Source organism: Cygnus atratus, chromosome 4, assembly GCF_013377495.2.
Source record: "Cygnus atratus isolate AKBS03 ecotype Queensland, Australia chromosome 4, CAtr_DNAZoo_HiC_assembly, whole genome shotgun sequence".
Lineage (NCBI taxonomy): Eukaryota > Metazoa > Chordata > Aves > Anseriformes > Anatidae > Cygnus > Cygnus atratus.
The window spans coordinates 37,366,041-37,654,398 of record NC_066365.1 but is presented as its reverse complement, the minus strand read 5'-3'; the positions used below and the strand labels follow the sequence as shown (position 1 = coordinate 37,654,398).

The window sequence follows — 288,358 nt, the reverse complement described above, 5'->3', positions numbered from 1 at the left end:
CAAAGTCAGAAACCTCTGACTTATGAACCAGTGGTGTGCTCAAGTATATGCCACAATGCAAATTCAAACCAAAAGGAACACTAAGTTGGTAAAGTGAAACCTACATAAACAAAGTAAAAATAATCCTGGCAAAATCTTGGACAAAATAGGCAGGATTTCCAACTGCTTTTAAAACCAGATTGTAGAATAACCTAGCCCAAAACTTAGCCAAAACAAAAGTCAGAATAAAATTCTGTGAAGCCATGTACTTCCTGTTGCATGCTAGTCCCCAGGGAGACACAGTAAGCATCCTAAATGCAAGAGATTGACAGCCAAGTTTGTCAAAGAAGTCCTTCAAAGAACAAAACAAAACAGTGATTCAACTTTACTGGGATTCAGAGGTCTGACTTCAAGAAAGGTAGGTTTTTTGAATCTGAACCGAGGGCATTTATCTTTCTCACAAATACTATATACATGTGCATCCCTCTTTTTCTTTCTGTTCTGCTATTTCTAATTTGATGGAGAAAATTAAGCAGTAATTTCAGCCAGGTCCTGCTGTTCTATTGAAATCTATTTTCATCAGATTATCACTTCCAGCAGTGATAGAAACATTAATGATTTTTTTTTAAAGGGAATGTTGCATTTAAATATTTCAAAATGATTGTTTTATTTGTGTCAATGAGAAGGAAACATATTGACTGGAAGCTGCAGCCAATGCTGCCTTTTATAAATCTCCTGTCAGGCAAAGAATGGCTCTCCATAGATTCCAATATGATGTAGAGCTCTTAAGCAAACACTCCTATTGCCAAGAGGCTCAAAGGGAACTGCCATTGCAATATCGTGGCCTGAATAGTGGGATTTGAGTTTATCTTTCCTACCACAGAAGCAGAGTAAAAAGAGGAGATAGCTCAGAATACTTCAAGTAGAAAGTTGATTGATTTACCGAAATGTCAAAACCTTTCGATAAGCAAAATCGCTACGCTGAAGTTTACAGCCAATTTCATTAGATGACAGGATAGTAGAGACAATACATTTGAAGCTGCTCTCACCAGCACTTGGACTCTTACTTCAGTGCAGCATTGCACACACGTGTGCTCATTGTGTGGGAATATACAAATTATACAGCATTCTGGCTGCAGTGTCTATGAAGTCTACAAGTATGCCTTCAGCTGTCTGGTGCAAAAAGAATATAAGGAAGGACCACTGCAATGCTAGAAAATGCAAATTTAAAATCAGATACATTAGCATGATCTAACTGTTCCTAACTGCACAGTAGGAGAAACAAAGATATAAATCAGCAACAAATGATAGTTTAGCTAATTTAATCCCCTATAAGATTCTATAAGAATGGTTTGGTTTGGAAGGAACCTTAAAGATCACCCAGTTCCAACCCCCTGCCATGGGCAGGGACACCTCCCACCAGACCAGGTTGCCCAAAGCCCCATCCAGCCTGGCCTTGAACACCTCCAGGGATGGGGCATCCACAGCTTCTCTGGGCAACCTGTGCCAGTGTCGCAAATGGAGACATACTTCACAAATTTCTTCAAATATCCTGGCTCACAGTTTAAGCCACGCAACTATTCAGAAGCTTGCAGGAGGTGGTTGGTTCCCCCAGTGGCTGGGATAAATTTTGCATACAAGTTATTGGGGCATCAAGTCTTTCAAGAACCAGCAGGAACAGATGAGAGGAAGTGCTGCACTAGGCCCAAGAACAGCCTTGCTGCTTACAGAAAGGTGTTTTTGTAAGGTTTATGCAACTGTGGAGACTGCAGTCATTCGGTTTTCTGCCATCATTCATGAGATACAATACTGCCAAAGCACCCTGGCCACGTATATTCTAAGAGATGCGGCGCTGCATGACACGGAAAAAAATGTTCATCTCACGTGGTTTAAATCAAATCAGGATTGAAGTAGTTTATTGACTTATTAATGACACATAATTAACCAGCAAACAGTGAACTATACACGTTCAGGATCAACACCAGCAACAAGGGAAAAACCCCAGCACCGGCCTATTTCAATGTGTTAATGAGCTCACATGCACGTTTCTAGCCACCTTTCTACAGCTAAACCCCAACAAGTCCCCAGCACCCATATGCTCCCCAACTCATAGCCCCCCAGGGATACCCAGCCTCGCCTCAGCTCACCTGAGCTGGGACTCAGGTGTTTGACTGGTGTTTGACCCCAGGCTGGCAATGCCAAAGGTGCAGATGACCACCAGCTGGATGAAGCAGGGACTGGGGAATGGCTGAGAGGCTGCTGAGCCAAGCACCCTCCGGATGATTTCAGGTTTTCCTCACAGACACTGAGTACGTTCATGTGCCCCATCCTAACAGCTGCTTCTGTCTAGGCCAGTATGCTGAGCCACGAGAGCACCCTGTGCTACTTCCTCTGGATTTCACAGGTCGAAGTGTGCAAGATTTTATGGTTTGAACTTCAGTTCAACAAAAAAGGTCTTTTTTTTCCATGGATTTTAAACCAACATGAGCAGCTGGACCGGGGGACCCTGCCTGTCTGCCCAGGCAGGTCCTTCACAGCAGGCTTCCCAGGTGCCCCACAACACATGGGCTCTGGTTGGCATTTCCTTCGGAGCAGAGGACAGCCCCCAGCCCCTCTCCACCAGTCTGAAAAGGCCAAGCTCACGCAGCTGCACTGCCAGGGTACAGCAGTGTGGCACCTCCCTAGCCAGGCATCCATTTCGGTCAAGTGCGAGACCCTTCTTGGTTAGCCATTGCAACCGTGTTGACAGGTAGGGCTGAAATTGGTTACGGAGCTCGACAATGACAAATGTTCACATGCATACACCTGGTATGACAGCAAAAGTTTGTTTCCTGAGCAAACCAGTTAAACACTAGAAGAAATAGAGCATCTAGAGATCACAAAGGCTTGGTCAGGAAGCAAGAAGGTGTTTCAGTAACACTACAGCAAGAGTTACCCTTAGATAGCCTCCTCACAGACCAGGCACAGAGAGCCATCACCCACAGACCCACCAGAGAGACACAGCACAGTGCTAATGCTTGGAGCTGAGCTCTGATAGAAGGGGTAACACTGGCACCTTCTGAAAGATACCTGCACACCTTTTTGGAAAGCAAACAGGAAACAGGATTTGAAAAACCTTGCCATCGCTTCCAAGCAGGAACTACTGGACAGTAAGTCTGCAGTTCATCGCAAAGATTTCCCCATGCTGTTGTTCTTACCCATGGAAGCACCTGCAAAACTACAGCAAATATACACATCCCATTCACACAATAAATATTATGAAAAAACCCACAATCTAGTAAGTAAATTTTGAAGGAGTTTATTCACAATGAACTAAAGGATTTGACAAATGAAATATATGTTCATAGCTCTCCAGAAGCAATTGTTTTGATTACAAACTAAAGTAACTTGGTCACTTTCTATTTTCCAAGTTCCTCTCCTATGCAAATCTTCAAAATCCAGTTTTTAAACACATCTTACCACTCTGGTGATAATGCTTCTATTTCTGTACCCAAACCCCACAGGCAGCAAAGAAATAATAATTAAAATATATAATTGTCTGAATTTTTAATTAATGACATGCTCTGTTTGTTCCCTTTGTTTTACTGACAGATACTTCAGGCACATTCATTAAAGGGTTCAACAAGTTTTGTAACAGATACATTATACACATCAGCCATTCCCTGGGGACATACCTCCTACCAGTCCTGCAGCATTCTGGTATCTGGTTTATATGCCACCAACCATCTTGTTTGCTGTTGAGTGGGCTGACACAGAGGCCTGATGTCCAATTTAAGTTGCAGAAAGTCAGAATTCCCCAGGAACTAAAGTGTTTCCTTCCAGAAAATCTCTATGCCATCTGAGCTCAAAGTATAACGTAGGAAAACAGGCCCAGAAATCAAACAAGGCTTGAGCTTTAAAGAAGCATCACATTTTAAAAAGGGCATGCCACTCAAGTAATAAGCTAGTTTCTGGTTCAGGTTTTCAGAAGAATATCTGCTCAGCTGCTGGACACATTCTGAAGAAGATTAAAATAAACCTTCATCCTCTGCTACAGGCTCTGGTTACCAATTTCTGATTTATTATCCATTTATTTGGAGCAGAGGAATTGCCTCTAGTCCTCTTATTCTCATCCCAGCTGCCTACCCTCTCTGTGTATGTGGATGGCAGAAATGGCTCCATGTTCTTTCAGACGGGGCAATCTTTTTAACCTTGATGGGTTTAAGTGACAGGAGGGAAGCACTACTGCAGCAGAAAACAGTTTCTTTCTTGCCTTTATTGCCTCCTAGAACTGTAAATCTAGCAAGGTCTAACCTCGTTTCCCCACCTTCTGATTCACAAAACCCTCATATTTAGTTTCAGATCGTACTTTGACCTGGCAAAAAGACGTACACAGTACTACAAAAACAAAAATTCTGTTTTCAAGTAAGTTTCATTTGCGTGGACACCACTCCACACCCCACTGTAACCCATGCTTTTGTTATTCACATTGGAGCAAATAATTGTAAAATATTTCACTCCAGGATTTTTGGAAGTAGAAAGTAAATGTAATAAAATATAGGACTCTCTCTAAAAGTCTTCAGCCGCAAAACATATTGCAACATTTTCTGTAGCTTCATGGTCTCAGAGTTACAGGGAAGAAGCTCTCTGACAGCTGGCATTGGCAGTGGAAACAAACAGGAAGGTTTCTCCCTTGGGAAAGGAGGGGAACTTGTTCTGTATGTTTGTTATCTGCCTCTAGAGATGCATCTGTTAGTCAAAAGGTATTTAAATTTGGGTGGAGAGTACTGAAAACTCCTCACGCTGTGTAGCAAGGAGAACAGAACTGTACCTAATCTCCCTGAGGGGAGACACTTTCCTGAGGAACGGTGCACGTGAGGATACATGGAAAGTTGGCTGCCTATTTGAGACAGGAATTTCTGGTAGCCCCAGTTATCCATCAAGTTCCCTCTCCCCACATCCCCATCGTAACAGCAAGAAGGAAACAGTGAAGCTGCTCCTTGACATGGATGGGTGGTGGTCAAGTTCAGGGTTCCTACTGAAGCTGCAGAAGATACCAGTGGAGCTAGGGTTACCCATGCGAGGATCACCCTTTTCTACTGATCAGGCACTTGAAAGGAAGGAGCTGGAACAGCAGGGCCATAGGGCTGCAGCATCACAGACTTCATTCTTGGGTAGCAAGATAGTAACACAGAGGCTATCTTGACATTGGAGACACCAACACAACACAACCGAGCACTGAAGCATCCTTCACAGTGTGCAAGTAACCCTCAGCATCCGGAGGTGGACTTGCCAGATGCACCTGGGATTTCACTGTCAACTGGTAATAAGCAGCAAGTAAAGCTAATCAGGAAGGTGGGGAAGTGCTATGTCAAAAGGCACAAAGCAGCCTTTTCTGCATGGGATAACACAAGCATCGTGCTGTGACTAAATTAATGGTCTGTATCCATTCGAAGGCCAGGAGTGAATTTGTATCTGCCCAGAAAACGCCACGTCAGCATACCCAAAGTGCAAGCAGGCCACCAGGCATCAGATCCACACCAACCCTAGCGTCACAGGGAGAGTGAGAAGGTGAGACTTACTGTTGCCAACATAGCACTGCTTCATTGCTGTTAACTGTGTGCCTTTCCCTCCACAAGAACATTTTTGTTTGCCTTTCCACAGCACCAGTACTCGTGAGAATAGAATATTTGCTTAGAGTTTCGGAGGATTAACTGCATGAACAAGGTCTCCAGGCAGGCACCAGCCAGCATGCTTTGAGAGGAGCCCTGGAGGTATCTGAACCTTGCTATTGTTTCCAACGCCATCTGAAGGGAATTTCACCGGTACGACAGGTCAGTTATTGCCCCAGCAACCAGAACACATATTAAGAATAATATTACTCCTTCATCTTGGATGTGCGCTTTGTGTTTTCACTTGTGTCCACTGTACAGGAATAATTTTAGACACTAGCTGCCAATAGCTGGTCAATATCTCACTTGAAGAAATGCTGTATTCATTTGGAAAATAATTCTGCCTTGCGTGCTGGTCCAACATCCTGAGACAACTTGCAACGTGTTGAAGCAATATGCTCAAGTCCTGTAATGAAGTACTTTTTTTGAATCCTCAGGTCACTGACTATCAATAAACATTGCCATTTAGCTAAAGATACCATTTCTCTGGAAGGTAGACACAGTGCGATCAATAACATCACTGCAGCAATCATATCCCTTGTGCTGATGAAATCAGGAAGTATATTTTAAAGGTAAGTTGTAAGTAGAAAACCAATTATTAAAGAGAGAAGCCAAATTTTGCCTTGTTGATTGACACAACCTTCTGCCATCAACATTCAGTGCAAGCCCGATGAATGAACAACGCCATGCAAGTCAAGATGCAACAAACATTACTGATACAGCATCACAGAAATCAGATTCCTTCATTCTCCTCTTGTTCCTGACTCTCAAGCTGGCGGCAAATCTCTAGATCACTTCTATGTTATGAAGGCAGCCGCAGAACCAATAAAATCTTGCATACAGCACTGCTGATATTTCATGAGATGGTGAGGAATGGCATCCAAAGTTCAATTCTGGATCATAAAAGTAGTCAGGAAGGGAAAAAACATCGAGTTAGATTTGATCATCTGGGAGGCACAACCCAAGAACAACATGCAGGCATACAACTACTCGGGACAAAAAAATTAAATAAAAATCAGCTCTTGTCGCCAGAGAGAAGCAAGGTGTGCCCTAACAGGGGTGTGGGCACACAAAGGGTTGCAAACCATCTCCTCCGTACATCCCTCAGCCTGACACAACAGCTACTGCACTGGCATGCTCTTCCCTTGCTCTTTAGGCACTGCCCAGCACTGTCACCCCAGCGGGTTCCTCTGCCAGGCCAGATCAGCGCAGGTAACCAACAGCCCAGCATTGCCCATGGTAGAGTTGCATGTTAAAAACAGGGCTTGCAACCAGTCACTTCTTCACCACCAGTTAATTACCAGTTGGTACATAAGCCAACGTTTTGAAACACAGCTTGCGAAGTTGCGCAAGCTATTACCAGAAATGCTTTTCAATGAGCAGGAAGAGGTGATTTTATGACCAACTAGCAACTGTGCCGCACAGTTTTGAAGACTTCATAATGCTGCTGTGTGTCATTAATGGACCTGAAAGCAAGAGTTGCAGGGCACCATCATCAAACACATCACCAAGCAAAAGAAGCTGGAGCACGAGGACTAGATGATGCAGCAGGACAGCCCACAGACAAACAAATAGGCAGGGTCATTAGGAAAACAAGAGCAAGCTCAGCTCACCAGGCAATCAGCTGAAGCAGAGCAACATCACCTGCAATGGACTACACATCTACAAATGTGCACTCTATTAAACATCTGCCTGGCACATACTCTGTAGGCCAATCGTAGTCAACAGGAAGCTTTCTGTGACTTCAGCACAATCTCCCCTTAACTCTCGTTGAGTTTAAAAGAATACTTTTTGTCCTTTTAATGCAACCTTGTAATAGACTCGAAGTAGAAGGAAGGAGGTCTTATTTAAGGCTTGAGTGAAACCATGAGTGAACTAGTTGTCTGAGGAGGAAGGGATCTACCAAAGAAGAGGAAAGACATTGAAACAGAGAAGAATCACACATCATTTTTATATATCTTTTATGAACCAAACCTTGATCCCATTTCAAAGCTTCTAGACTCTTCTGGAATTTGAGTGAATAAACAATTACACCAACTGCCAAAGCCTTCAATAAATCACTGCACTCCATCAATCGTAACAAGTACGGTCCATCAGTTAAAACTGACGAGACACACAGAAGGCGTAAAGATAAACCATCACTCCAAGAAATAAATTTTAATCCCTATTCCAATTCAAACAGGGAGCAGGAAGGTTAGGTACAAGAAGTCACATAAATTAAACTCAGGAGGGTGGGGAAGGGAACAAAATCACTACATTCCTGGTCTCGAAAGCCAAAGGCAGCACTATGATTAAATAATTAAACTGTCTCACCTTGTGCAGTCAAGCTAAATTTCAACAGGAGTAATTAATCTTCATGTGGTCTTTTATACCCTGCCCTATCTGTACTTTCAACCAAAGTAAAACACTTCCTCATATTGCCTGTTTCTTTCCGAAAGGTATAAATATATGAGGAAAGAATAACTTTTCATTTAAATTAAATCAATGCCACTTACAAGGTTGCAATTCAAACATAAAGGCTTGTCCTTGTGTAAGTTTTCACACACGCTCATAGAGTGTATTGCTGGATAAGCACTAGTTTGCTCTTCCTGAGAAAGTACTGAAACTTTTAAAAGATTTCTGGAATTTCTCTGGAATTTTTATCCATAAACCAACAAAAAAGGAGGCACAAAGCAGGAGACAATCAACAGTCCAGGCCTTAAGGCCCCACCTACCATGTGGAATACCAGATCCAAGCCTCCTTACTGAATTGGTAAACCATGGACTTACACCTTGGTCTCAGCCAAGATGATTCTTTCTTTCTTGTATGTTATTTCCAGACTAATTAACTTATCACACTCTAAGATATTTAAAAAAAAAAAAAAAAAAGGCAGCTTTGGCTAGACTAGATATAGCCAACTAGATTTTCTGAACTTAAAGGCTTTGGGGAGGAAGAGGAGGGTTGTTGTGGTTTTTTGTTGTTGTTGTTTTTTTTGGTGGGGTGGTACAAAACCTGCTCCTCCAGCTTCCTGGCTGAATCTGGTTAAGCTGCATGAGTTGATGCTCCATAACCACAGCATGCTGGACAATATACAGGCAGACAGTTGCAAATCCCAAGAGCTCATTCCACTGCTATTCCCTCAGCAACAGCAAGTCCTACACTGCACTCAAAGACTCTCGAGTATTAGACAAACACAACTAATGTGACATGGCCTGAGCCAAAGCAGGGGTTCAGAGTCACATACTAAGGGAATGTTATCACATGGGAATAGCACTGCATTTAACGCCAGCTACAATATCAAGGCAAGCTTTACACAAAAGTGGCTTTGAGCATCAGTATTTGGACCTGACACTGGATTAGGAACACTTCAGTCACCTCTTTGTGAGGTGCCATAGCTTCACGTCACATAAGCCCACTTACAGAAAGTCCAAGAACACATTTTGGACCAGAGATGCTATTAACAAAAGTGAATAAAGAACTCGGAAGAAAATGTTGCACACGTATTGCATCAGCCAGCCTGCCGGAATGCAGTGCAGACCACTGAGAGCTACCAAGCCCTCATCTATCTAACCCGGCATTGAGGCTGCCTGTTTGCTTTGCCTGGCTGAAGATAGGACTCAGATTTGGATGAGATAAGGTCGACTATGAGTGGCAGCAACTGAAAAGATAGGGGAAAGAAACAGAAGGAAAGAAAAGAATGGCTTTAAAACTCCTCCCTGTAGCCTTGAACTGTTGCTTATACAGCTCTTACCAGGCACAGCTTGACTTTCAGGGTTCTCAGGCTGCTGTAAGAGGCAACTTGCAGGCAAAGCATGCCTCCAATTTAATCTTTTAGCAGTTGTTTTAAATGAATACTCCAGGTAGCTGTTTAGAAACAGGAAAGGTGAAAAGGAGACGGATAAGCAAGAAATAACAGGATAATCAGAAATAACATGAGAACAGTGGAAAAACAGCAATTTTCCCTTCCGGGAGGTGATTAATTATCCCTCGTAGCATATCCTGGAATATCTCAATGCTTTAGTACCAAACCTTATACACTGTGACAGGGAATCCACAATGTATTAAAAACAAACAAACACAAAACCTTTTTTCTCCTCCATCTTGACCAGTGTTCTGGGCTAGTGTTTCTTTTGCTATTTCCTTGGGTTTTTCCTCTCTCATTCTTTTTGTCCCTATACCCCTGCCCCCAACACACACTTTTTTTTTTTTTAAATTTTATTTTACTCACTTTTTCATCTTTTCCATTAACGAGGAAGTAAAGAGCAAGCATCCTCTCATTCAAAGTGCAATGCTGCCCTCCAGAGCTGTCAGGAAGAAAATTACTTCAGGAAACATGAAAGCATCTCAGAGTAAACTGCAGTCGTTCAAATGAGATTGCTGGAGCTAGTCTCATATTTATTCTCTGGATTGAAAGCCAGTCTGCACAGACACGTTATCTGGCTTAGCCTGGTTTACTGACAATCATTTTGCCAGCTCATCCAAATATACGATCTGTGCGCAGATTACAAAGCAAACAAGGAACTTTTCTCCTGTGTAGTAGAATCACGGAAAAAATCCAAATAATAAATTAAGTCATCGCTTCTTAAAGTCACTCAAAATAAGGAATGATCGTAAACTTTTCAAATCGTGACTGGAAGGCTCATTCGAAAGAAATTTACTGAGAAGAAAAGCTCCAGAAAAATCCTGGGTCTGACAGGAATTCAGGTATCAAAAAAAAAAGCATTTGATTTTAGATCATTCTTCAGTCTTTGTCCTGGGAATAGATGTTCCTACACACACTCCCAAAAATGATGGTTCTGGTTCTGTATCAAATCATATCAGGCATCTGTTTTCTACAAGGGATAAAATTTTGGCTATAACTAGAGAATAAAATTACTCCAGTGATTTATAATAAAAAAAAAGAAAGCACAACTAGAACAATATTGTTAAAGTTCTGCCTGGAAGAGCTGCCTTGTTTATCATCTGCAAAACCATAATGTACAACCTGCAAGGAGCTTTCATTTTCTGTAACACCAGGTTCCAAGTCAGCAATTTTCACTAACTTAAAAGATGTATCACCACAAAGAGAAGCCCTCCCTCTTCTATTCATTAATATCACTTCCTAATGGCTTCCAGGAGGTAAAAAGCAACAGCAACAACAAATAACATGATTTCCAAACTGTTTTCTCTCACCTCTGAAGTCTGGTGAAGAAAGTCTAGAGAGGGCCTTAAGCATTAATATACAAATGTGGATCCCAAGCCCTCCTGTCGCACTGCAGAAAAGTTGGAGCATGGCCGTACACAGTCATCACGTCTTAGAAGGCTACATCCAAACTCGTTGTTGGGATTTATCTGGACTCTACCAAAGCTCAGGACTCTTCCAGTATGGGGAGACGTGAGGAGAGCAAGGGGGAAGACTGTTTCAGGGCTACCACCTGGTGGGGGGAAGCACTAGCAATTTCACACAGCCAGTTCACATTTGTTTTTCATTCTGATTGAACAGAGTAAAAGCCACCTTCCTCCTGACAGCACCAACCCCAGAGCTCGTGATGTAGCTCTCTCACCAGCTTGCAGATGCTCTCATCTCCTTCACAACCAAGCTGCAATGGGTCAGACCCTTACCAGTGTGGATCAGCTCACTTTAACAGATACGGCCTGGTTATGGCAGGTGGGACTACAGCCCCATTTATTTTTACCAAAGAAAGCAGCAATCCTGGGCAAACGCAGCTTCCTACTGTTTTGAGCAAAGTATGTCTAGATGATTGTTGTCATTCCCAGCAAGTGTTCAACCCTTGCAAATACTCAGCTCTTCACGTGCAGAGACCAGAGGAGCAGGCAGGAAGCCCTCCAGGTGGAGACATCCTGACACACAGATGCTGCATCAAGGCAGAGAGATCCCAAGAGGTGATCTGAGCTACCCTGGAACAGACACCCTGGAGACCAGATTTACACGTTGAGCTCAACAGAGGCATTTTATGATTCACGCACTTATTCCTGGATTTCAGTGCCAAGCAGAGCGAGTGAGAAGCCTGGGAAGGGCCCCAGCCCACCATGCACAGACAAGGAGAAGACCTCCTGTGAGCAGTCCTCTCCTAGCTGCTGCACTACTTGGTGACCCAGGATTAATTCTGCTGCACTTTGCAGCTCCATCTTCCCATCTTCACAATCAGGAAAAAAAAAAATGCTTGTTAATACCTACACAACCTCCACAGTGCACTGAAAAGATCTCTGAAAGAAAGCTATTAAATAAGCAGACCTGGAAGACAAACAGCAAGAACAGCAGGATGTGTCTTGATTGTTGATTATCCATTGAAGAACACAAAGTTTCTGCTAAATTTTAATTCAGATACCGGTTTGCTGAGCTCAGAGGGTTTTATACACCATAATTTAACTCCCTTATGCCTTTTGATCGCTTACCCCTCACATCAGAGGCTAGGCATTTTATCCTGTGTACCTACAATTAGGTACAACCACTTAGGATCTAGGAGTACATGCAATCAACTTGCATAGAAATATTTTAATTAGTGTTATAGGAATGTATTTTATCTATAGCTTGAGGCAACGGGACAAGGCTGATAGCTCTCTGAAAATCTTTTTATGACTGTAATACTAAAGTTTGGACACTGCCATGTTTACTCCCATCATACTTTTTTTCCATTTTTACTTAATTTAGATTTTCTGCTCAGTTTGTGCAATTTCTAAATCTTTCTCGCCCCATTTCAGGCATTTCTGTTAGCTATGAAACCTTAAAACGAAATGTTGTATGGCTAAATTTGCTCACTGTAAAACCACAAATCACGCACATACACCAAGGGTATCATACATAGTGTAGAGGGACTAGAATTCAATTAAAGTACTTGCCATATTCCAACCTACGATCCACTGAGAACAACAGTTGGAGTTGAAAAATAGATGACAGCTTTTTTAATTATTATTGTCTGTTTTAAAGAGCAATTTTCCAGATTGTCTCCAGATGGTGGAATTTTAAAGCCAATTTACCTATTCCCTTCACTGAGGGTTTTGCAGTGGTTTTCTTCAGAAAGCTCTAATATTAGTAAAATTATAAACTGCTTCCAGTAGGAATAATGCAATGAAAAGAAAAGCTTGTTTATCTAAATTGGTATTATGTTAGATAATCAGGGTCCAATCTTGTAACCCCTTCTGCAGAAATGGCTTCTGAAGTGTTTATAGCAGTGCCTGGGCCTTATCCAGTTTTCCTTTCCTTCTACAAGACGCATCCAGTTTTCTGCGAACACGTGGCATTGTACGTTGTGGTCCTCAGCTGATGCTTGATGGGTTCCCAGAATATAAAGTGCAAATAGGTGAAAAGCTGGGGATCTATAGCTAGAAAAACTAAATCATCATACAGTGACTGAATAGCGAGATGTTTATAGGAATGGAGTAGCCCCTTCCACAGCAGCACAACACAGGTGACCCTTAGCAACCAGCTCTTTAAAACCCCAAATGGCTCAAGATCTGGAGTCAACAGTTGCATCACAGTTTTCTGGAAAATCCTGGAAAGTTCAAGAGCATACAAACCCTGATGCCGTGTGTGACTAGGAGGACAGAGGGATACTCCTTCAGAGGGTACTGAAAGGGAGCGAGCAGGTCAAACTACAGGTCTGCATGAGAAAGCGGAGGGGATCAGAAGATCTGGGGATCTAAAGTGGCTGGAAGGGGTGGCCGGAGGTCCCCAGTCCCCAAAACCTCCCAGTCAAGGTACCAACCACCTCGAAGGCAGGTTGGTAATTAGGCAGTGGCAGACTGCACTGAGATCCCCTCAGGGCTCCTCGGCTTGAGCACGGCCTGGTCCCTCAGCCCCAGAGCAGCAGCAGGGCCACACGGAGAGCACGTAAAGCCATGTAAAGCAGCCAGAAAGAAAGGCTGACAGCAGGAGAGAGCGTGCCCACAGCTCTGCACTGACGGCTCGTGTTTATTCAGAGTTACGATGGGCACCTACTACAGCCAGAGGGGCAATAGCAGACAACTGGCACCTCCAGGACTAACGGTAAGCATACCTGAAGGAGCACCACAGAGAAGTTACAGGGGACTAACCAGCGCGAGGACAATTAGACACCCTCCCAGTGACTCAAAGTAAGGGAATGCAGTGGGAGGTAATGAAGTCGCGTTAACAATTTTCTCCTTCCTTCCAAAAGCTTTGGAAAACTCACCGCGGCTCGGGCAGGTGACAGTATGCCTTTCTAATGGCTGACAAACAGGATGAGAAAGTTGACATAAAAGAGAAGAGGTGGCAGCCTGAAATGATGTGGGATCAGCATGTGTTATAAAGCATAAAGCTTTGTAGTGCCAGGGTTTCAAGATTCAGCATTCCTAGCGTCCATAAATTACAGCAACTCAGTCAGAAGCCAAGCAGGGCTGTGAGCAACGAAACAATGCACGGCCCCAACAGGGGCAGCGTGACACGTGGCAGCCAAGGGAATCCTTTTTGCCCGGGCATTTCCTACAGAAGAAACAGAACCAAACCAAAAGCCTTGACTCAGAAATGCATGGCCTCATCTTTTCCCTGTTAAGATCCTGCCTATACATAAAAATATATAAACACAGCCTGTTAGGCAGAAACTAAGTGTTTTTGAGAATTTTGTTCTGCAGCCTGTTTGGAAGCCTTCTTAAAGGATGTCTAAGGAAATTTTTGGTTGCAACACTGATTTATTTTTTTCCTACCAGGAGAGATGCTTAAGCTGAAGCAGGTCTATAAGGATCAGAGCTGGGAAGAAAATGGGGCTGGGTGAAAGAGAGAAAAATGAATAGGAGGCAATACTGCAAACAAATCATCCATCTTTTTGGCTCTGCTCTGCCAGCAGCAATAATGCAATGCAAAAGCCTTATGTCCCATACAACCTGCCAAGTACAAAATCAGCACAGCACATCCTCTCTGTCACCGAGATGCAGGAAGAGATAAATTTCTTGAATCTCTCTAAACAATAAGTAGATGATGTAGTGTTAATCCCATTAGGAATAAGAGAAAGAAATCATTCACAACCATCCCTCATGAGTTGCCAAAGCCAAATGGGGGGGGCGTTTTATTACTTTAGTCTTAAAAAAAAAAAATAAAAAAAATGCAGTCTTCATGAACATGATAGACAAAAAATAGTGTCTTATACTGAAGGCCCGTTGATCATTATTAACCTGAGGCCAGCCCAAATCTGCTGGCATTGGAAGAAAAATGGTTTAGCAGATCCTTGTCATGGCTTGAGCCAAGTGCACGACACCAGGGTTTTAGACAAACAGCACAGGTTGTCTCTGTGGAAGAGGAGAAATGCTAACTCTGAGGCAGAAAGCCAGTGCAGAGGGGTGAGGGGGTTATAGCAACAGAAACTAGATGAGATAAAAACAACATCCTGCACTACATGAGAGCTTGTCCATCATTGCAGAATACAGAAGACAATACTCCATACCACATTTGGGGGTTATAACTGTTTAAATCTCTCGTCTAAAATGGTATCCCTAAATTGCATCTCCCCATCTCCTGATACTCACTGCAGCCCTCCGTTCCCAGCCACTGCAGCTAGCTCAGCTGCCCTGTGCTGAACTCCTCCGTGTTTTCACCTTCTCCCCCTTCAAAGGCTGTTATCACACGCTCAGCTGCCTGGGGCCCAGAGCCATGCCAGGAACCTGTGCTCAACCTCATCCCTCCAGGTTCCTTGTGGCGGCATTTCGGCAGGGACAGCGTTGGCCCCCTCGGTGGAAACATCACTGCCCTGGCACAGCACAGCCTGCGGGGCTCGGTGGAAACACACACAGAGAGGGCACCTAAGCAGGTCCCTTCGAGCAAGTGCAAGCTCAGTAAAATTCAGGTTAGGAGGCACATATTTAGAACAGCACTCAAGATTTATTTTTTCTTCTTTTTCTGATTAAAAGAGAAAAGAGGCCATCTTTTTTTTTTTTGAAATATTTTCTCTCGTCTTAAAGAGAAAAAAAAAAAGCTCAAGACCAAGGGAAGATACAGTAAAGAAAATTTTATTTTTCCCCTGTCATCCTCCAAGGGAAGGCCATTAGGAGTATCAACTAGCAAGTGTTATTTCACTATGGGCAGGAGTTCCTTATAGCAGTAGGGTGATTATTTGCCTCAATTCCATAAAAGCCCCCTCTGTTGTAGAGCAATGCCAATGACCAAAGTAATCAGCTCCATGAAAGCTCGCCATGATGTGCAGCACAGAGTCTGAAGCACCTGGTAGTACCGGCAGAGTCAGTGCAAGTGTGATAAATAGCCAACATGTCAGAAGGGGCTCATACCTGTACCTGCCCTAACCCACCCATGCTCCCGTGGCTCTGCATGCTCAGTGCATGTCCCTTCCAGTGGGCAGGCACATGGGGACTACATGCAGCACACAGCCCCAGCTAAAGCCTAATAACACAGAGAAATAGGCCACGACTCTATGAGCAATGCTTACAGACAAAACCCAAGTCTGCAGGTGAGGCCTGTGATTCAGGTATCCACATGAAGAAGCAGGCTGGGTTATGTGGTACCTGAACTACACATAACATTAGTCCCCTTTTCCCCTCTTTCCACCCATCTTCCCTTACTCTAAGGGTTTAAGCAAGGATCAGGGTTTGGGTTTTTATCAGCAACTTCAGCTCTTTTAGACAGAGCCACATACAACATACTTTTTCCTTTTGTTTTCTTTTTTTTTTTTCCCCCTCTTGTCTTGAAGGCTTGAGCCAAAGCCAGTCGAAGTCAATTGAAAGACAACCAATGACTTCAATAGGCTTTGGCTCCAGCCCTAAATGTACACCACATGCCAGACATGATGACTGGTTCTATATCTGTCTCTAGGAAGCACTTAAAAATTGAAATGAGGAAAGGGAAGAAGAGAGCAAGTCTGTGTATATCACACACTGTATGTTCAATTGGCTTCAATAAATTTCAGAAGCAGCACACATGCTGGGAGTTGTTTTCAATCAATAAATAACACAGAGGTTGAATTGTTCACCTGCCACCTCATTACTGCCCCCCAGCAGAGGTGGAATTATCTTTTAGCCTGAAGGTTACTTGCAAACTAAAAGTTACATTTACAGAAACATCTATTTGCCAGCCTTTTATTTTTTTCCTTTATTTCCATTACAGGCAGCAGCAGTATTTGACACCCACAAGGACCCTTCTCAGCAAGACATTATATATCACTCCATGGAAATACATAAATGACAAATTATCCCTGATGGCATTGTGTCTCTGCTGACCTGATCAAGGTTTAAAGGCAGCTGGCAATTAAATGCCATGGCTACAGACCTGTTAAAGGCTTAGGCAGAGCCGTATTTATATTAAGCAAAGGGAATTGTACCTAATGGTATTTTGTAGATGTATTTCTCAAATGAATTTGTGTAGTATTCACTCTTTCACTTCTCTTAGTGAATCCTCTCTCATGTATTATTGCTTTACAAGCTGAATTCTGACTTGCACTGGCAATTGTATGTCTAAACCAAGAATGCTGCTTCCCCTCAACTCCCATCAAGTATTTTGGTAAGGACTGAGAAAGTAGAAAGATGCCACTTGCCTCAAATCTACAATAGCTGAAGATCAGTTAGCCTCCATTACCTTCCCCAGGGAGCATACATTCAGCCTAACCACTACTGAGAAGTCCTACAGAAAGGACTTAGAGCAGATCATCTAACCCTTGACTCCTGGAGAAACCGTAGGCAATGCACTTGGGCAGACACGATGATGACTCTGCTGCCGCCCTTGTGGGTGATCTCGCTGGGATGGAAGAGGAACATGTGGCATGCTGGCATCTCTCCGAGGTTCAGGGCTCCAGTGTGGCCCCAGGGCAGGGGTACAGGTACCTCCTGAGGGAGGCTGCTGACTAAAGATGACTAGGCATGAGAGCAACTGCCCAAGCCTCCTGGCTGAGCAGGAGTGGGAAGGGAGAGCTGCCACCCTCAGAGGAAGTTCAGAGGAAGTGGCTGATAACCAGAAAGGAGGATTGCAGGGGCAGCAGCCAGAGGAAGAATGGCAAGTCAGTGTTTTAAGAGTTGGGAGTGAATATGAAGCTACATTAGCTCTGTTGTTTGGTCTGCCACGCATGCATGTGTTCCTGACATAAGCCAAGAGGTTTTTGGTCTAACTTACCAGAGTTAAACAGTTTGTGTTCTAGTCCCCATATTTTGACGTTTCAAGAAATTAAAGGTCAGTTCTCAAATAAGCCATGCCACAAAGCTTCCCTCTCCTTACCTTCCACAAAAGCCCTCCTACCTTGCTACAATTTGTTCAGCTAAAATTAAGTAACTCTGAGAGCAATTAGGCCTACAGAAATAATTTTTTTTTAAACACAGCCAGGCTTAAGCTGGTAATACCCATGTCAAAGTTAGGAGGCATTACAATTCAGATCCAGAAGAGAACGTCCTGATGAAGCTATAAATCTCTGTTAATTAATAATTTTCATCATTAATAAGTCTTGGCCATTTAATTAATAACCTTGCGATTTGCAATAAACCCAATATCAAAGATAACTTTAATCTTCCATCCACTTAGAAGAAAGCCCCTTCCACATCAGATGAAGATGACACAATCACATCCTCAGCTCTTAGCATTCCTAGACTTTTCCCTCAACGCATTTGAAAATTCCATTATTTGTATCTATAGTAACATATATATATATATTACTACCTATAGTAATATAGATACAAACAAAGGAATTTTCAAATGCGTTCAGTGCAGGAAAAATCTCTGCTCCTATCCCAGTCAACAGGAATTTTCCAACTGACTTCAAAGGAACCAGAATGAAGCAAAATTTATGCACTTTTTAAAGTTCTATACGTGTGGGGTTTTATTGGCTTTGGGTTGTTATTTCTGTTTGCTTTGTGGTGTTTTGTGTGTGTGTGTGTTTTTGTTTTTGTTTTGTTTTTTTTTTTAAGTCCAAATAATAATTGGAGTTATAATGTATAACAAATTTAAAAGGAGAACATAATTTATATGTTACAATTCATTAATATACTTCATAGGGATCTCAGAGGCTACAGCCTGCTGTTTTATGATCAGTATTCCTACCATGCTTATCAATTAAATACGATGATAAACTTTGCAAGCCAGACAGTTTTTCATATTATGTCAGAAAAGAAAAGCTATTCCATTTTGTATGATAAAAGTATCGTTATTAATCATGTTTACTGAACCACTTTCTCCAACCAGCTATCACACAAGCTAGGTCCTCTACATGCACTGGACTAAAGCCATCCCTCCCTTGTACAAGACAGTCCCCATCTCCACACTACTTTTGCTAAAAACTGTCAAGATCCCAGCATGGCACGGCAATCTTAGTTGAGTCAATTGCTCTTTTCGTACTAGCAGAGATCTGAAATGTGCCTAGCATTAAGTAAGCCATGGATCTGACAGCCCACTGACTCAAAGAAAGATAAGACCATGCAAAATCTTTAGTAGTCAGAGAAAACCCAGCAGAGAAAACTAGTGACCTGCCGAGGCATCCTTCTCTTACAGATGCAACATCACAAGGTAGCAAAGGATTTGTTGGAGAAATAATTGAGACATCCAGAGGTACCTGGTCAGGACAAGGAGAGGAACCAGAGGACCAAAATCTTTTAGGAAGGAAATGGAACTGAGGAACAAAAAGGTTTACAGTTGGCAAGGAAGCAAATCAGGGACCAAGGCACCTTAAGAGACTGAGAATGGGATTGAAATAAATCAGGATAAGTAGTAGAAAGACACAGATCTGGGCAGACTGTGAATATTTAAGGAAAAGTTGGTAAGTAGATCAAGGAGAATTTTCTGAGTAGTGCACAGAGAATCTAAAAGAAAATGAAAATTCAAACAGCAAAATCACCTATGCCTTTTCAAAATGTCACTATTTAATTCTAGAAGGGTTATTTTGACCCAAAGGCTTTTTAAGCTTTTCAGTCATTAGTAAGGTCAGACAAAGTTTTGGAAATGAAGGGTATATGATTACATCTATAGGTTACCCTAGAAAGGGCACTACAAACAGTAGGTGGATTAAGAATTTTGCATGAAAGCTGTGCACCTTGTTTCCTTTACATCTCCCTTCTGCAAGGAGGACATAGTTATTTACACCTTTTAGGTCCAGTCCAAAGCAGACTGAATGCCTCCAGGAATATCCTTTTATATAGCACCAGGAGACAACCGAGTTCAGTTCCAACATCTTTAGAAAGAGACAGGACGTGCATAAACTGTGGTCATCAACAAGCAAGTAAGTGAGTAAAAGAAACAGTACATTTGAAGACTGAAACACTTTGCAGACAGGCCCCAGTCAAGTCACTTAAAGCCTTTTAGTCTTACTCTCCTGACACATACTGTGTTAGCTAAAAGCAGACGCTTCTAAGCATTGCTCAGAAAGATTAGCTTCGTTTGTAGCATGAGACAGAGGGGAAAAGTTTGCATAGGACTGAATCTTTGTCAACTAAAAACAGTATTCAAAAGATGGAACTGGGTGGCTTTCATGTGAATTAAGCAGAAAAACTCTAAGAGATTTGGGAAGAAAGGCTCATGATGTGAAAGCAAATCTCACACAACAGATATGAATGTAACCAAGCAAATTATTTGACAGTTGACCCTCCTTTTTGTTTACAAAGTGTTATGTATTTTTATATATAGTTTATTTATATATATATATATATATATATAAACACAGATGTGTGTATGAAATCTATGCTACTGCCTCAAAAGCCAACATATAAAAGCAAAAGAGACTGTAGGCAGAAAAATCACAAGAGCACCATCTCCACTACTTACAATTATCACACAGGAGAGATCCTTTCTTGTTGCTGTTTAGCAAGGACATTCAATTCACACATTTTCCATCTTAATTGGTCAGCAGTAAAAAGCAAATGGCTCTACTATACTTTACTACTAGCTCTCTAGTGTCAAAAAGTCTCTTAACCGAGCCTAAAGATATTTCTCTCACAAACCTTATTCTCTCTCACAAACCTGTTCTTCCCACGTAAGATAGGTGGGTGGCAATCACATCTCTTCCAAGGAAGAATATTCTACGTTATTAACTGCTTTTCCATTAGAGGAAGGCATGTCAAAGTCATGCACTCTCTTTCTAAACCAATAGTGTGTATGTGCAAAGTACACATCTCTTATACTGTCCATTAGCTTAGAGTATTTCACTTACAGTTATAATAGTCTATTTTTCCTTCTTCCATGGGTAATGGTGCATGGAATGAATGTCTGAATCTTGAAATGGCACTGTAGACTACTAATCTTTAAAAAAGTTTCCAGCAGCAAGAGAGGCACAGGAGAGCAATTGTTTGCAAGTGTCTTCCTGATGGGGGAGAAGCCATCAGCTCAGTTTCACTGTAAGTCAAAAGACTTCAGTTACAGCTTTAAAGGGAAAAGAAAGGGGGAAAAAAAAAAAAAGAAACCAGACTTCAAGGCAAAATGTGAAGCACACTTATCAGAGAAACCCTTCTAGAAACATATGATTTTGCTTACTATACAGCTGCCTAAGATTCCTGGTACAGGACTTAGTGTCCTAGATAGTCCATTACAGTCCTACACTTACACTTGCCCTGTATTCAATCTACTACTGAACTGTTCTCTCAGCCTCTCAGTTTTGCTGAAACTGTTTCTGTAGAGTAGCAAAGACTTCAAATGATTACTGGGAGCTGCCTTTCAGTTTCAGTATGCTCTGCTATAAACCGGATAAAGTACTAGACAAAGGCTGTGAATTAGCTACACCTGCATGTATCAGCAGCTTAGAGCATCCTGCCATTGTTTGACTTTTACCTTCATAGTACCTGAGATGTATTGCACTTAAATTATTTCTAGACACCTTGTTAGATTAATCTTGGACTCTTTGATGCAATATGAAAGTCCTGAATGGCCTCCTGTCAAAGTGACATGCCTCATACTGAAAAGTATTGCAAATGAAGATATTTACAATTCAAGACTACTGTCAAGAGCATGAACGCTGGGCAATAAGAACACAATGCTAGAAAAGCAAATTGAGATGCAAGTACTTCTCTAAAACATTTTTTTTTCTGTTCTTATTACTGAATAGGGTTTTAGGAAAAATTAACACCACCTGAAAAGCGAAGCTTTATTTCCACAGAGCATACATAATATCAACACACAGAAGTCGTGCTTCACCTCTGACTGTCTTTCCAGGAGACTTCAGTTCTGAATACCTAGAATTGGGACAGCGATACAAACTTCATGCCCATTCAGCCCATTGCCAGTGCCCCCCACTGGGTAATGCTCTTTCAACCCTAACAGTAGCAGCTATTACCTGTAGTCCAGGCACTTATCTGCTCAGAAATAAGCTGCAAAGCTGGTGCCTGGAAAAGCCTCTAAGGAGCAGTTCTTTAACAACTCCTCCTCCCAGCTAGTTCCTTAGAATTAAAAATATGGACAGTTGACCATTCAGTGACCAGGATGCAAAGAAAAAATAAATCTGAAGCAGGGACCAGCAACACCGTGAGCAAGTTCTCCCAAGACCGCAGAAGTGTCCAGTGATCACCACCCCTCTCCTGAAGGCCTTGCTCACACAAACACAGCCTCGTGCCCAGCAGCAGGCAGCAGCGAACGTGGTCCCAAGCCTGTTGAGCACAGACCCCTTAGCACACTGCTTCCTGCCACGACCCAGAGAGCCCACATTTAAGAGATTTCTTCTCAGAAAAAGTGATCAGGCATTGGAATGGGTTGCCCAAGGAGGTGGTGGCAGCATCACCATCCCTGGGGGCATTCAAGGAAAGGTTGGACGTGGTGCTTAGGGACATTGCTTAGTGGGATGATATTGGTAGTAGGGGGGATGGTTGGACCAGATGAACTTGAAGGTCTCTTCCAATCTTTATGATTCTATGATTCACTGTGCTGGTGGAGCACAGAACTGACTGGCTCTGGCAGCCACAACGCAAGGTGAGGAGCAGTGTTTGGAAAGTACACTTGACAGATAGAGCAAATACCCCCATGTGTGATACTAGTGACTTAATGCACCATTGTTCTTTCAGCTAGAGTCAGGGCTCCATGCAATTAGTTAAATGGACAATGCACAGTACTGAAACCACTGGGAGCAGACAGAGCAATTACTAAATTGTTTGCAATAGCAGGACAATTGCAGAGATGGAAACAGAAGACAGACCAGTAAACTCAAGTAGTTGCTAACCATCATACAGTATTTGTACAGGACAGGGTAAGAAAAGAGCATTTAATGTTTTGTTGACATACAGTGTCCTAAAGGACAACTTTACAAAATGGATTTTGTGCACACAGGTGATAATCAAGTGTGATAACACATAGCCATGGTACAAGTGAAGATCAGTTAATTCCACCTACTTGTTAGGTTTACAGTATGAAATACAATGTTGTGTCAAGAAAAATACAGGCAATACCTCAATTCCCCCTGGCAGATGCTCTAATACACAAGCTGCTGCCCTGAGAAATGCAGTGATAAAAGGCTGCGCCCTTTTGAAAATAAAATTGTCACACGCACACCTAAAGGCATTTTGTCAGAAATAACGTGAAAGAAGAGAATGATATACTGCCTCTTACATCACTGGTGATAATTATTCTGCAAGCTTGCGCCCCCAGATGTCAGTAAAGGGCATCTGGAGCCTTCCATCCTTGAAAGAGGGCCATAACATAATAACCAGGCAGCCAAGGAATGGGCTCAGCTCCACACCACCCAAAACCCCACGTAACCCAAGGCACAGCTCCCAGCACGCAGTTACCTGTGACTGCTCGCCTGAGGGTAACAAGCCTGTCCAACATCAGTCCGATTTCAACCTCTGCAAATAACAAATGGGTCTGTGAAATATGGCCTGCTGCTGGACAACTAAGGAACAGGAAAACAAGGCATTATGAAACTTCTGATTGAGTCGTAATTTTTTCCTCATCTTTGACATGTCTACAGCAGGCAGAGCACGTTAAGAACCATGAAGATGCAAGAAGGAGCAATAAGAAGCAAATCACTTCATAAGGTTTTTCTAGTAAGGCGATTTGAACAAATCTTGGTGGTAAGATTCTTCCTCAGAAAGCTGCAAAGTCCCGCTTTCTGTAGGAAACTACCCTTTTAGGGAAGGTGTGGAAAAGCCATCTGCAGCTTTATTGCAAGGGTTTTTAGCGTGGCGGAGCAGAGAAGCAGTGCTGATCCCAGAAACAGGCTGTTCAGCCAGAAAGTGGCATGTGCCAGATTCCACAGAGTCTTAGCCCATGTGCGTTGAAATCACAGGCGCCACTTGCAATTTTATGGGCGAGTATTCTTCCTATTTATTGGGCTGGACCAAGTTCAGCTCCTACAGGAGGAATGTGACAGATTTCATCCGTCTGACAGCCAAGCCTAATTGTATTTTCTGTACGAAATGACCAAAGACAAAAGTGCACATGTCTAGGTACTTCGGTGATGTGCCATATGGACGTTTAGATAAAGGTTTTGTCAGTTGTTAGAGCTCCCCACAATAACTGGACATGGCCTGCATCCCGAGCAACTGGAGCGGTGAGGTCAGATCTGAAAGGCTCTTCTGGAATAGAGAATTAAGGTATCGCGGTGTTTTTGCATGAAAACGTGAGATCTCATGCATTTCACTTTTCAATAGAATGCACATTTATCCTTGTTTCTTATCAGAAGCCTACGCGTGCATCTACATCTGAAACTGCACGCAGGATTTGATTTAAAATATGTAAACATAGGGATAATAAATTCCAACATGCAAAAACAGCCTTCTCATCACTTGGACCACCGAGTGCAGTGGAAAGAGAAGTTAAAATTGATCAGACCTCAGCACTGCTGGTAGACATCAGTCACCAAACAGTAAATATTTAACTGGTGAATTTCAGCTAAAATAAACATAATCTCATCCAGTCCAACCAGATGGAAAGCAGCAACCAAGTCAGCACAATATAAAAACAAAAAAAAAACCTTAAATACCTTTTCTTGCATGAGATATACCCTTTTACATAACACAAACAAAGCAAAGAGGAATATGCCCAAGAAGATAATCTCCAAACACTAGCACAACATCATACCTTCAGTGACTATAACCTTTTCAGTCCTCACCACCCACACCACCCTAGTATTCTTCTTTGTTTCTTAACTCTTCTCACTTTGTAACCTGGTTTTCCTCCCTTTTCTCTTGGCCCCTCCCCAAAAAGCCATCATCATCTTTATCAATTTAACCTCTTCAGATTAGAATAATTAAGCTTGCTTTCCTCAAAACTTCATCCTTCCCTCCAAAAAAAACTGCTTTGGCACAACTTAGAAAAGTAATTTTTATACCCATCATAATCTGGGAGTGCCACATTACTGAACTCATGCTACGTTGCAAGTAGCCCTCCTGTGGCCAGCTGCATAGCGTCTGTAAAACTCCTACTAACGCGTCATTTCTAATTAGCACAGGGCAATTAAGGAAGTCTTTGGGCCTCAAATGTAAGTTCTGTTTAGTAAAAGAGCTATTAAGAGGAGGACATAAACTTTCAGTATTGATGCTGTTAGAAGAACAAACTAAGGCTTTCAGTACATCATCCCCATTACAGTCATTGTTAAAAGAATGGTCTAATTTGTATAATATAATATTAGCCATGGAGTCCTTGTAATGAAAACAAGTAACCAATTTTATTGCCCAATATATTTTGTGAATAGTTACGTGTTCTAATGCAATGGCCTCTTTAATTTTCTCTGTGTTTGTTGATCCATTTCATTGCAATGGTGAAGCTGCAAATAGATGTCGAGAGAGGCAGCAATGAAAGATTCCTGAAGAGTCGAGAAGCAAAGGCCATAATTCAAAGAAAGCATGGAGTCTTAAAGCACTCCAGCCCAGTTAGTGGGACCAGATCGTAATGGAAACAGAAAACAACACTGCTCCAGCCTGTCATTATAAACTTGCCAGCAAAGCCCTATTCCAGCATTTATTACTGATGCTGTAGAAGGTATATTAGCATTAGAAGTGCCTCCATTCACATTAAATTCACGTCCCTCCAGCCAGCCTCCCCCCAGTCTGTCCCAACAAGACTTAAAAACGTTCTTACGTTTCTGAAAATGAATAGCAGATATCCAAGGGGTATTTACCTGGTGAGGCAGGAAGTATTGCTCAATACAAAACGATTGCTCTTGGAGTCCACACAATCAGATTTCTACTAACATTCAAGACATTATTGTGATGTGCTTTTTAGATACTTTGATTACTTTGACTTTCTTGCTGAAACAGAAGCAAAAAAAATGTAGCTGGCATAAGTATCTGAAAGCTTCTCTGATTTTTCCAGCTAATAAAAACCCAAATCTCTTTCTACAAGCCTTTCTTCACTTCAGACAATTGCAGCTGCAAGAGCACTGTGTGTACTTGATTATAAAAGGCATTACACAGACTTAGAAGGCATCCAGTAGTAATTCATTGACCTTATAATTACAATATCCAGGAATACCAAGGGTGGTTTTGGTTACAGTATAACTGAAGACATGGATTCATCCCTATCTGATATGCCTATACACACACTCCAAAATACTTAAATAAAAACAATACATACATACTGGACTCTGTACTTCTAAGTCCAGGTAACTGCCAGGCAAGCTCTAGGACAACCTGACATTGCTAACTGTTACTTACAAATTACTGAGCACACCAACAAATGACCATTCTCTGATGTAACCTGCAAACAGCAGCAATGATTTTTCTGGAAGAGCTTACTGGCAACAATTTGTTTATTTTTTCCTCCAGTTGTTGCATTTTGCAAAATCTCCTGCAAAAAGTTTCCACTCTGATTTTCAAAAATAAATTTAAGAAGTCCCTAAGAACATCCTTGGCAAACACTTCCTTGATGAGGAAGGAAGACAGGGGAAAAGGGAAGCACAATACTGATGTCGGAAGGAGGAAGAGCAATAGCAGAGCAAGTGATTCCAATAAATCTCATTCAACCTCTTCCAAGTTGTCAGAGGGAAGTGAAACCTCCCCCTGCTGCCTTCCAAAAGGTCATTGAGATTAGAACTGCGGCAAGACTCCCAAAAGCAGCCACACATGGCCCAGAGATGCAAGGGGAGAGGGCTGCTACACTGGACAGGCAATTCTAAATGAAGATAAAGCCTACATTTTCAGAAGCTAATAACTTGTTTCAAATATAGCAGTCATATATGCAGCGAAGGAGCTGAGTTTCTGCGTAAGTATTCACAATTAAGTAATTCCAAAAATATATAATAGCAGCACTTGTTTTTACATCATGAGCCCAGGTGCTCTGTCACAATGAAATCAGACTCGTTATTTATTACTCAGCAGAGACAGTCCGTGAACCCTCCAACATTTCAGCGGCCAGCTGAATGACCAGCTCCGTCAAGTCAAAGGCACGTTAAAAAGGAGGCACCTTAGGCCCATTGTTTAGGCAGGAATCTACTCACCACTTGGGCATCCAGGGAATGACGCACCCTGCCTGAAGCTGACCCCAAAATACCCTGCCAGTGACAGGTTCTACTTCTTATCTTTGCTTCTCAGCAGCAGACCAAGTTCTTCTGCATTTTTACAAATATCCATAAATTTTTCAGTTCACGAACAAAAGCACTCTGCTTCCATTTGGTTTCCATTCCTCTTTGTTTGGCATTTGGATGGCAGAAAAAGGAGACATATCTCTATCAGCAGCATACACTGTGTTTTCCAGAAACTGTGCACAAATCCTGAGGGACAGCAATAAAAATGGTCTGTGAGTACCTTGGATGAGTTTTCCAAGTAAATGCAGGATTTTTAGCCACACGATTCCCATCTATCTTAACTGCTTCATTGCTGCTTCACAGAACAGGCACACCACGACAAATACATCCTCAGAGCTGGCCAACATACACATCGCTACATGCCATCAATTTTTCAATCACAGATGCTCCAGTGCCCTGCCACAGCACAGACACTGGCGTGGAGAACAAACAATGTGGTTATTATAAGCACTACCTAAAGCTCTGTGCTACACATCGCCTCCCCCTACCAGCCTTCCTCATGCTGAGTGGTATTTTGCCTCAATAATAGTCCAGCTGATTTCTGCAAAACTATTACTCCACATGAGTGAGAACAGCAGCTTCGGAACTTTTCACAAACACCATCAGGCTGGAAATAGCTGAAAAGCACTCCGGCATACTTGAGTAAGAAAATGCACCGCTCCTTCCTGAAAGTTTTGTTAAAGTTCTTATTGAACAGGAACTAGGAAAAAAAATCAATTTGCTTCTAAGATATGAGATACTGATGTATCTCATCTCAAAGAAATGGCCAAATTCAGCAATGAAAAGGAACAACATGGCAAGGAAACGTGCAGGAAAATACCTGCTCACACAAGGTACCAACCTCACCTTGGCAGAACAGTTTTACAACACGTCTTGCAGCAAGACCTACAACGTGATCACCTAAAGTTCAGGTGGGGAAGAGTTGCCCTTCTGGAGCACAGTCAGCCACCTCTCCTCCCAGAGTCAGCAGGAAGGTGCAAACACACCGCTGTGCGCACAGGACAGATCATCAGTGACCACAGACTGCACGGAGCTCTCCTCGGTGGCTCTGCAACGCCCTGACAGCCTACTGGAAAGCAGATAGGATGTGGGGGATGTGGAGTCTGCTTGATGCTAGCACGCCCAGCTTGCAAATGGATGCAGCAGGAGGGGACCCCAAATGCTAGGAGAGGACTTCCTCAAAGATTTAGCACATCTCTGGTGGGACACCAACAAGCTCCCCACACAGTTAACAGTTTAAAATGCACGCTGATTTTCCTCAGAAGCTCTCTCTCAATTTACAAAAATACAATTCCAAAACAACACCACCACAAAATTACATTTAACATCCATAACACCCTGACAGAGTTGTGCTCAACAGAGGCTTTCTTTTTTTCCCAACCAAACTCACCAAGGAATTAGCTGTTCATTTTTTCCCTCGCAGCAGCCTTTAACTTGAGCGCTCACATCAAAGCTTTCACCTTTGCAGTGAAAGATGTGGGGATTCTCCTCAGAGCTCTTTCACAACAGACTTTAAATCAGGCAGAAAGGTCAACCCAGACCAATGCAAAGCTTTACCATTTGCAAGTCTATGCACACTAAATTATTAGCAATTTTCTGACAAGTAGATGTTGTGCTTTTTGGGAAGGATAATAAACCAGGTTAACTGCACGGCAACTTTTAAGGATCTAATTTATTTTCCATTAGTAAGGATTTTAAAATCATGGCCTTTTTAAAAACCACTAGAAATTGGTTTGAACCTACTTTAATACTTCATCCAACAACCAAAAATTAATCTGATTTCATTTGTCAGAGATAACAGCCTCAGACTAGTCTCTAGGGGACAACATCCCCTAGATGAAGCAGTCCAAGCACTTCCCAACAGCCTTCTTGGGTGTCTCAGCAAAGGCCATAAGATGTAAAGAGATCAAATTAGCTTGTCGGCCAGATTAGACATATAAATACACTGAGGTTGCAAATGATTAAGTCAAGGTGTACCTAAGTACCTCAATTACAGTCAATTTATGTACTATGAAAGAAAAGTCCTTTCATTTAAACAATTCCAACAGGTTCTGGAAGTGAATTTCACTTATGAATACAGTGATGATTTCTTTAATGGAGGAAAAAATCCTATGTGACCTTTGGAAACATAAATGAATTGGGAATATACACATTCTGGTTAATTAAGAATATTCTTCACCTTATGCTTGCGACGTTTCCCGTTCACTTCAAGCACTGAAGGACAAAAAAGCCTCTCAGCAGAAGCGCTAACAGCACTATCCCTTCCCCAATCTATTCTCCTTCATTTTCCCAGTCTCTGGCTGACACGTGCATTAAGCCCTTGCACACCAGACAGAACCTAGACACCCTTCTTACTGGGGCCAATGCGTTCTCAAGATCAGCCCACAAAACTATCTTCACTGCCCCCAGTCAAAATTGTATTTGCCTTCTTCAAAGTAAGCCAACTTTTATTCTTTCCATTCAGTCCAGCATTGATAATTCCCTCCAGCAAAGGAAAATTGCTTTCATCACTGTGGGCCAGTCCTGCTACAAGAATGCAATATTTTTAAAGGGCTTGTTCTCAGGAGAAAACGCCATAAGCTGTATTTATCTCTAACTAATCCATTTCTAGCTCTTACTCTAAGATTAAGGAATTAGAGACTGCTACAGCTGCTGTCCTTATCACATTAATTACTGTAAATTGGCTGTCATTTCAAAAAAGAAAATCCACTTCCAGGGAGTGCCTAGTTCCATGCTTCGAATACCAGGCAAAGAGCGGATTGAATATATCGCTAATGCAACGCTCAACAAATAAAGCACACAAAGGCGATTGGTCTCAATACCGCTATTCTTAGTCCATACGCTGGGTGCAGAGCCGTAGATCTAACCATGCATACTGTTCAGGCTTGATTTCTGTCTGGCACAAACTACTTCCAGCAGCTGAAAAATAGACACACTTCTTATGATGTGTGTAAAGAGGCCTAACGTGCCAAAACTGAACCAAAACTGCAAGATCTTGCTATAGAATTTAGGTACGGAATTATGCCTTAAGCAGTGCCTTGGTAACCTCCTTCTAAGCATGATTGCTCTTCAGAAATGTAGCAAAATTAAAATACATAAACAATGCTAATAGTTATCATAATGTTGTGATAGCAATTCTGCAACTCAAGGTGCTGCATTTTTGCCCTAGTAACATGACTGCCAAGAGTGCTCATCTTAGAATCCTGCTGAGGAAGCACTTCAACATGAAGAGTTCAATACATATATAATTACTAAGAAATATGATTTTACTTAATTCAAAAGTGATTCGGGGCTACTTCAAGCTATTAAGTCCTCCCTGTAACAAGCTACTATAAAGCCGGCCACCTCCTCTGATGACAACACACACAGCACGGTGCCACAAGAGGTTGGTTTAACAGCATTAGAAGTGCTAGAGAACCCACAAACCCTTTCTTCCTAGTCGCATGGGATGTGTACGCGTATGCTCCTCTCTGATGCATGAGCAGTACAATAGTTTCTCAGCATGATCAGAAATCCAGGCATGAAAGAGAATCTACGTATTCTGATACTTACATGTTGCCAGCAAAGCAGCAAACATCATTAATATTAAAGGAATGCCTTAATTCCTACTTTCGTATATGTTAAAATAAACGTGAAAAATCTTGTTTTTGCTTTTTTTTATTCACTCCTCTGCAGACAATTCTGAAAATAGATTCTTAATTGCTGATGCAGAAACCAAATTATGATAACAACTGAATACAGTATTTTGTAAGCAATGTACTTTTTAGAGCTTGACATTAAAACCTTCCAAGACCTCTTCATAGGAGGTCATAGGGGATTTTTTTGGAGCTACTATCAGAGAACTTGAGAAAAAAGCAGATTCAACTTTTAACTTATTTATTTTTAAATCAAACCAGATGCTGCTTCAGAGTTTCAAGCCTTTGAGATTCAGGTTGAAGTAATAACACTGGAAAATTTAGACTTCAGGAGCGGATTTTTTCAAAAATCACTTTAGCACAATAGCTAAAATGAGTCTCTTATGTGATCATTAATATCTGTCAATATGACTATTTCCAATTTAAGAAAAAAATGTAGACATTCTTCTTAGAAGAAAGATGATGAAAAAGTAGTAAGTATTCACCATATTCATCAAAGAGATTCAAGTCAACCAAACAAAGCTACGTACCAGCCCTGATTTGTGTTTGATGTCTGCCTAGCAGCTTGGTGCCTTGCTGGCCATATGACTGACACCCAAAATACCATTCCACTGTGGAATTACCAAATAAAGACATTTCGTTCAGACAGATACCGCTCGTGCACTGGGCGACTCTTCAGGGCTTTGACACTACTATCTTTCATTTCTCCTCCACGCTACTCCCCCTCCCAGTAGCCCCGGTATAGATTAATTACACAGCCTGCCACTGGCATTGCCAAAGCCAAGATGTGAATACAAAGAGAATTTCCTAACAAGAACTAGCGCCAGCTCTGATGCTGGAGAGAAACAGAGTCCTCCTCCCTGTGACCTTCTGCCTTCCGCAGCCTAGAAAGGAAAAGTCAAAGTCAGACGGTGACTGTCCTCAGACTAAACCAAAGACACTTTGGCTACTGAAGCAATTGTCAGCTCTCATTTCAAAACTAAATTTCAAGACAGACGGATTGAGCTCTCAAGGGAGTCATCGTTCTATTGAATCTGTGTTTATTTTTGGAGACACCATAAATTGGCTGAGCAAAACCTTAACTGCATTAAGTTTTTAAGACTCTTTCAAGAAACTATTTCATGGAATAGCTACAAAACCCAGAGTTAGGCCTACATATCACCTCCCAAACAGAAATATACTCTGACACGTTTTATTGAACATAACCCAATAATAAATCCAGACTCCCCAAACCGTACCCTGGCTGCCTTGCTGTGTCAGTGCAGGATTCCCACTGCACTATCAGATTAGGATCTGGAATGACAGGTTCAATTGCCTAAATTATGTGGTGACTGCTTGTGGAGACTAGGATATTGCTGGTGGTGGTTTTGTTTTGCTTTGTTTTGTTTGTTTTTTAAACTATTATTTAACCTACTCTTTCCAGCAAATTTCATGAAAGATCCTACGCAGCTGCTAGCTAAAAGGAAGCCACTGTTGTATAAACCTGTTTATGGCTTAAACAGTTTAAATATAGCATCCCATTCTCCAGAGTATGGAAATTCGTTATCATACCCATAGATTATGTGGCAGCAGCAGCCTTTAGTAGTGTTCTTCAGTGACCCTTATTTATTCTAAGCCTAGGGAGCTTCTCAGGTACCAACCAATGGAGCAGAAAAACCCTCTCTCTTGATGTCAATCATTCCTGGCCCATGTGCACTCTCTCACTCATGCATCTTAACTCTAAAGTGATTGGTCTTTTCCCTCTGGAGTCAGACTGAATGATACAGCAGCCTTCTCAGTTGTGATATTAACATTTCAAGTCAAGCCTCAATCCACTTCTCCGTCTGAGAGACGAGATATGAGACCTTAGGCCTGCAAGCACTCCAGGGAAGTTTATTTTGATTCTAAAAATCTCTCGCCTTTTAGAGATTGGAAGTCTTTCAGTAACCAAAATGCCTCAGATTTAAACTCCTTCCCTAGAACACAGAAACAAGCCATTTAGATTTGTAATGAATACTGCTTTTCTGGTTCTGACAGAATGCTGAAGCCCTGCTAGTTTTTGGAAGCACCCTAGCAAGCACGTGCGGTGGCCCTCCAACAGGGTGATTTCCAGAGCAGTTTTATGGAGTCCCACTAGGGCTGGAGTTTGACCTACAGAAGGAAACCTTTCTCACCATGCTTTGTGTAGGGAGAGAGACCTTTCCAGAGGGGAAGGGTAAGATCAAACAGCTCTTGTTTCTCTAACTCTCATGCAGGCACCTGGAAGTCTGGATAAACATCCCATTACACACCAGAGAACCACACATAAGTGAAAAATAAAGTGATACAGCTCTGGCAGAAAACAGCTTTACCCAGGTTTAAACTCTGTCTGACACCTAAGTTGAAACATATTAGAACAGCTTCTGGCTTCATTGTAGTCGATGGAAAAGCTCCCATAAATGTGAAAAGACACAGGATCAAATTAATGTTATTCACTCCAACTGTTGATGTCTACAGAGGCAAAGAGAAACTGTTCTATAAAACAAAGGGATACATTTTACATTATTCTGTAAAACAACCACAGCTGTAGACGCTGAATAAATAAGACCTACCTTCAAATATAATCCATACTCTTGTTTATTTATATCTTAATGAAAAATTCTCTTTTTGAGCTAAAATGGTCCACACTTGCTCTCAGCTGTAAGGTGATTTTTTTTTTCTGGAATGCTTTGACATGCAGATATCAAAGCAATGTGAATAATAGAAGTAGACAGACAAAGAAAAAATCATCTTTAAAATACAAATGTATGAGGATATTTTTACGAGTGAAGTGAATCTGCTTATGCCATATAAAGGAACTGAAAGATAGCATTGACTAACATCTTATTTCCCAGATCCCTAAGCTATTGTATCTCATCCTGAGATTAGCCCAGAGCAAATAGATACACATTTTAAAAATGCAATTTTTCCTCAGCATAAGCAATCCTTGATAAAAAATTAACTATAAAAGTGCAAAGTTTAAAAGCTATAAAACGCAAAGCAGGAAAAGGATTGGACTCTAAATGACCGACTTGTAACTGCAGTGCCTTGTTTGTGCCATCAGAAGGGCTATCCTCCCCTTTACATCCTAAGCCTGTCCCAAATTTCAATAGCATCCAACGTGTCACCATCCTGTTCTGCCAAAACAACCCAAAGGCTTTAGAGCTGTGGCACAGCATCTCCAGGTCACGCAACACAGAAACAACTAATAATCACTTTCAACGTGGCTCCTGTGCCAGGACCCCCTCCCTGACTGCTGGCAGCACTGGGCACCACTGGATCGTCCAGATCCCAACCCTGGGAGGAAGCAAGAGAGCAGGGGTCACTCAAACCCAGCATGTGGTGCCGTGGCCCTGAGGCATCCCACCCTGAGCTGTCTCCAGAAACTCCCCTTCTCACAGCCTCTTTGGGACTCTGTGGTAGGAACCAGGTGACATTTGCTCACGTGAGTGCTTTGGTACCTGGGCACCAGGCAGGGAAAGTCAGGTACGCCGCTTTCTACATCCAGGGCTTAAAGATCAGAAAAAGGCATTATTAATACCCTGTGCACATCCCACACCATTGCACTTAAGGAGCTGTGCAGACCTGGTTTGATTACTTCAGAAAAATAGCCCTCTTAGAAGACCTTACAATAGCTTTCTCCCTTCTTCTTTCACTTTGAAAGCAAGAATAAAATTACTTCAATTTCTCAGAGTTACAGTTCCGTCAGCCCAGCAGGCCATACATGAAGAGTTTCACAATGCTGCCCACAACTCGGTATTTGAAAACATGGGGAATTACATTATAATTGGGGTCTGGTACACGCATTTCTTTGTCAGGTTCTTGGACTGCACCGCCACCTGTGCAGACGTACCAGAAAGAACAAGAGCCAAAAGCAAAACAACAGCCGAAGTGTCCATTCCCCCTCCAGAAGGGAGCTGAAGCTCTCCTGTTCTAGTCAAGACATCTCTTTCATGCAGAGCTTAAAATACACCTCACCTTCAAGGAGAGGACAAAAAAGGTTGAAACAATTAGCTGACTAAGGCAAACAGAACTTCCCTCCACTTCCCACTAACGCAAACTGTTTCCAGATTTCTGAAAAGAAAAAAAAAAAACGAAAGGCAGAAAACAAAGTAGACACTTAAATTAGAAATTATTTAAATTGAATTTCATATGAAAAATGCTCAGAAGCTGGCCTGTTTAAGACAAACCTCAAGTTTTCTGCATGGCTGGAATCACATTAGCAGAGAAATGATAGCCTCATGTATTTGCTAATCTATTACCGTCAAGTTAGAAATAGAATATTGCATTAGCATGCAAAAGGCTGAGAGCCAGCGCTACAAGGGAAACTGGTATTTCTGTAGTAAGCACTGCAGAATGGCAGTGCAGATTTGTATAAATAATGAGTCAGAGGGAAAAAAGTGAGCCTGCACCGTTCTGAGGCTTACGTGTCTTGATTATAATATTGATATTACATTCATTTTAATGTGTCAACTGCTCTGAATAACCTATCGAAGGCCAATGTTTTACGTTGTTGTGATGAGAGCCTCTCTTTCCCTCTCTTTCATTTCCTTAAAAAAAAAAAAAAAGAATTAAAGCTTAGATGTCCTGAAATCTTTCACCCACTGATGACTGCCACATTCAAATTAAATTTGAGGGGTTTACTGCAGCTCTCAGTCTTAGCTGTATAATTTACAAAGCCTACTCAGAGTCACTCCAATCTAATTTGTGGTTCAGCAATGATCATCCTTTGCTGACTGCACCTACCTGAAGTTCTTCTTTTGAAGATGAGAAAAAATAAAATAAAATAAACTTTTGACACCAGCATCTTTCCTCCGGGCAAAGCTTCAAGAGACATAACCAGCGTAGCCTGGCGTGCCATGTGCAGCCTGATGCAAGTTTTGTTCCTACCTATTCTCATTGTCTTTAAAAGACATGAGCCAAGTTGAAACCCGTGTTCCAGTCACTGAAAAGCCGGGAGAGTCCTTGTCTGGACTATAAAATTCGTCTCTCCGGTCTTGACTGATCTTTGCTTCTTCTTGAAGAACTTTTCTTCGTTCTCAGAGGATATCAGCAGAGATGCTGACCGCTGCCTCATACATACTACTTCTGTTCAGGCCTTATACTTCCCTGCTTCTCTAGTAAATTTGTATTTCCCAGTTGCAGCAATAGCAGAGTCCCTATAAATATTCACAGTTACTGGCTTTTCTGCCTTTTGAGGTTAAAACTCTGCCGCCCTGGGCAAAGGGCATGCCTGTATCATTTTTAACAAAGGAGAAAAAACAAATTGCTAATGATTTTGTTAAAAAGAACGTTCAAACTATGACAACACTTACACAGAAAAGAACTGCTCTAAGGAAAAGGATCTCGAGGTTCTCTGAGGTACGCAGGGCATTAGACAAAGTGTTCTCCAAACCAGCTGGGATACACCTTGTCCACACCCTCAGTATTTACACTTACAACAACCAGAAACTGAGTCAGAGCCGATGAGTTTTCTGCAGGCAGGGACTTAATGCATGGTCTTCACAGGGCACTCAAGTGAAGGACGTGCAAAGCCAACAAGGGAACTGAGGAAGGGGGTTACAGTTTTGCCAGATGTGCGAAAATCTTGTGTTAGCACAAACACACAATCTTTTCTGAATCTTCATTCACATCAACCAACGGGCTTTTCTGACAATTTTGCCCAAGAGGCCACGTGCTGTCCCTGAACAGGCCCTTGAAGATGGCTGTGCAGAAGTCATCAGGACACATTACCACGTAGCATTTCAACCACATGTATTGTGTTCCTGAAAAGCACGGGTTTAAGGCAACTGAAACTACTGATTATTTTAATGCCAAATCTGGCAAGTCATTTTGGCTGAAAATGTGTCTTACGTTTAAAGCTTTTCAATTTGACACCATCTAACTGTTTGGAAACATTTCATTTAAAAATGCACTGAAGTGTAAATTCTTAAAAGCAAAAACACCTCTGAAATGAAAGAGTTCGCAAAGATAATACTTAATCCAAAAACATCTTTCCCCCTTTGGCTTTTCATTTTCTTCAACAAAAAGTCAATTTTTCACTAGTCCACCTGGGAATCTGAGCGAGAGTTAGGAAAGATGAGAACGGGGGGATAGGGACAAGCCCTCAGACCCCAAGGCATCCAGACTGCTTGGTCCCATGTCATTGATGGCAGTGTGCAAAACACCAAATAAAGAGCCAGCCAGTACTGCAGCACCTCAGGCAAAAGAAACTGCAGAGTACAGTTGGGTCCCAAGGCACAGGACCCAAATAAACAGCCTGCCGAGCATCTGTCAAAGCAGAAAACCTGCTTCGCTGTCAGGTTCCCGTAACTCCATATCCTATCGCTTCCAGGTTAAATCTCTCCTACTTGCACATAAACAGGCAAGATCCTCAACGTGCCACCTAATTATATACTCAGATATCACTAAATATTGGGTCTAACATGTAACTGCCTGAGACGCAAGAAAACTGGTGGTTCTCTTCAAAACCCACTTAGCCAGCTGTCAGAAGGCAGTACAGCAGTACCTCATGTAGGCATATTTCAGTGTCTTGAAGGCAAAATCTGGACAGATTCAGGCAAAAGCATCTCTTTTTTATTATCTGCAACCTGAAACACTTCCAAATTACATAGTTTGAGGGCTTAGACAAATTGTTACATTTTCCCATACTTGAATACATGACAGGAGATTATATTGCTTATAACAGAGACATGAAAGGGAAAACCAGTATACATAACTTCAGTAATCACCCCTTCCTTAACTTCTGCATTTCAGCTGAAAATCTGATATCCGTTCAGTCTTGCCCAAAGGGGGACAGATATTAGTGTAGCCAAAAGCAGGGATTTAAATAAATCTAGTTCTATTTGCCTCCTCATGCAGATGTGTTTGCACTGGAAGAAAATTGTTCACAAAAGGCAATTTTCTAGTACAGCTTTGCTGAAATAATTTGTAAAAAAAACTTTCCCATGCAAATAGACAAGCTGTGAGAATCTGTTCAGTATGATGTTTTTATACTGCATATCACTATTGCAGTGGGGGCAGAAAGGAAAAGTAAGAGAATAATATGAGACACTTTAGACCCCATTTCTGCAATCCATTTCAATTCCTTCTCCCTCAAGACTTCTCAAAAACTACAGTAAAGGGGTTATTTATCCGTTCTCTCTGCAACTTTGCAAGAGTTAAGTTTGAATTGCCATCTCCGTGTGGACACTGCTGGCTATTAAGATGTGCATACCCTACAGGGGTGTAATTAAGGAAGCATTAAGACGTTTTCACCAAAGGACAGTTCATTTGTTTGCAGCTGCACTTTTTTTTTTTCCAGCAGGTTAACTACTTGGCAGCCCTTGCACGTCCTAGAGTCAATCTCTGTCTAAAGGATGGAGGTGAGTGGGCAGGACCAGGCAGTTCATCTTCTCCATCTCTCATTTATTACCACATCACTCAGCAGTCTTGCTGACCTTCCTCACCTTGGAAACAGGGACCACACACTGCTGGGGCCAGTGCAACAAGACAAACAAATTCCCTCTGAAAATAAAATAGAATAAAAATCTACCTAATAAATGACAGAAATATTAATGGCACACGGATATTTAATACTCCAAATATTTTAAAAGCAAGCTGTTATTTCATTTACTCCCGTCCCCTTCCCACCCCACCCCCCATACACACACACAATGGTTAAGACATGTTGCACAAGTGCTGGTAATTGTGCACCCACAGTTACAAACAAAATTATCATACTTTCATCTCCAGACCGAAACAGCAACCACTTCAGGGCTTGTGAATGGAAAATACCCTGCTCTGCCCTTACATCAGGGCTGTCACAGTTTGAAAGCCCCGGCAGGACAGTCTATAGCCTCCAACAGCAGTGTCTGCGTAGGTATCACGGGCTGCATCATTTAGGCACCTCTGCCATGTTCCTGAAGCAGCAACAGGAAGTCATTAGGAGGCAGGATAACGAAGGATAGCTTCCCAGGTGTTGAATAGGAACTGACCAGGAAGACAAGATCCCTTGATCCACAGACAGAACAGCAATGCAAGATGCACAAACCCTCCTCCCCCCTGGTATGGCCACCTGTGTCCCGCTGCAGCCCACCCCAGGCCTGCAGGAGCTGGCAGGCCCCATTAGGTCCACGGCCCTCACCCCTCAGCAGGGCACGAGGGCCACATATTCTCTCCTCAGCCAGCCCCACGCAGGGTGAGAAGAGCTCACGAGGCTCAGCAGAGGAGCAGAAGAGAGGAAAACCATCAGGAGGACCAAGGCTCAGTGTCTCTGGGGACAGGAATCAGTACAGGACTGCAAAGACTAGCGACACCATTAGCTTTGTCCGCTGCAGAAGCTGCTAAGGGGACTCAAGCCCCGTGTAGAGCCAGAGGCAGACTGCTGGTACCATCATGGGCACTGTCTATGCCTGCCACACTCAGCTGGCTGCTGCTAAAACCCAAGGTGACATTCCAGTCAGCATTCATAAAGCCACCTTTCCAGCACCAGCAGCCTCATAAACTGAAGCGGAGGAGGCTGAATAATGTCAAATCGGACGTTAGCGAGACCAACAACTGCTCATCTCCAACACCATAATTCCCCAAGTCTTCTCATTGAGGTTTTGGGACACGATATAAAAGCAGCCTTTGTTTCTCTGCTATGTTTCCTGTTTCCTTCCCGTGCACCCAAAGTCTTCCTTCTTCCTTTTTTTTTTTTTTTTTATTTTAACCCAGCAATGATGAACTAATTCCATTTCCTTTCAGGAAAGCACAGCATCCCTTCCTGGGCTCTTCCACACAGTCCAAGCCTTGTGCAGAGCAATCTCTTGGAAACAGCTGCACAGCAGCTACAGGAGAGCATGAAAGATTAATTAGGTACATGATGGAGCTCTATATACAATTTGGTATTTAAAGTGCTTCTGCATTAAGAATCAGATAAATCCTGAGCAGGAGAATGAACTTCTCGAGCAAGTTTAAATGTGCTTAGATCTGTGATTGATAGACATGAGTGACTGCTTCATACTCTAGGGTGACCCTATTCACGCTCTCTCTTCTGACAACAATGCCAGAATAAATTGCCCTGACTGACAAAGACATAATAAAAAACATTCTGGAAACCCACTCACTTAACCCATACCTACATGACTGTGGTCTATTTAAAATACCAAGCAATTCAGTGATTAATTTTGGTGACTTACTCATTTTTATTTAGGGAAGCAATCGTTGTGGTACATAATGATGAATCCATTTTGATTTTAAGGTGTCTATCATCTGAAAAATGACATTCAGAAACACTTAAAAATTAACCCTTCTATTCATTGTCATTCAGCAACTCCCAAGAAGTACTGTCAGGAACATGTTTTGGATGAGCAGATTTTGGTAGGAGCAAACGTCTGGGTAGATTAAAGAGGGTGACAGCAGAAGGAGATCTTAAAATAAAAAATGACAGTCCTGCAGCCACTATGAAGAATCCAGGAGTCAAATTCGCTATTATTACTTTATCATTTTTGTTACCTTTAATTCAATCGAGTCTGGTACCCACATGCAAGTAGCATAACCCCAAAACAATTTTACATATATGAGAAAAGTCAGAACAACTGAGTTGAAACAAATTGAAGGAGGCAGATAGGAAGAGAAGGGATTACAGATACAAAACATGAGCTGTTCTTTTCAATCAAGAACTGGTATCACGAGTGAAACCAGCTTCTTCCTGTTTCTGACCTTAGCAAGTATAAAATTTATCTTAGTGTAACCTTGCTAGCAATTTGGTTGGGGTTTCAGAAAATCAGGAGAGACAGGCTAGGATGTCCTAAGCTGTGCTGGCTTCATAGAGTATCAAAATACTTCAAAACTTTTTGTTACTGCCTCAGATAAGTGGCTATGACCTGGCCAGTGTTCAGTGAGGAAGAAACTGTACTGACCAGGGAGTCTATTTACAGACTCACTGTTATTACCCTAATAGCACTTCAAAGGAATTGGGCAATCCAAATTTAATATGTACTGAGGATTGCTGTTAGCACAGTTAACTGAGACAGCAAAGATAACTCTGCTACTGTTAGGGAAGAAAGCCAAAGAGAAGGAGAAATGCAGTGCTCCAAGGAACTTTTTCTAAAACTGGCACATCCTGCCTGGTGTGCAGAAACAAGCAACCGTGATTCAGTGAGGGTGAGCTCCTGCAGAAAGCCTAAGCTAGCAAAGGGGCACTGAAGGAAGGAAGGGGAGAGGCAGGCTGGGCAGCGCACTCTGCTGCTCCGCAAGGTGCCGTTGTTGGTCACCTCTACTGCCCACCCGGCACAGCTCAGTGCTAGGTAGGAGAGATGCCATGCCATCTGGCTCCAGAATGACAGCTTTTCAGCCTGAGTAAGTGTATATTTTATTTTATACATATATATATATATATATATATATATATGTATACACACACACCCCTCTGAATTATTAGATATCAGAGCTCACGTCTGATCTATTCTCATCCAGAACAATCCCCAGATGTATTGCTTATGCAGCCTCACTGGCTCTGAACTGCAGAAGAAATTTTCCCCACAGTCCAGAACATCCAACAAGAAATAAGAAAAAAGTGTTTTTCCCCACAGACCCATATATCCACATTACAACACTATGCTATAGCACAGTCTGAAAGAGCTGAAGAAATTCTCTCTTTCTGCTGAACTATCTCTAGATACCAGGCAGACATTATGAATAGGTATTTACAGAGTTTTCAGCCTATTCTATTGGACCGCCAGGGACCAGCCTTATATAACCATCAATAGACGATGAAAAGCCAGTAATCACCTCCACCACTTGTTATGTGTTTTCTTTACTTCAAATCCTCCTCATGTACTGCTTGCTCCAGCAGCGTGAAAGCTTTAAATTAAGGTGTGCTAGTATGGAGTAAGTTTCACTGTACTTTCCTTAGATTGGCATTCTAGGAGAGATCTCTGTTTGGGTCTAATCTTATGGCTCCGGCTCCTAGCAAACTTAATTCATTTCAGGTATTAACCGCGCTTTAATCTCTTAGAGAGTGCCCACACTCGAGGTACCAGCTAACTAAATAATTTTCAACAAGAACCTAGTTACATAGGTACATGTTCAGCGCACAAGGCAAATTGTACATGTCAGCACACAAGACCCGCCTTCATTATTTACTCCCCTGTTCAGTTCATTCCTCAGTAATCCCTGCTCCCCCCCTAGCAAAATCAGGAACTGTGAGCAGCATGTGTGACTCAGGGCAGAACCAGCCTTGCAGGGACTGATCCTAGGAGGTGCTGAGCTGCTGTTTCCACTTGGGGCTCAGACCTACCTGAGACCTCTCCAGCTGCACAGTGGTGGGCAAAGCGGGCTTCTGGCCTGGGGGCAGCACCAGATCCGGGCTCCATCCTTAGGTACTGAGCTCCCCGCACTCCCGGCAAACAGCAGATGTCCTGAGAAACAAGTCGCCTCTACAGTTCTCCTTTACACACACAGAAATTGTTTCCATCTGATTTCTGGCTGCGTTACAAATGGTTCAAAGTAACTCAGCATATAATGCAGATCATAAAGCTCAAAGCAGACCACATACAGATTGTTTGCCAAATATCACACCTTATGGACTGGCCACATTAGCACAGCAAGGAAGGAGAGAAGAGTGCTGGTGAGTCATGAATAATACATGCTGCAGATTGAGTCTGTAATCGCACTTAAACTATTTGTTTTCCCTATTACCAATGGAAATAAGCAACATAAAATTGTAGGGTTTAGTAAGTGCATATTTTGTTTCACACGGAGGAATATGAAGTCCTTGGTACAGGAAGAGTATTCACTAGGCTTGCATTTTCTAGGTGCTGTAACCTGAGGCATAGAAAGTTAGCAGTTATTGGCTGTGCTACTGAATTACACTAACAGGTGAATAGCTCACAACTAGCTAGACATTTCTACGTACTGCAGGCAACCAGCACGCAGGATAAGTAAAGAAAACAGAATTTCAGTATCAGTACAGCCCTTGCTTCCTTTGAAGACTCTTGCCATGTGACAATAAGTGGCCTTATGGTGCTCCTCATTCTCTTTTCTGATCCCTGGACCTGAGCATCCATCTTCATCTACAGGGGGCAAGCCTAGGAACTGGGGTAACCAAGCATTCCTCTGTAACATCTCAGAGGATGTAGAGACACAAAATGCCATATTTAGGAACAAAATGAACATTGCTGGCAAAACAAGATCTGCCTCCATTGTGCATCCCTTGAATTGGATAGATGGTCACTTCAGGAGAAAAAAACAGGAGAGTCAAAGGTTGTCATCTCTCACACCCCAACAGCACCTACGGAGGAGGTGCCAAAGATGTCACGAGAGAGACAGGATTTCAGGAAGCAAACGCTGTGCCCTTGTCATGAGAAACCAGAATGGGAGCCTTCATCCTGCTGTTTTTAGCTACTTCTGTAGCATTACAGCCCTGCCATGTGCATCTGCCCCAACGACTCGTTCCCTGCTCCCCAGCACCCTCAGGGCAGCCAGCACCTCTCCATGTGGATGGGGATGCCCTGTGCTCCGAGAGCCGTAGCACAGAGCCTGGACACACGTCCCTGGACACACTCACTTGGGGACTGCCGGCCATCAGTGGCCCACAGGCACCCCAGCCTTCTGAGGTTTGGGCTGTAAAGCCACAGCGAGCTCTCCGGGATTTTAAGGCTTGTAACGTAGCCCAAGCATGCAGGGCTTTAACCAGCACAACAAAAAAGCCCCGCTTGGGAGGGCAGACCTCCTGCACAAAGCTGTATGAGTTCTGCTCTGAAGGACTCTGAAGGGCTGGGGAAAGAGGGGAAATGCCATGCCTCTAAGGGAAAAGGGTCACTATAATTATTTCCTTAAGAAAAAGCATTTTCTCTGCTTTTCAAAAAAAAAAGAAAAACACACACGAGCTGGAGGCAGTCACCCAGCATGGAAAATGAGTTCAAATCCTAGAAAGTTATTAAATGGAACAGAAAATAGTCTTATAATGGGAAATGCCAGACAACCCTAGTAAAAAGTAAAGCTTCCAGTCCCACCTGTAATTGCCACCGCTGCACTCTTAATAGGTTATCCACAATTATACACAGATGGTGAGAGATGGCACAATCTTCACTGATGTTTGCAATTATATATTCTGGTTAACAAAATGCTCAGGCAAATTAAGGGCACTCCTGGAGATTTCTCCTTTCGCTCTTAAAGACCACCTCACATCAGAAGATAAGAATTAGCAGCCATAACAAACAGTGTAGAGAGAAACTCTTATAGCAGATGATAATTTCTATTTTAATCTTTTATCTTATCTATTTTCCTAGTGTATTCTGAAAGATGTTTATTTTATAAGGTGTATATCATATAATGCTCTTTTACTGCAAGTGACAAATAAATCAACAAAGAACACTGTTTTGGAAAAAAACAAAGGAAAAACAAAATTATCTTACGCACAATCAGGGCATGATGAGAGATTATTTTCAGATGTAAGTTTGGTACAAATAGAATTTTATTTCTGAAAAACAAATTTGATAAGACACTTTAGAAAAGCCCTTTTGGGCTTTTAGAAGAGATTGCATTGTGCTCAGAATACTTCAAAGGGGGCGTTTGAGTTGAAATCCATATTTCATCAGAGTTGATGTTCAAGTATTAAGTTGAAAAGTGTCTCGACTTTTCACAGGAAAACCTTATTTAAATCCCAATAAAAGTTTGCACAAAAAAAAACTTTTGTAATTGTTCTAAACTGTTCCTTCTTCTAATATCAAAGAAGGAAATTCGTATATAAAGTGATTTGTTGAAGTCCTTCATTACTTCTAAATTGTTTTTTTTTTTCTGTTTAAGCACGAAAACTTTCATTTCCTCCTTAGACATTTAAAGGTGGTTTAATTTCTTGAAGACCATTTTGCAAATATTTTTCATCTAAAGAAAGGATTACATATAGCAGTTTCTTGATATCAAAACTAGATAAATGCTTGTAATCACCAGCACGACTGCACTGTAAGTGGCAACTAATACAAGAAGCCATTTAAGGTTAAAGCTATGAAACTTTGGAACAGCCACAACATAGAAGGCATGAGGTACCTGTTCAAAGCATTGCGAAAAAGCTGACATTTAACTACTATTAATGCTTTCTAAACTTATATTTACACTATTTATACTTAATTTCTATTTAAAACTTTCTGTAAGAGTATGGAACATTTGAGATAGGTGCTCTCTTAAACCCCGTTGAAACTTTACAAAGCAAAACAGTAGAAAGGCATTAAATTCTCGTGTTAGCAATGTTCGGATAGCATCCTGTCATACAATGAAGTCCCTGCAATTACAGTGAACTTTGTTGCACACCTACTCACAGATCAACTACTCATGAGAAGAGACAGCTAACAAGGCAAACACACAAAGACACTCGAGGAAGGAAAGATCAGAGCAGCACGTTTTGAATACTGTTAAAGCTTAACGAGGGTGTGGCTGCCTTCTTTGTTAAATGTCTAGAAGGAAAACAATATAGAAGTTCTCTAGATTGAGAAAGACAGTAGACTCTTTGTACAGCCTTCATCTTTTCCCCATTTTTTCTGGTCTTGTGTGAGAAACCCACTCATCACCTCCCTCAAAGAGAGAGCAGAAAGCCGTAAGCCCGAGCTGAGAAGCAGCAGGTACTGAATTCAGCACCACCAGTAAAATGAAGTTAACTTGAGCAGAGGCAAGTCATTACACTCGTTCTGAAAAAAAAAAAACAAACGCATGTAATCACAGATTAAAGCAGTACATTTGCAGTTTAAAATAAATCTTTGAATTTGTCTGTTTATCACATGGGTTTATTCTCATTTCCAGGAAAATATAGTTTATGCTCTTTAGCAGAAGCTGTTAAGATCCTTAGAATTAGTTCATTTATTAGTCTTAACACTGCTGTTAGGATGGAATAACTTCTGCGGACTAAGCAATTCAGCCTCTTAGGTTTCATTCAACTCAGATCACTCCCTCACATTGTGCTAACTCCAGTACATACATGACAGGATGCCTTTAATCTCAAAATTGTTTTGTTCACTTAGAAATAGCTTAGTTAAGTAGGATAAGAGAACGATGTTCACAATCGGTCCCAGGCATATTTCAGCCCTTTTGGTTGCAAATTTATACCAAAACACTGTCACATTTTAAATCCATGTACTAACCGCTACTGGGTTTGGTTTTATTGTTTTTACTTTTATTGTAATGTTTGTTTTTTTTCCTCTCCTCAGAACACAGCAAGACACCCAGGCAACTGGTATCTTATTCCTCAAGAGATTATAGAAACAAAATTTGGCTCGAATGTTGTTTCTACAGAAAATACTTTATTTTTTTTTAATAGAGCATTCAATAGATTGTAAATACCTCTTTGCAATCTTCCTACCTCACAACCCAAACATTACTGCCATAATTACTGCATCATCTAAAGAGCAGGAGAATCAAGTCTGAAGAGCAGTCACGAACATCACGTAAAACGGGAGACGTGCCACCAGAGTTAATAACGTGGCTGAGAGCAAAGTAGCCGTAGGGTTGCAATCCCTGGTGTATGACTTGCACAAAGAAAAAGGGCTATCAGGCTCTTAGCCTGACAGCATCTACTAAACCAAAAGTCCCAGTCAGAGCCATGATAGCAGCAAATCTGGATATGTTGAAGTTATTTATTTTTTTTTCCCCCGAAGTTACAACAATCAGAAAACCAGACACCTCTTCTCAGACCATGAATTGTATAGTCACATATTCTGAGACTTCATCTTTAATTCTCGTTGATGACTTATACCAATCTGTTCGTAGTAGCTAAAAACCTCCTCCTAACAAAAACTTTTCCGTATCTAAGGGGAAATAGTTGGTTTTATCTAGCTTAATGTTTCATTACACACCCTCTGGAACTTTTCTGATCCAAAATGTAATGCCTTCTAGGCAACCCCAAGCATGCACGTACTAAATAGCCCTGTCAACCCCAAACAGCAGTCAGTCTGAGTTATAAGGAAAAACATTGCACTGAAATGTAAAGGCTCAGGCTGGAGGGCTGCAGCAGGGTAATCAAGAGGGTAAGTGCACAAAGGTGAGGGGAATGCTCTGGCTAATTAGTGAGTGAGAGACCTGAATAGGCAGAAAGAAATAAAGGAGCCCATTCGCCACCCTCCTGGGAGACATGCAGACGTCTGCACCAGTAATCAGCACAACACCAGCCATCTTCGTACCAAATTTCTTCAGATTACTATGCACAATGAGGGGGCGAAGCAGATTCAGACCCAAGCCTCAAAAATGGGTTTCTGTGGAAATTACATTTGGTATGCTATGTCAACAGTGGCTAACCAGGAACACTCACTCACCACAGGTCAATTTTTACCTGTACAAAGGTAGAGTAAGTTGGTTTTACTACAGAAGGAAGACGAAAACATTAGAAGTATGGAGATCAACACTATTTATCCAAACACGGGTCAGTTTTCTTTCCTTAGTATGTGATAAAGCTAAGAAGCCTCACCTTCCTTGTGTTTACACTTTGGGATTTTCACACCTTAGATATTACAGCTTTAAAAAAAATAAAAATCCTCTTTTTAGCAATGAAGAAGGCTCTTCACAACTACTTTACAGGGATTTATATAGGACAGCACAAGGTGAAGAAAATAAGAGTTGTAGAAAACGTGCTGTCTGCATTGTGACCTAATTCTCTGAACTCCTGATTTTGAAGGGACTACACCACCGCTTAAACTCTCAGAGGCACAGATATCAAACTTCAGAAAACAAACCTCATCAAACATCAAATGCTTCAGACTGCATGAGATTAAGAATTGGGATTTTGGTATAAATCCTTCTTATGTTCAGGATCACTAACGCTACTAGAGGGTTTGCTCTTAGAATTAACAAAGGTAAAATTACTAGGCAAATACAGTGCAGCAATAGCATTTCTTAATTATTATTACTTAGGAAGAGCAGGTTCTGAAGAGCCGTGTTCTTTCTTGCTTGCCAGCTCAAAGGAACAGATTGGTTTAAGAAGTAGCAAAAATCAACTGACACTATTCTTCTCACACACCTCGGCAATGCCAAGACATTTTGTACTTACACAAAAATATATATTTTTTTAATCAAGAGTGCAGCTAACCCAGCTATCAAGATCAAAACATGGCAAAGAAAGAACAAAGTCCATATAGGAAGAAGCAAAGCATGACAGCTCCCCCTGAACACCTGCTGAACTGAAAAAACTTCTCTCTGAGCTGGTGGGCACTAGGGCAGGTAGAAAATGGGACATGGCAAAGCCATACATAGTAACAAAAGGTTTTTTCTCTCTTTCCAGATTTTGTTTTAAATGTCGATTCCACCTCTGCGTGGCCAGGAACCTCTCCGGTGAAGTACCTATTACTAACCTGGGTTTCAAACTAAGGGGTTGGGGCTCTGTCTCACTTGTGCTTTATTTACACCCCTTTCCTGTAGCCTGTTCTTCCAAGGTGGGAACTCCTCATTGTTGGCTTCACAGGGGTAACCTCCTTGAAGAGAGTCATTTCTTTCCCAAAAGTCAAACTGAATGAAAGCAGAGCAATGACTACTCTAGAGTCCAGTGAGAAGACTCCTCTCCAAGGACAAACACATTTCCTTTTATTTACTACACTTCCTCCTATGGCCTGTACTGCAACAGCAAATCAGCATATTCAGGTCAGTACTTGGCAGTGACCCCATGAAAGACAAAGGCTAACTTTGGTGAAAGTGTACTCTGAACAAAGAAAGTAATTCAGATAGAGAAAGGTGAAGATATCATCCACAACCCACTGAAGTTGCCTGAGCCCTCCAGGCCTCGCTTGGGCACTGCAGGGAAACACAAGCACCTCCATCCTCAGGAATTATTTGAAGTTACATGACAGTGAGCCCTCCAAAGCAAGCAGCTTATGGCCACCCCAACACGCTTCCTGGTGGACCAACACGGAGCCAGACGGGGAAGGGGAGCCCCAAAGGGTTTCATAAGCACAGAAATCTCGACAGCTGAGGAATAAAGTTGAACCAACGCTATTCCAGAGCATCTTCTTTTGTTTCTGGCAGCTTCAGCCGTCACATAAGATTTCAAATGACGCTGCTCATGCTATGTGATATAGGGTTGCGAGCGTGACCTTGAGCACTCAGTATTTCTTTCACACAATGTTGACTGCATCAAACAAACCACCCAGCACTCCTCCTCCCCCAGCTCAACCACTGCCAGAGCATTCAAACCTGCTCAGGATACTGACAGATCTCTCACCGCAGCGAAAGGTGAATCCTGTTTGGGTGTATGACAGAAAAGCACTTATAAATTGCTGAATGTTAGCTTTAAAACCAAACTGTGGTCTGGAGAAATAAAAATAATAAATCTTAAAAAAAAAAAATATCTTCTTACCAAATACATGACTCTTTCTAGTGATTATAAATATAATCGGTGAATCGTGAAGACCATAAATACTTCCCACAGTTCTGGGACTAGCAAAATAAACCACAAGAGCAAAATTCCTGTGGGTTATGATGTCAATGTTATCATGAAATGTATTAATGGCCCAGCTCACTGTGCTCCCATATTTATGTTTATGTAACAGATATATCCAACCACAAGTTTTAATAGAAAAACATAGAAATATAACTTGGAAATCGAGGTTTGTCTCCTGGCACTTATAAATGCATACTTCTCTTTCCACATTATCCAGAAAGAATTGGCAGTACACCAATATGAGGCATATTGACACAACGTCTTGCTGATAGCACGTGAAAGCCCTTAATAGTTAGAGCTAAAGTACTTGAGCAACAGGATCCCTAGGCCAACGTGACTGCAACTACCATTTATTTTTCTTCTCTGTCCTAAGTTTCCCTCTGAATTGTTAGTTTGCTGCACCAGAACAGCACCTTCTTACCCTGCTTTGGCTCTTTTCAAGAGCCCATAGTTCCCCAGACTGTTTTGCCCATTTTCCTTTTTGTGGTGATGGCTGTCGGAGTGCTTGGTGTTCTAGGCCACTGAGTCCAGTTTTATTTCTATTATGCTTGCAGCATCCCAGATCTGCCAGCTATAGGCACTTTAAAAACACATTATCAGGAAACAGGAGAGCTGCGCTGACTTGACTTAGGCATTAATTTAGGCAGAGTCCCTATTCATAATGCAGCAAGAGTATTAGGGGACAAAAAATAAAAATCCGCAGGTTGGTTCTTAGCAGTGAAGGCTATCACCTTGAACTCATGGAACATCCTAAGGCTGCTGCCTTGAATTATGTTTAGTCTCAGCCTTTTCCTATCTCCTCTTCTGCTGAATGTGCTCCCACCACTTCCATGAGGACAATTTTATTTTTAAGATAAATTTCTATATTTACAGCTCTCTCCTCTCTTCCTTCCCCATTCCCTCTGCAAACAATTCTTTCCTTTCTCTTTCCAAAAGGTTTAAAAGAAATGAACCAGGACAGCCAGATACTGTTTTCAGATGCTGCATAGAGGGTCCAAAACCATGGCTGGCAGCAGAGTAAAGAGTTAGTACAAATCCTGCTGCGGACTGATGTCATTTTTGTGTTTACCACTCAGCCACAGATACTCAAGCCACCACCTTTCATTATTTAGCTGCCACTGACATACATTTGAGAGTCCAGCCTATTCCCTCTACTGGACTACCCTATAAATACAGCTTAAATGAAACCACCTTCTGTGCCTGTGGTGAAAACAAATGTGAGGGAGGAGGATCAATCCATACCATAACATTGAAAACGAAGACTACTGAAAGGCAACGAGGAAATGGTTTGACACAGTGGCCTGGATAGCCCATACCCATAAGGTTTTGCTGCCACACAACCACTGACAAAGCATGCTAGTTGGCACAGAGCTTGTACTACATGGGGAGGTTGTTGACAGTACAGCTTCACCATGCCCTAAAGGTCATTTTTGTCCACCAGAGATCCCTTGTGCAGTGGTGTAGCAGCTGGTACAGAAGTCAGAAATGTTTTTTTGCAGATCCCTCCTCAGCACTGCCTGGCAAAATCACTTTGTCACAGGGCCCAATTGTCCCCTGGAATAGCGCCAGGGCACCACTAACAATGGGCACTGCAGGGGTTTAGCACCATGCTCTCTAACCCTTTCCTCAGCTGGCTTTAAAACCACAATAGCTGAAAGACTATTCTCTCACTACACAATAGCACGTACAGGAAGCACAACACCGCCAAGGCTAGGAGAGGGGAGATTTCTTTTAAAGACCACAAAGAGTCACCACCTACAAGAGCTGCCTCCTTCAGCTAAAGCTGCTTGTATCAGACATATCACAAGGAATAGCCTGTTTCAACCACAATCAGAAAAAAAATAATTATAGCAGAAATACCATATTTGCAATTATCCTTTAGGAGCTACAATTGTTTCTTCAACTTCAATAGGTAAAAATTACGGATGCCAGAAAACGTAAATAATTCTATTACCCCTTTGATGAAGCCAAACATGCCCTGACATCTATTTCAGCTGTTACCATTCATTACTATTTTGCAGATCTTCAGTATACTGTTTATCAAAAGGAATTGCTTCAAATTATTTACATTTTAGGAGCTGCTCTATCATAATTATTTATGCACGGTTGAACCCCAGTAAACTTCTGTCCAGCTTTCTTGTTTCCCTTTCATTACCATAGCTGATCTTACATACTAATTAAAAACAGGCTATGCTAATTAGATCGCACTGTTTTCTTAATGAGATAAAAAGTCTTTTTTTTTCCCCCAAGTTGGTTGCTCATTACTCACTTCATAAGAGAGACTGCAAAGTTGCATGACCTTCAACACCATCAGGTCTGCCTTCTGCAGCAGAAGAAAAAGCCTGTCTTTTCCCCCTTCCACTCCATGTACTATAAATATCAAATCCAGTTCCATAACAAGTTGCTGGTAACTGACAACTTGCTTTTTCTGTTTTGTGTTTCTATTTCTGCACAAGCATAGCTCCAGGCTCTACTGCAATAAAGAAGAGCAAAGATTCTGTTTTCCTCCCTCTGTTTTGTAACCTCAAAGCAGTTCATCCCTGATTTGCAATTCTGTCCTCACCTTTCCTCTTGGTTTATAATTTCATCCAAGCGTAGTTGATCTCAGCATTAGAGAGGAAATAAGGATAACAAAATGGAGGACAGGCTCTTTACATAGGAGAATTTCCAAATACTAGCAAAGCAATTGAAGTTTTGATTTTCTTGGTTACATAACATGAAGAACAAGTATGTTACCTAATCCAAAACATCTACTTGTTTTCAAATTCTGTAAGGCTAACACACTTATCAGCTGTGGGACTCCCATGTCCTTACAAAATTGCCTCCCACTGCATACTGAAGATGTTGCTTCCGTGTTTTCCATGGAGTTGCATGATTGGGATAACTGCTTTCCATGGAGCAACTTTAGTTCTCAGGCAACATGATATGGCCAGAACCAGACTCATCTTCAAGTCACAGGCCAAGGTCTACATGCACATCCAGATTTCTCCCTGTTACACTGTTGTGGTTTTTTGTTTGTTTTTAAACAGACAAATTCTAACATCTGATTCTACTATATTTATTTTGACTTGATTTGCGTAGCTTGATGCATTTTGTGAACATCTCCAGGGTCAACCATGTTGAATAAAATGAAATACATGCATTTCTTATGTAGCAGCGAACCCAATTATTCATACCAAAAAGACACGTTCATGTGGCAAATCAAAGTGAGGGATTACAAGATTTTTATAGTATCATAACTGCAATTTAGGCCTTTATTTTTTTACTGTATAGCAGCTGGTCCAGCTGTTCATTTAACAGTGACATGATCACAGAAGCCACTAACTAGGAATCTGTGTCCTTCACTACAAGACCCAATGTAGTCCTCCAATGTTCTTTTTCAATCTACTCACAGTTCTTTTTTTCTCTCAGACCCTAACATGCCTCCAAATTTCTCTAATGTTCCTTTTGACCTTCACACAGTGATTCTCACTGAGGCTTCCGCTGTGCCACAGAAAATTCCTGAAATTTTTGTGCCAGTAATAAGTACAGCTGTAAACAAAAGATGGTCCTAAATTACAACATTGGGTTTGAATACCCCCCACTTTTAGAACCAAATCCAATTGTATGAATTTTGCAAGTGGTTCTTCAGTTGAGCAAATTCCCATTCTACATGTTGTTAAGTCTTCTTAAGTTCTCGCCATCTGACTGCTGAAGCTGATGTACAATCAGAGTTAGTGAAATTAAAAAAAAAAAGTTACCTCTGGGAAGCAGGTCAGGTTCTGGAGGAGGTCTGGTCAGCAACACACTTCTCTGCACCGAAGCATCCTTCCACCACCCAGGAAAGGGAGATGATTTGTCTCTGGAGGTAGCATTCCTAAAATACATGTGAAGGAGAAGCTGCAGATAGCTGGGACATACATAATACCATAACACTTATCACAGCAATTCAGCCTCCTCAGCCTCTGTGGCTCCAATTGTCTTTGTGCCACTTCACTGAATTAGATCATTATTAACCCCTTGGCCTAAGCACCTAGTTCATCTTGCAAGACTTGTCAGGTCATTTCCTAGCCTGCAAAGGGTAACTGTATGCATTCAGGTACTCTTTGGTGAAATCTCCTTTGTCTGCAAAGATCATCCGCACTGTCTGGCACTGAGGATGTCAAAGACAAAGCTCTGAGGTGAATGAGACCAAGACGTGTAGACATAGCTGGTGGGCTATCTCCTCCCCACCCTGCCCTGAATTTGCAGCACCTCCCAGAGGAAATCCCTGATCTAGGATATATTATGGTCAGGTTTACAACTCCCTGCTGTCAGCAAGTGCAGGGGTACCCCGCTCTCTATTGAGTTGGCTGGATCAACTTCCATCTGCAGGTCAAACCTTCCCTCCGGCCTACCAGCTCTCAGCTGGCCTGGCTCACCCCAAGCTGCAGTCACTGCAGGAGATACAGGGGGACACAAAGCCAAAGCCACCAGGGGACAGGACTACCTCACACATGCTCTCCATAGCCAGCCTTTCCAACTCTATCTCCCCCCTCCACCTTTGTTTCACCTCCTTCATCAACCTCCTTCCTCAGCATCTGAGGGGCCCCTCGCCACCCGGCCTGTTACCATGGGAGGGCTCACTGCTCCCTCCAGCTCTCGCTGTGCAAAGGGATACTGAATTGCACCCTCCTTTCTCCTGGAAACAGAGTTCAGGACTCCCATCACCTTCAGCAAAACCTACTGCTGCCTGTCAGTCACTGACTGGCTTGATGGCAGCCATTAACTCCTCTCCAAATAGCTTTATTATTTTATTCATGCAGTGGCGCTGCTGTGAAGCAGCTGATTTATTTCATCCTGGAGGAGCTTGTTTTTCAGTGGTGTACAGCTTGTAAAAATCACTTTGTGAAGCACTGTGTTTTTCTCCTGGGTGAAAAGTGCTGTACGAATAAAGATCATTGCGATCTTATGAAATTCTCAGTGTGGCAAATGTTTTGCTATGGGTTGTCCTTTAGGAACTGTTTGGGCAGCCAACACCGAGTGTAACCCAAGCTACCAAAGCTGGGGAAGGCCTTGCACTACCTCTGCTTGCTTCATTCTGTCATCTAAAGCTGCATTCAATTGGTATTATTTCCAGGATTTACTAAGCTTTTGCTGCCTCAAGAGAGTTTAGGACTGAGAAGAAAACTTAGCAACTTAAAAGAAAATATCCACTGCATTATGTAAAGCTATTCTTAGCACATACACATAATTTCTAAGAAGCATAAGTCAAGGTAAGTGTTTTACAGTATTTAATAATAAAAATGGTAATCCAATAGGAAGTTTCTTCTCCGCCAGTCCAAAGCAGTTAAGCGTAACATAAAATTTTAGTGCAGACAGTCTTCCTTTCATGAACTCCTCCTTCCTTGTGTGCTGCATGTACAGATAGCTACCTATCCCGCCTGTCAGAAGAGACTGAGAGGTGAGCAGTCACCAGGCTCAGCAGACAGCTCACCTGTTGTCACTCTGGAAACCTAAAGCTTGTGGCATGATTTCATATGTAAGGGCTATCAGTACTACCCTCTCACTGCTGACAAATGCCTTCCCTTTGTCCCCTTGGATATTTTTTTATCTTTAGGGCAAACTCATTTGCTGTCACAAAGTTCACATAGCCAGTGGCAAATTGCACCTTGTGCCTGGTCTGCAGAAGGCAAGGCGTCATACTTAGCGAGCCAATTACATGAGATGAATGGGGCTCGGGTGCCGAGACCAGAACTGAAGATAGAGAGGCCACCTGATAAAACAAACCATTAGGATGAACCGTATTTTAAACGCCCCCACCTCCCCACACACACCTTTTTAACTTCTCCCTGCGATTGCAATTTTTTATTTGGAAGCTGGGAGAAGACCAGGTTGTGGCCCTGGGCTGCCACAGTAGTTGTATATTATGGGGAGTATGCTTAGGGTGACAGTTATAAACACAGTCTCCAGAAAAACACTTCATTTACAAAACAGATTTGACAGCTCGGTTTGTTTGCAATGCAGAGCGCTCCTCACAAACCCCCACATGGTCCTGTGAGCCTTGATTACTTTTTTGATGCCAGCTCTTCCATAGAGACCTCTGAAATGGAATTGATGAATGAGGTCCTGTCAGGCTCCATTCCCTGGGTGGCCTTGAATCCATCCAGTTATCTGTTACACTGCCAGCCCTGACAGTGATGAACACAATGCAGGCAGCTGACAACACCCCTATTCATTATAAAAAGGGAAAAAAAAGGAAAAAGAGAAAGATGGAAAGTCATATGTTTGCCACCCTTCAATGCATCACTCATCTGCACTACCTTTAGAGGACCTGCTTGGGGAGGAGATGATGAAGTCTGTTTATACAATTACGTGGAACAGGAGATCCAACATCCCTAAGCTCCAGTAAAGCTGAGCATCAAACTGCCCAGATGCTGGCATTTCTTTTCCCCCTTTTTTTTTTTTAATTAAGTTGTCTGTGGCTCACTTTTATTGCAGACACGCGTTCTGATGGGTCTGTCACAGGCACAATGGCCACAGAGCAGCCCGATGACACTTCTCTTTTTGTGCGTCATGGGCACAGCGTCTCTGCTAACCAAAGTCCTCACAAAAGGATGAAAGCTGGGAAGAACTACTAGTCTGGTTTGCTGCAATTATGGCAGATTACAGAGCAGCTTTATTTTCTCCACAATCCTAGCTGAGCAGCAAAGTTTCTTGCATGAGAATTGCTTCTGTGTGCTCTCTTTCGTTTCACCTTCAGCAGGTTGCCTGAACCAGCCAGTGCCTGCTTGTTGACTTGTGTCATCAGGACTGATCCATACGAGCTCACCAACAAGCTTCTTCCTTTACAGAGACTGGCAGAGTGATGTATATTGAGAGCCATCACGCTCTTCTAAAGTTACAGACCAAAGAAGAGAGAAAACAAAACATTCAGACCTACAACACAGAGCTTGTCATCTTTCACCCAGACAGACATTGCCTAGCCTCACTCTTTCCGTGCAAACTCCTGGAATTAAGAGTCAGTCACACATGCCCGAGTTTATACCTTAAAATGCAAACCACACTACTTGTATTCCGGAGACACAGAAATCTCATCTGTAAGGCAGACTGAAAAAAAGAGTCTAAACCACCATGACAGAAAACTAAGGTTTTTTGCTTTTAAACCCAAAGTCTTTTTCCATGGCATGTCTCAGTTTTCCACCAATAAAACAGAGAAGACCCAAAACACATAAGCACCCCCTCCATACACTACTTCAATGTTTCATTTAAATGAAGAACCACCTGGCTATTTCCTGCCCTTATTCCTCATTACAACTCAGATTTTCCAAGCTCACATACCATACCGCAGAAGTCTCATATTACACTGAAAAAGGACACATTGCAAAACAATTCCCAAACAAAGATCATTTCAAACATATGTTTCAGAGTTTGATTTTGCTCAGAAGTCACAATTCTCATAGGAAGTTTAAATGAAATGATTTTGTTTATTTCGACTTTCCCGGAAGAGAGAACTCTCATAACGAGCGTTGGATTTATCCAACTGATACTAACCATTTAAAAGGCATTCACTGTTCATCAGCTGTTTAAGCTTTGTCTGTAGTCACTGGAAGAGGCTGTTCCAAAAGCGCATTGCATCTTAGAAACCTCTTTTTAGATGGACCAAGCCCTTCAGATGCTTCTCCCTCTTCATTTACTACTGGCTTAGCCTAGACACCTAACTTTGGTTAACAGTAAGATGTCAGAGTAACAGACTGCAGAGACCTTTTCTTTGTTTTCTCTTTTCTATGCTAAAAGAAATGATGCTTTATCTCAGGAAACGATAGCTCCATCATTCACAAAACACATTACGATTCTTGAAAATTCTATTTAAAAACAGAACATTTCTTACACAGAAAGCAACCACTCCGCTTCTCTTGTTGTTTTAATACAGGCCTTCAGGCAAACAGAGTGAAGAAATACAAAACAAAAAGTACAGTTGACAAAGCAGTACTGCAGAAGCAATGTAAAAAGACCCAGTGACAAGATAATCTGCACAGGTTGTAACATCTTTAATTATTTTGCCTATTAATACGCTAACATATACTTTTGCTCTCATGATCTCACAAATAGCAAACTAACCCACAGAAAGCACAGCCGGTAAATTAGTGGTTACTCATGTACACCTTAATACCACCCTCTGCTAAGCTTCCATAACCCATTTTGTAAAACCTGGTGACAATGGTAAAACCTAATCTAATACAAAACTGAAATTTTATTCAAATAGATGGTTATGAAAGAAGAAAAAAAAAGTGGAAGGCCCCTGATGAATGGCTGCATCTTGGCAGCCCTCTCTTTCATAAATCCTGGGGACTTGCAAGTTCAACCCTACCTGCTGACTCAGCTGTTGCAACACCCCATAAGGAAGGGCAGCTTTCCTTTCCAGTAGGCAACTCCCAGGCTTTAGAAGCCTGCAGCAGATATGTCCTATAAATTGCATGATCTACTCTGCCCTCAGCAAGGATGCCATTTTCTGCACAGGTTTAAAATCCTCTTTCATCATTTAAAACGGGAGCACCACAGACAAGGAAGAAAACAGAAATCCGTAAGATCCGTGCTGCCACAAACACACTACAGAGGATGTTCACCACTGGATTAACCTCTGGTAGACACTGCTCCACTGGGCACACTGAGTAAACCCTTTTTACGGCAGTAGTAAATCTGATGCTCAGGAGCGTAAACCAAAAAGAAAGCCAAACTCCTATCTCAGGTTGGAAGGTGCAGGAGAAGTGGCTTTGCCTGCTGATGAGATACTGTACAAGGTCCTCAGTACAGTTCGGAGAGCCAAATTAATCCCGAGCAAATCCGTTCTCTCAGCCTTACAAATACAATCAATCAACATTCATCTATACTAGCAGAACGTGTTCCTGGAGAAAAAGAACATGGTAAAAAGAGTTGTCTTTAAACAAATAAATCATTAACTACTGAAGCCAGCATACTGCAAGCAGTTACTGAACTTGCCCAGCCAGTGAAAAGCAATAAGCAAACAGCTTAAATGCAGAAAAACAAGGGAAATAACAGACTAATGTAGTCTGCTTTAATGCCAGAAGCATAAATACATGCTAGATGCCAGTGATCTCAAAAATCCTACCCAGTTCTGACCTCGGACATCCTGAAAAACAGGTATGGTTCTTTAGAAGCCTCCCTATGGAGCCAAACACACACACACCTCAAAAGCTCTTCTGCCCAAATCTTAAACAAAAACATACCATTTAGCAGATGGTGATGGTTGTACAGATGGGGAGAGAGAGCTGCAACTGCATCAGGAGACACGAAAGCCCACGCCTCACAGACTGGTGGCACAGAATCACAAGGGGAAGATGTAAAAGTCTTTACCCTGCCCATAAGCTTGCCCACCTTTCCCCATAAAGCCACCTGAGTAGGTGTGGTGGAAGAGCTGGTACCACCAGATAAACACAGAAAACAGGACTGGACAGGGCTCCCTTCCCAGTGCTGTGCCCCCCCCCCCCCCCAAGCACTCTCTTCCCCAGGGCACTGGGAATTGCTCCTGTAGCTCTCCTGATAGTGTTAATCAGTAATAGGCATTTACTGATCTCCCACAGTTTATCACCCAAAATAATCTGCAAAATGTGGCAAGGAAATGTATTTATTTTCTGTTCCAATATAAGCACAGCATATGGCACTGCCATTCAAGAGTTCCCAGAAATGCCTGCAGTTATCTTTCTCAGATTATTTTTGAGCAAGAAATCACATGCGTCTAATTGCCTGTGCCTGGGATTGGGCAAATAAAAATATACACTACCTTTAATCCTAAATGATCTTTTCATATGACAGCCTAGAGCGCTGCATTTAGCTAAAGCTACTAAAATGTAATGTGGCATAGTGCGCGTGTATTAAAATAAACTGACCTTTTTTGTGGTTAACTAAAATGAATGCAAAATTAAGGCTTTTGTATCTGTCCTTCCTATTCATCCGAAATGCAGGAAATGCACACTGCCAACGCCTTGAGGCGGACAAGAAGGCACACAAAACAAACCTCAGTGCCTTTTCTCCTATCTTCCACTTGAGCTGAGTAAACCTGCAGCAGGCTCACTGCTTTCACACTGCCGGGGTGTCTGTGAGTCGCAGAGTCATAGTGCTCCAAGGGAACACCGAGGCACTGGCTGCAGGCTCCTGCCCCAAGGACGATTCCACTACACCTATGTTATTCCCTACAAATATTTCTCAAACCTCATCCAGGAAGCCTCCAGCAAGGCCGAGTCCACAACGTTATTTCCCAGTGTTTTGAACATCATTGTCTTCGAGAAGTTTTTCCTAATGTTTTATCCAGATTTCCTCCATTGCAATTTATGCCCATTTTTTCCTGCTCATTTTGATGCCAGATCCAGTGTAAGCTTAAGCTCTCTTACAATGAAACAGTGGCAAACTAAACCTTTTTACCTAGGTATTTTTATACTGCCAACCACCACAACGGAATCTGGGTCATCTGAACAACTACTCGGACAAGTAGAACTAAAGAAGCTAAATAAACAATTTCCAGGAAAAAATGAGGTAGCCTGAACTTTTAAAGAGCTACAAAGCCTGGCAATTTCTTCACAGATAAATTACTGTGGGCTCTATAGGAAGCTTTTGTGCAACGCCAATCTGCTGAGAGCTGCCTCTTGTAAACTTGCGGCTAACTCAATCCCCAGCGTAACTCCTGTATTTACACTAGAGATGAGTTTTACCCTAGAGGTTAAGGATGGATGACTGGATCCTTTGGCATCTGAAAAATCTTTTTTTTTTCCCCACTTCCAATTTGGTTGTTGAACTTTTCTGCCTTTTGCTGCAAATAGCCACTGAAGTCTGACTAATCTAGACCCGTTTCCCTCGCCTTTCTATCCACTGGTAACAAAAACTTCTTCATTTGCAAGTTCTCTGCAAAGCGTCGAGCTGATGGACAAGAATGAACTGCCAGCATCACTACTGGGGCAAAAGAATCCATCAGTCCTGCCAGGACTCTTTTATTTGAGCTAATCAAAAGCATGGGAACATCTTAAACACTAAGAGCAACTCAGAAGCTTCCAGAGTTTCCCAAAAATGATTCTGATCAATGGACCAGATTAGTCAAAGAACGGAGAAAGGTTCACAGCTTGCAGCTCAATTACAAGGGTGATTCACTTCTAAGCGTACAAGGCCTTAAAATGGAAATAATCCAAGCAAAGGAAAGGAGCAAATCAAAGCTCTGGGAAGAGCCCTACCAACACAGGAACAGGGTAAAGACAGGAGTTATTTTTACTCGCTTCTACCTCTCACCCCATAAAAACTGAATACAACTCACAGGGAAAGCGTTTAAGCGAACACCTGGGATTGCAGCACCTCCTGAAGGATAAGGCCCCTCAAATTACTGCCTCATACCAGCCACCCCACTGCCCCTGATGCAGGCAGAGGCATCCCCATGCTCTCACACAGTGCCTCCGAGCCCCTGGAAGGGGCAGCCGGGCTGTATGGAGCTTCTTATGCTTCTTTGCCTTTTGAAAGGTTGCACCAGGGTTTGAGGGCCTGTTCCATCCGTCAGACAGCGATCTGCCTCTGCTGCTGGGCTCACAAGGCTTTCAGAGTTGAAGCACTCTAAGAGCTTCCCAGGAAAGGTAAGGTTTGGCAGCTGAAAGGAAGCTCTAAGCTGGCGTCCTGCTTTTCTTTTCTGTGCCCTGGAGCTCTTCTGTAGGAGGCTGCATGCACCCCAGTTTGTCTTCAGACCCGCTTCTCTGCTGCCTCTGATCACCACTTATGCACATAGAGGTCTCTCGTAGGCTAACTAGTGGGGTCCTGCTGAGGAAAATCTTTTACTTTAAAAAAAAAAAGGGAGGGGGATGGGGGTGGACCAGAGTCAGAACAAAGCCCTTGTTTAACTTGAAGCCCCAAATGCCTTTCTTTTCTTGTACTGTATGTGCTATTGTTAAGTTTTATCAGAGGAACAGATATTTCAGGAATAACTTCAGAGTTACCACCACAATGATTGATGACCGGTCAAAAGAAACATCCAGAAAGCAATAAGCTGTAAGAAGGGGAATGCACTCAGCCTGGCTCAGGATTGCCTAGCTGTGCCTTTCAAATTTCTTTCATCACATCTGCGCCTGTAAGCTCTGCAGGGTGAGAACAGGCAAGGACTTTGTGAAATATTTGGAGGAGCCGATAGGTAATCCGTATTGCCATCGGTAGCAACCTGAGGATAAAAGATTTAAAGAAGTGGAAACACAGGGACTTGGGGGGGAGGGGGAAAAAAAAGAGCAAGAACAGTGAGATTTATGTAAACCCATTGGGAGTGCACTGGAAAGCTCTGATGAAGGACTGAGATTGCTTTGAAAGAGAGTGTATTGAAGAAAAAAGCAACGGTTGTATACTGGGAGGGAGGTTAGCTGGGTCACTTATCAGTCTGTCCTGATTTTCCCCCTTCTTTCCCTGAAATTGTGCACATGCCATATGAATCTCTCATACCCCAAAGCCTGCTCTCAAGCGAAACATCACACAAAAGGGTGAAATTGTGTGGAATTTGATTAACTTATGGTGCTGCTAGTGCCAAAGCCAAAGGCAGTTTATGTATGAGAGGTTGGGGAGAAAGACCACAGCACAAAATAGACTTAGATTATATGGGGGACGCGTCCAAAACCATGCATAGCTAAAAAGCCTATACATCAGCGAGATGTTGGCTCTTACAGGGTCAGCACTCAACTCAATGCCAGCTAAGTAATTGCATGCTACCTACCTATATACACCTTCCATACTTTCAATAGTGCTTTGGTGTGTTTTTTTTTTCCAGACTTTGTCCGTCCCTACGCATAGTAGGAACCTTTTCTATTCTGAACCAGACGATAGAAAAGTGAGTTATAGCTATAAACGCCTGCCAGCGAGTACAGCTGGCTGGCTGCTACATGTCATGGCTCCCCATTACAGCCAAGGGACAGCTATAACCCAAACCAAGTGACCTGCATCCTTTGGAAGAGAGGACACTATGGAAATGCAAACGCCCAGTGCTATCTTTGGTAAACTAGTCTATTTTGATAACACCGGAAAAAAACAAAATTTCCGCTAACACAAGCGATTATGGTTTTAAAAACAGGGGCCAAATTTTTAAAGTAGTTCCTAAGTAGAGGAAAGCAAAGAGGCATGCACCATCAGGTATGAAAGCAATAACAGAGCCTCAGTACTGTAAGCCAGATGTCTGAATTTGGTCATTTAAATTACACATTCCCCCCAGACTCTAGCTTTTGTCTTTTTGGTGCACTTTTCATGCAAAAGCACAAAACTTAGTGTTTATTATATCTTCTTACTGCAGATCAAGCATGCTGCTCATGAGAGGCAGGTACAATTCTTTGCTATGGTTGTCTTCCATTTTTGCCAGTAATTATCACAGGTTTGTGCTGAAAGACACATTAACCTCTGGCACTGGCTTTCAGCAATTTTGAGGCTCTTTCCCCCTCACACACACCTCCTTGAGAACAGCAAGCAAGCACCTCCAATCAAACAACGTAGCTTCCAGAAAAGCTTCACCACACTATCAAAGCTTAAAGCTGCCTGACACTTGAAGGCAATTTGATCCATTCGCAGCACTCCTGGTTGTTACTAAGCTCATTTAGAGGGAATCAGTTAAGTTCCCATCCTGCCTATTCCACCCAACCCCTCATTAGTTTTGCAAAGATTAAGTTCAACCTAAGCATACTGCAAAAAAAAATATAGGCTGCGATCACTTCCTTCCATGATAAGCACGGAAGCCTGTTTCTACAGACAGGTAGAGATGGACACAGACCTCTGCAGATCCCACTGAGACATCAGTAGTCCTTCAGCCAAACATGACCACTCCAACCAAAATGCAAGTACAGCGATTGATCCTTACGACAAAGCAGACAGAAGCAGTTTCCATGAGGATAGCTGCAGCAATATAGAGAAGTAAAAGCTAAATTCAGGTGAGGTTTAAATAGTTGTGTTGATAGAGTAGAAAGTGCAAATCCGCCTGCATGCAACTCGGCTTGAGATAATTTTTCCCCTGTACAACCGAGGACTGCTTGTCTTCTCATTATTTGGTCTGTCTGCGTGTGATGTTATGTTTAAAAAGAAAAACCCTTCCTCACCAAGACCGGAAGGAAAGTGCTGATAAGGAGTTTGGTTCAGTTTCTATTTATTTGGAGTTATCTCTCTAGTGACAAATCAGCACACCTTCCCCTGTTGTTTGCTATCGGTGTCTCCATCAGCCGATGTCTAACAACTATGGTCCCAACTTACCAGCTGACTATACGGCACAAGAGGAAATCTCAGAAGGTTCTCACTCACTGCCAGACTTCTCATTAAATACAGGGAATTCACATTTTCTTCTGATTTACGGCACTATTAAAAATGATATGAGAAACTTTCTCTTCTTCACAATTTGCCTGATACACCTACAACAGTGTCAAACGTGATGCAACACCACCTTAAAGGCAGTGCCAACTGTGAGCGTAATCCTAGGTCTGCTGAATTCAGAGCACCCCATTTTTGTTCACAAATCTTAGTTATCAAAACAACCCACGTTTTTCACAAAGACGTGTTTCTACCTAATTCACCAGGAGGAGGCAAGGCTGATTAGCATCAGGATGAAACAGACTGGCTTGAAATGCCAACTGCCCTTTGGTGGGGGACTCTGAGGACTTGAAGCACGATTTGGAGATAAGAGGAAGAACAGCTTAAAAGGACACTGAAAACCCAGAACGGAATGTGATCAAAACCAAACTTTGCTTAGAAATTCCTCCTGATCCTCAAAAATCTCTCAGCCATCCGAAACATGAGCTCACAATGCCAACTGATCTGTTTGACGCTCACCGATCCCTGGGTTTTCTAAAAGTCACAGGTATACCAAGCTAAACAACACAGTAAATTGCATTCACATCATGCATTTACACTCCTCTAGTTTGAGCTGTCTATTGTAAATATAATAAATTTGTACTGACAGTACATTTCTGAAAATGCATACAAAACCCAAGTCACTGGGATTTGAGGTTGCCCCTTAAGCAGGACTGGAGAAAATTTGTCCTGTGCAAACACAGTCCAAGCATGGCAGTTGATTCTCAGCATTAATGTGCAAGCCTTTACACTCCCTACAGCTGTGCTCAGATCCACATCAGCTCTAGTTTCAAGTCCTTTTTTCAGCTCGTTCCTGCCTTCTTCTCTCAGACCATGAACATGGAGCAGAAGCCAAACCTCTTTGCTGGACGCATGATGTGGAGGCTTTTCTGCCCAACCACACAGTCCTTCCACCCCATCCCCAATCCCCCAAAGACATTAACAAACAACAGAAAGGGCAAATCAGTCTGAGAGCTGGTTTTAAAACCAAATAGCTTGGAAATTACTTCAGTCTTAAATCCAAGTTTGAAGGTCACCTTTATATTACCTTTAATGCTTGCAAGATAAAAAGGGAAAGGTTTCAGAGGTGCTGAGTGCCTACAACTGTCCGTGGTCTGTAACGTGTAACGTTTGTGCTCTCTCTGAGACTAGAGATGAGCTACTGGAGGTAAGTGAAGCAGGAGAATAAATGCATTAGCAACACATCTACCTTCAAGAAGGCATTGTTCCTTATGTTTCCAGCTTACATTAATACATCTCTCTTGCTCAGCTCACGTAGCTCTTTCACAGAGAGATATCATTAACTTTTCAAGAGACACAAAATAGAAGGGCATGCCTTTGAACTTGGATCAGTTCAGAGATAAGGCATTATCTGGTAATAATCCAGGTTTTTCTGAAACTCGAGGGATCCAACAACTGCTATTACAATGCAGCTGCTTAGCAGAGAATACCGGGCAACACTTACACCTTAACAAAGCATTACATCCATTTTCCTTATTCTGCATGATTCTCCACTGAGTCACATGATCCATTTTAAAAAAAAATGTAGCTTTTACTTACAGACAATTTTTGTTTACACCAGCTGATATCACCAAAATAATACCTACTAAGGAAAGCACAGATAAAATAGCAAAGGCATCTTACAAGAGCTCCTACAGCACAATTCCAAGTCACACCCTGAATCTGGGCTACCGGCTGCTGCTGGTGAAGCCAGCAACAAGTGGCTCAGGTGGCTACAGGTCCCTGCTTTCAGACAGGAACCACTAACATGCCTTCACCCTGAGAGCTGGATGCATCACCCAAGCTCAGGGAGGGAACAACTGAAGAGGCACTGCCAAATTTAGGTCAGCTGGATGTGGTCCTTAAGGCTGCTATTACATTCACTGCAGAGAATAAGCCACCAGAAGGAAAAAAAAAAAAAAAAGAAAAAAAAAGCTCTTGGTGTATCTCACAGCAGGCAGATAGCCTTCAGCTGTGGGAGGCATTAACATTTAGCCATTTGAAGGCAATGGAGCTGTGACAATTTACAGAGCTCTGCCCACAGGCCTGGGGGCTCTTGCAGGGTTATGTCCCAGACTTTATTTATTTTTTTATTTTTAAGTCCATTACTGCATAGTAATGAAGAACAAGAGCAAATGAATTGTATCAATATAACAGCACTAAAGTGATAACACATGGAAAAGTGCTGATTTGAACTACATAGTAGCACATATAGCAAATGAATTTGTGTACTTTAATCAGCATGGTCAAGAAATACTGAAATGCGAAATAGATGAAGTTATAAAGCCACTTTAGCAGCTGCAGTTCCTCAGAGCTTTCTCAATTATGAAATTTCCAGATATCTGCTTCAACTGTATTTTAAGAAAAAGAAGGTAAATAGATAGTCTGTATTTTCAGAAGTAAAAGAGATTGAGCTTGCAGCTTGATTTGTACCGGAGTTAGCCTACAAAATTCTTCAGTAATTTCATTGATCAGGAATAAACACATTAAGGCTAACAAGCATTGTGCTTGCTAATCCTAATCTAAACGAAGAGTCAACGGGACAGATCCACTTATTCTCAGAAGGATTTAGTTGTAAATATGAACATTACTGCTAAAACAAATTAGATGTCAGCTCAAATACCTGCAGGATCTATTTTCTTTACTAGTCAGTCTACAAGAAGAATTCAGAAGAGACATAAATTTGTAGTCACTTTGTCAAAAATCCTATTTTCTGTTTCACAGGCTACTGATAAAATCCTCTAACTTGCTCATTCATAAAAATAAAATAAAATCTTAGAACAGACTCAGTTTATGCTACTCATCCTTTTTCTGAAATGTGAATTCAAACTGGTACAAGTTTGTGCTCTGCTATCAAAACACATCCCCTTAGGCTCCCAGCAATCTGAGGACAGAGCACCCTGTTATAGGGAATAAAACTAACACACCTCAAGAAAACCGCTCACCTTTCCCCAGAAAGTTACCAGCCTCAGCTAAGAGGCAACAATGGGTAACAGGCATGTTCCCAACATGATTAAATACTAGGAATCATGTTGAGAGAAATCTCCGAATTTTATTTTATTTTTAATCCTGCTGGTAATCTCTATGGTGGTTTAGACTTACCTGTTGTATTTCCTCTCTGCAATGAACTAGGAGCACACAAGGCCAGGTACTGCTTCTCGGGAGTAAATGGCTGCTAATCTTGACCAGATCATTTGTGGTTGTGATCACACCTGGAAGCCATTACACAGAGTGGGCTCTGTTCAACCATTTGATTTTTCTTGCAGACAGTGTCTTTTTTAAAAAACAAAAACAAACAAAAAAACTTGTCATGTATAAAGCTTTGCAAAATATTAAAACTGGTGGTTAAAAAGAAGTAAACTCCCTTGCCAATGCAGAATTGTAGTTTACCTTGAACAACTTCTACATCTGAAACTAAGACATAGTTCCATTATTCAAAGAACTCTTTTTTTTTTTCTGGAAAAATAGGAAAGTATGAATCTTATAGCCGTCTAAATGTCATTCTCACTTCTTTCCAGGATGCACTTACTTTGGACTAAAAGACTGGGATTCATCTGATCAGATTTTAACATCTGTATCTGACTTGGTTGTCCAGGCTCCTTTCAAAATCAATGAAAATTAAGCAGGCACATCTCTATGGCACAATTAAATTCATACTAAAGCAGGCATCTAAAGAAAGTTAAGTAAAGAGCACCTATTTTTCTTGGACAGGCAAACTAACGCAAATGTAGACAACTGCCTCATACATGTATAAAGCCAATAAAATTAAATTCCACTCAGATAAGATCTGTGGTGTACAAAGCATTGCTCATGAAGTGTAATAAAAAACCCACAGCGTGGAACAGCTGTTTTATGCTGCTTAGCCATAATATTTATTCAGGCCTATTCTAAATAGAAACAGGAGTCACCGCTGTATGCATTAAATCATCTGCTCTCCCTAGTCTGGGTAACTTGAAGCTCTTCTAATATTTTAAAAGAGGGGAGATACCTTGATGAATAACCCATGGAGAAGACAACAGGCCTACTGTGTCCTAACAGCTGATCTCAGGAACTTTGCTTGAGAAAAACTGTGTAGTCGATGTGCTGTCTTACAGGTATGCTCTGGCATTAGGGTGACTTACTTCTGAGTCTTGGTATGCTCAGAATATTTCTCAGGCTTCCAAGAGTAAATCCAGAGGAAATCATTTTGGTGTGAGGATGTGAATTTATCAGTTCAGTGAGGTTAACGCTGACCAGCAGTTGCACGATATTTCCAAAGGGAACACCATAGAATAGGAATCACAGGTGGGCTGCTCTATCCGCTGCTCAGAAATGCTGTCTTCAGTTTGACACTCCTTTTGTACCTATATAGAGACGTGTATGTTATACTCCTTTACGTATTAATTTTATTTGGAAGGTAGGGAGACAAAATAATGTAAGGTATGTGCCAAAGATTATACAGCTGCAACGTAAAATCTTGCTGTTTGCAGACTCTAGTCAGACCAATCCCAAATAAAGAACTATGAGGCTGACAACAAGAGAGGTGTAAGAAGAATACGTGATAAGAATTTTGGGGAAAACATCATTTAGGAGAAAAAGATGCTGCACAGTTAGTATGGGCTTTGAGGAGAAACTGTAGAACCAAGTAATGGTAATGCTGCATTCGTTCAAAGGCAGCATGTTTTGTTTTGTATTAACATCACGCTGCCAGAATACCTTAGAGATATAAAAGAATAAAAATCGGTGAGTTTCCTGCGTTGTAATTTGTGCTTTTTGACAAAATAATTTTTGAAAATATTTTACATAGATTCTGCTTTTTCCTTCCACTCTTACAGTTATGAGCTTGCTTGGCACATGGCTCTTTTTGCGCTTCCTTGTGACAAGAAGCATAAATACAGAGGCAGCAAAACTGCAATAATTATCTTCACACCTTGCCAACAAAAAGAGCTGGGTTTTTGACTGATGTTCAAAAGGCTGTGCTAACATGCACCTCAGAGTTGAGTCCCAAACATATCTGTATTGCTTCCATAATGTTTTATCTATATATCAATGTCATGTTCCCGTGATGAGGAAAAGGTTTGCTTCTTCCCCTGTTCTCTGCGGCTGGCTGAGACAGGCAGGGGCCCTCCACGTTGCGCTGTGAGGACAGGGGTCACTTGCATTACTTACAGTGTCTGTAGTTTACGCTTTTCAATTAGGAGGTAATCAGCATGCCATTATGACTGAAAATTGTTGGCATGACCCTTGGACCAATTTTCATCTGGTGAATCCCCAGGGGCAGCTTGACTGAAGGAATGACAGGAGAATGAGCTGAGCAAGACTCATGATAAATAAGAACAATTATCACACTTATTATCTGATAAATAATGTATCGTGATTCGCCATTAATCCATCACAAAACACCTACTCCAGGAAAAAGCCTGCAGCCTGACTTCCTTTTGTGTATCCCCACTTAGTGTCAGGTATTTGTGTTAAAGCAACATAAAAGGAGTGTTTACTCAGAAGCAGAGAGCCGCCTCTGCATCCTTGATTATTTCAATCAGGGAGGATGAATTATGGCCCTCGTAGAAGCAACAAATTGATTCTTCTGACTCACTGCTGCATGTTTAAGTACCAGAGGCCCATCACAGGAATAGGCAGTAAACACTCTGATCCTCTAGGTCAGAAAAGACTTCAAACCACTTCACACGTTACAAAGATTATTATTCTTTGTTTTCATGCGTAAATGCACCGAGATAAGTGCAGGAGATAAGGCAGACAGGGACAGAATTTCTTCTAAATAGGGTAGGTGAAGTGCAGACCTCTGACTCACGAGCAGGGCAGCGTCCGCTGGGATTTCTCCAGTGACTCCCATCTCCGGCCTGCTTGCTGCTTCCCATCTCACAGGTCTCACCCCTGCCGCAGAGACAGAGCAGGACGTTACACCGCACACAAGCATGTATTAAGGAAACCAGCACTGATTTCCATAGGGTGCATTCGCTGCTGCCCCACCGTCCGTCACGTTGTAATTGCTGCAGGGATGAGCGGCACTGGGGTATAAAAGGTGATCTCTTCCTAATTTTATTCTGCCTTCATTTGTGAACAAAACTCTTTGCTATCTAGCATCCTAGCTGGACGCCTACATAAAATGTTCAGATTTTGGAGCAAAGTGTCACCATGCATATTAGACACCCAAGCTTAATTGGATTTGCCCGACTAAAGACACAGAAGAAATCGGTACCAAAACAAGCATACAGACCGTGCACTCTTCCCAACCCTGCCACGGTCACCTGGCGTGCAGAGGTCCCTTTGCTTGCATAGTCAGTGCCTGGAGAACAAGCCCAAAGCAAGAACCCACCAGCTAAAGAATTCAGTTCTCTAGCAAAAAATAATACTGCTTGAAGAGGAGCTTACCAGTGGGTACTTAGCAAATGCTGAATCCATTCAATAAATTCTTAATGTAGGAAGGAAAAACAAAACATTTTTTTGCTATGTGCTTTCATTGTAGAAATTCCAGCAAGTGGAAATACATGCTAGTCACTGATACTCAGTAAACAACCTGGACTTCTTGAAAATTCACTACCTTTGTCCCAGGATATTTCATTTATTGATTCAGTGCCATTTTTAAAGTGTGTTTTATGTTGTCGTTGTTTTTCCCTTTTATTTTTAGGGAAATGTATTTTCCCTTTTATTTTAAAGGGAAATATTTTTCCCTTTCAAATTATTTCTGCTCTTATATCCTTCAGCCCTGGTCCCCATTATGGTTCTATATTTGAAAGTTCATTTTTAACAGCTGTGCATATTCGTTTAGACATTTTAGAAGTCTTGTAGAAAGCTGTTCCTATTTTTTTCAGTATTTTCTTCATGCCTTTCATAGTATTCCTTTCTCCATCTTCACATTTCCTCTTGTGTGCATCTGATCCTCCTTAAACTGTGCTTTACCTCCACACAAAAAAATAAAAAAAACTTAAATAAATCCCTAAGTAGCCGAGCTATTGGGGAAAAAATAAAAGACTAGTTTTCACATAATATCACTAGCTGTGAGAATTTTTTTTTCGTTCCAAAACACAGAACTATTTGGCCGTTTCAACTCCTGTATTTTCAAGTCTAACTCAGAACTCAGCAATATTTGTTTAAAGGGATATTTGAATATAAGCCTTCAGGTACCATGCACTTTCAGATAGCTCACACAAAATCAGAGGTAGAAAGGGATTAAAGAGAGAAGGGAAATACTGAGGAAAAGGCAGCAGGCTGCCAGAGAAAGGACCAGAAAAAAGGAGGCTACCAGCAGAGAAAGAGTCTTAAGGGAAATTTCACCTTAAATGTTACTCCGACATTACCTAGACACAGAAAATGTCCTCACAGCAGTTAACCTGCAAAGTGAGGCTTTCTGATTAATTAGGGATTCCCACCACCACCCCAAGCCTCGTTTTTATTTCTAAAAATCCAGTAGTTCAAAAAATACCAAATGCTATGGTGACAGCTGTACCTTCTCAGTAGTCCCAGTCTTTAAGGTTTCACAGCCAAACATACATAATGTTAAGGACAACAATTTTTTTATTTTTGGACCTTTTACTCCTTTGAGCTCCCAGCTTCTTAGAAATCAATATTTTTGGAGCATTAGCTTGCTATTAAACATTTTTCACCAATAAGCCAGCTCAGCTGGAGTTTTTATTTAATGAGCTGTATTAGTCATCAATCACCAGGTTTCCTAAAGCTCTATTTTACTGAAAGAATGACATCTTTATAGAATATTCTTGCCACATTTTCCATGCAACTACCTATGCCAAATGGGCAAACAGATTTTGTGAGAATGAGATAAACCTAGCAGTAAGTCCAAGATGGCCACGTAAAGGTAAGCACTTTTCCCCTCCAAGTGCCTGCTTTCATGTCCATATTCATGCTTCTGTGTTCAGCACTCCTGAAGTTTCAGATTATGGATTTCCCTGGGGTCACTCACGTATGATATTTCTTTCTTTTAAATTTGAGCAACGTTTATCCAGCCATTCAAGGAAAACAACAGTAAAAAGAATAACAGAAATGTATAATCAGTGCTAGAGGCTGGCAATAGAAATCTGGCAATCGCTGGACATCGCTGTGTACAAACCCGACTCTGGTTGTCCTGTTCAGCAAATTCCTTAAAACACATGCAACTTTATGGATATTCTTATTAGTGTATTCAGCCTCCTTTTTCATCAGCTGTTCCCATTTTTTACAGATGAGACCTTCCTCTTTGCAGGGAGGGCTCCGGAGAACAGCCAAGGAGCACATTGCACAGTGGAGGGCGTTTTAACTATCCAACCATGACCAAGGCATGAGCATATAACCCTGTGGTGACAAATGCAAACAGGCTGCCATGCCTAAGACTGTTGGGAGAATTCTCTTTTCTAAAATTTTCTGGGATCTTTCCCACAGTAAAATAGAAATCAAACATGGGGTTGGACTGAGAACAATAGGTCATCTTTCAGCAGAAAAAAAACAGGTAGAGGTGAGGTAATTTTCTCCACGTATTGACCAACGGGGGAAGACGATCAGGAATTTGAAGGCAGACGGCCCTGCCAAAGCAAATGAGCAGGCCCTGGCTGAGAGAGGCATTTCTCCTGTTGCTCCTTGCTTGTAGTGCCATTATTCTCGCATTAAAATCCAGCAGGGGAAAATACTGAAGCAGAATGAAACAGACGTAGCTAAAAGGCAAAAAGGAGGGAAAAAAAAAAAAGGTTTACTAGGAAAACATGGTCTAGTAGAGCACTAAAATCTGAGCAGCTCTTAGGCAGGGCACCCTGCATCTCCGGGGAAGCGCTGTGCATCGCAAGTCCTACCGTCATTAATGGGGTTCAGCTGTAGTTGGGCTCATAGGATCTGACAGCGCACAGCAGCTCGCAGGAAGTTTTCAGCACCCGAATAGTCACGCTGGGAAGTAAAGTAACAGAGAGCTTGAAACAGCTAGCATTTTCGGTCTGCCTTACATGCCCATGCACACAGATAAGAAACGCAACAACACAGCGAATTAAATGCTAGAGATTATTTGCATAAAACAAAGAAGTGATCAGACAAATGGTACGAAAAAAAAAAGATTGGAGTGTATAAAATCAGGATGCAGGTGCTAGAAGGATCCCACAGTTTTTAAAGAGCTAGTACAAGAAATTGCTAGCGGCAATGACTTCCTAAAATCTTTGAGCACGGGCCAAGTCTTAGAAGACTGCAGTGAAGGAAATAAACTGCCAGTCTTTAGGAAGGAAAACTCAATAACCTAAAAGACCAGAAATTAGAAACTCACATTCTAGCTATCAACAGATGAGCAACTGCAAAATCTTTGAAGTATGTTGGGGAAAAACAGAGCTAACGCTGAACAGCAAAATGTAGGAAATGTCAGGCAGGGAGCAGTAACACAAACCAAGATGTTTAGCAATGCACGCCACCACCCTGGAACCTGCTGGAAGACTCTGATCCATAACATCTAGTGGGAGGTGAAATATTCTCCTGCTCTAAAGATCCAGGTTTCAGAAGTAGCAGTCCTTGTTTTTCACATTAGTACAAAATAAGAATGCGGGGACCAGTGAGATCATATTGTATTTGATTTTTTTCCTATATGCCACAGTAAAAGAAATTAGATAGCGTAGTACCTCAGATCCAAACACCTACCACGGTTATGTACAGTCAAAATCCAATCCAGTTCTGGTGTTCCTTTACTGCTTTACTAAAATGTATCTCCTCTGCCCAAAACCATTCCCTTGCTGTCACATTTATGTCACTTGTATTGCTAAAAGTACTCTCTATCATTCATTTAGATAGAAAATATTTATTACCGAGAGCAAAAATTTCTGCCCTCAATCTCCCTGTCTTTCTGCTTATACTCAAGTGATTGAACATAATTAGATTATTTAATGATTTCGATTTTGAGTTACTTTTGGACATGCCACTACACTTCCATTTTCATCCCCTTCAGAATTAATGATGCCAGACAGCTGGCAATGCATCGAGCTGCTGAGCCAGCAGAGGGAGCAAAGAAGCATGGGTCATTCTCTCAAACACTCTACTGTTAATTTGAAGTCTATTTTCAATTAAAATTGGAGGGAGAAAGGGGGGAAAAAATGGAAATTCGCATTTTAAAAAAAGTCTAAAAACTATAGATTAGAGGACTGCATTTTATCCTCTCTTATAATGGAGGAGAATGAAAACGAGCTAAAAATGCAATCAATTTCAGTAAGACCAGGACTTTGCCTTACCTACTCAGAAGCTAATCACAAAGGAGGAAGATTAATAAGGGTAGTGGCAGTTTCAGTGACCCCAGACAAGTAAATACAATCCTGTGAGCTCCCCCTGTGACCCTGCTGGGGAGGGGGTGCCTTCAGCATCTCTCTGCTTCAGTCTGAACTTGTAAAATTAGAGAGACATAAAATCTGGTTGCTCTGTAATAGTTGTACTGGGGAGAATGTGTTCTGATTGTCAAGGGCTCAAACATTGCCATCTGGGGAACTGCAGGCGGTCCTTAGCTCAGATGGAGCTGCCCTTCAGACTGCAACCCCTGAGGAAACCAAATAGGATTTGGTCACCCTTTCCAAAGGGGATACAATTTAGGAGAGCAGAAAGGGCTGTCCTGGCACCACAGGTCTAGTAAAGGAACAAGCTGCCTCACCCAGACCTTTGCAACAGGCTGTGCAAGAGCACAGGCACGGACCAGAAAGACGATGGCTTCTCCAGCATCTGATCAGAACTGCTTAGCTGCTAGCACCAGGGTTTGAAACGCTGCTGCTAACATACGTTACTTGCAAGCCGAAGCTGATAGACAAGAAATTAAACCTGAAGGGATCCTTCTGCTGATGCTAATTGTCATCAGCTTGCATTTCATTAAATGTCATTCATTTGCATTTTGTGGCACCGCATTGCTATACTTATCCCGCCATTAACAGCAGAGTTGGGGTGTGACAGCAGAGCAGCCTCCTGTCCTCTCCACCTGCTGAGAAAAACCCCGTGCCACACAGGCTGGGAGAGCTGGGACCGGGGAGGGCAGCAGCCAGAGGTTTTGCAGTAGCCTCCATGTAGCAAGAGTCTCGGTACACAGTGGCTCCAGGTGGGTTTTTGCATCTTGAAGCACTACATGTGACAAAGCTGCAACCAGCTCCTTTTCTGGCCTCGCTGACTTTTTCCTCTCTAGCATCTTTTATCCTGCCTGTCAGCCAGCTTGCTCTGCTCTCAGCACAACTTCTGACACACACTCAGCCCACAAAGCTGCCCAAGCCAGGCGGCTTTAGGAAAAAAAAGATGTGAAACTTACAAACAACATCCAATAAATCTCCATATTATTTTAACCAGCACTTACGGCCAAACAGAATAGATGGCAAGTCTGAGATGCAGCGCATTTGGGGGGCATTGTTTATACAACTCAGTTACTCAGAGCAGCTCCTAGGTTGCTGCTGCAGCCTCGACGTTACACACTGCTGGTTTCCTATGACGGCTTACCAGATCCACAACGAGACTGGAGGAGCAGGGCAGCCCCAGCTCAGCCCCTTGTCCCACCACGTCCCACCTCCTGCCGGCCCGTGCAGGACTGCCACGCACCTGGGGCCGGGCTGGGAGTGCAGCTGCAGCCACACACACAGCGTGACTGCGGTGGAGTTGCTGCAGCTGGAGGCGAAGAAGGGGCTCCTATGAGTATCATCTGTCATCCGTGTTGTCACTACCGAGCTAGGATGATCAGCTCTATCAAAGACCCCCCTGACATCCTGGAAACAGCTTAATGCACTCCATCAGTTCTGCAAGAGATACGTTTTGAACAAAATTCAAAGGGGCTCTGAGCACACTCGGGTTAAGAAGAAGCCAGAAGCTTTCCACCTGCTGGAAACCAAAGGTCATCAGATAAACACGGGACCAAATGCAGCCACAGACACAGCCCCACACACACACTCCCTCACTCCCCCTCCCCTGCCCTGCCTCGCTCTCATGTCAGTGTAAGTAATACCCAGGCACCACAGTAAAACTGATCCCAGGCATGCAGAGCCTGCACTGCTGCCTTCTGCTTTGCAAAATGAACGTGGCACTGCAGGAGCTTCTCCTCACCCTGTTACCTCACCCATCTGGGGTCAGTGAACCATGCAGATGAAACCTCCGGTTAACAAGCTGGAGCACACTTATTTTCCATTCTTTGGCCTCAAGAGGTGCATTTCAGGCCACTTTGGTCCTCCAAAAGCAATGTTTTGTTGGCCCTAACTGCTGCTTTCCATAGTGAAATCTTTTCCAGAGGAACATAACTGTTCTGCCTGTACTGTTACAGGCATCTCACTTAGAAGCACAGGCCCAGCCCTAGCATCACTGGAAACTTCAGTCAGTATTCTATTTTCTCCCCATTTTTAACAACACCCTCTACATTACAAGTATCTGCTGCCTTCCAGAAGTGTATTAAATGATGCAACAAACTCATCTCATTTTCATTCCAACTGGAATTAAAAACCAAGGGATTTTAATTATTGATTCATTGTTGGTCTGTTATTCTTTAAAAACATGCAGCCCTGTGCATGTTTGTTCTTGAAAGCAAGCTCTGCCTCCACTGAGCAGCTGCAGGATCACACACTGTGGGAAACCTCTCACACGGTATTTGATGTACTGTACCACAGCTCTCCTGCTTCTGATTTAGCACCTTTCGTAGGATTTATGTAAGTTGTTCTTTGTTGGTAATGTTCTTATGTTTTGGAGGAAATTAAAAATCAAAACAAAGCATGAAAACTATTCAAAAGAATTTAGAGCAGAAAGTTGTTTTGTTTTAGAACATATGGCAATCACAAAAGGAATTTTAATTAAGAGGAACAAAAGAAACAAGAGGGCTGACCTTTCAAAACTGGAGATCAGTAATGAACTTCAGCACCAGACATTTCAAAGACTTCAACATGTTCAAGTCACGTGTCCCAGGTTTATGCACCAAGAGTTTCATACCCCAATCATTGCAAAAAGCCAGGGTTAGACCCTCTGCTAGCATCAATCAACTGGTGAATGCGGATTGCATTCCCTGTAGCCGTACTGGCTAACACAAACCGATAGCCTCATCCTTAGATTTATACTGTTGTACAAGCTCTGTTTCCTCCTCCAAATCAATAGGCTGTACAGTTTATTTTCACAAGGGTTAGTTTCCACTTAAGAGTTCATGTAATGAGATGGACATGTTAAATACCGAAGAATATGAACAGCACTGCGAACAACCTCAATTGCCCCCTTAGGCTTAGAGACTGTTTTTGAGGATTTGCTATATGTGCTTCCAAGACCATGGAATTTCAGGTGGAGGAAAAACAAACTCATTTTATATTTTGGAATACAAAAAAAAAAAAAAAGGAAAGTGCTCATAACTCTCACCATAATCAACAATTACGATGATCTTTTAACTAGTCACCTCTGTTTTACTGACACACGCAGGAACTACAACTGTACCTGCCACAACCTAATACCAGGATTTGGAAACCCTGCTAGCAGACTCAACCAGCAGATGCAATCATCCGTCTTGCCAACCTTTTTTCACCTGAAAGTCTCCTAGTTACAGCAGCATTTTACTCTGCAAGTAAATTAGTCTGCTCAGAGCTCCATGTTGCGGCAGCTAGCCTATTTCCAGCATCTAAGCTTCCCAGGTGTGATGTGTTTATACTGCATGAAGGGCTAACCTTGCCCTCACACAGTTTCTCTTTAACATCAGCTTTGTAGTAAGGGATAGCAGTCTACTGCTGCCTCACGCTACCTTCTGTGGCCAGTAAGGAAAGCAGTCTTTACTCTCCTCTTGACTCCAACGTCCTCTCACATTTCTCACCCATTGTCTCTGGAGAAGAAAGGCACCTAGCACATTTGAATCAATCCCCCATAGCCATTGCTTCCTATCACAGGTATGTGGTCCAAGGCATAATGTCATCCTTAAAGGTTATGTCCATCCTGTTCACTTTCTTTACGGGGGAAAGAAAAAAAAAGAAAACTTCTTATGTTTTTCTCTTAAGAGGGAAAATGACCTTTCATTGCAGAAAAACATACTAGCTGCACCATTAACGCTGAGGAGTCAAGTCCTCGCTGCTTTGATCGAAAAACTGTGCAAACAGACGTCCTCCTCTCACTGCTGTAAAACTGGAATGCTGCATTTTGTGGTATTTACATTAGTTGCTGTCAGTTGCGCTTAATGCAAACCGTACATATGCCAGTTACGGTACATTATAAAACTTCCTTTCACTTAATAGAAGGAACCCTTTCCACCCAAAAGGCATGACATTTAGTGTGTCACATCAAGGGATGCCAAACATTGTCTGCCATCAAAGGTTTCAATAACAACATATGTACCTATAGCTCAAGTAAGCATACACGTTAAAGAAAAGCTTTTAATGACATAAGATATGCCATCCTTATAAAAATACCTCATTGCCTTGTTTATGACACTCAGTTTGACTGATATAGTTCATTAGTACTTAAGTTGCGCTGTGCAGAGATGTTCTTCCCACTCCAGATAGGAAAGATATCAGGGTTTGGCCAATTAAGCCATTTCAATAGATAAATGTCTTTGATTGTCTCCATACATGTAACAGCAGATCTTTATTTCTAAAATAAAGCTCTGACTATATGAAGGGCCAGGGAAATCTGTTTCCACCTTCCTCAGTTTCTTGTCTTTTTTTTTTTTTGACCGAAAACAGAGGATTTGGAATAATGAATCATCATTTTGATTGCAATGACTAGCAGTAAAGAGAAACTGAAACTAGATTACTGCAGCGATCCACAAGTACAGGGTGTGCTTCCACTTGGCTTTGGTTTAACATGTTAAACTTTTGAACATTACCCAGAATATACAGACTACTTTACAAACATTAATCATAGAATATTTGGGGCCAGAAGGGACCTTAAAGGTCATCTAATTCTAACCCTCAACTAATAATAAGCAGGACATTAATGGTGGATATTAACCATAAAACTTGTCTGCTTTCTGAAAAATAGAGAGTATCTAGGTACCACAGATGATCCCTGAAGAAACCCAGGCATTCATGGAGTATCTCTGGACTTGAAATTCCTGCAGACCACTATTACCCACTGCTGTCAAACATCTGCTTTCAGTGCCGTGCAGCTGGGATGAGTACTGATGTATAGTGTCACACAGACAGAAGAACACTTTTGTACTAGCTGCTCCATATGAAGTTATGATGTTGACAATTTTGAAACCATAGGCATAACACCTCTTCAGTATTCCTTTGCACTACTAGTACATAGTAGTGCAGTAGATACTTTCCTCAATAAAATGCCTCAAGTCCCGAGCATTATTACTTATTCAAGCGGGGAGCGACTGTATGGTCATCTGCTCATTCACTGGGATGTATGTCAAAGCGATTGCCCTGCATTATGGAGCAAGCCTGACTTTGTGTCTTAGAAAGTTCATTTTTAAATGCATGTCTTCAACAACACTTGCCATGATTACCTCCCCCCAACCCAAGTAATCTGCAGTGACTAGCACAGTCTTTGAAACAGGCAAGAAACTGAGACACAAAGACAATACAATATTAGGGAATCTTGCAGAAAAAATGTAAAAGTCAGCATTAATAACTTTGTAACATTTTCCAGTTAAAGATGGTCAAATGAATAGCTAAGCTGGCATTTGAAATGCAGGGTACAACTCTTGTTGCTCGGGTTTGGCATTCAGATGTTTATAATTATAAGCCAGTCATACTTAGTCTCTTTCAGAGACATGGCCTTTTCTGCCCTGTTTCTCAGAAAAGCAGAGTGTGAGTATCTGTACTACTACTGAGCCTGCAATACAGAGCCAAATCTTGTCGGCTTTAATCAGACAAAAGCCCTAACTCCCAGAGTGGTTTGCCTACACAAGAACAGGAAGCTTTAGCTAGGAATATCTAAGCAAAAGCTTATTGTTTGAAATTCATTTCAACAGAAAATGCCTGGAAACATCCTCAATGTACCTCAACCTCGCATTTTCTTTGTCAGGCAGTTATAAAGGTAACACAAGCTTCAGCCTGGCCAAAACACCATGCAATTCAAAAGCATTGCTCTGCATGTCACCAGGTAAAAGGATGAGGAGGACCATCGGGCTAGGATGCTGCACACACACTTTATTTAAGTCCATTATGCACAACTGTCAGCAAATGAAGGTCTCTTGCAGGGAGGCCAAAGACCCTGGAAGATGGCTCCCAGCCTGCTTCTCAATGCTGGAGACAGAACCCAGGCTTGGGGATCAAATCATCTAGGTACCCTGAGCAGTCCCAGGCACAGGAGCATACCAACACCTCTACAGTCATTAGAGGGCTTCCTGGGTTACTTTTGTCTAGGACAGAGGATTTGTCTGTCAACTATCTCTCAAGCTGCAGCTGTGGGTGCCTGCCCACTGCCACAGGCCTGCCATAATACCTCCATCCTCAAGGGTGGTTTGGTTTTTTTTGTTTGTTTGTTTTTAAGAGAAAAAGCCCAACTAAGATAAGTCAACAAAGGCAAGAAACTCAACTTCCCTTAGTGATGTTTACACCCTCACTACATCACCTACCCCTCCACACCAGTACCACCAGCACATCTCCATTTCCACACCCCTTCCCATCACTATCATAGGCAGGTACGCACCACCTTCCCCACCCCTCAGCTTTACCTACAGGAGACCAAGATCAGGTAGCCTTTTACTACCCAGATGTACTCCACACACCCAATCCACCCAGCTCTCCCTCCAGCAAGAAGCCCTCACCCCTACCCCAGCCCTGCTGCCCTAAGCACCAGCTGGGCTGAAATAGGGCCTGGGCCAGGTGGGGCTGGTCAGGGCCATCAAGGCCTGCTGGGCAGAAAGCTGCAGGCTGCAGATGTGGTCTTCCTATCCATATATATATATACATACATAAATACGCACACACACACAAGAATTAAAATTAAATCTCACTTTACCTTCCTGGCTGCCCTTTGATACTTCCAGCAGGGCAGAGGGACACGCCTGTGTTGCTTGGGGCTGTCTGTCCTGCCTAGGGTCTGCTCACCTCAGGTGGCAGGCGTCTGAGGAGGGCTGAATGCTCACGGCAACCTGTGCTAAGCTTCAAAACACCCTCAAATCACCCTCAAAACACTGTGTGTGTTCAGCAGCCTCGTCTGCTGCAGCCAGGGCAGGTGATAAAAGACTACAGCCTGATCTAGCAATGCATGAAATGGTGCTTCACAGGCCTACCTGTTTTCCAAATATATTAACCTGCCCTGGTAGCTTCCTTTTTCTAAATAAATATGCTTTCTGATGTGCCCTTACTTTTAAGCTGGTGACAGGTGCTTAAGCTGGACAATTATTGTGTGAGAAGGACGTAATTAACAAAGAGTTGTCATGTTTGGAAATCTGTGATTCAAAGAAGGAACAAACAGGTGGCTAAGCCACTCAAATAAGTGGCTTGTTCAGGTCATTATCAGATCAGCCTTTGTTTGGAGGTTCTTTGGTGCCCTATCAAAATCCCAATGAGTGCCATTTACATTACATCTTTTGTGGGGCATTGTAACAAATGCTCATTTATGCCTAGAAAGCAATAGCGTCATTTCTTGCCTCATGGAAAAGCAGATGAATGGAAGGATACTTCTGCAGAGCAGAGAAGATTATCAGGGGTTCAGTGACTGCTGAATTTTGCATTTACCAAAGCACATCCTGAGACTCTGGTAGAATGCTTTAGGCTAAAAGCGGGACTTTCAGATCCTAATACAGAGCAGACAATGGGGTGGGGGGATAAGGGAGAAGGGAATTGTATTAAGCATGCAGATCAGCTATCACAGATCATCCCTACAGCCAGCACGGGAGCACAGCTACCCAGCTCATCTCAAGCAAAAGGCATTTCAAAGGCAGGGAATAAAAACCAAAATGAATTCAGAGAATCCCCTGCACCAAGCCAGAGTGCAAAGCCTGCTGCCTACAGCGCTCATCCTGCAGCTGCCTGTGGGGAGAGGAGAGGAAGAGCTGCGGATTCAAATCGCTCAGGAATCCTGTCCTATATTTCAGGAATCGGGGAGAAGAGAGCTTCTGCTCATCTAAATGAGCTTATGCTTACACCACACTGTGCGCAGGTGGATGTTTAGGGAATGCTTTTGTGACTGGTCAGCCATGCTTACCAGAAAATATATGCATTTTAGCCTACCATTGGTGGTTTTGCTGGGTTTTGGTGGGTGTTTTTGTTTTTGTGTTTTTGGTTTTGGTTTTTTTTTTGGTGGATTTTTGGTTTGGTTTTTGCCAAGAAGCATCCTGACAGTGTAAGCATTATTCCAGCTAAACAATGCTTTTCCAAAAGCCTTAAATAAAATAAGGATTTTGCTGGAAATAGCATGAGTAGCTCTTACTCTCTAAGCATTTATTTTCTGTGGTGGAATCCCAGTCCATCTCTAGCAGTCCTGCTATTAAGAGGAAAAAAAATAAATTTAATTTGAAGCTAGTCACTTGGTCCTTCCTCAGATTTTGGTGAAGGAAGAATATTAGTCACACATAGAAAAAAAATGACCCCAAATGGCCCCTACTATTCCCACCAGGCTGGACAGAGGTAGCAAACACAGCACAAGCCCCCTTTCCATCAGGAGGTGAAGCCATGCTGTGCTAGCCAGACTTATTCAGCAAGGAGGCAAAAATTCTCTCTCACTGGCCCAGTCTCACCCCTCCCAAATAAACAACAAATGGGGGCAAGGGGGATGGCAGATGTGATAGACAGTCCTATCTGTACCCAAGCACAAACCATGGAAGAACATCTAGGAAAGAAGAACTTTCCCTCGCTTTGAGAAATAAAGACACCAGAAGACAGCAAAAACAGAAAAAGGAGAGAGATTCTAATATCAGGAATCGCCACTGGCATCCAGTATCCTCACTGAGATAGAGGAGACAGCCTTTCTCTGGGAAATTTAAAGTCCAGACTGTAGACATTTTCATCTGCCAGTTTAAAAATGCTTTTATAGTGTGTGTCAGGTATTTTTTGCTCTCTCCCTGTCATGTGCGATTGCAACACCAATGGAAAAAGGCCCTACCTCCATCTTGGATTAATCCAAGTGGCATTTCGCCTCTAGTAGTTTTATATAGATACTGTCAGTCACATCAACTTTAAAATCTCGTTTTAGTCAGGACAGCCTTACAAATGCTGCCTGACTTCCCTGGAATTGCCCACAAGTATCTGTATTTACTCTTATTTCCCTGATTTTTTTTGTTTGTTTTTTTTTTTGTTTTACAACCACTCTTTCCTGTAATCTGACTGGCAATCCCACAAAGCAAGCAGAGAGCAAAGAAGCAGGCCCTAGAAGCTACAAAGTGGGGAATAAGTCTAAATATTTCAATTTAAAAATCACTTTTCCTCTAAACGCCCTTCAAGCTTTAGATTTACCTTCTAGAGAGCTCGATCTATTTTTAGTTCACAGGGTCAGGAGACCTTTCTTTGCCAATTGCTAGATGGCCAACAGTTCAAAAGCTATTGACCAGCTAGGAGAGCAATAGTACAAAACTGTTTTAGGTCTCATGACCCTGTCTCAACCAAATGGATTGTTTTTGAGAAGCTCTGGGGATAATAAATTATATAGCCAAATAGACACATTAAAACACTTTGTCTGCACAGAAGACCAGAAAGTGCGGTGGTGATGATAGGCCACGTTTTAACTGTATAATGAGCATAGGTCAGATAGTGGCTTTTAATTTACTTAGAGCGCAGTCGTTTGGATGTTAAGACCTCAGTTCCTCCATCAGGCAAGGGAAGCTAAAAACATGACTCTGAAATCTCCTCACAGCTTAATCCAAGCGAACTCACTTCACACCATTTACCTCCCTTACAATTAATTTTGGGACAATGTCAGGCAAATAAACATACAAATAAAAACAAAGCATTGCACTATTGCAGCAGTCCTGTGGCAAGGCAAACCTCTCTCAAAGAGAGAGGAGAACAAACAGGAAGGGCTACTAAGGGACCAACAAAATAACAAAGCCTCATTTTTTAGCAAATCTCCTATGAATTTGATATAAAGCCACAAGAAGAAAGGAAGGAGACACTGATAACAAGTTGCACTATGCAGAGTTTCTTGCATCGTAAAACCAAGACTTGAGCACCCGGTGCAGAAGCGTAATGGTGTGTGCTGTCTCTTTGGAGCCAGGGCAGTTCTCCCCAGCTCCAGGATGAGTGAACAGGATGGCAGCTGAGGAAAAGGATAAGGTAGAGGGAAGAGCAGTCTGACAGAGAAGGTATAGGATGTGCTGCGGTGGCCTTGGGTGCCACTCTGCTAGGAGAATGCTGCAAATGTCATCTCCTAACCCTTGGAGTAGCCTAATTAACCCTGCAGAGCTTTCTGAAAGAAACAGAAGAGGAAAAGCAGAATGGTTTAATGACCCATTAACCAATTGATGTGGGTTTATATTTTAACTGAGCTTAAGGCTTGTGAACCAAAGCAGAAAAGAAACTTTGTTATTGGCTTGGCCCAGCCTTTGCCAGAAGGGGTCAAGTTCATTTTTCAGACTTTGAGAAAGTCTGAGATAGCATAAAAAGGAATAAAAAAGAAATTAAAAGGAAAGAAAACCCTTAAAGAAAAAGATTCTGTTAAGGAAAAGCCATGGCCTTTTCGATTTCTCTGAAGCTACGAAGCACCCCTTAATGTTCTTCAGTCCCTCCCTTCAAGGAGCAGAGTCCTGTGAACCCTTTGAGTTTGCTGACAGAAATTCATTCTGCATCCATAATGCCAGGCAGCTGCAAGCGATCCTAAAATCCACTTAGTTCACACATATAAAAAAAAAAAAAAAAAAAAAAAAAAAAAGGATTATTAGCTTAAATATAGCTTTCCAGGTTAAGGCACATTAAATGCCAGCCTAAAGAGTTTTATATTGACAGTGACAGCAGGATTTCAGTCCCTAGAGCTGGGTGTAGGTGTTTGGCAGCTCAAGACAATCAGACAGATGTCTTCTCCTTCCCAGCCTTTAGTCATCCATGTACCTCTGCTAGTTTGTTATTCTAGGCAGCTGTCTATTTTACTGGTATGACAAGGCTTGCATAAGCCAAGCCACTTAGATGCATACTTTATCCATTTTCCCCAGGACTAGTTTTGTTCTAACACACACAGAGTCAGTTTGTTTTATCAAATCAGGAAAAAAAAAAAAAACTCCTAGACATCAGGAAAAATACACAAAGGAAGTCCCACAGAGCATGTGCGTCAGAGAGCAAACAGTACATCCCAAATTTGTCTTCTGGCACAGTGAAATCATAACCAGAAACTCTGAAGCTCAAAGATATATTTGGATTTCAGCCTCAACATATGGACCTACATAAGGTCACTAAAGCAAGCATCTGAACAGAAAATGCCTCTCCTGCAGCTTTTCTGCATGCAGTTGACATATGTTTTTTTGATGGGACATGTTCCCTCTTGTTATTACAAACAGCATCAGGACTATCTGTTACTTGTATAGTAGCTGTAACTCCACTGATTTCGGAGGAGACACAGCGTATAAGCAACGCTGACAAGCCCAGAGTTGCCTGTTTATTTTTATTGGCCCTAGCCTCTCCGTATAGACAGAAGATGTAATGAATCTGTCATCAGTATTTACTCATCCCCCATCATCCCCATACCTCAACACCTCATAATCTTTAATGTATTTGCCCTCACGCTCTCAGAGGCAGTTTTGTTGTTTTTATCTTACAGGTGAGAACTCGAGGAGAGGGATGCACACGGGCTTGGACTCTCATTCTCTCTTTAACTCAGATTCCCCATTTGTAAGCTACAGACAGAATCCCTTCAGAAACCTGCAGCAGATCAGGGTTTCAAGGCTGCTTCCCAGCCTGGCCCAGCAGTCACAGGTTTTTCCCCAGTTCCTCGTGCAAATGCTGTTGCAAGATGGGGAGCTACTGCCCCAGCCCCTGGGCAAGCACAAGCACCAAGCATCAAGCACCAAACACTGAGCGTTTCTGCTACTCGGAGGCAGGAGGGGCTCAGGCTTCACAGCACATTTCCCCACAGATCCATCTCAGGCAGTACCGTTATTAACTGTTAATTCCCTACAGCAGGCCTGATGCTGTGCAAAGGGGATGGCTGTTGAAAGGAAGCTGACTTCACACAGTGAATTGATGTGGTTTTCGTCCTTTACCATCTCCCTCTCTTGCTTTTTTGTCTTTTCAGTCAATCAGAATTCTTTAAAACTCCTTGTGAAAAGTAAATAACCAGCCCCAGCTCATTTCACCTCCTAACACAAGCTGTAAATAACATATTCCCAGTCATTCATATTCTGTGACTTGAACTTTATGCTGAAGTGGGTTATGTGTGTTAGCACTGGAAACATATCTCTAAGGCAGGCTGTGCTTAGTAGTTAATAGTTACGTGCTGCATACCTGGGCTGAGGAATCATTATACCCCCTGTGAGCAATTCAGTATTTATATATAATGATCTCATTACCAGGCAGCTATTCCAATTTTATCTAGACTTTAATATTTCTTGAAGCAAAAAGCATACAAAGAGGGTTCAAAATGCCAACTCAATCAAACTCCATATTGATGGACAATTACTCAGCTGCAGGTCAGTATAAATAGAAAAAGGAAAAGGACTATCCTCCAACTAGACTAAGGTGTCTTACCTTGCTTGACTGTCTCAGTCTGTATGTTGGACTGCCACCAGCCGCCTCCACAACGTGGTAGCTATGTGAGCTGGTAAAGTTTAAACCAGAGCCAATGCAACACCGCTGCTTCACAGGATGCTGTGCAGAGATTCTCCTTCAATTTCCATCTACGTTGTCTCATCTCCCACCTCACTTATCCTCAGAGCTTTACGCCCAGTCTTTGTATAATTTTAGAATCAGAGAATCATGGAATGGCTTGGGTTGAAAGGGACCTTAAATATCATCCAGTTCCAGCCCCCTGCATTGGGCAGGGATGCCACTCACCAGACCAGGTTGCCTGTCCAGGTCCAGCCTGGCCTTGAACACCTCCAGGGATGGGGCCTCCACAGCTTCTCTGGGCAGCCTGTGCCAGTGCCTCACCACCCTCTGAGTTAAGTATTTCTTCCTAATATCTAATCTGAATCTCCCCTCCTTTAGTTTAAAACCATTCCTCCTTCTACTATCACTGTCTGACCATGTAAAAAGTTGCTCTCCATCTCTGTTATAAGCCCCCTTTATGTACTGAAAGGCTGTAGTGAGGCCTCCCTGGAGCCTTCTCCTCTCCAGGCTGAATGTCTCCAGCTCTCTCAGCCTTTCTTTACAGAAGAGGTGCTCCAGCCCTCTGATCAATCTTGTGGCCCTCCTCTGGACCCGCTCTAATAGGTCCCTGTCTTTCTTGTGCTGGGGGCCCCACACCTGGACGCAGCACTCCAGGTGGGGCCTCACCAGGGCAGAGCAGAGGGACACAATCCCCTCCCTTGGCCTGCCAGCCACCCCTCTGTTGCTGCAGCCCAGGATGCAGTTGGCCTTCTGGGCCACAAGTGCACACTGCTGGATCACGTCGAGCTTTTCATCCATGAGGACCCCAGAGTCATTCTGTACAGGGATGCTCTCAATTAGTTCTTCTCACAGTCTGTTCTCGTCTGAGATTGCCCCAGCCCAGGTGCAGCACCTTGCACTTAGATCTGTTGAACGTCATTAGGTTCACATGGGCCCACTTCTCAGACTTGCTCAGGTCCGGTTGGATGGCATCCATTCCTTTTGTGGTATCAACTGCACCACTCAGCTTGGTGTCATCTGCAGACTTGCTGAGGGTGCACCCAATCCCACTGTCTATGTCATTGATAAAGATATTAAAGAGCACTGATCCCAAGACAGACCCGTAAGGGACACCACTCATCACCAGCCTCCACCTGGACATTGAGCCGCTGATCACACTTTGGCTGCAGCCTTCCAGCCAATTCCTTATCCACAGAATGATCTACCCTTTAAATCCATATCTCTCCAATTTAGAGATCAGAATGTCATGTGGCACCATGTCAAAGGCCTTACAGAAGTCCAGGTAGATGACATCAGTCAGTCTTCCCTTGTCGATTGATGCAGTCACTCCATCATAGGAGGCCACCAGACTGGTCAGGTACAATTTGCCCTTGGTGAAGTTGTGCTGGTTGTTTTTTTGGATCACCTCCGTGTCTTGCATCACCTCCTTGTCTTGCTGCTGCCTTAACATTGCTTCCAGAAGGATTTGTTCTGTGATCTTCCCAGGCACAGAGGTGAGGCTCTTTTTATTTATTTATTACTATTACTTTATTTTTTTGTGGATAAACAAAAATACCTGATATTCCCAGAAGATCCCCCAGCAGTCAGCCCAATCAGGGTCTTTACATTTGTAATCTACTGCCTTAGGCCTACCTCTTTTGGTACTAATAATTAGGCTCATGCTGTTTCGCTTGCATGTTCTCTACACAAACTTCCCACAGGGAAGCAGGCCCTTTTTTCCCATTCTCCCCTCACATTACTATGTCAGTCATAAAGGCTGGCAAGCTCTGTGCATCATATTTTGCCTTCATTTTGCTCTCCTTGCTTGTTCCATAGCCTGTGATGAAGACTGCAACAAGAGCACCGCATGGCATGAACAGATTCATTTTAGTGCCGCAAATAGTAATGAGAAGAGGGCTGGGAATTAATCCTGTCTCGCCGTGACAATCTCAAGATTGGAATCGCACAACCTTCCCTGGATGGGGGCATCCATCTCTCCTACCCCAGCAACACATATTGGGTAGCAGAAGGAAAACACTTTCCCTGTGCTCCCAGCACATATGACAGTAAAAATAAAATACAACTGGCTGCTGCTGAGAAATCCCAAAATATTACTTCCTTACCTAAAACATTAAGCAAAATCCATTTTTTTCTAAAACTATCTCAGAAAGAGAGAATGCCCTACTGACCAAAATTTGTTACTATCCAATCCTGCTCCATGTACTGTGTCTTCACTTTGCTGAGCCCCAGCCATACATTCTTTTGCTGTGAGGAAACTCAGTAGATTTTTCAAGTGGTTAATGATATATATGACACGAGTACGCACGAGTATATTTTTCTTGTCTTGTGGGTTCTTGGCTTGTTTATCTGCTTGAATTTCTTCTAGAGAAAATTCAGTCAGGGCACAGTATCCCTGATTGATTTTGGTTTCCCCATTCTTCAGTTTCTAAGCTCTCCTGCATCTTTAGTGACAGTCACCCCCTATCTCCTTGGCTGTACCCAGTGGTACTGTGCCACCACACAACAGTCTCAGCCACAGCAGGGAGGGCTCTGCCTTTTCTTCTTCCCTGCCCCCTGCCAGAAAATGGGTGTCTGTGGGGACTGCCCAGACCTTTGTTTGCTGGTGGTGACCAGCCCTTATGAGAAGACTCAGTACGCTTTGACTTTCTTTTTCCTTGCTATTCTCTTAAGCACTAGTGCCAGGCTTAGTTACAACCTAAGCTGGGGGGAAACGCTCACCTCAAGTAAATGACGAAAATGTTCATTGTTTATTTACATGTTTGGAAAAAAAAAAAAAGGATAAAAGGAGTGTAAATGAACAGGCTCTTATACAAAACCTGACAAAATGTAAGAAAGAAGTGGTAAAATGTCAGCCAGAGAAGAACTACTGATAGAGAACATAACCTGACAACTTTATCAACAGCAGATACATTCTTGTGCCCTTAGCTTAGAGAAACAGGCTCTCCTGTCACAGCCTCTCTGCTTACGTTCAACTAACTGAGTAATCTCCCAAATCAAAGGCATCATCCCCATCCCTATCATCTCAGTGACTTCATTAGGGCAGCCAGATCTTTCAGGGAGAGCTGAAAAGCCTACCTATGATTCACAGAATCCCAGGAAAATTAATTAGAAGATCTCCCCTTTTTAACCTAACACTGCAAAATCTATGGTGTCTTTCTGAAGGGATGTGAGGAGCTGCCATCGTTGTCCAGAATCAGCAGCTGTCACACGGCTGCTCCATCAGCTCTATAATCTGACAAGGGAAAAAGCACAGTAACAGCACCGAAGGGAAAGTTCACACCAAGACTATCTGAAAGTTATTCCTAGCTCATAAAGGTAATCCTAGGTACGATCATCACCTTAATGGCTGATACTGTATTCATCATTAGAGTGGAAGAAATTAAAGTTTGTGTGCCAGTACTGGGTGTGCCAGGCTTGCATTTTCAGCTTCACTGTACAGGCATATCAGTGTATTGCTTTAGCTGCTTGTGTTTTATTATTTGTTCCCATAGCAATGGCTTTGTTATTTCCCTGGGAAATAAGACCAGTCTGTCAGACTACATGACCAAATTTCTGCTCATTTCTATTAGGTGCTTGTGCACTACAAAAACATGATAATCATCCCCTCAGCCTGATGACTGTTCTTCAGCATTACCCAGAGGAGGGCTAGCTGACCTCCTACAAATCTTACAAACTGCACTTACATTTACTGTAAGTTCACATTCTGTTACAAGTAGTCATAAATACTCTAAGTATTGGAGTATTTACTGCAGGTACAAAATCTTCTACACAAATTGGTAACAACTCAACTAACTATCTGTCTCCTCTTGTATGTTGTTATCCATTTGTTTTCACTCCTAATGACCACAGTCTTATATTGCCTGTCAGACGACTGTGATATATCATGTGATGCATCAGGCAAAATACTAAGTGCAACTTACTGGCACCACCAGTAACATAAAAAGCATCTAATGTAATGTTTTATTATAATCTGTCGTGCTCACTGTGATCTGCAATTATTTTTTACTGAGCTGTGCATTTTTTCTTTCAGACACAGATTTATTTTCAGCTATGTTCCGAGGCTGGAATAGTGAAATTAAATGTTTTCACCTGTCATTAGAGAGATACTGGGTTGTATTCTTTATCTTCCCACTCCTTGTATAGTTTACACCAGTACAAAATACTGGTTTGATGCAAGCAAAGTGATTGCTACAGGTATTGCCCATCATTAGATAAGAATGCTAACGAAGGTGCAGTGGCACCAGCTAGCTACTGCAGCGCTTGTACGGGGTTTCTGCAGTGCTCATACTACAGTTACCCATTGCATAATAACTCCTGCTCTGCACAACTTCATTACAGAGGTTACGGCTGGCAGAATTAAATCCACATTATACCTACCTGTACCGTAATTGCACCTTTGCCTGCTGCATAAATATATCTCTCAAATGTGCCTATTTAAAAGCAATAAATATGACGACTGCAGGGCGATGTAGATTGTCTCCTCCCCAGCCTTGCTCATCTTAAAGATATCACGCAGCCCTTGCCTTCTTTTGAGACAACATTTGAAATGTCATCCATTTCTTGCTTTCAGAACAAGAAAGCATTGCTAAGGGCAAAGGCCTTTGCTTTACAGTGCACGAATTTGTCTTTCTCTTATTTCCTAATCCTATTATCTATATCTGCTTTATCTGTTAAACCCAAACTCAGCTGTATTCTACTGCCATTAAAACCTTCCAGCAGTGTATCTTCAGCAATCAGAAGCTCACTTCCTAATGCTACTTTTTGGGTAGCACACTCCAAACTGCCCTTTATGTATTCTTTTCTTCAGAAGCCTTTGCTGCTGTTCAGGATCCCTTTGTGATGTGAGCACTCTTCTTTGAATCTGTCACCCGAAAGCACTTTCTGAGTGACTGCATTCATTAACTCAGGGAAATAAGTTGTGCTTGCCACAATGGAGCCTTCTTAAGTGAATCCGTATTTGTTTGAAAGAACAGATCTCTTAAAAAGATAAGATCTGGTGCGGCAAAACCATACACTCCCCACTAACGATGTACTTACCTAATGTAAAGCAGCAGTCCGGTGATCCCAGTGAAAACAGGGCTGCACTGTAAATAATATGCAGAATAGCACCGCACATTGAAGTTGTAATTTGATTTTCCTCTGGGTATCAAACATGTATTGCTAGTCTGCGCAGCAGCATCAAGCAATAAGCAGAGTGCATGTCACATGGCAAAACTAGCTCTTGGCAATCATCTGTCTCCATCAGCATTCATTTTCACTGTATTTCAGGAGCATTCCTCTGACATTGATATTCGCACCTCCTCAGCATATGTATATCCATAGCAACATACCGTGAGCACAATACTCTTCCCTATTTTCCCCTTCACCCCCCTTGTGCTCCTTACTAGCTCACATCTGTTTACAGAGGGTTTCATCTTACAGTCCTACCATCCATGTGGGTTGTTCCAGCACTAAGTTCATGCCAGTAGTGTTTTTCTTTGCTTGCTCGTTTGTTTGTTTGTTCTTTGAAATATGTGTTCAAGACCGAGGCAGGTTTAATTAGTGTATTTGAAAACAACCCGAGTCAGTAGAAAAGTTATAATCTTTCTGACCTGACTATTCATTGCACCCATTACAACATCGCTGTGTGACTTTATGGGGTAGACAGTCAGTCTGTCCGAGGGTAGGCTCCGTATCCTTAACGTAAGCTGAAAGCAGTCTTCTCATTATGTTTTGATAGCCCAAAGCCACAGGAAATAGAGAGCAGGCTGGGCATTTCTGTGCTTTGTTAGAGTGAAAGGACAATCAACATCAGGAACATTAGTGGTGGCAGAACACAAGATTGCTCAGCAGTGTATGAAAAGAAAACTAGTCATCTGAATTGGATTTTCAACAGGGGCCTAGGAGGCCAAATTTAATCATCCACCTAAAATTATCACACAAGTCAATATTCCCTACTTCCCTTTGCGAGGGAAAGAAACTGATTCTCTATTTTGCAGTCAAGCAGGTGGCCTTGAGGCAGCTAACCAGCTGGCTGATAGCTAAATACCTTTGCCAAGATAAAAGCGAGTAGCATGATGGATTATCTTCCTATTGTACTGGAAGTGGACCCTCCTTGCGGGTCAGGCTCCCGAGCTCCCGCTCTGCTAGCACACAGCAAAACTCGTCTGAGAGCTGATGGTCCCAAAAGCCAGCCTCTGCCTGGCCTCTGCTTTAGTTACCAGCTCTGTTCAGGTCAATTTGCTGATGGGGCAGCAATAAAAACACTCGAGTCTTAAATTTCACTTCAGAGACTCGGACGAGATGCCGGTATTATCAGCCAGGCGATGCATCCCGCAGCCCACCCGTGGCGGGCACGCCGCGCTGGCACTCGGGGCTGGGGGAGCACCGAGGTGACATACCTGAGCCAGGCTGGATGGGCTCCGCAGTGCTGCAGCACCGCCAAGCTTAGCACAGCTGCAAAATTGTTCCCAGCAAGCTGGAAAAACGCTTCAGCCGTGCAAGCAAAGCACAGACTTGCAGAGAAGGTCTTGGGGTTCCTATGTCCAGCCTGGGCATGGATGAGCTTCCCGGCCACTTTGCTCGTGCCTCAGTTTTCACGTGTGTGAAATGGCTACGGCAAAAACAAGATGTGACATGGACATTAAGGGAAGAAATCAAGTGTAAAATGAAGAACTCTGAGGTTGCAGGCTCGTTTCTCATTATTTCCCTGTCAATCCCCTCTTCCTATCCCAGCCTGCTCTTAATCACCCTGTCTACGGAGCCCCATCACCGTTCCCATCACTCTCCCTCCGCACGCAGGCACCACGGCACAGTCTGTGCGTGAAGATACCGTCAAACATTCCCGAATGTTTCTCGAGGCAGGAGAAGCTCTGCAGACTCCTGTGCAGCTGACACAGGCAAAGGGCATCCATAAATTACAGGAGCATTGTCTGGGCCTGAGGACAGGTGGATCTGAGGTAAAATGCTCAGAAATAGCCAGAAAGTAGAAAGGAAAGGGAATTATTTTTTCTGTAAGAGATTTTCCATCTGTACTTTATATGACATTTTAACTGGGAGGCACATGAAGGGAAAATGTTTAAAATACAGATTGTTGCAGCTGCGAGAGGGTTTCCATCCTAGGCAATGCGAATCTTTAGGGAGAAAAACACAGGTTTTGTTACAGTTCTGTGCTACGAATGCACAAGTCAGGAGGTTTTTCCCCACTGCATCAATTTATGAAGACAAAATATTCTCTTTCTTTGGGGGAGAAAGGAGAGAGACCTGATCCAGCAGATAGAGGTGCACGTCTGATAAGATGTATAATTTCCATGAGCTCAATCAACGAGCCCATTCATGAGCTAATTCACCTCCCACATCACCGTTTGCAGGATTGGGCCCTACAACAACATAAAATCCAAGGAACAGGCAGGAGATGAATTGCAAAAACAGCTTCCACAGAGCACAAAACGCCTCGGGTTGATAGCTGAGAATGCACTGTGGTCTCCAGAGACAAATTCCCTCATACCAGCTCTCTTACCGCGTCGCAGAAACATTGTTTTCTCGGTTTTAGTTTTTTAGATGAAGGCAAGAAAGAGAAATACTTCAGTGAAACTATGTGCCATTCATGGAAGGAGTTTGCTATAACTGCCATGTTATTTTTTGTATTACAAGGGGAACCAGCAAGGTGTGTTGGGAATATTGGAAACAACACAGAGGGAACCGAGTACTTACAGTGTAAATTATTACGTTTTTCTTGCACATATCTCTGCACCGCAGCTGTATGTTCTAGCTTTGCCTGAGGACGCACTGCGAGCCTGTACCCGGAGGTACAAGGCTAGATCCTGCAGGGCGCAGCGAGGTGTTGTCATTGGGACCGCAGAGATGTCAAGCAAATGCCTACAGACTTTGCAGAACAGGGGACAGAAAACTGGACAGGTGGCAAGAGAGAGCCTCCAGCGGGCAGGAGGCAGCCTAGTAGCCTCCTTCTGCCTGTGGTGAGACATTCAGAAGTTGCAGTTCTCACACCAGCTGCACTTTTCCAGTCCCTGTTCGCCCTTCCATGCTCCACTTCTCAACGGTACACCCAGGTGTGCCCTCGGATCTGGTGCAGGTCTGTGGCGAACTGGAGCTGGCTACGTGATTTGCAGGTGGTGATTTGCAGCGCTCAGATGCTCAGTGTTTGTTGAGCTTGTCCACTGACAGCAGGAAACAAAATGCAAACCTCGCTTCTTGATTACTTTACTGTTTTCCTTCTGTTTTGCATAACCAAAGATTCAACAGCTGTCCAAGCTGGAAGACAGATGATTCATTTACCACCGCAGAGGCAACGAATGCCTTCCCCCAGCCCTGTTTTGACAGGTCAGTATCACCTAGCACTTCTGAGAAAACCAAGCTCCATGCACAAGGGTAGGCGGAGAGAAGCACATACACTGATGAGAACATTGCCCTTCCTCGGGAGTTGCAAATGCATTTGGGAGATAGAGCCAGATTCACTACATTTAGCTAAGCAATAACTAGGTGGAGATCTCTAAGTGAGTTTAAAGGTAACTAAATGCTGAGAGGACTGAAAGGGCCAACAGGACTTGCCTCACTTCTGAGCAGGGCTATGGCAAACATTCACCAAGAAAATATGCTAATATTCAAGGATTTGCATTTCATCAAAACAATTACATTTTCAGCTTGAAAATGAACATCCTGAGATCCCTTTCATTCACTTGGATTCCTCTTCTGAGCACAAATCCAATTAAATTTCAAATTGCAAAATACATTTCTAATCTATCTTAGATATTTCACTTCTGGCAAAAATTAGGATGCCTGTGTGTTTGTGGTGAAACCTGCCACCCCATGAAACTCATATTTTCAACGCTCCTCAGTCTCCCTGGATACAAAAAGAAAAAAACACCAAAGATGTAAAGTACTGTGAAAACTAAAATGTATCTGAGTCAAATGGAGCTATTTAGTTGTTTTTTTTCTTGGTAGTCAGAGAGCCGTGAAGTACTTTGTGTTCTCAGTGTGTACAGTTTCCAGAATAATAGCACAGGAAATGCGTACCTAAGTATGAAATCAGTGAAAAGGGAATGGAGAAAGACACCAACATACCAGAATGATGCAATTCTTGCACAGCCAATAATGCTCTGTGACACATACCTTGGGGAGCACAAGCCAGTCACAGAACTTGTGCCCATCTCACTTTTGCTGATGTGAAGAGCACCCTGACACATTACCACATGAATTTTTCATGAAGTGTCTATTCCTTACCAACCGCCTCCCGCTACAAGGTCAAAGACCCAACCACGGGCTTCTAAAAGTGAAGCATTCCTGCAGTCCTTCCTTCCCAACCGATGCCCACATGCCAAAGGGAACTCTAAATTCTAATTCTAAAAAGAATTCTAATTCTAAGCATTCTAAGAATTCTAAGAGCGAAGCTGCTGTCTAGAACACCACAAATGGTTTGGGGACAAATTGCATGTCAAGCTCAAAAAAAGAAAAAAAAAAAAAGCTTCTATCATGAAGTCAGGTAGCAGGAAAGTGATGTTATACAATACCTCCTGGCCTGCAGGCAGAGTGGGTAGGTGTTACCGCACAGTACAGTTTCTCCAGTTATAGGAAGGGGTAAAAGACATGCCAGGAACAGAGGGAAAAGAAGGTGAAACCCGAAGGACTGTCTGGTTGCCACATTGCTTGAGCCTTCCTGCAGGAAGCCTCTGAGGGGAACCCGCAGCTGGGTCAACACAACAATAAGCAGGGCCTGAGGGACCCGCATTGACATCCCAGAAAGGCTAAAGAAGGGCAGGATGGGAGGAGGGAAAACAAAAAGAGTATATAAAGTTAAACTTATCCCCTTTCTGCCTGTGAGTATGAGAGTGCAAAGCCAGGGTTAAGGCTTCCAAGGTTACAATTCTGAAGACAAATTAAGTTTTATGTATGTAGCCAAGATACAGCATTGTTTGGGAGCAACTGAGAATAGCACTTGGCCCTAGACTCTCATCATATGCTGTTAAAATCCAGAATATGCACAGAAATTTAAAACGAGATATGGATCTCTACGGGCTGTAAGACAGTTCCCACCCCAAGGCGTATCATTAGCCAAAGTCAGCATAAAAAATGGCACTGGCTCGTGAGGAGACATTCAGGAAAGGTACATCAATAAAATAAGAATTGCTCACACAAATTTCCCTTGAACCTTTTCCTAATAATAATTAATTCTAAGATGTCTGCATTTTGAATGAGCCTTGGTAAATTCTTGGTTTAAAAAAGAAGAAGAAGAAAAACAATAGAGAGGGTTGTCTTTCCACACATCTCCCATCCACAGAGAAGAAACCACCAAGGGCCACAGAAACCTGGAGAAATTCAAAATACACATAGAGCTGTCAGGTAGGGGAAACCAAGCGCTCCCACGAAGTGGAGAAAAGAGAATAAAATTAAAATGGTCCCAGCCCCAAAAGTCCTGCTTAAAAAGTCCAGCCTTCGAAACACCCCAAAATCCCAGCAATGCAGTCAGACTTTCAACCTGGCTGAACTCGAGTGGTTTGGGTCCTCAGTAATCCCCCTCTCCCCTCCTTGCCCAAACCCTAGAAGAGAAGAGTGGCTCAGGCTAGGGAATAGCCACCAACAGAGCCCACGATGCCAGTTAGTTGGCGTTTCTGGCCCAGCTGAAAGCAGAAGGTCTGAGAAATGCCCCCAAACAGCCCCTTCTGCTGAGATCCCCATCCTTGTATGTCAGATCTAAGGCAGTGCATGCTGATAGCAAGGAATGCTCCTGGCTGGCTGTGCAAGCCAAAGCTTTTACAGCTTTCTCTCATCCATTTTGTCCCTTAGCACGTTTCAAACGGTGACTGCCTTTGTATATATTCCCTCACCAACTTTATCAACAGCAGCTCACAGAGCCAGCTTAAGGAACCCAAACCTGCCTCCCCGCGCTGCAGCTCCCCAGTCCCACGTTATAAACAATGCTTTCAGAAAGGCTGTTTTTGAGTAAATCATGTATAACATTGCGTTTAGCACCATTCCCCCGTAAAATGAAAGGAGGAAATATCACTAATGGTTTTTAACCTATTTTTTGTTACTGTTGCTGGGAAGGGTGGGCTAAATGTAATGTCAGTGATAGGAACAGGCTGAAGTGTGGGCGTGTGGCAGGTACACGTCTGCCTTTCTTCACCTTCACGAGCATCAGTAATGCTTTTCATATCACACTGTTATCACGGGAGCATATCATGTCACCGTGTGGCAGGAGAGAATTTCTGTTCCTCTTCCCACCTGCTTTTTACATCCAAATTCCTTCCTGATAGCGACTGATGATGACAAACCAAGGCAAAACCAAGTTTTACTTTCCTCCTTAACTATTTTCCCACATGAAGCAGATCTCTGCGAAATGCTTTGCTGCGCCTGGCCACCCTGTCTCAGTGGCTCAGCAGGAATACATCTGTGACAAGGGTGATGGTGGTTTTCAGGCAAGGAATAATCCTCTCTGTCCGGTCTGCCAAAACTGCAGCTTATGGGTTTGTACTGCTGCTACGGGTCCTGCATTTCCCTGCAAACATCCCCCTGACATTGTGGTCAGCAAACATTAAGGGCTGAGCCCGTCCTGTTCTTTGAAAGAAAATTAAACTGTGGGAATATGCTAGGTGTTAAAAATAAATATAAAAGGGGAAAGGGAAGGGAAGGGAAGGGAAGGGAAGGGAAGGGAAGGGAAGGGAAGGGAAGGGAAGGGAAGGGAAGGGAAGGGAAGGGAAGGGAAGGGAAGGGAAGGGAAGGGAAGGGAAGGGAAGGGAAGGGAAGGGAAGGGAAGGGAAGGGAAGGGAAGGGAAGGGAAGGGAAGGGAAGGGAAGGGAAGGGAAGGGAAGGGAAGGGAAGGGAAGGGAAGGGAAGGGAAGGGAAGGGAAGGGAAGGGAAGGGAAGGGAAGGGAAGGGAAGGGAAGGGAAGGGAAGGGAAGGGAAGGGAAGGGAAGGGAAGGGAAGGGAAGGGAAGGGAAGGGAAGGGAAGGGACGCCCCCCGCAGGATGCATGCCGCCCCCTGTTGCAGGCCGGGGTCTCCGCTCAGCAGCGAACCCCAACCGCAGACAGCCGCCGGCAGAGCTCCTTGCACAAGCCTTTGCTGCCATCTAGTGGCATTTTGGGAACCGGCACAGCGCTGATTTCTCTGCAAAGCTTTAGGAAGCTTTGGATGGCTCTGCCGGCCCCATCAGGCCGGCGCTCAGGGCCCCATAGAGCCGCAACGCCTGCCCAGCGTCCTTCAGGATGACACCGCAGTTACCCGGGGGTGATTAACCTCCTCCGGACCTGCTGTGCTGCACAAAGTCCTCCTGGGTTTGCAACGGGTGGGGAAATAAAATAAGATCACAGTCCATAGACGTATACGTGGAAGGGCTTTGCTTTGGGAGCAAACCGCAGCACCAGGCAGGACGGGGTGGGGATGTCACCCTGGGCTTCCCAGCAGCAAGGGGCCAGCTCTATTTCTGGCAAATGATGGAGAAAAGAAGTGGCTGTGAAGCCAGACAGATCTGCAGGGCCCACACGTGCTGCCCAAAAGCAGGGAGCAGGGTGAGCCCTCCGTGCTGAGCCCAGCGCCAGGAGACCACGGCCCCATGGTTCCTGCACGGCTGCCCCTACAATTCTCCAGCCATGTTCTCTTTGCCTTTTTTTTTTTTTTTTTTTTGCTTTTTTTTTTCTGGATAATCACTTTTCTCCCCTTTTTGTTTAACCTCCCTGGGTTAAGGGTAATTTCAGGGTGGTGTTGCTGAAAAATTGGTATAGCAGAAAGTCTTGAAGCAACTGCCATCTAAATATGTATTTCCAAGAAAAAAAAAGAAAATGGTAGCAAGATGTTTCTCCAGGAAGATGCGTAAAAGCTCAGAACACGAACAGCTACGGAGCAGAGTGCTTACCAACAGCCGTGAGCTAGCCAGGAAAGATCTGCGATACTGGAAAGATTGCGGGGAGCACAGCTGAGCCAAGGGCCCTGAACGAGCACGTAAATGCACAAGAAAAAAAGGAGGTGTATAAAACATGAAACTATGCTGGGTTCACAACTCTCTTCTGTCAGTTTCTGAGGTCTGAAATGAATAACCTAATCAAAGCCAGGCAATAGCAATCACTGCCTCATTAGTATCATCTTGAAATGTCCAGGTAGTGTCAAATTCTTCTTCTGTATCATTCTGGATGCAGCCCCGAATGATATAATCATATAAAGATATCAACGTAATTAAGAAAGAAATAGATGGGTGCAAATGGTTTCACTTTGAAATCAAAACCCAGTAATGGAAGGAAGAGCTCAAAAATCAGCTCACAACTAGCAGCTGTCTCTAGTACAGACATGAGTACAACACTTTGCCATTCCCTTGCCTGTCTGCTTCTGTGCTGTTAATTACTAAATGTGAGGTGCACGTCCACGGCATTTCTGAAGGATCTTAAAGCACTTTTCTGACAGCAATAAGTACCATCTTTTGATATTCTTGGAAAGCAGGCACCCCTCCAGACCAAAAGCAGAGGAATCCAGGCAAGATCCAGTGAAATACTCTGCATGAGAGTCCTTGGTACCTGGACATAACACAGTTGAGAAACCAAATTTCCATTCACTTCACAAATTTTTATAATAGTTTTCTCAGCCGAGAAGTTATCAGTGACCTATATTATCAGTGCATGTGCTGGTGAATTAAGAGGATTTTCTCTTAGCATATCTACAACTGTCTCCTCACAAGTTAGAAAAGTTGTGTTTGAACGAATTTTCATGGATGTTTCATTTTGTGCTCATTGCTGAAATATGCTGTGTCTCCCGGTTAAAAAACTTCCTGGAAAATTTGTGTTTGATAACTGGATGAACTCTTAAGGCCCATCAGATGAATGGTACAACAGCTTTCATTAGGATATCTTGTAACAATACACAGATAACTACCGATACAGCCCAAAATATCCATACTTTTCAGGCCAGGATTACAAAAGGAAGCCTACGGTTCAGTTGCACAAATGCAAATACGAAGTTCATTTGTTTAAATCACAAACGTACTTACACACACACGTGTCTGCCCAGGTTCTTCAGGGTGCTTCCATTGCTGATGGCCCCAGGCACCGTACAACAAGCACACTGCATCCTCTCTAAGGAAACATAACCAGAGCCAGGAGACAAAGACTTCAGAAGGAAGAAAATTGAGCCTTTATGCTACAGAAAATAAAAATAAAAAAATAATAATAATAATTAAAAAAACATAATTCATACTGGTATTGCTTTCTTATATTTCAAGAGCAATTGCTGTGGTTTTTGGAGGGAGCAGGGAATGCAAGACATGTTACTTGAACCACCTGTAACACCTCAGTCACCTCTGGATGGAAATACACACACACACACACACACTGAATTCTCAGCACAGGAGCAGAGATGAACGTAAATAAATGTGGATATAAGCACTGGTTATGAACTGTGGGTGTGAAATCTGATGCCAACGTGGACTTGCCTTCAGTTGCCTCATTGATTAATGTACTGGAAAGACTAGCATAACTTTCAAGGACAGCATACTCTGTGATCAATTGGCTGGATTTTCTTGAAACCTTTAATATACTATGCAGTAAAGGGATAATAAAATAATCTCTCTGCATTTTCAGAACCTAGCAGGAATTTGAGCTCCACACAAATACATTCTGTGTGATCCAAGACAAATGTGCTGTAATGACAGAAACATTTCTGAGCCTCCCTAGTACAAACTCCCATGAAAAAGCATTTCCAGTCTGAAAAACAAAAGGCAGAGAAAGAGGAAGGCTTTAAGATTCCTGATCTCCAGTCTCACAGTAGCTAATCTCCTTCCTCTTCAAAGATTGCAGCATTTTTCCCTCAGCTCTGCATATTCCCTGAATTGTATCTAGAGGGAAATATGTCCACTTAGCCATGCATTTATTCCAGTCGTTTATTCTGGTATTACTCCAATCTCTTATTTCCCTCTGGTTTCACAGTATCAGGTACGAAGGCTGTTGCGTGGCCTTTTGCACTTCTTTAATGTTTGAGGAGATTGCTGTAGATAGCCTTGAGCTAGCTAACCTTCCTGTCATTATTTCTCCAGGGACACCGGGCTCACCTAGATCCTCTTAAATCTTCTTCACAATGTCCCGATGGAGAGCAATGGAGTATTTTCAGCTCATGGATCTTCTCTTCAGAATCATCTACCCAGGCAGCAATAGCCATATTCAGTCTGAGCAAAAATGCATTTTTTTTAACTAGGTCTTCCATTTAGTTATAGAGTCGTAACATGTCTCCCAGCTGTATCTGAATTCAAAATAAGCGGCCTTTCATGTATTTAAAGCTACAGCTTTAAAAAGGCCTAGGAAAAGCTTTGCATCTGAATTTGTTTCCTGGGAAGATAAGAGCGGGGAGAATAATTTCTGATTTTATGGCTGGAGCTCTCCATTAAGAGGTCTTCTCAGCTATTTTCTAGCAAATAAAAATATCCAGCTACTCCCCGCTGTTCCCCTCCAGCGAACCTCGCAGTCCTGCATGCCGCGTCCTGCCAAGGGAGGTGCGAGGGATGCTGCAGACAGTGATTCACATAATGCTGCTGGCACCCATAGCACCCATAGTGCCCGTGATGCTGGCCGAGAAAGGCCATATGGCTGGCCATATGGGGCAGGAGAACCACGCACAGGTCCCTACCCTCCCTCGTGCTCTCTCTGCCTTGAAACTGAGCAGCCCTGGGGATTAGTTCCTGCTGCCTTGAGGCTATTTGCCTCTCTCTTTTTGTTCAAGAAATACCTTTGTGCTCAGTATCTTCTCACCCCGGAGCACCACAGCCAACGCCGCTCTTGCAGGCAGTGCCCCAGTGGCATTTCTGTCCCCTTCATCCTTTTTTTTTGGAGGTCTTTGAGAGCCCCATATCCACGTCAGGACCCCCATCAGGACACCCAAGCCCATCACCTCCCCTGAAATAACATTGGAAAGTTATTTGGAAGACCAAAAAGAGGAGGATGCATGAAAGGAGGCTTTCTTTCCAAAGTCAATGTTTGAGTTCATTATGTGGAGAGCCAGAAAAGGGAAGAAAAAGGAAAGGAGAAGGGGAAGGAAAAAGAGAGAGGGGCAGAGACATGCACACTAGCGTTCCCCGGACTGTCAACCGGGTGCATGCCTCGCTAAGTAGTCATACAGCACTTTTCACCTGTCAAAGCCAGGATGCTTTCAGAGCCTCCCTGCCTGTCAGTCCTCGCTAGCTCCTGCACCCAAAGGTGACGCCGAACCCAGCACCTCCTGCCCACCTGCTGTAAGGAACCGGCCACAGCTGCAGCAGCTGCCTGCCGCCTGGTAACATCCTGCCCCTCATTTTCCCAGGCAAAACGCTCCTGCTACTAGGAAACACGGGTAACAGATTTCCTGGAGAAAAGGGCTTTGGCCGAGTTTCTCCATTCCAGTTGCTTTACTTGAAGCTGAGGCTTGCTATGCTTGCTGTTCCTTCAAAGCTCACTGCATTTTGATAAAGGACATCAGTGCCTGCAAATCCTTTCATCAGAGAAGCATTGACTATTTAATTTTACAGTTGTGGCTCTTTCCCAAAAGGAATACAGAGAATTCATTAGTAATCACACATCAGAGAGTGCATCCACCTACATGTTCCTCTCCTTTGGCAATTGTATAATTGCACAATGATTTCTTATCAAAGAAACTTTTCCCTTTAACTTCCACACAATAATTGCCCGTGGCTCTGCCTCCCTTTATCTCCCACAAAGAGAGGGAAACTCTAAAAACACTTGTGTCGGGGGTTGTTCTGCTTCCCTTTACACAAGGGAGCGCGGGGCACGTGCAGGCAGAGGCATTCGTCTACTCCCGAGGCAGCGGCGAGGGGGGTTCCTCAAACCCTCTCCCGCCAGCCGGTGACAAATGCCCGGCCACGGGGGACAGAGGAGGGAACCCACAAGCTGCCACAGTGCTGTCTTTCCACGTGGCGCCTTCCCTCTCCTTCTTCCCACTTCATCACTAGCCCCCACGCAGTAAACGGGGGGCTGCAAATTCCGACGAAGGGAGCGGCCGAGATGATTCCTCATCCCTCCGAGAGAGCGCCCTGCCAGCCGAGAGCCGCACGCTCCGCGTTCAGTGACTAAGGCGCAGTCCCATGTGTTCTCCCGGCTCAATCAAGTGTGCGAGGAAACTGTCACAAAAGTCCCCCAATGCCAAGAAAATAAAATTTCGGGTAGAACGGCAAACCTGAGCTGCATTTCAATGGAATTTCGTTTGCACCTGTTTTCTCTGCATTGTGGTTTATTTTATTCTTTTTCTAATCTTTATTGACAATTCATTAAAGCCTTATCATCCCTCTCAACAGCAAAAGAAAAGGGAGTTGTTATTGTACCTGTCTGGATAATTGTTGCTGAAGTGTTGTCAAATTCTTAGAAGTGGCTATATATCTTTCATGTCAGGCAACTGGGACTGATACAAAAACATTTCCAGGCGGCTGTAGGTTTTTTTCTTGCCTTTAGAAGAAGACGTAAAAGGAACAAATAAGTCAAAATGATAAATTATGACAGAAAAAAAAATCAACATTTGAATTACTTGATAATAGCGAGAGCGCAGGGCTTGAGGGAAGATTAGAGCGGCGTCAGGAAGGAACAGAACTGGAAGTTATTTAAAAATGATAGAAACCCTCTAGGATCTGCAATCCCACCATTGTTTCCCTTCGGAAAAGCAGTTCTCAGAAGCTGCAATTAACCTTAATTGAATTCTGCTTTAGCAATATCTAGAATTTTAATTGACTGGGAAGGTGATCATAAATCTCTGCTCAAAAATACAGCTCGGCCATCAGCAATCCCCAGCATGGCACGGCGACGCGTCGCAGGGAAGGACCGAGCTGTTCTGCAGGTAGGGCTGGCAACAGGCCATAGAACAACTGCTCAGAGGGGAAAACCCCAGCAGCAAGAGCCAGTCCTGTGAGCAGCCACCTCCTCCCGCGCGGGGAGCTGTAAGGACGAGCACCTCCTGTCACCAACATACGTGTGCGCGTCCTGTCCGCAGCGTCCTTACAGACCGATTGCTTCAGCCCTCACGAAAACAGCAAACACAGATGCAAACACCCAGATATTTAACCTGCGCATCAGGATGTGCTGCGTACTTCTAGTTCCTAGCACGGCCAGCGGGCGGTAGAAGTCCTCAGCACCTCTGAAAAGTCAAAGGTGCTCGGCGAGAAGTGACAACGGAGGCCCTACTGACCTCCTCAGGGCTGCAGTAATCAGCAGGGCAAGCAAAAGCCCCTGGGGTCTATTTCTTCACCGCAGGACACAAATCCCATTTACTTTAACAGGAATTCATGTCATGCAGCAGCAAGACGGGATCCCAGCTTCCAGTTGCATGCTCAGGCACCTCCCCTCTCCTCTTCCTCAGCACCTTTTTCCTTCCCCAAACAGAAGCAGCAGGGATGGGGACTTGTTTCTGTAGCCGCCGATGGATTTAGATGGGAAGGACCGATTAGGAGTTGTGAACTGAGGCGGTGCTGCTGGCCCCGTGACATTGCTAATTCAGCACGTAATTGTGAGATCTTTACGTCAAGGCTGCAGGTAACAGAGCCTGGTACAGGCAGGGGCTGGGGGGCGAGGATTTAACAGCCTGCATCCGAGGCAGCTATATAGAACGGGGCGCTACAGTGAAAGCTGAACGCGGTTTGGAAATGATCAGATGAGTTACAGTCCGTACCTAGGGCGTGCTCCAGACTGACGCTTGGGAAAGTGACTTTAACGGTGACCGCAGGAACAGAGGGTGATGCAGCTGATGGGCAGTTTGATGTTACACTGAGCAGTTGCCCCCACAGCATCTGCAGTGGGTGCAGGAGCAAGCTGGGGACGTCTGACCCCCCTCCCCACCCCGACACCAGCACGTGCCCACCTGCCTGTGTTTTATCACGGAGCCAGGGAAGCTGCAGCTGAGCCCGAGGTCTGCGAGGTAGTTCAGCATCCAGCCGGCACTGCCAGCACACTGATCCCCGCACCTGCTGGCTGCCACTTCAGGTCCCAGTGGGAGCTCCGACTTCAGAGGAATAACTGATTTTAAGGCTTTTTTGTTGCCTTTCCTCTGCGACTGGTTTCCAACACTGGGGAGGGGGCGGCTGCCACCGAGGTGTGGCTCTTCTGACTTTAGTGCTCCACAAAGGAAGGAAAAGCAATTCCGCGGTGTATAAAAGGGTGCGTGGGTGTTCTCAAGCCTCTCTCAAACCTGCTCATTTCTCCCTAGCTTATAGGATGGACAGAGGCTTTTTTAAGGGTATATAGTGATAGGACAAGGGGTAATGGTTTTAAACTGAAACAGGGTCGACTTAGATAAGACATGAGGAGGAAATTCTTCACTCAGAGGGCGGTGAGGCACTGGCACAGGCTGCCCAGAGAAGCTGTGGATGCCCCATCCCTGGAGGTGTTCAAGGCCAGGCTGGATGGGGCTTTGGGCAACCTGGTCTGGTGGGAGGTGTCCCTGCCCATGGCAGGGGGGTAGAACTGGGTGGGCTTCAAGGTCCTTTCCAACCCAACCCATTCTGTGATTCCACACATGTGGTTTGCCTGCCCCCTTTTTCTCAGAAGTCTTTGTGGAAACGCAGCAGACCAGGAAGGCCAAGGCACTAAAGGACACCCTAATGTCTGGACCTGCTGGACAAGTGACCTGGGCAAATCACCTCCACTAGGGATGTCCTGGGGCTTGGCCAGGTGTGGGAGGGAAGGACGCAGGACCAAAGCAAGCAGTGTCCTCCCCCATCCCCGCTGGCTGGCGAAGCCCAGCCCTCCGTCTGCGGGCAGCATTGCCCAGCAAAGCACCAAGACCACGCCAGGACAGCCTTCAAACAGGACTATACAGCTACATTTTCCACGGTATCCTTCATAAAGCAGGTTATTACATCCCTGGCAACTCACTCACGATCTACTGAGCAATGGGCAGGTTTTCCTCTTTGACGGTAACAGCCCTACACTCACAACACGGACATATTGATTGTGTCTCTGCAGCACCCAAATTCGGTTCTTTCAATAGAGGTTTTGTTGTTGTTGTTGTTTTTCCCAGCATAGCCAGAATGTCTCTTTTAAAATATACCTCGCTTGCTTGGCATCATGGATGGTCTTTCTCCCTGGCGGTAAAATATCTGCTCTGCCATCAGCTTCGGAGTCGAAATCAATCCCGAAATACGTTAGCTCCATAATGACCCACTTGGGCGGAACAAATCACCGCCCAGCTCCCCGCGGGCGCTGCTCGCACCGCACCCGGCCCGGAGCCCACCGCAGCCCGTGGTGGTGCTGGGGGCCGTTCTCCTCCCTCCCGCCCGCTGCCTTTCGGGCGCCCGCGGGCATTCGGTGCTCGGCTCCGAGGGCCGCGTAATGGAGGCAATGCATCTTCAGCGAGGAAAAATGACAGCCGCAGTAAGGCGGCCGAGCCGATTCATCACTTAATGCAAAGCGTTATTGTGCCGCAGCCGGGGCGCCGCGCCGGGATTGATTACAAATGGGATGACACCTCCCCGTGGACTATCTGCTGCATTATTATAAATAAATACCCATTCATTTTGGAGTCTGTATTACAGCGGAGGACAGATTATAGCTCGGGTACACAGTAAATATCCCATTGAGTACAATGTCCCTTCCTCGCCGACAAATGAGTTTTGTCTCACATAATACAGTTTCGTGAATGAGATAAGGGAACGGAGAAACACCAGGAGATGGAAGATCTGCAAAAATCTCTATGGATATTAAGGAGCTATTTCTATGAAGGACACGCTAAAAATTCAGTCACTCATCAGCAGAGGGGGACCGAGGGGGGAGGCAGCTGCGGAAGGCTCCTGAAAGGCAGCAAGCCCTAAAAATTCCCCCAGCCCTTTGGACATCACCAGGATGACAGCAAACCCTTGGTTTCCAAACATCCTGCTCACCAGCTCTACCCGGCCATGGCTGTAGGTCTCTGTCCCATACCTCTGGGATGGGGTGACCACCACGCCAGGTCGCCCCTACGTGAGGAAATAAGCTGGGGGGAAAAAAATCCCATTTCCCAAGGCAATCGGCAAGACTGGAAGTGTTTTGTGTGATTACACACTTGTTTTATGCAATTATGGCAATTACACCCCTTTACCTTCCAGGCAGAAGGTTGGTGGGCAAGGGGAGGCCTCCTCTCAAAACCAACAGCATCCAGTTTCAGAGGCTTTTATTCTGCCTTCGAGGAAGCGGGATGCTTGATGTGGGGTTGGGGTGTCTTTTCCCCTCGTTTTCTTTTCATTGACTGGATTGCCAAAGGCAAACAGATCTAGGGGAGCTAGCTGAGAAACATCGTGGCCCAGATCTAGGGTTTTGCATGTCCCTTGATGCCGCTAATGTGGGTAGCAGGACATCAAGCAGAAAGAAAAAGTGGCATTTTTCTCCCCTACTCCATCCTCTCCTTTCTGTTTTCCCTTGCTTCACCAGCAGAGAAACCCTTCCCTACACAGACCCAGAGAAGGTGAGGATAATCGGGCAATTTTCCATCTCCAGTCAAAATGGCAGCTGTCCCTTTGATTACACATTCCAAATAACATGAGGATTGCTCGGTTTCCTTTGAATGTTCTACAAAAAACAACTGCCATTTTCCATCTGTGGCTGCTGGCTTCCTCCCTGCCCATTATCTTCACCCGACGCCCATCCAGGCATGTTTCGGAAAAACATTAACCGATACTCATCCAACAGGGAGCTGCTCTTCGTGTTTCTCTTGCAGTCTAACCAACCCCTGGGGACAGCTCTGAGGGGGCTTTGGGGCCGCTGTGGTGTTTCTGCTTCCCCAGCAGCCCACCGTCACCGTTCAGCCTCTCCATCACTTGTGTTCTTTCCAGACTGATCCTGAGCGCGCACACATCTTGCTGAGGAGCCAACGCAGAGATGAATCGTAGTAAAACGCAATATGTGAGGATGTGATTTTGTGTCCTCACTTTCAAAATATCCACGAAGTTTGTGTGAGATCCAGAATTTTGCTTGCATTCTGGTAAATAAAAAATAATAATTAACAGTCATCACACGCCACCACTCCTTCCTGCAAGTGCCACGCTGAGGTGCTCAGCACCTTTCACCAGAATGGGAGCAGATCTGCTGAAAATAATCGATTATATCCGACACGCAAGGGTAGATCTGTGAATGCAATTCAAGCCCATGAGCCCCATCCAATGCCTTATTGAATGGGTAGGATCACTTGTTAAGCTTGCATTCGGCTGCCAGCACTGCCCATTCCCAAATTTCATAGTATCCAAGTGCCAAGAGCTGGATGAGACCACCTCACCCCTTCCTATTTCTGTTGATGAACTTCAAAAATCACCAGAAAACAGCATAACGCACGAGGGTGTGTGTGTGACGTCCCTTAGGGAAGGGGGAAAATTGTCCAAACAGTGAAATAAAGGCAGGTCTGGCACTGACAGCACGCTTACATGCTCCACCAGCTGCCAAACTGAAAAGAAGCAATATTCTCAGTGCAGCAACGCACAGCTCTCAACTCTCTCTTCCAAGTCAAAATCTTTAAGGAAGCAAATAATTTACAGGACATCTGTGATGCTAAACCCATATCAAAATCTAAATAAACAGCAGCACAAGCCAGGCTTGCCTTGTTATCAGCTCTGCCTAAAGCACTGTTTATTAGTGCTGTAACTAGCTGGTGGCGACGTCCCTGGAACTGACTAAACACCTGGAGGAAAAAGAGGAGGGAAAATGGCACTATGCTGTGCAAGAAGGGTTTATTCTTTCCAGAGAAGATGGCACAAGCACAGAGGCTAGCGTAGCCAGTAAAACTGCCTGCCACATGTGCTCTTATTTCTTTGTATTCTCCTCCTCCCATCAGCTGAAGGAAAAGGTTAATTAAAAGTCCCCACAACACTGGTGAGGAAAGATTTTTTGAAGAAAATAAACTCGAGAAAACAGATGAAAACTGTTTCTCTGTGACAGTCGGAGGGCTTTTTATTATTTCCTACTATTTTCAGTCTGCACCCCGAGAGGAGGCAGATCGCAGCATCACGGCCCCACCACCTGCACGTGTCCAGGAGGAGCAGTGGATGACCAGGCCGAGGGGATGCTCTGCGATCCAGCCGGGGGAACCCTGCCTGCCAGCGAGGCCAGACAAAAAGGGGATTGCCACCAGCCCCGCATGGCTTTCTCCAAAGGGGCTTTGAGGGGCTTCGTCTCACCCAGCGGCACTGAATCTCTTGCAAACTATAAGGCGATAAGGAAGGGGAAAACCTTCTTATTTGGGAGCAATTGCAAATACGTTTTTCAGCCACTTCCCAGCATCTCCAAATAGGTTTTTACTTTTTTTTTTTTTTCCCAATTTAATCACCCATTTGGCATACAGAGAGCGGCACCTCGCGAGGGAGAGCTGAAGTGCTGCCGGCTTGAAGCTGCAGCCCCGCAGCGGGGGGGGGCACAGACAGGGCCAGCGCCTTCATCCTATAATCGTGTGGCAGCTGGGGGATAAAAGGGGTAAGTGTGCCACCGTGGAGGAATGACAGAAGGAGAGAGACTCTAACAAAAGGAGGGAAAAGAGTTAAAAGAGAAGGAAAAGTGGCAAGGGACAGGGTTGGAATTAGGTGGTCTTTAAGGTCCCTTCCAACCCAAGCTGTTCTGCGATTGCACCCCGCTACGAGGGGATCAACAGCTGCCCCCCGCGGCCCGAGGCCTGCACAAGTGGCCAGAAGACAGCCCCGGTGCTGTGCCGGTGGGTGCTGTGCCAGTGTGGGCCATCTCGCTGCCACCCAGCAGGGCCTGAACCATAAAAAAACATAAAACAATAAACACATAAAAAAGTTATTTTGGCTTTGCCTCTGCGCTGATCAACCCGCACTCTGAGCAGGGAAGCGATGCGCAACTGGCCCAGTGAGACTGCCTGCACAGTACCACTGTGAAACCCATGGACCTTGCAGGACACAGGGGGAAATGGCTTTTTTCCTTAAATTAAGGTGATAACATAGGTGAGCAGGTTTCCTTCAAGAGGAGAGAAAACATCGCAGCTCACAGTGGTGTAACAGTGCTTGGGTAGGACGGAGCTGCAATTTCCTGCGCTTACCAGAAAAGCCATTATTGCAGTTGCAGAAGGCTTTGGGACAAGGTGAAGTTGGCCGCACCTACCACCAGCAGCTGGAAGCAGTTTGGGTCTGTGCCCATTAATGTGGTTTAACACTCGCCCACACCTGCCCTGCATGGCACAAAGTGCAAGTGCCAGGAGGAGGAGGGAGCCCTGGGGCAGCACTAAAACCCCTCGGCCGGAACAAAAACCTGCCTGTGCCAGCCCTTGGACCCAGGCGGCTCTGCGGGGGGGCTGCTGTGCCTGGGCACCAGCGGCCAACTGGGTGGCCTCTCCCCCAGGAAGCTCCTTCAAGCTTCACTGGAGCCACCAATGATCAACCACCCCGGTTTTGTCACGCTTGCAAGCACGTTTTCTGGTCCACAGGTTTGCTCTGCACCACCCCATCACCAGGCCAGGTCACTGGGCACCACTGTTTTACCTCGGGCAAGGGCTGCCCGGATGCTGGCAAAGCAGGAGGGCTCCTACAGACACATCTCCCTGTGCCCACGCACCCCGAGAAGCCTCTTATTCCAGCCACAGACCCACAGGAGCCAAAAGTCCCCTTTCCCTCTGCCATCTTCGCATGCCCTGGGCTCGCTGTTCTCCTGGGGGACACTAGCTGCTGTCCCACACCTGGATAAGTGTGGGGAAATGGGCTCGGGCCCAGACAAGGTCCTACCCTGCCAGGGTGGGGGCTGAAGGGGTTCTCACAGACCTCTCCCTGTTTCTGCACAAAGGACAAGCTGTTCAATATTGTCCCTGGTCTGTCTAAGGTGCTGAAATCACCCCGAATACCCTTTTTTATTTTCATGCACGGCAATGGAGGGATTTGTTTTTTTCCTTTAAAGTTGGGCACGCTAAGCAGAGTGATGTTCTCACACTGCATCAGGAATCAGCTCCTGACCTTGCCTTTCTCTGTAAATTGTCTTCCAGGCTCACAGCTAATGAAAGTCTATTACTGAGAGGCCACATAAATCCCCTAATATCCCTGGAACAAAGAGGGAAAGATAGAATTTCTTTCAGCGAAAGAAACCAGAATATGATGAATTCAGAAAGCCCAGCTGCTCTCTGGGGAAAAAAAATGACAGCAGTTGCTCCAAACTCAAGCATGTAGGTGCAAAGGGGAGAGTGGTTTGGTGGAAACAAATGAGGAAGAAAGTAGCTGGACAAGACCTGAGAGAGTCACTCAAATGGGAAAAACCAGGAGCAAGGAAATAACCTTTCTGCATCTTGTCAGTCTGTCCTAGAATCTGTAATGTTCTGTTTGACGCTATACAAATAGGCAGAGGAATTTGCCATATTTGCCAAATTCAGAGGAATTTGCCATAAATATGTTTTGCAGGGCACAAGATCTGTTCGAAGCTCTGATGGCATTTTCCACACCCCGTGTTTGTCACGACAAGTGGGGAGGGAGCTGGAAGTTCACCCCTGGCCCCCAGTTTCTGGCTCCGCTGCTTGGGCAGCCCTTGGGTTGTGAAAGCTGGCACCGGACGCTTGCACAACCGCCGGGACAAGCAGGGCCGGACCCTGGACAGCTGGACAGAGGGCCGGGCGGTGGGAGCTGCCCGCAGCCCTGCCTCCAGGGCAGCCAACCAGGGCAGGCAGCCGAGCACACCCCCGGGGAAAGTCCAAACCCAGCTCTGGCCACCAGAGGAAGGTGCCAGCGGGAGGTCAGCGTGTGGCGGGGTTGTGTCCTGGGGCACTGAGGGACGGGGAAGCAGTGCTCGGCCATCCCACCTGGGGGTGATGGCTCATGGCGGCCTCACGGTGGCCTCATGGTGGCCAGGGGAGGTCCAGGTTGGAAATGAGGAGACATTTCTCCTCAGGGAGTGGTCAGGCGTTGGGTTGCCCAGGGAGGTGGTGGCGTCACCGTCCCTGGGGGTGTTCAAGGAGAGGCTGGACGTGGTGCGAAGGGACACGGTTCAGTGGGTGATACTGGTGGTAGGTGGTTGGAACTGACGAGCTGGGGGTGCTTTTCCAGCCCCACTGACTACGCGGCCATTAGGGCACCCCCAAGGCGCCCTCATGGCGGCCTCCCGCCCCGCCCCGCGTGGGCACTTTAGGGGAGGGAGGTGCGAGCCGCTGCCCCCGCGTGACGTCACGCCGCGCCGCGCCTGCGTGCCCCTGCCTTATACGGCGGCGCTGGCGAGCGTGTCCTCTCCCCCCCCCCCCCCCCGTGACGCGCGTGGCAGCGCCCCGCCCCGGCGACGTCAGCGCGGGGCTCACCGGCGAGCCCTGGGCCGGGCGCTACCACTCCGCGGGCCGGGGGGGGGGGGGGAGGAGAAGGGAGGACGAGTGGCAGTGCCGGTGCCGCCGCCAGTGCCGGTGCCATGTACCAGGGCCCCGCGCGCTGCCTCTGCCCGCTGCTGCGCCGCGCCGCCACCGCCAGCACCGCGCCGCCACCGCCCCGCGCAGGTGGGGACGGGGACGGGGCGGGGGGGGGGGACGGGACCGCACCGCGGCCTTGCGGGGCTTGGGGGGGGGTCCCGGTGGGCACTTCACGGCTTCTCCTCCGCAGGGTGTCCCATGGGGAGCGGCAGCAGCCGGCTGTACAGCGCGCTGGCCAAGACGCTGAGCAGCAGCAGCAGCAGCAGCGCCGCCGCCGCCGCCGCGCCCCAGCACCGGGAGTGCCCGGGGCAGCCCGAGGCGGCCCCGCTGGAGCCCATCGACCCCCAGGAGCTGCTGGAGGAGTGCCAGGTGGTGCTGCGGCAGCGGCCGCCCCGCTGCCAGAGGGACTTCGTGGACCTGAGGCAAAAGGCGGCCGGCGGCCCCCGGCCCATCCGGGTCATGCAGTGGAACATCCTCGCCCAAGGTAGGGGCCGCCTCGGTCGGGAGCCGGGGGTGAAACGCGGCGGGGAAGGCGGTGTGTGGAGCTGCGTCCGTGCCCTTAGGCGCTCCTGGGGTCGGCAGGGCAAAGGGAGAGAGGCGAGCTACGTGAGGCAGCGCTGACCGAGGGGAGGAGGCTTTCGGCGCTTGAAATAGGGATTTCGCTTCCGTTCTGAAGGGAAAAGCTCTCCCCCGTGCACCTACAAAGCCGAAGGCAGCTCTGGCTGCCTGTCTTACCAGAGCATGGTCTGGTCAAAAAGCTGTGGCCTCCCGCTTTTAGCTCTCAGCCCCCAGAAGAGAGGTCTGTCTTCCCGTAACTTTCTCTGTGAAGCTTCTCTAGTTTCTTAATTCGTGCATTGAGGAACTATTTGGGGATTCAGATCAGTTACAGGAATTCCTAAATTCCTGAAAATAATCGCTACCGATTTCTGCCGGAGCCCTAAAGTCAATACCTTTAAGCTGAATTATGCAATAGCCTCACCTTAAAGTCTTTTGGGGCAGGGGAAGTTCCCCAGGTAGGGACTGGCGTCGTGTTCTGCAGTTAAGTCACTCCTGTACTGCTGCATTTTTTCTTGGCCAAGCTGTGGCAACACTTGTTGTGGAAGCACTTGCTGCAATGTAGTGACCTGTAGGAAGAGGAGAAGTCTTAAATCTGACTTATTTTTGCTATTGATAACTTCTGTCTTTCACCCTGACTAATTTCAGCCCTCGGAGAAGGCAAAGACAACTTTGTTCAGTGCCCCATGGAAGCCCTGAAGTGGGAGGAGAGGAAGTGCCTCATCCTGGAGGAAATCCTTGCATACAAGCCCGATATCTTGTGCCTGCAAGAGGTCGACCACTACTTCGACACCTTCGAGCCACTCCTCAGCCGACTGGGCTACCAGTGCACCTTCTTCCCGAAGCCGTGGTCCCCGTGCCTGGATGTGGAGCGGAACAATGGGCCGGACGGCTGCGCCTTGTTCTTCCTCAAAGACCGCTTCGAGCTCATCAACAGCGCCAACATCCGGCTCACCGCCATGAAGCTGAAGACCAACCAGGTGGCCATAGCCCAGACGCTGAAGTGCCACGAGACTGGCAGGCTGTTCTGCATCGCCGTCACCCACCTGAAAGCCCGCACAGGCTGGGAGAGGTTTCGCTCCGCGCAGGGCTGCGACCTGCTCCAGAACCTGAAGAGCATCACCCAGGGCGCAAAGATCCCTCTGATCATCTGCGGAGACTTCAACGCAGAGCCGACCGAGGAGGTCTACAGAGAGTTTTCCAACTCCAGCCTCAACTTGAACAGCGCGTACAAGCTGCTGAGCCCTGACGGGCAGTCGGAGCCGCCGTACACCACCTGGAAGATCCGGCCCTCGGGAGAGTGCCGGCACACGCTGGATTATATCTGGTATTCCCAGCACGCCTTGAACGTGAACTCAGCCCTGGGCTTGCTGACTGAAGAGCAAATTGGGCCCAACAGGCTGCCCTCGTTCAATTACCCTTCAGATCACCTGTCCCTGGTGTGTGACTTTAGTTTTAACCAAGACCCTGACAGACTCCTATAACTTGTTGGAATGCCACCCGGTATTGCAGTGTCTTAATTCACTATTGTTTTATTTTACTGAGAACTTTGGAAGCTGTTAAGGATGAGGAAGTACTGTTGACTAAACGTTCTCTCAGGCACGTGTTTGGAATTACGCTTGCCCTTCAGAGCTCATTCATCTGTAGCCTCTGAGGGAGGAAGAAAGGAGTCAGTGTTCTCGAGGTGGTGGTGGTCTTGCTGTATTAGGGTTTGAAAACTGGAAGGGAAACAAGCTTTATCCTTTCACTAACCCCTGTGTCTAAGGATGTAATACTCTAATGAATGGTGAGGCCTGATTATTTAAATTAAAACACTTGTGTATGTAAAACAACTTGCCCTGGCAGCATGCTAATTATGTTTATGTTAGGCTTGTGCCAGTACCAAAGGGAACAAGGCTCGACTTCTCAGTCAGATTCTCTGACCTCTCTCTGTTGCAGTACAAAGGAAGGTTAATGCAGTTTGCACATGAACAAATCTGAGAGCGTATTAGTGTAGTCTTCTAATTTTTACATGACTTAAGATGAAGAGTGTATTCAAAGTGAATAGATGATAGCACAGTGTAAGGGAGGCCCCCTCCAGTAGCAGCAAGTGAGGAGGCAGAGGCTAACTGCTGTGCGTCACGCAGTAATAGCCTCACCTGTCCAAACGAGCATGCATGTGTCCATTACACACACAGGGCCTGGAGCTAAACACAGTAACTGGCACCTTTTGTCCCTTCGGTACTTCCCTCCAGAGGGCATGCCTAACCACAGAGTATTTTCTCATCTGCTTCAAGCATTACTTTTCTGAATGGTTTAAAGTTGTAGTCTCGTCAACTTTGCAGTTTCAGTAAAGGGCCAACCTTTGTGTTGAAAGACTTCTTTTATTTATCTTCAGAATCTAAAGCTACACTGGAACCTTATTAGAAGATAAAACGTATTTATTGAGGGAATTGGGTGATCCTGTACCTGACTTGAAATCATACAGCGGCAGCGTTCAGGAGCACATGCAGGTCCTCTTTCCGTGGCCCAGTGCCCAGGCCACGACAGAGGTGGGGTTGTGTGGTAACTCTCGTGCGTGGAGTGGTGCTCAGTGGTATGATGTGGGTATTGCGTATATGGATTGCAAACATGCCTCTGTGCCAGAAAAGGGCAGAAAAGGTAGAAGAGAGACCAATAGCTGGAGCTGGGCTGACGTTTAGATAGTTTGGAGAGACTAGGCAGAGCAAATAAAGCGGTACTTCCATGTAAAGTAAGGCCCACACTGACTTAAATGTTCTGGGTGTTTATTAATAAAAGTCCATGGGAAAAAAAGTAATGTCTCTACTGCCATCTTCTTTCATTTCCCTCTCATAAATGGGTGATCTCAACTAGTGACTTTCCTAGCTTCAAATTAGTAGCGATGCCACGGCTTCCAGACCTACCTCCCCAACCCTGTGGTCCTAATCTTACCAATTGCCACAACTGCTCTGATTTCTTGGCAAGTGTTGTTTCTCAAACTCACGTACCCAAACCTCACAGCAAGTCTGTAGGGAAAGGTGTTACCTGTAGAAAAGTTAAGCTGATTTCTCCCCTAGCTAATGATGAAGCCTAGACCTTAACGTTACTGCAAGTATTCCTCTTTCAACAGTTGTCTGCAGCCACAACCCTGGCCAGCACCCATCTCAGAACTGCACAGCAAGGTGCAAGGATTCCTCCCTGAGGGGGCTGCCAAGCACAGCACAGGTAACTCCTCGCACCAGGCAGCTCTGTTTGTCACTTAACTTTTAAATCATCATCTGAAGAGCAAGAAAAGACAGGTACCTGCTTCCCACAGCCCATAAGTTACTGTATGTGTGTTCCACACTAATGAGAAAAACACAAACGCTCCTTCCAGGTAAACAACTCGGGTGCTGCGTTGCACGGCTGTAGCGCATGGTGTGCTTTAAAGATGAGCAGATCTTCGTTGTGCCCCTGAACACTGTAAGTGGCTGCTCTGGGGGAGATCATGGGCCAGACATTCAGATTCCAGTGTTAGTAACCAGATCATACAGGTTTCAAAAACACCTTTCAAAACCGAAACCAACAAAAAAGCCCCTCATTTCTATTTTTCCTTTTGCCTAAGCAGCTCTGTTTCCTGAAGGCTGTCCAAGAGTGCTCATCCGTGCGGTGCTGCCTCGCCTTGCCCAGGGCAGGCAGCCCTGGCACGGGTTACGGCAGGCTTTGTGTACCAGCCGGAGCCAAGCTGCAGCACCGACACCGCTCCCATCGCCACTCCCAGAGGGGGACGGAGAATATTTGGTATCTGGGTGATTCTTACGCCACTTTACTCAGACCCTGGTTTTAAACAGTAATTGTGTGGGGACATACAGCATGATTTCTAGGGTCACTGCAGAGCTTTTCTAAAGTAAAACGGGCTGGGACTCTTATTTCACCCCGGACGCTCGACAGTAAGCGTCCCCTGCTTCATGTCCTTACAGGGCAATTTTGAAGGGGTGCAGGGAGGGGGGGGGGCAATGTGAAAATCACACATCCCTGCTAGAACACAGCGGTGGACGCTTTCTGATACATTGTAATGAAAGGCAGACAAGACTCAGAAATTAACTGGTGATTGCCCAGTCAGCTTCAGCCTTTTTCCAGTACTTGCTACAAAATGTACTTTTGCAGATGGACTGTTTTGGAAAGCTTAAGTGAAATATTGCCCTTGCTTTTGTTTTACTCACCAAGAGGCAGGCCTGCAGCAGCGAAATGCTTCTGCCTGCTATAAATATCAGTACAGTAAATATTTTTCACAGGAAGGAGGAGGAAGGTTTTTAATTATTTTTTTTTCTGTGTAGCAGTATGACTCTTGCAATAAAAATTTCTTCAAAGCCCTTCTTGTAGCTGCCTGCCTTATAAGCACACCAAGGCTAGAAGTCTCAACAGATCCCTTGCTCTAATCTTGAATAAAAGCTGCACTGGCTTTAGCAGCGTCGGTTTTTCCCCTGCCCTCAAGCTAGCTGAGGGAAGAAGTGACCCACTTAGTTAATTTGCTGAAAGGCAGAAGCTGCTGCAAGCTTATTAAAACGCTAGCTACCTTGGATAACAATTAGATCAGAAGTAGATACTGTCACTTGCATCTTTCCCATTTAATAAGCTTAATACCTACTATTTGATGTCTCTACAAGGCAGAAATTGAATTTAGCTTGTTCTGGCTGTGAGCATCTTCCTGCACAACCGAGATCCCCACTGCATGTGTCACGGTACAAGCTGAGGCTTCAGGCACCCCGCCACTTCCCCATCAACTACCTGACCACCTCTGGCTCACTGATCCGTGATCAGCTCAGACGTAATTCTCCGAAGTCCAAAAGTTGATTAAATCAATTAGCAGAGGACCCCAAAGAGCTAAGCCTTCCCCAGCAGCACGCTTTACTCAGCTCACTGGAGTTGTGTCAAGGCACAGAACCCTTCACTGAAACACTCGACTTGAGATGCCAGCAGAAGTTTTTGCCAAAAAAAGAATTTTGGTTACAGGTAGGAACCTTGCTCTTCTGAAACTCAGCTGTAGAAATCCTCAGGGAGAGACTGAACGCCTCTTGTAAGCACGTCTCATTACCAAGATGACACAATTCTGGAGAATAACTCATCTCCGATTAACTTAGAGGAACCACACACACAAGCAATGCTTGTCTGCACCTAAGCAAACACGTTGAAATCACTGCCTGTGAAAGGCTGTCCGTATTTATATCTAGCAGCTAAATATTAAAAAAGAGAAAGGAGGACAGAGGCATACAGGGAAAGGTTAACAAAAAGGGGCTCCGCTGTTCGAAGCCTGGCTAAGTACCCCTTCCATCTCAGTTACAACACATCTTCATACAGATCGGGATTCCCACAGCACTTCACACACATCTGATGAACGTCCTCAGGCAGCTGGTACACGTGTGTGCTGCTCGCTGCATGGCCAGGGGAGAGAGCCAAAGGACCGCCACCAGACATAGCACGGGCAGTAGCTGCAGCGCCTCAGGGCACGGCTGCGGGCAAGCAACAGAGACCTGCTCCTCCATTCCTTTCATTCCTGCCATTACACAACAAAGTCCTGGATCTAACTTAAGAGGAGGAGCTCGTCAGCTGGAAATCCTTTCCAGGAAGACACTTTGGCCCCAGCTGACCTCCAGCGTATCTAAATTAGGTGTGGGAAAGGTCTTAACTACAAATATCCAGTGACATACATTTCATGCGGTAAGATACAGCGCCTTTTACACAAGATCAAATAACAGCCATTTAAAAAAGGATTTCTTACAGAAAAGACAAACGTGGGTTTAAAAATACCATTGATTTTCTCCTTGTTGACTTCTAGATCCCATCTGTTCTACCTCCACAGCATGCCTCACTGCCTGCCTGCCTGCCTGCCTCTCTTTGTAGTGCTCCATTTCCCTTTGTCCAGAAGAGTTGCCTCACAAACTTCCAAACGAGTCTACCCATTGCCCAGCTTCCCCCTACTTCCCTTTCCGACCTACCTCTTCCTTGGCAGCACAAATCCTCTTCCTTCTTGTACACTTCCTCCTGTGAAAGTCTTTGTCCTCTACTCCCAGGCTCGGAAACACAGTTCATCTGTAACCACCTTTGCTTCTTTGGATTAACTGCTGGTGGAAGGGATTGCTGCCATCTACACCAAACTCGTTTTCCTGCTTCAGGTTGTTCATTCATTTGTTCTTAAACTCTGCTTCCCTACTTATAGTACAAAAAAAAAAAAAAAATCCTTTCTTCATAGGCTTCTGAAGTTCCCCACACGCTGGTTTGGCTGTATGGAGCTATCCCCACATTTCTCACCATTCCAAGGGAAGAAGGGGGCTTACCGCTAGGACTCTGCAGGTAACTCCTCCTTCTGCATTAAAAGTTAACACGAAAAAATAACCTCTAGTGCAACTATTCAATACTGGCCTCCTTTATCACTACTCAAGACCTCAGTTCTGGATTTCTGTTAAAACTGCTCCTCCAGGCATGAAGTACCTAAGTGGTCACTTGGACTTTTATTACTTTGAGATTACCTGCGTCCCTGCTGCAAAGACTTTCCAGAGCATCTCGCTAGGAACTAGGGGTTCCTCTGGGCACCTGGGTACCCACAAGGTGAGGCGACGCTTCTGTATTGCCTGCTGTCATACCCTCACGTGGACCCTCACGAAAACAGGGTAAGCTGCCATGCACCTATTTTAAGGAACGCTCTTGCACATGGGCTGTAACTACCGAGTAATTCACGAACTGTGTGTTCTCACCCGAACTTACCCTGCAGTGATGTATCTTGATACCCATGGCCTAAGTGCAACTATAAATGTAAACCCTATTTAGATCCTTACTTCACTCAGAGAGGAAAAGAAAATATTATCTAAAATCATTTACTTGTGCAGAAGCCGAAATATTTACAGTTGGAGATGTCAAAGATAACTGCATCAAAAGGAGCAGCAGTGCAACTTCTTATTTCTCCTTTCTCACAGTTTCTACCTACCACTACTTTCTACTTGCCTCAATGAGATCAGAGAGATTAGTACACTCGAGTAGCTGGGTCTGCTCACTTCCACCTTTACTTTGCAGTGCAGCCTTAGGAAATAAAGGTGTAGCTGGAGGAATATTAAGTAGTTCGCAGAGCTCTCGAAGTTACTGATTCTCAGAGCCGTTTAAGCAAACCCTGTTCTCTTTGCATCAAAGCAACTGGGAGTGCACATAAAGTTATCACCTGTCAGCTGGAGGGCAGTAACTTCTAAAGCTACTGAAGTAGCAACTGCAAGTACTCATGTGATTAGCCACAACGCAAGAGCGCTGAGTATGCTCACCCACCTAAAAAAGTGTAAGAGAACTAGACCCCTGTCGGAAGTTACCTCACCAACTACTGCAAGCTTCTCAGATACTTCCGTGAAAAATATGTCAGTGTACCGTGTGGGAGAGCTGGTCAGCCATTCGGAGTATAGGAGTATTGGGGGGGTTCCAAATTTCCACGCTATGTCAGCTATCTTAGGCTGAATGCCTAGAAGATTTCAAATCAGCAGAAAAGAAGGTTAAGAGATGAAACGAAAATATTAAAAATAAAAAGCAGACCAAACACAAATTTCATGTCTATATTTCATTAAAACCTACTTGAATACACTTTGAAACAAGAGTACAACAAAATAGAATATACTTCAAATGTTGAATATACAAACTATTATAGTTCATTCTGAACACTGGTACTTCCCTCTTTAACTAAAAAAAATTTACAGGTTTAGAACTACCTGACAAAAGCTCATGCTGGGTGTGACCTTTCAAGTGACAGAGTAGAGCTGAAACTGAAATGTATGCACAGATGTCAAGGCTAAGTGAGAGACACAGGCATATTACAGCAAAAGGCCAAAAGCCTGCTGCCATTTTGTCCACAATTAAGAAATTTAGACAGACTTTAACTACCATACAAAATATGTTACATGTAATTCTATAACAATACTGTGCTAGGTACAAGATTCTTTAAAAATTTGTTTTTAATAAAAAAGCTTTACACAAACAAGCCATTAGCTTATTTCAAGAAAGATAACTGAAAATCAGTCTAAGGCTTTCGTTTTAAATCTGCTTAAGCTATGATACAAAAATCCCTCTAGGTTTCTGTCTTCTTTTAGAAGCTCTTAAATCTCGTCTTATATTTCACATTCTACAATACCTAGTAGCAGAGTTTTTTCACATAGCACCAGTTGAGTACTGTGGGCACACAGTAGTGATTGCTGGTTTGCATATAAAATGCACCGAATTTGCCATTTTTAACAATGAGACTTTCCTCTCCCCCTGAAAGCTAAAAACCAAGGCAAACCTCTCACACAGCTCTTTTTTAGTGTTCCAGCTCTTAGTGTAACTTGATAACGTAGTGAACTGTTTGGTCCCTTTTCAGTCTCTCTATCATTCCTTCTCCATAGGTTCAGCCGTTTCCCAACTGGAAGAGGCAGTTTCTGTCAGCATAGCAATGTGGTTCAATTCCCACTGAAACACGGGAAAATATATGTATTTTTTCCAGTAAGTCTTCAACATACGCACGTTTATTTAACAGTTCAAAACTCTCCTTGTCAACTTGGTGATCGCGTCCACTTCCCTCCCCCAATTATGTCAGTATAACCAAAAGAGTAACAGTCTAGAAGTCCACGCAACCTGTTCTTCATTTCTCGCACGTAATGATTCCTTCTGTTTTCACTGTTACAGGAAGGGCAATAGCTGAGGGCGTACTAACTACTACTACGTGGGTTACAGTCTTGCTTCCGTCTGCTGGCTTCTCTTCTTGTACAAGCTGCAGCGTTTTCACTTCCCGTTCCTGTTTTATAGCCGCTGTGTCTGATTTAACTTCCGGATTTTTTATAACCGCGCTAATGACCCTGGGAGGAGTCTGGCTGGATGCCTGCTGAGCAGGCACCGATAGTCTCATTACTGGCGTCCCGTGAGCTATAGACACTGGGGTTAGTGCTCTCACAGCCAGCGGGGTTCCAACGATGTTAATACTTCCTGACCCTGTCAGGCCCGTTTTTGTTTGTAACTGACACTGTGTGAGTTGCGTGGCGGGGATTGTAATGATTTTGGCAGGCTGCATCGTGATTTTGTCTCCGTTTTCAGCAGAGGTTGGCATCACAGTAGGGATTGTCTGGATTACTACCTTTGGAGTTGTGGCTGTTGTTGGACTCGTGTTGGTTATTAACGGCGACCCTGCATTTACTGACTGTACTGCCACAGTTGAAATTTTCTGTCCCAGAGAGGTCATTACAACAGGCACTTGCATTGCCACTCGTACAGTCCTGCAAAATAAAGACATGTGCGTTTAAGCCAAAACACTGGGTACTACTAGTAGAGCTGAAAACAGGGATACACAAATCCAGAACATGCAGGCTTTTCATTGGTTCTTAAAAACTTTTGTGCATCCATCATGTTTGGAAATTTAGCAGCATTCATCTCTCTCTTCACTTTCCCCTACATCATTTTAAAATATGCTTGAGGGCAAGCACGTTGACAGTCAGCTCTGATCTCAAACTACTTTCATAGTATTTACCATATTCTGTTGCTGCTTGCAAATCAGAAAACAAATCCAGCATTTACAGTATCAAAACAAAACCTAAAAGACAGTTTCCCAGCCAAAAGGCTCCTTGCCATTAGCAAATGGCAAGCCCAAGCCACGGCAATACAAACCTGGGAGCTGTCGTTGCTGGGACAGTAGTAGTGGTAGTTGAGGGATGAGATGATGATGTATCATGCACTGGTGAGGCAATATTCACAACTCTGGTGACTGCTTTTTCTGTTCTGGTACAGGTTAACTGAGACGAATTTTTTCCTCCACGTGCAGAGGTTGCTGCTTTTAAAAGGTTTTCTGCAGATAAAGACACTCTCTCCAATGATTTTTCATCTGTAGGCATTGACAAATCTTCATTGCAGGATTCATTTTTGTCATCATCTATGACAACTATATTTTTTGGCATCTCCTTAAACTGATAAACAAGCCTCTGTCCCTCAACTTTTGCCAGGATTCCTCTTTGATAGTAATACCTGCAAGAAAAGTACAATTTAGTAGTGGTACCATGGCAGATTTTAAAGAAAAGCTCATTCTCTGCTAACGGGAAAACATTCACAGCAATACCTAACATGTGAGAAGGTACAGAAAGAAGCTGGCAGACAATACTGAATAATATCTGAAGGACCTAGCTAAAAATAAATAAATAAATAAATGACCTTTTACACATAAACTTCAGAATTTAAATTGCAAGTTAACTGGTAACACAAAACGCAGTATGATCTGCAAGACTGCTGCTTTTTAAACAGACAAGTCAGCAAGAGGACAAAAATCTTAAACTTTTCAGAATTTGCATTATTACTATAGGCAAAATTATAGTAGCAAACCTAAGCATATAGAAGATTTTACCTCAAAGCTCTCCCCATAGTCTCGTAGTTCATGTCAGGTTTGTTTTTGTGTTTTCCCCATAGTTTGGAGACAGCTTTTGAGTCCACAAGCTTAAAGATTCCCTTCTCTCGCTGAGTCCACTTAATGTACCGAGGACAAGTATTTTTGTCCTGAAGAAGGTCCAGGAGAAACTCCCATAAGTACGTTGTATTACCTATAATCAGAAAACATTTGAATATTAGAAATCCACTTTTAAAGACAACAGAAAATTCTCCATATATAGGTAATTCTGAATGACCTAAACTGCAAGCGAATGCTACACAGAGAATAGTATGTAATGTAACCTGCAAGTGTTCATTCAGTCTGTTTAGTAAAGCTGCCATAAATATTTACATTCTGAAAGGAGCTAATCCAAGTGATCTGCTATATAAGCACAGGAATCTCTTCAATTCAGCGCACATTCTCAGTTCCTGAGAAAAAAAAAAAAGCGTGAGAGCGCTCCAAGTCACTAGAACCTACAGCTGCTCAGCAGAGAAAGAGAGCTCGTAATTTTCTTCTATTTTCTTAAGCAGGGAATGGAAATACCAGTGCATTTTACGATGCTGAAGGATGGACTGGAAGATTTAAATAAATCTATTTTTAAAGGCGTACAACCTTCAATAATAAACCACCTCAAACTGGCCATAACCTCCTGCCCAGGATCTTCCTGCTTTCTTGTGCGGGACATCAGCACCAAAGGAGCTCTCACACCTGTTGCTGGCAGCCCCACGTCCTGTCCCAAACCTACCTCGCAGAGCGACCAATGCCCTGCTAGGTGCAAAGCCCGTCCAACTACTCCCCACAAGTATTCGTATGGCTGAAATGCCACGGACCTTTCTGTAATTTGGGGGGTACAGAATGCGGTCAGCCTACAGAAGAAGAAACAAACATACTTCTTAAGTATTATAGGGCTGTACAATTTCCACTGGAGAAGCCCCAAAACGGGGTTCAGCATGATGACTATCAGAATGGCATAAAACATAATGTGGGGGTTATCTGGATGCTGACTATACCAATTACATCTAGGAAAAGGGGTGGGAAAAAAAAAAAAACAAACACCACATTCCTACTTGGAGAAGACTGCTAAAACAATCCAGGAAGGGAAAACCAAGACAGAGGTACAAGAACGACAACCTCAGAATGGTAATCCCAATTCTCTTGATCATGCTTCCGAACCCCAGCAGGTGCCGCAGGCCAAACAAAAAACACATTAAAATATCTTTGTGTGTGTGCGCAAAAAGGTCATTAATACCTGAAATTCAGTGGCCCAGCATAGCATTTGTTATGCCGCGCTGAAGACAACTAAATATGCATTAAGATGGGTTAAGGACCACTGTTGCAGACTCCAAGTAATTAGCTCTCTTTGAAAAACCTCAAAGGAGAAAAAACTATAATTTCCATCTTCTGGATGACCACCTCAGAGACAGACAATAAACGTACTTTATTAAGTGCTCCAATAAACAGCAAGTACTGAGTCAAGAGCTACCAAAATCCAGCTTCTGCCAGAATTTCAGAGAAATCCGAATAGGATCTATATGAGAAGAAGAATCAAGAAGAAAACTCCAGAATCCTGGAAACATCCTGGATAAACTTAATGCTCTATTTTAGGTACGGGAAGGCTAATTTTGACAAACTGCATATAACAAATGACCAGTAAGCTCTCACACCAGGAAGACTTTTTTACTAGAGAAAAAATATTAACTCGCAGCATATTCCTTGCAATTAATCCTTTATTCTCCCCCTTTTAGCTCCTCAGAAATAGAATTTCTGGGTTCACCAACAAATCCTGTAGAGGTCTGCAACAGATTCTTTGTAGAAACAAAAGTGGGCTTCAGCATTAGGAAGCAAACGTGAACTTCAAGAGAAATCACTCCTTGAAGTGCCTAATTTTTCTGCTGGAACAGTGCTGCTGACTCAACAGCTTTTTCTTTTCCCTCATACTCGTTACTGACCTAAGTAATTTATTTCCACAGGAAGGCTGTGGAATAGTTACGCTACCCAGAAGCACTCTGCTATGCCAGTAAGTTCCAGCAATACCACAGGCATCCTGCTCTGCCAACTGTAGCTGCAATGCATTTAACACAAAAGCTAATTTTAGAAATGTTGAATACAATTTTTAAGCATTTTTCAAATCCTTTTTCTCTAGAACGATTACTTCCCTAATACTGTAAATCCAAGCCGACAGACCCGTGAGGAAGAGGAAGACATGGCTGTAGAACATATAATCTGAGCAAGTTTACATTTGGGCCACTCTTAAGCATCTGGAAGCCCAGCCTGGTAGATGTGAACGTGTACTGCACGTGGCTAGGGACACAAGTCTGCTGTAAGAGCACGCAGTTCTCACCTCCACTCCTAGGAGATCCCATGCTCACCAATACTAAAAGCAGGCACTGAGCCAGACGTGATTGTTACCTGTCTTCCTTAGCTTCGTATAGAGCAGATTTAGCACAATGAAAGACATTTTTGTGGCTGGCTGATCATTACAACTGCCAGCTATTTAAGAACGTCAACCGTAGTCTCAAAATAGAAGGATTAATAGCCAGAAAGTATGCGAATAACACAAGGCATCGTGTGTATCAACAAACTGTCACGTTCGTACCAGCATCTACGAGGGGAGACTCAAGGCCTGTTTTGCTTCCTCCAACGGAAGGAAAAATCTCCTGCAGCTTTATGCTATCTACCTACACTTAAGAAAGAGTATTTAAGCAAAAGAAAAAACAAAATAAGGAAAGAGAAATTAGACCTAAACTGCCAATCCTGTAAGTGAGGACAAAAAACAGTACTTTTATCCCACTAAATAAATAGTCTTCAATTCCTCCTGCATAATAAAGTGAAGGGGCCAATTAAATCATATTTACAGCTGCTTCACTTTGCACCAGAGAGCATCGGGAATGCACACAGGAAGGAGTACCTACAGACAACAAGAAACCCCCTTCCCAACTGTGCACAACCAGCTGTCCTCCTCCTCCATGACTTAACTCTGCTGACAGTAATCAGCACTAGGAATAATTTCTGTTTTTCCAAAAATATGCTACATGTAAAATAGCCTACATTTGCAAGTAATTTTTTTTGAAATAAATAGTAAAAAAAAAAAAAAAAAAACTAACAAAATATTTTGCAGGACATCAAGTTAGCCTACATTAATAAGGCAAATGTATTTTATGCCAGCTCTAGAGTAAAATGAGAATGGATGAGAACAACATACATAAATGAGAATGGAATAAGAACAACATACATTACAAGGGTCCACAGAAATTTATTAAAAAGTAGTCACATCTCCCACACCAGAAAACAGGACAGCTAGAGAGAGAAATCACCGGTAGAGACAAAGACTGGAAGGGACAGAAACACAGGCCTCCTTTCTCAAAGTAATTTGTGCAGCAAACTAGGAACCAAGCAGTTCACAAGTACTCTTTAAATAATAGAAAGTTCTAATAGCAAAATCAGAACTACAAAGAAGGCTTTAAGAATACTAAAAAAAAAATATATATATGAAAATAAAAATCAAACTACGCACTTTTAAGCACAGCAAAGGTAAGGATCTGTGCCCTTCATTAAGGTCCGCTGCTACAGCCAAGACCAAAGACAACAACAGTGGGCAATGCAGAGAAGTTTAACTACTTTCTGTACTGGTTTTCATGAGCTAGCGTCCGTTCTTCCTTAGCCTGCTCACAAGCATGACAACTGAGAAGCTGTACCCAGATAAGGAATTACGTGAACAGCGGAGATCATGCTCTCAAAGAAATCTCTATCTATATCCATCTATATATATGTATCTCCCATACTGACAGCTGCACAGCCCTTCAGCTAGTATGCTGCTTCTGAAAACCACTAAAATCCGTTTGTCCTAGCTGCAGCAAAATCTCAAAGCAACGTTTAGTGGGAACCAGATCCGTCTTCTTCACCTACAGCCAGGGTACGAGCTGATACACTGTACTGCAACTGAGAAGTAACCTGTGAGCAGGTGCACCGGTCTGTCTGACCGCTGGGCGAAGAGCAGGGGCTTGCACACCACAAAAGGACTATTCGTCATGAAAAACATGACAAACGTGTCCCTTCTGCACTAAACCCCTCACTCAACCAGTAGAGAAACACATCAGCAGTTGTTTTTCCCCTTAAGCCAATCCGAATCTATTAGTCAAGCAACATATTCCCAGCTGAAGTTTGTGAATCAATTACGAACACATTTCCAACCCTCAGCGTTACAAAGGCCCATTAGCTGCTTCTGCTGGAGAACAAGCCTTTCAGTGGCAGCTTAACAAATTACGCGCCTAGCAACGAGGCAACGCAAACCACAAAAGACAGCGCGAGGCAATAAATGCAAAGCAAATGAAAATTCACAAAGCCTATTAACTGTACAGTGTACTAAGGGCATCTATAAAACAGTTGCGCACATCCTTGTGCTACATCTTGTACAAACAACTTCAGAGACACGAAGTGAAAACTCTGTTGAAGTCAGTGCAAACTCAGCCAGCAAACTTTTCAAGATCTCTGTTTTCCCTATGACGTTCAATACTTATAAACGTCATAATCTTAAAGGCTTAATAAATGGAAAACTATACCTTTGCCTTCTCTAGGCTTCTTCTTGATACCTAGATCTGGAGAGCCATCTGAAATAGCCGACTGTTGGGTCTTCGGTTTACGGCCAGCTGCACACAAAACACAGAAAAAAAAAGGATTGATCATATGCAGAATAAAACTATTTTATAGTTTGACTTTGCTGAAAAAGCAGTTTGTGCATTTTTTATGCTATTTCCTTGCTACAGGTATGTACAAATTTACATTTTTAGATTACTAGTACCGCACATCCAATTTAATACAGTGTTTGTTTGCTTATTTCATAGGCAGATTTAACTCAATTTCAGCTGAGGTAACGGCAGGTGAGGTACGCACCGAACACATGAAGTAAATCTTCAAGATACTTGCATGTTTTTAGTCCAGCGTCTGTTTTACTCTGAAACCCATTACTCTTCCTTCTGCTTTGTTTCTGACATTCTAGTGCGCGTGCTGACCAGAGCGCCCGTTTTCCTAAGAAATTTTTGCAGCTGAAACCATAAGCACTTCCTTCCACTTTGCATCTCTCCGTTAAAAGCTACAGACGAACTTCTGCTCAGCACGGGAGTTGTGCCGCGGAGGATTTGCATCCAGCAGAGCATTAAGGCAGCGACAGCCCCCAACGGCAGCCTCCGTGGTGCCGGGAGCTCTGGGCAGCACTGGAGGCAGCTCTGGGCAGTGCTGGAGGCTTACCTGCACCCGTGCCGGGCTGTCCCGGCACTCAGCAGGCTGGCAGAGCTCCCACACGCTGCCTCCTGCCCTCGGCACGCCGCTACGAGGCGGCTTAGCCGGGGACTCCTCAGCAGGCGGCTGGCTTAGAGCTGCCTGCGTTCCTGTGCCAGGGAAATCCTCTCCCAGCGAGGCCTGCGGCTTCTTCATCCTTTTACACTCGGGTGACCTTTTTACTCGAGGTAAACAGGCCCATGCAGGGAAGAGGATCGTACCTCAGGGCAGCAGACTGTAAACAGTGCATGCTTCTGCCTTCAGTTCAAGGGAAGCAGCAGCAATTAACTCTCCTCCCTCGGGCACACGAGCATTAACTTTTGCTGATCAACAATATTCTTCATTAAACACTGAATTCAACAGGAATTAATTATCAAGACAGAAGTTATAGCTCTGTAACTACGGCTGAATGACCTTACACATATAAGAGCTGGGATTTAGACCCTGTAATAGGAAAAGATACTTACAAAATACCGTTCAGAAAGTTTCTGAACTTTCTGAGCATAGCTGCGTAACTTCATCTGCCCAGTAATGACCATTCAAACAGGCAGTGAAAAATAAACAAGTGGTTTAAATCCAACGTACAGCTACAAAAAAGCATTAATCGTTTTATTGCTTATGTCATTTACTGTTGTCTGCTACGTGCATGTGTTTTCACCAGATCTCAAACTTGTAGATCTCAGGTTTATACCACTTTATCATGACATGGCATATTTTTTTTCCTGAACTAGAAGCAAATCTTAGCACGTCTGTGCCTGGAAGCCCTAATAAAAAAAAGCATTCCTGTGGTTAAGTGAATTATACCGGTGCCTGTAAGAAAACTTCTAGTCCAGAGACAAACCTTATCAGGTGCCAACCCTTCAGAGCAATCTCATTTGGCAGCTGAATGCTTGGACCTCATCTGCTGTTCTGATGAGTGTCTCCTCCAAGCAATGCCAATTAGGCTAAGAAACTTCTCTCACCAGGAAGATCTTGTACTGATTTTGTAAACGAATTTATGTTTTTCTAAGTTAGCATTTTCCCTGCTATTTCATTGGAAGATCCCCGAGACCACCTGCTCTCCAAATACATCCGTATTTCAGAGAACTAACAGTTACCCACTCAAATCCACTTTTAATCCTTCTTCACCCTTCCTTCACTCTGTAAACCTCGCTTAAAAAAAACACAATGAAATAGGAAAAGACGCTCTCCTCCTTAATGGCTTGGTGAAATATATTTTCTTGCTAGTTTTTGTTGCTCTCACAGGCTTATTCTCTAGGAACTCACATTTCAGACTTCAATCAATCTGAATATATGATCAGAGAAATCAGATAATCTAACCTACCTACACCCATATCAACGGCATCATCTGAGGCCGTGCACATAAGAAATAATTTTTGAGACTGCTGCTATGAAGAGCCATACACACCTTTTTTCTTTTTCATCGGTTCATGGATATCAGGGGATGTTGGAACAGGAGACGCATCCATTGGTTCAGACTCCTCCGTTGATACCTCCACCACAGTTTCTGTGATTACATCAGGCCTCATGGCTGCATGGATAAATTCTGGGGTTGACACACAAGGAGGGACAAAAACTTCCACTGCGAAGTGAAAAAAAAAAAAAAAAAGAATATCCAATAAAGTTTCTACCCAATAATTTTAATGTTATCTTCTATGAAATTATTTTTTAAAAAAGCACGTAGAATAGTATAGCAAGATTGAATTCCAACAAACTGTCATGTAGAAAATCAATCCCCAAAACACACACGCCTGCGAGTACTGTTAGGCATAAGACAAGTATTAGCAGAGAAATAGTGTTTAGAACTAAACTCAGGTTTAAATGAAACAAATTAGAACTCAGTCTCTGATCCTTAGCAAATTAAGGACTGGACCGGACTGCGTGTCAATCTCCATTTCCTATTCTGTAGCCCTATTCTGTAGCTTTGGGGTTTCAGTTTGACCATTATTTCATCCAACATATATTAAATAACTTCAGAAGGAACACCAAGCGAAAGGAATCATCAAAATTAACTTTTGGTTTTTTAAGCTGATAATGTTTTGAAACATACTTTATTCAGATAGTCTTTCTAAAACAGAGGAACAGATGAAAATTATTTCCACTTAAAGTAACTCTATTTTGGCAATGTAAAATACCGTGTTCACAGAATCACAGAATGGCTGAGGTTGCAAGGGACCTCTGAGGTCGCCTGGTCCAACCCCCTGCTCACGCAGGGACACCCAGAGCCAAGTGCCCAAGCAGCTTTAAAGATCCCCAAGGAGGGAGGCTCCACAACCTCTCCGGGCAGCCTATGCCAGTACTCCGTCACCCACACAACAGAGAAGTGTTTCCTGATATTCAGATGGAAAAATTTGTTTTAAATGTGTCACTATTCAAGTATCTGTACCCAACAACCTCTCTCAGGTAAATGATACCACCTGGAAGTATGCTTGTTACAGGATGAAGAAATTGTGGAAAAACTCGAAATAAATCATTAGTATGGAAATGAGCAAGAAAATGTTTTAAGCAGTATACAAGTCTCTACAGAAGCAGGTTTCCCAATTTGGTTGTTTTACTAGCAGGTGGGAAAAATAAACCCCTCCCTGGGCAGGACCTGTGGCTGACATACCAGGACTCCTGGCATCTCTCAGGCAGGTAGGAGACTCCATATGAAGCAAGGCCTCTGCGGCTTCAATTGTCTTATCTGTGCAGTGTACATTGCTTCCATGAACTGATGCTTCCACTGTAAAAAGGAAAAAAAAAAGTGTAACGAGACCAGATTACTCACAGAAGTCTACAGGTATCACTGTACAACAGCACTACTCAATCTTAAACACGCAGACCCCCAAATTCCCAAATCGCCAGGTGTCTTTGCACCTTTCTACCTTCCTGCCAACAGAAATGTTCAGGGAAGACACGAGACAAGCAACCGACAAGAACCAACACTGGCACTTCTTAGATCGGATTTCTGGTTCACAGCCAACTCCCCGTTTCTATCAGGAGTTCAGGAGCTTGCAGAAGCAAACTTCGGGGATTCACCTTCTACCTCCAACTTAACCAGAACAAACCAGATTGTAATGAAGATGGTTGTAAACTGACACAGCAGAGGAAGAAAAGAATCCTATCCCAACTACTATCCCATTAAAATATAACGGTCACCTCTCTCCAGATTTTCAGTCTAAAAAACATACCTATAAATACACAGTGAGCTTGCAAAACAGTTATATCCAGTTTTGTGTCCTGACGTTAAGAATATCTGTGAGTTGGGTTTAGCAGGGTTAAAAAAGAAAAAACACAAAGTGTTCAAACACTATGAGGGTGGTTTTTTAAGCAACAGGGGAAAAGGGTAAGAGTCTCTTTTTTCAAGTTCCGAAAGTTTATGAAAGCTAAGTAATCAATCAAAGCTAATTCGAAGTAACTTGAAGAGAGCGCACTTAAACTCCGATGCGGAGCAGACCGCTGGAGCTGGGCACGAAGAAAACGAACAGGCTTCGCAGGGGGGCTCCGATCCCCGTCGGGCCGGCCCCTCAGCTCGGGGCGGTGTGGGGAAGCAGGACCCCGAAGGCACCACCTGGCACGGGGCGCTGCAGCCCAAGGTACGCGTCCCGCCGCCGCCGCGTTACCAAGCCTTGTAAGGCAATCTGCCTGCTGCTGCCGCCGGGCTGCTCTATCTTTAGCCCGAGCAGGGTCACCTATCTCCGGCCTCGGAGACGGGAAAGGGGATTCGGCACTGGCTCTCCGCGACAGCTCCAGGGCGCCTATCCTGTTACCGAAAGCGTCCGAGAAACAACTGGCGTCTGTTCAGGGGAAGCAGGGCCACGCTCCTGGCATCGCTTCTGCCTTAGGAAAGCGCTAGGGACACACACAGACTTGTGCAGGCACACGCGGGGAAAAGACCCAGCATATTCCACTTTAAAAGCAAGGACTGAAAAGCTGGAAAACCCACCAGCCAGCAGAGGAAAAACATAACAGGACCAAAACCTGGAAGAGACACACATGCAGAATCCCAGGTGAAGGAAACCTCTGAACCATCCCAGCCGCCCACCGAGGCTTCTGCCACAGCCCTGTCCCCGAAGCTATTTAGGGGGCTTTATCTTTTGGAACAGCAGGCGCCTGATAAGGCTGAGTTCCAACAACAAAAGCCTACCCTGAGGGCATGGGAAACCCTGCCAACAGAAAGGGTCCTGATTACCCACGCTGATCCCCGGGCAGGGCAGTGCTGCTCCTGAGCCCTTCCCCTGCAGGCCCTGGGTGCTCTCAGTGTCTCTCTCCCGGGAATACAGCTGAGGGGTGTCCCAGGCCAGGCGCTGAGCACCTGCAGGAAGCCCTCAGCCTGCAGTTTTCTTTCTGAGGCTGCCTGGTCTCACACAAATGGGTGACTTGGTTTCCCCTCATCTGCCGGACAAAACTTTGCCCTGGCCTTCAGAACCCAGCGGTTACACCTGCATCAATTCCACACCAAAATCAGGAATTCCCAGTCAGCGTTTAGCCTATTATTAATCTACAGCATGGAAAAAACGATTTAAAGCAGGTCGACAAAGCTTTTCCACCACCCTCTCTCCCCCAGCAAGAATTTCCTTTTCCGTTCCTGCTGGTTACCGCGTGGGCAAGGGGCAGCTCGCTTCTGTGCACACACCGGGTGCTGAACCCACAGGGCTTCCTTCACGCAGCTGAGGCATCTCGGCAGCAAGGCAGAGCGCTGAATCAGCTCACCCAGGTCATCCATTCCTAACTGCTTATAAGCATACCACGTTTTTCTGCTTTTACCCGAAGTCGCGAGGTATTTCCTACAGGTAACGTCTGTAAGCTGCACCACGAGTAAGAGGTGCTTGGCACAGAGCAGGAACAAGGCGATAAAGGTAGCTTTAATTCTTCTTTGTACTTTTCCAACATTATCCCTACTTGATCAGGGGCTAGACCATGAGGAAAGGAGACGCAAGCCCCCCAGCGTTAGGGACCAAGGCTGCAATTGCATAGCAAGAAAGCCGGGGAGCAAAGGAGCCACCCCACCTTTGCCCTCAGTAGCCATCCCATTTCCAATAAGAAGAGCACTACCTGACTGTCAAAAGCCTCTGACATTAGAAATCACAAACTTCACAGATGTTTTCTCAACATAAGTTACTCGGGTCTACATGGAAATTGCCATCTAAAAAATATCAAGCAAAAAATAGCAACGCTTCTGCCCTGTGGCTGGAACAGAACACATGCTGGCTGTCTGTCATGGCAGTTAAACTAAACTAACGTGGCCAAAAGACATCTGTGAAAACACCCAATAAAATAAGCACTATCATCACGTTTGAAGTCTTCTGAGCTTGCTAGCTTCTCCTTTAGCCAGCCCACGGTTTTGGGCTCAGAAGCATTTGTCTACCCAAGGAGTTTTATGATAGTTTTCAGGCGTGATGAGGCAATGTTACTGCACCAACACTCTTGGAAAAGCAACGTGTCATATCTCAATGCAAGTCATATCTCAATGCGAGTTTTAAATAAAGTACCTTTCTGCCACTCTAGAAAGTGTCTAATTAATAGATGGGAGCAAGTCCAAGCACTCCGTCAGGAGGTAAAAAAAAATAGAGCTAGAAAAGATGAACCAAAGGTGAAGTGAGGGAACAGGTCCACAGAGGGGATGGGACAAGCAAAAGCCAGGAGGCTGTTCCTGAAGATGACCAGATAAAGCACGCTCGACTAAACGACACGTGTCACAAGGCTTGGTAGTACTTCTCATGAGAAGGACGGGGGAGAAAAGCAACCCAGACAAGCAGGGTTCCTCAGTAAAAAGCCAACTTTGATCAAAAGGCACCACCACGGAAAACCACTGGCTGTTATTTACCGTGCGGTACCTTTCAAGCTCCCGTAGCTTGTGCTAAGACAAGCACTGCTCCACAGCAACCCTCGTCTGCTCTCAGTGCCTCCAAGGCTGTGGCACACGAGCACGGTAACGTCAAGGCAGGAGGTTTTCCAACCAAAGAATAACGCGCGTGACCACGTTTTTGAAAAAGGTCTGAGTCACCAATTTCCTATTTCATTTGTAACATGATATGATGCCGCTGGGCAGGCATAAAGGACTCCCAGAACTAAAATAAACTGTACGGCTTGAACAAATCACTTAATATTTAGCTCTATTACTTTACACACGCATTTCAGGAAGAGCACCGCTTGCCCAAATCAAGCAAAGCAGTTCACTCGGCAGGAAGTACCTTTTCCAAACTTCGCTAACCAAGTACCAGACGAACTGATGCTTGCTGATCTTCAGAGCTAGCAGGGCCACGTTCATTTTCCATTCCTTTAAACCACATCTCATCTCTCTACTTCTATGAAGCAGTCTGATGCTGCAGCACTTATTAAAGTAGTCTGTTACAAAAGGTTTTCTGGTCTGTTTTCAGAAGAAAAACAAGAATCTTTATATACAAATCTGTGTGTCTACTGGAGAAGAAGTACTTGTGCTTTTAAAAAAGTGAAGTTAACAGGGCTAGTTGACGTCTATCTCCGGTTGTTGAGCTAATGTCTTCCAGCTCCACTTCCATCCCTCTAAGCAAATAGCGTGCACTGTAGATCATTCAAGGCTCTCAACAGCTGTTACAAAATACCAAACTTGGTAATTAAGTCTGACAAGGCTGTCCTTTAACTTTACACAACAAAATACTGCCAACACTTCAGTTTAGTATCAATATTCCCAGTTTTAACAGAAAAAAAAGTAACAAAATGAATTAAAGCAAGTGATAAAAAAATAATGGGCTGAAATTTTCAAAATGGTACTTTGTGAAATTGCGGTACAGCTCCCCGCTCTTTATCCGAGGAGCTATCGATGCCTGCATTTACAAGGTCAACATTTAACTCTAGCTCTGATTTACAAAGGCTTATCCATTAATGCTATCAGGCACTGGCACGGTGCTGCAATGAAGAATTCACAATTCCGAGCATGGAGCTCAGTCAAGAGTGACTACAGGTACGCTAACAGACTCCAGTGAAGCTGAGCGGCCTTCACGTGCTCGTTTTATCTCAGCGTTAAAATGACGACAGCAAGCAGCAGTGTAAAGTAGTAACTGTGTTTAACTTGTATTTTAATAAAAAAATAAAATTGAATTAAAAAAAGAGTTGCCTGTACCGCTGATCTTTCCGTGTGCAACACTTGATTGGAAAAGAGGGCACTTTTGGCCCCCTGCTTCTTTTATGTCAGGCATACCTTTGGAAACCGGAGAGCAACTCCTTGCTTTTGGGAGCGCTTTGAATCCCCCCAGTCCGCCTCTGTCAGTTCGGAAGACTGTCGGCTGCGCGACGTTCCGGCGCAGCGAACAGCGCACCGCACAGCGGCGAGGAACGAAGCGAGCAGCGGGCTCGAAGCACCTGGGTTTCCCGGCGCGTTGCCAGCCCAGCGCTGGGAGAACCGCTGCCCGCGAGCCCAGGCCGCTCCCTCGGGGCCGGCGGGGGCCGGGCAGTGACGGGGCCGGCCCGGCTCCCGGCGGGAGCGCGGCGCGGCCGCAGGCAGTGCCCACGTGCGGGCGGCGCGGCGCGGAGCGGAGCGGCGCGGCGCCACTTCCGTGTTTACACGGCGCTGCCCCCGGCCCCGCGCGCGCGCCCCGCCAGCGCCCCGGGCGGCCGCCGCTCCGCCGCCCGCCGCGCTCCCATTGGCTGCCGCCGCGCCCCGCCCCGCCCCGCCGCCCCGCCGCCGCCCCCCATTGGGCGCCGCGCAGCCGACACTCCCCCCTCGCCCCCCCCCCCCCCCCCCAATACCGGGGGCCCGGCGGAGCGCGGCGCTTCCGTTGCGCGGCGGGGGGCGGGGGGGGGCACGGCCCCACGTGGGGGGGGGGGGGGCGGCGGCGGGACCGCCCTGCCGCCGAGTTCAAAACCGGGCGGGGGGGGGTGGGGGGGGGGCAGGCAGCGTGGCGGCGGCGGGAGGACGGGCGGGCGCCCCGCGCACTTCCTGGTTGCGGCCCCGGCCCCGCCGCCGCCGCCCGTGTGCAGGTGCCGCCCGCTCGCCCGCCGCCGCCGCCCCGTCCTTCCCCCCGCGCCCCGTCCCGCCCCGCCCCGCCCGCCCTGCCCGCCCTGCCCTTACCGGCGCGGATGAGGAGGTCGAGCTGGTTGGTGGGCCCCTCGTGCAGGGACGCCGCCATGTTTACGCTGCCCCAGCGCCTTCACGTTGCCCGCCGGGCGCGCGCGGGGCCGGCGGAAGAGGAGGAGGGGGGGGGGGAGGGAGCGGCGGCGGCGGCCGTGCGCGCTCCCGCGGCGGTGCGCGCCCCCGCGGCGGGGCCGAGCAGTGCCGTGCCGGGCAGGGCAGGGCAGGGCAGGGCGGGCGGCGCGGGCACCGCCACGGCGCGGCGGCGGGAGCGCTTCCTGCGGGGCGGCGCGGCCAGAGCCGATCCTTCCGCCGCCGGCCCCAGACAGGAAGTGCCGCGCCGGCACCCGCCGCCGCCGCCGCGCCGGGGGGGGAGCCCGAGACCGAGCCGCGCCGCCGCCTCGCGGAGCCACGGAGGGAGGCGGCCGCCCCCCGGCACAGCCCCCCCGGCCGTTAGGGCGCGGCCCCCGGCCCCCCGGGTTACGCCGGGGGAGGCGGCGAGGAGCCCGAAGGCACGGAGGTCAGCCTGCGGTTCCAGCCTTCCCGTCAGGCAGGAGGGCCGAGCCGACCGCTTTCTGCGCAAGCGGTTCAAACTTCCCCACGTAAAGCTAAAGGGCGCCGGGCGCGCCCCTGTGATAAGGAGAAATCTCTCCCCCTCGCGATTTTGTCCTCGGGCCTGCGTTAGGTGGAGAAGGCGGCAGCGTCTGCCCCGCACAGGTAGCACGGAGCAGTAGCTGGGGCAAGTCACCTGCAACCGCCAAACTCGGTGCCTCAGGCTCCGGCAGAGCACGCTCCTACTGCAAGGCTCCAAGCTTTTTAGGAATGCCATTTAATGGCCTCCTTCGCACACCGAAATAACATTCAGGCTTTTAAGACTTCACACTTCGTTCCCCGCAGCCAGGAACAGGTATCTGTTCGCTATCTCACTAGATAACAGACAAAACCCGCACGCGAGGTGGCTCCTTTCCCCGTTCGAGCCCCAGCGTCTCTCTGAGGGCAGGCCCGTGCTCGAGCCCTGCCAGCCGCGCTCCCTCCCGCCCGACGCACGGACAAAAAAGGCACTCTGGGGCCAGCTGTGACGGCCAGAAGCTCCCGCAGATACAGCTCTGCCAACAGCGGAGCGCTCCTGTCGGCTGCTGTTACGCAGAGAGGTGGAACGGCAGCGTTACGAGAACTCCTCCTGTCAGCGTATTTCCGCTAGGGGACTCTGCTCTATTCTCCGGCAGAAGTTTTTCCAGTGGGGACGAGCCCAAGGACAAGTAAAGGCATTCTGCGTGGGCACACGCTTAAATGCGCAATAAAACTTCATAGCCCTTCATTAAAAATTCCTCGAGTTGAAGTGGAAACCTCCTGCAGTACGCTCTAGGGGAAACACCGTTGCTAACTCAGCTTACATACCGAGGATCGAAATAACTATGTACTTATGTCACTGTCCTGGGCACCTACTGGCGTTAAAAATCACAATTTACCCAACACTTCTCTTCATCAAGCAGCTAGGTCCGCAGCACTAAAAATACCCTTTAAAATAGTTTGGCAGCTTAGGTATGGATCCAAAGGGTGCACTGAGCCACCAAACACCTTGGAAGATCCAGGCCTGTGACAACAGCAGCTCACACCCTTATACCCTCCAAAAGATGCATTTATAGCTTGCTGCCTTACTGTTTGGCATGTAATTCAGCGAGGACATTTTGCTGGTTGCAACTTCCAGCCACAAACCAAAGTGCCTGGCAGGTATCCCAGTTGCTCCCTCTACCCCCTACAAGTAGAATGAGGTTTTGCCTAAGGTACATAAACTTTTTGAATAAACGCTTCCAAGGAATCCACGCATGTAATTTTTGACAGACACCATGCATATGAAAAGAATTATAATAATAATTAGAAAAAGAGTAAAGTATCAAGCTTTTGGCTTAATACCAGTTTTCCAAGCAGCATTTATTCACCCCTGCGAGCAGGCTTAGCATGGTGTTTGCCAATTCACGTGGAATGGACGAGAACAGCTGCACACATCATTCTAGTTCTTCACTGTCTGATCCCATAGAGAGATGGATGCCCAAGGGATTCCTATCAGCTGAAAAAATACAGGCCTACACACTTTCGAGACTGTACACCACTACAATAAATCTACAAAACGATCGTTTTGACCTGAACTTACTTATATACAAGTAATGGCAAAGTAAAGCATTCAAGCATAACACTGACTTCAAGGAAGAATGTGATTTTCCTTGAAAGTTCTGCAGCTCCTCAGGTTTAAACTGTATGGTTTACAGTATTTTATGTTAAACACCAATTGATTTGTCATGCTAATAAAATCTTACCAGTTCAGGGAAAAAACAGTCAATAGGGGAAAAAGTAGATGTGCACTTATTTTTTTAATCTCTCTTTTAAAGCCTTCTTTCTAGGCAGAAGGCTAATGAAGAGGGCTACAAAGGCTACTCTGGAGGAGTGGTGGGAGGCCCAAAGAGGCAGGAAATATTTACCACAGTGTAATACGACTACATGAAATTGCAGATTAATTTATGTTCCTCTGTTGTAAAGTAGAAAAAAAGTTATAGAAACAGCATTGTTCTTTGTCAGGCAGGAATATATTCATTATTTTTTTATTATTATTGGCTTTTAGTGTTAGAATACACAGAGATCAAGTTTTATTGTAATTTGTTTACCACAAGCTCAAGCTGGCAAGACAGCTGGGCCTCCTTCAGGTATGTAGGCCTCTACATGCTCGTCACGTGCTAGACCTACCAACTGCCAGAAAAGAAAAAAAATCAACATGTTCTATTATTCAGGAAAGCCACCGTTTAAAATAATGCAAATTACACACATGAATGTAGTAAGTCGTAAGTAATTTCAAGATGATAACGAGCAAGCGCATTTGCAGCAAACACACGACTCCATCCCTAGTCACTTCAGAGTCTTTGGCAGATAGGTAACTTGGGCAACAGGAATACTATCCGAGTGAATTATATCCCCTGACATGTAGGGATGCAGGAGTAAAATACCTGTCAGCTCAAAGGGATACGGACAACTTTGCTCACATGAAAAGAAGTAAGTTTCACTTTGGCTTTGCAAAACACACTAGTTAAACTTCATACGGATTATTCTGAAAAAGTGAAAGACAATCCAAGAGAATAAAATGAATGAGACTAATTGCATGCAAGACAGCTGATACAAAAATTCAAAATATGAAAAAGGGGAAAGTTTCAGCAGATTTACAGGAGTGGGTGGGAGTGGAATCGTCTATCTAGCACTTCCCTGAAGAGTCACCTTCAGCAACTATAGAGGAATTACAAGTCTCCTCTCCCCCAGTTTCCTATGCAAAATTTCCCTTTCCACCACAGTTCTGACAAACATATGGAAGACATCTCTGGCCAAGGAGTCTAGCTTCCCTTGGGAAGCTATTTCACAAGTGCTGTAACTTCACATACTAAAATTACAACCTTCTAATGACACCTTTTTCCTTCACTGCCCATCACTGATGGCAAACGCTGAACCAGAAAGAAAAATGTTTATTTAACTATTTTTAGCCACAGAAGATTCCGGTTGTATTCTAGCATGATAATTCTATGCTCGGAAAAGGCACTTATCATAAAGCAGTTATTAATCCTTAGAGAGGTAGTTGGTTTGACTTCATTTGATTAAACAGCCAAGGGTAGACAGCGATCTGTCACTGGGTGATATTTGCAGTCTACATGAATGCTTACAAGCAAAACCATGAGAAATTGAAAGAATAACACAGGAACAATACCCAAATGCCAACCAAACTAAAATGCTTCAGGTAACTTAACAATTCCAGGAGTGTCTTGTCCTGAGTGCAGAAGGGCCTTCAATTTCCAAACAGTTACAGAAAAGTCAGATTTGCCCAGAATCCTGAAGAAATTCACCTCTAGCAACTACAGAAGTAGTAGCCTGCTGTTGAGGACAGCAACTATCCAACTGTTGATACCAACTACCGCACTGCAACGGTAACGACACACAGAAACACTCTTCACAGATTGCAGAAACACCAAAGGCCACGCGCCTGTATCAGCACATCAGCATCACCATCCACTGTGGATTTTACAGTAGAAAACTGCAGAAGTAACAGCAAACTAACCACAGAGTACCCCTGGCAGAACCAGGGAAATACTGAGAAGGGAGGCTGTGACTGTGCTTGGGTTATTTCCTTGACTACACCACGTGAAGTCCAGTAACAACAAAGCCACGAGTCCGTCACGGCCTACACCTCCGGGTAGGCCCAGACTCCAGGTGTCACTATCCATAAGGTAGTCAGTGATCCCACGAAGTGAAGAAAACGTATGCTCAGGGTTGGGTACTACAGGCAAACAGAAAGGAGTTGTTCAAAATAACAAGGGTCTAAATTCCAGCATGATCACTTGTGAATGCAGAACAAGACTTGTCTGTCTCAAAAAATACTGAAGTATGGAATTCCTTGCCTTATAATGAAATTCTTTAACTTGAGGGCAGTCTAGCAGTATCACAAATCAGGCGTTTCCACAGCACATTACCTGAGTTTACAAAATTGACAGTATTTGAGATTGGTAACAGACTGGCATGTGAGCTAAGCCACTGTTAAACAACAACTCTGTTCAAGACCTAGCATTTACAATTCCTAAGACTTCTTCTCTGGTAATAACAAACGTCTACTCTGTAAATCCACAGAATCTTTGAGCAGAACCTTCAGCCCCTGTAAATACACATGGCTTTACTGAGATCCTAGAATTTATTAACTACCTTCTCCCTTTTAATATGCAGGTCACCTTTAAAAATTATTACTTTCAAGTTTGTCATCATATTTTTGATCAATAAAGACCACTAACTTGTGCGCTCATACCAAGATGGTTTTGGCATGTCGGTGCATTCTAAATGCAAGATACGAACTACAGAATGGTTCAACTTAGACCAGTATAATGACTCTTCGTAGTAACGTCTGACAATTTCTTACTCCCAGCTGGAACTGGAGTTGGGAGTTTAGAGGGGACAGCAAATCTGTACATCTAAGGTCTAATTCAGTGCCCCGTTCTAGGAAGCCATTCAGTTAGCCTCAACCACAAAAAATATATATAATTATGCTTGAAAAGTGTAAGTTAAATAAGTTTTTATAACCAAATACTTAGTCTCACAGTGTTCTTTCAGCACAAATGGAGCACCTAAAAGCAGCAAGGTAGAAACCCAAAATGTACAAAGAACTGTTTACAACAACCAGTCTGTTACTGTTACATAAAAATATTATCATCCATAGTGCAGCTGCACCAGCTCTTTCCATTAAGTTCTCAGAAAAGGAATCACCAAAGAGTACACAAAATTCAAGTTGCAGTTAAATTTGGTTTCTGAATTAAGAATGTCACTGAGAACAGATGTACATGGCCCACAGCGTAAGTGCTCCAAGTGCTACTAGTAGCACATGCAACTGAAGGGGCATCATATTGTTTCACGGTCATCAGCATTTACCTAGCAAAAATGCAATGGATTTCACAGCAGGGAGAACTCACGCCAGCGTAGTAGCAACATGGTGTAAAAATGGTGTAAAATTAACTCACATTCTTAGTCCACAAATGTGTTTGAGACATCAAATTTTTGGCCAAGAGCAAGTACTCCATCTTCACTCAAAGCTTTATCTTTTTTTCCTTTTATCTAGCAAATGGGCTTCATCTTAGCTCTTTGATGAAGATGGTGCCAGCTTAAGCTGAGAGTTTAATCAAGTTCACAGATCATCCAAACTCTGGTTTCTAGTCAGCACAGGCAAACTGTTCTCTGCTTTTAAGAATTCTTATCAAGTTGTCAGAGTAAGGAAACAAAGTTCAATCAATAGGATACGTCAGCACTGCTGAAACATATGCAGGATGTTAATTCATCTTTTCTGACAGGCAGTTGGATCAAGTAATGTACGGACAAAATGAAGGATACATTGCTTTGTTTATCACCTACATATACGTGCCAAAATCAAACGTAAGATTTTAACCAGCTCTAACGTCGAGTTCTAAGTATATGATATTTAACAACCAACACAAACTTATCTTAGATAAACTTAAGAGTTCACAGGCCCACACTCACATAAAAGAAGTCAGAAGAAAACAATTTTAATAATAATGAGAAAAGACATACAGCAGCAGAAACCAGAACAGGTAACAACTAGAGACTTTACGCAGATACACAAAACTAGTTCCCATGCTGATAACAGCGTAATAACCTGAAATTTCCCCTGTAAAAGAAGATTTGCCTTAAAAAATATACATTTCATTAATGCATTTGTTTAAATCAGGGGAGAAGTTAAGCCTAAATTCACTGTTTATTCGTCTCCTCCCTCCTTAAGGATGACTACCAATTTACACGATAGCTGCAACTGAAGTTCCTGGTGGAAAAAAAAAATTAAGAGATTATAGACAAACATACCATCATTGTTGTCTTTGTGGCCCAATATTTTTCCATCAGATGGTAATCCTGGAGGGGCTCATTTTCAGATCCCCATATTTTCCTGCAGATCTTCTACCCCCCTGTGGCAATAATATTTTTAGAATTAAAACAGAATTTCAGCTTATACCACAGGAGGAATTCTGATGGAACATCAAATTCAAAAATGCGGGGACACTTAACAAGTCGAATGATATCTCAGCTTCTCAAAAGCAGTTTTGTTTCCTCCTTTTTGATCTTAAGGTTGTGAGAAAAAAAAAATCCCAAGCCTATACTTGTCCCTTTGATGATTAACAAAAAGCTAGGGGAAAAACACTATTGATACAAGAAATTAAAGTCACTGAACCAATTAAACCACGGTATATATTGGCAACATGATGTTGGTGTACTTCTCAGGTGGATGAAGTTTTACTGTACTTACAGCAATGTTTGATTAACTCCTGTCTACTGTACAACAAGTTTTGTAAAGAGTAAATAACACTGGTTTTGCAAATTCATCATAAGTGAGAGAATACAGAAGAAAAGTAACACCAGTGTAGGCTTAAAATCAGTATGAAGAGAGTTCAGAAAGTACTAACCAATTTTCACAATGAAGTTCCAGATAACTCTTGGCACTTTTAAATAGCATTATCCTATCACTTACGCACTCATCTAATGCCTTGTTTGATTAAAAGACTAGAAATCAACCATGTGTAAGATCAGCAGATCATAACTGTGGTACCTTCAGCACTGCACATATAGTAAACCCAGAGATTAGGTTATCCCATTAACTAACACGCATCCACAGTAGGGGTTCTGTGTCATGACAAATTAACAGAACTACAGAAACTTAATTTCAGAGTGGTTGCTTCTTTAAGGACAGCACCTTATGCTGTTACGTAAACTGCAAAGATTTTGCTGAATAAACCCAGATTTGAAGGGCTAAATATTTTAAGGACAGACAATTTCTCAGGAAATGGAAGCCAAGGAAATTTGGATATTATAAATCAATCATTAAGAAGAATGTATTATTTATTACACAAACACTTGGACTGTTGCAGTAAACAAAATTTAAAGATTTTTTTTTTAAGGATGTTGACTCCATCCCCAATAACCTAAAGATGCCTAAGAGTGATATCATACACGTCAGAAAATAAATTTAAATACTATTTCTAAGGCTTACGCTTCGCCTATAGAACATTTAAAAGGCACTAATTGCTTCCATTGAGAATGTCATATGGACACTTGGAAAGATCGAAATTCTTGTATTTCATTTTTCCTAGAAAACTTTTATCAAGATTTTTTTCCTGTTCCAAGCAAACAGGCAGCTTTTCTGGAACAGGACTGAAAAATATAACTTGAAACACTAAGTGTTTCTTGTTTCTTGAAAGAAAAAAAAAAGAAAAACTTGTCAGATTTTACTTTTATAGTTAATGGATTAATTTTATAGTTAACTGATTAATTATAATTAATTATACTTGACTCATGAATCAAGACAGTAGTGGGAGACAGGCTGGAAGTAGTCTGAAAGGCAAAAAAATATACTCCTCTCAAATTAACTAAAAAACATCATTATTTATAGGCATGGTTATCTATAATGATTATATAGCCTAATTGAATCATGATTTCATAAACAGTAAGTTTTTAAAATACTTTTAAAAAAAAAAAAAAACACATTACAGGTCCTGATTCTGCCTTGGATCAGCACTGGCAGTCCTTGCAGTACACACAGTCTCAAACCCAGTCACAGAGCAGCAAGCCACAAACAAACCACTCAATGCACAGTACAAATCATCTCTTCAGTGTCTTAAGTAAATTCTACCACCTCAGTTACCCCATTACGTTTAGCACAAAGGGCACTGATTCATATCTCCAAAGGCTAGAAACGTTGCATTGAACTAAAATTATAGAGGATTAGATTAACTGCAAAGTAGCTCGGGGCTCTTGGAATAAATATTTCGTGAAGTTATAAAGCATGTAAATCAGTAGTCATTAGAATTACAAATGGCTTGTTGCAAAAAAAAAAAAAAATGCCACCTATGGCCAACAGTAGAGATACTGACAACTGTACATGTATTATGTTAAATGGATAAATGTCATTTCAAACACAGCCAAGAATTCTTTATGATGCCCCACAAGACTGCCTCCATTAGAACAGTCTAATCCAAGCAATTTTCATCAACAGTAGTTAAAAACTCCATGTGGAACCATTACGCAGTCACATGTAATTGCATCATGACAATTGCACTGGATTGATGTTGTACATACTATACAAATAATAAAGAAAGGTTGGCGTATAGGAAAGGATTACATCTCTCCCCAAAGACCTCTTGGAATCACAAATTGTAATATTTATTACTATTTTTTTAGATCATTATATTTTAATTTCTCATCTACACTACTAAAAATTGGCTTTTCTGTGCACATTATCTTTCTTTATAATTGTTGTATCAAGAATATTAAAACAAAGCTTTAAACATTTGAATGAATTTTATTTTACATTTTATTTTTATATTTTATTGTGCTGTTACACTAAATTTTTATGGACGTATTAAAGGTATTCTGACATTTAAAAAATAAATAAATACAATCTATCTGTAGTCAAGACACATTCCATAACAATCCCAGCTGCAAACTCACCAAATTATTGTGTAAACTGACCCGTAAATTTTAAGACTGTACTTTCAAATATCGAGACTTGGAAGCGGTCACATATTTCCCCACACAACAGCTTAAAAGAAAAATCCCTACAGAAGAACTATGAGTTTTTAACTGTAATTTCTACCAATTTACTGTAGCCAGAAAGTGATACTTAAAAACATAGAGTTCATTTGCAGTAGCTCTTCATTCTGAGAGCGTTGTTCTCCTAGCCATCAATTTAACAAAATCTTACTCACAAGAAGAGGGACACTTGATGTTTAAAAAGCAACACCTCTGAATGCAGAAGGTATCAAAGTACAAGCACTTAACAGTTTTCAAATACAAGTTTAATTTATAAAACTCAGCTTCTGGGGAAAAACACCCTCATTTCTCACTTACCTTAACCTTAGAAGTTTTACTACCATAGTCAAAAATAATTTTTTAAAAATACACACTTCATATTTTTTCTTTACATTAACTCAACTCATAACGGGCATATTTAATTCAAAACACATTTCAGTAAACTGGAATTGCAAGTATTTTCACGAAACCCGAACCATTAGTTCATTCGTATCTTATAAAGTTGATGCATGTAGTTTTTGATGCAGTGCCATGGGAGATTAACATCCACATTCAGAAAACGTATGAGCAATTTCATCCACTGGTTAGGGAGCAACTTGAACTTAAACCTACCAAGTCTAATGGGAATGCACATGCATTTATTGGGCTATGAAGCTAAGCAACCGAGAGGAGAGTCTGTCAGTTTTGTTTTGCCTGCCCGATATCATGAACTCAAACCTCCAGCTCTAAATTAGGCAGCCCAAGGATATGACCGTCAGCTATCCGTGCTCTGCTCAAGCGGTCTCTCCAGTTCAGTATCGAATGCCCAAGAGAACCTGTCCTCCCTTTGTGTGCAGGTCCCTATCCCAGCACTCATCAGGTCCTCCGCTGAACCATGTCAGCATGCTAAATCAGCAGAAAGTTAACCCAGCAAAAATACCGAACAGTAGAGGGCTTCTCTACTATTTTTTCTTGCAAAATCAGCATACTGAAATGGTTAAAAAGAAGTTCAAGTATAAGCGCAAGAAAGCAGGAGGGACCCATGGCAATTGCTCCACAGCAGCAGCCTGGCAATTTGATGTCATTAGGCTCCCATAGGAGCACAGCCTTTGTTTCTTCAGACTGTTTAAATAGACTTAGGTCTCCCACAGAAAGATCAAAGCTCATAAGCATGTGCTTTGGAAAAAAAGGTGCACAACCAGATAGACACATCCCTAAATAGGTGAGTCAATTTAACGCCAAAGCTCTATTCCCTTCCTCATTCATAACTTGTTACCTTCCCATATAGCTGAGTTGATTTCAATCCATTAGGCTTTTTGCCCATAAAAGGACAGCCCAACTCCATTCCCTCCAGCCACGCTCCCCTGCCACTAAATCAGCAATGAAACCACTCTCAGAGCAAAAAAGCAGGATAGCAAGGGACAGAGCAGAGAGCTCACGGGGAGGGGGAAAGAGTTGGAAGATAGGGTAAATTGAACAGTGCAGTCTATATTGCCAGCTGCCCCGCAGTTATTTGGCTCAGACACATTGTAAAACTCAACTCTAACCAGGTTCCTGGCTCAGCTGATTTTTAAGAACTACATGTTTAGCTGCCATGCTAAACCCCTGCATAACAAAGTAACAAACACATAAATGAAGATTCCCCTACTCATGAGGGTATGCAGCACTACAATGCATTACACTAAACCTAGGGTGACATTTTTATCTGACAAGCCCCAATCCTGCTGCCACTGAAGCCAAGTAAAAGTAACTTCATTGGCAACAGATCTGATACCAGGTCAGCATCTCTACTCTGCAGTTAAATACAAAGACACACTCCTCACGGACTTCTAAAAGAAAGAAAATCTAATAGGGGAAAAAAAAAATAAGTCTACCTGTTTCCACAGTTTCAGTCTCAATTTCTTGTTCCTCTGCTACATCTTGCATCAGATAAGTCTCGTCATCATAAACCAGGACCTGAGCAGCGTAACCCTGTTCTAGTCTGGCACTAGGAACTGGCTCCACAATCACTGCTGGGAATTCAGAGACTGGCTCATTTTCCTATAGAAAGAAAAAAAAAACCTCTAAATACTGCACTGTTGAACTCTAAATCAGTACTTTCCTTTTATGCTCTTACATATTTTATGGAATAATAACAATGTTGAAGGTTTTTAGAAGAAATTTTCTTTTAAATGGAAATATTAAAAAAAAAAAAAAAGTAGAGCTTATTGTCCACCAGAGGGACATTCCTGAATCTCACTCCTGACTCTGAGCACTTAAGATTTAAAGCATCAGACAACTTTAAGATAATTAAAAAGCTTGCTGTTTTGCAGTAAGACACTCAGCTGTGGGAAGTGTTTCTTCTCTCCCTCCTCCATGAAACATAATCAAGGCTTTGCCTGTATACTGCAACATACCTACGGCTGACCTCTATCTTATGAACACTCATGTTTTGGATTAAATATATAAGCCATCACAAAAGAACTAGCTACTTCAAAGCCCATATGGCTATCTCTACTTGTTTAAGGATCAAAATGTCTGTTACAGCATACTTAATCTGTTCAAGTGTTGCAGGAGTGGAACTCTGCCAAACACAAAATTTACCACAACTTACAGGATAGTAGAATACTTTTTTTAAAAAAAAAAAAAAAACAACACAAAATAGAAGCAAATACACTGTTAGCTAACTTTGAAAATGGTCCTTCTACTGTTGATCGTCTCATCCTACCTCAAGACACATCTGAGATCTTTACTTTAAAGAGATGCTTAGTACAGAATTTCTTTTTTGTAAGCTCAGTCCACAGTTGTACCACAGACTTCAAAGCTTACTGCTTCCACTCCCCTGCAATAATATATCGAATAAGAGATCCTTGAAAAATGGTCTGCTCTATAACACCCCATACAACAGTCTCTGGTCCATTTCACGCACAAGTTCACAGTAAATTTTTCTTTCAAACTGAGATAAAAGGTATAAAGTGTGTTAGTAAATAAATTCTGTTTATTTTTCTAACCTCCTCTTTTTTTATTCCATTGCTGTCAAACTCCAGGCCGGGGCCTCCAGTGTCAATCACAGCTGATGTCATGGTGCATCCCCTGAAGAGGCTTTGAGAGCTGCTATCTGTCCCGAAGACTGTAATGCTGGTAGGCTGAGGTTATCAAAGGCTTAAATTCACAATCCACTTCTGTTAAACAGCTAGGAACAGGTGGCTGAAACACAAAATAGTTTTACGTTATTTGCACGGTCTACATTAAAAAGACTTTCAACATTTAGAAAAGTTATTGCCTGATGCATCTCTACATCAAGAGAGGGCATCAGTGAACACAACAGAGAAAGATGGTGCTGACCTTGGTAAAGTTAACACTGAATATTGTCATACAACACGAGGTTCAGATTAACTTTTAATAATACGATAATAAATTTCATTTTGGTTCTTTTCAATTTGTTGAATTTCATACATTAATTTGAAAAACAAATAATAGGCTTAGATATTTTCAATCAGCCAAAACAATGATGGATTTCTTACTGAGGTCAAACAGCAACAAACTCTGAGATACACCTTTGAGTTAGTATGGTTTTTATACAGCAACTGTTTCCCTATTAAGTTAGGAAATATTTTTCAAATCACATTTTCTCTTTTATTCTATTGGTTCCATAGTCATTTCATAAACCCGTAGTTTCATTAAATTTCATCAACTTTTCAAACATATTGCCTTTCTACAGCGATTCACATATAATATACATCCCACTAATACACACCTAATTTCTAAGCTACAGTTTTATTTGAAATAAAAAGCATTGTAGCAGTTCCACTTCTTTCTTTTTCTACAGAGGAAATTGTTATGATTTTTAAAAAAAAGTTTCACAGCATAACACTTTAAGTCAAGTAAACTGTGGACTCCTTTAGCTTATAAAGATACACAACCTCCATCTTTGTGAATTTCTTCATACTAGACTAACCGCAGAGCTTTGTTTCTAAACAACTGCTATTTATTTATTCTGTATAAATCTTATTGCTCATATCCTGTCTTTCCAAGAGACAAATAACCTGTGTTCATAAACCCTGGGCAGTGAAGAGCAGTTTACTACTTCAAGATGCAAACTAAGAGGCTCGGCTCCTTGGTTGTACAACAGAAAGCGCATACTCCACGTGAGACATAAGAAGCCAATCTGATACCAATTACCCTTGCAAGTAACTCCACGGAGATCAATGCATTGTAACAGAAGTCAGAAACCCATGATTTTTAATAAAATCCACCTTTTTAGAAAGCTAGCGCAGTCAAAGAGGTCTAGAAGAAAAAAAAATGCATCTTCCAACACACATAATGATGAATAAAGAACTTTATAATTAATACTCTAGTGGGTAAACTCAATAATCCTGCTTCTCAACAGCAGGCATCCAGCTTCAACTGAATTAATCTTGCCTATACAGTGAAGTGCTAGCTCAGATTCATGCAGAGCAACAGGAAAATCTTCATGGACACAATAGCTTAGGTATGCTAGCAAAAATTGTTACTGTTCTTCCCAGCTGGATGTCAACTAAGAAATAAAGTTGAGAAAATAATATTATGCAAAAGATGTTTGAAAAGCTTCATTTATCAAAGTATTGAGAATCCTTCAGCACGCCACAAAAAGGGGTTCAGAAAGGCATCGTTTCTGTTATCAAATCAACTCAGCACAACAAGTCAGTAGCCCAGAAGAATAAATTCTGACGGCAGCTTTCTAGGCAACTGATTCTCATGTCTTGGAAATCAAAACTGAATAAAAGGACACCATCGTAAGTTGTTATTATTGCAGCAGCAGAGTAAGCACAAGACGTATTCCAAAGGAAAGGAAAAAATACATGCCATTTAGAAAAAATCAAGGTGCTTTTGCTTATGTGGGCACTCAACTCGAGAAGAAAAAGCTTGATTCATGCCTAAAAATACTTCACTTGCATGAAAAACCAACACAGCATTACTTTCTTTTTCAAGGAAAGACTAATAATCAAAAAGCAATTCTAGCCTTACTAATGAAACAGCAGAAAATAAAGCAAAGACCTCCTCCCCTCCCCACACACTATTCAAACTGAAAAGCCTTCAGAAAGCATCCTCAAAGCCATACGCACCTGTCACCCTCCAGGCTTGCAGCACAAAAAGCCTGCTCCTTACCTGCCTACCAATTCCCACATTTCAAAAGCCATTAAATTCAGAAATACGCAGAGTGGAAAAACAGCTGTATACGAATACACCAAAATAACCAAACCAAAGAAAAAAAAAAAAAACACTTTCCCTGGAAACAGTCTTTTTTGTTTTAGTTTTCCATGTAGATCCACATTAAAAACACTGCCAAGCACAATCATAACCCAAAAGAGGAGTCCAAAGAATAGAAAATTTATTTTAATTTATTTTAATCCAATCAATTTCAAACACTGGCATTATTCCTGCAACTCAGACTTGTGTCCACGCAAGAACATACGAGCACTACAGGTACCACTTCTACACTGTTTAAGCACGACACAAAGCTAAGTTGGTTCCCGTGCAGTGCGTTAATACAAATAAACGCTCGCATACTAGACCGTGCGTACTGTACATTCATATTGAATCTACTATAATCCCACACAGGTGGCCAAACAGCTGCCAGATCGCAGCAATTGAAAACACTTCATATGGTATACTAGATCAGATTATGTCCAAAAAAAAAACCAACCCACCCTGCTATTTCTCTGTCTCCTAGGTTACAAGAAGTTTTGATGACTTCTGCACCAATTTATCTCTACAGGAATAACCAATTACCTGCAGAAGTGAAGTTAGAGCAGTGCAGGAACACAGATGCTCCTACAGAATCCTCATTTTCCAGTTACAGCAAAATTCCTAATGAATGAAAACCTTACAGAGAAAAATATACAGGGGGATGACGAGGATGCTCCATCTCTGCGTTCATTGAAGGGGTGGTATCTTCAGACAGACGGCACGGAACCGTCCAGACAAGGAATACACAAAAGGCCCGGAGTCTTTAAAGATCGGGGTTTGAACTTTACACTGAGAATCTTCCTATCCAGCAAACTTTTCAAAAACCTGACGGGGTGGAAAAATAAAAGCCCACCAAGCAGCAAGTGGGAAGTCAACAGCTGCAGCTCAGCATGGTTTAGCAGCAGTAAGCTAGAACAAGGCACAGACTGCTAGGTGTGTGGACGTCTGATTCGTGCAGATGCATCCCCTTCTGAACGAAGCAGCCACGTGTAGGCCCTCTCTGTCTTCACTACGCACTGCGTTCTCGTGGAACCCTTTCCGCGTCACTCGTGACTTTCAGAAGAATACCAGATCTATTCCCCACCCTCTCTTCTCCCTAGCAAGAGGCACCTAATTCAACCTCTGTAAAAGGGAAAGACTGCCTAGACACTTCCAAAAATCGCTTCCAAAATCCACGTTTTCCAAGCCTAAGGGAGACCAAAAGGCCAAAAAACAACAAGACTGATTCTTTGAGTAAGAGTTGATCCAGGTCTTCAAGAAAACAATGATACAATCAGCCAGCACAAAAGCTGGATCAAAGCGTGACTATTTTTGAGTTACAGAAGAACATGCAGAAAGCTTAAAAAGCACCACATTTCGTTCACTTCTGGATAGGTGCTCACACCAAAGCAAAACATGGAATTACATCAGAGGGGAAAAAAAAAAGGAAAAAAACATAAACTCTAAAATTTCCAAAATAGCTGACCAAATCATTTCACTACAGACCTGCCATCCAGCTTCTGTTCTTCCTAGTCACTGGAAACTGCAGAGACAAACTAGTTCTGAATCACTTGGAATACCCCTTATAACAGGGAAAACAGCTCTGCTGCACAATCCCCGAGTATTTTTATGCATATCTTGCAGAACAGAAATAAATCTAGGTGCTTCCCCCCCCCCCCCCCCAAAAAAAAAAATAAATCAGAATCTCAAAGCTACCTTCCTTACCTCAACAGCAAGACGCTTCTGTTCATCACTACAAAAGACACAGAATATTGGTCTTCACAGGCTGCACTTTTCATAAAGGCTACGAAATTTCCAAGCAGCTTATTCCCATGATTAGGACTATACTTAGAACGTCTACATTATGTACCCAAGCATCTGCCTACAAGAAATCCAAACATTCCTATTATGTTTTGGGTAACTACCAGAGAAGGGTAAAAACACCGCACATCGCAATGTAAACGAGTGTGTAACAGTCATACAAAACACCAAATTTTAAGTCAGTCCCTCAGTGTGCATCCACTATCAAGTTAACAGGGAAGCAAACAAGCAGCTTAACAGAACTAAAAAAAAAAATAATAGTTGCAAAATGGTATGAAAGGGATGGCACCTCTCCTGTGCCAGACTCAACAAGAAGCTATTTAGGACTGGGTTCAAGACTAACTCTGTGTAAGACTGCAAATAGTTTTAGTACAGTTTTATTTAAATCATATGCAAACAAACAAAAAAAGTCTATGCTTGAAAAAAAGATGCACACGCTTGTACCCACACAAGAAAACAAGAAAAATGTCCAGAAGACTGGGCAGTAGTGATCAGAGGCAGCTGCTCCCACAGCAGTCAGAAGAAACATAAGAGTGCTTGGAACAATGTCCCCCTTTTATTCAGCTGGCATCCAAAATCCTGAGGATGGATTTATGCAGATACCTACACAGATCCAACCGCAAGAGCAGGGCTGCAGCCAGCAGTAGCATCACATACAGCTTTTTTCAAGAAAGCCTTTCCTTAGTTTGATCAAACCAGTTAAAGAAGTCAGCTTGAAAATGAAATAAGTTATACGCACAGAAACACACCGGCCAAGATCACTGCTGAATCCCCTTAACTGCAACAAGGCTCCACAGGAGCACAAAGGTGGTCTTTCATAGGTAGTACCTCACACATACCAAGGAACTGTCACCACCACTCTGATACTACAAAGTAAGAACACTGGAAAAAAAAAAAAAAGTTTGGCCAACTCAAAGTTCTTTTTAAGACATTTTCCCAGACAACTTCACAGCTCTGGCTGACTGATTTACACTGGCATCTGCAGGCGAAACTGTGAGTTAACTTTATTTTCTTGAAACACAGAACAAGTCTAAAAACTAAAAAGGACCAGTTAGTGCAAAAGCTGATGGAGAAAAAAGATCAAAGAGAATCACAGGGTCCGCTCAAAAAGATGACACAGGGAAACCTCTGCATCCCCAGCTTCAGGAGAACAAAACAGACAACCATGCAATTTATAGCAGCTTAGAAATTACACCGAAAGTTACAGAAAGAGAAATCAAAATAAGGAGTGGTCAAAGCATAGTTCAGAAAGTACAGCTGCAAAAAGTGGCCACAACATACTTCGGAGCACCAGGAGCATCCATCCAACAAGGCAGCAAGTCTGTTGCTGAATGCACAGAAATTATTACGTCGGACCGAATTAATGGTGTACCCAATCCAGCAAGAAACTCAAGGAACTACTTCCACATATATTTAACCAGAAAATCTGACCATCCACAGTTTGTTCTGAAACCTCAATCAATAGCTAAAGCTGATGAGCCCCAAGAGCTTACAATCACTTAAAAACTATTAACGTTCTGCAGAAAGCTTTGTGACTCCAGCACTCTTCTTCTGGCCCTTCCCGTATTTTATCCTATTAGCAGGCTCTCTTCCCACTGCTCTCTATTTAAAGATTCCCTGAAACCTTCTTTTCCCTCTGACAGAAGACTCACTCGCATGCCCAGCCCTACTCCCTACCAGCACTTCTCTTTCCTCCATGTCAATTGTCGGTCCTTAACATCCATTTCCACTCCCCCACAGCCCAGAGCAGGGAACAATTATTCATCGCTTTACATAATAAAAGAGCAGAGACAGATGAAAAAAAAAAAAAAAAGAATGCAGGTTTAAAACAAACAAACAAAGGAAGCAGTGCACACCAAATATGTGATTCATTTTCAAAGGATGTTCTAGAGAACAAAGGAGTAAGAATTTCAAGTTAGCTTTATGGAGATAAAGCCCTTCAATGGCTTAACCGATTACTGAAAACACAGACGCACAGCCTGAAGTTTAGAGGCTTTCCGAATCTGCTATTACTGAAACCTCAGAGATTAAAAGAGTATGCCACTGAGGCCATCATACAAAAAACCATCACCCTGTTCCCAGCACCCTTCCTAAAGTAAGCGATGCTGCCAGAGAGGGAGTGAGGAGAGAGGGAAGAACCTGGGAGCAGCCCCACCACGCGCAGATCTGCAGCCTTGTATTTAACTTCCCGAACACCTCGGAAACAAAGTTTTGCTGCGAGCATTACAGATTCAGATCTCTCTCTTCAGCAGTACTCAACAGAACAGGCAGCTTTATTAAATCCCCCTCAGACAACAATACAGAGATTTCAACGTGCTCTCGGATACTTCCGTGAAGCGATGCAGAATCGCTACGTCCCCGGAGCTTCCTCCAAAATGCCGCTGCTTGCACTGTTTCACCTTAAAGCCACGGCACACGAGGTACACGCACGGTCCCCATCCCTCCCCCTGTAGGCCGCAGACACCCGTGCCGCTGTGCCAGGCTGCTGTCCCAGCGCCGGGGGCTCGCCGCCGCCTGCGCCCTCACCCCGCCGGGCTCAGCGTGGCTGGGCGCTCTGTGCCTCGCCTCGCCAGGCAGCTGGCCAAGCCTGCCGCACGCAGAGCGATGACAGAGCGCCAGGCAGCCCCGCGATGGAGTCGCGACAGGGGCGAGCCGCTGCTGGGGAGGAACGCGGCGCTGAAGCGCAGCCGGGAGAGCTTCGCTCCCCGGCAGGCGGGGACGCCGCCTCCTCGCTGACAGCTGGAAGCCCCGGCAGACTGCGAAGCTAACCGGTTAACAGAGCAGCTGTAGGAGGCGTGAGGGCGGCGGGCAGGCGGCAGGCGAGGCGCAGGAGGAACGAGGGCGGCGGGGACACCCCCGGCGGGGCCGAGCTGCCACGGCGCGGGGAGGCCGGGGCTGCCATCTTCCCCCCGCCGCCGCGGGTAAACAAGGCGCCGGGCACGGCTCGGCACGGCTCGGCCAGGCCGCGGTCGCGCTGACAGCCGCCGGGAACCGAAAGCGCGGCGGGGCCGGGGGGGGCAGAACGGGGCACGGAGCCCTCCCACCCCGCGCCCCCCCCTCACGCGGAGCCGCCTGACAGCGCCCGCCCGCCCGCCCGGCTCTTACCGTGCCCGCAGGCCGCCTCCGCGCCCCGGCCGGGCCGGCAGCAGGCGGCGGTGGGCGCCGCCCGGGCAGAGCCGCCAGGGGCGGGGCGGGGCGGCTGCAGCGGCCAAACCTGCCCGGCACGGCACGGCCCGGCCCGGCCCGGCACGGCCCCCCCGCCGCCTCTGCACATGCTCGCGGGGAGCCGCGGCCATGCGCCGCGCCTGCGCAACCGCCCGCCGCGGCCGTTGGGGCGGGTGGGGCGCGAGGCTCCCCTGAGGGAGCGGGCGTTGGGGCGGGTGCCCCTCGGCGTTATCGGTACCGGGGTTGGTCCCGTAGCGAGGCGTCACGTTCTCACTGCGGGGAGAAAAGGGGAAAAAACACAGCGCTCTGCCAAGGAGACGAAGGTTGCAAAGCCAGGTGCTCGGAAAGAGCTCGGCAGCCTGAGGGTTTTCTGTGTAAACTGGACGCTGTAAAAGTCTGACATACCCCTCAGAGAAACCCTGTGAGCAGCAGGACACAGATAAAGCACAATCATACATACGTGCTCGCCTCCACCAACGTGCAAAAGCACTTCTCTGACAGTTTCCGTCTGACCACCCGTGGCAAATGCGCACCTGGTACTCCTCTTCACCTCCTCCTCCAACCAAGGCTGATTTCCAGCCCTCAGCTTCCACTGTACCACCTGTACAGGTCCGGCTCCTGTTACTTATGCACCTGAACTGGATATTTCTTCCCTCCACGTCTTCACAGCACCGTCATCCTTTCCTAGGGAGGTAAGATCTTTCAGCTGTCATTCAGCCCTAGAACCTGACTGGCCCTACTAGATTACATTTACCTCACAGTTTTCCAAGGTATAAATATTTGGGCACAAACATCGCCCTCACAATAAAGGTGGCCCTTAAATGTCAGGTATGTGCCCTGAAGCATGGAAGCGTTGAAGATTCTTACATTCCAAAAGGTGTTAGGCAATATTAATAATACATTAATAATGCAGCCTCTTGTGGAAGTTGTAAACTTAAACAGTCACTTTGTAATAGACCATACATAATAGCAAAATTTAGGTCTTACTGCAAATTGAGCCTGCTAGATGTTTAATAAAGCATACACTTGGATGTTGGGAAATACAGAATTTATTATTACTTTATGTTGCTGAAATTTGCTATATCTTAACATTTATTAAAAATATCTTGACCTCAATGTTTCTGCTAGAAATTACAGAAGAGTAAACAATGTTTGCATGTTAGGAATGTAATTATTTTATGTTTTAAAGTATAGGCATGTAAGTTTCTTTTTCTGACAGGAATGTAAAGGTAAAGTCTCATAGTAGATGATGGACATTCACATCTTATGGGGCTTGGAGTTAGATCAGAGATGGTAGCTGACAAAATAAATTAAGACTACTTAGGGCAAAGAGAAGTGCATGTCATGAACAAGGTAGGATATAGGAAGGAAAAGTTTAGGAGGTCTCCCTGACAGAAGTAGCCTTGCCATAGGCTGGGACTGAGTCTAGCTGAATTCTAGCCGTCAGTGTGACTTCTTTTGCAACCTGTCAGAACCAAGTTCTGTCAGCTTTGCCTCTGTGCTTAATTAGTCCTGACTTGACATACTCCTTTAGTTATTTTTCTTCTTTCCATGAGTTCAAGTTAAAATTCAGAAAAAGAAGGAAACCTCTTAACCACGATCCTCGTTAAGGAGAGCAAACAGCTTCCTTCAAAACATAGGCCCACTGCCAACCAAACAAAGCTAAGGCTTCTCTGTACATCTCAGTAGTTCCCTCATGGAGTGACCGGGCATGAGTTGCGAACTTAGGGGTGCTCTGAAGATAGACATTAAGTGATCTCTTCTGTAACACTGATGTTTATTTTCCTGCTATATGGCCCATGCAGTCCTCTGGTTTATTCGGTTTTACTCCACTCTCAGCTTGGGTGCCAAGGTATAAGCATTTTTACATCCCTGATCCAGTTATTTATGTGACTCCCCACTTCACACTTTTTCTCCTAACGAGCTGAGCTGCACAGCTGTTTTCACTGGAAGCTCAGCAGCACCTCTTTGGGAGGCAGCTGTGGCAAGCACACTGACTACAGAGACCTGTGCTTCTCTACAGAAAAAAACAGCACTGTTTTGAGATCACCACAATGGCATCTTTTCTTTCTTTCTTTTTTTTTTTTTTAATGAAATCAGATTAACTCTTCATATGCAAAGTTGTATTTCTCTTAAGAACAGCTCTTTTCATTTTACTTTAACCTAGTTGGAAAGCTAAGCTGAAAACTATTAAAACTTCAAACTGAAGAAAAAGCAGGGCCATTAAGGGGTTTGGTCCAGTTCAGTTGGATGATTTTTGAAATTACATAATTGATGCAGCTATAAAAAAAAAAAAATCACCCCATCACCCGCTTGTGAAGTAGACTTGCAAACAATTCAAAACTGCTGCTGCAGGGATACTGCTGTGCGATAACGTAGGGTCAGCACTTCAACAGATGCTGCTCTGTCCCTTTTATAGAAAGCTGTGCTCCACGTTGTTTTTTAAAACATTGGTCCTCAAAAGTCTGTAGCCTAATTCTATACGCCGACCTTACTGCCCTCAGTCACTCAGTTGAAAGGGGAAAGTTATACTGATTCAGACCCAGAAGTATGACCCAGAAGAAATGGCCAAGAAATGACCCAGAAGAAATGAGGGAGTTAAGGTCCCAGAACCCTTCTGTCAGACAGTTTACTCTGTAAATCATTATTAATGAAGTAGCAGTAACTCTACAGGTGTAATTAGGTTTTATTTTTCCCCTTCCTAGGATAAATTTTCGGGACATATAAACTATTTTGTGAAAAAACGAGAGAGCACAACAATAAAAACTATTGATCATTTCTAAAATAGAAATTAGAAGGTCTTAGTTTTCTTGATTTTTGTTTTTGTTGTTGTTTTGAACGTGAACTTTCAATAGACTCTATATTGTATTTATAGCCTTAGAAAAGCATACTGTTCTTTCTGTCCAGTTTTCCAACATCACTAAGATAAGCTATGATTTCAGCTATAAAAAAAAAAGCTTTGAGGCCTAGCTATCTTTGTATCTGTCATTCCTTCCCCTTTGACATCACTTGCAAATTTGAGTTCCATTTTATAAAAGGATAGAAATCTCGAAGGTAAGTTCCTGTAAGTTTCTGGAATGCAAGCAGCTGAGCAGAGGAGGCCTCCAGCAGCATGTGTCCCGTCCGGAGGAAGCAGCTATTGTTTGCGCTGACCCACAGCAGCCAACTGATGTGTTGACACATGTATGGCTGCTTACCAGCTACAGCAATGCTATTTCTTAGCTGACTTCCTGTCTCCACCACAAGAAGGAACATGTTTGAGGTATCTGGGTACAAAGTGGAATACTGGTGGCTTTATGGGATTAGAAGACGTGAGGAAGGCCTGATGGCACAGCAGAAGGGTCGCACAGACCACAGAGGCTACAGCAATCACTTCATATGCACAATTTTGAAGAATTTGAATGGTCTTGCTTTTATTTAAGATCCTACCAGACAATTGTAGGAAGAAAAAACAAAACAAAACAATTATTACTTTTTAAGCTGAGAGATCAGAGTCTATTGCTGGTGGGAAAAAAAAAAAAATCAGAATGGTAAGAAGCAGGGGTAGAGTCTGTATGGTATCATCTCTCTTAGTTCTTGTCCCCCAGTGCAGAGAAGAAAAATAAGTCAGGAGACCAGTTCCCAAGCTATCCTGACAGTAAGCTTTTTCTTTTTTTTACCCCTCAGTGAAACAAGTTAGAGGGATCTGAAATAGGGAAGGCTATTTTGTCAGGATACTGGTAGCTGAAGCAGATCTTTAATACCAGTCCCTGTCAAATGCAAGTAGTAACACAGAAATGTTGAGCCTAGGAAGGGCCACTGAATGTCTACATCTGACAAAGCAATAAACATTTCCCCCAGGCCTATAACTTTGTACAAAAAGTGTAAAAACGTCAGAGAAAAAGAACTAGAGGATGGTACACATGAGGCACACAGTATGTTCATTTAGACATACACGAAAACGGAATTCTCACAAAGGGCCCTTCTGAAACAGGAAAGCCCTTTGGAAACTGATGTTTTGCAAAAAAGAATTGATTTTAAAAACAACTTATGTAATTTGTCTAGTTTGTTTTCAACTGTTTTTCTTTAAGAAAAGGATGTCCTCAAAGATAACTTTGTCCTTCATAGCATACTATTTCAACTTTGGAAAGCACTTTTCATTTATGAACATCTAAGCTTTGCACTTAGGAAGTGTCTTCATGTGGATAGTGCCTGAGTGAGGATATCTCAGAATTAGTACCTCAGACAAGACTGAGAAGAGAGATGCTGCAGACAGACAGGAGGAGGAAGGGACAACTCAAATCATTAAGTTTTTTCTTATTAAGAGGTTTAAGTAATGACTTCGAGTACTTCAGAGTACTTCTGTATTTATAACCAGGGTCAAATACTTTGTGTAAGCTCGTTCTACTTCTGATACTTGCAGATAAGCAAAAAGGGGCAAGACCACAGTGATTTTGATTTTATACAACTGCATTAATCATTTAAATGGAAAGAAAGACATTCACATCCACCCTCATTGTACACCCATTGGCAAGAGCTGTCAACCCTTGAACAGTTACTCCAGGTTTGGCTTCTCTCTTGCTCTAACAGCCTCAGCACCACATAATTTGCATTGGAAATGAGTTGCTTACCACAACAGTGGGACGAAAAGGATCTGTATGATTTGGATTTTCTCCAAACCACAATTAGCCTAAAAAAAAAAATCCGATTTTCTCTAGCAAGCAAAATCATACATTATTCATTTCTTCCTGTATTGTTCAGCTCCAGGTTTGGGGAGATGCTGTCTCTGTTCTGGGTTTTAGTAATCCACTGCCTTTGATTTAGTGCCCTCTTCTGTTTGATGATGTAAGTGCACGTTAGCCAATAGTTAATTATTCTCAATTAGCCCTCACTGGAGAATAACATTTCACTGTAACTACTGAAGAAATAAAATAGCCTGATGCAGGAAGAAAGAAGCCAGAAGAAAATCGCTTTATGGGAAGGTGATATATGAAGTCTCCATAGACCTCTCTAATTTAATTACAGACGAAGGAAAGGCACAGAGAGCAATTATGATCCTAATATATATTACTCCCTCTCTTCTTCCACTTATTCTCCATATTTTCCCCCTTAATTCCATTGGTTTGTGTACTGCAATCAATGCTGAACTGGAAAAATGAAGTACAGATGGCAGAGCTTCCTGAGACAAAGCACAAGAACCCAGTAACGTATAGCACTTTTCTTAGGGCACAAGCAGAGCTCAGAGATACATCCTTTGAAAGGTTAATAAGTCTTGAAGATTTAAAATAAGACAAATTACTTATCACTAAACATCCAAGATTTTTAGGTAGTTAACTAACACTGAATCTGCCCATGGAGCAGATACAAATCATTAACAAAGCACATGAAGAGCTTTAATTCCATTGAGCCTTCCTATTTTTCAGAGCTCCTGTATATCAAGCATTGATCACTATCAGCCTGAGTTTGCTAAAAAGTCACAAGGAGGCAGAATACATTTGCACATAGCTAAACCACAAAGCAAGTCACAGTTTAAACAATATGTTTAATCACCTGTAGTTCAAACAAGGGCAGGAATAACTCCAGCACAGAAAGCTCTAGTTTTAGCCCTTCTTCCCATCCCAATAAAGGTAGAAGATCCAACATCTCCTGCAGCATCTCAAACAAAGGAAGAAAGACCAGGATGCAGGAAGATCCAGTTACCTACTGTGCCAGGCAGCGGCTGCAGCTCTGGGGCAACCTTTACTTCCATCATTCTGCCACCTTCCATTTGCTGCAGCAAGCAAGCAGGGCAACAGCAAAGCGTACAACCAAGAAAGGCCTTTCCTAAGAGCAGAAGTACCCACCTCACATTAGGAGTAGCACTCCAGAAATAAGCTAGCTGATTTGCAGGCAGCAGAAAAAGCACCACTCACTCCTATGTCCTTTTGCACAAAATGCCTCCTGTCCTTGCATCTCTCCCCTCACCCCATACACGGCTGCACTCTCTAAGCACTCTCCCTACAGTGACACAGGCTCAGCCTTCCATCCCCTAACCACAAGCAGAGAGGAAACAGCACCAACAGTAACTGATTACGGCCTCCAAAGTGGTACTCAGCTGTGCCATATACATATAATGTGCTTACATTTACCCATCTGCTAGCAAGCACAGCAAAATAAATCACTGACCTCCTCAGTCATCACTCAGCTGCTAGGAGATTTGTGTCCTTCCCACTTCTCTGGCATAGCAATAATTGGGGTTGGCTAGTTGATTCAAAATTTGAGGGAAAGGAGAGGAAAGGAGTCACCACAGCAAAAAAACACAACCCTGATGCTTGGTTTGGTGTTTTGATAGGGGGTTGTTTGGTTTGTTCTTTTCCTTTCAGAAAGCTAAGTAAATTAGTATTTTATCCCGTCGAAGCTTGATGCTTTGGCACAAGAAATCTTGGTTAAGGTATTTCACTCCCAGGTTTTCCAAATTTTGAGTACCAATTTGTAGTTTTAGCGGTCTATTTAAATAATAGTCTTAAGTTTTTAAGAAGTAAGTAAAAACTGAAACTCTATATTGACATCTACACACCGACAAAGAGTAAAACTTTAGCTGTTAGACGGACTTCGTCTGTCTCCAGTACTTAGCTAAGTGAATTGTGGCCAACAGCGATGGGTTGTGATCCTTCACGAGAGCCAGCGCTAGGGGGAAGTGAAACGCTTCACTGACTGGTTTCACAGATAACCTGCTGGCTGCAGAGAAGCATTCTGCAGTTTGGACAAATTCAGGACTCGAGTTTTATTCTGAGCTTTAAAGTATATTGTCAAACACAACCTTTTTCCCCATCTCCTTTAATCTTGTCGTCTCCCTCTAACATCTGCTGTAATCTTGTTCTCCTTAATGAGCTCCTCCTCACCATTTTCTACGCTTCATCACAGCCTTTGTGTTGCAGCTCAAAAAGTCACTTTTCTGGAGGTGAAGGAACAGAAAAATATTCATCTTTGCGGTAATTAGGCTGCATGCTAACATGACTGATAAAAGTGATCAATGATCACCAGGGAGCACCTAAAGCAGTAAGAAAAAGAATATCTGAGAAAGCAGCAAGGCATTTTGCATGCAGTAATTGCCTATTTATTTCTGCACAGCAGCCCTCTGCACATTACAAAATCTCTCGGCTGTTAATCTGGGATAATTAAGTGTTGAAGCAGACTGTGTTGTGCTCCGTGTCATCACAGCTAAAGTTCATGATGCATTCCTAGTTTCCTTGGCCTTAAAGAGCAGTGTCTTTTGGGTTTTGGATGTGGTTTGTTTGTTTGTTCATTTTCTTCTTAAAGGGGATCCCTGACATGAAGCATACGTACAGGTTATCCTGGGACTATTACTTTTTTTTTTTTTTTTTTTTTTTTGAAATTGGGAAGATTGCTTTGGAAAGCATCCCGAAGGTTGTGCTTCAATTCTTCATGCAACTGTTCCTGTGGGCTAATACATTTTGCTCAATACTCAAGCAATTCTTGAGACAAAGGGACAGTCAGGAAATCCTACAATTTCAGAAACCCTACAGCCAGCTGTAGAAATTAGAGCTTTTTTCACTGGGAATTTTTGGAAATGAAGAAATAAAAAATAACATTTAAGAGTAACCATCCATCATAGAATATTTACTCTACCGGATAAATATAGACAGACATCCGACAAAATATCAGTCTAAGAGTTTTATTCCCGTAGCTTTGTCTACAAAAAAAAAAATTGCTCTTAATCGCAGTGCCTTTATCCTCTAAGTAGAAGGCTATGGAAGGGCTTCTTGAAGCTCAGGAGCCTGATTTTGCTTCAGCGTTATTCCGGTCATTCTTACAAGCAGGTGCAGGGACAATAGGCCATATTCTTGTTGGAGCAGTGTTATAATTTGCTTTGTGACAGGTGGAGGAGCATGAGTTTCTTTGTGCAAGGGTGGGAATTTTAAAATGCCATAATTTCCCCTTCAGCATCTTTCCAAAGTTCTGCTTGAAGAGAAAGCAGACAGATACATCTTTTAGTTCACAGTTTCTATAGAAATTGTTTATAATGTATCTTATTTGGGCCTCACTTAGAACTGTTGCCATTCACGATGGCTGTAATGCTTTTAGCTGATGGGAACCTCCGTAAATACTTTTTAATAGACACTCACGCACGTGCATGCATAAAGCAGAATGGAGGGTTAGGAGAACACAGGCTTACAAACTAATTATTCATTATAGATTTTTTCATTATTAATACTAACAAGGCAAGATTATTTAGTGGCCGTACATTTTGAGAGAGTGAAAAAGGCCACTGGCCTGCAAAGGCCCTTGTAGCTACTTTTCCATGGTCTGTTTCACAGTTAGCCCAGGTTCCAACATGCCTCTCTCTGGGGGAGAGTATTTTGACAGATAACAGCTTGTTCTGAGCTTCCATAGCCATTCTGCTTTGCATTAGTCCCTAGGAACCCTTGTCCATCTGAACACCTCTGCCGTAGCCTTCCCTGGGGATTTTGCTGGCCACCTGCCGGCTCTCAGAGGAGCTTAACCAGAGCCTGAGTTGCTCCCGGTTCATACGAGAGCGTTCTCTCAATCCTCCGTTGTGTTATGCCACCGCTGCAGTGTCGCTGCTAAGACAGAACGACACGAAGACTACAGCAAGCTGAATGAGGCTTGGTAGGAATGGGGCCCAGCACCCCCAGGGCAGGAGCCACCACTTGGATCAACAATGGTAGCTCCAGCCAGCCTTGCTTTGATTTTCCTGGTTTCCGTAATTTGCGATAAAGTCCTTATTGCTACTGCGTGCACACAGTTCTTGTTCTCAGAGCAGAAGCTTTACAAATGTTTTCTCCTGGCTACTATTGTGCAAGGAAGGATAGCATCTACAGTGTTCACACAGGAGGAAAATCAGATTTCGTAGAGCCAAATGTCCTATGGTAAAAATTGCAAATCCAAATCTTAGGAGTAAACAAGGTTGTTATTTCCCCCCGTGACCCAATGTAAAAATACTACCAGGTAGTTTTTATAAGGTTTTAGCTTAGTTAAAACTTTTTACTCCGTGTGGAATGGTACAATGGTATAATTGTGCACCACAGTTTGGACCAGAAGTAGGAAATCAAAAAATACCTAGACAGCCGAGAGCTAAAACAAGTTCACCTGACATGGTTTCAGTTATGCCTACTGCTTCTCTTAGTACATCTAGTTATCGTTACGTGCTGGGTGGTACTTTGACACTTGTTATCAGGTGCTACTTTCTAAAGCAGAGATGTTAATTACAGAAGTGTCTGCCTAGCCAACTTAATTCATATTAGGTTGTCTGTTGCAGCAATGAATACTGGTCCTAGTAAGTAGCGTGCGGTGTGACAAACTGCACGGATTGTTTTATGTCTTCAGGGAGGAGTATGAGGTTTCACACAGGAATCGGCTGGTTGATTGCCATAAATATTTCCATTGAACTTTTCAAGGGCTTCAGTGCCGCTCACTGGGAAAAAAAAGAAGAAAAAAGAATGTGTTTTAGAGGGAGCATCAGTAAATGATGTTTAGCAACAGACTTCATTCAGCAGGTCTGTTTCTCTGCAACAGTCAAAGCGCACTGTAGTTTTGACTGCAGGTTATCAGTTAAGTGATTACAGCATATAAACGCTACTGCTGTGTAAATCATACTTATCTGATGGCTTGTAAAAACTTGCTCTGCTACACCAACAAAGCACAATTTCAAGGAATCCCTCATCTTCAGCCATGTTGCCCAGGTGTCAATGATTTCCCCTGCATGCTGGACAGATTCACTAAGCCTTATGTCTACAAATAGTTACTTGCTTAACTTTAAGCATGAGGTAAAGCAATCGTGTTTGTTGAGATTACTGATATACGTAGCTTCGTAGCAGTGTCAATATGGGGCCAAGAGCCACACACAGAATAACTGCTGTACCCTGAAAATTAAGGGGAACAACAGTGTCAGTTACTCAGACACACTCTCAACATCAATTCGAGGCTTCATCTGAGGATTTCATCCACTACTACTACTTCTACCCCTTTACTGAGTAACTAGAAGTTTTTAAAAAGTGAACTGGAATAACAGTGCAACCATTTTAGGGTTGCAAGATGTTAACAGGTGGAGAAAAACAAAACAAACAAGCAAAAAAATCACTTCCTAACACTACTACTTTCTTTATGTCACTGCATTTGTGTGTCCCAGAGTGGAGAGAATTTCTTGGTATCTTGGTTTTCTGATGTGATGTCCTCAGGTGCCCGTAGCTTTCATTTTGAGCAAAACCAGCAGCTTTGAGAAGCACACTCCTTCAGCTTTTCTGCACATCTCACCCATATTCATTAGATATATGTTCCCCTTCATACCATAATTCCCAGTAAAATACAGACATTCTATTTGGTAGAGGAACATCTTACACAAGCATTTTGTAAATTATTTTATAATGTTGGCATTGGTTTTAATTTTTTTTCTTAGTTTCAAATGCTAAAACAACATGTAAAAACACCCAAAACATTTGGTTTATTTACTAATGCAGCTTAAGAACAATATTTACCTCTTATCAAATGAAGATAAGAGTCATTAAGATAATTTATATTGCAGTGGATGATGGAATAAGTAAACGTCCACTTGAGGCTGACTCATACTACTGTGCCATTATGTTTCAAGTGCTCATAGACATAGGGCATACATTTTGAGGACACAGCGAAAAATAACAGTTTCTTTGCTCTGTTTCCTTCTCCTCTTGCACTGGTGCTCCAAGAATTAATGCATGAATTGTTAACTGGGAGTAAAAATAACGTGGAGAATTCCTGACCTGAAAGGTTTGTTTTGCTTTGCTTTCATTTGTCTCTATTCTAATTAGTATCTTTTCTACCAAGCTTCATGTTCATTTCTCAGCCAATCTTTTCTTTCCCCTTAGGGTTCTCTTACCATCTTACAGTCCATTTTGGAAAGGGGGTCACACAGAATAATAAAACTCAGACAAAATGTTTTATTCTATGAAGTAATATAACCAACTGATAATATCTAAGTATTCCTTAATCCCAATCTACTGCAACAATTAGTTGAAGGCTACCAGTCACACGTTTCAGGAGGAGCAGCCTGACGGATCAGAACCAGTAACAATATTGTACTCAATATTTTCCCCTAGCACAAACTAAAAGTGCAGAGAGCTTAATCTTGAAATATGTCTTTAAAAAATAAAAATAAAAATAAAAGGCAATTCACTTGTGTGAGGTAATAGCCCAGAAGTCCAGTATCTCTATAATTGAAATCAGCATCCAAAGAACAAATTTGGCCTTGCAGAGAACTATAATTCTTGGGTCTTAATGCAATTTGCAGGGAACTAAGCTAAAGACACAAATAAATAACCAGTGTGGCAATTGATAGAGTTTTGCTCCCTAACCTCTAAAAGATGCTGACAACGATTCCTAAACAATAAGAAATACTTCAGTTAAGTTCTTTTTTACAGTGCACTTGTTACGTGTGGAAATACAAATTCACCATCAGAGCGCACACGCAGACTTCCCACATCCTGCATTTGCCACTACCTGAGAAAAACAGAAAGGTGAATTGCAGGAAACCTCAATGCTGCAATTGCACTGTGTACCTTTAGGGTTCCTTAGCAATTTCTTCGGGGGTCTCCTTGTCCACAGAAACTGAAAATGGAGACAAAATGCTAGTGAGAAACATTGTATGGTATACCTGCAGAAGAAAAGGAAACAACTTACTCAGCTACAAATAAGAAGGGTCCTTTGGTCTAAAGGAATATGATTTTCAAAGTCATATCAGGTATACAGACATTTTTCTTTAAACTTTTTATATCTAATTGTAAAAGAGTTAGCAGCCAAACTTTGAAAATCTCTGTGATGTTGATTTTAACACACATTTTTCTTTGCATTCAATTATATTGTTCAAGAGCAATATAAGAATGAATCATTTATAGCTGTACTGAAACATTGTAAGGCTTATAAATATCACTTTCTACATTTTTCTGTACAGCAATGTAATTTAAGAAAATTCTATCTTTCAAATGAAGTCATACTTTTTAAAGAAAAAGTGTTACATCACATACAGCAAAAGGGAGAGTTTCATGTTTTTCACGGACTGTATGTCTAGCCACTTGGCAGGGCACTGAGCTCAAATGCCCCCACGGCCCACCTACTGGCACCTATTTCTAACTCATAGCAAATCATTTCGACATTAAATTTTCTGCTAACGCTGCCGAACGCAGTCACCACCAGCAGACACATTGTGTCACTTCAGTTCTGCATGCTCTTGCAGCTAGTTCAGTGCAAGCTGCTGCCCGTGGTTTTCAGAGACCGAAGGTTTCAGACCCAGCTGTACTCTTGCACCTTCTGAAGTCTGCCCCGACTCCTCAGCATCAGCGTCCTGGTTCCTTGAGGCTGTGTCAGACATCTCTTGAGCTGCTGAGGCTACTCCTTCCTTGACACTGTCTAAGTTTTCCTCATGGTCAGAAGAAGCTGCAACATCCAAGACTTCACTCACAGTTTCTATGAATCAAACCAGAGAGATAATTGTCTTGTCTTTCCTGTCCATTCACCGGCACAAGTGAGGGAAAGCAGTCATGGCTCACAAAATGTGAAGTACCTGCCTAACATACATGCTGGAAGTAATTGGAGGCAACAGAGTCTAGGAGATGATTAAATCTTATCATGCAAATACACTTTTGCAAGTGGAATTCCGGGAAATATCACAACTAGTATCTGACTCTTCCTAGCCCTGGGGCAGAAAGTTATAAACACGAAATGTTTTTATGTCCTAAAGAAAAGGTACATGTTCTCCAAACTGTGTATTCTCTTACAGTTACAGATTTTATTTCCTGATGCCTATTTATTAGTATATCTGTGTATCTACATTCTACAGGGAGACCAAACACATCACATTTTAAAGTGTTACTCAAGCAAAATGTCTCTTCTCATATTCTTCTAACCTAGGCTTTGCATTTGTGAAAACCTGTGAGTAACTGTCCCTGCTTACTACAGAGAACTCTAGCTAGTGCTTTCCCTCTTTGGAAATTGGAGTGGTGTTCACACTCATTCTTTGAGCGCACATGGACAGAATTCATAGGAGCAACCTTTTTGATGCCACAACTGAAGTGCTCCTTTCAAGAGGAGATGGCTAGAAATAGCTCATGATCAGAGCATGCTTGCTCCTGGCTGCATCAGCTGCGGCAGTTTAGACCACTCATTATCCATTTCTCCAGGCACTATCTCTAGCAAAGATTCAGACCGGCCCAGGAAGATCATTTTAGCAGCTTTTTTTTTTTCCTTATTGCATTTATGACAAGCTACTAGGTGTCATTTGTTGTTCTGAGCACCATGAAAATGCATCATGAAAATAAGTCCTGTTCGTTTTGTAATTCTGTTGCTATCACTACGGCTTTCCTGACATGTCTATATTAAACTGAAAGTTGCCCAACACCAACCTGATAAAACTGTACTTTACACCAGGACATGTATGGAAGATCATTAAACACCTAACAAGATTTTAGCTTCTCTGTATTGTTACAGTTAGAAACTTAGGAAAGGAAAAAGAAAAAAAAAAAAGTAATAAGCCATTCTGTGTGGTCTGCTCTTACATTGTTATCATTCTGTTCAGCATGGTAACGTGACATGTTCTTTATAGTCAAAGATGCAATAGAGCATACAGATCAGGGAAGGGTCTTTGCATGTGGTTTTTGTTGTTCAACTTGATATTGATCAACTACCAGTTTTCAGAGAATTTCAATGTGCTTTCTTCCTATTTCCATTGCCAAAATATCATCCAAAGATGGTATCAACCTGAACATGGTGCTGTACAACTCCATAACCATGAATGCTATTTTGAACGTTAATCTGACATACTAAAACAAGTCTCTATTTTTTGGTGGTTTTTACACAGCTCAGTCTTGGAACAAATGCTGTGTTCCGCTCACAAGATAAATACATTTTTCCCTGTTCTAGGGAATTCCTGTGATCCCAGGGCAAACCAAGTTTAATGATTACCTGGCAATCTGAGAACAAGTCACCCGCCTCTTGCAGAATCGGGTCTGTGACACAGTCCCTTGTCTGTGAAGGGCATTCCAGATTACAACAGGGTCCATTGCATCTCCCTCTTCTATTGATCAGCTAACAGCACAAAGCATTAAGAAGTTAAGGAATTTCTCCTTTTTGTTTCCTTACATATTAATTTAATCTCAGTGGGGTTGCTTGGGGTTTTTTATTATTTATTTATTTTTATCTGCATACTTTTCATATTTTTTTCAGTGCTGCCTAATATCTCTGTTGTTCTATGTACAACACTGCAGTAACACTACATAAAAGAAGATTTTAATCTGTGCCAGGTACAGTGATGACTCGTTTTTCATAATCCTTGGAAGCACTTCTCTGTCTATTCAGTTTTCATGAAGCTGATAATAAGCCTGTCATGAAACTTTGTAGAAGTTAATAGAGGAATAGAGGGTGTATTGAAATCACTTCTAACTTTTGTTAGTTCTACAATTCTACAAAATTTAAGCTCATTTTTCAAAATAGAGCTGTAGAGGTGTTATAGCATCTTAACTGATTGTGTAGTTTTCTGAAGGCTGATCAGTTTGAAACTCCAAAGTCCCCATATGTCTTTGTGCAGCAATGATTGTGACCCATTTTCTCTATTTACGCAAGCTTTCTGGTGATTTCTACATGCTTTGACTGAAAATAATCTGCATTGTGTAACTGTCTCTCTGCAGTGAAGACACATGGTATCTAAGTAGTGTTTGTATAATGCTCTCCACTGAAAGCCCAGCTGCTTTATTATAAATATTATAAAATACTACGTCAGCTCCTTAACGTCTTTATCAAAACACTTATTTGCAATGTTCCAGTCAAATTAGTTTTAAATGACTGTCACCCCAACCCATATAATGTAAAATCTAAAAATGGTAATGCTCTTGATATTCTTAGTTTTTCTGTATTCACAAGGTTTTTTTTCTTAATTCTGTAGATAACAAACAAAACAACCAACAACAGCAGCAACAAAAAACCAAGTACGTCATGCATCAGCAGCACTGCAGTTAGTGGTTTCATAATTTTACAGTTTCATTCGGTGCTTTTTCCTGTCCCAAATCTTTGTAGGACGTATTACTCTACAGAAGCTGTACACTTCATAATTTTAGCATTGTAGTATTGCACTTGAAGATCTGAATTAGGAGCTTAACTTTCTAGTCCTTCCAACAAAAGTTAATAGAGAAGAACTTCAAGCCTCAGAGAAATCAAACTAATCATGTTTACCAGCAAGTAGCCAGGCTATACATATTGCATTAACAGCTGTTCTGAAAGTGTTCAAAGGGATTATAACATACTGAAAATTTAGAGAGTACAAAGACCTCAGGCTATTTAGACCACTGGAGTGATATCACTACACAACCATCAGTACATAACTCAACACCTTTATAATATCCATTGCTTCAGTGTAACACTGAACTCAAAAAAAAAATCCCCTATTTTTGCCTAAGATAATTACATGCACTTTTAAGTGGGTTTTAGCTCCCTTTGCTTTACAAGATAACCATTTCAAGACAAAATAAGCCCTTCCAAATTGTGCATGCAGAAACATGACTGGGCAAGAACCAGCTGCACGTTAAACATGCACCAAACAATACCAAACTATTTATGTTATGAAAGCCCATCTGTTTTGAGTTAAGTAAATATAAAAAAGGAAATTGATTTTATGGACAAAAGGAAATTAGCTTGTTTTGTTTTTAAACAAGGCAGCAGCATTAGGAAGCTCCAGTAGCTTATAGGCACTACATCCAACATCCAGTTCCACCCAGCAGTATAATTTTTAGAAAACTGTATTCCTATCATTTCAGTGAAAAAAAGCTTCTTCCTTTATAAAATATTTATTCCTGCAATCTCTAAGGACACAATTTTTGCTCTTACAAATGCTACAAGCTCTAGCATTGAGAAAGCAGGACTCTACATTTCTGTGTTCAGAATAGAACAGAAAACATTCCAAATCCATTGCATTTCTGCATTCTCATGGTTTTCCATTGATTGTCTTAATATTAGCGAGCTCAGCATTCTCCCTGCAAAACAGAGAAGCATGATAAGCAGAGACTTGTATGACCTGTATGACTGATGACCTGTCCAGCTAACAATATAAAAAATAAAAATCAGTAAAAAACACACAAGGATTGATTTTCTCCTGCTAATAACAACAACACATGGATACACTTTCAGAATCCAGATCCTACTACTTGCATAGCATCGTCCCCCAAAGCTTTGGAGCATTTTAAACAAGCTTTAAAACTGTCCTGAGGGACTTTTCAAGCTGGATCAGCTTGGACTTTTGTCTGGGACTCAGAGTTCTAGTCTGAGGTCAAACCAACTTCCCTTGGCAGTTGTGTCCCACCACCTGGGAAACAATATGCTATAGTGTGATCCCGAAGCAGGCAGGTGAAAGGGAGGGGTGGTACAAGCTGAGTGGGCACTGATAAGTTGGTCTGAAATCTGCTAAGAACATGGCTCCTGCAAAATTTTTGTAAATGATAATGTTTCTGATAGCACTTTCTACATGGGAGATATAGTCAGGTTTTAGAGTTCAGTGTTCATAAAGCTGAATTTTCCACGTTGTGTTTCATACCACATACCATGCCTGAAAGCGAACAAACCAAACCAACAATGGTCAAATGCATATGTATTATTTCCTGTCAGGTTTCATTGTAATAATTCCTGAAAAAACAGTAAGATATATGAAATCAAAGAGAATTAAAAACAAAGTTTACTTCTTTACCTACTGCACTCATCTCCTGTAATGTCAGCATTGTCAAGAGGTGAACCCAGAGGGTCAGAAGTGAGAAGTCCGACTCCCCTGTCTAACCAAGTGTGCAAGTGTGAACTACTCTGGAAGCAAGACTTTTTTTTTAAAAAAAAAAAAAAAAAAAAAGCAAAAAGCAGAAGTCTTTTTTAGCACTAACTTAAACTAAAGTTTAAACCTTGGAGCAGCAATTCAAAAAAATCAACCATGTTAATGTGAGGGTTAGGTCTTCTTCAAACTTCCACTAAAGTAGCAGTTAACAATTAATTGCTAAGAAAAACAACCAAAACATTTTACATGTAGAAAGAAGTTATCTGAAAAAAGGAAAGAACTGCTGTCCTCCTTCCTCATGCATGTGAAGCACTTTACCTTGTGAAGAAATACATCCTCCTCTTAATATGAAAAAATATAGAAGACTGACACGTTAGGAACGGCATGAAAAAAGAGAAAAGTCCAAGTTTAAAACAAAAAACAGTTGGAGAGTGGGGGGCACTCCAGGAATTCAGAATCTCATTCCTACAGCCAAACTTTCACTACCTTTGGCCAGTTGACTCAGCACTGCTTCGGAGTGCTCTCCTCGTTCAGAGTGCTTTAGTGTTGAAACCTGTTGATCATTCTTGACATCTAGTGATACCAATTTATAGATGACCAATACAAATAGCCAGCAGGTGTAATTATACAAACTTTATTATATTCTTCTATCTTACAAGACTTTAAATTTTACTGTGTATTTCTGAAGCATTTTCTTAAGCATGCTTTTCTTATTTACAATATATATGGAGAAGAGAGGCGTTCCTGATTTTAAAAAGAAAGTTACATTCAATTTTTCCCTTGCTTGGGGATAAGTGGAGATTTTTTTCCCTCAGGATGGAAGTTTCATAACAAGACCATACAAGATAGCTACAGCCTTCTTAGTGGAGACAGCCTGCATTTTTCCCCAGTTTTGCATTTCCCTACTAATACGTTTATAGTTATCCTAGTGTAGGATAGCTTTAAATGTTCTTAGCTGTAAAAAATCTAGGATAGCTGTAAACATTCCCTGTTCTTTGATCCTAATCTTTTGATCCATTTTAACAAAATGTGTATTTCGGTTAGAAAAAAAAAATCAACTGACATTCACTTCCTGCATTTAAAAATATTTTTAAATTACATTTTTTAAAAAATGCACTTTTCTGAGTGAATCATTTCACTTACAGACATATTTTTCATATCGTGTTTGTGTTTTGTTTTAAACAGTCAAGATGAGACTGGTATCTTTCATGCAGAAAGTCATGTTCAATTACTTCTGAAAATATTCTTTGCAGAAGAATTTGGCTTCATAAAGCTAAAATAATACCAGATAGCCAGCATAATACAAATGGAATCTGCCTGGAGCCACAGAACGCACATGAACCAAAATACCAAAAAAGGCTTTGATATTTCAAGCTACCTATAACATAACCAATGTCACAAAGTAATTCCAAAGGAAAAAAAAATCAAATAACTGTGAAAATAGGAAACAGTATTCTATGGACAGTCCTCGGGTGTAAAGCTTCTCCCCATTAAGCTCCACTGCAGGTTTCTAGGGTGTCCCCTGAAACATTAAGACAGGCAGAGCAAAAAGTTCCCTGTTCTTAGTTTAAAGAACTGCTCATGAAAATCTTGCAGTGAAGTAGAATTCACTTAAAATCTGTCACATTTTAAAGTAACTCAAGAATGTATATGTGCGATGTTACAAAATAGATCATAAAAGGCAGGGGTACCTGGCTCCCTGAGATCGTGGATAAGTTTTACCCATGCCAGACAGTTGCCCAAGTGGCAACCAAAGTTCAGCATTTGTTGGTTTTGGAAAAAGAAGTTTCTCTCTGCAGTGAGAAACACTGGCCAAAAATTAATTCAAAAATCCCAGTGCTGGTTTGCACTGTCACCACTGGGAAATAAAAAGATGTCACTGATGCCATTTTCTCTAAAGCAGGACACTAATAGTATTCCTCCACATGCTGTATTTACAGAACACGTTCAAGTAACATGGGTACTAGTATCTAACGTGAAATAAATGCTAACGGTGTAGGCTGACCAACATAAGTTCTTGCTTTCCAATTTAAAGAAAGTTATCTTTCAGTTTGTATTTTTTATTATTATTATTCTTGATGTGGAGTTATGAATATTTTATTAGTAAAATCAGTACTTCCATTTTCTCCTTAGTGGTGAAAACCATTTATACATTATTCACTTTATGCCATTTTGTCAGCTCTAATATTCCTTTAGTGATTACTTGTCCCCTTGTTCGATAGTAGACAAACAGGAAGACAGTTATTTTATGCAGTTCTCACACACTTATTTGTTTGCACCCTTGGCTGGGAATTTCTAGCATTTTTCCATTTTACTGGAACCCCCCCTTAGTGCATGCTGTAAAAGTCTCTCTTCAGCTGAGGTGATGAAAACTGAACAGTCTTTCTGTTTACCAGCTTATGTCTTCAGATACTCACAGCTTTTACAGAATTATTTTCTAAACATTGTTCATATTCATCCCACAGATTTTTCAGTTGTTTATGCTATGATGACTCATCTATAAGCTCAGTTTTATGACGAACAACAGGAGGAAGAGATAAGAGAACAGTGGCCAATATACGGCAATCAAAAGGATGGAAGATAAACACAGCAGCCCAAGGGACAGATGGAGAAAGGGACAAACATGAAGCAGAAATGGCCAACAGTAGTTCCACGGACACGGATGCTGCCGCGGTAGGGTAACATTCACATAATTCAATTTTCTAAAGCCTAATTTAGCGCACTTCATCCAATATAACCAATGAAGAGAGAAAAAATCTTCTAAAAGGAGATTCAGAATAGAAAGCCTTTTATTATAGTTGACAATTAAGCACTAATTTAGTTAGATGAGAGGAATACTTTCCCTCGTTCTATTTGTCTTGTGTCACAACATATATCTATATCTAGAGACCCATTTAATGCCATGTGTATGAAAACGGCAAATAGTAGGCCTGTTAGGAGATGCTTCTGATTTACACAGGCAAGGATGAGGGCTGCGGGGAGAATAACAGTGTAGTCACTTTCCCAAGCTCCAACTGTAGACAGGTGATGTAGAAGTTAAGGTCTGTGCAGCCCTATCCGTGCTGCATCTTGCCTCAACAAGACTTTAAGGTCGTAAAGAGCTGCAGGTTGAACAGCTTTTCCTCCTTCCTGCATCTCACACAAACAAATGACTGGGAGGATGCATTTGTTCTACTGAGCAACATCGTTATGAAAACCTCTGACTAAGTATGAGCAATCACTGAGGACTTCTCAGCAATCTCAAAATACTGCCAGTGTCACCGCACAGACCAGAAGGCATTTGAGTATGCACCCAGAGTTTGGTAACTTACCAAGCAAAACCAATGTACACTGATCACGTAGGGTGTTTTTATCTGCTTGGCATCATTGTGTGATGGGGTCAGCAAAAGTTCTGTCCGGAAAGCAGTAACTCCTGCCCATGACAGCCTATATTTGTTTCTCTAGGTTGCAGACAGCTGGCATTATCATGTCATTCAAAGCTTAACACAGAAAACACTGGCACATTCACACACTAATCCTCCCCAAACCTAGTTACTCACCCCTCCTAAATCCAGTCATGGAAGAACAGCGTTTGAAATAATAAATGGAGAAGAGACCTTGTTCTTCTCTACTTGCAAAATTACAAAGGAACCTACACCACAGAAGTCTAGGAGCGAATGGCTTTGAGCTAATTGATTTTGCTATTCCAGCTGATAATGACAAAACCTCAAGCCTCCATAACAGAGTTGGAACAAAGTTTGTAGCAGCAATCCAACAAACTAAGACAGTCGCTAATGCAACAACACTGCTGAATCCAAATAGTCTCTTGCCAATCTGTGCATTTTATAGCATTTATACTATCTGAGGACTAACTGATCTTTATTTATCATCACACAGTGTACACTAAAAGGAAAACAGCATGAAACTTACCAGCATCAGGCAGTAACCAAGAGTGACAGTGCAATTGCTCAAGTAATAAAAAAAAGCACAGGAAAACAGAATTTAGAGTAACAATGTGACACAATACTTTTTTTTTAGCAACAACAAAATTCCAGATACCAGTAGTGAGTTGTAAATTGCTTAAATTGAAGCAAGGAGAAAATTTCAGCCAAGTGCAATTATAATTAGCTTTCTAAAATTGAAATGACCCTGTTTAAGTACCTACATCCAAGGTTTTGTGTTTTTTGAGCATCCACAGATGCTCATTCATTTTACTTGCATACATACATATGTATCTACGCATGCTCGAGCTTGAGATGAATGTCCATTTGTTGGATACTTTGCATTTCCAAATATATTAAAGCAAGCTTTATAAATTAAGAAAATCAATTGCATTTGAGAAAGTAGAGGTGTAATGGTAATAAAAAATACTTGCACCTTCATCTGCAGAAGTAGCATCAAGCTACCTACAAAACTAATAAAAGTTATTTAAATAAGTATTCTTTTTCAACTTAAGTCTACATTTCCCTTGTCAATTCTGAGAGAAAATACTTCTCTGCCCTAACAAAAATGCAGACACTTTTTCTCTAAATGAAGAGAAAACAATAAATGATCGACTATTAAATACAGAACTGAAAGGTATTTCCAGAATATTTTTAATAAATAAAATTTTAATTAAATGAAATTTAAATGTAATTTAATTTAATAAAAGAAAAACATTTTAAATTCACAAGTAGCTGTTTACTGCAAGTAAACACTCTGAACAAAGTGCATACAGAGAAGAAAACTTCTGGCTCACAATACTAACTTCTTATATTTAAAGTATTCTGTTGATTGAAACTGGCTTGTAGGAAAGGGATACTTCTTTAAGCTTTTGTGTGCTGCTTGTTAAAGCCTTCACGAGGTCAAGAGCCAGAGGCATCTGTCAGTTCCTTGGAGGACTGAGGAAAGAACTGCCTCAGAAGCCTTGCTGTTCTACTGCAGGCTGGGCCTGGATGAGGCGCAGATGCATGCTAAGGTGACCTGGTGACAGGCGGCCCCGCTGACTTTGCAGCCTCCCACCGCAGGATTCAGGTTACGCTGCAGCCACGGCAGGACAGCCCCAGAGGAGGAACCTCACGTGAACTGCTTATGGGATTCATACCGTTCGTCCTTGGCTTAGGCACAACTATGAGGAACGATTATTTAAAATTGACTTTAATAGTGACCAGCTGCACCAGAAAACTGTTCTCGGATCCCAAGTTCTAACACCCCGGAAATGCCAAAGAGATCGGGCACTCCCTTGCCTCGGACGCTAGTAATCGCTGAGGTGAAGTACAAGTGCTGCTGCTTGACACGACATGTTCTTGCTAACATGTAATTTCCTGATTAGAGGTTGGAAGGAAGATGGCTGAAACAACAAGCAGAAGTCTCTCAACAATTTTACGTCTCACAGGTTCCTTTCTGCCAGCTTACCATTCAGCAAAGAATAATTGCTGCAGCAAGATTTGACAGAGGAGATGGCCCTCAGAATCCCTTATAAATATCTATGCAACAGAAGCTCTGTTCTAGTGCTGGTTTTTCAGTATGTTGCCTGAGAAAATAGATCTAGGAAATCAGTAATATCTCAATACCTCATCGACTCCCAGTCTACACGAGCAGTAACAAGGCACAGGTTTGCTCTTCTAAAAACAGTAACTAGCTACACAAAGTCACTGTGTCTGGAATTGGATACTCAGACAGATACTCAGACACGTACGCACAACATTTCTCGGGCAAGATTCTAGAGCCTTAGCTGCTTCATCTTCAAAAGAGAGAATATTTACCATACAAAGATCCCACCCTACCCAAAAATTAGTAACTATCCATGGGTCAGCGTTGTGAATGGAATATTCAGCCGCTTCGGGATACAAGCAAGTGCCCGCTTCTTAAAATGAAATTTTGCAGTTGCTCTGTAGAGCAACACAGGTAAAGACTTTAAAAAAAAATCTCTCTTTACAGCTCTGATTCACTAACTTTAGCATACACCAGACTACTTCCTTTCTAAACAAAATAGTGTAAATATTCTACAGAAGTAGATTTCTTTTTAAAGCTGTAGGTATTTTAATTATTACCTCATAATTATTTTGTTTATGTAAACAGTAATAATAACAACAAATACACTTACTCATACTTTTTATGAGCTACTATTACATTGACCAGGTTGGACCAACTATTGTTTTAAAATGTGTTATATTTAATGGATTGTTTTGCAGACAAGCACAAGGAACCATTCACACATGAATTAAAATCCTGTTTGTATATAGAGCTTTCACAGAAGTCAACCATTTGAAGAGCTGCACCACCTCTCAAGTTGCTTTGTTAAAAAGGCAATTAAGATGCATCCATACCTCAATGGAGCCACCAAGGAAAAAGGCGGAATACAATTCAGGAATCAGCTAATACCTTCCAAGGTACTACAAAAACCTCCCCACACACTAGCAGCCAAAATACTTGTAAACTCAGTTTGACTCATATTTTAGATGCAAGTAGGTGCACATTTGTTTTCTCAAAAAAGAAGTCAAATACTGGCATGCAGTAAAGGTTCCACGTTTAAGTCAAGCTTAAAACTATCATTGGTTTTCACACCTGTGGCTACAGCCACACTGAAGTCTTCCTTTCCAAAGAAAGAATTTCAGTGAAGTTTCTCCTTCATCATAGGCTTGTCAATTGCTTCCTTTTTTTGTTTGTTTTTAAAAACTGTGCATACCAGATGCATTTGCTGCTTTCCTATCGAAACAGAAATTCCCATTGCTTTGTGTGTGTCCCTTCCAATCGTAATTGAATCATTCACGAGGAAAGAGGAAAAGTCATTGCTCTGTACTTACAGGATAGCAGTAAATAAATTTGATTGCCAAACAAAAAAAAATCAAACTAAATTATAAACTTACATTTTATGCAACTTATGGATAGGTTGCATACCTGTATTACCGTGATTTTAAAAAGGAACGGTAAACAAAAATATTTCAAACAGAGTTCAAAATACTGGATATGTAGCCTCCAATTGACTCGTGTTTAATGCTAGTTTGATGTTTTATTGAATTTTGAAACTTTTAACTTGATCTATCTTTAAGACCAAGACCATAGTGACATGTTGGTTGTTATGCAATTCCGCTGAAGTTAACTGACAGAAGAGCTATATTTAGTGTGCACACGCTAGGAACAGCCTGTGAAATAGTGTTTAGATTCCTCAGCGGACCCTTAGGAATCCGCTCACAGAACAACTGTTTAACCAATCACATTACCTGCTCACCTTAACGTTAGATCTTGAAGAAGGAGAATGGGGTCGTAAAACAAACTTTTCATTCTTCTAGTTTTAGACGAACTCTGGTGCCACAGGCAGCATGCTTTTAGTGGCACTTATTAAATGAACTTCCTTGAAAGTTCTGTTACCTTAATGCTATGATACGTCAAGGTAACAACTGAATTAGCTTTCACTGCAGGACAGCCTCCAATAGGAACACCGGTGTTTGTTCTTTGTGTTCTGTTCTAAGAAGCAGACTTTAAGAACTCACAACATACACACACACAAAAGTGCATTCATAAATTAACCTTGCACTGCAGCAGCTTCTGAATTAGCAGCAACTTCCGCATTAGCAGCAGCTTCCTGCTGTGCTCCCTCCACAGCAGGGGGTGCATCCGCAGCTGGTAAGTCACTCTCCCCTCCAGCTTCTGGGGACACCCCAGAACTCTCATCCTGTGCTGCAGGTCCAGCAGCAGCTAATGCATCAGCTTCTTCCGTGGCCGTGTCTTCTCCAGCGGCTTCAGCTGCTTCCTCTTCATCACCTTTTAAGGGTTTATTTAATACAAATGAAGAAAGCATAAAGTGCATGCATGCAACACAAATTCAGCAACTACTTTTTACCGTCATCCTCATTAAAATTTAAAAATGGGAAGCTAACTAAACTTTGACATCAGAGTCTACAAACCAAGTCAATAAATCAAGAATTATTCCCCCCTATTGTCTAATATCACACCAAAAAAAACACAGATGTTTACAAGATAAGGAAACCATATTCTTAATTACCAAGTTCCACAACTGCTTCAGTGTAGTAAGCATGAGTGTGTCTTAAAGCAAGTGACTGCGAGAGGTGAGGGTGCAGGGAAGGATAAAAATAAAATGTGACAGGGACCAGACCAGACCAAGTGGTGCTCCAAATCCACTCTGATGAAAAGGGCAGTGATAATGGACTCTGACCTCACAGGGAGCAGGATTCTTCTCCTGTTCGCACCCAGTAGTGACGTTACCATACTGGGAATAAGACATTTGCCACCATACCTGGAAGCTCTTATGTAGTGCATTATCAATCGGGCTCACAGCTCAGAAGCACTGCATTCCAAGGCGCAGCTTCAGTTTGTGCAGGGCTACTTTCAAGGTGGCTAATTTGGCTGGCAATAGCTGCAATAGGGCAGAGCCCAATACAGAGTTAGTTTTCAGATTGCTCTTGTGCCATCTCTTAGCTCTACTTTGCCAGAGGTATTCTGCTGTCCCTGTTTATCCTGCTTTCTTTAAAGTTATACTTGCTGCACTGTGACCACACTTGGGACTGCAAGAGCCATAGCACTCAAGTAAGAAAGATAAGACCTGTGGGACAGAACGAGACAGGGGACCCTTACTGAAACGAGGTATATAAATCAGAAAATGAATTGCAAATTTTAAGTGAACAGTGTTCACTTTACTGGAGATATGACCACTTACAACTTTTTTTTTTTCCCTAAAGAGTCCTATCTGTCCTAAAGAACTGCCTAACTGCTGTGGGTCAGACTCTTTAGAAATTGAAAATCACAATTTTTCCCAAGCATGCAATACTTCATACTCAGCTGAGACAAGTCATTACAAACAGCACAAAACAGCAGAGAAGATGCACAAACAGCATGCGAATACACACTAAGATCAAGAAAGTTATATAGCAAGTGTTCATTGCAAGTTTACTACCAGACCCAACTCACCAAGTGAAAAAACAGAACTGGAAATAAAGTTTGCAATACAGTGTAAACTAAGTGAGAAAGAAGAAGGAAAAGGAAAAACTTAAAGAGACATAGTCAGAATTTATTTTATTCTTTTATATTTGTTTAAAAACTGAATGGATCAATTTTACATCTTAGTCTTGCATTGGCATAAGAAAGCCATCTGTTTGTGTTCAGGTTTTAACACAAGTCTGCTCAGTGTTCAGTACAAACCAAAGCTTTGTACTCCACAACCTGATCATGTCCCTTTAAGAGAATGCTATCTTTCAGAAAAAATAAATTGATTACGCAAAGAACAGACTAACAGCCAAGCTCAGCATTCAGTACAGTTTATTGGACAGTCAGATATAGAGTGCATTCATTCAGAACAGCCAGCTTCTCAACCTCAGAACTGCCTTCTACAAAGCAGGTTCAGTAATAGCTCAATATGGTTTGGCCTTGCAAACATAGGTGCTTCTCTTAAAGTCTCACAAGTATGGAGTTTACAATAGAAGGCATAAAGTCATCCCATGGTAGGCTGCAAGGTACGCAATGGTGAACGACTGTCCTTTGTTTGTATTTAACTTCCTCGGGTTTGGAAAGAGATTTCCCTTGTATTTTAGTCTGGAAAGTGTAAAAGCAGAGTACAGATTAGAAAGATTGAATCAGCTTGCATTAAGGTAAAAAGAAAAATCATTGCTGAAAAGGAGGAAATACGGAATAAGTTAAAAGGAGACACAAGCAAATGGAAGACAAAGCTTGGTATTTGCTAAATAAACAAGTAGAATGTTCCACAAGGCAAGCATCATTTTACAGTTCAAGTGATGTCCCAGATTTCCAACTGCTACTTTGAGTCAGGCTTCTGCCAGGGGCTTTTTAAAATCCCTCCCTACATTTGAGAGTAGCTTTCAGTTAAAAAGAACTACAGAAAATTTGCTATTAGATTTTCTTATAAATGTCTAATTTCATCATTAAATAAGATACTATTAAATATGATTTCAACCTGCTAATAAACAAGCAAGCCTGGAATAGTATTTGATGGTTTCTCTTGTTTTGACAGCACCATTTGCTGCATGAAGTTTTTTGTAATAGACAATTTGGGTTTGGGCATAAGGGGAGAACTTTCCTCAGAAAGAGAAACCATGAAAATTATTTAGATCAAGAGAGTTTCTCTCTGATCTGCTGCACTCTAGTAGTAAGCTCTTCCAGCTAGAATGTTCTTCTCTTACCATATGATAGGTAGCAAATACGCCATGAACATTCTGTTTGGCATGCTGCTTTTCTATCTGCCACTTGATTTCATTGTCAACGCTGTTTTACAGGGTATTTTAAGCTTGAACTTAAGTGATCCTAAAAAGTATGATTACTTCAAGAACATAATTTTTAATCACTCTTATCAGCAATGCTTACTGTGAAACAGTGTAAGGACTTCACTGAATCTAAAGAGTATGTGGGGAAAGAAGCTCCAGCGGCACTTCTGGGAAAAGCAGTACTATGGTAACACACCACGACAAGATACACAAAAAAGTGTCACAATGCAGGGCACAGGAAAAAAGGGGAGGAAGAGATGTTAATTTTTTTGAGAAAGCACATAGAGGATTCCATAGGAAAAGTAAGAATAGAAACCTCTTTGGGAAGGATACAGTTGGGAATGGAGAAGGATATTAAAAAAGAGCTGATTCAACAGTAGTTTTGTATTGTGAATTGGAATTGGTCACTCAAGTCCAGTTAAAAACTCCGGCTTGAGCATCTAGCCAGGAGTCCAGTATCCAAAATAATACAGAAAACAAGTGTCAAATGTCTTCACTGAATGGCCCCAAAAGTGTTTTAGTGTTCTCACTAGCAATAATGAGAGGCAGTAATCATCTGCCATTGGTTGTTGCATTTACAGAAATTTCTAAGCAGCACAAGGCATCAGATATGGGATATCTGGAGAGTACCTGAAGTGACAATTAATTGAGTTACAGAGCACTGGGTACTCTTACCCGCGTCTCAGGCAACACAGCTATAGCCTTCAACGGGTAAACAGCACCACCGACTCTGCTGGTATCCTACTCAGACATTTTGGTAGCCTAGGGTTAAAAGTCAGTACCTTGCAGAAGTGAACCCTCAAAGAAAAGGGGGAATTTACTGACTACATTCTGAGTGACCTGGAAGGTTTTGTTACTGCTACCGCATTCTTCTGACTGCCTTGGTTGGCATAACCCTTGTTTCTTCCCTTAACAGCAGAAGGCTGTTACTGGGAAGAAATACGTACTGTGGTCCTGATCAGATTTTTTGTTTGATGGACAAGGAAGGATTGCATTAAAATTGTGGCCATCTCAGCATCCAGAGAGTAAGTTTAAAATCTTTATTATTTCCAGATGCATAAAACAAAGGAAATTAAAGTATTTTGTCATTTAAAATCTTAAGTTCTGTAATTTTAAAGCTTAAAAAAAAAAACTTTAAAACTTTCAAACTAAAGGCTACATCATGGAACTACAAGAAGAATACTTTATACAGAAATAATTTTAGAAGCTAACAATTTAAAGCACGTTCTCACATTGAAAAAGAAATTAAACTCAGCATACTTTAGTCAAATCTATTCTTTGTGTGGATTCAAATACATGAAATCAATTCTCTAGATGTCAGCCTCTGAAAAAATAAGGAATAGCTTCAAGTGTTATGGCTTCATGTTTTTACAAGTTTTTTGTTGTTGTTCAAGCGATAACTCAGTAAACATAAAGAGATCCTGAACAAGCCATTTTTATAATTGCTTTTCATAGCAAGGCCATGCTTGCCAAGGTCCTATCTTCCGTATTAACTTCATTGTAACACTAATCGATGTAGACAGAGACAACATTCCATTACAGGTATTTGAACTAACTTGGTCTAATTATTTAAGCATGAAGGTTTTGCCATACATTTAGGTGGTGTCTGCTTTCCATATAAATCTAAAATGAAAAGGATTAAATCAAAGTCGTGGGACAAGAAATAGGTTCTATGTACATTATTTAAATAAATAAATAGATATTTCTCCCAGCTCAACACATCAAGATTGAACTGCGTTCCCTGATGACATGTGGCCTGCAGCCAAACTGTCAGCTGAGAAAAAGATTATTGTCTCTTCCCACCCCTCCTCCCCACCAAAAAAAAACACAAAAGAACAGAACTGATTTTGACAGCATCATGCATTCAATCACGTTTCATTAAGCTTTCAGTAAATCAAATGAAAATGCCCAAGATAAAATCAATGGTTCACACATTAGCTCTTTTCATCCAAAGATCCCGCAGGTTGATCACAGGCCAGATCCACCGCCTAAGCATTAAGCCCATCTCCAAAATTCGAGCAGAACACCTTTGCCTTTACTCCCAGTCACAGATCTTGGACTCGGACAGGGTTAAGGCCCAATTACATAATCCAGATATCTGCTCCAGATCCTCGTGTACCCAGAGAACAAGAGAAGAGCTCGACTCACCCTTGCCTGATCTGTACGCGCTTTTCCGCCCTTCAGCTCTCTCCTGAAGAATATGCATATGCTCAATGTAGTTGCTGCGGGAGGAACCAACTGTTCTGTAGGTCTGAAAAATAATATATCTAAACATATATCTAACTAATATAGCTGCATGTAAACTAATAGCTAACTACAAAATTACAAAAAAAAAAAAAAGGAAGAGGGGAGGGTTTCAAACAGGTACTACTGCTTGTCTTAGAAGGCATATCAAATTATTATAAGCAAGGTAAAAATATCCAAAAAATCTATTTTGCTTCAATAACATATTTACACATTTCATAGTTATAAAATGTGTAGATGTCAGAGAGAAAATACAGTGTTTCAGGAATTGAACAGAGTATTTAAAAAAAATATGGCCAGACATATTTATTTTTTATACAAACTGTGGTAAGCAAAAAGCTGACTGCAAGAGAATTTATAATTCTTTCAGACATGCAGTCACACAATCTGATAATATTTTGAACAAGCAGATGCTGCTTACCATTTTAGAGGATTATTTTGTGGGAGACAGAAACCTGTACCTCTTTGGGATGTGCTAGTCACTATTTCAAATCTCAAGGGAAGAAAGCTATAAAACAAAGGCTTTAGGGGCATGAAGCACAGAGCCTGATATATTTAGAGGCAGGGTGGAAAACGATTACTGAAAGTGTTTGAAAGTAACTTGGTGTTTACAAAACTCGAACGTGCTTTTTCTAAGTGATTAATATTCATATCTTTCTTATTGCCCCAGTTAACCAGGTTCATAACCTTCCCCTTCTGGGTTCACATCCCTCTTGCCTTCTGCAGTATGTCCTTAATGTTTGTAGTCGCAAGAAGAGGCAAGGTGTTAGAGACAGATGCCTTACTCTGTCTTTGGACACATTCATTTCACATGGCTGTAAACAGGTTTCCCACTGAGAATCACTGTAGCCATGCACATCAAAATAACAGTAAAACAGACAAGCACTATACATTGTCTGATTAATTCTCTTGGACTGATTTTTATGTTAAACTGCTTTAACTATGTGCTACGACAACCACATTTTATTGACAGGGTTTACATCCTGACCCTATTTTTTAAACGCAGAACACGCCTGAAACCACATCAGCTCAGAAAGCACAGATAGCTCCATTGCCAATCACTTACATAAAATAAACCACCAAAAGCAGCAACGCCAGCAAGGAGATAGTAAATCATGTTCTCTCCAGAAGAGCCAGGAACACTCCCAGATGACATCTGGCGAAGCGGTGCTAGAAAAAACGTTAGCGATGTAAAATTGCTGCTAAAATAGGATCATAAAAGAGTTTTGCAGTCTGAGCTTTACATGGGAAGGGACCATCAAAAGAGCTGTAGCAAAACTGGGGGACGTAGCTTAGCAATGTTTAGTACAACTGGCTAAATGGGGTGTGGTGCCTAACATGAATGGGGTACACGGCTGAGATCTTCCTAAGAGCATAAGATTTTCTGTGAACTGTTGTCTGCCTATATCAGCTTCCAGGTACTGGATGTCAGCTAAATAGGCATGCTCTGCCTAAGAATTAAAAGAATTAATCTGGCGTTATTCAGTCTTGCTGCAGTCACGATCAGCAGCGGTAACAAATTCCCTTCGGTGTAACAGCAGTGCACTTTAAGAAAAAGCCGTTTCCTTTCGATCCACATTGTTTCGTTGCAAATAGGCTGCTGACCTTTAGATGCATACCCGTAACCACGAGCGTAGGCCAACAGGGCAGGGAGGCAGGATTACACAACCTGATCACCGATCGGGCACTTATCGCACCAGAAAGGCAGGGTTAGCCATTGATTTTCGTTCGTCATTCCTCCAGCTTTGCTGCGTGCTGCAGCCTGGAGATGCTTCGGCACAGCTCAAAACCCGGCCCCCCCCCCCGAACAAACGCTGTTTGAGGACCGAGCCGTCAGCCGCGTTCTGCGCCTTCATCCCGCACGAGAACCCCCTCAGCGCGCAGAGAACGCACTCGGCAGCCTCAGAAATAGCCGCAGCCGCCATCACACGCCGGGTTATGGATAGCATCACCTGCCCCGACACACTCCTCGGCCGCCCCGGCGCGGCACAGCGGGGCGCCTCACGCCCTTCCCGCCCCCTCCCTCAGGCGGGGGAGCCGCCAACGGCCCCCGCACCAACGGCCCCGACGGCCCCGACGGTCACCTCGCGCGCCCGCCGCACCTGTCCCCCCCCCCCCCCAGCCGTACCGCGGTGCTGGAGGCGGCCCGCCGCCGAGGGAGCCCGGCTGAGGCGAGCGGCCAGCGCCTGCGAGGCGGCCCTGCACAGGTACATGGCGGCGGCGGCGGAGCGAACACCGGGCGCTGCGGGAGCACCGGCACACACCGCAGTCCCCCCGCCCCGCCCCGGGAGGCGGTCGGAGCAGCGGGGGCGGCCCCTTCGCCCGCCGCCCCCGCGGAGGAGCCGCGGCGCGTAACGGCAAGGGCGTTCGGGTCGGGCACCCCAAACGTGGGCTGAGGCGGTCCGGCAGCGCAGGAGGCCAGCCACAGCCCTCGGGTCCCGTCAGCCTGTAAAGCGTTTCAGGGTCACTCGCCCACACGGACAGGCAGCTGCCCCTTCTCCAAGCAGCCTTCAAGCTCCCCACCCGACCACATAGCGCTCGTCCCGCTGGCTGTCATCATCCCACTGCCGTCCTCTGCCTTTGGTCGACCTTGGCTTATGGCAGGTGCAGGTGCGAGTCCCCAGGAGGCAGCACGCTGCCTCACAGACCATCACCAGAGGCGTGCTATCTCTGCACCAGCACCACAACACACAGCTCGTGAAGGCCGGCACCCGCGCCAGCCAAGCTCGCTCCTGCCTCTCTTCCAGACATACCCAGAGCGCAGCGCTGCACGCACTCCCCCTCTGCTGCCCTTCAGAAATACTGCTAAATTGCATCACTGTCCCTTGAGCTGGTAACTACTGCACCTTCACAGAACAGATCCTTGGTGAATAGCTGGGCACAGCTGCCTGTGACAGGTCTCAAAGAGCTGGAAAGCAGAAAAATGCCTGTGCCCTTAAGAAAATATGTAATACCAGTTGGGAAAGGGTAAACTAATGAGCCGTAGGTCAGTTAAACAGTTCTGAGGACTGAACTTTCATCCTAACTTTCTGTAAGCACAAAGTACGTTTATCTTCCATGCCACATCAAAAGCAAAGCAAGGTTACTGGCAAGGAAATAATAGTAGTGATCAAACCCACGGAATTTAATGGTTGGTTATTTCTGATTTTTTTTTGTATTATATCCAATAATGCTTCATTTCTGTTCTACAGGAGTGGAAAAAAAAGAAATCAGACCACAACGAAATGAAGAACAATAGTCAGTACTCAAAGAACTACAAGATGTGTAACAAATTACAGCAGGTCTTCAAACCACTGGGGCAGCCTTTGAAAGTCTATCTAGTGAAAACTGAGCTGAAAGCTTCCCCTTTGGCATGTGAGGTAGAAAATGCATTTTCAGCATTTATACAAATAACTATTTTATTAGGATTCTGGTAAATGTCATTCTTATATTTGCTTATTTTGGAAATTCAGCCATGAAAATAATGGCAAGGGCACACTCAATTTTTGAAATATTTGCTAAACTTCCTCTTAAATCACGCTTGAATTTGTAATGCAACTTCCTGAACAATAAAGACAGTTTGTGAACATTATTTTCAAAACTGTGAAAAAGGTAAATGCTATAAGAAAGCAGTTTATGAAAGACAGTAGAATGAAAACACATGGCAAGAAGAGTCTTCGTAAGTTTCTTCCACACTTTATCATTTATTTTATAATAATGCACATGAAATGTATGAACAGATAAGTGTTTAGATACTTTGTACTTCTGCTGTGCTCATTTATCCACAGGACACAACCGATGATGATATTTCTTACCAAGCCTCTGGTCAACCTAAGAAAGGGGGAAACAAAATTAGCACAAAGGAAATACACACAATGAAGTGGGTTAGAAAGGTCTCACAACGTACTATGTTTTTTGCTGGACAAAAATATTTATAGGAAAAATAAACTAATTCAGAAAATCTTGTAGTCCTGTGGTTAAGTGTTTCTTTCAAGTAGCATGTTAATTGCTGAGGCCATGATCCCGAAAAACATTTTTATCTGGCAGAATCACAATTGTGCTTTTTAAGTCAATAAGGACAATTTGCTTAATAATGCAAATCCACAGGCATTGAGTTTATATCGTTCTTATGCGTAACATACAATGACAGCTAAGAAAAATGTTTCCCACCATAGAACTGTTAAAAAAAAAAAGAGGCAAAGAGAAGCTATTTCTAGTGACCTTGTTCTCCTTGCCACTAAAAGCACTCTAAGGTATTCTCTTTGGCACCTAAATTTATTACAGACATTAGAAGGCATATTATTTTCAAAAAGTTTGCAAGTCCAAGACAAAAAGCTGGCAGTGAATGTGCACACAAATGAATATCTGAAAATATTAGTCACTTCATCACCGTAGAACTGGGGAAGAAGTAGCCAGACAGCAAAACCAAGACAAGATATTAAAGAAAATAATATGGGAAGAGAAAAAGCCACCGATCAAGATTTTGAGAACTAACCAAAGTCAAAAGATCTGCAGAATTCAGGTTTCTACGTTAAAAAGCATCTGTATGTCCATACTCACTATGAACATCCTGTACACTTATGTTTTCTCTCTTCTTTTCTTCTTTCATACTCCATTACATCTTCATTATGCTGCTTGAAAAGCTGTAAAAGCAGCATGTGTTAAACGTCTATACAATATACAACTAGAACCAGAGTGTGAAAAAAACTGCAGAAAATGAAATTCCCATGGTCAGAATGTAAACCGGTATATAACTATTAGGAATCAGGGTGATAGAAGTTAAACCACACGTAAATTATCAATTGTTCAGTAAGGTATGTTTTATCACACCTCCCTCAAACATTTTCTGCTGGCTGGCCAATTTTTTTTCTCCCCCTTTTACTGTCAATCCACTACCACCCCAAAAATGGGGATGGGAATCCATCCCACCATGCAAATCACTGTCATCATGCAAGTGCTGCTTATCCTCAGTGTTTCCTCAGGAGAGCTACCACATCCTGCTTGCTCTATCAACGTCAAGCCCAAGAGTTCTCTGAAACTCAGCATCTTGCACCTGCGTTTTGCTCAAGAGAAGGGGGTCCTAATCAATTGAATGTAGCTGAAAAATGCTTAAGGAAAGAACGCTTGAACAGTATGATAAACCAAAACTGTTTGGGCACATCCTTAGATTTTATTTAAAGTGAGTTAGGAAAAACAATATTGAAAGCACTATGCCAACAGGCTTGAGGAATTAATTCCTCGCTAGTGGGTGTTTTAAAGTTTGCAACAGGGGCTTAATAGGAGCTTAATAACTTGTTCATTTTTGTAAATTAAACTGCCACATAGATTTGGGAAAGCACAAGTAATCCACATGTGATGTGCTGCTTCAATCTTGACACTTGCTATGCCTATCTATTACCACAACCAATTAAATATGCTGTAGCCATTATCTTCGGATCGTTACGATCTGGGAATTGTTAAGTTCAACAAAATCAACCAAAAGCACTTACAAGAGCCCACAGGGCAGCACTGGTGCTAAAAGCCAAGCCGACTCCAAACCAGTTCGGATGCTCGTAATTATGTTTTCTTGCAACAAACGCAGACCGGGTAAAAACTGCGAAGGCAGAAGATTCCAAAAAGGTTAACGTTTTCTTCTAGTCATTACCTTTTCCTATTTTTTCTCATCAGTGCCAATTACTTGGCAGTAACTGACTACTAAGTCAATTACCGACGCTAATACGATCAGGAAAGAGAACTAATTACAACATCGTTAATAGGACACCCCTTCCTAGACACACTGCAGCATCCCCTCCCCTAGCTGACGGAAGAGAGAGAGGGGTCGGGGAGCTGCCCACAGCCCGAAGAGGATCCCCTTCCCTTCCCCCGGCCCCACGGCCCACCCCCGGTCTCAGCGCCCCGCCGGCAGCGCCGCTCGCCCCCCCCGCTCACCGAGCCCGGGCCCGGGGGCCGCCAGCCGCAGCCTCGCCGCCGCCGCCCTCAGCGCCGCCGCCCTCAGCGCCGCCGCCATCTTGTCGGGCGGGCGGGCGCGGCGCTCACGGCCGCCCCCTGCCGGCAGGGCGGAGCCGCCGCAGCCCCGCTGTCCCGGGGCGGGGCGGGGCGGGGCGGGGCGGGCGCGGGGTCGCGGCGCAGGCGCTGCGGGCGCGCTGACCCGGCTGGGGAAGCCGTGCGCGGCGGCCATTTTGGCGGCGCCTCTCTCCGGCCTGCTCGGTTACCACGTGAGCCGCCGCCCGGGGCTCGGCGCGGCTCGGGGCAGCCCAGCCCAGCCCAGCCCAGCGCGGCGGGCGGACGGGGCCGGGCCCGCGGCACAGCGGGCGGCGGGGGAGGGGGGGCGGCCAGGCTCTGCGGCGGGGAGGCTCCCGGCGGCGGCGGCGACCGATCAGCGGGCACGGGGCGCAGCCCGCGCACCCCCCCCCCTCCCCGGAGCGCCCCCTCGGCGGCGCCGGAGCCAGCGGCGGGAGCGGCGGGGACGATGCCGTCGGTGAGCCTGCCGCCCAAGGAGAACGCGCTCTTCAAGCGCATCCTGGTGAGTGCCGCCGCGGGAGGCCGCGGGGCAGCCGGCGGGGCACGGCTCGGCACGGCTCGGTACCGCCCGGGGGGGAGCGGAGCCCCGGCCCCGCCGCCCCGGTCAGCCCGGGGGGGGTCTCCGTCCCTGCGGGGTCCCTGCCCCGGCCGGGGGGCTGCCCCACGAACAGCCCCGGCGCCTTATCTGCAGCAGCCTTCCTCAGCCAGCGGAGCTTGTGTGGTGTTATTTTTGCTCTCCTAAACTCAGATTTTTGCCGTGGTAATCAGATTTGCCCGTCCGGGGGAAAGGTGGCTTTCAGAGGAGGAAGTGAGGGGCGGTGAAGGCTTCGGAGGCCGTCCGAAGTTTGGCTCAAAGGCTGGCTCTGCTTCAGGGTTTGACAGTGGCTTTTTCTGGGTGGCCATGTGTGTGTGTGGATGGACGAGGCTGCAGCAGGAATTAGTCAATGAACGCAGCTTCTAGGGTGAGGTTATGGCAGCACGCAGTCCACCTACCATGAAAGAAGTTTTTCAGTTTGCATCTTCAGAAACTTGTTTCAGCTTTGGTGCCCTGCTGGGGAACCTCGTGTTTCTGAAGACTGGGGGGTGAGTGGGAAACAACAGAGTTATGTTAGTGAGTGGTTTCAGTGGCTTTGTGCAGAAAGTCATGTTGTCTGGGTCAAACGCTATATAGTTTTCTCTCAGAAAAGTCAGTTTTGTCTAAAAAGCTTGCGTCTTCTTTCAGCAAGGCTTAACCTGCTCAGTTGGGTCCTTCCAGCGGCCAGGAGTAACGCCAGTGCTATTGTCTTTTGAAATAACAGCTCTAAAATTCTGCCATTTAAGTGGTGTGTATGTGTAATCTGTCACTCCATTCTTCAAAACGTTCTGTGAAAATGAAATACATCTGTAGGACTGGAAATCCTTACGGGTACGTACAGACACCTCGTCCTGAGACGTGCCGCTTCCGTTAGGTTTAGAGTACATACAGCGAACTGCGAAGTTTGTTTCTACTTGGAAAGGTCCAGTCCTGCGTGGCAGTTGGTATGACCTTGTTCTAAGCATGTAATTTTTTGTAAGTTGTGGGCTGGGAGGGTAATCGTCTTTGTTGTTACTCCCTCCTTTTCCTTTGCATTGGGGATGACCGGTGTGGTTACAAGACAAACTGAATCAAGGTGCCCGTCTGTGTTTAACACTGTCAGTTTTTTTTTTTTTTTTATTTCTGGGCTTGGGACATGGCCCTCTGAGTATTTGTGCGGAGGGCAGGAACAAGGGAGGAGTAAGTTTCTTTTGGAGAAAATGCTGGCTAGGCACATACGAGATGAGTAAAGCTTCACGGTTTGGTTCAGGTCAGGAGAGACAAAGGTCTGTTCTAGTCCAATCGGATTTATGTGGAGTGAAGCAATTCTAATTTTGCCCTCTTTTTAACTGAAAAGCTTCAATGAAAACACGGGAATTTCAGGTACTGGCTGAACTAAAAGTTATTCTGGCCTTTTGTTTTTCTGTATCTTGCAGGAATAAACCTGCATTAAGGCTGCCGCGTGATTAAGTGCATTTGTGAATAGAAAAGGGTTGAAGTCAGTTTCCATCACACTGAAAATATGGCTAATGAACTGCTTGTCTGCCTCATTATAGATAATGACCCTACTTTGTAAGGTTTTGATTACGTGGTGGACACGAATGTGAGGCGTCTTTCAGGAAGTCCCATTTATCAACGCAAGTCCAAAGGAACACAACTTATCTGCTCCTGCACCACCGCTCCATCTCGCTCTTCTCTTCCTCAACTGAGCCCTTCTCAGGAGGCTGTAATCTCCACGACACCGTGTCCTCAGCCGCCTCCTCCTGGGGCCCACGGGTGGCTGAGCAGCAGGACGGGGAGCCAGAGCCCGCCTGGGCAGCTGGCTCACCCGTGGGACTCTGGCCGCCTAATGAGGTGGCCTGATTAGCTGCCCCTGGGTCAGCGCCTGCTGTCTGCTGGCCTGGGCAGGCCCCCGCAGTTGTCCTGTTGAGCAAGCCTGGGATTTTTTTTTTCAGCAGATGCTTTGGGAACCAGCCCAAGTGGTATTGAAAGGATGCATTACCCATCAAGTAGGTAATTACTGACACACAGACTGTTCACAGAAATGTGAAATCATTCACACCCTAATTTTCGTGGAAGTGGTAAACATAGAAGTTAAGTGGCTAAGTGGCTTTATATTCCTGTAAGTGAAGTATACAACAAAATCTTTTTTTTTTTTTAAATCCACTGTGTATGTTCCTGAGGCCTTATGTTGTTTTTCAGTATGCTTGTGGTACAAAATTTAAATGTTAAGGCTTTGCAAAAGCTACCCTCAGCTGCCCAGCCTGAATTTACCTTTCCATAGTGAAAGGCAATAATTATTTCTCAGTTTATTGTTTTGTAGCAAACATCCTGCATGATCAGTAAGTGTCTTTTGCATAAAAATTGGCTTGCAAACCAGCATTTCCACCTAAATGACAAATTCTGAGTTCAGAAAGGTGTGCACTTTGCCTTCGTTTGTTGCGACACGCTAACTAGCCTAACCTCTCCTAGTCACTTTACAGGTATGTGGAGGTTCTGATAGGAAAAAAAAATCATGTGAATGGCATTTCACAGTTTGGTGTTCCTACAGTGCAGGGAGAAAGGAATCTGCACGGTTAGTTTGAATTAAAAAAGCAGTCGCAGGATGATCGATTGCCATCCTGCTTAAACATGTGCTTCCACTAAAAAGAAAGTTTCTAGGTTATATTGTTCTTATACTTAGTGTTGAGTCAACACATCAATATTCCTGTGCCGCTGCCATTGCTCAAAGGTTCTCTGGAGTTTTGAAGAAGAGAACTGGATCTGTACATTTTCCCCCTCTTTGTTTTTGATCCATTTGAACATATTTGAGTCCATGTCATTCTTTTGAATACAGAAAATCTTTGGGCTGCCTACAGGTTACTCAAGAAGACTTGAGGCAGAGAGAGAAGAAAGGGTGGAATAGCAAATGCAGGAGTTGAGGGAGTAGAAAAGTAGACTTCTAGGTACCCAGAAGGCTGAATGTACTATGAATTAATGGGAAGAAAAAGACAGTTTACTCCATTTTTTCCCCCTCTTTCTGGACAAGATAAGACCAGTAATTGTAGGAAATAAGATAGACCGATTTATATCGAATATAACTGGTGATTCTTACTGGCACTTTGCCAAATTACTCAGCCACTGTTTCTAGTCAGATACCATTCATCAAATATGGTCAGTTTTATTTTCCAAGTCCCATTAACAACATCCAATTAACTTTTGTTTGGATGTAGAAGTTGGACATTTTGAAAATGTGCTGGAGAAATATTAAATCCAAAGCTATTTGCTGTGCCAGATGCTACGTGGAAGTTGCTCACTTCCCCGAAGCAGCAGAGGATACGGTTCTCAGAGTCATAGTGTTCAGGCAGAGCAAGAAGGTGCAAATACGTCTCATCATAGCTGGTAGGCTTGGGCAGGAAAAAAACGACTCCATGTTTTAGTAAGTGAAATATTTTATAACGCAAATGATGAGTTCAGGTGAGGAGCTAAGGGTGTTCAGGCCTGGTTTAAAAAGTTCTACTGAGCCGTAACTCCGGCGCGTCTCGTACAAGTACTGTGCTGAAGAAGCCAGGTGCCGTGCTGGCCTAGCCTTGTGTATGTTCTGCTGTATACAGATGAGAGGCTCCCTAGCTTGTCAGGGCTGGTGATGACATGTGGTCTTCGTGACGTCTGGGGAGGCATACAACTTCCATCTCAGAGTCAGTTCCCTCGTGCTCGGAGGGTTTCATTCGGCGCTGCCAGAGCACGTGTACTCCAGCGGGGCGTTACAAGGGCCGGGGTGTCTGTTGCAAGAGCAGGAGTTGTGAGTTTCACCTGGAGTTGGTCAATTTTATGGTAATGCTGCTGCGTGTGAGTGTGTTTGTCTTTGAGCTCTTCTTCCTTTCCATGCTGGCTTTGTCAAGTGTTCTTCTACAAGCTACAGGAACTTCCTAATGACATAAAAAAGCCTGTTGAACAGCGTCTCTACAGTGGCTCTGCTGTAAATCTGCCAAGTCCCTCCTGCTGGGCCATCTTCCTGTTTCTCCATTCCAGATTCTGCTCCCTGTCCCTCCACTTTCAAACTTGACAGACCTGCGCTTCTCCTTCACTAATACTTCAACCGGCACCAGTCCTTTAAAAATAATGTTCCGTCTCAGCAGTTCAGGTGCTGACTTTCAGGTTGCTGGGGTAGCAGACTTGGAATAGCCTTTTAAGTGATCTGGATTCAAGATTAAAGACTAATTTCCCAAATTTCACTTTTATCAGTAACCAAATAAATTAGCACATTTTGTATGCGATCATCGTTGCATTTGCATGACTGTACAGTAATCAAGTGTGTTCGCCTCTGAAGTTTCACCACACATTATCTCATCTGAAACAAGGAATTGCTAACAAGGCTTTTCCAGTATCCTGGCCGCAGAGATGTCGATCGTTCCTTTTTCCTTTGCTAGAAGGAATACCCCACTTGGCCTTCCCAAAAGTAGGAGGGAAAAAATATTTCTTGGTTGAAACATTGGGATGGAAATAAAGTACAGACCTTCTACTTTAAGTGAAGTTGCTGCGTCTTACCTGTTGTGTTTTTTGGTGGTGGTGTTTTTTTTTTTGTTTTTGTTTTTCCCCAGAAATATTTCTCAAGTTTGCTAAAGAAATTAATTACTGTTTGAGACTAGGACAGTATTAAGGAATCACTTGAGCAATACTGCTATGACTAGAGCTTGTTCACCAAATTAGGTCACTTTTGTCGTAAAGGCGCTCTGAAACTGTCCAAAAAGGATTCCCTGCTGTACATTTCTTAGGAACACTGTAATTCTGTTCCTTATCTGTTTCAGTAATGAAAAGGAAAGTGTTACTGATAAAAAACACACTTATCCTAATGTCTTAATGGTTGTAGTATCATAACCAGTCTTAGGTTTTTTATGGCTGTAAGTACTTGTAGCCAAAATTCTGTGTTGATATGAAACATTGTAGCAATGGAATTGATCTGTCTTACATAGTATATTGTGCGAATAGGTATTGTCATTTATTTTGATTAGAATTTAATCAAGTCAAATTTTTTCAAGTCAAATTTTTCCTATTTTTCAAAGATGTTTGTAGTGAATTTTTACTGATTGCACTTTCTGGGCATCCCAAGTTTAAATCTGTTTTTCACAGCAGCACTGTGGCACTGCAGCAAGAGTCATGATAAGGAGTTACATCTTTTCTGATAATGCTGGTAAGGGCCTTTAGAGAAAATGTGCAGTTATTCGTTGCAAACTTTCAAACTGGGGTCAGTGCCATTTGTTACAAGGAACTTGTCTGCTCCCATGATATCACACCATCAAGCTAGCAAACTTTGCAATGTTGAAGAACAACCTACCTTATCTTAATACCACATTAAATATTTTGCAATGTCTCAGTGCTGCAAGACAACATCTCATACCTCAGCGCTAAGGGTGAAGAATACTCTGGACATAATACATAGGTAGGAAATGTCACCGTGTGTCTCCAGCTGTGTCACGAGTTACAGCTGAGTTGAAACGTCTGTGCACGTCTGGAATGACCTTTTGTGGGGGCTTCCTCATCCTCTTCTGTACCATATTTTGGAATTTCAATTTATTTACTTAACTGTTTCAGAAGATCGTGAAAAACCGCATACCTGCCATCCATACCAGATCTTTTGTGCGGTACCGTCAGTTCCGTGCGGCATTCAGAGATGAAGCCTGAACATGGGGGATCTACAGGAATGGATAGAAAGCCAGCTGATCTGAGCTGGCACAGAGCCACATTCGTGATAATTTTTCCCAAGAAGGGAGAGGTTAAAATAAGCAAGTAGCGGCCAACAGAACTGATGTTGAATAATTGATTTTTCAGCAAAAGCCTCGCTTCAGTGAGTAAGAATTTCTAGTTTTTCTTCTGGAAGAGATTTAACTACATGTCAGCAGCTCTTGCCAGCGGAATTTTGTCAAATGCAGGAATGCGAGGCCAATTCAGAAGTACAGGCTGATTTTTTCCTGCCTCAGTATTAAATGGAAAGGTCCGCTTCTTTCTTATCTTCTTCCTAACTAATTGCAGTTTGAACCTGTTCCGTCCCTCTGATAAATTCTACCAAGGAATGTTCGTTATGAAGTATCAATCACTCCCAAAAAGCAAGGCAAGTGCTGCAGGAGGAGGGTTTCTTAGTCCCTTCGGTTAGGCAGTTGCTGAAGCTGTTCCTTATGCACAGCAGTTCTGTTCGGTAACGCCGCACGGCAATGGAAGAAGATGGTAGGTTTCAATCTGCTGGCAAAAAACGATGCAAGTTTGCCTCAGAGTTCTTCAGCATTAAGATATCTGTTAGGTCTGACTACTTTTTCAGTCCACTGGTTTATACATCTTTTATTTGTCATGAAACTGACTCAGTGTGGTTGAAGCCCTTGCCTAGAGCTGTTGAGCTGTTTGATATGGTTAGTGCTCAAAAGACACACTAATTCACGGTGAGTGGTTGCTCCTAATGCTTCCAGCTTTCAGAATCTTCTTTACTACATTTAGCTTGAATTAGTGCACCTTAGTGACTTGACCTGATCTCGTCTAGCTGCAGAGAGTAACTGTGCTGGAAAACAGCCTTGAGCTGCGCAGCGCCTGGTCTTGCTAGCCTTTAAGTTTGCTGCATCTGAACAGTGCTGGAAGAAACAGATAGCATCCCAGCAGCAGACATGCATGTCATGCGTTGTAAGTGCACGCCTCAGCTAACGTTAAGGCCAGGTGTGCCAAGGCATTCTGCTGCAGAAGCTCTCACAGCATCGTAGTTGCCAACGCTGCGATGTGGTGCCACAAACGTGCGTGTGCACGGCTGCTGCTGGGAAATCCTGCACGGTCCCCTGAGGAGCTGGTTCCTGGAGCTGAGACTTGTCCGCCTTGCTTCTGCTCAAGACGAACAAACCCTCGGGGAAGAGGTTAGCAGAAAGTAGGATCCCTCAGCTGCTCTGGCAGAGACAGACCCCTCTCTGTTGTTTTCTACTGAGGACTCTCAGATGCAAGTAAAATACTTACCTGTGCATATATGTCGATCAATTATACAGGTTCTTACCAATGGCACTTACAGGCTACAGGACCTGCTGAGAAAGAGGGGTTGAGTACAGCGGGCTAGTGATGAGCAGTTAAGGTTGCATCTACACTGTCTCTTTGGTCTGAATCCAATTTTGGTTCTCATTCAGTGAAGAAAATCTTACTTTGGCTAGTCTGTCATAGCCTTGACTAAATTGTAATGATAGCTTTGCCAGAGGTACTGTCAGTTATAAGTGTTTGGGGGGGGATTTTTTTTAAGTGCTCAAATTTGCTTTAGTTTTATTTCAATTAACTATAACCAATTCTAAAATGCACTTGTGAATGTGTGTATGACTATACAGTACATAAAGCAAGCAATGAATTGCTGAATTCAAGAAGTCTGGATAAAACTCATCTCTGTGCTCTTGTTGGCAGCCCTTGAGAGTGCATCTAGATTTAGTAGCGTGGCTTGTCAGTTCTCCCTTGTGTACAACCTCATGGGTCACCAGGGAAATTGCTAGTGGAGTCTTTTCACCTGTCTTGATGGCAGCCATCAGGGAAGAAATGCGGAGGAATTATTCACACTTAGCATGGTGGGCCAGTGTGCGTGTAAGGCACCTGCTGGCTGAAGACTGATTCTGCTCAGATCTCTGGATTCAACTTCTATGTCTCCAACACTGGAATGCGAGCCCTCCTTCCACCTCAGACCTGGATTTTAGAGAATATGGGCTCGCTCTTCTAATTTCAGTTTCAGTCTGCTAAGCAATTGCTATGTGCTCAAGTCTGTTGAATAAATACTTGGGTAGGGAGGGAGAGTTATGCTATGTCTTACCAGCTAGGGTCTTAAGTGATTCTGATACGTTGCCTCATCTTAATTCTTTGTAGAATTACATTAATTAAATCAGGTGTTACATCCTTACCGTAAATACGGAAAAGTAATTAAATGTTATAAAAAGCATCTTGGTCTGTTTGGAGTAGGCTGTCATTCTGGCTGCAGCACGTATGGAAAAGCTCGTTAGATATTTTTAAACACCTGGTAACTTAAAGGGAAAGCTCAGAAGGACAGCAGATGTGTAAAAGAGAGCCAGTGCTGATAGACAGTCGAATGACTTTCTTTTGAAGCATTCAGCTTAACCTTACTTTTTAGATGTTTCACTCTTCTGTTTTCTCATTGCAAGGCGTCGCAAGCCTAGCTGGAGCACTTGTCTGTCAGGCATCACAAGCTGGTTGTGACTGAGGGCTTTGGAAGTGTATATGCACAGGAGGTATATGTGGAGGGGTTTTGCTTAGAGAAGGCAACTTTGCTCTGTAGAATGCAACCTCTTGTAGAGCAGCTGTCCCCAAGTAAGTGTCCAATGCCAGGGCGTAACTACTATGAGCTTACTCATCTGGGAGGAAAGCAGCTACTCAGATGAAGACTTCCTGCTGTGTTTTTGTCCTGAGAGTACTTGAGATATCCCTGTTCCTACAGCTGTGTTTCTGTTTTGTTTTTTAACTTTTACTGATTCTTTTCTCTTCTCTTACTGAAACTGATTGCCTTGAGTGCTTTCTCTCCCAGGCTATGTATTACCTCACAGTCATCTTTCCTTGTATTATTTTTTTGTTCTTCACTTCCCCTTTCCTACTGTCTCCTTTTTCTTGCAAGATTTTTTTCATGTTTCTGTCCCTGTTCCTTCAAGCCACAGCTTCAGGAAGGTTTGTGTCAATAAGATTTCAGTAAGGTTCAGTGAGCGTGTGCTATGGTGACATCTGCTGCATTCCCTACTTCCTTCTCTCTCATCCACAGCTTGCTAGTCAATAACCTTTTTGGAGAGGGAGATAATTATATACATGAATGAATGATAGTGGAATCTGAGTGATGCTGTTGGGCATGCTGGGGTAAAATAATCTCGTCTTTTCTGAAGCAAGACGAAACGTGACCTTGATTTGATTTGTTCCCTTCTTCCTGCTGTTTAAAATGTAGAATGTGTGTATACCTAGAATAAGGAAACTCTTAAAATTACATGATTTGAAATGCTTCCATTAACAAAATGAAATAGACTAAAAGTATTAACCTGAAAGGTTGGAGAAATTCTTTGTAGCACATTGCTCACACTTTCAGCGATCTAGCAGTGCCTGAAAACCATACGGTACTTCACTGGTGGATATATGCAGCTGTGACTAGTTCTTCATTCCGCACTTGGGGTGATAAAAGTACGTGATCAGTTCTTGATAATTCATGGCTTCTGTCCAGTTCTCTCTGGGTTGATGGGATCTTTTCCACAGACTTCGGTGGATATAAGCCTCTAAGTTTTTTCCTCTTTGCAGTCTAAAGGGAGAATTTGTTACAATTCTCAGTGAATTTGCTCTGTTATAAAGTACTTGGTATCATACATTTTGTATTACTCTGGAAAAAAAAAATCTGTGCGCAAATATTTCCTGTTTTTTAGCATATATACCATCTTGGCTGACTTTCCTTGAACTTCAAGGTGAAAGACCGGTTGTTAGACTACATAAAATGAAACTGCTCAGAGATAAGATTTCATGTTCATAGCCAGCATCTGAACAGCTGTACTTAAAGGCAAATCACACAACCCGGGAGCACCCTTCCTACCCCTCCTGCCTGGGACAGTGCCTTACTTACAGCAGGGACACGTTCGTCAGTTCCTGTGGCCGCACCACTTTTGCGACAGGTTTTGCTGCTTTCACACCCACCTAAGTGGGAACAAATGGCAGTTCTGCTTGCAGGGAGGGTGCCTGGGCGGTAGCTCCTATGACTGATGATTTCAAAAAAAAAAAAGTTGATCCTATTGTGTCATAAGCTGGGAGAAATGGTTGATTAAAGTGACTCAGCCAACTTCTTCAAAGCAGGTAACAACTTAAAGGTGTAAATAATAATCAGTCAAGCTTTTTTTAAAAAAAAAATGTCTATACAGGTTCCTCTTACCTAACCCTTAATCTTCCTTTGCTAGGTGGTTACCCTGCTAACCATTTTCCTGTCTTTGGAGATAGAGGGAGCCGCCGTTTGTATTTGTTCCTCTCCAAGTCCCTCCTTCTGACCATTGTCCTGTCCTTTCCCATGACTCTTTTACCACCGTGGGGAGCAGGATCCTTGACTTGTCATGCTTTTCTGTCTTCAGCCTTGATGTTTCAGTTGTATGGCCCTTAGTACTTAGAAAGCAATACATTTCATTTAGTGATAGACTTTTTTTAACACCTTTTGGAGTTTGTTCGTGTTTTCATCAGTGCTTTGGAAGAGAAGACAGGGCATTAAACAGTACTCTTCAGGATGCCAAAGCAACACGAAGCAGAGAAGTTGAGGTAGATACGCCATTTTCTTTTTTAAGCATTCCCATAACGTTCATGTAACTCTTTAAATTTAATTTTTGAAACTTCCTGCTTTGCTTGAAGCCCGTTTGGGTTTGCCTCACCTAACTTTTCGTATGGGACTCCTTAGGGGACAAGTGCAATACATTCTCATTAACTTGTTTGTATGGTTAGTTTTGAGCAGTGTGAAGAAAGATGGAATCCTTAGCAGGCGCTTCGTTAGCAGGACTTGAGAGCTGTTGTCTCTTGCTTGGTTTTACACTCCTGCCTCCAGAACTGGTAAACCGGAGTCAGTTAGATCCTGTTACAAATGGCTTCCCAGTTGCCCCAGGAGCTGGGGCTGTGCTCAAGTGATGCGTGTTTCTGTACTCTTATACTCGAGTTGTGGCATTGGTGTTACAGTAAAATGAAACCTAAGAAATCCTTAGCATTTGCTTAAGTGACTGAAAGTGATTGTATTGGTATTTACAACAACAGTGCTTCTTCCTTCCTTGGTTTCTGTTTAAAGATTAGCACAGGCAGTGGACTGACATGTAAAAGATCAAAACTGATTTAAGAGTTCATTCATCCTGTGTGCCACTTTTTGTGTCACTTTCATCTTGCATAATGAAATGAGTCCCACACAAGCAAATTGTTAGACTTAATAAAACTGGAGGTGAACGTTTATCACTTGAGAATCAGTCCAGTCACGTCTTAAGGAAAACGAGGGTTGAATTTTAAGTCATATTGTAGTACGCTTCAGGTCGTCTTAATTGTGAAGGTAAACGTGTTGGTCCCATCTCTTTTCTTTTTCATGTGTCGTCTTGTCATGTTAAGGTGACAAGCACTGTAAAATAAAATGGAGAAAATTAGGAGTGTGGCTTGCACTTCAACTTTTAAATTAGGATGCTGTTAAGGAAGGCTGTGATATACAAAATTTCATCTTTGTCTTTGAGCATTACAATACAGCAGGCAAACAGAAAGCAATTTGCTTCAGAAATTGATATTAGCGTGCATTTTTTCTGTTGTTAATAGTTTTTCCAAAGTAATTGCAAATTCTTTTCCTTGCAGGCTAATCCTGTTCCACTGTACACCTGAGATAGCTGTGTGAGCAGGGAATTCTGAACACACAGTCATTACTCTGGGTGGTGTAGCACATTGGATCCCGTGCAGGTGACTGTGATGGTCTTAGCTGCACCCAGTGGTTTGCATTTCTGGAGGGCTCTCAGTTCACAGCGTAAAGCTGTCTTGCAAGGTTAACTAGGCTTTTAAAAAGTAGTTTCACGTCACAAAGCTTTGAAGTATTCTAGTCATGAGGACTTCATGCAGGTAACTAATTTTTGTGGTGTTTGCATCTTTGCTGAAAAACCTCAAAAATGAAACTACAAGGTATGAACGTGGGGTATCTTGGAACGAAATGTAACATTAATACCTGAAGCTGCAGAAGCGTGGATGTGTGTGTTGTGCGCGTGAGTATTCCCCATGGGCTTTGTACTTGGTGATTGTGTCCTAAGTCTGGAGGGCGTTCCCTCTGCTCTCTTGGCAATACTCCTCAACAGGAAATTGTCTGGTGTGTGTCTTTGCTTATGCCTTTCTGGGTATTTATATGTATGTACGGGTTGGTGTGGATGTATTCTAATATCTCCAAATTTTGAAAGATGGAAGAATTTTCTAATGATAGTAGTAATGTCATCTTCTGGGGAGGAGCTTTAGTCGGCGTGATAATGAGTATCTTTGTAAAATAGTTGCAGAAGTTTCATGTTATACAACAAGCACACTTATAAGTATATTCAAAGGTGTCTAACTGGAAAAATGAAAACTGAAAGAACTGGAAAAGAATGTATGGGATTAGCAGAAAGGATACAGGAAATGGTTTTAACATAATGAGTCTGTGACTTCTGGAAGCCTGTTCTGATGTGTAAAAATAGTAATGTATATTTAAATGGTACTTCTTTCAGTGTTTTCTATAGGTAAAATAACTGTTAACGCCTTGTATATGTGATCGTCTAAGAGCTTTTGGGAAAGGAAGAAGTTGTAACGTATTCTAAATTGACTTTAAATCAAAAAACGCTTCCAACAGCTAAAATAACAGATCTTTAAGAACTGGAAAACTCTTAATGAATGAACCTCTGTAGATACAGGTCTTCCATTCTTTTCATGTTTTGAGTCGCTGTCTAGAAGGATGGAGGCTCTGAATTGGGGATGCCAGAGGTAGGTCATACCAGAGTTTTGACTCCTGAGCAGTTCAGAAACTGTTTGGCAGGGGAATATACCTGCCATGTAGAATTCCTTGATATATTTTTTCTCAGGTCAGAGCTGTCTTCCGCTTAGTGTGAAGTATCCCATAACCATACAGTATCCCCAGTTGGAAGGGACTCACGGTGATTGTTGAGTACAATTGCTGGCTTCACATGGGACCACCCAAAAATCAGACCCTATGTTGCACATAACCCTAGTTGTGTGAAGTTCTGTTGGAGAACTGCAGTGTCTGGGTAGAGCTCGGATCGCTTAACAATCTATGTAGCACCAAGACCCATTCATTAATTTTGGGGTTTACCCAGCTTCACTGTGGACAACTATCTGTGGCAATAAAAACCACTAAGAATTAGTAATAATTCCATTCTTGGCAACCAAAGGCAATAATAAAAAACTGCTGTGAAGCATGCTATTAAATGTATGCTGACAGTGTATTACTTGCTCCCTAATTACTGCGAAATATTCTTCAGGTTAGAAGTGAAATATAGTTCTGGATGGGAATAATGAAATACAGTGGTGCAATTCTGGAGCGAAATACAGACTGAACAGGAGCGATTCTGGCTCTAGCAGGTTTTTCAGCAGGTTGTTCAGTTTGGCAGGCCTGGGTGGCTTCGTTCAGGAGGTACTGCCAGAGTGATTATTGTCACAAAATCAGCACGCATGCTTCTCACTCACTCACCATTCCTTCGCTCGTAAGAAATTTAAACAGCATGAAATAGGAGTTATCAAATCAGTTCCAGAATGGCAGCAAGCGTAATGAAATGTTGTGGAATATCTAGTGGAAAACATCAAAACAGTTCTTGGTCCGAACAAAGTTCTGTTTCAGAAATTCTTCAGATGCTATTTTTGTTCAGACGATGGTGGAATAACTGTAAAGCTTGCTGACCTGAACTTCTAATTATAGCTCTCACATAGGGATTCCCGCTGTCCTGAAAACTTACTGCAAAAGTAATTAATTAAAAGTTTTATAGACCCATTATATGCATATTCACTTTGGCCTGTATGGTAACTCCAAGCACTGACACTGCAAGACTTGTGTACTGCCATGCAGAGAATTGTTTCTGCACTGATAGAGAGCAAGTTAACTCTTCTGATTATTGACAGATTCTTGCTTGTTCTAAATGCTTCCCCTGTAAATGGGAGAGTAACTAAATACTGTTCTGTACTCTGTTAGTATACGCACCCTGATTGTGATGCACCATCTCTCAGGCTTCAATTCAAGTGCTTGAGTTATTGCTGCTTGTCAGCAGATCTTCTGTGATGAGCACTTGCAGACTTGTAAAAGAATGGGTGACTGGCACTTGGGGTCTTCTAAACACACAACCACATTCAAGGTCTGAGATGCCAGAGCATATACCGTAGTCATGCGTCATCTGTTGGGCTTGCGTAATAGATTTATCACTTGAATTTGAATTTTCTATGTTACAGTTTCCAATATGGCAAGATAATGTTAGTGTATACCAATTTTGAAAGTTTGGATGTATATGGGATCTGTGTGATGTTCAAACTGATATGAGAGGTTGCTTTCAGAAATGGTTTAAGCCAAGCTCCAATGACTTTTTTTCCCCATCCTGTATGGTTATAGGAGATGCCTGTGGTCTTTCTGTGAAAGATGGTTGAGCTACAGTGAGATGAATGCTTACCAAGATACGTTATTTAATAAGGATTGCTCATATGTTAAAGGAAAGTTGAATCTCTCTAGGCACTTAACATTTCCTGTGATATCGGATAAATTGCTGTATTAAAATATATATAAAATAAATAGATACACATTTAAGTGTGTGTTCTCACGGACACACTTTCTCTGGTGATCAAAAGTTTTTAATTACAGGAAGGTAAAGGGGGCTTATTAAAATATTAGCACCTTTTCTGATTAATACATTTCCACTGATGCTTAATTTCAGGAGGAAATACTTTCACTCTGAATATTTTGAATAACCATACTCTGTTCTCCTTCAACAGCGGTGTTACGAACATAAGCAGTATAGAAATGGGTTGAAGTTTTGTAAACAGATCCTTTCTAACCCAAAGTTTGCAGAACATGGAGGTAAGTTTTCAACTGGTATGTCCTCACTTCCCTCCCCCACATACTTTAAGATATAGTAATAATTTGTAAGCTTTGTAAATATATATACCATTTTATAGTTAACCATTTGCCCTTAAAACAGATTTTCTTACAGTATTAAGAGCGTCCAAAAACCTGCACCATGACAAAGACAGTCTTTCTGTTAAGATTTGTAGTTTAAAGATTGATCGTACCAGTAGTCATAGCCTGCCGTTCTTTATGCTGGCAGTCATTATAACATGGTGCAAGTTTCTGAAATATATATTGTTTAAATCACTTTTTCAGGGGAAATTATTTGTTCATGATCAGGAAGAAGTGCAAGACAAAAGGCAGAGGTAGATATATATTGTTCAGCTTTGTATATTGTTCAGTCAGCTTTGTGGTCTTGTTAGTTTTTCTGAAGGAATAGTCTTTTTGGAAGAGAATGAGGACAGTGTTTGCCCCTTACTGTATTTTCAGTCTGTTTTTACTACCTGAGTTGAAACTTTCTTTCCGTTATCCAAAAACTTTCTTTGTGAACTAGGTTGGCACGGATGGATGTGTAGAAGTCTCAAAGTGTTGTGAATAGATGCTTGAGTGGTCACATTAAAAGATTCCCTTATCAAAATATTTGTAGAGCAAAAAGTTTTTAATGCCTTCACTTTTGGTAGAAATACTGCAAAAAATTACTGTCATGTATGACATACTTAAGTGAATAATCTGTTAGTGTAGTTTTCCACGTGAAAAAAAATGCAAAATCTCGATGTTGATAATGGTGTCTGAATTTGAATGTATACTATATTGAAAGTTGATATTTTAAGCTTAAAAGCTTATAAAAATGAATAACCGATATTTATTTAATCTTTGTGTTTTTTTAGAAACCTTGGCAATGAAAGGACTAACATTAAACTGTCTAGGGAAGAAAGAGGAAGCATATGAACTGGTGCGTCGAGGCCTAAGGAATGACTTGAAGAGTCATGTCTGCATCCTTTTCAAAATAGAACTTCCGCTTACGAATGGGAAAGAGTTCTTTTCTCTAACTACTTGATTTATGGAGTAGCAACAAGAGTTGTTACGATTATGCTTCAAACTGGAATTTCAGAATTTAAAATTGTGTCCAATATATAACAGTATTTTGTTTAAGTTAATGGGCAAATGATTTGCAGCTATCCTTGTAGTCACAGTTAACTCAGGTTATTCTAGCTTGCATTGTATATATTTGTTTTTATCATTAAGCTGCAACTGTAACCTTGTGGTGGGCCAAACTAGGCTTTTAAGCACATGGTTTGCTCTAAAAGCAGTAGTTGCCATTACATTGATCGGTTGTCATATACTTAGAATGTTGGAAATGCAAGCACTCCAGTTGTCTAATAATAAGCCCTTATTCAAAAATATATTTAAGCTTGACAGTCTTTTTCAGAGATCCTACTACAATTTCCTCATCCAGTACATGAAAAGTAGAGTTTACAGCATATCCATGTAACTGGTGAACAGTTTTATATTTTAAGTTTGCAGGCAGTTTCTTCATATAGCTGAGGAAAATAATGGAATGATTTTGGCATAAAACGGCTTTAGAACTTTTTACCAACTGTTCTGTCACTGCTGTGTTACATATGTTCTCTCCCTGCTCAAGTTCAGTAGAATCCTTAACAGGGTTTTCCAGGTTGGCATGTCTATGGCCTTCTTCAGAGGTCAGACAAGAAGTACGATGAAGCTATCAAATGCTATAGAAATGCACTGAAATGGGACAAAGACAATCTTCAAATCTTGAGAGATCTTTCTCTGCTACAAATTCAAATGAGGGATCTTGAAGGTTACAGGGTAAGTATACATACTACATACATTATCAACTTCTAGGGAATTGTGGCAAAGTCTGCGAATTGTTTCATGACGCTTTTAAAAAGTATACGGACTTAGACTGTGAAATCCAGCATTAAAACTGTGTGCTCTAACTTCATGAAAGTAAAAGCAAACATACTACTGAGCAATTTCTGTGAAGTATACAGACTAAGTCACATAGTATACTATTCTTTTATCTCACTGTGGAATTGTTTGCTAAACTTTTTCTAATGCTGCATAATCCAGGTGTAGACAATCCACGGTCTTATTATTATTTACTTTGAGAGATTCCTGCATGTCCTGAAGAGTAGTGTTTTTCAGGCAAAGGAGTTTCAATTTTTTAATCACTTTTTAGCATATCTCTTTAGTGGCCTCTTCTTCTAGATCAGTGGCCACTAGTTTTCCTCTCAGTAGTGGCTGACAATACTAAGCAAGAAGTATGCTGCATGAAACGCCATGTTTTGGTTCCTATCTAACCTGGGCATTAATACACAGCTTCCTCGGGGGCCATGCATTTCCTTACCTTTTCTGTCAGCTGTAAGATTCTTTATTGAAACCCTTGAATATTCCTCTTCTGTATAGATTTAGTACTCAATATTTAGATTACTACCTTGTTTTTTCCTATTTATTTCGGATTAATTGTGAACACAGTTTGGTAACTTAGATAGAAAGCCTCTTTCTTTTTCGGCCTGCTACTGCAGTGCCCAGTTATTTGCTGCCTTGCATCAGTTGTCTGTATTTGGCACGTGAGACGTTCAGTGCTAAGCAACTATTATGAAGTGGTAGTGTCATGGCTATGGTGCTTCGGTAAAGAACACACACTTTCTATCATCTTCTGTACAAATGCTACTCCTAATGTAGTTAGCTTTTTTGATTTCTTGAATTGCAAGCTGATGCCTAGCTTGCCAGTAGCTTTGTTTCTTAAGGAGTAACTGCTTCAGTTCGCTATGCATATTGTGGAGTTGTTTCAGTGTGGTTCAGACTAAGTAATAATTTCTGCCCATGTGTCTATCTTATTAATAAATATTCCTTTATTTTGTAAGTCTTGATTGATTCTCAAGACTTCTCCTCTTGCATTTGTGATAATCACTGTATTGCTCACTTAAGATTAGTCTGAACAATTACAGAAGATTTTTTTCTTTCTTACTGTGCCATGCAGGGATATGTGACATCCTAAGTATTTATAATTCAAACATTAATGAGTTGAAAAAAGCTTTAAGTCTTTGTGTCTGGAAGCTTGTATGCTTTTAAGCTTATGTAGGCAAGCGTAAGAAGGTATCCCTTTTCTCTGCAATAATCTCTGTTGAACTTCAGACGTTTGCCCAAGAGACTTAGGATAATATTTTATATTGGGTTTCAATCTTTTCAGTAATTTAGAAATTTGACTCCTCTCTCACTGAGACAGGGTAGCCAAAACTTTAACATAGGTGCCAAAAATTCATTTGTAAATATATATTCTCTTTGAAAAGGCATCTGGATAAATGTGATTACAAATACATAATTATTAAGCATGCAAGTAACATGTTTACAGAATGCGTTAAGGATTAAACTTTAACATGTTTATAAGCCAGTAATCTATGAATGGTCATATACAAGTTTATGAAGAGCATGAAGAACTGGAATACAGTTGGGGGGGTATTTTTGTTGTTTAAAGGTTGTTTTCTTTTTGCTGTTCGTTCTTAGCTTTAGCTTCTACCCTCTCACATTTTATAATATTTTAAAGGATCTTCCTGCAGTCTAATGAAACTGTTGTTACTATTTTAGTTCTTTTCTTGATCTGTGCTTTTGACTGTTTATGCTGTTTAGTAAGTAGTAACTTTTTTTCTTAATTTTAAAGTATTTGAAGGTGTCTTCCAAAAGTCTGTAACAAAACAAGTCCTGGCTTTTCTCTCAAATTAAAGCAGCATAAACAGCATAATTCCAAATCTGTTGCATCTTCCAGCTGTAATTATTTTCTGGCCAAAGAATAGGGATGTGCTTGCCTGACCTATTTTGCATAATGACATTTCTAATGATTTAATATATATATATTTCCAAGGTGAATTGGAAACATCAGTATATAATAAATATTCCTGCAGCTCAAACGAAAACATCTTTAATTTCATTCTGTTCACAAGCAGTAATACAGGAAAAGTGTGTATGTAATACCTTAAAGTTAGTCTGACTCATGAGTCTTTTCAATTAGAAATGATGTAAAAATACAATTTTTTAATTCAGTTGAGATCATTGTAGTGTTTCAAAGTTTGTTTCTTTTGGTTCAAAAATAATCTTTACATATAGAAAAGTAGTTTTTAATGACATTCATTAAATATCAGAACGCTGAAGACAGAGCACTGCATAATGAATTCTGCAGAGCATCAGAATAAAGTCAGGAAAATTAATAGCTACTTCTTTGCAGGAAACAAGATACCAGTTGCTTCAGCTCCGACCCGCACAGCGAGCATCGTGGATTGGCTATGCTATTGCTTACCATCTGTTGGAAGACTATGAAATGGCAGCAAAAATTTTAGAGGAATTTAGGAAGACACAGCAGGTAAGAGGAGAACATGGAATTCTTGAGTGGATTACTTCCTAAGACAAAAATGAAACATATCCTGTCATGATATGCAAAGTTTATGCAGTGTTAGTCAAATAAATTAAATCCCAAATGCATTCTAGAAGCCTGAGCTTTCTCATGTCTCTTGTCCTGTGTAGACATCACCTGATAAAGTGGACTATGAGTACAGTGAACTGCTGCTGTATCAAAATCAAGTCCTCCGTGAGGCAGGACTAAACAAAGAAGCTTTGGAGCATCTTTGTACCTATGAAAAGCAGATCTGTGATAAACTGGCTGTTGAAGAAACTAAAGGTAATTACTTTTCAAAGATACACCTAAATGCACGGTTATAAAATGGAGTGCCTGTGCTGTCAGCTTTTTCCATCTTTTGCAACTTTAATTTAAAAACAAATTCAAGAACTGTTTAAATTCTGTGCTGTGCCTATCATATGCCTCTCCCAGGTAGATAAGTCGTCAGCAGAGTGCAGACATGCTGTTCTGAAACTTTTGAGCTGATGAATGTTTTCTGACAGGTGATTCTGAATTGTTCTGAAATTCTGTTTGGCTAGTTTAGCCAGACCTGTGCCATCCTAGGATTTGATACTGGTCCTGACAGAGACCACTTGCTGTAAGGGCAGAATAATTTTTGGCAAAGTAGAAGGCTTGTAATTATACTCAGTCGCTCTTAAAGTGTATGGAAATAGACTCTTTGGGTGGGCAACCCAATATAATCTTCTGTTATTGTATTGTAATAATGCTAGCATATAACAACAGAACAATATAATACTCTATATTACATTCCATTGCTGAAATGCAGAATGATAGAAGCTTGTCCTTACGGCTCTGTTGACAGGTACACTTACTTAAAGTATGCCTTGTTCCTCTTCTGTGTGATGCTGCACAGTACTTCTCTCACTGTTCATGTAAAACTGCCAGCTTATCAAAACTACTGTCTGTTCATAGCCCACACTGGAATCTATTTGGGTGATTGCTTGAAGCAAAGAGATTTTTACTCTTATATTCATGTAGATATAGTAACCCGCTCCCTGTTCCTGCTCGACAGACTCAGTGTTGTGCAAACAAACTACGAATGGACTAGTGGCAATGCTATGAAAATTGTGTGGTATTTCCTCAAAGAAAGTGACTGCAGGCAGCTCTCTTCTGAGTGGGTTACTTGGTTTGCATATGATTGTAAACAGGTGTTGGGATTACGCGATTGCAGACTATTTTTCAGACATAGCCTGGGCTTTCGGTTTTGGGGAATGGGAGTTGCTTTTACAAATTATTTGAAAGACCTTTGGCACATTGTATTCTCAAGTTTTTGCTGAAGGTCTGAAACATGATTTTCAAACAGGACCCCTGCAAAAAAAAACAAACAAACAATAAAAACACATTCTAGTGAACTACTGGGGAAAAAAAGAATGGAAATGCTCTTTGCAGTCTGTGCAGTAAGGTACTACTGTTGTGTTGTTGGTTTTAACTTAGCTGCAGTCACATACCACAGAAAAGCCTGCTAATAAATGAGTGCTGTCTGTAAATTTCAAGTGTATATGCAAAAGCCATTGTGGATGGAATACAGCTGACAAACCCTGAAAATAGTACTGGCACTTGCCACCATGGTGAAAAATGATAACTTCCACCAAAGAGGAATAATTTAAGTTTATTTTCCAGATTCTATCATTCTTGGTGAGTGAACTATTGATGTTTTCCCTGCGCTTAGATACTGCAGGTAGTCCCCCAGCCCTATCTGTGGGAAGAGGCATCTTTTGATAAAATTACGTTATGGCATAGAGAAGAGTTAACACTGACTTCTGCATTTTGCTCTTGCAACAGGTTAAGAAAATCTTAACCTTAATCTGGAATGACGCTGTTTCACCTCTTGTGTATAATCTTCTAGTGTGTCACATTTACAATATCAAAGCATTGTAAAATGTAATCTTCTCCTGTGAGATAGGAAATTTGAATTTTGTTCCAGCTCCAGCATCAGCAAAGACGCTAAGTACAGTTAGACCTAGACTTTAGTTTTAGCCATTGTATCTTTTAATGAATTATCATTAGAAGGAAACTTGCTTGTAGAATCTTGAGAATTCGTTAATCAGATCAATGTCTTGATTTTAAAACGTCGGAGTTAGTTTTATGAAATATCAGACTGAAGAACCATTCTTTTATTTGCAGCTCTGCAGTTACAGTTTGGTTTTCAAGATGCTATACACATGAAATACCGTGTACTGCTTTTAATTGCCTTCTGTAGTAAAAACTGCGCTTAAAGTAACCAGTCATTTCTGTAAGTGAGAAAAAACACATGCATCTTGCTTTTAACATTAAATTTTCAAGTAAATTTCAGGAGTTATTGGCTGAGTTGTGGGATCTTACTTTAACTGCACCTGTTGTCAAAGTAAAAGTATCTGTCAGCTAGTTTGTGGTGCCACTTTGATCATTTTTTCCTAAGAAGTTAGAATCTACATGGAGTCAAGGATTATCTAATCTTTTACTGTAGAGTAATTAATACTATACTGCTTCATTCTCCTGTTACCTTAATTAAAATTTCTTAAATTTCACACAGGAGAACTCCTGCTTCAACTTGGCAGACTTGAAGAAGCAGTTGATGTCTACAAAGGATTGCAAGAAAGAAATCCTGAAAACTGGGCCTACTACAAAGGCCTAGAAAAGGCACTTAAACCAGGTAATGATTTTATATATTGTAGTAAGCAAGCTGTTTCTGAACATTTGGCACTTATGTGTGTTGAAAACTGGTATTGCATTATTTAAAGACATGCTCAATTAAATTTTGCGTTTTTGTCAGTGTGTATATATTGTTGTAATTTTAAGGAAAGCTGTAAGGATTCTTGTGTTATTGTTACCATATATTTAAAACTGAAACAAACCAAAAAATCAGTCATCTCATCTCAGTGTGCATTATTGGAAGATGAAAATTATTTCCAATAGAATAGTTTAATTCAGCCTTTTTCTCCTACTCCGTCTTAATCTTATGTTACAGGTAATACAGGTTTTGAAAAAACAGACATGATTCTCCTGAAAGACAGATCTTTTCTTTGTTCACAATTTTAGCACAGTGTTAAGACAAGAACTCTTTTTAAGATGAGATGTGTGCAATTATAGCCAGTGTTGGAAGAGGAATTTAGGGATACTGAACATCTGAAATCATTTCCACTGCAAGTGGAAATTAATGTTCTCTAGGAAGTATATGCTCATTAGATCTTATATCTGACTCTTCTTAACCAGATCTAGTTATTTCCCTCATCTCTTTTCCCCACTTTCCCATCCTGACAAAAAAGTAAACTGTAAAATTCTGTTCCAGCAAATATGATGGAGAGGCTAAAGATTTATGAAGAGGCCTGGACGAAATACCCAAGAGGACTAGTTCCAAGAAGATTACCGTTAAACTTCTTGTCAGGTAAGTGCATCTTTGAGCAGGTAATGATCAGCACTTGTGTTTCTTAGATGCTAGTGTTTTATCGGCAAAAACAGCCTACAATTGATAAGTAATGTGTGGTAAAACAAAATCAACAGGTCTTTTTCCTCTCAAGGTGAAAAGTTTAAGGAATGTCTGGACAAGTTTCTAAGGATGAATTTCAGCAAAGGTTGCCCACCGGTCTTCAATACTTTGAGGTCATTATATAAAGACAAGGAGAAGGTAGGATTCTTTTATCCTTTTGATCTATTACAGCATAATAGTAGCTGTTATACACTAAAGAGAGAAGCTTTTTTCTTCAGTGCTCACTATGTCTGCACTGTTGTTTATTCTGTTCTAGTATTTCTAGAAAAATCAAGCAGAAGCATACATAGCCTTGTGCCTAGTTTGTAAATGTAGAAAACTAAGATTTACTAACTAAAAGCTGCACTAAAAAAAAAACCTAAGATTTACTAATTAAAAGTGGGGGTGAGGGGGAGAGAAACCGAGTACGTTCCCATATGTGTTGCAATTTAGGTTATTGCAAAATTTTCTTACCAAGAATAACTAGTCTGGGGAACACAAAGTAGCTCAAACTGGGATGAAATACCATCTTGCTTACAGTTTTTCTGTCTTGTCTTGCATGTGTAGGTGGCAATCATAGAAGAGCTCGTGGTAGGTTATGAAACCTCCCTAAGAAGCTGCAGGTTATTTAACCCAAATGGTGAGTGCTAAACTATCTTACTTCATGGAAGTGGTGCCTGGTATAAGCATTATAGGACCATTCAGAGGCAGAGAATCAGTGGAGAGTGATGAAATTGGAATCATGTTTTTATTCCTGTTCCCAAAACAGAACCAAACCACAACCATCCTTAGAAGGGATTTCGGCTGTCAAATTTTAAGTCTGTACACATGTATCCAGTTATCATTTGCCTTCCAGTTTTGAGTTCAGGTGTTTTATTTTCAAGGCTCGAGTTGATCAATGTACAGGAAACTGACATTTGAAAGCTATGTTGTAATGTTCAGTAGCATTGTCAAACTGTAGCATTGTCAAAAATGAATTTCTATTTATTTGATGTTTTATACTGATTTAGTAGGACAATCTACAGGGTTTTTTAGTTTGGAGCTTGTGGTGAGGTATTTTGTCTGCCTTGTGTGGTTTTTTGTTTGTTTGCTTGGTCTTTGAGAGATTAAAAAAACAAGCACTACCTTGTGCATGTTACAGCTGACTACTGTTTTTGTTGTGAGTTGTGGTTCTACATGTATTGAATCTAACATTCACAGTTTCCTCTGTAGTAGTTCTATGATGTTTCGTTAGTTATAAGAGTTATAAGCTTAATCACATTGTAATGGAAAGTCTCCAAGAAAAATCTGCATAAAATATCAACAAAAGATAGTTTTGAAGTTTTGGTAGGTGGATTATGATGGTGTAATAATTAGGATAGTATGAATAACAATATACATTTAAAACTTCATGGAATAATCATTATTATTAAAACCTTTTTACTGAAGTTGTAACCAATTATTTCCCTGCTTCGCAAAAATAATGCGATTCTTCCTTATGAAGTTGCTTGTTAAGTTTTTGTTTGAGTAGATAGCTTACTATAATTTCAATTAAATATTTTCTTTGATATTAAATTTCGTTCAAATAAACAACGTTCTTCTGCCTTAAAATGAACAAATCGATGTAATTGCATGTTTGGTTATAATGTAAACTGAAGAACCGGAATCTTCTGGCACAACCAGAACCCCCGTGCCCTTTTTCCCTCCCCTGCAAGGTGCCTTTGCTTCATATTCAAAATTAAGCAGCAAACTTAACTTTAAGGCTTCCTTAGTTCTGTGGGTTTCAAGCAGAGCTCTCTAGCTTTGAAAACTGACTTGTTCATAGCACTGTTTTGTTGGCTACACTTACATGAATAGTGACAATAAATCTCTCAAAGGTAGAGACAGAAAATCTTTTTAAAGCTGTGGTATGGAACAGACGTTTTTATTTGAAAATACTCAAGTCTGTGGACTGAAAAAGTGTAAATGCTGAATGTACTGAAATGTTTTACAGTGTTAGTGTGCAACAGTTGTGTTCAGCGGGACTTCTTGCTGTATCCTTCACCTAAAATGGCATTCAGCGAGAACTCTGTGCGCTGCGGTTCTGCACTTCAGGCTGCCCTGGCTAAGGGGCTAGTTGGATCAAAGTGCAACCATCTTCTGACTTGCTAATTCATGTTTCTTTTCCTTTAAAACCATGGTGTGAGAAGGGAAGAAAATGTGCTTAAGTCTTGTCAAAACATAGACTTAGAAGTTACTTACCTGGACCCAGGAATTCAGAAACACTCCCGGGTCTGATGTGGCAGCCTGATATAGAGGCAGAATTAACTTTAGTGGCTATATGTGTAGTTTTTTTGTTTATTTTTTGTCATGTTACTTTAATAAACTGAACCAAAAAATCTCCCTCTGATTTTCTTACTGTAGATGATGGTAAAGAAGAACCTCCAACCACTTTACTCTGGGTCCAGTATTATTTGGCTCAACATTATGATAAAATTGGACAGCCATCCCTGGCTCTAGAATATATAAATGCTGCTATAGAAAGTACTCCCACTTTGATAGAACTGTTCCTTGTGAAGGCAAAAATCTACAAGGTAAGTTTGGCCCACTCTTGGTGATCAGAGGATATTTTTTTGGCATGCTGAAAGACTTTTACACTTTAATGGTTTTGATGGAACAGTGAAGTGCTAAGCTTGTTTTGAAGATTTGAAGAATCCATGGGAAATGTTGTAGTGAATTTTAGTGTGTTCCGAAAGAAACGTATTGGTTATCTAGTTTGATTTTTTTAGTGTGCATGAATAAGCCCTTGTGAAGATTTCTGAAGTCAATAAAGGACAAGCGTACTGCAAGATGTAGGTTATCAATTTGCAATTATTTTCATATTAAAGAAGATCACCCTGATCAATTTAGTTGATGTTATAAATGTCATCCACCTAATATTACATGCACACATTTCTTTTTCTTAACTATTTAAAAACAATTTCTCAACTACAATATGGTATTCCCTCAGAATGGGATTAACCAAAGTGGTTTTAGGTATTTTCAGGAAAAACTTCTAGTGCCAAAAGACCTGTAACTCCATAATGATGGAAAGTAGTTGCTCTGCTTTTTTTCTTTTAAGATCCGTTACTTTCCTGAGAAAAGCTATTTATAAAAATAAGTGTAGAAAATTAACTAGTTATATTAAACAGAGTTGATCTGCTGTACATGTTTTATACTTCCCGAGTCTAATTTGCATTTCTGTTTGTTTAAGCATGCTGGAAATATTAAAGAAGCTGCAAGGTGGATGGATGAGGCTCAGGCTTTGGACACAGCAGACAGATTCATCAACTCCAAATGTGCGAAATATATGTTGAAAGCAAACTTCATTAAAGAAGCAGAAGAAATGTGTTCTAAGTTTACACGGGTTGGTTGCATTTAACTATAGCTCTTCTGAATAGTGTGGGCCTAATCCATTATGGAATAATTTTTTAACCTTCCACTTACCTTAATTACAATCCTTAAGTTCTGTTTCAGAGCAAAAGTGGTTGCTTGCTTTTACTAATGGTAGTTGGTTTCACGGATTGAATTACTAAGCATGATTCCATAGCGTTAAGTGAAATTGCAACATTAAAACCTGGATTTGATTTCTTTTGCCACATAGGAGAAATACAGGATGCCCTTTCAAGAGAGGACTGGTTTTTTTGTGGTTTTTTGAGAGTTCTTTGAGTTTAATGTTGATTCTATTGGAGATAGATATGAGAGATATGATCAAGTAGCCTGTCTTTCACGTTGTTCTAACAGGAATATGTTAAGACTAGTCAGAATTCTCTTTTAAATAAATTTGCTATGGCTTCTGGGTGAGAGGCATTCTGAGATGTTCTCCTTTTGTGAGCAAGCTTTCATCCCCAAGGCTATGTTTAATAGTGACAAAGGAAGCTGCACGTTGTATCTTTTTTCTGCATCTGCTTACAATGAATTAGTTGGCAGGAAAAAAAACTGATGCAGGAAATTAAGTAATCCATATAATGAAGCTTTTGTCCCCACAGTAACCTATTCTGATAGGTTTGGTGGTCTCATAGATTACTTTTTTTTAATTGAGTTCTCTTGCTGTTGTTCTTTCACATCTGAAAGTCAAAATAGTTCAGTGCAGTCTTCCCAGAATATTTGGCAAATGATAGCTTTTTAATTCTGGCAATATGATTTGTGTGTTGTTAATGGGAGGGAGGCAAAACACTTTTGGGACCTTCCTGCAAAGTAAAGTTATTTTTGCTTGTCCCGATTTTCTCTTTGTTGAAGACTAAGAAGAACCTGGAGTAATGTAGGTTGAACAAGGGGTATTCATAAGGGAAAAGGTAAATGATTTTTTTCTGAAATGGTGAGTGGGAGTGTGCAGGCAAACACAGGATGGGGTTTGAGAAGGAAAAAAAATAAATATATAACCTTAGTAGGTTTATGTGGAGCTGTTGATGCAAAATTTCCTGCGAATCCAGGTTAATTCACTCTCAAAATGCCTTAAGCAGCTTCAAGATGATGTCAAAAAAGCAAGCATCCCAGTTGCCCCGAACTGAACTTTAAAAGCATGATTTGATGATGCTGCACTTTGTAATCTTTTTTCAACTCCTTTTGATCTTATATCTAGTGCTCAAGTGCAAGCTTCATAAAAATAAAAATTAAATTAAAGACCTAAATCAAGCATACTGAAAATGGAACTTTGACATTTTTTTCTGATTTCTAGCTACCCAGCACAGCCTGGTTTGAAAACTGCCTTTCTTCCTCATTTGAAGCATTCTCCTTACCCTTCCTTTTGAATATTATCTGACTATTATCTGTCGCTTTCCCAGCTTTGGTTCTTGGCTGATTCTTCAATAGCTTGGTTTTGGCGTGATCACAAACTCTGTGAATGGCTGAGGCTGACATTAAGCTTGACAGGTGTATGATAAGTTCTACAGATGTATACAAGCATGTACGAATACCAGATTTGAAAGACAACCGTAATTGTTTCTGAATTAGAAGTGATGAAAGCTACTAGTACTGCTTTCCTTTCCCACCACTCTATAGGGCTGATCCCATAAGAAACTCCTATTATTTCACAGGAAGCACTATCAGTTACTTCCGTACTTAGCTCGATCAGGAAGTCTCTGGAAGACACAGATTGGCAGTTTTAGGGGAAAAAAAAAATCCTGCAGGTGTCAGTGTCATGCCGTGTGATAAAATTTTTCTGTAATTTCTCTTCATGCTGCAATATGTTATACTTGCAAGCCATATTGAAAACACTGAGCGAATGCCTCTCCTATCCTAAAGATGAGGAACTCTCACGGTAATGTGGTGACTACCTGGCTATTAATTGTGTCTTTGAGTCTTTGAAAAAGTGAAACATACAAGAACAGTTTTCTTCAGCTTGGAGTCATGATTAATGAACAAAGCAAGTTCATCTTGTTCATTGCTTGAAGCATTGTTTTGGGTAGAGGAAATTAAATAGAAAATTCAGTGGAAATGTGGGACCACATAAATAAAGATGATACGATAAAGATTATATCAGGGTAGAAGTGCACAAAAGGGCCAAATTAAGGAATAACTGTGGCAACTTCTAGCTTTCAGGACTACAATTTTGAAATTGGTCATTATTTTGATGGCCTTTTTATTTGTACTTTTAACTGGTTAACAAATTGAGATTTTTTTTCTGTAATGCTGTTTTTGCTTTTAGGAAGGAACCTCGGCAGTAGAGAACTTGAACGAAATGCAGTGCATGTGGTTTCAGACAGAATGTGCGCAAGCTTACAAAGCAATGAATAAATTTGGAGAAGCACTTAAGAAATGCCATGAAATTGAGAGAGTATGTATCTAGTCAAACTGGCCAGGTTGGAAAATACTAGCTTAAGTTTACTGTGCTAATATGCTTCCTTTCTGAACAGTAAGAGTATACTTCATTTAGATTCTGGAAAGATTTTGTTTCTCATTGGGTGCTGGGAAGTTGATTAAATTACGTTTTCTTCTAAAACTGACATCGCAAACTGTGTGTTAGGTTATATTAAGTATTTTAAATATCCAGGAAAGAACAGAAAACAGTCAAAAATAAGCTTAGTTTTGGTAGAGTTCATTTTAAAAAAATATACAGGTATTTGGGTAGAAACCAAGAATATTTGTATTTTAAGTCCAAAAAATGGTGGCTGAGCTGACAAGCCCAGCCTTAAAGTAAATGAAAGATGTCACCTGTCTTTGAGGGACAGAATAAATGTAATAAAATCATGTCCTCTCATTTAAAAAATAATAAACAAAAACTAAGCTACAGGTTAAAAGAAGCTATTAGGAATATAGAGACTTCTTAAAGTAAAAAATGTATTCAAAAACAGGGGAATAAAACTTCCCTGCACGTTAAATGCAGATTTTTTTCCAAAGGCAAAAAAAAAAATTGTTTGGACAGCTTCCTTTAAAAAAAAAAAGTTTTGTTTTTCAAGCACATAAGGGTCTAGAAACATAAGACATTTGAGGGTGTAAAAGAAGTACTCAAAAAGGAGGACTTAGTAGGAAGCTACACCTCATTGCAAATGCAGACACTTAACGAGATTTCAGCAATGATGCTTATCAGCTGGCAGGACTAATTCATTCTCAGAACAAATCAAAAATGATTCTCAAACAGTGGTCAGGCCCATATTTTATTTGCACAAATCCTTTGCAGAAATTTGTGTAAAATCCTTTGAAATAATTTGTGTAAGAAACTGCTAGTATTGCAATTCGCTGTGGGTACCAGAAGAGGTTTGTAGATGTGGAGCTGACTTCAAAATGTTTTTGATGGTCGTCCAAGGAATTAAGTCAGTGTTTGATGTATTTACTAGATTAGTTGATGAAAGGTGTAGTAAAGATCAGAAGCAAGAGCTAAATCTGTTGTATTCAGAAAACATCAGCAAAGCTTTTCTAAGAAAAAAGTATTGCCTCTTGAATCTTTAGGAGGTGTTCTGGATTTCAGAAATGCTTTTGATGTCAGCTGTCACTTGAGGGAATCTATGCTGTCTCAGAAAAAGAAGGAGAGTTGATTTCATTGATTTGATTAGCTGGTTCATGACTGGGAAAACAGAATAGGACCAAAAAAAAAAAAAAAGCAATTTTTACGAGAAAAGGAGTTTAACATGGAGATTCCTAGGGTCTCCTTCGTTTGATCTATTGATAAATGATCACAGAAAGGGAGTTAATAGTTCAAGGACTTGTGATGTAAAGCGATTAAAAACTGGCTGCAGAAAGCTGCAGAGAAGCATCTCACAATACTGAATGATAAAACGGCCCATGAAAACTTAATGTTCAACAGAGTAGTTGGGGGAGGAGTGACAAGAAGACTATTTTGCATGAATGTAAGCAGTAATAGATCTTAAGTGAATTATTGCTGCTTGGGAAAGAAATCCTGGAACTGTTATAAGCAGTGTTGCAAAAACTACCCTGCTGGTGTAGAGCAGCAGTTGAAAGGACTAACACTAATGGGAATTAAGTGACTATAGAAGTACTTTTCCTTCCATTATGTAAATCTATAGCACTGCTTACATTTGAATATCCCATTTGGTCATTCTTGACTCCTTAAAAATGTGCCAGTAAAACATAAGCTATGGAATAACTTCTGCAGGAGGAGAGTGCAATTAGCTTGTCACACTGCTTGATCTTTAGTTTGACCAGCAACAACTGAGTTAGGATGAAGTATGAAATCACAAATGTATGGAGAAGTTGAAGAGTGGAATGACTTTTCACTCTTTCTCAAACAAAAGTAAGGGGACATTGAGTGGCAATGAGGAAGCAGCTCCTCAACAAAAAGAAGTACTTTGTCATATCACATGTGATTTAAGTGTGGAATTTGTTGCTAGGGTACTTAATGGAAGTCAAAAGTATAAGCTGAAAAAAAATAGCTAAGTTCATAGAAGAAAATTCAAGTGCCATTTAAGTACAGCAAAGGGGGAACCTTTGAACTGCAAATGGTCAGAGGGTAGCTACAGTTAAGAGGTTGTGGACTGGATGAGTTTTGATTCTGACCTAAGATGCCATCTGGTCTTTTCACCATTACTTTTTGTTTATTAACTCATGTTTCAAAAAGGGTCAACAGCAGTCAAACAGCATTCTTCTACTAAATTATTCCTTTTGGAGGGGGGTAATATGCAAAGTCAAGGTTAGTATCTTGCTGTTAATACTTGCTAAATAATGTTGTGTTGTGTTAGCATTTTGTAGAAATCACAGATGACCAGTTTGACTTCCACACTTACTGTATGAGGAAGATTACTCTTAGGTCTTATGTGGACTTGCTAAAACTAGAAGATGTACTTCGACAACATCCGTTCTACTTCAAAGCAGCACGAATTGCCATAGAGATATATTTGAAACTTCATGATAATCCCTTAACAGATGAAAATAAAGAACACGAGGCTGATACAGGTATTGAACCCTAAGGATTTATTAAATATGTAGTTTCACTAGTTAGTGGATGTACTATAAGAATACTGGGCCTTCATAGTTGTCATTTGGAAGTTTCTTATAATAACCAAATACAAGGTTTTTATCACAACTCAAATAGTAACTTGGAGTGGAAGTAGATGTTCTACTGACAGCTGAACTAAAACAAGTTTTTATGTAGGTATGAAAAATAATGCGCTTTTTTTGTAGTGACAATTAAATTCATAAGTAAAAACATATTTGTGTTATGGAATGGCTGAAAAAACATTGAATTCTCGTGGTTGCTCATCCATGAAGTAACAGATAGAAGAAAGTGTGCTTGGAGTGGCTATTGCTGGAAAAAAAAAAAAATCAGTATGCAAAAGTATGACTAGCTAGCACCCTACATTTTAATCATCTCTTGCTATTAATGTAAAAAGTGTTTAAATCCTTAATTCTTTTTTTTTTTTTGCTCGTCTTCTGATTGGAGAGCAGCTTAAGTGATTATGGCTTGGGGCACCTCAAATAGTATGAATAGAGGCTGTTGAATACTTAAAGAAGGATTTGTCAAGTTTTAAGATTTCCCATCTCAGTTCATTTGTGTGGCTTCAGGTTCATGTTAAGACGAGTAGAAGTGTAATAGAATTTTTCGTAGCTGCTTTTATATGCTTTTTCATTTAATTCTCTATGCTTTAATTGGAGCAAGGAGAGGATCTGAGTATGAATCAAATTTAATGTATCTGTAGGGCATTAAAAGCAAAACTGGAACTATCTACACTGAAATGTGACTGTTTCACGCTTTTGTTAGATCATTTAATACGTCAAATGTAACATTTCTGTTGTGTAATGCCTAAGGAAGAATGTGTATTGGTGTGTACTTTTACTCCTGACACTGTGAAGTCATGCGGTGATTACTTTGCCCTGCCCTCAGTTTGCTATACTGTTGTTCTAATTCCTGTTTTCCTGATTTCACATAGGAATTAATTACAAAGTAGTAGTATAAACAATAAAATGTCTCTAGTAAACAAACTTTCACAAATGTAGTGGCAGCATTACTAGTTAGTAGACATGGTTTGAAAGAAATATTGATGGTATCTGGCAACAGATTATACATCAACATTGCCTGTCTTTGCCCTTTGTGTGTGTACAGCAAATATGTCTGACAAGGAGCTAAAGAAGCTACGAAATAAGCAGAGAAGAGCACAGAAGAAAGCACAGCTGGAGGAGGAGAAGAAGAATGCTGAGAAAGAGAAGCAACAGAGGAATCAGAAAAAGAAGAAAGATGATGATGATGAAGAAATTGGAGGACCGAAAGAAGAACTTATCCCTGAGAAATTGGCAAAGGTGCTTTCTAATGTTAATACGAAGCGGTTGTAGAAATTTGTAGAAAAGTTGCTGTGAGGATGCAGACAATTTGGAAGCCATTCAGATTACGTATTTATTTTATGTATGTCTGCTTTCCACAGGCAGCATTAAAAAAAAAAATTCTAGGGATTGTTGGGTATACTTTCAAAAGTGTACTGAAATCACTGCTTTTGTGCCTAGTTTTGAAAGGCAGCAATTGAAGTCATATACGCTTGCTACGGGTGAAATTATCTTCGTGTGTGGATTGCACCAACTTGCTGGCTATACTAGCTAGCAGATGGAGTTATTTCTATTCTGCATGTAAGGTGATTACCATTGCACTCTTTATGGCCCATATTAAATTTTTATTTATTAAGCATAGGCATTCTGTGGAAGAGGAGACTTTGAGACACTGAATGGTTTAGCAGCACTTATTTGCATTTGTTTCGAATGTGGAAGGCAAAAAAGGATAAAGAAGCTATTCAGAAACAGCACTAGACTAGACCGAGATGGATTTTGAAATCTGGCTTAGGACTTGTAGAGATGGGTAAAGGGGAGGTGACCCAGAAGACTGTCGTGATGGAAGTTGTACCTGGAAGAAGTGGGGGAAAAATTTGAAAAAATGTGAGGAAAGATATTGAAAAACCAACTGAAAATAATAATTTCTATTAATGGTAATATAGTATTCAAGTATTGATGGATACAATGATTTCTTCATATTGCACATATAACAATTACTACTGGTTCTTGGGGAGATGATATTTGAAAGGTAAGAGTGGCTTTATAGCCAAGAAGGAAGTGACTTTAAAAATTTGACTATTTGCTTAAGAATGTTATCAGCATTCCTATTGTTTAGGTCATTGGTTGCAAGGAGAAGCACTGTAATTGTGGTGCTAATTAAGATCAAAATAGAGTGGAATGTATTGAAATGGAGCTCTGGAGTAGAAGGATGTTAGGGGATATCCCAGGAAAACCTAGGCTGTCCTATATAGATTATAGGGAGTAGTTGCAGCTGTATAATACATGCCTCTGGCAGATCTTCCCTAATTATATTCTAAATTTAATATTGGAATCATGATTGGGAGAGCTTCAAATACAGTTGGTTCTCAGGGCTGGAAGACCATTTTTGACATAGTTGGTCGCTTGCAAACAGTTTTCCTGGAACAGTTGAACCTCAGCTTCCTTGGTGAATAAAAGATAGCTTTGGCATTGAAGTCATAGCTTTGAAATCTGATTTATTTTATGTTTCAAACAGTTCGAAATGCAGATTTGTGACTGGTTCATGTGAATTCTTAACAGCACGTATAAGCCATGCAATTTTTTAATGAAAACTGATGGAGTATGTGATTAGCAGGATCTCTCTGTAAGGTGTTCATCATTGTCTTCAACAGTTACTTGTGCGGTGCAATGAAGTGTATTGCTTCAACATTACTAAAGCACTGTGGACAGGCAACAATTAAATGATGTATCCAATTCTTAGAGAGTAACTTGTGTACACAGGGAATTTCTTGTTCTAATTATCTTCAACCTCTTAATGCAAGAGTTCTGTCCAAAGAATCCAGGTACAGAATTCATTTGCATTAAAGCCACCCGTTTACTGCGTTACGCTAGTGAAGACCCACTGACCATCATCAGTATCTAGTTACTTCTTGCTTGCCATCAGTATCTTAACTGGGAATGTTGCCGTGGCCTGCAGCTGTCAGGAACCTGCCTGCAGCTCACTTTAACAGACTCTGTCAGGAGCGTAAAGCAGTTATTAATCAACATTTTGGGCTGATGTGTGTAGAATACCATAGAGAATCATATTGTATGTTACAATGCAGGTTCAGCTGCAATGGTTACTGCTAATGTGTGATAGAAGGCAAAGATGTATCTTTGTAGGAAAATGTGATTTGTAACCACCGCAAACCAATTAGAATTGACAGTCTGTGTTTAGACACTAATATTGAGTGAAAGATGCAAAATTTGAAATTTAACAAGTTCTTGTTAAATTATTACATAATTACCTTATGAGAGTAACTCTGATGTGACTCAATCAAAAATTCCTAATTCTGTTGTTGGAGAGTTAGTTCTTAGTTTTAAGCTTTGTAACTTAGTTGTGTGTCCTCCCTGGAATCTATAGGTTGAAGCACCTTTGGAAGAAGCCATTAAATTTTTAACACCTTTGAAGAATTTAGTGAAGAATAAAATAGAGACGCATCTCTTTGCCTTCGAGATTTATTTTAGAAAAGGTAGGTGAGAAAGTTAATGAAATAAAGCAATTGTGGTTCTTCAAGTTGTATATTAGAATTTGAGCAAGCAGTGAGATGTGAGTCATCAGACTGTATAGAGACGCATTATTTCGCTGGACCAATGCCACAGCCGTGAGTGTTCTGTAACGAATCGGAAGTTTGAGCACTTGGTGATTATCTATTTTCTTTGCTGTGTGTAAGCCGTAAGACTGTAGAACGAATTATCCCAACTTGCACTTGCCCTAGTTATTTGTTTGTATCAATAGTTTGCAGAACTACCTGCTGTAAAGTGGCGGTGTGTGGTTGCTAATGAGTTTTTTTGAAGTACTTGTTTTTTGAATTTTTTGGGGATCAGTTAAATATCATGGTTTAAGAACTGCGTATGTTCAAGTTTACTTACCAGTTTAACAGGTTTAATTCACTGGTTAAATAAGCATGCATTAGAAAAAATGATGTAGTACTCACCTTTATTTTGGTCTGATCATTCTAATTTCAAACACAAAATATTCCTGCAACATACTGCCCTGAGTTTCAGCTACAGTTTTTGACTATTTGCCAACGCTTTCTTTTCCAGAGAAGTTCCTTTTGATGCTTCAGTCTGTGAAAAGAGCCTTCGCTATTGATTCCAGTCATCCTTGGCTTCATGAGTGTATGATTCATCTCTTCAGCAGTGGTAGGGATCTGTTTGATATATGGCTTGATCTGTATATGTTTCCAGATGATGCCTAACTACACAAAAACTTGGATTTTTAGTATACATACTGTTAGCACAATTAATTCCAAATACATAATAATTTAGAAAGCTTTTTAAACAGCTGACTTAGGTTAAATATGCTTAATATGACTGGAGCTGGATTTAGTAATTATTTCAACAAGTATTAGTAAGTTTGTGTTTTTAAAGCTATGAGCAGTACGGTGACCTCCTAAAAGAGTTGAGTCAGTGCAGAAAATGGAAACTGCTGAGTAAGGAATGTGGCTTCTCTGGTCACAGCCTATAAGTGTGAGGAGAAAGCCTAGAACCATGTCCTCTTTTGCTAGAATGTTTTTCTCCCTTCCAGTGCCCCAGAGGTCACCCTTCCTCTTGATGACTAAAGATTAGATGTATTTAAGAACAGACTTTTATGATCTCAGTCTTCAAGATAGGCTTTGATAGACTTTAATCAGCAAGGTGGAAAATGTGTTGGAGTAAAACTGCCTTGTTCTTTTCTAAGCATCAGAAAACTGTCACAGTTAGGCTTTCTCCAACCAGTCCCACTTATTTACCTTTTTCTTACTTCATGTATCTTCCTTTGAGATTCATTTTCTTCGACTATACTAATAGCGTAAACATGACAAAAAATAATAGCGGAGAGTGGATTTTTCTGTGATTACTTCTGGTAACTTTTTTTTCCAATTCAATAGTATCTGAAAGTAAGGATCTGCCTGATGCGGTTAGAACAGTGTTAAACCAAGAAATGAATCGGCTTTTTGGAGCAACTAATCCAAAGAACTTCAATGAAGCTTTCCTTAAAAAGAACTATGACTCACTACCACATAGGTTATCAGGTATGTTGCCTTTATCTTTTTTCTGCACAGCTTCTGTATTTTCTCTGCTGATCTAGCAGTGGCCTCTCAATATCTGCACCAGTGATGTAAAAATGGCTCGTTCTGTCAGGAATGCTTTTCCTCTCCCAGTCTGAGTTTCTGTGACGCCATCAGGTTGTCTTTTGAGTTTCTCTCATTTCTTCCATGTGCTGCTAAATTACAAGTTTTTGGACATCTCTGCCATGTTTTCATTTCTGATGTATGCTAAATGCATCATAAAACTAACTGTATTTAATGCATCTGTGGAATAGATAGTCTAGTATGTGAAGTATTATTCAGACTTGCAGAGCTTTCTAATAAATGTATTTGAAGAGGTTGACTGCCAAGCGAAAGGTGCTGAGTGCCCAGCAAGACAGCTAACACTCAGAGCTCTTGGTATGCCTAACGCAGGGAGCTCAGTGCTGGTTACCCAACAGTTACCAGAGGCTATCTGTCAGTAGCAATTGCATTAGAGTATTACAGTACCACACGGGAAACGGGATGTAAACTACACTGGGGGGCAGCACGACTGTTTTGTCTCAGTCACCCTAGACCTGGCCACAAAAAAGCAGTGAGTTTATTCTTTTCATCTCATCTGACATCGTGTCCCTTCGGCTACACCTTTGCTGTGGGACTCAGAGCTGTGTCCTGGTTGTGTCCTGTTAGCGTATTATAACGAGCTCTGTGTGCCCATCTCTTCTGTGCCCCAGTTTGTGTGAAGGAAGCATGAGCACTGGTGCTAGAGGCGACTGTGGTCTGTTGCAGCAGGTCTGATTTGTTACCTTCACCGCCTGTGATTCCAGAGTATGCTGCAAAATGCTCCTGTCCTGCAATCTAGAAGTGACCTAGTCGTTTCAATGCTTTGTCTAGCACTTAATAGTAGATTTAAAGCTACTTGCCTAACTGCTCAGGTATCAAACTTTAATGCTCTGAGTGGTTCCATTTTGAACTACAACTTTAGAGTTCAGTATTGCCTCTTAATCATACTGTCTCTATATTTGCTTATAGTATGCTTTTGGTCTTCCATTGAGTGATGAAGTTTATTTTTCCTATTGTAGCTGCCAAAATGATGTACTATTTAGATCCTTCAAGTCAGAAAAGAGCGGTGGAGCTGGCAATGACCCTCGATGAATCCCTCATTAACAGAAATCTTCAGGTAACAGTTATTTATAAATTGTAAACTACTACTACTTGTGTATCTGTTGAAGGTTATAGGTAAGAGGAAGCTGAAATGGTTGTTGCACCTTATGGTAAGGAGGTTGAGTTGCCATGTAAGAGAAAAGGCTCTCGGTTCATCTGAACTGAAAAATTTTCTGTTCTTTTGGAACATTTAAAATAATGTAGTTTTGTCATAATATGAAAATAGCAGCAGAAATCATGTTATTGCCTCAAGTAATGGAAAAGCTTATTAAACACTAGAACATGCACACAGTAAAAGATGCTAACACTCCCCAGTAAGGAAAGGTTACAGTCTGTCAGAGCTTTAGCTGTTATACAAGTGACTGTTCACAGGGAAAAGACTGTGACATGGGAGTGGCTCAGACTGAAGATTTTCCAATCATTCTCCCAGAAGGCTGTGCAAGTTTTAGTTTTATTAAAAGGTGTGTGTGCACGTTTTGACCTTAATATGTAGATAAATAAAAAGCTCATTAAACTTTGAAGCTCTGCTCTATTCTGGCAGTCATGGAATTACCCCCCATAAGCCACCACCACTCCCCTTCCTATCCTTTCCCCCTCTTCCACCTTCATCTGTGGAGGCTACCAGTCCTGGCTTGCAATTCAAAGTATTCAAGAGAGGGTAATTTTTTTTTAGCATCTTGATACATTTCTTATAAAGAAATAGTGAAGATGTTTTTTCTTCACATTATAGTACACTGGCAGAACCTTAGCTGATAAAGCAAGCAAAGAAGAAATAAAATGTTTCCTTTTTCTATACTTTTTAAAAGTGTTTCTGTATCCCTGTCAAACCATTTCCTTTGGCATAAGGAAGTGCCAAAGCACATAATTAATTGAGACTCCTTCACAGGCATTGCAACCTGCAGTACACTACATTTCTCTCAGTTCTCCTGCTGTTTTCTTTCTTTATTTTGCTCTTTACTTCTGGGGACTTGGATTTTTTAGATCTAGTATACATAAAGTTGGTGAACTTTATGGTAAAATTATTCTTTTGTAAGCAAAAATAAGCCTTTTCCAAAACAAAAATGTTTTTGGGAATATGCTGTGTTCAATAGAACTTTAATGGGGAAGTATTTTAATAGATTATTTTGACAAAAGAGTGAGGATAGGGTTGAGAAACAACAATGTCATGACTTCTAAGCTTGCTTAGGATATAGAGGCTTCAGGTCCTTTCTCTAGCTGATCTGGGAATGGGACACAAACTCAGATATTATACATGTTAAATACATATTTAGCACCCTGTAAACTTACTTTCTTATTTTTTTTGTTGTTGTTGCTATTGTCTGAACAGTCTTAAACTATTTAAGATAGAATATAAGTAGATTTAGGAAAGAAAAATAAATTGCCTTCAACAGCATTCTTGCATGGTAGCTGCCTTTTTTTTTTTCCTGAGAATTGGACTGGGGAAAGATTAAAATGTAATCAAAAATAGTTTGTGGTTTTGGAGATATCTTGTTCAATAGGACTGTAAGAACCATCTACTGACACAGCAGTGTATAAAATCACGTATGCAGCATTATGATAAAACGGAAGAAGTTCGATTTAAGCATTCTTGATGCTAATGTAAAGAAGGAGTTTGATTTCTACCAAACTTCTAAATGGAAAATTGGAAGTGCCCTAAAAATATGGGAATCTGAAGGAGTCTGGGCATTTGTTGAAAGGCATTCACAAGGAGAGAAATTACATTTCATTTTTAGTAGAGACCAACTGTCTCAGGGCACGTTGCAGGCATATATCTGGATATATTTGACCTTCCATAGACACCAGGTTCACACAGAGCTCATGTGCAAGGGGAAAAAAGGGCTTGCTGAAGAGAACTTCAGAAACCTGTAGCAGGAGGACAAGTAGTTAACCTCAATACATACAACAAATAAAAGCTGTAGTAAATTTCAGAGGATTGGAAAAAAAGGCAGATATACTAGCATGTGTGAGATAAAAGGATGTTAAATGCTGATGAGCTTTAGTGAAGCTCAATAACTAGCTCAGTTTCTCATGTTTGGAATGCAAATTGAAAAACAAAAAAAAAGTCTTTTTCCTCTTCTAAATCACAAAATGGATATGAAACTGCAGATATTTGTGAAGGATGTGAAAATAACCAAATTGGCTCAATTTGGTAATTAGTCACACACCAGTAAGTCATGCTCCCTTAAATGTAAAAAAAAATAATAATAATAAAAAATAATTGTGGGATATAATTTTACAATAGCGATTGTTCTGATTTCTGTCTGAAAGCACATTCACAAAAATCAGTTTTAGGAAATTATAGTATGTATTCTGGATTCATTGTTTTTATTTGTGAAGATTAAAATTGGCATGCAAGTTACGCGTTGCTTGAATGCTCAGTGTGTCTCAAGATCTGGGGGGAATCAAATCTAAAACACCCATCTAATGGCAAGTGAGCCTGGTTCTTGGTTGCCAACCAGTGAGAATCTTTTTATTTTTTTTTAAAGGAAAATCAGGAGTAGGTGACTTGAGTATTTTCATCTTCAGTCGAGATTTCCAGCTGCATTTTAAATCTGCTTAAACTGCATTATTTTGAATCAAACTACACAGGTCTTTCATGAAAAATGTCATTTGGTACTGATAGAAACCTGAAAACAGTACTTGGAATTTGTGTTTTCTCTAGTATTATGTAGCTTGTTTGTGAGTGTTCAGATGAACGTTTAAGAAACCGTAACACTTCTTTATTTTTCTCTTTAATTAGACGTGTATGGAGGTATTAGAAGCTTTATGTGACGGTAGCCTTGGAGACTGTAAAGAAGCATCTGAAACTTACAGAGCAAATTGTCATAAGCTTTTCCCTTATGCTTTGGCTTTCATGCCCCCTGGATATGAAGAGGATATGAAGATCACAGTTAATGGAGATAGTTCTGCAGAACCTGAAGAACTGGCCAATGAAATATGAACAACTTTATTGGAAAAAAATGACATTGGACCATATCTGGTGTATAATATTTTTGTCACGCACCTGCTGAATTGTTCTAACTTACACAGAGAATGGAAGGAAAAAAAAAATGTTGCCTTCAAATAGTTTTACTTTTTTTTATCCTGCTGACAAAGTATATATATAAAATATCTAACATATTACTGGATATAGGTTGTTCGGTTTCTTAAAAATTAAAAGCTGCTAAAATTGAAGAAAAAAACCCTTATCCTTACCTACCTACCCATGTTTTTAAACTAATTTATATGAAATCTGGAGGTGTGTAGCCCTCAGAGCAGGTGTGTGGCAGAAATATTACTTTAAATTTGTCTTGTGAGATTACTGTTATCTCAGACAGCAAAAATGCTGTTTTAGCACTGGATTCTTTCACTGAGCACAAAGAGTTGTTGGGGCTTTAGCATCTGACTGATTTTGATACGGGGATGATTCTGTCCATAGGAAGTATGCAATGTGAATCAGAATATACAGAGAAACCCGCAACATACGCGTTATGTTGTGGATGCTGGGACATACCAATACCAAGCAGAATTAAAAAACATAGTGTGTTCAATAAGCTTGTTGTGTCTCTGAAAATCACTGTACACGATCAGTTTGGTGTTCTTGCACCACAGTTTTTAACTGAAGGAACCAGTTGAAATTATATCTCTCTGAATTAAACTTGGGGGGTGGGTCGGGGAGAACCAACTTTGCTGTTTTTGAGATGAACCTATCCGCGTAGGTTGGCCAAACTTTTTAAAACTGTAATGCAAGAACCAAATAAAATTATGCACTGTGATGTGGCACCAACTAATTAGAAAGATAGCATGCATTTTTCACACAGAGTGAAAACAAAATGAGAACATACTATGGCTTGAAGTTGCAAAGAGGAGAACTCCTGACTACCATTTTGACTGATCAAGAGACTAATAGTTTAAAACCTCAGCAGGCCTTGTTCACGTTATGCAGAAAAAAAAAAAGTGCTGCAGTTTAGATACCTCTGGAACTTTTCCACAGTGTCACAGGTTTGTAATACTTGAAGCCCTACATTTCTAAGAATATATTTCTTGCTCAGTTGTTTCAGGCAAGCCCAAGACTTTGTAACTTTTAAGGGGCCCAAGATTTTTTTTCAATAACAGACCAGCTTCTTATTCCTGCAGTTACAGATGTAATTTCCTTTGTCAAACATAAGGTACCAAATATAATGCAATAAAATGTTTTGAAAAACAATTGTGTGAATATTTAAACCAATCTCTGTTGTACTTTGAAAATGAATGGGTTCACTAGAGTGCAGCTCAGGGTTGGCTTACTGTGCTGTCCAGTTATGCTAATAATGTCACTGCTGATGGGTGGATGTTGAGTATAAAGTGCAAATGCATTATATGTGAATACTGAATGTCTGGGAAGTCCTATAACACAGAATGCTTTACTACTTGGCTTTTAAGTTCCACCAATGTTATGTTGAATTTTATTTTCCAAGTCAAGCTATGTTCTACAAGTCTACTGTGTTAATAATACAGCTGTGTGCTCAAATGTTTTTTTTTTATAGGCTCATCATAAAACAGAGCAGAAAATAAACTACAGCTTATAAAGTGAGTGCCTTCTTTGCTGCAGGAGTTCAGTTTAGGGTATCTGTCGTGTGGATACACAGCCTTCCTCTTCCACATCATGGATGTCAGTGATTGACGCGTGCAGTTCAGAAATCTAGGAGGATTTGTTGAGGTTTGTAGTTTTCTGTCAGAAGAGCAGTTTTTTTTTCTTGTGTATTCAGCGACGCTTTTTCACGGTTAGGTTATCCTTGCGTATGTTTGTAGCATAGTACATGTTGGAAATGTAAGTTGTATTGCTATATTTGTATATTTAATCCGCTGGGCTTTAAGGGACTAGAATACCTATAGAGCCTTTAACTGACTCTGGTATTTAATGTCTATATCTCAGTCTTTTCTGCGGCCTGAGATCCTTGGACTGCATGTCTTCTGCAGCTACTGAAGATGGCTCAATCTTGCATACACAGGCTATGAGCTTTTGGCCTTGCCTCTTTGAGTATTGCTGCCGTTTCCTTGGCTTCTGATGCTTAGCTAGAGGCAGATGAATGCTCACTTTTTTAAACAGATTGCAAATTGCGTCAAGCAAAATTTGTTTTTCAAATCCTGTTTTTTTGGGTGCTGCCTATAAATGGGATTATTTCCTTTACTTTTTTACTGCCTGTTTCTGTGTTGAAATAGATTAAATAAAAGCAAGAAGTTATCCTTCATTATGCAAGTGGGAAAGGCTGTTTCTATGGGCCTTCCAGAAACTTCCATGTGTGCATCTGTTGCAGTTCCCCCAAAGATACTTCTTTGTAACCTCGCTGAAAGGCATCCACGGTCCTTCAGAAGTGATGCTTTCAGATTAGGGAGGTTCCACATCCCTTTCCAGAAGACTGCTGTCCCAGGCAATGAAACTAAGTGAAGAGTTTATCTGGACAAGAAGGTTCTTTAGTTGGCGTAGGAATTGTTACTCATCTTCACACATCTCATGTTAGGTGCAAGGTTGACTCCTGTGGAAGAGTTTGTAAGAGGTTGAAATGAAGTTATAATCCAAAGCAAGGAGTAGTCTGTGTAGTAGTAGTACAGAGTACCCTGCTACAGTGAGAACTTCCCGTTGCATACTGAGATCCAAAATTACAGTCATTGGTGTTCAGCTGCCAAAGCAGGCGAGCAGGGATCACAGCTGTGGTCAGAGTGACCGAGAGCAGCAGCTTTTTAGTGACGGGCTTTGGTTTGGTTCTTCAGTTTCTACTGGAGAAAGGTGTTTTCACCATGAGTGGAGCCATGGGTGATGACATGCCATGGATATCTTCAGGAGGGTCGGGAGGAGGTGTGCACACAAATCTTAGACGAAGACTAGATCGCGCTAATGCATAAGCAGTGCCAGAGAAGTGAGCTTGAATCACAAGTAGTTGAAAGTGGTGGTTTGCCCCAAGATGATGGGGGCGAGGGGTGTCTCCTTTTTTCACTTGGAGACCAGGACATTCAGGCATGAAGTATGTGTGTACAAACCAGTAAATATTCTCAAGATGATCTATTCAATAGCTCATCTTATACTTTGCATCTTAAATGCCTTAAAAGCCTTCATATTCTTCTAAAGTTACGTTTTTCAGCAGAGGTCTTAATACTTCGATGATAGTAGGGGAGAACTCATTTCCTGGTGCATGGCATCTCGAGTACAGAAAGAAATCTGTTGCTTGGTTTTTCTCCTAATGTGGGGAGAAAATTCCAAGCTTTTCTAGGAAGCTCTTTAGGGCTAGATGAGGTACGTATTATTAGCCTAATAAATCTTCTGTTAGTTTTTCCTGCGGCTTGTTTTTACAGGTCTGGAGGTTCTCAACTGAACAGTAGATCCTGGAAGTTGGTGTGACACCTTTATTCTTCAGCCAGACAGAATTGTATTTGTCTTTTTAGAAAGAAAGTACCAGTGAGAGTAGGGTGAGATCAGGCCTGAGAAACCAGAGGTGCAAATACAATTTCAGTATCATGTAAGCAAGTTCAAATGAAAAAAAAAAAAATCTTAGTCTTACACGATGCCTTTGAGGGTTTGAGCAATGGTGCCGTTGTTCCTGTAGTGCTAGCATCCCATATACCACAACTGTGGCTTGGACATGTGCCATAATGCTAAAATGTTTGATATTATGATAATCCAGCTCAATGTATCTGAGAAAAATGATTTTATTTTTCCCTTTTCATGATTGCTTTAAACGTTTTTGTAATTGTTCTCTACTGAGTAGCTAGCTAGCCTTGAAATCTTTCCCCCTATCTATCTTCTTAAGGAAGTTTGCTCTAAAAGTGCGGTTTGTACCTGATTGATCATGTTAGACAGCTCAAACTGCATGGAAGTACGAGTTGTGCTTGTCTGGTAACAGACTGCATCCTGACCTCCTGCTTTGTGGTTCTGTGGAGGAAAAAGATGCAAATCTAGTGTGGTTAAACAGCGGTAGCAGTAAGGAATCAAACAGTCTGTAAGTGTGTTAATGAAAGCTATTCCAGATGGAGGGAAATGGTTGCTGAGCTTGGGAAGGACTCGTTTCTAGGAGTGTTCCAGTGATGAACTGTTCTCTGGTGTTTTAAGGAGCAAAGGGCATATACCTTTACAAAACATGGTCGCGTCATTGTGATGATATTTCCTGGGAATTTAGGCATTAAAACCAGCTTGTCTCAGGCAGAGACTCTTCTTTGCAAGAGCATACAGACAGCATTGAGAACGGTGAGGAGAAACTGATTACAGTGGCTTGGCAAAAGGAGACTGAAAGGAGTTATGAGGAGGTGGCATAATAGAAATTCTGTTTTAGATTAAGTATACAAGTATCTTTTTTGTTACTGGAAAGTACTGAAGCTGTAAATACTACAAATGCAGTCTCCCATGTCAAAGAAGCTGTAAATGTGTATTACTGTAGAGTGGTACAAGCAAACAGTAGCATGTTCACAAATTCTAGCTTTGTATGTTGGTCTTCGAGTAAACGATGGCAGAAAACCCAGAGGGCAAGGGTTGTCTAGTTTACAAGGGGCCATATCAAAGGGTCTGTAAGAATATTTCAAGGTAAGTATCACTAGAAAATCCAAAGCATCTTAGAATAGCTTCCCTAAGATGTTTGTTGTTTTAATTGAAAATGTTACATCTGCTAATTTTCCATAAAAAGGTAAAAATTCTACAAAATATTTCTGCCTGGCACTGCCCATTCAATATCTACCTCTACTAGTTCTAGTCTAGTTCAGCTACTACTTAATTTTAGCCATTTAGCACATAACATATGAAGAAATGTCATTTACCTGGTTGGTGAACAAATGTATGATGATGGATACGTCTAGTTTTAAAATGTAATGCAATAAATTACAAACTTAGTGAAAGACCTATCGTTGGTTCAGTGCGGCAGCATATTTATTGCTTCATTGCTGATCCGTTCAAAAATCTTAAATTATAAAGCCCACCGAGTTACTTGCAATTGTACTGGGATTCGCTTTCCCTTCCAGCCTTCCTAACTGGTTAACAATGTTGTACTGTGTTTTTACGCTCTTCTCTGGTGACAGCAAATATCAAAACTGGCAGGAAGTCAATCAATGAATAAAAATGCTGAGTTCTGTTTGTAAATGAGTACTAGTGTTTCCTTGTAGGGTTTGGTGTCCTGCTTAGATGCCTAACAGCCTCGTAATAAATCATCCCTTGAATGACAGCAGTCATGAATAGTTCTCTTAATTCCTAGCTGGCTGTGATGCTGGCAGCTCCATCGCCCTAATGGGTCGCAAATTGTGGTGGGGTCTCATAAAATGGAGGAAGGCCAGTAGGGGAAAGGACGTGGCTACCTTGGGAGTCAGGCTGGGAAAGAACCAAGTTGGCAGGGAGGTTTCACCAAGTTTTTCCTACCCTATAAGCCGCTTATATGTACCCATGAAAAGGTGCTTTGCTCTTTCAGGCTACAAAGACCCAATATGGAGATTTGGGAAATGCTCTTGCTGTAGGATTGAATAAGAATGGGGTTTGAGAGGCAAGCTGACTGAAGAAGCATTTGCTATTTTCCTCAGATCTAGACTGAAGGGGCGGGGGGGAGCTCGGTAGCCTTCTCTTCCCCACCCATAAGCCCCCAAAGCTTTCCTGACCCAGCATTCTCCTATTTCTTGTGGTTTCAATCAGTCAGCAGACAAAATAATGTGGTAAAGGTAACAAATGAGATGAAAAGTAACTAGTTAGCAGCTGACACAGCATTATATCATATGAAGTGAACATTTAGATTGCTAAATTTAGATTGCTAAAATTACCTGGGGAAAATTGTAACTACAGTGTATAGTGAATAACACTGTATACAATGAGGACAAAGGACTCCAACAACGTCCAGGTTCCATATTTTTTTAATCAGTTGCTGGGGTTTTTGTTTGGGCGGTTGGGTGTTTTGTTTGTGTTTTGTTTTGTCTTTGCGTTGTTTTGAGATATTGAAGTAATCACAGAAATATCTTCATGTTCACACCTTTGGAAGTGAAACGGGAGCTTGTTGCAGTAAAAGTTCCTTTGCATGGATAATACCCTACTTTAAAAAAAAAAAAAAAAAAAAAAACAGCATCTCTTCTTTATAAATGTCCTCAGAAATTTCATTTTTCTTTTGTGAGAAGAGGGGCATTTGCTCTGGGCAGCTGCCTTCCTTGAACTTAATACCTTCAAACTTCATGCTCCCACTGATGGGAACAGCACCTCATGACTAGTCTGCAAGAGGACTTAAGGCACGGAAGATTTATGAGGAGAGAAGGTAGCATGGCAGTTCATACATTATTTCATCTACATAAAACTGTCAGGTCTGACTTTTCATCAGTACCTCTCTATTTCATCAGGTATAAAAGATCTTTCTACCTTGCTGTTACGCTTCTGGAAACTGCCGTGAAGGTCACACGTGCAGGAGCAGCAGACAAAACCTCTCTGCAGGCATTCCGGCTCTCACAGCACCCAAGAGGTGCGTGCTGCTCACTGATCTTGTCCCCTTCCTGCAACCATCAAACCTCACAGGTTCTGGCAGAGGTGAATAAGCACTGCATTAATAAACAAAGAGAAAAAAAAAAAAAAGCATCTGGTTGACTCAGATTATGCGGTTGGCAAGACACTGTCAGTGTTCTGCTCTATTTTGTGTGTGTTTTAATAATGCGTACCAAAGTAATGCTCTCAGTGGGTTGCATGACTGCTGCAATGCCTGAGCTGCTGTGTAGCAGGGGAAGGGGGGGACCTGCTTGGCCTGGCACTTTCCTGTGCTGTAGATGGAGCAGTCTATGTTTGCTTTATTGTGCAGTAGTCTTGTTTGTGCTTTTAAATTCCTCTTTTGTCCCCTGATGAGAATCCGTTCACCACAAGTCCTTTACCGGGTCCAATGGATACTCCTCCTTTCACTTACATTTGTATTTGGCAAAACTGGGCTGAGACTTGCTCGTGCTGCTGTATGTTAGGTAGAGCAGCATCACGGGCTGTGCTGCGAGCTGTGCCACCTCGTGCATCTGAAACCCGATTCATGCAACAGTTCGAACACAAAGGGACTGACCCCCTACCCTATCGTCTCTTTCCTCAGTTCCCTGAAAGTGTGAACTAAAATACAGAAAGCAAATGAGGATAGAGGGAACACGATTTGCAGCTCCTGTCACATTCTGCCTTTTATAAATTATTGACAGGTACACAAAGTGCGTGCGTGCTACGTGAATAATGTATGCTGACCTAAATTCACCCCCAGATAAAACCCTGAAAGAGAAGGGAAGGGGACGGTGGAGAAAAAACCTTGTGCTGCAGGCGTGTTAAAACTGAGGAAGCGAAGTGATCTGCATGCAGGGCTGAGTCACACGTCTCGAGACATGGGCTGCTGCTGAATTTTGAGAAATGGTGAAAGACAGACTGACACCACTGGAGTAAATAAAAGTGGGAACCCTGAACTGAGGGAAGCTTAAATAATTGGTAGCATAAGGAGCAACTTAACAAATCACTGGGAAAATAAAACTTTTGCCTCTTTTCTATGTGAACGATATCAGATGTGTGGGCTGTTTTTATTTTCTGCTTTTTCTTACGTACATTATAAATCATTCTTTGTGGGAAGATCTGAGTGTTTTCAATAGTGAAAATGCATTGTGTTATTTGCTCTCTAATATCCTTTCACTGGTAGCCATCTTAAAATGCAGACGCCTTGAGGAGGGATGTTCTGTCAGACAAAGTGTCCTTGGGGCAGTGAAGAAGCAGGTTAGTCCTCAGAGCCGCCTGGGGCCTCCAGCATCTGCTTGGGAACCAGCAGCCAGTGCTGGCAGCAAGGCTTTCAGTGTCCGGGGCAGAGGAAGGGGGTTGCTGTTTATAGAGGTCATGGTGACTTTATCGCAACCCTCCATCTTATTCCTGCTGAAAACAAAACTAATGTTGCTACCAGCATCAGCAGGATTTTACCAAAAGGGACAGAAGTGGGAACAGTTCCCAGTTTTGCTCATAGGTCGGATTTTTTTATTCAATGTTTTAATTAAAATGGGAGAAGGACTATGCCCTCAATAACAAACGTGAGACCAGGGAAAGAAGGAGAAAATCTTGTTCATGTAGAAATAATTAACAAAACCATACTCTGATATTGTAGTATTTGAAGAAAAAAAAAAAAGATGACAGAAAATAAAATGCACTGTATGTCCTCCCATCAAACAGTTCTAGGGATCAAGGTCTCCCAGTTAGATCTTACACAGGCGGGCGAAAGGCTGGCAGAGCACAGTGCAGCTGGGTTTATTTGCTGCCCAGCGCTGATTTATTGGAGGCCGTGTCACCCACAGGTAAATATAGCAGCTCCGTGACATTTGACGAACCTTCCCACAGTGCTTCCTTGACACATGCAGAAAGCCCTGGGGCACAGAGCAGGAAGAGAGAAAGCGTGGGCATGGTTTTTGGCTTACAGCACATCTGTTGGATCGAAACGCCTCAGAGCAGCTTTGCTGCCCCTCGGGTGGGGACGGGCCCAGCACCACCTCCTCGGTGCTCCAGGGCAGGGCGCCTTTGGAGGCAGCATTTGTGCAGGTCTGGTGTCTGCTGCGAGCCCCTGTTTCTGCGACAGCCTCCTGACGTGGGAGTGTTCCTCAGCTACCTGAACGGGCCCGACGGCGAGCTATTTTAGTCACAGTGGCGTTACGTTTCTGTAGGGACCCCGACCGCCAAGCACTGAAGGCCCAACCCCACAGCCGCTCCAGTTCATACGAAAAGGGGCGTCGAGTGATTTGTGTCTATAAAACTATTGCTCGTGGAGCTGCAGGTGCTGCCTTTAGCACAAAGGGTACAGATTTTCTCTGGCCACGTTTGGCAGGTTCTCGTGGCAGGGGATGTAAGGTTTATTTCAGTAATGACTACAACGTGGCCGGTGGATGAGGCCTGTCACCACCCAACCTAAGGCATACGCTAAGCTGAACACTGTCACTGATCTCTCATCAGCCATGCAAAACAAAATAAAAATAAAACCCAAGCACAAGCCAGACATGGAAAAACTTCAATTTCTTTTAATTTCATTACGGATTTTAGGTTTATAGTTTTGACAAGAACAAGAGCACAGCAGCGAATGAGGAAGTCACATTCCAGTAACGGGCAGTAAAAGAAACTGTCAAAACTTCATCTCAGTGCAAAGACAGATGAAACGCTTTGCTTTGTGTTTTAAACAGGGTGTGTCAATACTTTCTTTTTCAGCTTGTTCTAGGAACCTGGCATACAGGGTTCTTAAATGCAGCTTTCCAAAAAGCTGCCCCGTGTTGCTACTACACTCCTGGCAGCGGTGCTCCATCATCAAGGAACATGTTAATGGAAGGTCCAGCTCCTGGAGACTTGCAGAGTCAAGCCTTGCAACAGCAGAGCTTTTCCTTTCAAAACCACACGATTTCAAGACATGGAGGACTGGAGGCTCGGCACTGAAGGACTAAGCTCCCAGAGGAGTTCAGAAGTCAGAGGTGCAGTATCTCTGCAGAAACATTAAAAAATGCTTAAATGGATTGCCATGAAACTACCAGCATCAGAAGGACACACATGGAAAGTTTCTGGCCCCTTCAGAACATCATAAGCAGGAGATAGTCCAAGACTTACACTTCTTTTCTAATTTGTTCCATAACTTAAAACCTGGTAGACATCATTTTAGATGTTGAACACAGTTTACATTTTCATGTGACTGACAAGTCTTCTGTTTTCAAGGGAAGACAGAAATGACTATTCTTGAAATGCTGACTGAGTCCAGAGATTCGCAACTATTTTCAGAATCCCTCTTCTTTAGGCTTCTCTACATCTGCTAAATAAAAATAGCTGTGAACTTCGGCTCTTGTACATTCATTCTCTGAGCACAGCTGAATAGCGTATTAAAAGGACTTGTCTTTTCAAAAGAAGAAAAACAAAAGATTTTTCGAATGCTTATACAGCAGGAAACATTTTTAATGTATTCTGTTACTATAATTAAATTTAACTACTTTGCTAGTCTCCAAATTTACAGATAGCAGCATCCAGAAATAGCCAGTGCTGGATGAAATGTAATGATCTAATCAACATTTTTATCACCACATATAGAGCAGAAGTGATGAAATTTCCAGTACTACACTGAAATAGCTCGTACAAAAGTGACTTGAGCCCAAGAGATTCTCCTGAGATGGGAGTTACTGCACTAACCATCGTTTTTTAACTCATCACTAATTAAGAAGATCTGCTCTTGTAGCCCGTTATTTCACTGCTGAGGACCTCCATGGAACCATATGTTCCTTCTTCCCCTTATATAGAATTTGCCAGGAAATGCTGCATCTCTGAGTTTCTTTGGCCATACCCCTGTATTTGCCAGACTTCAGGGCATTTTCATTTGTGGGGATTTCCAGGACCAGGCACTTGCATCCACCTTGCCATTTCCCAAAATACCCTGGAGTCAGACTTATGGACAGAAAAGATACTCTAATTTGAAAGTGATAAGCAATTACACTTAACTAAAACAGACACTTTTGGGGGCAAAATGGGAGTGATTAGGAAGGTGTAAACTCCCTTTTTCCTGTGTCATTGAAAACACGTCTCAGAATTTTGGAAAGTGCTGTTACAGCTCATATTTGAGAAACATTGTAGCCTAGCACATTTTATTCAGGGCCGGCACTCTTTGCTAAAAAAGGGGCTGTGTACTTTACCTCAGGGCAACCGAGTGGTATAGAATAGCCTAAGGTAGAAAAATACAGTGAAAACAGAACACAGCAGTTTCACTGAGGATCAGAGTTGCCGATTATTTTGGACACTACCTTGGTGTAGAAATAAAAGACTAGGCTTTACTGATTTATATTTTTTTACTTCAGATATCTCTTGTGCATATGTTGCTCTAAGATTCTTATCCTTCACAGTGAGAAGTTACTACAGAAGATGCACAAATCCCATTCAAATACTCGTGTGAATACTCCCTACAAAGAAAGCTGGAAAGGAATTCTACCGAGTACTGATAACTTTCATTGTTTATTGACTTTTCTCTCTTGTTTGGAGTTCAGTGTCATATGACAATATTTCTTTTTTTTTTTTTTCTTCCCCAGAAGTAAACAGTGAGAGTGACCTCATTCTGCATATTCCTGACTTAGCCAGAGTGAGATTGTCTGTGTAACAGCTGCATGGGTTGATCTAAAAATCCTTCAACCTATTAAGTGCATTTGTAAGCTGCTCTTATGTAGTTGCTCCAAAATAATTCAAGAAGAGAACTCTATAATGTTGTGATATACCTGAAGTTAAAATGGTGCTTTAAACACAATGGATTTTCTACTTTACTGCTGTTGTTAGAGCACTTTAAATCAGAGGATTGACTTTAAAACAAATTTTAAGGCCAGTTTTAATTTACAAGTGAAGTGTATCAGGAATATTTGTTCTCACATGAAGGAAGGTAGACTTTCAGTAGAACAGTTTTGATTCAGTTTCTGTTTGCGAAATCCCTCACCGTGGATCAGCAGAAGTTGTGAGGCTGTAAAAACAGGCTCTTCTCCCCCGGATCTTGTATTCTTCCCTTAAGCTTCCTCTTCCCACAGTGAGCAGCAGACTAGCTGTATTTTTGATCCAGCCAAGCTGGGACAGTCTTAAAATTTTCATACTAAAACAACACAGTATTGGTTTTGCAGGATTTTACGTACCCAAACCTCAGCAGGCCACTAAGGCGGTTGTTTACATGAATCCCTCCATGTGTAATCTATTTTCTCACTGCTCAAACTATAACTGATAGAAAGACAACTTGTCGTCCTGCTGAGCGACTGCCAGCTGGACTAAATGACGTGTACTGAAGGAAAAGGTTTGACCTTTAACATTAACGGATGTGTACCGTGCTCTGGACACTGTTTGAAACTATGAACTCTGCGCATCCGTCTGGGTAAAAGTGACTGACCTTTCCACCTCCATCTCACCTACAATTGAGGGGGTCGGTGGCATCCGACCACCATGCACAGAACAGGCTGTGACCACTGTCCCCTTCACGTGAGGAACCACCTCCCCAGAGCTCCTGCTCTGGAGGGACAGCTCTCCAGGAGAAAGGAGTAATGGGTGGGATGGGTGAAGTCGCCTGGTGTTAAATCTGGGATGATTTGCAAAGGCTGATCAGGAAGTCTTATGACTGGGGTAATAGGGAAGTTTAAAAAGGACAGCTAAAACGCCCACATGTACTCTACTAGCGCATGTGGACTTCTCAAAGGGACACTGCTGCAAGAGCATCAGGCAAATACGGAGTGCCACCAAGAAACCTTCAGTAAATGAGAAGCTTCGTTAACTCCATTCAGGATTTTATTTTCTCCCCTGAAAGAACCACGCACTCATTTAAATAAAGAGCACTTGTACCCACAAACCTTGAGCAAAACCCAAAAAACCCAAAACCTTGAGCAAAAGCCAGATTTCAGCAGTTCTCAAAAGCATCCCCGTGTAGGTAGTGCTGCTTGTCATGCGGCTAACAAAACAGAAATTTGGGTTATAAACTGAGAAGGCCGTTAACAATATTTAGAGGCAAAGTCACAGGCAGGGTGCTGGGGCGTCTGTAAAATTAGCAGAGCACAAAAATCTCGTGACTAAGAATGCCTTCAGCCACTAGATGGTGTACAGATTCTGCCACTTACAGAGTCTTAGTTGTTGAAGTAAATGATGTTTGAAAGCTGTTTGAGAGCTCAGATCTAATTATAGCTCAATTTGGCGTAACCCAGATCAAACTTGGTTGAATGAGCTGTTGGCAGACCCTGCCAAGCAGCTGTTTAAAATCTCCTTTTAGTGTGCTAGCCAGAGCCCAGACCAGAGCATCTCCCACTAGAATTAGGAATCCTGTGCTCTTTAGCCGTTAGGCTGTGGAGACACACCTACTGGTGCTCCCTTCCCTCAGCCAAATACATTTTACATTCTTGCCGCAAAATGGAGCAACTAGTGTCGGAGGGTCATGAGAACGCAAGGGTGGCACAGTCTCCTTGTTTTCCACTAGTACCATATTCCACTTTTGTACCAGAAAAGTACTCCTCTTTTTTGACAGGATGAATAAAAGAAAGCATCTTATCCCAGGAGGCACCTTATCTACGGGGCTGAGGCACCTCTCAACAACCTTGAATTAGTGTGGTCCACAGGAAAGGGGAATAACAAAGACTCCCTGGAGGGCTGATGCTGACTGCACTAAGCAGCTCCCTTCTCCATGCACAGGGTTTTGATACACTCTGGATTTTTTTACACCACACTGAGATGGGCACTGAAACTCATCTGCCTAGGCTACAAAGCCAGTTGCTCTGAACTCTGAGGGAGGGGTGGGCTTTTTTGGCCCTAGGCTATTTGTGCTTACACTTGAGCAACCACTGGGTCAATGACCGTCCTTCAACCACACGGCTGGGGAGCAATGATCCAGCGATCACTTCTTGCTCGATTTGTGCAGGCAGAAGGCTGAGTGGTCGCAGGCGTGTGTAACAACGAGGAGGACTCCCCGCCGTGGCTATTATTAGGCTTCTGATCCAAGCCTCAGGAATCCTGGATCAGCTATTGCTTTGCAGGCCAGGGAGCTACCGCAAGGACAACCATCCTCTTGTTTACCGCATGCTACGTTTGTTTTTCTGTGTCATGGCTAAAGTGTTTTTTAAGAGGTAAATTGCTTCAACTTGATGTCTCTGTCAAACCTCTCTCCTAGGCTGAAGCCCTTGGTGGGGCTGTTAATGGATTCTGAGGGCAAAGCCCCGTTTCCCTTCACCTTGTGGGGCACATCGGCCATTTTTGGCCAGGGTGCTGCGGTGTCACGGACGGACCCGCCGCTGCCTCTTCCCCTGCTGCAGAGGACAGCACAGCAGTCACGCTGCCCGCGCCCCACCGACAGGACAGAGACACCGACTGAGCACCGAGCCCCCGTGCTCGCAGCCTTCCCCTTCATTACTTCGGGCACACGACCCTGACCACGCTCCCCACCTCCCTCCCTCCCTTCACCCCCCTTTCTCCGCCCGCCGCCTCAGGGCGAGCGCCGCCCAACGGCCGCCCGACGGTTAGCGGCGGGCTCTCGCGAGAGGCGCGGCGGGGCGGTGACGTGGCCGGGCGCAGCCGTTCGCTCCCCGCCGGCGGCGGCCGTTAACGGTCGGCGGGGCGGGGCGGTTGGAGGCGGGAAGAGGGGGGGGGGGGGGCGGCGGCGGCGGCGGCGATGATGGCGGCGGCGGCCGAGCTGGAGTCGTCGCTGGAGCTGAGCCTGCCGGGCAGCGGCAGCCTGCCCCCGGCGCGCTCCCGCATCTTCAAGATCATCGTCATCGGCGACTCCAACGTGGGCAAGACGTGCCTCACCTACCGCTTCTGCGCCGGCCGCTTCCCGCAGCGCACCGAGGCCACCATCGGCGTGGACTTCCGGGAGCGGGCCGTCACCATCGACGGCGAGCGCATCAAGGTAGCGCCCCGACGGGCCGCGGCCCCCCCCCCCCCCCCACGCTGCGCCCCCGGGCCCCCAGGGGCATCCCCTGCCTTACGGAAATCACACCCCGCGCGTTACGGCGGCGAGGCGGCTGCCACCGCCAGCAGGCGTTTTGCCTTAAAATCGTTCGGAAGAACCACCGCCGTGACAGCCCGAGATGCTTTCCAGCGCAAATTCCGCTTCTCGTATAAAAATACAACCCAAAGGCAGCCTGAGAGAAGTGCGGGTAGGAATTTCCGTACCAGATTCGAATCTGTTTCAAAGTCTGGCTTCTTAATGCAGAGATTCGGTGGCCCTGCTGAAAATAGTAAGTGACATCCCATCAAGAAGCCAAACGTGGTTCAGCAGTGCGCTGCCGTGTCCCGATAGTGACGTGTTGCAGCTGGTTTTTGTAGGATTCTGTTGGGTTTGCTGCATGCGGTGCAGAGCTGGACAGTGGCAGGCTGGGTGCTTGGCTCACGTTTGACATGTGTTCTGCTCTGATTACAGGGTTAGCCAAAGTTTTTTCTTACGAATCTAAATGTAGTGAAAATCTGGGGAGGGAGATGAATGCTCTTTCACCTTCTTTGCGCTTTAAAGCAGATCTTAAAAGTATGAAATATACCTAGCTTGCCAGATGGATGCATAAGCACTAGTTGTGATCCTAACAGCTATTTGCAGATTGAGCCGCTGGTTGCTTACCAGTGCAGCTTGGCTGCTAGCAGTAACATGTTTTAAGCAAAATTCCCTTCTGTACGATAGTTTGCTTCTGTGATCGAAGTTTAGCAGATGTGTGGAAAAAGGGAGCAGCAGTAGTCATGGAATTGTACTTCTGCATATGTTATCACCAAGTTTTGGAATTACAGCTGACAGTCAGCTGAAAGCTATAGTTTTTCCTTATTTACTCGCTGCTTAAAGATGTTGGAGATGGGGAGGCTATCCGTTTGCCCCACACACTTGCCAGTCCTTCATTCTATTTGTCCATTTGCCTGTCTTCCCCATTTTTTTTTTTTACCCTATGACCTTTTTAACTAAAAAAGCAGCACGAGTAAGAGTCTGTTGCTCTTTGCCCTTATAAAACCGTTGAATAACACTTCTTCGGCTTCTAGCCGAGATTCTGTACTCTCTGGTCTGTTGCTATCCAGAACAGAAGGGAACCTCATGAGGGACATCTTCCTGTCAGCACCATCTTATAGCCTGGCATTTTCACCACCTCTGGAGCGTGCCCACCCTTCTCTGCAGGGAATTAAAAACAAAGAGCCAGATTCACAGCTCCAAGATGGTTCACATTGGTTATTGAGCCATTTTGTTACATAGGTTGTGGGAGGTGGTGTTGCTGCATTCTTGATGATGTTGCCTGTTGAATATGCCAATTCCGGTTGAAGGAGGTGGAGAACTGGAGAAGACGCTTTTCAAACTCATGGTTTTCCTGGTAGCTCAGTTTTAGCTTTAAAATAAATAAACTTCATCATTACGGCCAGGGCTGTAACTGTTGGGAGGATGCTACATGTCATTGAGCACGCACCAATTTTTATTCTTTGCCACTTCTTGCTCATCTTTACCTTTCTTTCTCATAGCATCTCCCCAGCAATGCCTGTTGAACCAGGAAAGAGAGGAGGTGAGATGAGCCGAATTGCTGCTGTTCTGGTTGTGCCCTGAAGGGCCAGGCCCTCTGAGCAGAGGAATTTTTCCTCTTGCTTTGAAAGAGAGTATTAATTGGTGTCTTCTCATTCCCTCTTCTCCCTTCCCCCAGCCAGCTGGATGGTCATTCTTGTGCTGCTACAGTACAGAGAGCATTTCCCTTGCAGCTGGAAAAACGCTGTGTCATTGGCAGTAATACAAGCACGGTTCTTCTCGCCGGGGGTCTCCCACACAGTTTTTTAGAATTCAAGGCATAGGCACGAGTGTATTCCTGTGTAGCTTGCACGGTAGGCTCACAGCTTCATTTGAAACAGCAATGCCTAGATTTGAGGAATAGATTAAAATTTTCAACAAACATTGCATTCTAGATTTCCCTCTGCCTAAAGTGACCTGCACATTGAAAATCGAAGAAAACAATGATGTCACTCTTTACTGACCTACATTAAAAGAGCAAAGGATGCAAGTGAAATTCAAAGAAGAAAGTCCAAACATCATGTTCTGCTCCTTTGAGCTGTTGGCATTTTGTTTCCATCTTGTTAAAGGAGGCATAGTTTATCATTTTGGTTTTATTAAAGGGCAGTTGTGGTTTTACCAGCATTTATAAGCCATGCGTGCTAAGGGAGTCCTTGTGCAGAAAACAATCTTTCTTGGATCCACAAAAAGGAGTCGGAAGGTGGGAGGTGATAGCTGGGTTGATGTATTTAAGTACCATTTGTCTTTCCTAGGGAGTGTGACAAAGTGGTTCTGTCCTCAGTTTTTATTAGTTGAGTTAAGCTGCTAAACCAGATTTTCAAAGCCCATGTTTTAAATGGCTGTTACAATAAGTGTGCCTCCTTGATGATGGATGGTATTTAGATAATAATGAAACAATAATCTTAATGTTAATTCATCAATGCACGTCTCTAAAAGTGGTCGTTCCCAGTGTTTTTCAGTAGAGCAAATATTTTTTGGGGGGGGAGAGGGTGTCAGAAATGGGATGGTCTGCTCAAGTTCACCTGGTGAGAGGAACACAGAAACTTGTGAAGTGTAAAACCTTCAGTGTTGGGAAAGTATTATTTGAGATGACACATTTCAAGTTTGAAAGCTTCACGGAAATAACATTTAGGAGGAGCTGTTGGCTTCAGCTTAACTTGAAAGATATGTAAAGCTTTAATTTAATTTCCTCTTCTCTACCCAAGGCTGACAATAAGCTTGTGGATTTGCGCTTGACTGAAGCGTGACTGACTTCTGCTCTCTGAGTGAGGTGGGGAGAGAAGCGTAACCTCAGCGTCTGCAGCTGCTTCTGAAAACAAACCGCCTCTTTACATTAGATTTGATATAACATTCTGGGAGACTATATAGAGTGGTTCCTCACCTTTTTGTTGTCTGAGCAATAAGCAATACCTCAGCCTGTGCTTTTTTTCCCCCTCTCTTTAATTTGTCATAGCCCAAATTAATGATTTCTTCTTCCCATGAATCTCCTGACTTAATAATATTCTGTTAGTATATAGTACTAGAATTCTCTCTCAGCTGGGTAGGTGAATGAGTCTTGCCCAAGCTTAGGTGCCTGTATTTAATCGAGTTATTTATGCTGCCTTTACAGGCCACGGAGATGCAGTCAGCTGTGTTCAGAACGCAACAGAGTTGGCAAAAAGCAGGTATTCGCTCTAGGATGAGGTGACTTGCAGCTGACTACCGCTGTCTTCAGTCAGAGGCTAGGGTGCCTTGCCTTGCTTTTCTTCATAATCTTAATGATGCTTTTAGAAGCGGTACGTGGATCTTATAAGTCTGTTGATCAGAAGCTGCAAATAACTGGACTAGACTACGGAGTCCAAGCTGTTCTATTGTTTTCATGTAAAGTTTCTGTTCCCCTGATCAAACCAGTAACTACCATTTCCACCGGTTCTGGTCTGAGGTTTTTCTTAAGCTTGGGTGACCAGAGTTGAACATAATATTGCAGAAAAAGTCACACCGTCCTGAAACATCACTTACTTTTTTTCCCTTCACACTAGTGATTCATAACATCCTGTGATTGACTCGTGTATGTGGATCATCATCCATTTTTGTCGTTTCCAAACGGATGAATCCTGCGCTTTCAGAAGTCTTCATTATTAGTCTGTGTTATCAAGGCTTTGCATCTCTTCCTGTTCAATTTCACCCTATTCCTACTATTCCAGATTATTTTTCTATACGGTACTGTAAGTCACCTTTCTGTCAGGGATACGTCTTAGCTTCTTGCCATTAGCAGATTTCTCTAGCACCTCATTTCCTTTTTTTATGTCAAAGTCAATAGTAAAAACTGTAAAGAAATCAACCTTCAAGACACTTAGACTTTCTGAATAGCTTTTACTGAAACATCTGGATCAAAGGAATGCAGAACTGTGTGCACGGGAGTTTTCATCAAGGGAAAATATTGGCTGTACCTTTCTGTGGTGGTTTTAGGAATAGATCTCAATAGTGTTTGAGAGCATTTCACTTACTAATGTTTTTTGTCTGTAACACTGACTGTATAGGTTTTGAACAAATATGAGTTCAGTCTATTTGGGATAGAATAGGGCATACTTGGAAATAACAGTATCGTGATAAACTAACAGAAGTTCTGTGCTTTTTTTTCTCTTATGCATGGTTTATGCTACAAACCATAGTATGGTCCTAGCTTATGTATTAAATAAGTTTGAGATTCATAGGAGAGTTTGAGTCTAATAGACTACAGAAACAGACTTCTTTGTTCTGTTTTGTTTTCGTTGTTCGTGCATGATTTGATTTATTCCTACTTTTCATGAGTCTACCGCAATAGACAGCTAACTTCATGATAAGAACAATGCTTTGGGGAAGATGACATTATTTTTGGCAATAAAAAATCATGTCAGGTGAGAGTTATGCTGTGAAGTATTTTGTTTTGTCAAAGAAAAGCATAACTGACAAGATTTCTGTATTTGTTTTTCTAAAAATCTTACAAAATACCTGCTTCAGTAAACCTTCAGAAATGTGTATTTGTGTTCAAGCTTCATCTTAATTTCTTTGTAGCAGGCAGTTTTGGAAGCAACAATTTCTGAAATTGCATGAAAGTGGTAGTTTTTTTCAGCACAAACTTTCCAGTATAATTAATTCTGAAGAGTGAATTTCTGTAATTGCGTAACTTTCCTAGCTACGGGTAGTATGTGTTATTTTCTAGCATGAGTAATGAAACATTTTTTCTCTTGTTCTCCTTCCTTTTTCAGATCCAGCTATGGGATACGGCAGGCCAGGAGCGCTTCAGAAAGAGTATGGTGCAGCACTATTACAGGAACGTACACGCTGTCGTGTTTGTGTATGATATGACAAACATTGCCAGTTTTCACAGTCTGCCATCATGGATAGAGGAATGCAAACAACACCTCCTTGCCAACGATATACCACGGATTCTTGTTGGAAATAAATGTGACCTGAGAAGTGCTATTCAGGTACCTACGGACTTGGCCCAGAAGTTTGCTGATACTCACAGTATGCCGTTATTTGAAACCTCTGCCAAAAACCCCAATGACAATGACCATGTGGAGGCCATATTTATGACGCTGGCTCACAAGCTTAAAAGTCACAAGCCATTAATGCTTAGTCAACCCCCAGATCGCGATCAAATACATATAAAGCCTGAACCAAAACCTGCCATGACCTGTTGGTGTTAAATCTCACTATTTATTAGCTATCACCTTGTCTTGTTTGCAAATGCTCCAAAATTATGATCTTGGCACAGATCCAGGGTTTGGTAGCAATTATAGGAAATCTTTTTGGCACTTTACTGTGTTTTTTTTTTTCTGGTGTAGATGTGCCCGTCTCATTTTCTTGCACTTTGTAATTGTACTTTCTGAATTACTGAAGTTTCACTATAAATATACAGGAATGTAAACTTTCAAGTGAAGTATTGACAAAGCAATTCTTCTTGAGCTCTTGCTGCCTGAGATCGTTTTTGTCACTCGTGGTAAAGTTATATCTAGTAAGACAGTTTACTAACACTTCTGGTTGCCACTTGCATTGGGATAATGTAGGAGGAAAAGTGTTTTGGGACAGCCGGATAGCTTGATTTTTCAGGTCAGTGAGTGGGGAGATTTTTAATGTCTGAAGGAATATTTGATGACTGCTAGCAAGCTGTTAAGCAAGTACCTACTTATATAAAAACACAAACAAGCAACAGGACTGTCAGATAAAGTCTGGGCTTCAGTGTAAGTGCAAACTGCTGGCTTTCATGGCATGCCATTCCATTGTAAACTTTGTCCGTTTCTTCATGGCAGTGGTAAGAGAATCGACAAACTTGTCCCTACCTCTAGACAATTAATACTTAGAAGTTCATTAATTTTTCATAATTAACTTGTAAGACTAAACTATGCATTCCTTCATATGAAAAGTCCTTTAGCACAGGATATGGGGGAAAATCTGGGACTAGAACTACCCACAGCCTCTCTGGCCTTACCAAAACTTCAATATTCATTGAGGACTGACCTCTAAGGATGCTGTATTTGAGTTGTGTCCCAGTGTAAGTGAAAAAATGGAGTGAGGTTGCCAAAAGCGTAACGGTTTTCAAAGATACATGTTTCAGAGGATGCTAGTGTTGATGTTTTTCAAATATCTCGAAAAAAACAACTTTTTACAAACCAACTCGATAACATATTTTAAGGATGAAAATGCTTAGGACAGAATGTTACTTCTCATGCCCGTTTTGACGTACAAAGTTGTGCCTTATTTGTTGAAAATGTCAAGGCCACCATAGTCTAATGATCTGTATTGTTTTGTGCTAGAATATGTGAAGGCTTCTGTGCAAAGGAACTACCAGCTTCCGTAACTGAAGGTCGATTTGCTTGCATAATGGTAAGACAGTATCATCCATTTAAAGAGTAGGGAATATGGGCTTTACTTTAAATACGTATCAATGCAAAATAAATTAGATCTTGAAATACAGAGAAAGTCTGCCGAATCTGATTTTTGGCTAAAACTTGCTCATGTAATGCCATGGCTGTAAGTTGGGCATCCATGGAAATACTAATGTGAGTTAGTAATCGCTCTTCTAGAACCATCTTCGTCTGTGTTCTCGTAATTGCAGCCATTTCATTCAGTTCTGTTCTGTGAAGGTCAAGATTCACAACAAAAATGGTGCTAGGTTGCACACAGCTACGTAATGTGAAGTGTAAACTGTAGAATTCAGTCTGTGACTTTGTATGCCATGATCAAACAATATTTTCCGACTTAATTTTCAAAGGAATTTAAGTAAAAATGAAGGTTTTTGATTTGCAGTGTAAAGTGCGCAATGCTGACTGGAAACTAAATGTAAGGCCCAGTTTAGAAGCTGCCATCCTAATGATTATTAAAAACAAAATACTGAAGCAAGCTAACTCTTGAACTATTAAAGTTACTAAGTTCTAAATTCTGTTGCAAGTGTTTTATTGGTAAAGGGAAAAATGCATTGACTTTGTTTTTTTCCACACTTAGAAATAGCATTAAATTCGGCCTAATATGATTAGGATGCTTAAAAAGATTCTAAACAAAATATATTATATTTTTTCCATATAAAGCTGCTACAGCTATGACAGTAATTTTGTTTATGCAACACTTGTTAAAGGGAATTTTTGTATTCACACTGAACCTTATATGACTAGAATTTGATTTACAGTCCTTTCAGAAACAATCAGCTTTTTAACACAAGTTTCCTTAATAATTTTTTTTAGAAAAGGATTGATCTTACATTTATGTGTATAATATTATAAATAAACATGGTTTACAGTCCTCTTGGACAATTTATTTTTCACTCACATTCTTACTCATTTCTCTCAAAAGTATCAATCTTAACTATTTGTATAGTACTAAGTATGTCAGCAAACTGTTTTTTTTTTTCTAATAAAAAAACAGAATGAAGAATTCCAAAGTCAGTCAGTCAGGCTGGGAGCTGAGGTAAGGAAATTATGTAGATACAATGTTAATGTTAAATTCGATATCAGACATCTGCAAATCTGTTAAGCTTTGAGTTATTCACAACCTGTAAATAAGGGCCCTCATGTCATTAAAGTTGTGTAAAAACAATGTTTTAACTATGTAATCTTGTCTTCAGCACATAGCATGTTTTAACGGTTCTGCCATAAAGGCAATGTGGTCATTGATTCAGGATTCAGTGTGCTTCCTGGCTTTCAGTAGTAATGTTCTACCCACGGAATTGATGTCAAAAGTACTGAATACTTTGTACACATATTTTCACCTTACCAAATTGTAAAATTGGGTTATTTTGTATGTGTTGGGGAGGGTAAGACACAATCCCAGAAACCTAATAAACTGGCTTTGCCACAGACTGTTACCGCTTGTTTTCAGTAATTGTTCTAGGTAGTATGATACCAATTCTTACAGTAAAATCTACAATAAACTGTGATAAGCAAGGGAGGTATAAAAGGGTCCTTAGTTTTTTTGTATGCGTGGCTAACAATTTTGTGAAAGACTGTCACAGTACTTGGACTACTGTCGGTACTTTCTTGCGAGGTCTCAGAGTTGTTTTGGAGCATCTGAAACACCCGCATGATGCTTCAGAGCATGTTCTGGACTTACCTGAAGTTCTACAAAAGTGGCAATTACTGGCCGCTGAATATATATCAAGACCCTTAAGGAGTCTTCATCATTTCTGATAGGCTTACCTCATTTCTCATAGTCTTACCTTTCTGAATGAAAAAAATGCTCTTAACTTCAGATACAGCTTAGTTCTCTCAAAAAATAGTCATGCAGGCTTCCATACGTGTATGCAGACACACACACAGAGCAAGGTTTCAATTCTAATTGACGTTAAGTGGGCTTCTTGGTAAATATCGTAGCCTATTCGCCCAGATAGGAACTTTCAAACATTTTTGGTGTTATCTCGTACTATTTCACTGTCTATGCTTTATCTATGCATTTCTTCTATTTCCATGCTTAATAAATAGTCTATTTAAAACAAAAAGCTAGAACATATTTTGGAGATATTTAAAGATGCAAATCATGATTGCAGTTATCACTGATGAGACTGTAAATTCTACTGAATGACTTAAAAAAAAATGTATTTATTGAACGTATTTGCTCTATGCTTCTGGTGCAACGGAATGACCAGAAAGGACCTTGGTAGACAAACCATCAACGTGATTCAGTCGTGAACCCTCATCTTAGATTGACACTATATTTCATTACACTACTTGGGAAGAAAGCTACCTTCAAATTAGGAAGGCAGGAGGCTGACGTGCAAACTTCAAATGTGTCCTAGTATTCATACATATACTTACTTGCTGCACATTCAAGTTTTCTTGGTGTTTCCATTTCTCCTTTACCTCATCGTGAAGGTATTGCTAAGAAGCATCAAAATACATGGTGCTTTTTTATGTGTACTGTAATCTCCCCCAATCAAAAATAAAAAAGCTGATCTAATAAAGGGTCTAAAGTACACAGCCATCAAAAATGTGAAAGCTGAAATAGCTTCACCCTTGTGTGGTGGTTTTACCCGGCTGGGCAGCTGAGCTCCACCACAACCACTCTCTCACTCCCCCTCCTCAAGGGCAATGGGGGAGAAAATGCAACGAAAAGGGCTCAAGGGCTGTGATAAGGACAGGAAGGTCACTCAACAATTATCATCACAGGCAAAACAGACTCAGCATGGGGAGATTAATAGAATATATTACCTAGTCTAGCTACTAACAAGATAGAGCAGTGAGAAACTAATTAAAAAAATTAAAAAAAACAAACTATAAACACCTTCCCCCTATCCACCCTCTTCTACCTCCTCCCCCTGCATGGAATAGGGGAGCAGGGAATGGGGGCTGCGGTCAGTCCCTAAACAATTCGTCTCTGCCGCTCCTTCACGGTCACTCTGCCCCTGCTCCACGTGGGGTCCCTCCCACGGGATGCCGTCCTTCTGAACTGAGCCTGCGGGGGCTGCCCACAGGCAGCAGCTCTCCAAGAACTGCTCCCACACGGCTCCGTACCCCTGCAGCCCCCCGCTACCAAAACCTTGCCATGTAAGCCCAATGCACTTCGCCATTTTTTCCCAGCTTTATAAACCAATAATTAAAAAGACAATTTTTCAGCTGTGGTGAGAGAAGTTGGGAACATGCGATGAACTATTGTCTTTCACTTTATTTCATCTCTGGCATGCCTTAACAATCTAAAAATTTATTAACATCTAATTTTGGTCAACGTAGTTAATGTGGGAGTCCGTAAAAGAACTAAGATAGAGCCAGCCCCTTATTGGTGAATATTTTCACTTCCACAAAAAAAATGGCAGTTCGGTTTTGTGTGAAAATCAATGCCAATCAGCTATATAATTATTAGAAATTGACATTATTGTAGGAAAACTAAAATGCTCATTCTGGTCCGGGTCATAGTGGCACTGAAGTCTGTTGAAGATTGACCTGTAAGGAAAACAAGTACCTGAGTTTCATTTCTTCATACTGTACTCACAAAGAACTCTGGAGTTTGAAGGTGGAATGAGAAAAGGGATTTTTTTTCCTTTTGTTTTGTGGGTTTGTTTGTTTGTTTGTTGTGTAGTTTTGGTTCACACTGCAAGGCCAAACGGAGACTTACCTATTCATACAGCTGAATGAAGTCATCAGTGGGGCCTGTGAGGCGACATGGATAGGGAAAGAATTGCTGCTGGTTTCCAGTGACCGCTTGGGATTCACTGAGATCTGTGCAGCCAGCCAGCTGCAAAATCAGAATCAAAGAGGTTGGCGTGCGTTTCTGAAGGCAGCTCCTTGTAGTTTAGGAAGATACTTCCACAGCCCAAAGAAAGGCATATGAAAGTAGCTAGAAATGCAGGGGCAGTAACTGAAGTCCACAGCCCTGCTCAGTGCAGATATTATCTACATGTATTATTTTTTGTCTGTGTTGAATTGCCTCTGGTTAAGGAGAATTTTGAATTGTAGAAAACTTATAATTTAAAATGAATGAAAAGCAAATTTCCCAGCAATATTAATGCTCATTTAAAGAAACTAGTAATCCTCTTCCCTTCCATTCTCCTACTCTTCTCACGCTTAGAAAACAACCCAGAATTGATGTAATCTGACTGAGGTACAGTGACAATCGTTGACCAGAGACGTGGGCTGTTGCAACTCGGAGCTTGACAGCAAGAATGTCGTCTACAGTCTTAGGGTAAGCAGGTCTCTCTGGTAGTACCCATACATACTCTTTGTGTCTTGGTACCAGCAGAGGCATTCCGGTTTTGGGCTGGGCTCCATTAGGACACCTATATGGTGCCCCTAGCCATGGCAGCGATAGCAGGTCAGCCTGCCAGCAGCTCGGAGCTTACTGAGCGTGCTGTGCTCACCTCCCCGCAACGTTTTTATTTGTTTTGATGCAGGTGGCACAACTTGCATCTCACGTTACATCCGCTGCATGAAAGCTTGTATTGCCAAGAGCAAACATTCAAAAGAAGTAGCTTCCTTTCTCTTTCCCTAAATTAATGATAAAGATTGGCTTTGAAATAAATGATCAATCTTAAAAAAAAAAAAAAAAAAAAAGAAAGAGAGTGGGGAGGATGTTTTAGATTCCTGTCTGCTTGCATCTTATTTTGAAACCTGTAGGGTGCATTTTGGGTCTCATGTTCTTTGTTTCCATAAGGAGATGGATTTTGAAAACAGAGTTTGCTTACAAAATAAATAAACACACACACTAAAACCAACAGATTCTTCAGGTATTTACTTGATTCTAGAGAATCGAGGAAAAACAACTGTATTTAACAATACTGAAGAGCTCAAGGAGCCTCTTATCTATACATCATAATCCAGCTTTCTGTACAGCACCTTCACATTAGGGCCTGTAACCGAGGAAGTAACCGAGTAGCAAGTAACGAGTAGCAAGTTAGCAAGTAACCGAGTTGTTTATAGCACTGCCCCTCGCCTGCCTGTATGTTTCCCAGCAAGGCTGGTGCTCTTCCCCACATGGGGCAGGCGGGCTGTGCTTCGGGCTGCTGTGGAGAGGTGGAGGGACGGTCTGACTTCTGTAAAAGCCTGGTCACCCCCCCACACACACACATTTAGGAAAACAAAAGCTAATCCAGAGGGGGTTAGGTGTTGCTGTTCTTCTTGCCCTTAGTTCTCGGTTGCTTTGCTTATTCCAGGAAGGGCACACAATGAGGAAGAAGGTTAAACGTGCCCTAAAATGTGTGCAACAACTTTTCCATTTACTTCAAGATATTTTTAACCCACTCAGAAATTGGAAGCAATAAAGGGCTCCTGGCTTCAGCAGCTAAAGATTCAGCTGCGGATAAAAAGAACATTTGCTAATCAGAGGTGTTTTGAGTTCCTGTGTATGATTATTCATCTGCACCACTACCGTGAAGTACTAACTCCAATGCCGAGCTGGTATTTGAGTCACTGTGATGCTGCTGTTAAAAGGCACAGCGTTGGCAGCCCTTGTGATTGGCATGTACGTCTTGCAATGGCTGTGCTTTTCTCAAACTGCAGCAGCATCTAAAGCTAGTTTCCAGAGTTTCTGCTTATATTAAGCATCTATGTATGTGAGTTTTATGTATGACAATAATATATATTAGAGGCACAGGAGCAACTCCTGCTACCTTTTCTGCTGTACTGCTCTATGGGCAGCTCAGAAGGGCTCCTACAGCTCCCCAGGGATGCAGCCTCCGGTGCAAAGCCTGGCTTGTGCCAGTGAAGGAGTGTGGCCTCAGGCGTGGCGCTGAAAAACCAGGGGAAGGAACAGCCGAGAAGCATGCCTGGTGCGTGCGAGCTGATGGGTTGTACTGTTTGAGGATAAACACCGTAGAAACAGCAACTGACAGCGACTAAAATGTGTGGCCAGTGTATTTTAAAAGATGTAGGGGATCAAAATAGAAGTATGAAATATGAAATATATGACATATGGTATATGATATATGATGTACGATATATGAAATAAGAACTGAAGTGTTTTTCGTTTGTTCGCTTGTTTTTATTAAGACTAGCTATTAATGTCATGTCAGTTGAAAACACATTTCTGGTAGTACCTGAGCTGTAACTGAAAAAAAAAAAAAAAAAAAAAGACATTACTGCAACAATTCATAAAGGTACTCACTCAATGAAGTGCAAGTGAAACTGTGTAGATTCGGTGTGTGTTTCAGTCAACCAGATTGACCTGAAGTGGTGCAGGACAAAGCAGTTGCTTTCTTTCCAGAAAACTGCTAAGGAAGAATGGGAAAGAGTGTTTGCTTTGACAGGCTTGCCCTGCTCATGTAAGAATTAAGACTAAGGCCTTTTCCCCATACTAACACACTGTTAGTACTGGAGAAGAAATCACTGCAGTAAAGCGTATGGACTGAGTCCAAAAAGTGTATGCTGTGCTCTAGTAGTATGACCTGGGTTTTCTGTTGGCTATAAAAAACAAAGATTAAAACCGCCCTCCTTTCAAGTGCCGGCCAATGCCTCGTTCTGTTTTCAGACTATCACTTTTTTTCCATCGCTATTACATCTGTGCTTTCCCACCTCTTTAAAGGCTCTCTTTGGCAGTCTTCATTTGGCTAGTGGCTATCATTACGTTTGCATGTATTACAGGTTGACAGAAAAAAGGAAGCGATGAATCAAGGAGATTCATGCAAGAAACCGCTGCAACAGAGCCACTGAGACCAAGCAAAGGCTTTGGTAAGAAAATTCTGATTTATTGAGCCAGATAATTCTTCTGCTGTAAACTAGTACCCTTGTGTAGTAAATGGCTGATACATTTTTCGCTAAGAAACAAGTAATAGTGTTTCTGGAGTCATTTCCCTACCTGTAGTGAAGTCTGACTTACATTTTCAGGTGCTCTGTGGTAGAACTGAGAGGTGCAGTGCTGTGACTTTTGTCCTTTGGCTTCTCACTGGTTTTTGCCAGCCAAATGGAAACATCTTTGTGTCCAGCCGCGGTGACTCCTTTCCACTGCCGTGACCCTGAACTCTGGCAGCTGTCACCCTACGCCTCGCGGCAGGGGGGAGGCTGTGCACCGATGATGTGGCTGGAGCTGGCAAACTGTGAGCCTCAACCTGTACATTGCCAGCAAACTGTGCCCCGGGGTGTTCCACGTCGGTCTGAAACCTTTGGCTCTGTTTCTGCCTGAAAATTTGTGTTATTAAGTAAGGTCAGGAAAAAAAGTACATCATCACGACTGTCAGACAGCACCATGTAAGCACTGGACTACAAGATTGGAAGTGAAGTTGCAAAAAAAACAAAACCCCAAAGCCACCAAGAAGCTAGTTGTCAGAAACGTGCCCGAAACTGTTCTCTCATCCCCATGTTTCTGGGCAGGAAATGGCTTCAGCAAATACTTTGCTCTCAGTTGAACGTTAACTCGCAGGAACAGCTCCCCTGATTAACCTGCTGATTACACCTTCTGATTAGCAATGGCGTGCTAGTGACGATGCTGGCATCCTTCAGTTGTGTAGCGCGGGCATTCTGCAGGCTTGTGCTGTGTGTTGGGGAGGGAGGAAGCATTTTGCTAAGCTTAGCCAAGGTGGAAAAGCATTTTTGGACTTAAAAGTCCTATCTTTGACTAGTACAAACAATGCTACGTGAGGTGAGCATGAAATGCTTGGCGTCTGTATGATTTTGATGTGCAGGATGTATAGCCAGGGATAGTAAAGCCTTTCGAAGGAGCTTTCTAACATGCCCTAGAAAAGAGCTGGATGTCTGGACTCAGAGAGATGTGAAGCACATTTGCATGTACCGTTCTTCTTCAAAATGCCTTTAGTTACACTTCCCAGCGGTGGAAGCACAAGGTGCTTGCAAACAACATGCAGCACCTGTGTGTGCAGGGTGTTTGAGGGCAGAACAGGCTGAGAGCTTAGCTGGGGGCTGGACGCGTCCTTTTTTTCCCCAGGCTTTGCCCCCGTTGTCCTGCCGGCGCTGTGCTGCGGTGCACCGGCCGTCAGCGCCACGGCTAGATGCCAGGTTGCATCCTGGCATGTATCACGCTTCCCTGCCCTCCCCACAGCAAAAAGGGCAACCTTTCGGGGCTGGGAGGCAGCAGGGCAGTGGCCCCAGCTACTAGCAGCTTGGCAAGGGGAAAAAGCCCGTGGGGCATAATTGCCTCGAAGCCTTTCTGCTGGAGGTGTTGCGGATGTGTTTGTGTGAGACAAACTCCATCTGACTTCCATCAGAGAAAGCTGGGGGTGAGGCAGTGCATGAAATGTCCCTGGAGATCCTGCCAGGCTCTCGGGGGGAACCGTAACTCGCATGTCGAACACACTACTAAATATAGCACTGGGATCTGCAACCACGAATAAATATATTTTCTGCAATGCTAACCAACTAGAGGGAGTGACATTAAATTGGTGTACAGTTTGCACCAGTTTCCACAGTGCAGCCGTTTCTTTTCTAGAAGCTCTCCTTCCATACAAGAATCGTTGGCTTTGTGTAGCTATCACGGCTCCTAGGTGCCTTCATAGTGACAGCAGTGCTCCACTGCACCGTTGAAAGATCAGCAAAACCCATCTGAAAAAGAAATATACAGGCATCGAGGGCTTTATAGGTGCTGCTGCATCAATTGCAAACATTTAATTTAGAAGTAGGACAGACATACTGCTCTTTTACACACCCAGCCTCCAGTATATGCTGAGCGGGCTGTTTCGAAGCCAAAGCAGCACCTCCTGCAAGGGCAGGGCTCTGCGGGGGGCATCCTGCCACTAAATGCCACCGCTCGGCTGCTTCCCGAGCAGTGCAGGAGGAGCAGCCAGCTCCTCGGTGCGTGTACCAGCAACGTGCCAGCAGAACCTGACTCGCCCCGGCCTTGCTCGCATCCTCCCCGCAGGCCCGGTGCTGCTTTCATAACCTCCTCGCTTCAGGAGTTACCGCTCGGAGCCGGTGAAAACATTTCTGGATTACAGCAAGGACTGCTGAAGTTTATTCTTTGCATGCTTGTCATAAAATCTAATTAATTTCTCTGTTCATCCAGACGCTGAACACCGGTGACTCACACCAGGCATGCAGCACCTCCTAACCTAAGGCGCAGTCACAGACCAGTACCCCGGATGGGGCTGCAACTTCCACCCAGCAACGATGCGGTGGCTGAGCAGTGCCTTTCAGCAACAAAATACTTCCAGCAAGTTACTCCTTCAGAGGCAAAAGTCTCTTTTAAACAAAAAGAGAATCAAAGCCAAACAGTTTTCAGGTGTTAAGAATCACAAAAACCTCTCAGAGAGCCTCACTTTTTTTTTTTTAATGGATGAGAGCAGCAGTTTATGTTAATCAAGGTGGGGAAAAATCATCACAGGCTGTTTGGAGCTATGCCAGAAGCAGCTGGGGATGGGAAGAGTCACGCTCAGTGCTTTGATGCTTGCTGACAGGCACTGCACCACAGAATAAGGCACAGCATCGCTTTTTGCCTCATGTTACCAATTACCATATTAAAGGCAAATAAACTTGCCTATATTTGACTGTTTTTTACATTAAGTTGAAAGTGGATTCTAACTAACTGGCTAATTACCTGTAGCTAGTGGGTTTGGTGCTACCATTTTGTGAGTTTTTAATTGAATAGTTTTCCTCCAGCTCATACAAATGCAAGTAGGAAAACCTCAGGCATATAGAAGCTGAAAACTTTAGATGAAAGCCTTTATCTCAGTGATCTCTAGCTCCTTAGTTATTGTTGTTTTTATTTTTATTTTCCTCATAAGTATTGGAACGCAGGTGGACAACTGTGTACATACAAAGTTTAATTTTATTTAGCCCTGCTAGAGCAAAGAGAAGCAGAGTTGCTGTTTCCTTCCCCAGAGCAGAGCTAATATAGATGAGAGGAAGGTGCTGCACACAGAGGTGCCAGCAGGCTTTGAGGCCCCTGCTTCATCTCTGGACCTCTGCTGCAGGCACTGGGAGGCAGCAGGCAGAGCGCCACCTCCCCAGGGTGGCTCCCACAGGGCCCCCATGTTTTTGCCAGGTAGCCAAAGGCAGGGGTACAGCTCCCAGCCCTTTGGGACAGACACGGCCAAGGCTTCGGAGACAGGTGCCTCAGAGGCCCCCACGCTGTCCTACCGCTTACTGCGCTGCCTCAAGATGAGAACTTGCCTTCCCAGCCCTGCTCAGAGGGATGTGCTGGACTAACCCCCGTGGTGAGACAAGTAATCCACCACTTCGTGTCCAATGCCTGCAGGTGAGGTGTTTGTTTGACAGGCGCTTCTAAGCCTACCTGGAAGTGAACCATAAAGCGCAGAGGGGAATTTTATGCACCTTGGGAGCCAATGCAGCTTGACTGGAAGCTGTAGGTGGTTCAAATAGAGGACCTTGGACCTGATCTATAACAAAGTTTAGCAGAACACGCCCCAAAATAAGCATTTTTTTTTTTAACTTCCAGTCTCCAAAGTCAAAACAGAGAAACTCCAAACTGACTTCAATGTAGGTTAGTTACTCTGTAAGTGGAGCTACTGCAACTATTGTATTTCAAGCACTATACTTCGCCACTAAATCTAAGACATGAACACACCCCAGAAACCCCATTTTGACAGAGGTGCCTGAATGGCATCAGCCAAGTTTCATGCCGTTAACTTTACGTGCCCCTGCCCTGCCAAGAGAGAGGGAAAGTACACAGAAGCTGAGTAATGAACTGGATCCTTCATGACAGATAATTCAATGGGTGAGAGGAGAAGATAAGAGTGGGGGGAACACTCCACAACCAGTTTCTTTTAAAAATTAATAGTATTTAATATTTGAATGCATAAGGCTAGCACTGCTAGACAAATTGCGTGATGAATTCTAGAGGAATAAAACATGAATTAAGTGCAAAAGCTGGAGGAAAAAAAGCTCATGCTTTCCAGAGACAATGAGGTATTTTAACTATGCAAAGTCTGAACATCCAAAGTTCAAACTATGCGAAGTCTGAACATCCAAAAATATCTGTAGGTCTTTCCATTTGCACTGGGATCTTTGCTGACCACTGGGCAGTCAATAGTTCTTTCTGTGGGTGCTTTTTAAAAGGCCCAGGAAAAGTGCACGGCCATCTTGAAGATGAAGAACTTCTCACATCCATCTTGCTACACATTTAGACTAGTAGCTTTAAAATGTTCTATCACTTTTTCAAGTCATTCTGATGTATGGTGGAGGTTTGGATGTGTCTTCCTCTGTGTCAAAGTCCTGGACTGGAAACCGATCTGGGAAATCAAAAATTCTGTCTCCCGGACCTGTGTGGGGAAGGAAAGAAGAAATCACTAAACCTGCTATTGACTGTTGCACAAAATCCTGAGTTCTTTTGGCTCAGAGTACTTTGGTTATCAGGATTTTGGCTTGTGATGTAAAGCTTATTCAGCATGTTCCTTCCATATCCCTGGTGAACATCCAAATACACGGATGGAAAGAGTTACTCACTTCGTACAGCGCAAACCATCTCCATAGCCTGATTTTGGTCCTCACTAGGTTGCAACCATTCCTAGGAATGAAATAATGCCATTAAAAAAGACATTTTGTGAGCTTGTTCAAGAAGATAAACCCGAACGCATTTAAAATGCCTGTGTAGTTCACTCCTTTCAACAAGTTTTAGCTTGAAAGTTTAAAGCAGCCTTGCCTTACACACTTGCAAACACTTGGTATCTTTAGCCGAGAATAGCTGCCTTGCAACGTAAGATGTACCAATGAAGTCCTTATCAAGTAAGACGGTCAGATATTTGTGCTTTAATACAGCATCAGAGTTATTCTAGTACAGAAGCAGCTGGTATTCATGGAGCTCACTTGGCAGAGACACGCAGCGTGTGCATCATGAGTTGAAGCAGATTTCACAAAGGTTGACAGTAAAACGGGGTTCCCTACACATACCTGCACACTACACTTCATAGACAGTGCTTGGGACATTCTTACTATTGAATTTGTAGTTCTGGGGATGACGCATCTTGGTTTGTGAGTACCAGCAAGTCTTTGAAATGCTGTACCATGGAGCAATCGTTGGTTTATGGGGGAGAGAAGAAGTCTTGAAGGAACTCAAAGGCACCACAGTAGCTTCAGCACCAATGTTTTGGAAAACAAAGATAACTTACACTAGGTCTTACACAACACTGTAAATAAGAAGGTGGAAGTACAAGGAAAAAATAGAAAACTATAAAATCCCTCTAACATTCCCCTTCATTTCAGAGAATTAGCGCTGGATGACTGGGGTAAAGCCAAGGTAAGGTTTGTAGAAGAAAAACACATCTTCTCCTCAGTTTCTTCCCCTACCACCCACATTCAGTGCAGATAAATCGGTGCTTCCAGACTCCTCACTCACCATTCCAGTTATGCTATCGTAGCACGAGCAGCACGGAAGACTTCGGCATCCCAAGTGAGCAATAATCGTCACAACGACAGTACTGCAGATCGATGCAATGAGCATCGTGATGTTAGCACCCTTGACAACTTTACTAAGTACGAACTTCTGCAAGCAAAAAAAGGAAACGTTCAAGCCATGTTCAAGAAGTGAACCAAAAATACTCTAATTACTGCAAGAGTGTTATGATTACATGTTAGGACATTGATTTAAAGTCAGTGTTATTTAAAGCTCTTCTTCCTGTGCTCTGAAGAGCATGCCAAGTGTGAGCCTCAAATGGGAAAAGAGCAAGCAGTAAGGTAAGGTTTCTTAGTAAATTTAAGACATCATGCAACTGCATTGTGTTTGGAAATAGCTGCACTCTGGCTTTAACAATGAGTAGAAATCCAAGGAACGGCTGCTCCTCCTCACACTAAATATGAAATACATCTTGCTACATTGCACCTTACCAGCCTGACACTTGACTTTGTCCTGCAATAAACTAATGAGTAGCTCCTCGGATGAATTCATACACACAGGAAGCCACGGTTTGCACAAGATTTGAGGTATAAAAGGGCTAACTCCTTCCTTTTTCATTTACTTTGTGGGATATTCTTGAAACAATACCTGGATTTAATCAGCTGACGTGTAATTGCTGTAACTGTATCACCTGAAACACAGGCTGGAAGGGACTCAGGATCCTAGCAGTCGCTGTCTCAGAGCAGGCCAGGGGTACGTTCACTGACTGTCTCTTTTCACAGTACTGTGATTCTTTTCCTAGAACAAGCCAAACCTTTTGGGTGCAGCACCTGCAGTTAACCTGACTTCACCACTTTCAGGCTCATACCTGGACGGCACACGGCAGGAAGTCGTACGAGCGTACGTGGTGGCAGGCTGGCCTGTGCTATTCCCCAGCGATAAGCACGAGCGGTACTTACCGTATGGATAACGTGGGCTGGGTGAGAACTTAGGTCCTCCTCTTCACCATAGCCCAGCGTTAGGGAGCTATAAACTATTACAATGAGGATGGCAACACAAGAGGTTATAGACGCAGCTATCAGCACATTCACCTGTACAGAGAAATTAAAGGAGAGTAAGAAGGCAGAAAGGAATTTAAACTATCCTCTAGTAAATTAACATCATTACTACAAACAAAAGGTATTAATTAATGAGTGACAGGTACCAGCCTTTGACCTCCCATAACACTGAAAGTATCCAGTAGCAACAGTCAGGTGGAAGCCAGAGGCAGTGCAATAAGTGTTTCCATGATACTGAACTGCTGAGATACAATTGAGTCCCAAAACTGGCCCACAGGTGCAAGCTGGGCTGAAATACTTTGTTCTTAAGGGCCTCTTTCTTAGAAAAAATATCCCCCTTTTGAGCTTACAGGGATAGAGAAACTATCTAGGAAATGCAAGTCAATCAACTCGCTTCCTATCTTGGTGTACACAGCTCTTAATAACAGGAAACAATACCAGGATGGCTTGCATTTCAAAAGCCACCATTTTTACAGATTTTTGTTAGAGCCATAGCTCGTGTTATGCATTAGGAAGTGAAGTAACACTGAAGCCTCATTTTGCTTAAGAATGTTGCCTTTTCTATGAAGACAACTCACAGAAATAAAGCTCTCAATCTTGCAGAACCAGCTAGTTCTTTTCCTACCGAAAGAGTTTTCGATTGCCCTGACCACATTTTGCCCCTGCCCCGTACACACACAAAGCCCCAAAGCTTACGAGAACGGGGTTCTTTCTCTGAGAGGAAAACAAAGCCAGGACGCCCGGGACTCCCATGACCTGCAGACCAGAAAAGGAGTTGGTAACTGGACGACACGTATCAGATTCTGAAGATAAACTGCCACAGAACAGATGAAAGGCCCTCGTTTTCAAGGCTGGGATCAGAGGAGCTGTCAGATCAGAAACAGAAAGAGGGAAGAGAGTTGCTGATCTATTGTGTTTTCCTCCGAGGCATCTGCTGGTGGCTAGGACCAGCGGCAGGATGCTGGACTGCGTGAAACATGTCTTTACACATCAGCTGCACCCACAGCAGCAATCCTGGGACCAGCCTCACATCTCATAACAGAACTGAGGTCCGATTACAGCGCTACAAGCCCGCACTGCTTTTCCAAGCCATCACACAGCTTGCAGATGGACGAAAGCTTTCGCTGGAAGGAGGTGGGCAGGCTCGGGATGGGAGTGCACGCTTCAGTAACACTGCCTTGGGGTGGCAGATCACCGGGGCATAAGGAGTTGGGGTGCAGGACCCCAGTCGGGTGCAGGACTGCCAGTGTCCCGCTGTGGGATACGCAGCAGTGCCAAGAGATGGAGACCTCAGCCCTGGGCACGTGTTCCCCTCCTAACTTTCAGTGGCCTCTCTACGGTCGCTACGCTTCTGCTAAAAGGCCTGGCAATTGCCATAGTGCCCCATTTCCCATATTATCTGGTAGAAACCGGTTTCATTTAGCTCCTTCAGCGGGAAGCCTCCGTGCACCCTCCCGCCTGTGGCAGGATAAGGAAACTTGCGCTACCTGGGCTCAGAGCAGGAAGCCAGGGGAGCGATGGCAGCAGCCCTGGCCTGCCCCACCCAGGCCGAGCAGGGGCAGGTAGCAGCTGGGGAAAAGAACAAATGAAACGAGGAAATGGACGCAACCTTACCATTCCGGCCCAGACCGGGGCTCTGGTTCTGCCCAGCACGGACTCCGTCCTGAAGACGCCGTCCACGAAGCCGCTGACGACGCACAGGGCGCTGAGCGCCAGCTGGAGCAGCCCCAGCACCACCATGCTCCGCTGGTTGAACACGAAGTACCGGTACCGGTCCATGCCGCCCCCCCCGGCCCTGCTGCCGGCCGCCTAGGGCGCCATGCCGGGGCACGGAGCGCCCGCACCGCGCCGGGACCGCAGCTCCGCCCCCGGGGCCACGGCCCCGGGCCGGGCCCGTGAGGAAGGCGGGGGCTGGGGCTGGGGCGAGGCCGGGCCTCCGGAGCCACCCCCCGGCCCCGGCAGGTGCGCGGGGCCCGGCCGCGGCGCTGAGGTAACCGCGCCCGGGGAGCCCCGGGGCTCGCCGCCGCCGAACCCTGACAGAAACCCTGACAGAAACAGGCAGGGAGACGGCTGTTCTGTTGAATATTTTAATATCTGCATTGCCTTCGTAGCGCAATTAAAGCGATCTTTAAAATTCACTTATTACAAATGTTTGTCAAGTCTATTTTTTTTTCCCCAGAAACGTTTTTTTTTTTTTCTTGCTTCCTTGCACATACACCCAAACACACTATAAAAACCTCATTCATAACATCAAAGGAAGGGCAATCACCATTCATGTAAACATCTTTCTTAGAGTTATCCATTTTTTAAAAGTCATGAATAAACCTCCAGATGTTCAGTAAGGCTCATAGTTCGAGTACAAATGTCATAAAACACCTATCAAGTACTGTATACAAGTTAAATACTCCGGGGTTAACTGCTAACGCGTGTATAAGCTCACCCCAAGGATTATTCTTTAGCACTTAGTTCTTCAGAACAGAGACACCCAGTAATTATGGGCTAAAGAGTATTAAAATAGCAGAAGGCCCAGCAGAAACTGTTGAGTAACACACAATTTTAGTCTGGATCTTAGCTCAAGAGTTAAGTTCGGTACAGTTACAGTAGGAAAAGGAGGAGGAAATCGCAGAAAGTAGGGATGGGTCCGCTTGTACAACACCACCAAGGGACAAGCTGGGAGGTATGTCCTGAAGATGTGACTGGCCTTGCTATTGCAATGATTTATGACAGCCGTATGTAATGCTGCATAAATACCTTCCCAAATAGCAGAAATGACCATTTGCAATTATAATTTGCAATAGTTTGTTGCATCTCCCCTTTAAAAAAAACTACTTATTGGTAACCAATTACACTTGCATCTTACAAAAAGACATCCTTTTAAATTTGGTTTAGATCTTAGTGGATTTTTTTTTTAATATTCATTCTACCATGAAAATATTTCATACAAACATCATTTTACATACAAATATGTTAAAACTTGTGAAGAGGGTCTTCCCACACTCATGATTTTATGGCTTGAACATTTAATTGCTTTGAACTTTTGTATATATAATTCTCCTGGAAACAAACAGAAAAACAGTAGTTACAGTAGAACTGGCAGAGAAAGAGGGCAGGAGCTTCAATTGCCTGAAGACAGAAGAGCGCCAAGAGGAGGGTCCATTCAACTGATAGTGACCTTAGTGTTCAAAACCTTTGATCTGGGGCAAGTAAACATGCACTCAATCTTGCACCTTTTTTTTTTTTTTAAATAAAACTAAAAGAAAATTCTTTATAAGACTGCTTAGAAACTCTTCTTCCAAAAATATAGTTCTCGTGTTTCCAGTACACAAAGCAAAAAGAACAAGTTCTCCTAGGGGCACAGGTGAGCATGAAGCCCACGTAGATCCACATGTAAAGCTGCTCCCACGCCTGCACTCCTCACCCAAATACTCTCAGCATATGACAACGTGGTGTAAGCAAGGAGGCGGCGTATAATGCAGCATCCCAGCATATAAGGAGACACTTCAGCAACATTGTTTTCAAAGCAATTTTTTTTTTTTTTAAGTGCTTGGAGGTGAGTTCCTCAGACACCTACAGCTTCAGAAATTCTGTTGTGTGAGAGGAAATCAAAGCAGCAGATAACTAGCTCTGTACAACTCATTACCTCATCACGACTGAAGCATTTTCCAAAGTATTGTCGATTCAAACAAAAGGATAAAAATCAGCGAGGCCTCTGGGACAGAAATGATGCTGTACAGTTCCTGGCACAACCGAAGCGGCGAGCCCTGGTTTCGATCGCAGGAAAGGTGCGAAGGGGACAACCCACCTGCAGACAGGCCCCGCGGTGGCTTAGAGCCAGGGGAGGAAACAGACAAGTGAGGATCTGCACCACTTCTTGGTTTCTTGTACCAGCCATTGGCTACTCTGCTCCTCAAGCACCTAGCAGAGGGTGAGAAATGCTGACAGGTGCTCTCACTTCCACGCCAGCCAAGAATTACAACAGCCCTGAGAAAGAAACTACAGCCACTGCTGACTGTGTGCAACACTAAGAGCTCCGCGTCTGAAAAGGCTCAACTAAAGAGTCGGCTATCAAGTCGCTTCCGAAACAAGCAGCTTTGCAAGGGCACACAACTGGCCTCCCAAGTGGCCAAAACCTGCGCAAGTCACCCATTGCCATGGTTGAGCTGCATCTGGAAAAAAGCAAGGGCCATCCAACAGGTGTTGTCTCAACTGCAGAAAAAGTCAAAGAGCTACCAGAGCTATCACTCTGACAGCTGAAATTCCACGTAGCCATGTACTTCTTTGACTCTTCCATCAGTTAGGACTTCATTTCTGTAGGATAAGGTGGCTTTTTTTTTTTCTAACTAGTAGCAAAAAAATTGAAAAAAAGCCTTTTCAGATTTGTGAAGGAAAATTAGGTGTTTTAGTAGATCCCAGAGAGTCACATTATAGCAGCAGACTCGGCATGAGATCCTCTTCTCTATGTCTAAGCCCTTTTCTCTCTTACCCAGAGGCAGGACCCAGCAGCAGGTAGCTCTCAGCTGTAACTTCCCATGCTCTCGTCTCCAAAATTAACTGCTTCTCCAGAAAACTAGGCTTCTCTATTCCTGGTGAGAAAACACAGTGCTGCCATAGCAGGAAGATCAATTTAAGCTTTCTTTTCACAGAGACAGTCAACAGCCTTTAACACAGGCTGATACGGGCTCCTCAAAAAGGTGCTCAGCTAACAACCCTCCTATTACACCGAAGCCATTTGCAGTCCTGCAGACCAAGGGTGGAAGTTGGGAACTGACATGTACCTGAAAAAAGCAGCAACTTCAAGTTCTCTCATGTCTTCCCCAAAAGGGGGGGAGATCCAGCTGGCCATCCAGGTTCAGCTCATAGATATCAGCTCTTCTTCCAATTTCTGTTCCAATAGGAAAGGTCTTGGGCCAGCCTCTGAGAAGCAGAGCTTCTTCACTTATTGCATTTTCACAAATAGTCAGCGGCATTCAGCAAACTCAAAAAGATTGCTTGGCAAAATGACTATTTTGTCTGCTCCAAATTAAAATCAAGTTTTGGTGTGGGTCTCATGTTACTACCGATAAGTAGTTTTGCTAAGCTGGTCTTGCTGCCTAGAGAGCCCCAGAAGCTGAGCTGCAAAACACATTGACCAAGTTAAGGCATTACTCGGAGTTACATAGTTAACCTGTGTTTAAACCTGTGGCTGCCAGTGCACACCTCCCAAAAACCTCTGAAGGACCAGCTGAGCTCTGAGCCCTTTCACTATCCAGTGGTAAAAACCATCCCAACTGTCTCCGCCCTAACAGACCACAAAGAGAAACAAAACACAGAAGAATTAAAAGGCTTGGTCCTGAGTCAAGCCAAAGCAGCTTCATAACCACAACTTTTATAGAAGGTTGGTCACTGAAAAAGGGATCGATAGGAGGGCCAGTAGATTTTAACAGAGCAGAGAAAAAAGGACAGTAGAGCTAACACAGACAAACGCTGCAGCAAACTATCAGGCTACAAATACACGCAAGAGCATCTGCTTGACTGTCACCAAATTAGTGGCTTTTGAGAACACACTGAGGACACCTGAGTGCCTTTTTTCTAGGAATTCCCTATTTTAGGATGCAATCACCAAACTCGATGTGCAAAGAACACCCCATCTTCTACTTCTCTCTAAAATCACACAATATGAAGACAGACAGATCTATTAAAATTAGCAAGTCTACATGAAGAGAAGATAGCAGAGGAATCAGAGCCCGATCAGGAATGCAGCCAGAGGAGCTTGAGAGATTGGAACACTTTAAGCACAGTTCTCTAGCCGACACGAAGAGGTGAGCAGCCTAAAGGAGGTTGTTGAGAAGGAAAGCAGGTTAATGCAGAAGGAGTTACTGCCCAATCAGCTGCATTCAGCCACGCATCTTCCCTCTCCTCTTCCTTGCACTTAAACACGAGCCTAACTTTGTAAATGTTGTAAAACGGTTGTGGAATAATAATCCACAAGACACACACAACAGCTTCCTGCCAGAGAGACATGCCTTTCTGCAAATGGCTGAAACAGCCATGACCTAAAATAACAACCTGCGGGCAGGCAGAGAAAGATCAAAACACACACATTTCCTTCTGAGGTTGATCTGCTGAAGCTGTGCTGCCAGTTGGCTTTTGACAAGTCTCCCTCACCTGGAGGCCCAGTCCTGTCTCCCTGCACACTGGGCCGAGTCCCCGAGGCGTCACCTCTGTCAACCACCTGCCTTGGACCAGAAGTGGAGCTGTGGCACGAGTCTCCAGCGTGAGAAGACGGGCTGTGTCAAAGCTCACTCAGATCACTGCTGGAAGAGAGTCAAAGAGCCCCAAGCCTAGCTGGCCCCCAGCACACGTACAGAGTCGCTTTTGTGCGAGCTTAAACGGTAAAGTGCTGAAAAAGCTTTGTGATCAGTCAGAGGAACTAAGCAGAGCCCCACGCCAGGTAAGGGCAGCCCTTACAATTCCTAACTTTGTACACGTACCAAAGCAAAGATCCTCAGGCCGCACAAATCAGCAGCCTCCTCCTTCCACCTCTAGGTACCAGCCCAACGTGCTCCCCACATCCAGCTCCCTTGACAGCCAGACACCTCCAACTGTTCAAGCAACCAACCTAATGTGTTGCAATAGAAAGGTAGGTCTTATTTCCAAATCGCTTATGTTACATATATACAAACAGTTTTAACTACAAACATTTAAAGAACGTGTTGCAAATGCATCTGAGTTGTTCCTAAGCTGCTAAACCCGAAAGAGAGTGTCATAGACCCAAAGGGGCTCCAGTATCCAGACTGAGATGATACATTATTTCTCTCTTCTACAGCATTAGGCAAGACCAGTACAGTATCCAGAAAAATGAACAACTCTCCTATCCCTGAAAAAACCCAGAACACAACCCTGCAGATGAATATTCACATGCCCCCACTGTTGGCTGTAACAAAGCTATGGATTGACTGCTGTTTCTAAATATGAGCAGTGAGTGATGTTTTTACATTCACTGTTTGTCTTCCAAAAACAATCTTCTCTTTTATTTAAATCTTATTTTGACATCTCATACTGTATTAATTCACTGTGTCTTAAACTAGTACTGCTAAAAGACTGCTAGAAGGCTATATTCTTTGTCAGCTGAACACATACAAAAGATACAGCGCTCCGTAACCAAGTACTACAGCCTGCCCTCAAACACATGCACTTCCTTTAAGAGAATCCAGGTGAGACGCAAGCGTCTCACTGCTAGAATTTCTGCCTCGAGAACTGGCCACTTTAACTGGTGAAATACATACACCAACTCACGGGCACTAATGCAGTTCATGTGTCTGCCTTCCAGAACACGTACTTCTAAAAGTCCTACAAAAAGTAAATCTGTTTTCTCCTTTCAGAAAATCTTCATGCAAACAACAGCTTCATTTGCGTGTCATAATCATAAATTAAATAAAATAAGCCAGCCATAAAGGCTAGATAAATATTAGGTTTGGACATGTTGCTATACTATTTAGAGAGCCACAGAGACCAACACACAGCACTCTCACATACACACACAAGCCTTTCCACTAGTTAGAAAGGATTTTCTCCTGCAAAAGAGGATTTGTAGAAAGAACAACGTTCAGACAAGAGGAAAGGGGAGTTAAAACCCAGCCTCCTATATGCTAATAAACTGCTCTATTGCAAGATTCAGATCAAAGGTTTAAAAAGGCAAAATTATGCTACTATTAGAGAATATCAAAATATTACTGTTATCATCACAAGTGGCATATATGCAAAATGCAGTTGCACAATAATGCCTAGGCAGATAGAGAGCAACACTAAGTCTGCCGACTAAAAGTGAACGATATACCCATTTTAGTTTTCTGTCTAGTCTTTTGGCATCTTTGCATATGGTGCAAAAGCAGAAGCTACCAAAGAATATCACGTCTTGTATAGAATATTAAATAATTTCTCCAGATAAGACTGGTGCAACGCTAGCTAATTTTAAATCTGCTATGAGTAACACAGTCAAACCTAGTTAGTATGCAAGAAACTTATCTCTTAACACAGAATGCAAAGTTATGATGCAACAGCATGAACAATCCCTGGTTGTCCAGTTTTCAGTAGAAAGGTAGTGCATAGATCCAAGTTTCTATTTGAGTTTGCTGAACTGAGGAGGAGCTCCTGCTTCACTTTTGCTGGGCAGCCTGGAAAGCTTTCAGTTCCAGCTGGTACCACTCGGGTGCTTCTGGCCCGTTCTGCCCCACAGGGTTGTGATCGTATCCGTAAGCCACTGTTAACTCTTCATCCTTCTCCACAGCCCTGATGGTACGGATACACTTGATTGGCCCAAAACGGGGGTGAACAAACCTAGACAGAGAACAAACACTTTCGCTAGGCTCAGTGGTCAATTCACAGACTCGGTTAGCCCCTTTCACAAATGCTTCCAGCAGTCACTCGCCGTTGAGTGTAATGTCACGTACTCTGATGTTAGATGAGCAGATTTCTTTAAGTCAACCTTATAAAGGCTTCAGTAATGAGGGCACATATATATTAAAACAGCTTTGCATAGCTCTATTGCTTGAAGTTTTCCAACAGTCCAAACACTGCTCGTTTGTAATAAATTAAAAGTTGATCACTGCCACATGCCTTGGGCTTGCAGTGGTAAACAGCTGGGTGACTGGAAAACGCTGCAGATTATGTGAGACCAGAGAGCAGGGAAAAAATGCTCATCTTAATCTCCCCAGTAAAGGTTACCTGCCAATTATAATACACCTCTGTGAATCATTTCCCAGGGCCCAACAGTAAAGGAAACCAACTTATTTAATAAAGGAAAACTGTTTTCTACTTATGCACCCACAGGTCTGTCCATTCACATGTTGGTACAAAAGCATTTATATCCTTGAGCATATGCATGTATCAGAAGTTTCCTAGTGCTCTGCACCAACTCTAAAGCAGCAAGATGCTTTATTCTTTTGTGTTTCAGACAAGACAGCAGCATTTGATGGTGCTGGTCAAGCTTCCGTAGTTCAGCAAATATGGTTCAGTCCGAGCCTGACTAGGACTGAGAGAGCAGTGCTTATGCATGTTAGAACCAACAGGCAGCTCCCAAAATTCATGACAAAGGCAGTACAGTTGCAAACTTGAATTTACCCCATGGGGTTAGTTTGAAAAGACATCATGCATCCACAGTGCCAACTCAGCAGGAGAGCATGAACTTGAGCACCGGGACCCATTACTCCCAGCCCCACAGCTGCCCTGAAGCACCCTACAAACCCAGACTGCAGGCTGCAGCACAGCCTTGCGCCTTCTGCTTCAAAACAGATGACTACTTACGGGTCATAGATGCAGTTAGGAGTGAAAGAATGGTTGGCCTTATGCCCCAGCGAGGCACAGTACTTGGCGGCATGGTTGTAGGGCTCTGGCACGTCTATGACTGTCTCGTCGTCCAGGGATATTGTATTTCCATTGAGGGCCCAGTCTCTGCTGTCTACCTAGTTTGCAAGGCAAAAATCCAGTGTGTGTGTGGGGAGGGGTCAACTTTGCCAGCAGTTTGAAAGCAAACATGTTCAAATATATACAACTAAAGCTTTTCCTGTGTATAAGGGTTTTTTTGGTGGTGATTTCTTTTTTTTTTTTTTTTTTTTTTTAAGTAAACACAGTTGAACATTCACTTTTTCTTTCAATTAAATTCCATCATATTAAAACTTAAGGGTGGGGAGGGGGTGGGTGTAAAATCCTACAGTAAGATTTCAGAAGAAGCAATGAAAATTCAGACTGACTTTCTCTCCTTTACCTCCTGGTGTGTAATTCGCACTCCGTTGTAAAAGGACATAACTGTACTAGCTTCTGCTGCTATTTTTGAAAATAATCCTTCTCCAGCACTGGAAATGAGAGAGACATCAACATACACCCTAAAAGGGAAAAACAACATGAATTAGTGATTGCGTAAAGTTTTCATTTTCAAGAAGCATCATCACAACACTACTGGCATAAAGGCTAAGAACTCAATATAATAAGAAAACTAATAATTCTTAACCTCTGAATGCAATCCCTTTACCTTCCTCTCTTCCATACACTCTCTCTATGTTGGCAAAATAGAGATTTCGTGGGAAGCAGGGACAGTTTTTATTTATTAGTCTGAAAACTACTTTTTTGAAACTGCATTGGCAGTTTATTACTACTCATTTAGGGCTTTACCTCAGGAACATCAGAACCCCAGAGGTCCTGACTAAGCCGAGGTTGATGGTGTGCCCATGCACAGATCAGTATTCTACTGAGGAAGACTTTTCAAGGTGGAATCCCTGTATCTTCAAATACCTGACCCAAACAAATGCCAGCATTTTACTGATCACTTGTTTAGGTATTTTGGAGCATCAGAAAACGACTACAGCTGATGCTCCTACACAGCAAGGCCCGTGAATCCTAGGTAAAAAGTAAATTATGCGATATACTGTGTACTAGCCACAGAAGAAGTAAAGGAGTGTCACCAACTGACTGGCATGAGACAATCTGCTGAGGAACATGTCCTATGAGGAATATGTGCTGTAACGTTACACGACTGTTAGAGGAATCCCTCCAGCTTGATGATTTACTCTTGGTGCTTTGCAGCGTCTGTAGGGAGGGGAGCAAACTTTGTGCAACGCATGCAGCGAGACACACTGAGCGCAGCACACAGCAACCTGAAGCTAGTTATGTATCTAGAGTGTCAACAGTGTACTTTATTGTTCAGAACGTCACAGATGTGGGCTGTTAGTGGAGTCCAAGTACTGTACTGAGCATGCACTTGAAATGCTAAAGAGATCCTACTTTAACCTGTTAAAACACACGGCTGCGTTCTATCCACTGGAGTGCAACTTTATTGTGTAAATCAAAGGAATTCAATCAAGTCACATGTTTACTGATGTGTAATAATGGATTCCACATAAAACCTTAAACAATTTTTATTTTAAATGAGGAAAGGCTTCTTGCAAAATCAGGGCCTAAATATGTAACAGCAAAGAAGTATTGACACTATCAAAAGTGGTCAGAAGAAACAAAAGCCTACCTCTCTGACTCATAAGGATCAGGAAGAAGTGCATTTGTAGAAATGCAGGATGAAGTAGATTTGTCAAAACTGTACACTGGGCCTAGAAAGAGAAATCAAAAGAAATAAACTAATGGGCAATATTCAAAGCATGCAACCTTAAATGCAATCGCCATTAAAAAATTAAATGTTAATGTCTGCAAGAAATGTTATGCTTCAAAAAAAAAGGTATTATATAGAACTGCACTTATAAAAGGACTTCAGTGAGATTACATTTCTTGATTACCTTCTCCCCCTCAACATGCCAGAGTAGCAGCATATTAATCACAAAAAGAGGATGCATCTTCTTTAAACTACCAAGTTTTAAAGGTCTGGACAGTCTTTCAAAACTGACCCTTCCAGAGTCTTTCATTAAAATGTAAAAGAAAATTTAAAAAGGATATACTAAATAAATAACACATTAAGTCTGAAAAAAATGCTGGACTATTTCATATATGAAATGTTTTCTAGCTCAAAACCAGAATAGACTTCAGCCAGAAGATAATGTTCAGTAATCACAAAGTACATTTGCTACAGTCATTTGTTTCCTGCCATTAATAAGCAACTCAGTGGTACAGCTCTAATTATACCCTTACATCCCTCTCCAATCAGCTATTGTGCCAGAGGACTATCTGGGAGATAGGTTAAGATGCAGGTGGAAATAAGAAGGAGAAAAACAACCCGGAATACTAAAGATTGATAAAAGACCATTGTCCACGGTATCCAAGTTCTAAAAACAGATCTGATCTGGCTGAAGGCAGCTTCATACAGAGTGCAACCGAATCCTATTTACCAAGCACAACTGTGCCCTCTCAATTTGTTTTTAGGTTAAAATTTGATTTGCTATCACATCTGAGAGGTTGTGATAAGAAAATAAAAGGTCACAGGCATTCCCTCACTTGCCATCCTCTTTTCAATGAGTTTTATTCCATATTGAGGGAGACGATCTTCGGTGGCAGAACAGTCGGTATTACAGCATGGTTCTTGTTTACATTCATGGCCCTGTCCACAGCTTAGCTCTCTCACCCCCAAAACATGACTTATACCTGAGAGCAACAAAACCACCCCAGAACTACAGCCCCAACTCACCACCGCCCCGCAGAAGGAGCATGGCGTGGGCACAGGCACCAGCTTGACCCTAACCTTTTTATAGCCTCTCTGTGTCAGCAGGACCAGGCAGACTGAAGGGTGCTGGTGAGTCAGGTTGTTATACAACTGCTGAATCTAGTTCACTAATTCCACTCCCCGCGTCCTTTCAGCACAATAACACAGACAACAAAACACCCACAGCAGTAATACTCACTTGCACTAACTTGATAGAGCTACAACCAAACCACAACCTCCGTTCTCCACTCCCAATTATTTTACTAACGAGACAAAGCTGGCAGCTGTGCCAGCATTAACACCATTAAGCAGGTTTTCACGCTGACCCAGATGGCAACGGTGAGCTCGACAAGCAGGACTGTGCCCCTGAGCCTGCCAGAGAAGGGTTACGAAATGCAATTCAGCAGCACCACCACATGGGTCACTTCCCATTTGTTTGCAGAGCAAACAAATCTCTCCCCACGCTCATGCTCTTCTGTCCAACTTTATAGTTTAGAAAGAGGGCTTCTCACTAACACGCCTACTCTCTCATCACAGCCAGCACTGGTTAATACTACAGAGGCCAAGCCATCTGCAGCAAATAGCTGCAATACAAGGAAGAACACAAGTTTCTGTGTTAGCTGAACTTACTGCCTGGTACTACTTCAAATTGAGGTTTCCCATCCTCTACAGATGTCAGAGTTGCCAGTTTTGCTTCTATCATTTCCCCATCTATGAACCTTCCAGAATATGCAGTCTTTCCATCAGGATAGACGTAGGCTATTTTCTCTCCAGTCATCTCTCCTTCTTCATTCACCTCTCCCACAAGGCTGCCTCCATCCTGAAAGCATGGACAAAAAAGAAAAGGCAGAGTATTTAGTTATTTTTCCTGACTTTTTAAAGAAGCAACCTAAACGAACTACAGTAAGTTCAGATGTGAGTTTGTGAAAAGGAGTAAGAAAGAGTGACACGAAGAAGCTGGATAAAGTCTAATTCCAGTCAGGACAAAATCGATGCAAGAAATGAACTTGGTCCTCCGTGTAGTATGACGCAGCCAAAACCCAAAGTCTTTCCTTCTGCGTGACAGAAGTCCTGAGCTCCGATTCACAAAAATTCGACACGAATAGTCTGTGAACCAAGGCCCAAGTTAACACACACACACAGAAAAAACACACCTATAAAACCAGTACTACCATTTTTGCCCTAATTAGCATGGTTATAAGATCATATCAAAAAATTCTCCAGGGTTTTCCAGAGGAATATCTTCGTTTTATCACAAATCAGGAAGACCTAACCTTGGCTGGGTTAATGACCAAAGCACTTGCACACCCCCCATTCAGAGGCACAATTCTCACACCAGTTCCACCTCATCTCTTGGGCCAAGGCAAGACGCCACAACATAACCTGCAAAAGCAGACAAGGTCTCCTCTCCCTGCTAAACAGGAGCAATAGCTTGCATGGCTCCCATGCTCTTCATCTGCAGTCAGCACTACAAAGTGGCAGAATTGCTGGCCCAGCCTTCCTGAGGAGATGCGTGGAAACGCACTTCTAAGGGGCTGGGTTCCCAGGAACATGAAAATGATAAAGGCGTCTCGCAGCCTTACTGTATCCTGTCTGCTGAGCAAACATTCTGCACTGAAAAGGTTTGACTGTGTCTCAGATTATCCAAAACCAGAATGCACAAAGCTTCCACCCAGATTTTTGTGTGCTGACCTTTGGATAGCTGGCTCTTGGTGGATATTTGTTTCAGCTGTGGAAAAAAGAGGGGTGCATAAAGGTACCATTCTGCAATAAATAAGCAGGAGGTCAGGCTTACCGGGTAATATATCCAACAAACTCCATGTCGAATGTTGTCCTTATACTGCCCTTTGAATATCAGTCGCCCGTCACTGTCATACTCCTGGGCTGGCCCATTCAGCTCTCCGTCCACATACGTGCCATGAAGGACCACTCCATCCTCGTAAGTGTAGATTCCCTGGCCTTGCAAGGCATCATCAACGTAGTACCCTTCCAGGGTGCTGGTAAGAAGAGAAAGAAAACAGCAATGGAAGACTATTCTCCTCTCCAAGAAGTGAATCCAACGCCTTGACAGGAAGCATGACGCAGCCCTGCGTCTGACGCTGTCCTTTCACCAGGGTGCAGTGTGTGTACACAGAACTCTTCACCTGAATTACACTGCGGAGCTGCTTCTTTAACAGGCTGAGGTAGCAAATTAAAGCAGTGAACAGACTGCTCATGGTCGCAGAAATTACTGCTACAGAAAGCTGCCCTCACCTTAGGTTTCTCTACCTCCAGCGTTTGGATCTTTGGTGACATCTCTGGTAAGATGAAATGGCACTGCCACACGGGCGGGCAGCAACAGGGCACAAACTGCAGCCTGCTCCCGACCCAAAGCTAGCTCCCTAGCAATACGCTTAGCAGCAGCCTGTGCTGGGCTTGCTAAAAGCACTGTCATTTTTCCATGCACTTCTATTAAAGCGGAGCACAGCCTGTCAAACAGAACTAACGCCGCACTTTGATTCGAACAGAGACACGCTGATTTCACTTTGGTTTTGTCTTGCAAACCCTTTAGAAGGGATGCAGTAATACTCTTGTGTTCTGCCTTGTTGTCTTGCTTAAAAAGGCTGCTGGCGGAAACTACAAAGAACGAAAGCATAACTGAGTATTCTCTCCTTTACAGGTACTCCTTTGTCAGGTTTGAGCTGGTGTAAGGAAATACAAACTGCTTAGCTTTTACCCCAGCACGTTTAGCTAACAGCCAGCTGCAGTACACATACTTTCCTTGCATAATTCCGTTTCTGATGCAGGCATCTATAGCATAAGCCCAAAGTTTGCCTGGGAGCACAAGACTCTACACGTCCTGCAAAACATTTTCAAGAGCTGGGGAAGGAATGTTTTCTCAGAAGTAACTTCCTAGTTTCTAAAACCTCACTCTTAGTTTTCACATAATTTTGGCAATCTGGTTGAGGTTTCCATGGGAACGTACACGACAATAAAGGAATGCACGTTACTCGTGTTAGACACTGTTTAGAAACAAGAGTTCAGGTTTGGTTTTATGCAGCTGTCTTCACAGCAACGCCGTTCCAGACAGCTCCCTTCCCCATGCTGCACGCCGTCCCACAGCAATCAACACAAACCAGACGCAGAGGGGGACGGGGCAGGAAAGCTGTTTTACTTTTCAGTTGGATGAATTTCTTGATGCTGGTTGCTACAGATGTGTGCAGACAGCTCCTGCAGCAGAGCACGGGGAAGGAGCGGAGCAGATGAGAACCACCAGAAATCGGTGCGCTTATCTGACTACAAACGACACCGCTTTCTCCTCTCGTTTATCACGGGTCACCAGGTTTGAAATACACCGTAGCTGGCAACACACATGGAGTCCACATTTCAGGTTATTCTTTCAAAGAAGTCACTCCCAGTTTACATAATGAAACAAAACAAAACAACCTTCTTGTTAGCTTTAATCGCGTTAGTTGAAGTTAAACTATTAAATTACAACAGTTCTTCAGCACTGCAAAAGAAAATACATTATCTTTGACTGTAACTCAAATCTTAGGCTGCCAAGCCTAGCGTGGATCTAGAATATCCACTACCTAGAGAATAAACCTGTGATAAATGTTGGGGGGGACACACAATGCACTATGCTTCCAGGTACTGAGTTACATCAGCAGACCCTGACCCATTTACCCACCTTTCCTTACATATGGCAATGTTGAAAACTTTCTTAAAAATAACACCTCTCTCTATTGCTATCCAGGAGCTGTTACTTTACCAGAGCTTCCAGTTAATAGAGAACAGCAGCTGCAGCTCAGTGTGAAGCACAACTCTCACACTCACAGTTACTGTGCAAAGTGTTTTGTAAAGGGCCCTCCAGCAAGCGCAAGCACCAGTGAAAGCTCAAGTATGAGATCCAAAAGAGGGACTGTGCCAGAGGTGAAACTTCTCTCTGAAACAATACGTTGGGTTTTGTTGGGTTTTTTGAAGGGGGAGAAAGAAAACAACTGATACTTCAGTCCAGGTTTTCACTCCCTTAAACAATCAACAGGAAGAAAATCACTACTCTGAAAAAAAAAAAAAGGGAGACATTTTAACTGAGGCAAACAAGGTGAACAGGCAGCTAACACTATTTCCCAACACTTGACAAATGAAAACACTTAATTCTTGCCATTCCGGCGTCTGACAGGACTCGGCCATTCCCAAACAACAGACCTACTGCAGTCAGCTCTCAGCCTTTACCGGCAGGCTCGTGACGGGAATAACCCATAGTGGAAACAGACCCAGGCAACGTGAAACCAACTGACTTACTGCACTGAAGTACACAAGACCGCAGGGCAGAGACGTTCTGAGAAATTTTTGGAATTCACTTCTCTTCATAAGACTTCTTCACAAACACTCAGCCCTGCTTACGGCACAGTTAATGGAAACAGCACATCCTGCTTTGTGCCAAATCATTCCTCCTTCAACATACCTGAGCCATCCACTCCTGAGAGCACCTTACTACTCTCACTATGTGGGCAGAGCTAGGTAAACTGCAATGCCTTTACTAACAGCAGCGACTGCTTTAGCTACATTAAAATAAACATAGGCCAGTTTATAAAAATATCCCATTTTCCAAAACCATATTACAGACTATTTTTGTGTATTTTCATTTTGTTAGTTCCTGAAGTCATACAGTAGCCAACTGTTCCATTTTTTTTTTTTAAGGGTTATGTAAATGAAAAAAAAGAAAGAATTGGCAACACTGAAGAGGTACAGAAAAGGCTCAGCACAGGCAGCAGCCTGAGTTTTCCCACAGAGCACTGCCTGTACCCTGGATTACTTGGAGGAGCAGCTCTACAAACAAAATAGTGGGTCAGTTTCTCTAACTGTACAATCAGCGACTGCTCTGCTGAGATCATCAACAAGCACAGAAGCGTTATGTACATGTGTCCATAGAGATGTTGTCTGCCAACTTAAAAAAAAAAACACGCTGTTTTACAGAGGTCAGCTGCTGGGCAGTAGTGATTTTCAGCTACTTGCACAAGATTTAATAAGCCCATTACCAACAACAGTGGGGATTTTTCTTCATCCAGGCTTGGAGGCCTGATCAGTTCCTGCATAACTGAATAAAAATATTATCCTTCTCATGAAAAAAAACCACCATCTCCTGTATGAAGCAACTGCAAAGGCAAATACAGACAAGGAGCTGACTCACTGAGCCAGCACAATACCTCCGCTCCTGCTCAGAAGTTCGCTGAGCAGGGGGAGAGCAGACCCGGCACGACTGTCAGTTTAACAGCTGCTATTCATAGTGCCACCGACAGCTGCAAAACCACGAAGAATCGTGTCATTTTATACATCTGCTGCTCCTTTGGAGGAAGTTCTGAGCAACTGCAGGGAGAAACGCTGCCGGTGGGGGAAGACACACAAGGTGTTCATAATGAAGACTTAAGAAAACACACGCACAGGCACAGACTAGCCCGATTTCACTGCCACGATTCCCAGTGAAGAGACCGTGGAAGTTATAGGGGCTTTTCTGAAAACAAATCAGGCCACAGCTTTGCAACATGCAAAAGATTAGGTAGAGCTGAGAACACAACTATGGTTAACTCAGTCCCTTTAACCACTAAACAATTTCGAAGAACGGTCCTACACCTATATGTAGGTCTGGCACAGGGAGCTCCAAGTCCAACTGCGGTCTCTGTGCAGGGCTACGAGGCAAACAAAGAAACCCACTTGTACTTATGGACTTGAACTGCGCAGCCCAAGTAGCTGCCAGAATGATTTTTCAATAGCTTTGAGCACATCCCAGTTCTTAAGGTCTCTAATTAGTTCACAGCTTTACAGCACTCAGACCGCTCACAAGGCTGCTCTCTCCCACCGGGAAACAACTCCGGGCTTCACGTTACGTACACAGCTCCAGGCCCACAGAGGCACCCTGTCAGCACTGTGGATACTGCAGCAGAAGAGGAAACTTTACAACTATGGTTTTTAAATGAGAAAGCTCGTTTAGAAACTCTGAAGCATATGAAGAATATAGATTAGTTTCACAGCACGGTAAGCAGGAAGCAGAATACAGAAGAAAATCAGAGTCGGTGTCTACCTTCCATCAAAAAAGAAGAACTTGCCACGGCCATTCTTTTCTCCATGCACAAAGTTTCCCTCAAATCTGTCTGTCGATGAATAGGTGACTGTACAGAATCCATGTGGCAGCCCATCATCATCTAGATGCCCTGAAATAAAATCCAGACAAAGAACAAAGAAACACATTAAACTTGATAGACATTTTCAATTCTGTTCTGATTGTGTACATGCTTGAAATATTGTAGCTCCCTAGTATAAAACTGTAATCCTCATCAAACCATTTCTGTTAGGAAAAATGTTCAGAGATTCGGTACAGCCAAATCTGTTATCTCGCAGCACACTACACTTAAAAGAAAAAATAAAAAGGGTTAGGATACAAGAAAACAGATGAGAAACACGAGAGAGGAAAAGCAGCAGCAAAAATAGGAATTTTTCTAAATGAAATAAGGTTCATACTACTGTAACTCGTCTTAATATATGGTTTCAAAATATAATATTTTTTTATCTAAAACGTGTATTTCCTGTGAGAACAGAATAGATTTACACTTCAATCCACTGAGCAAGGCAAGTGTTTGTTTTTTTTTTAAACGATAAATACATATCTTACAACAATGTGGGTGTGCCACCTCATAGCTATATCTGCAGGAATTTAAAGAAATAAAAGCATGTAATCTTCACAATACTACGCACTCACAATATGTCAGTCAATTTGCTATTTCATTTTTCAAATGCTGCTTTCCAAAGCCTTTCTGACGTGTTCAGGCTACGTTCCCCCCTTCTCTTTCCTGGCCGTATCGGTTTTCCCCATTACAGCTGTTGCACATGGGGACAGCAGATGGGTGGCACACTTAGACCCTCATCGGCACGGGTTTGTATTTTGCAGAATACAAGTGGCCAGCTCGGATTAAGTCAGAGCAGAATAAAGCTCATATTGCAGCTCTTGCTGCTTCTTCAAAGCCAAAGGAAAATGAAAGAGGAGTGGTTTAAGGATGGCTGATTTCTGCTTTACCTGTGCGAACTGGAGTCCTTAGCACTCACTGCGTTAGCAGAACGCTGCTCTGACTGCAGAACAAAGATGCTTAAGCTCAGCAGGGCTGCTTTCAACACAGCGACGCACCACGTGCGGGTGGAACAAGCTTCCATTGTGACATTTTAGCAGGTATAAATTTTGAACGAAAACTGACAAATAAATGAAAGTTTGCTTATACTTGTGCTCTTTCATATTTCTAAATAAAAACTGACCTCTGATGCACCTCAGTTTCTTGGTGATGTGTACAAAGCCTATTAAAGATGAGAGACAGCACACGCATCCCCTTCTACAGGCTTTAGGTCAAGCTCTCACTGTACCAAATTTCCCTAAAACTGGGAAGGTTCAGCACAGACAGGAAAGCAGAAACAAACCCCAGTGTGATCAGGAGTAATTACAGCCCAGGCTGATGGAGGCATCAAGAGGTGCTTCCGTAATATCAGACCTGGAGTCCCATGCCCAGAGAGAAAACACTGAGGGCTGAGAGTGGTGGGCTAAGTGAACCACCTGCGTGGCATCAGAAGTCCCTGTGTTCATGCCCTGGCTGCAGCAGCTCCACAGGTTCTGCAGGGACAAAGGCATCCAGAGGATGCACACATGGCCACACGTTCTTCCCACATCACCACGGGCTGCTACATCCCAGAGATGCTTCACAGCCCCTCAGGGACATCACTGACAGGGCACGGTAAGGATGTGGGGCAGCATCTGGTCAGGAAGTCCTCTCACACGAACTGCTTTAGCCTTTTAACACCAGAACGACTCTCAGAGCTCTGCAGGCTGGCTCAGATCACTAATTCGGCAGAAAACCTTTCCCTACACCCCTGAGTCGGCCCGAGCTGGCCTGATGGTGCTCGCCCAGCTGCAGCAGGGCCCCACCTCGGCTGCCTGGCAGAGCCTGGCTTGGCCCTTACACAGAGGTCCCACCGCGAGCTACTTTGGGACGAGTTCACAGAGGTTTGAAGAGTTAATAACCCCCTCACGAGCTGCTTGGTGTCCGAGCCGGGAGGAGTGAAGAGAGAGAGAGCGGCAGCAGCTAAAGCCAAGGCGCATCAGTGAGGGCCTCCCGTGGCGCTGTAAGGCAGGGAAGGCAGCGCGCTGCCCTCCGCAAGCAGAAGGAAGGGAAGGGTCACGCTTCCCTCCAGCCAGCCAGGGCACCCTATTTTGGGAAACAGGTAAGTTTCAGAATTTATATCAATGTAGTTAAAAGATCAGTGACGTTTCTCATGTGGATACTTTTTGTAGAAAAAAGAGAACCATGTAAACATTCAGAGCTTTAAAGGCTGGATTCATCGCGTATCCGTATGGGAAGGGTACACTGATGTAACTTAAAAACAACCTCAAACAATGCACTACCAGCCCTTCCCCTACTTCAGGAGCAAGGCTTTTACAAAACACTTGGATAAAAAACCCACGCCGGCAGGACTGGCACGTTACGCTGCTACAGAGCCGCACAAAGCACCTGGCAACTTTGCTGTCAGCGCCCATCCAGGTCGGTCAGGATGCTGCTGGCACGCAGCGACACCGGGGCTGCCAAGCTCGGCACAGCACGCAGGGCACGGCTCGGGCACGGCGGGACCCGACTGTCCCGGGGATTTAAGGGTGAGCTGGGAGGGAACGGCCTGTATGGAGGGTCTGAACCTCTGCCACAGTGCAAAGAACGAGATTCTCCTGGTACGTTTGAGATTGTCTTCACTGGGGGGGGGGGGGGGGGGGGGAATGCCACTCCCAACAGATCGAGAGATATTTGGCGTCTCTTTGTCAACGGGAAAAGAATCAGAAAATGAAGTTTCGCTACACGGATGCAGCTTTTACCGCATGGCTGAGGCCCTGGGCTCCACATCTCTTCTACATTAAGTCAGGGGGAAAATAAACCCTCGATGCTCCAGCGGGCGCGGCGCCGGCCGCCTCCCTCCCTCCCTCCCCTGCCCGGGGCGGCCCCGCCGGCTGCCCCCCGTCCCCCGTCCCCTCCCGGGCACCTGGCGAGCAACGAGCCCGGTGCCGGTGCCCCCAGCCCCCCGAGCCCGGTGCCGGTGCCGGTGCCCCGACCCGAGCCCAGCCCGGTGCCGGCCGCCATGTGCTCGGCGGTGGCGTTGCATAAGCCGCCTGCTGTCATGCGGCGCCGGCAGCCCCCGGCACCGCCCGGCCCGCCCCCCCCCGGCCCCGCCGCCGGCCCCGGGCCCCCCCCGCCGAGCGGCGGCCCCGCGGGCACCTTCCACGGTCTCCTCCAGCGTCTCCTCGTCGCTGTCCATGGCGGCGGCGGCGGCTCCGGGCGGGGCGCAGCCGCGGAAACACGGCCGGGCGCGCGCCGCCCCGCCTCTCCCCGCGGGGGCGCGGCCGCCGCCGAAGGGGGCGGGGTCTGGGAGAGCGCGGGGACGCGCGTCGCCAGGCCTGCGGGCGCGCGGCCGCGGCGGGCCGGGCGGGGAACGCGCGCGGGCAGCGGGGAAAGGGAGGAGGAGGGGGGGCCGGGGCCGGGGGCACGCTGGGAAAGAAAGGAACCGAACCGGACCGAACCCAAAACAAACAAACCCAACCAAACCAAACCCAAACCGAACCCCAATCAACCAAACCAAACCCAACCCAACCCAACCCCAAACAAATTGAATCCGAACCCAAACCAAACCCAAAACAAACCGAACCGAACCCAACCCAACCCAACCCAAAACGAACCGACCCAAACCCAAACCAACCCAACCCAAACCCTAACCAACCAAACCAAACCCAAACCCAAACCCACCAAACCAAATCCGAATCAACCAAACCCAACTCCAAACCAAACAAACCCAAACCAAACCCAACCAAATCAAACCCAAACCCAGACCGAACCAAACCAAACCCAAACCCAAACCAAACCCAAACAAATCGAACCCAAACCCAAACCCAACCCAACCCAAACCAGCCAAACTAAACCTGAATCAACCCAACCCAACCCAAATCCAAACTAAACCCAAACCAAACCTAAACCAAACCAAACCCAAATCAAACTGAACCCAACCAAACTGAACCCAAACCAAAACCAAACCTAAACGAAACCCAAAACAAACCAAACCCAAACCCCAAACCAAAACCAAACCAAAACCAAACCCAAAACAAACCAACCCCACACAAACCAAACCCAAACCCAACCCAACCCAACCCATCTGGCCTCACACCCTCGGGGCGCTCAGTGCTGTGCAATGCCACCAAGGCCCCCTCGGATTGCCTCTCCCAGCACACACTCCTCCAGGTCACCTCAAAGCAGGCTCTCCTGTGGGCCCACCACCAGCACTGCGACACCCCTGGCCCACAGCAACACCGCTCTTTTCTCTCCTGTCCTTGACATGGAGAGATTTAATTGCCAGAACATAAAGGCTCCCGGGTTTCGGGTTTGCAGGAAGGGTGACGCACATCAGTAGGGTGTCGCAGTGTTCCCAAAACTCTGGGTCTGGCCTGGAGACGGCCCCACTGCGAGCAGTGGGCTGGAGCCCACAGCCGGACCCTTCCCACCGTCATGGTCGGGTGTGATGGCCAGGGACAACACCACAGCAGGAAAGCAGGACAGTGGCAGCTTGGTGA

General features: G+C 42.8%; 8 protein-coding genes and 1 long non-coding RNA gene across 21 annotated transcripts; 4 read left to right on the top strand and 5 right to left on the bottom strand.

Annotated features, from left to right (window-relative positions):
• The first annotated feature begins 112,031 nt into the window (after positions 1–112,031).
• On the top strand, positions 112,032–115,501 carry NOCT (nocturnin). The gene is made up of 3 exons (XM_035552454.2): positions 112,032–112,250; positions 112,354–112,647; positions 113,367–115,501. Exons 1-3 carry the CDS (start codon positions 112,166–112,168, stop codon positions 114,200–114,202), a joined length of 1,215 nt encoding a protein of 404 aa, XP_035408347.1. The 5' UTR covers positions 112,032–112,165; the 3' UTR covers positions 114,203–115,501.
• Positions 115,502–120,251: 4,750 nt separating this feature from the next.
• On the bottom strand, positions 120,252–155,685 carry ELF2 (E74 like ETS transcription factor 2). Of its 7 annotated transcripts, XM_035552158.1 has the most exons (9): positions 155,588–155,685; positions 148,465–148,660; positions 147,349–147,514; positions 130,970–131,083; positions 129,770–129,943; positions 127,647–127,733; positions 123,067–123,259; positions 122,340–122,693; positions 120,252–121,951 (listed from the first exon to the last, which is right to left on the bottom strand). In XM_035552158.1, the coding sequence occupies exons 2-9, from the start codon at positions 148,534–148,536 to the stop codon at positions 121,324–121,326; spliced, it is 1,788 nt and encodes a 595-aa protein (XP_035408051.1). In that variant the 5' UTR covers positions 148,537–148,660; positions 155,588–155,685; the 3' UTR covers positions 120,252–121,323. The 7 variants fall into 7 exon arrangements, with proteins under 7 accessions (XP_035408051.1, XP_035408056.1, XP_035408081.1 ...); XM_035552198.2 differs by lacking the exons at positions 147,349–147,514; positions 155,588–155,685 and adding an exon at positions 142,778–142,878 and having other exon boundaries at positions 120,259–121,951; positions 148,465–148,598; XM_050710192.1 differs by lacking the exons at positions 148,465–148,660; positions 155,588–155,685 and adding an exon at positions 142,778–142,878 and having other exon boundaries at positions 120,259–121,951; positions 147,349–147,497.
• Positions 155,686–155,846: 161 nt separating this feature from the next.
• Positions 155,847–179,913, top strand: LOC118251079 (uncharacterized). 2 transcript variants are annotated; one of them, XR_004779653.2, is made up of 3 exons: positions 155,847–156,339; positions 174,884–175,091; positions 177,321–179,913. It is a non-coding gene; the product is annotated as an uncharacterized LOC118251079 (long non-coding RNA). The 2 variants fall into 2 exon arrangements; XR_007708159.1 differs by lacking the exon at positions 177,321–179,913 and adding an exon at positions 176,295–176,368.
• On the bottom strand, positions 163,227–187,142 carry MGARP (mitochondria localized glutamic acid rich protein). The gene is made up of 7 exons (XM_035552837.2): positions 186,984–187,142; positions 185,922–186,025; positions 184,760–184,862; positions 179,907–180,140; positions 167,924–168,082; positions 167,179–167,227; positions 163,227–165,062 (listed from the first exon to the last, which is right to left on the bottom strand). The coding sequence occupies exons 1-6, from the start codon at positions 187,066–187,068 to the stop codon at positions 167,181–167,183; spliced, it is 732 nt and encodes a 243-aa protein (XP_035408730.1). The 5' UTR covers positions 187,069–187,142; the 3' UTR covers positions 163,227–165,062; positions 167,179–167,180.
• A 1,372-nt stretch (positions 187,143–188,514) lies between these two features.
• On the bottom strand, positions 188,515–190,908 carry NDUFC1 (NADH:ubiquinone oxidoreductase subunit C1). Its single transcript, XM_035550224.2, has 4 exons — positions 190,763–190,908; positions 190,324–190,427; positions 189,395–189,477; positions 188,515–188,665 (listed from the first exon to the last, which is right to left on the bottom strand). Coding segments are annotated over exons 1-4 (267 nt in total). The 5' UTR covers positions 190,842–190,908; the 3' UTR covers positions 188,515–188,664.
• A 295-nt stretch (positions 190,909–191,203) lies between these two features.
• On the top strand, positions 191,204–232,616 carry NAA15 (N-alpha-acetyltransferase 15, NatA auxiliary subunit). The gene is made up of 20 exons (XM_035551204.2): positions 191,204–191,357; positions 205,872–205,956; positions 206,832–206,936; positions 207,617–207,774; positions 210,191–210,325; positions 210,487–210,640; positions 212,892–213,011; positions 213,648–213,743; positions 213,877–213,983; positions 214,392–214,464; positions 216,207–216,376; positions 217,036–217,188; positions 219,469–219,597; positions 221,957–222,170; positions 223,318–223,511; positions 225,634–225,742; positions 226,317–226,415; positions 227,144–227,287; positions 228,364–228,461; positions 231,186–232,616. Exons 1-20 carry the CDS (start codon positions 191,304–191,306, stop codon positions 231,384–231,386), a joined length of 2,598 nt encoding a protein of 865 aa, XP_035407097.1. The 5' UTR covers positions 191,204–191,303; the 3' UTR covers positions 231,387–232,616.
• Positions 232,617–245,449: 12,833 nt separating this feature from the next.
• Positions 245,450–261,746, top strand: RAB33B (RAB33B, member RAS oncogene family). 6 transcript variants are annotated; one of them, XR_004779231.2, is made up of 5 exons: positions 245,513–245,769; positions 250,614–252,234; positions 256,402–256,515; positions 258,909–258,995; positions 261,280–261,723. XR_004779231.2 is itself a non-coding variant. In XM_035550326.2 (4 exons), exons 1-3 carry the CDS (start codon positions 245,533–245,535, stop codon positions 258,975–258,977), a joined length of 528 nt encoding a protein of 175 aa, XP_035406219.1. In that variant the 5' UTR covers positions 245,513–245,532; the 3' UTR covers positions 258,978–258,995; positions 261,280–261,746. The 6 variants fall into 6 exon arrangements, 4 of the variants coding, with proteins under 4 accessions (XP_035406200.1, XP_035406219.1, XP_035406229.1 ...); XM_035550326.2 differs by lacking the exon at positions 256,402–256,515 and having other exon boundaries at positions 250,614–250,835; positions 261,280–261,746; XM_035550336.2 differs by lacking the exons at positions 256,402–256,515; positions 261,280–261,723 and adding an exon at positions 259,152–259,359 and having other exon boundaries at positions 250,614–250,835.
• Positions 261,747–262,606: 860 nt separating this feature from the next.
• Positions 262,607–267,486, bottom strand: LOC118249850 (uncharacterized). The gene is made up of 6 exons (XM_035550289.2): positions 267,237–267,486; positions 266,319–266,378; positions 265,524–265,655; positions 264,568–264,714; positions 263,679–263,739; positions 262,607–263,494 (listed from the first exon to the last, which is right to left on the bottom strand). Exons 1-6 carry the CDS (start codon positions 267,399–267,401, stop codon positions 263,391–263,393), a joined length of 669 nt encoding a protein of 222 aa, XP_035406182.1. The 5' UTR covers positions 267,402–267,486; the 3' UTR covers positions 262,607–263,390.
• A 209-nt stretch (positions 267,487–267,695) lies between these two features.
• On the bottom strand, positions 267,696–287,141 carry SETD7 (SET domain containing 7, histone lysine methyltransferase). Its single transcript, XM_035548611.1, has 8 exons — positions 287,016–287,141; positions 283,799–283,928; positions 279,533–279,734; positions 278,368–278,557; positions 276,616–276,697; positions 275,365–275,482; positions 274,905–275,062; positions 267,696–273,938 (listed from the first exon to the last, which is right to left on the bottom strand). Exons 1-8 carry the CDS (start codon positions 287,053–287,055, stop codon positions 273,758–273,760), a joined length of 1,101 nt encoding a protein of 366 aa, XP_035404504.1. The 5' UTR covers positions 287,056–287,141; the 3' UTR covers positions 267,696–273,757.
• Between the last annotated feature and the right edge of the window lie 1,217 nt (positions 287,142–288,358).

Excerpts from the sequence above, each read along its gene's own strand:
- NOCT (XM_035552454.2), top strand. The coding sequence starts at position 112,166 with ATGTACCAGGGCCCCGCGCGCTGCCTCTGCCCGCTGCTGCGCCGCGCC. Across the intron at positions 112,251-112,353 it reads GCCGCCACCGCCCCGCGCAG|GGTGTCCCATGGGGAGCGGC; the intron begins GTGGGGACGGGG and ends TCTCCTCCGCAG. Across the intron at positions 112,648-113,366 it reads GTGGAACATCCTCGCCCAAG|CCCTCGGAGAAGGCAAAGAC; the intron begins GTAGGGGCCGCC and ends GACTAATTTCAG.
- ELF2 (XM_035552158.1), bottom strand. The coding sequence starts at position 148,536 with ATGACATCAGCTGTGATTGACACTGGAGGCCCCGGCCTGGAGTTTGAC. Across the intron at positions 147,515-148,464 it reads ATGGAATAAAAAAAGAGGAG|GAAAATGAGCCAGTCTCTGA; the intron begins GTTAGAAAAATA and ends TTCTTTCTATAG. Across the intron at positions 122,694-123,066 it reads ACTATGGGGAGAGCTTTGAG|GTATTACTATCAAAGAGGAA; the intron begins GTAAAATCTTCT and ends CTTTTCTTGCAG.
- MGARP (XM_035552837.2), bottom strand. The coding sequence starts at position 187,068 with ATGTACCTGTGCAGGGCCGCCTCGCAGGCGCTGGCCGCTCGCCTCAGC. Across the intron at positions 180,141-184,759 it reads CGCGTACAGATCAGGCAAGG|GTGATGAAGAGGAAGCAGCT; the intron begins GTGAGTCGAGCT and ends AACCCTTAAAAG. Across the intron at positions 167,228-167,923 it reads GTCGGGGCAGACTTCAGAAG|TTTCTGTGGACAAGGAGACC; the intron begins GTGCAAGAGTAC and ends CTCCATTTTCAG.
- NDUFC1 (XM_035550224.2), bottom strand. The coding sequence starts at position 190,841 with ATGGCGGCGGCGCTGAGGGCGGCGGCGCTGAGGGCGGCGGCGGCGAGG. Across the intron at positions 190,428-190,762 it reads GGCCCCCGGGCCCGGGCTCG|TTTTTACCCGGTCTGCGTTT; the intron begins GTGAGCGGGGGG and ends CTGCCTTCGCAG. Across the intron at positions 189,478-190,323 it reads GTGCTGCCCTGTGGGCTCTT|CTTTTCAAGCAGCATAATGA; the intron begins GTAAGTGCTTTT and ends CTGCTTTTACAG.
- NAA15 (XM_035551204.2), top strand. The coding sequence starts at position 191,304 with ATGCCGTCGGTGAGCCTGCCGCCCAAGGAGAACGCGCTCTTCAAGCGC. Across the intron at positions 216,377-217,035 it reads TGAAGGCAAAAATCTACAAG|CATGCTGGAAATATTAAAGA; the intron begins GTAAGTTTGGCC and ends TGTTTGTTTAAG. Across the intron at positions 219,598-221,956 it reads AATGCCATGAAATTGAGAGA|CATTTTGTAGAAATCACAGA; the intron begins GTATGTATCTAG and ends GTGTTGTGTTAG.
- RAB33B (XM_035550307.2), top strand. The coding sequence starts at position 245,533 with ATGATGGCGGCGGCGGCCGAGCTGGAGTCGTCGCTGGAGCTGAGCCTG. Across the intron at positions 245,770-250,613 it reads TCGACGGCGAGCGCATCAAG|ATCCAGCTATGGGATACGGC; the intron begins GTAGCGCCCCGA and ends TTCCTTTTTCAG.
- LOC118249850 (XM_035550289.2), bottom strand. The coding sequence starts at position 267,401 with ATGGACCGGTACCGGTACTTCGTGTTCAACCAGCGGAGCATGGTGGTG. Across the intron at positions 264,715-265,523 it reads CAGCCCACGTTATCCATACG|AAGTTCGTACTTAGTAAAGT; the intron begins GTAAGTACCGCT and ends TTTTGCTTGCAG. Across the intron at positions 263,740-264,567 it reads ACGATAGCATAACTGGAATG|GAATGGTTGCAACCTAGTGA; the intron begins GTGAGTGAGGAG and ends TTTCATTCCTAG.
- SETD7 (XM_035548611.1), bottom strand. The coding sequence starts at position 287,055 with ATGGACAGCGACGAGGAGACGCTGGAGGAGACCGTGGAAG. Across the intron at positions 279,735-283,798 it reads TTCTTCTTTTTTGATGGAAG|CACCCTGGAAGGGTACTACG; the intron begins GTAGACACCGAC and ends TCTTCTTACCAG. Across the intron at positions 275,063-275,364 it reads TGCGAATTACACACCAGGAG|GTAGACAGCAGAGACTGGGC; the intron begins GTAAAGGAGAGA and ends CTTGCAAACTAG.